The sequence below is a fragment of the Copadichromis virginalis genome, linkage group LG18 (assembly GCF_057382275.1).
Source record: "Copadichromis virginalis isolate Kocher_CV1m ecotype Utaka linkage group LG18, C_Virginalis_male_GT1.1, whole genome shotgun sequence".
NCBI lineage: Eukaryota > Metazoa > Chordata > Actinopteri > Cichliformes > Cichlidae > Copadichromis > Copadichromis virginalis.
In genome coordinates this window covers 3,734,368-3,974,828 of record NC_140635.1, presented here as the reverse complement: position 1 = coordinate 3,974,828, position 240,461 = coordinate 3,734,368, and the positions used below count along the sequence as shown (strand labels likewise).

The 240,461-nt window shown below is 42.0% G+C and overlaps 2 protein-coding genes across 3 annotated transcripts; one reads left to right on the top strand and one right to left on the bottom strand.

Moving 5' to 3' along the window:
• The first annotated feature begins 13,146 nt into the window (after nucleotides 1–13,146).
• Nucleotides 13,147–60,496, top strand: basp1 (brain abundant, membrane attached signal protein 1). The gene is made up of 2 exons (XM_085439046.1): nucleotides 13,147–13,304; nucleotides 56,319–60,496. Exon 2 carries the CDS (start codon nucleotides 56,335–56,337, stop codon nucleotides 56,980–56,982), a length of 648 nt encoding a protein of 215 aa, XP_085295172.1. The 5' UTR covers nucleotides 13,147–13,304; nucleotides 56,319–56,334; the 3' UTR covers nucleotides 56,983–60,496.
• Nucleotides 60,497–118,360: 57,864 nt separating this feature from the next.
• Nucleotides 118,361–236,304, bottom strand: adcy8 (adenylate cyclase 8 (brain)). 2 transcript variants are annotated; one of them, XM_085440391.1, is made up of 18 exons: nucleotides 234,046–236,304; nucleotides 191,620–191,769; nucleotides 183,544–183,674; nucleotides 183,236–183,347; nucleotides 181,670–181,797; nucleotides 176,854–177,012; nucleotides 175,044–175,314; nucleotides 158,061–158,258; nucleotides 154,038–154,138; nucleotides 150,734–150,935; nucleotides 149,100–149,189; nucleotides 146,437–146,609; nucleotides 142,271–142,349; nucleotides 130,159–130,317; nucleotides 122,150–122,296; nucleotides 120,493–120,585; nucleotides 119,808–119,922; nucleotides 118,361–119,098 (listed from the first exon to the last, which is right to left on the bottom strand). In XM_085440391.1, exons 1-18 carry the CDS (start codon nucleotides 234,943–234,945, stop codon nucleotides 118,599–118,601), a joined length of 3,708 nt encoding a protein of 1,235 aa, XP_085296517.1. In that variant the 5' UTR covers nucleotides 234,946–236,304; the 3' UTR covers nucleotides 118,361–118,598. The 2 variants fall into 2 exon arrangements, with proteins under 2 accessions (XP_085296517.1, XP_085296516.1); XM_085440390.1 differs by lacking the exon at nucleotides 158,061–158,258 and having other exon boundaries at nucleotides 234,046–236,303.
• Between the last annotated feature and the right edge of the window lie 4,157 nt (nucleotides 236,305–240,461).

Genomic DNA, 240,461 nt, shown 5'->3' with positions numbered 1-240,461 from the left:
ATTTAAAAAAAAAAAAAAAAAAGACAGTCGCTGCAATGAACAGGTTTCATTGGTCAGTTGATTTCACTTCAGCTCCTTGTTTTCATAACTTTGCTTTTCTCCGCGGTCGGCTGAAGAACCAAAAACAGCACAAGCAAAAGTAGCCCACAGACCAGTTGGCTGTGATAGCGCCCCCTGGTGACAGTAAACAGTTGCAGTATATAGACATCCTTAGACTCTGCGTATGACCAATCATGCTTAAGCTCTTTTGGATTCACATACGTACTCAGAAAATTAGAGTTACAGCAAGTAACAATTCTTTATCTAGCATACATTTTATGATGACTCATTTCTCTGCAGACGTCTTTCTCACACAAACTCAGTTTAATAGTGTAACCATCCATGTAATTAACTTGGGCTTTATCACCAATAAAAACAATTAAGTTGAGCATTTTTCTGATTATGGTATATCCTATGGTACATTTCTACAAAGGAGTCATAAGAAATTTGTATAAAGTCCTGTAGCAAAAACTCTCAAAGTAAGTTTTTATATAAATGTGGCCACTGTGAAAACAGCAATATTAAATATTAAACTACATCTGAGAAACAGAAACTGAATAGAGTGTAAAATAACATCAGATGATAACATAAAATATTCATTTAATACACTAGTACTCACCTGAATCAAATAATGTTTATAAAAATAAATGTAAAGTTTGTTTCTTTTAAAAAAAGTAAAACATTCATGTGCATATAAGAAATGATCTCACCTCAATATTTACTCTGTGTTCAAAATCCCCAGTATAATAATCACACCAAGCCATGAGAACCATTTGTCAGACTGCAGGTTTTGATAATATTCCAGTTTGTTAAAAAGAACCATTTGTCACTGAGCGAAATGTTTAAACATCAAAAACACATTCAAATTTCTAAATATTCAGCAGTTTCTGAAACAAGGAGTTCACTGGAAGCCCAAAAGACACAGAGAAAGGTTTTTATCAAGCAAAAACGTTTATACAGCAGCGATGACGAATACTCGACAGCAGAAAATTGTCACATTTCCAACAAACTGGTTTAGGAGCCTTTTTGTTCTTTGTATCTGTGAGCCGGTGTAGACCAAGTCTGTATAAACATGTAATGAGCTAAACGGTCAAACATTAACATTCCAGCTACAGGTTAACAACACAACCCTCACATCTGTGTCTGTGTCTGGTTTTCCCTTAACTTATAGCCACGTCAAATGACCCTTAACCCCCGCAGGTTCAGGGTCCTAAACCCCACCATTCAAAAATACGTTTGTATTTTTTTTAAATGGTGCGTCTTAAGAAAACCCAGATGTGCTTTGAGGTTTTGTGTCAATGCTACATTATCAATGCAATACACAAATTCAAATACAAAGTAATAGATGAATTTTAAATGTAGTCTATCTGTACCTGAAGACATTTACTTACTATTATAGACGTATAGGACATGGCCACAACCCTCTGATTTAGGGGCTCTGCGTTTTGAAGCGTCAACATTAGTGTTATGGCTGCTGACATTATTTTTTTGGAGGCAGAAGTGACTGTAAATGGACCAGATGTCAGGGACTTGGGTCATCAGACCCGGGGTCCACGAGCAGCTTTTGTGCTTATTTATATGTTGATGGGGCGTACCATGGTATTGTGTATATTTGCTGTATTGTGCTGTCCCTGGTTTCCCTGCTTGAGTGTGCCCTGCCAGGTGGCTGGCCACACCCAAGGATGATAACACACACCTGCAGCTGATCAGCCTCGCTGGGGGAGCTACTTTGCAGTGTGGTTGAGCTCTCTCCGACGCTGGATCGTTGCGTGAGACTTCCCGTCAGTTTCCCAGCTAGATGTCTGTTAGTGTGAGGTTGTCATAGTGTGAAGTATTAACGGCTGCCTCTGTGTTCTTCCTGCAGGAGTGTAGAGACAGGAGGGCAGTGAGCGTGGGTACTAGGAACACTAGGAAGCAGACTTTCGGAGCACAGACACTGGGAAAAGACACTGCATGGGAGTCGGGAGAGCGCACGGGGATTTATTGTGGTTTATATTTGCAACACTGTAAATAAAGACACTGCTTCATTTGAAGAGTTCTTTGTTTTGGGTCCTAGTTCCCCACATCCCCATGGTCTGCCTGCTCAAACCTTGACACCTGAGAGTTGAGCCTCTCAATGATCACCTGCTGGCTTGCTCAAGAAGCCACATTCATAAACTGTATGGGTGCACACCTGCTAATTAGGGATTAGTAACAGACTGATTAAAATACTAGAATATACTAGAAGCTGGTGCACGGACCTGTTGAATGGTCTGTACTTTACAACAAGCCATATCATTTATCAGATATTTCCCTCAAACGTACTCTAAAAGGTGCCAATAATACAGTTGATGAGGTTGAGTTCAATGAGTCAACTCAGTGGTGAGGCCTAACTGACACCCTCCTGCATGTCAGAGCACCTGTTAGTCAAAGCAGCAGTCCCTAAACTCTAAGAGTTACCAAAACTCAAAAGGAGAACATTAAAAAAAGAGACCGTTTTGCTGCTTGGCCAAAGCGAACCTGAGTCTGCTAACCCTGTGGCCTGAGAGCATCATTTCTTTGGACGAGATGACTAATTCTGACCTGGTGCAGAAGGCCACACTGAAACTAAACGTTTCCCATGAAAGCAAAAGCTTACTTCATGGTGCTGGACCTGAACCTGAGGGAGCAAAACTGTTTCCTGGATTATATAAAAGTGTTTGATCAGGAAATGTTGGTAAAGTCTATACTGCTGTAGAAGTAAAGCTAAAAAAATGCCGATGTTTCACAGTGAATAAATTTGCTTTCAAAAGTGCATTCGTCTGTTTTGGCTGCACTTTAGGCACAAAATGTTTGCAAACCACTGGTGTAGAGGTTTCTTTTTCTCAGGCTACATTAAGAGAGTTTAGCTGCTTCTCTAATCATAACCTCGTGAGATGCAGGCAACTTCTAAGGTGCTTCTGAAATGTTTTCACTGTGGACTCTTTGTATTACTGTGTGCTTGTTTTAAATTTGTGCAATACCAAAACCACAATGATGCATGTGGTGCACAATCCTGTGACTGTCAGCAGCTCACGTAGGAGTGGAAATAAAATGTGAGGCAACCACAGAAAAGAAGAAGAAATAATGCGGTTTAAAAGAAGGAGAAAATAGATTTCTGACATATCATCCTGAGAAAGTTGAATAAGGTGAAGCAGGAATGCACTAACCAGCTAATTCCACATATTCCAGCAAAAAGGCCATTAAGGTAGCCAAGTATGTTGGCAAGTCTACAGCTGAGAGTGTGTTCTTGCACCAGAAGTCATGCAAAGCTGCCGGATTTGGGAAATTTTAAGGTTTCTGACTCATACATTGATCTGGCCTGAGAGTTACTGCAGATCCAGCCAATGTAAGCTTTGGAACAAATGAAACTCTGTTTCACAAACGCCAGGCATGATGAATTTAGGCCAATGCTGGACCAAGAGCTTTTGGGTACTAGGATACAGTATTTTTAAAATTCTGGGTAGCTGAAAAGAGCAAAATGCTATTAACACGTCTGTCTGTTGTGTCAGACTCAGCTGTTGGTGGATTGATGAACAGCTGTACTGCACATAGTTCCAGAAGTTAAGGGGTTTAAAAAAGGCCTCTAAGCCAGAGCTGCTCGAACCCTCGAACGATTAACATCTCTTGCTGCTTTTCAGAGGCGTCTGGTAAAAATTTCCTCTGGGAACAAACAAGGAAATAGTGCTAATAATGTGGTTTCATCAATCAAAAAACTATTACTTTCAACTTTAACCCTCTTAATTGTCATTAGTGATGGCGAGTCCTAATTCAATGCAATGTACATCGGCTTAAATGTCTTAAAAGTTTTTACTCTCCCATTTCGTCAAATCAGTGCTTACTTAGAAATAAAACATACAAAAACTTGTTTCAGTAATTCGTGTCTGAATGAGTCCAAAGATCAGTAAATGGAAGCAGGGCAGCACTTAAAACTGCGCTGTTGCCTTCAGGTAGTTTTCTCTGTGTTAATGTAGAACAGTGATGGAGGATTTTCAAGAAATCAAATGAGACTGTGGAGCAACAAGGATTAGTTTTCCCTCTCATACCTCGAGCTCTACACTCTTCATTCACTTCCTTCTCGCTTCTATTTTTCTCAGAGACGCCGGTGCTTGTCACCTGTCTGGACTCTGTCATCTCAGCAACCCTTGACCTCTAATTTGCGGCCGTGTCAGAGGTTAAGTAACACTCGTTCCCTGTAGCGATGGTCTTTAAGCTCCTGAGGATTTCATAATCAGGGTCAAACTGGATTTAATGGGAGCACTGAGCTCAGCCCACCTCTGCAAATTCACACTAACCTGAACATCCCTCGACTTCTGGTCTTGACCCTTTGTGTCAAGAATTTGTGAGATTTGATATGTGGGCGCTGATTATGAGTGAAAGACTGATCCTTCTCTTGACTGACGTGAAGCTGCTGAAGCACTTAGCGGTGTAATCTCTGCATGTGTCAGCCCGTTCACTAATACACTCTCACACTTACCTGTTTTAGAACTTCAGGTGTAAATGTTGGACTTTCTCCGACAGCACGTGTTTATTAATTGTGTGTCGATCGTTTATGTTGTGATGCTGTCATGATGAGCTCATCCATCATTGTCAACCCAATGCTTGATGTCAGCTAAGAGTTACATATAGAGAAAATAAATAAACCATGTTAAAAATATGCATATTTCTGCTGTAAAGCTAATCATTATAACACGCCACAGAGACCGCCGAGAACCTGGATCTGCAGTTTTTGGTGTTTTTGTGTTGACTTCATTTTTCAGCCCTGCAGGTTGTTATTTTTATTTTTCTGTGATTGATTTTAAAACTCATGGGAACGAAACCTCAGTCGGACATTAGTGGAAATCAAAGGTTACGCAGCATTTAAATTAGAGATGGACCGATCCGATATCACGTATCGGTATGGGTCCGATACTGACCTAAATTACTGGATCGGATATCGGAGAAAAATAAAAAATGTAATCCGATCCATTAAATATCACGAAAGCACCTCACAAAACTTGCAACACGCCGTAACTCACCTCAGAAAGTTAGCAAGTCGGAGCAGTATGCATCACGTGATAGAGCGGCTGTGGCATGCGGGACCTGTCGGTGGTCTGGATAGCATGTGGAGCTTCGCTAGCAACCCAGCATTTCATCTCCGACAAAGTTATCCCCGAGAGAAGTAAAGCAAGTGTGTAAGTCCATCTCTGAATGTAAAGCATTCCTGCGTTAAGCTTAACAAGCGATATATGGAGCGACTGCCTCTCCTGCTGCTACTTCAATCATGAAACTGCTTAACGATCAGCTGATCGGCTTTTCTGTCGCGAGTCCGTCTCTCTAGTTTGTTTTTGGTCCACTTTGCTCCAGAAAGAGGAAACCAGCGGCTGAACAACAGCAGCAGGTTTAAGCTTGATAAGCTGTTGTTAGAATGTATTTAATATTACTTTCTACTCGAGGATCTTTTTCTACGTAGCTGACGCTGGTAACTGTGCAGGGGCGGATCTAGCAAAGTTTAGCCAGGGGGGCCGATAGGGCATGAACAGGGAAAAGGGGGCACAAAGACATACTTTTCTTTCTTATTCTCATTTAAAATGTCGAGCTTTTAATAAATAATTATCTTACACCCAAAGTTTTAATTTGATGTAAAATGAATAGAAGTCAATTACTGTATATAGTGACTATTAAGTCTAATATATATACCCTAGTAAGCTATAGCACTTTTTCCTTTGGGAAGGTACCATCTGTGCAGTCTGCAATTTTGTTGAAGAAAGATGTTGAATCTATTTAATATTTCTTGAAAAATAATTGATTTCTGTGCATTTTTTTTCACACTGCATCAAATTAAGGTTGATTACGTCGATTAAGCATCATGAGGTGGAGCGTGAGGGGTGGTTCCCTATTTTTTATTTATTTATTTTTGTTGCTGGGAGTTGGAACCCTATTAGTTAGGTTGCTCAATATTTACGCTAAGTACTCTTTAAAATACCAGAATAGGGAGGATGGTGTAGGCTTAAGTTTATTAGATTGATCAGTATTGCTGAACTATGAAACATTTTTTTTTTGCATACAGGTATAACAGAATAGCTTTAGTGTAGTTGTTGTTTTAAACTTGAGTATGAACTTATACAAAATGCAGCAAGATATTTAAAAAACAGTTTTGTTGATTAAAAAACACTATATCGGATTCATATCGGTATCGGCAGATATCCAAATTTATGATATCGGTATCGGTATCGGACATAAAAAAGTGGTATCGTGCCATCTCTAATTTAAATACCAGCTGCTGAAGAAGCCATGGGCCAGAATTTGCAGATGTTCGTGTAAAACAGAGAAGCGATTCTCTCTGTGTCCATTGTTGTAATCCTTGCATCATGTGAATGTGACCTCTGGTCACATTATGATCTGGATTTGGATTTGACAATGTAGTTTATGTGACAAGGGGACCAAATCAATAATAAATTGTATGAAAAATGTGTTTAGTGTTAGAGAATCAACTTATTAAGAGACAAATTAGAAGACAATGTTGGATGTTGACAGAGGAAATAAAGAAATGTGTCTGAAATCTGGAACTGATCATCTCTTGGTTTACCAATACTGCAGGATTATAAGAGTCATTTTTTTCTCTTGTTGTTTGATGCTTTGCCAGCATCTTAAAATTTCAAAGTGCCCAAAACAGGATGAGGAAGACAAACATTTCCTGTGACTCTTTTAGACTTGTCCTAAAGATGTAAGATAACCGGACTGGGAATTATTTTCTTCCAGGACTGTGTCAGTGGTGAAGCCAAAACAGACATCCTCCAACCGGTATCATGCTGCGAGGAAGACAGAGAGAGCAGAAGACTGACTGTGGCAAAATAAAACACTGGAAGAGACGAGGAGCAGCAAAATCAGGTAACTCCGGCCATTTGAGAAAGTCCTAAATACTGTAAATGCAAACAGTGCTCTAAATATGTGCACAGCTTTTTAACGTTACGTTTGTTTATCATTTATTTTTATATGTACGTTTACCTGCATGTTGAGATGGGTAGTTGTGCAAACTTGTTTCATTAAGTAATCTCAGATTTAAAGTAGGAAACAGTCTGCACAGTGTTTGCCTTCAAATCCATAATTTAGTAGTTTTGTGGTCATTGAGTCACTTTTGTTGATTTGCACTCTAATTCTTATCAATTTTGTGATGTGTTTTTATGTTTATGCACCCTGTTGTTGTCTGTGTAATAATAATAAAAACAGTGTTCCTATAACTGTGCACACAAATCAGGAAAACTGATTTTTTTTTCACTCAACGCATAAAAATATTGTGTGAACTGCTCTAACCAATAAAAAGCATCTAAATTTTTAATGTAAGGTTTGCTAAATTTGTCTCCGTGAATCGCTACCTTATCGTGATGGAGGGGTTTGTGTGTCCCAGGGATCCCAGGGGCTATGTTGTCTGGGGGCTTTTGCTCCCTGGTAGGGTCTCCCATGGCAAATTGGTCCTGAGTGAGGGACCAGACAAAGAGTGATTCAGAAGACCCATATGAAGAGAAGATCGAGGGAACAGTTTACCCTGCCCGGGATAGGGTTACCGGGGCCTCGCCCTGGAGCCAGGCCCGGGGAGGGTGCCCGAGGGCTAGCGTCTGGTGGCCGGGCCTTAGTCCATGGGGCCCGGCCGGGCACAGCCCAAAAAGGGGACATGGGCCCATCCTCCCGCAGGCCCACCACCCGCAGGAGGCACCATAGGGGTCAGGTGCATTGTGTGCCGGGTGGCGGCCAGGAGCGGAGGCCCTGGCGGACTGACCCCCGGCTGCCAAGACTGGCAATCGGGACATGGAATGTCACCTCTCTGGTGGGGAAGGAGCCTGAGTTAGTGCGTGAGGTTGAGAAGTACCGGCTAGATATAGTCGGGCTCACCTCTACGCATGGCTTGGGCTCTGGAACCAGTCTCCTGGAGAGGGGCTGGACTCTGTCTCAGTCTGGAGTTGCCCCTGGTGAGAGGCGGCGGGCTGGGGTGGGTATTCTAATATCCCCTCGGCTTGCTGCCGGTACGTTGGGGTTTTTCCCGGTGGATGAGAGGGTTTGTTCCCTGCGCCTTAGTGTCGGGGAACGGGTCCTGACTGTCATCTGCGCTTATCAATTCAATTCAATTTTATTTATATAGCGCCAAATCACAACAAAAGACGCCTCAAGGCGCTTATGTGCTGAGTGGCAGTTCAGAGTACCCAGCCTTCTTAGAGTCCCTGGGTGGGGTGCTGGAAGGTGCTCCACCTGGAGACTCTGTTGTCCTGCTGGGAGACTTCAATGCTCACGTGGGTAACAACAGCGAGACCTGGAAGGGCGTGATTTGGAGGATCGGCCTCCCTCATCAGAACCCGAGCGGTGTTTTGTTATTGGACTTCTGTGCAAATCACAGTTTGGCCAAAACGAACACCTTGTTCGAACATAAGAGTGTCCATAAGTGCACGTGGCATCAGGACGCTCTAGGTCCTGGTGCCACGTGCACTCGATGATCGATTTTGTAATCGTATCACCAGACCTGCGACCATATGTTCTGGACACTCGGGTAAAGAGAGGGGCTGAGCTGTCAACTGATCACCACCTGGTGGTGAGTTGGATCAGGTGGCGGGGGAGGACACTGGACAGACCTAAACACCTAAACACGTAGTGAGGGTGTGCTGGGAACGTCTAGCAGAGGCCCCAGTCCGCGAGATCTTCAACGCACACCTCCGGCAGAGCTTCAACAGCATTCCGAGGGAGACTGGAGACTTAAAATCTACAAGCCACTGCTGCACTGAGGTAACATTTTGTACGCAGGCAAAAGAAGTCCACTGTCAAACTTGAAAGTTGCGTTTTAGGGTTTATTCATCCAGTTTGGCGAGCAATAACAAGGATCCATTTTTGTTGCTTCCTGCTGTTTCTCCTGCTCTGGGGGAAAAAAAACATAGGCCCACCCCAGTGCATGCTGGTCCTATACCAGTCTCTTTATTTATAGAAAAATGGCCCTACAGTTCTTCCTGACTAACTTAACAAGATAAACAACAAAACAAAACAAAACAATGAAACAAGTATTAACCTACAAATAAAACTTGTGAATAACCCAAAAAAAGCAAAAAAGTAAACCAACAACAAACTTTAACAAATTTCAAAATAATTTAAAAAAAAAAGTTTTTAATGAAAACCAGTAAACAACCATATAATACGGTGGTGGGGAAATCAAATGCACCGAATCTTCAAAAAACGTCAGCAAATAGAAAAATGCTGCAAAAGCTCACAAAGCACAATCACAATGTTTTTCTTTCCTTGACGTTTTTCAGGGAAAAAAACACTGATGTTGTGGAGGTTTTTAAAAAAACCTCACAAAAAAGACAAATACGATGCACTTGGCGTTGCCGGGTTAACTTTTATCTGGCCTGGTACGATCACACATACGGTACAAGGTGCTTTGAGGAAATCTTTAGTAAACACAGTTTTATTTATGAAATTTTTAATCCCAACCTTCATCAATATTCTTACATTTACACACTTTAGGCCACAAAACACAAACTGCTGTATTATGTGAAGGACCACTTTGCCTTGGTTAACCAAAAAAAGGTTAGATCTTATTAAACTAGCCTCAGTGACTCCTAATCCCCCCCATTAATAACCATAAAGCCTCATCAAACAAACATGGAACCGCCTTAAGAACCACTAGTCTCCTCCAAGGATTCCTGAAACTTCTGAAGGACTTGAGAGTAAATAAGAAAGGAGAGAGGAGGAGAAAAAGAGACAGGGTTTGATAATTACTTTCAGTCAAGCTTGTCTCCACCTCCTCGTGATTATACCGAAGGCTAAATCTAATCTTAACTGCTTACCAGCAAATTATGATGCAGCAAACTCTTTCAGTCCGGGCAGGTCGTGACGAGCCTGATTATTACCATTAAGCCCTCATAAAGAGGCAGAGGTCCCGCAAACGCTTTGAAACAGTAAGAGTTCTTTGGCAGGTTTGTTTTAAAGACCGTGCCCTTTTCAAAAGCAGAGATTGCAAATTAATTTTCCCCCACTATTTTGTAACTTAAAGGTTTGCTGTAGCCATAACAGGCTGAAAATGTTTGATTTGATGGCTTTGTTTTAATCTGTTCGAACCCTAAATATGTGGACAAAACAACTATTTCAGTCTCCACATTTCAGTGTAAAACATAATCACAAATTTTCCTCTAGGTTCTCTAATGAGTCTATCTCAGAAGTTCTATGTTAGCTTCACTGAAACTGAAGAAGTGGACTCTTATAAATCACATAAAGCTCAGTGCTTGTTTGGGTGAATTTAATATTCCCCAGTTATTATTTGGGTTGAGAAAGCAAAAGGAGTTCGTGTAGCATTTTCTATCATGTTTTTAAACAACATTCAGGAAACTGTGTGCTGTATAATTAATGCTTAAATAATGCTGTTAACTGCGGTTTGACTGTCGTGACTCATCTTCACCACATCATCAAAACCAAATGCTTCAAAGCTCCTTTTGAACTCGACTCTGATGTTTGAAAGCATTTCTTCTGCTAACCTCAGGCCATATCTTTACTTCAGTTAATCTTCCAGTTCACTGTGCACCAATGAGCAGCTGCTCGGCCCCAGATGATAAGGTGTGGAAGTGCACTCAAGTGGATGATTCATCTGCAAATGAAAAAACTGGCACAGGAAGCCAAATACTGTCAAACTGCTGTTTATTGGTCCTCTCATCATCAAACGCATCGTTATGAACTGCAGGTCTGTTCTCGAGTTGTTTACATGTGCGGTAATTTTATAAGCGAGGAGATTAAAATAAAATGATGCAAATAAAGAGTTTTAACCTCCTGACATTCACCAAGTTGCCAGGAAATTGTTTAGGTGTAGGTTTAGGGCTGGGTAGGATTTTAGCCATTTGCTAAATATGCTTTATGTCATACATGAAAGGTTGCTGGTTCCTGTCAGAGACACAATTCCTACCTACCTGCTGTGGTGACCCCTTGTGGCACAGGAGCAGCAGATGGTAGCGATGTGGCATTCAAATTAAAAGTCAGGAGTGAAAAACCGTGATGCCGAGATGCAACTACCTTTACCTTTGTGGACCTGACCCTGATGAATTTGGCTTTGCTGCTGGCGATGTTTCAGTCTGGCATTCTTTGTCTTGCACTCAGTGTTGGCTGGACCCAGTTGTTTTTTAAAGGATGCTCAGAATAGATACTCTTTTATTCCTCACAAAAGACTCTGAAAGAGTTCGTACATGTACAAAAGGTGCAGGCCACCTTAAAACTGCCCTCCTGTTGGTGGTATGTGATAATGTTGGGAAAGAAAGGAAGGACTATGGGATGTGAAGGGTCACTTGTAGTTCATAGGCAGTGGGATCATCTGAGAACATGCAAGATTTATCAGCAGCTCTGTGCAGGGGTCAGGTACAGCCGGGTAAGTCGGGTCACTGCATCTCCCAGAACAAACTGACCTCTCCCTAATCCCAATACACTTCCTGCCAGAGGGAGGGGAGGGGGCTGCACTTTGTTGGTCTTCACCATGGGAATCCCTTTGGAGGAGCTGAAATGTTGATAACAAACTGCTGAGTCTCAGTGTGACATTGCAGAGGCAACAACAACACATTTAAGTTGTGGATATGAAAATGCACTTAAAGTGGACTTATTGTGGTTTTCCTTTTTCTCTGTGACATTTATACAGTTCAGTGATGGATGCTCACATTAACCATCACAACTACTTTCAAATAAAATAGGTCAGAAATAAAGTCAAGTAATCCTTGTGAGCCAAACACTCGGCATGATGCCAGTGACATGTGATCTGCTTAATATGATCTTTTCGGGCAAACAACTCTGACTCTCTGCTTATGAGAAGCAGCCAATCAGAGAAAAGTTGGCTTACAGAGAGAAGCACTAAAAGCCTGTTGGTCACAGAAGAACAATGAACTGAGGAGCTGCACCAAGGCCAATTATACGATAAATAAGAGTTTTTCTTTAATAGAAACATACTTTTAGCTGCTGCCTTACAAGTAGAGAAGCTTGCGACCACTCTTGAATCTGTGATCTTTCACAGATAAGGCGAATGTTACAACCACTAATTACTATTGTTCTTTAATTATTTTTTTTAAGAAGATTACTTTGAACAGTTCACATGAAAATCCTGAATTCAAATGATTCAAGGAATCAAAAACTAAAACTTTTCAAAGCCTTTTGTTAAAGCTCATAAGTTCACCTGCAAACACTGTGACGTGACAGCCCTGCTGTCGACACTGACAAGGATGAGATTCCCCTGTGACAGAGAGGAGAGCAAGTCTCTGAAGAGAAACTAATAGCTTTACAACATAAATGCCCCTCTCCTTTTATTTGACATGAACTAACTTTTTAGCTCTGGTTTTATGTGGAGCATCAACTCTTTGCAAACATTGCCATCTAGTGTCAAACTTTAGGTAATGCCGTGCAGAAAATATGGTTATTACACATTCACCAAACCTTTCTGCTGTACTTAAACAGATGTAAACACATACAGATAAATACAATGACTTACTATTTCTGAAGCCCTCAGAGATTAAACATTAAAACATAAACAGTGGAGCATTGAGAAGCGGGTAAACATTTTTTGGAGTCAACAGTTTTTCCTAAAATGTGAAACAAGTTGAGTTTTTTTTTTTTCATTTTTATTTTCTAAAATCTGGTCCAATAAACAGATGACAGTTTCTTCAGTCTGTGAATCAACAGGTGCGTCCCGCCTACCAACAAGTCCTCGGAAACACGTGAATAAAGTGAACAGCAGGGGGCGCTCTAAAGCAACGACTGACGAAAGACGGAGCGCAAGAATGAAGTATTGCAACTAAAAGAAGCGCAGAGAGAAATTTCCGTTCCTAACAATATCAGAGTAATTTTTTTTTTACTAAATGCATAAATAAAATAAAATGAATCATTTTGTGTGAAGGATTGAAAAAAATGAGCTTCACGTTTGGAGACACCGCTCGGTCACACATATGCAGCAGCACAGCAGTGATAAAATGATCATAAAGCAGCATTAAGTGTTTTATGATCCTAAAGAAATAAATGAAAATAAAGACGCGTGCACCACAGAGCTTTAATAAAGCGAGTCGTTAGGAACAGGTACGTTTTCTTCACGCTGCTGCTCTGAGTGCACACCGCTCGCGCGTGCACGTGCGTTCAGATGCGTGTGCGCGCAGGCGGAGGATCGCCGCGGAGCCGTACCGTGTAGCAGGCACAAGCCGCTGGGCGCGCAGGAGAAGCCGCAAAAAAATCCAGCAGCCGCTGCTTGAAGCTGCCAGGAGCGCAGAGAACGTGTCGGAACTTCAGTGCACACGGTAAGAGCTGCTCCATCGCCCCACTCTCCTCTTTTACTGCCCCACGGAGCCGCTCACATGCTCGTGGCTCTTTTATTTTCTTTATTCCTTTTGTCTTTTCCCATCTCTCCGTTTGGACAGCCGCGCGGAGCGAGTGCAGGGGATGAGACAAAGGACGTGGAGATGTCGTGAAAAAAGAAGGAAATCAAATATTTTTTAGAAAGGGAGAAATTAGGAAACTGTAAAATTCTGTTTTCTTCTGTGCTCTTTTTTTTTCTCTTTTTCTTTTCCAGGCGACAAAATGTGCACGAGTTTAAAAAGGGGTGTGTACAGTCTGGGAGAGCACGCGCTCAGACACGGTCTCGTTTTTCTCACTTTTATTGAGGGAAAAAAGCAAAAATCACCTCGACAGCGCTCAAAGTGCGATCGAGCAGCGTGCTCTTTATTATTTATTGATTGCTTTGATATCGTTTATGATTATATAATTTCCACAGACTGCTCCGCACCGCAGAGGGGAGGGGGGATTTGGGGCTCGGGGGTGGGGTGGGGGTGCCCCCCTCATAATTCGCAGCCAGTAAACAGTTGAACATCCAGAAATAAGAAGAGTGCTCTTCTGCTCGCCCCACCTCTTTGTCTTTGTGGAGGTGTGACACCGTTCTGCCTGAATGCGACACGCACGCGCGCACATGCACGCACTCAGTGACTCGTATCACATGCACTCTCTAACCACATCAGTCCGTGTCATGATTCAGATGAATTATTGATCTCATATTCTCGTTTTATTGCACTCAGAAGGAGTATGGAGGAGGGATGGGGGGTTGAGGAGCCTCTGTGGGATGATGTTGATGAGGAGGAGGAGGATGAAAAGGAGGAGGGTGGGGGTGGCTGATGGAGAATCTAAGCTGCATTCTCTCCCGCACAAACACAGAGTTCATCTTTTCACTCGTCTTCTTGTTTCTGCCGCTGCTCGAATGTATCGGTTTGCTTACGCAGCGAGTCAAACTTTATTAGCCGTACCCCGCCGGTTAATTGCCTGGTCCTTTGTTTGCCGCGGCACGCATGCGCATTAGGTGTAGGGTGTGGATGGGAGAGATGCCACCTTGCGTATCAATAGGATGGAGAGGAGGAGGGCAGTCTTTCGGGTTTTGGTTTAGTTGTTTATTTGCGTGAAAAAAAAAGACAATAAACGATTAAAATGTGACGAGGAGGGGTTGTGTGTCTGTGCGCGTGTATTTTGGGTTGTCTGCGTGTTTTTTCCCCTCCGTTTCTCGGTGATGTGACGCTGTGGATTGTGTGTGCGGATGATGGTTTGTGTGTGAATGGCGCCTCAGTTGTGGTGGTGCTGTATCGGAATTGGACTGTGCTGCAGCGATGTGCTGAAATAACTGATTAATCGGGTATTGTAATGATTAATTATGATAATTACTTCACCTGAAATCACAATGAAACCGATGCAGAAATGACAAACAGCATTATTTGCTTAAAGAAGGTTTTGTTGGACAATTTTAATGATTTTCTGGCAAACTGTCACCTGCACAGTTCATGCACTGTAGCAACAGATAGTTAGGACATTCATAGACATTCAGTCTTACAGCTCTGAGCCCACCAACAGCTGAAGTCAACATACAGGAATCTGCAGTCTGTGGGAGTTTTTTGCTTGTGTTGACTTACTGCTGAAATCAACCTTTTACCTGACACAGCAAGTAAAGGTGTGCAGCGAGGGCGCGTCACACCTATGGTTGTAAAATTAGTCCAATTCAGATTTCATTGACATTTTCCTCCTTTAACAATTATTAAAGGAAGATAATGAAGATAACGTTCGCACTGTGCTGCTCTGCGTTTCCTAACAGTGCTCTGACCCTGTTGGTGTTTACTTCATTTCTTTCTATATTTCCATTCCTATTTCAGATGAATTACAATCAAATTTCAAGGGTACGTTGCAACAGTTAAAGAGATGCGTTCAATAAACCCAGTCAGTCCACAAACAGTCCCGTTAACTGTGATCTCAGCCGTGGCCAAAATAACTGTGATTGTAATTGTTGCCGTAATCAAACAACAGTTTACTGTAGCAGCAGTTTGTAGGAAATCACTGATGAATGCAGAGACAATTTCCATTTCTAAACTGACTCACTGTCTTATCCACTCTTGCCCAGTGATGGGAAGATTTACAGTTTGATGCTTCAAAGGCGATAGCAGATAGGGAGCGAGTGTAATTGGTCTTGGTGGGTGGGCGGCTGGGGTTAATCAACAGAGTGGGTTTACGAAACTCTGCGTGAGATTAGAATTTAAGAATATGGATGAGCATGTTCACATCATATCCACTGATATTCCATAATTAACATATAGAGATTTTATAGCATTTGTTTTCATCTCGTCATTAATTATTTTTGCACGTTTGCAAACACGGCCTCAGTATGAATTCAAACAGACAATAATGACATTTGTGATGAGGGATAGATGGTTTAAAACGCCTTTTTCAAAATGAATCCCATCGATTCTGATATTATAGTCTCAGGATGGTGGGATTTATTACAGGGTGACACATTAAATGCTCTGATTGCTTTTTTGTGTGGAACACACCATGAATAGTTACCTAAGCTGACAGTTTGCTTAAAATGTCAGCAGACAAGATCTGGGAAGTGTTTGTTTTTGGCTGAGGATGTTAGCCCTCGGCCAGAGTGCTAATGTACAACGGAGGCACTTGGAAACAAATCATCACTTCCTCTACATGAAAAGAGAGCTGGACCCGCATCACCTAGGTGATGTGTTTGCTTGTGTTGTAGATGTGCTGTTAAAAGTGCCTCCATCTGACAATACAAGTAAAAGGAGACCCTGACCACGTCAGGGGATGTAGAAACTCTTAATACAGATGTGCATTTCAGCTATACAGTCCTACACAGTGACCCAGACACTGCTTTATGTTTGGTGTGATCTGTCTTCATTACACTCTCGTGTTATGTTTCTGTCTGTGACACTCAATAATGAGCTTTCATGTGCTGATGTTGCACCAGCGATGTAATAAAACAAAACATTTAAAGATATTTAAATAGGAGAATGCTATTTCTTCCTGTTAAAAGGGAGTTTTTCCTTCCCACTGTTGCCAAAGTGCTGCTCACAGGGGGTCATGTGATTGTTGGGTTTTCTCTGTATGTATCATTGTAGGGTCTACCTTACAATATAAAGCTCTTTGAGGTGATTGTTGTTGTGATTTGGTGCTCTATAAATAAAATTAAATAGAATCAAATTGAATAAAAAAAATGATACGGAGCATTTTGATTGGTTGAAATGTGACTGGGAATACTTCTTGTCCTTTGAATGACTCTTATTACAGGTGAGGGTATTTTTGAGAGAAATATTACCTTTATTAAGATTTACAATCAGATTGGATTCACAGAAAACATCTCAGACACGAGGTTGGTTTCTGTAATTTTCCCAATAATTGGTGATCGGTGCTTAAAGGACAAGTACGTAAGACTTTGTGACATCTAGCAGTGAAGTTGTAGATTGAAACTGACTGACTCCTCCTCCTTTACTTCTACCTTTCCAAGCCTGAATGAGATGTTGGTCATCAGTTTAACATAAAACAATCTAGACCTGAGGCACGTTTAATCCTGCTGTGTTTTCCATCATATTCTGGTATTCTGGACACTGCCTTGGCTCATCTGGACTCATGTGAAAACACGGCAGCCCACTACGGCAGGTTCCCTGTAAGAAGATCCCCCCCCCCTCCCTGTGAACATAAGAAAGTCCCACAGCTAATTTAAATGTAAAGATTTCCAGTCATTTGCAGTGGTAAAAAATTCTGAATACTCATAGCTTTGCACTCCTCGGTTTGTGTTTGCTACTGCAACCTCCTCATGAGTGGTGTTGCAGGATCACCATGGTAATGGGGGTCTTGTAGTAATGGTAAATGGCCTGTATTTGTATATCGCTTTACTAGTCCCTAAGGACCCCAAAGCGCTTTACACATCCACCCATCCACACACACATTCACACACTAGTGATGGCAGCTACATTGTAGCCACAGCCACCGTGGGGCGCACTGACAGAGGCGAGGCTGCCGGACGCTGGCGCCACCGGGCCCTCTGACCACCACCAGTAGGCAACGGGTGAAGTGTCTCGCCTAAGGACACAACAACCGAGACTGTCCGAGCCGGGGCTCGAACCGGCAACCTTCCGATTACAAGGCGAACTCCCAACTCTTGAGCCACGATCATGCGTGTTGCCTGTCTGGCTGTTGATTGGCTGACATAAATTCATCCCCGACTCTGTTCATTCATCTTTGCCAGATGGAGACAAACGGCAACCTGATGAGAAGTTAGGATGGTGACTCATCGGTTACCGCCGCTGTCTGCTGCTCAGTGTGTGACTGTGAATACGTTACGGAGAGGAGAGCAGACACGAAGCAATGATACCTCACCCACCCCTGTCTGTGTTACACACATCGTGTACTCATGCAAAAGTAAGCGGACGATGAGTCATAGGTGATTATCAGTGTGTGTCCACATACTTGCAGTGTACCTGACAGACTAAGGGACTGATAATGAGGGGGTGAGGGACATTTTGTCTACATGAATTTGCAGGTCTTAGAGGGTCCGTCTCTCTTTATATGATTTTTATTTATTTTTTATTTCATTGTTTGGTCATGTGATCAGCAGGATCACTTTCACACAATCCTGCATCAGTCTTAATTAAGGCATCATGCTGTGTGTAATGGAGAAACAGGCTGGTTAACTTAAGGGAGCGGAGATAAAGCAGAACAATGGGAGGCTGCAGCTGTGTAGCACATATGAACAACTGTGTGTGTGTGCGACTCAAAATAAGCTGAAATCATTTGGTTACGTGTTGCACAACACTGTATCTATCTTTGAACGCAGCTTTTTTAAGGAAGTGCAAGATGACAACTTCTTTGCAGGTTGGAAGTATGTTTTAGTTACCGTGACTACAGTGAACTGAAACCTCAAGGATATATTTAGTTGCGTGTGATATCATTTGCATTTAATTGCATTAATGTGGTGGGTTTTGTGGTTTATCCTTACAGCAGCCTGCGGACAGAAGTACCAAAAGGTGCAGTTCCACTAATGTCCACTTGAGGCTGACTCTAAAAGAAGAAAGCAAATCCCCCATAGAGTCCCATGTGATTTGAAAGCCTGTGTCAGTATTCACGCAGTTCACAAATATATTTTTTAAAAGTGATCAAGAGTTCAGGCAGTCAGCTTGAGTCAGCTGCATGTTTTTTATCTGCATCCTGTGCTGTATCCCATCCCCCTTTGATCACGGTAGTCTACCTAAAACATCAAGGTCCTGCTTTTACAGCTCACCTGAAATCTAAGCTGACACCTGCTGCATACAGTATTTTAAACATCCCCCCTAACCCATCACCCAGTTAACCATAATCACTCCCACTCGATGTTATATTGAGCGTTTCCTGTTGGGCAGTGATGAGATCTCACCCTGACTGCTACTATTTCTGCTGCTAGCCCCACCACTGCTAATCTTTAATCTTTTCCATTGGAACATTCATTTGTGGTTTCTTTCATCTGCAAGGCAACCATACAATACAGCCCAATGCCACCTATTAAAACCCCAGAAATCACCATAAAAGGAGTTTGACATTGACAAAATGTAACTGCAGTGTCACCGTGCGTATTTTAGGCCACTTGTTGAAGCGCCTCACTCCCTTTGGCCCGGCATATCCTGTCCAATTCTCTATTCAAGGCTATAAATAAATAAAAGGCAAATGGCACAGAGTTAACATTTATTACAGCACTGCTGCGGACTTCATTAGTGTGCTAGTGTTTGTGAACCCTTAGTTTAATGCCACTGTGTTATAATTACAAAAGAAATGCTAAATGCTCTGTTTTCTGTTTATAACACTAGAACAGCTGTTGCAGATGACAGCTCATAGTTTTTCTTTTGTACGAGTGCAAAACAGAGAAGTGGATTTCTTGGACAGCAGCCACCATTAACAGACAGTTTTTTATGTTGTTTGGCTGAGAGTTTGACTCCATAACGAGTCCACGAGCTGCACTGAAAGCAGGAATAGTTGCTTCCTCACAGTAGGAACTTTTGAACTTGAGGAGAATCTTCGTGTGGCCGCGCTGCCTCCGTTCGATAGGCGCTCGATGTCCATCAGTGTGGTCCTCTGGCCTGTCAGGAATGAGGAAGTCAGATGTTTCAATTTCCTGTTAAAGGAAGCATGAATGTGTATCAAATGGCTGTAAACTTGTGCTTAAAGTTTATTTTGGTGCCATTTATTTATGCTGCTGAAGTGCAGCACAGCAGTTGGACGTGGTGGTTTTGCAAAAGATGTTGTGATGAGAAGAAATGACTCGTAGCTCTGCTACGCCCCACTGCTGACACATCTGTCATGTCATCTGTGTGTTTTATCTGCTTGGTTGGGAATTAAATCATCATAATTGTAGATGAAAATTAGGTTACTTTTATGCTGATCGCTGTACTGACTTCTGGTCTATGGATAAATCTTTTCACATTTAATTTTTGTTGACATTTAACATTGCGTTATTATTTTGTAGTTGGTGCAGTTTCAGTAAAAACATCAGATAATGCTAGGGTTAGCTGCAGATAAAACCGTAAAACAGAGTAGTGTAGATGAAAAGATTAGACACAAGTCAGAAATGAAAAAGGATTCTGTGCACACTGCATTTATCAGCTCAGATGTTTTTATAGTAATATTGACTGAAATCATATGAAAGTGCTAACTTGCTAAGTGTAAATGGTGATTGGTGATTCTGACTTGGCTGTCGGTGTGAATGCTCGTCTGCCTCTCGGTGTTAGCCCAGCAGCAGATTGGCAGCCTGTCCACGGTGCACGCTGCCTCTATCACAGCTGGGATTGGCTCGAGCCCTCCCACCACCCTGACCTCACAAACCCCACAGCAAGTAACACATTATGATTGTGATTCATGCTCAGCAGTTTCCTAACTTGGTAACATTACACAGTAATTATAAGAAACTAGAGGGGAAATGCTTAAGTTGATGACCTGCTTCTCGTAGAACAGGGTTGCGCAAAAAAGGGAGTAATACACGACAAATGAAAAGCTAATAACATGTGATTAATCTGCAAACAGACAAAGAGTTGATGGTGAGTAGGTTTACCTTAATATAAAGTGCTGCCAGTTTTAAAGCACCAACAGAGAGCTGGGGATAAATCTGTGCTTTTTAGGTCTTTCTTACAAAAACTGCATGTTCCTTTAATTGATTATTAAAGAAAGCAGCAGAAACATCTGATGTGAGCTGGCAGGAGCGAGGCTCCAAAATATACATTAATGTGATTCAACAAATGCTAAACTCTTTGACCTCAGGGGTCTTCTTGTCTTGCATTCAGGGGATTTTTTGCAGCGAAAATGCAGGAAACTAGAAGTAGAAGCGACGGCCGGCCCCTCCTCGTGTCCCTGCCCGCTCTCCAGTCTCGCTGGAGGTTTGACGGCACCCCAACATGTCCTCGTCCTCGGCAGCTCTTTCACCGTGAGCGCCATCTGTCACATCGCTCCTCATCTTCCAGGAAATTACAGATCAAACCGAAAGCGACAACGTTATCTGATATGTACCCCGACGGGGCAGGAATGAACTCGGCCGTCTCGGCTCGCTCTCTGCTGAATCCCAAATCCACTCACTCACTCGGGTGTCCTTGTGGATGTAGAATCATTTGGCGAGGGCAGATAAAGGACCAGTGCGGCCATATTTCTTCCAACGACCTGTCCTCTTATCTGTAGAGCAGACCGAGTTGATTCTAAAAGTGGAGCAGACGGCGATAACATTTTCAGAGCTATGGGATTTTAATAGCCCAACAATTTCACTTTAAGCTTGGCTAGAAAAGCGGCACCTGTTATTGTTAAGTAATTGCTATGAAAGAGGGACAGTGCATTGTGAAGGTATTTCCAGCTCTATTAACACCTGTATCAGCCAAATGGGCACATTTATATAGAGATGTCGCTTTGTTATATAATAATAACTCTGCCATTGAAAGGAAGTCATTTTTTCCCTCTCTGGCTTCAGGTTTGTAAACAACAGACACAGAACAGCAAATCCCGGGGAAATCAGAAAGTGTCACATTCCTGATTTAAAGACTGTGACTGATATCAGAAGCATTTCTGATTTTCTATGCAAGAGTCAGTTATTAACTGCAGGAATTTCCAGATTCAGATATTCAGTGTGACTTACAGGCCAGTGTGAACTCGGTAATAGACGTTCACAGCTCTGTCTGCGGCAGCCATCTTGTTTTAGCCCACAAGTGCAACTGAGCACAATCTGCTGTGTAGTGTGAAAAGGTAAAAAAATAATCTGGCCTTTCATTCATGTCAGACTGTAAAAGAGAAGAGTGTGACACCAGCTCTTCACAGAGGTCCAGCTGTTTTTAAGAAACGCTGCCGCTCTGATGGCTAAAAATCTATAAGCCAGGAAAAACTTGACAACTAAAAATGGCCTAAAAGAGAACCAGCTGAAAGGTGGTTGATGTGCCCGTTAGTTTCATGTGTCCCTCACCTATAAATTGGCTTCCTGCCTCAGCACCCAGCCAGCAAAGAACCCAAAGGAGGATTCAGTGCGCTGATGTCTGGTTGCTGCACGTGCAAAGTTGTGATAATACCACAGCTGCTTCTGTGTGAGCAGAAGGCGATAAACTAAGAAAAAAAAATAAGAAAACTGTTCTACAGCCAGACGAGGACACGTCTGCCTCGTTAATTAAAAATAAACTTAAGGATTCTGATGATGTTCATTCTTCTCCTGAATGCTCATAAAGCAGCACCTTTAAGCACCAACTGTTAGCATCTCAAACTATTATCAGCCAGTAGAGATCGTTTAACTGTGAAGCATCTACAACTGGCTCAAATGTGTCTGCAGTCAGAGTTGTGTTTATCTGACGGAAAGCAGAAAATCTAAGATTGCTCACTGACCGGGCCCCAGTAGATCCTCACTGTTGATGTTTTTCGTGTGTCTTACAGTTTCTGCAGCAAAATGAAACGGATCCTTCTTCTTATCGATGATGCTGAACACAGTAAGCAGAGGCATGCTGGTGCATTTAAGGCATGTTAGCATAGTGATGTTAACATGGAGACTGTTTCAATTGAAATTTCTGTTGAAAGTAGCGTTAACGAACACTGTGATGCATTTAAATAACGGGCAGTTATTAGAGAAACAAAGGAGAATAAAGGAAGCACACAGACTGACATTCCCAGGAAACCTGAGATATAAAAGTACCAACTTTATTCAGAACTGTGGATGACGAACAGCCGTCACAGGCCGTCACAGGCCGTCAGCATTTCCTTCCTTCCTCCCCGTCGCTCTCTTTTTTCCTTTAAAACTTTAAGGCCCGCCGAGTCTTGGAAACCAAACCAAACGCCGTTCCTGGCGTGAATCTTAAACAGTCGAGGGACGGAGTCTGAAAATAATGAGATGGTACAACAGAGTGAAGACTCGGAGGTGTTCGGCCTCTTCGCGCGAGCGCCGCGGTCCCAGTTCTGTCAGCTCCCATCATCGAGAGACAAACTGATGACGAGAAGAAAATTACAAGAATATCTCTCGCCGGATTTTTTTTTTCCTGAAGTGCGAGACGTAATCAAAGGCCTGTCTGAAATCCTCAGCCATGTGTTGGATGTGTGAGACGTCGGTAAGCTGGTGGAGATGTGTGTGTTTTTAATGCATGCAAGGTGGAAGTGAAGAATTTTTACAGCACTGTACATATTTGTGGTTTGTCTCACCACATCTGAAGCTTTTAAAGCAGAAATAGTTTATTCACAATTTATTTACATTTATTAAATAATTTATTGTTTATTTCCCAACATTTTCCTGGTGTTTATTGCTCATCAACAAATAACACACTGGCTGACTTAATTTTGTTTTTATAAATATGAACGTTTATTGAATTTACTTGCATATTTTGCCATGTGTTGGATTACATGCATGTAACTATGAACTTATTTTGCAAAAAAGAATAAAATATAAAGTAATTCAGTTAAATATTAGATTAAATAAAGTATTCTGCTTTGTTTTTTTAGTGTTTTATTCAAAAATAATTAATTAATACAATGTAATGTAATCATATACTAGATGTAGCTTTAACAACAACCATCAAATAAACAGTCTGATTATAACTAATCTAATGTATTTGTAATGATGCTGCGTGATCATGTCTTTAATTCAATAATTTGGCTCTTATTCTAGAAACTTTAAGCAGACCCCATCCAGACTCTGGGTGCCCCCCCCCCCCCCACACACGCATCCTCGCTGGTGCTCTCACCCCCACCCCCCCGGCTCTTCTCGGGGTTAGCTGGAGTTGAGAGTCAACTTTGTCCTGCCTCCATGTCTAGCCTGGCACCCAGCACCACTCACTCCAGGGCTGCCCCCTCCCTCTCTCTCACTCTCGCTGTCTCACTGTTGTGGCTGAAGACAGCAAACGCCCGCCACGTCAAATTTCACTCCACTGGCGTTTGGCTGCGAGCCGCAGACACGCCGGTGACAGGGGTCACTTAGATCCAAAGCTGAGCGGGTCAGATTAGCCGAGCTGGGCAGACGGACAGACGGAGAAAAACAAGGCTGGGGTGGATGTCTGAGTCTGCAGCTCTGCTATGAGTGTTAGAAATGGATGCAGTTGTTGTTCGAGATCAGCCCGAAGCTGCTTTTACTGCTACTCAGAGAGTCCCGTTTCTGATGCCATTTTAAGGTCACAACCACAGTTTCCTTTTTTACAGTTCGAGCTCTGGTTGAAGCCAGGCAGGAGATTGTTCACCAAAGTCACATGACCCACATGTGGCGATGTGCTGTTACTTGATGCAAGTACTTCAAGTGACTTCATCTTTTGCTTGTGAACTCACTGCCTCCTTTAAACGTCTCAGCGAATCTTCCTCTCTCTTTGTGCGTCGTATTTACGGCAAGATGTTAAAGCTAATTCTGGAGAAGGTTTTATGCTTTTCCTGTGCACTCAGGCCTAGCTGGTAAAGGGGATCATAAACATCACAGAAAAGTCTCCAGAAAGCAGCGAGGAGTTATTACCCTCGATTCTGGGTGCAGAGGCAGGAGGGGTAAAGCATTGAAAGGATTTTTATATCAGACAGCTTCTGTCCTCACTCCTGATGGACTGAGCCGCCCTCTAAGTCTTGTAATATGACCGAAGAGACACAAAACTTTGACCTCCTTGCACAAAACCCCTGAAGGCGGCAATTTAAGAATCCATCAGTAAATTCTCTGTTTTGCTCTGTAAGGCTTGGCACTCGTGACTGAGGTCAGATTCAGGTCAAATATCAAAGGAATGTAAACATTTCATCATATATTTATTGAGATATCTCAGTCAGATTATCGCTTGGTGAAATCTTATTCACTGAATTAAAGCTGTCAGGTAACTTTGTAATCTTTGCAAACCAAATTTTATCCTGCTTAAATAAATGGGAAACAATTAGGGCTTAAAAGATAAGAAGCTAAAGTAAAATCTAATGATAGTCACTCATGTAAAAGAGTATGTCTCCAATTAGCAGCTAATGAGCTGAAACATGCAAAACAACTGATACTATTTTAAAAGCCATTTCCCATTAGCAGTTTTCATTCCATTCCCAGAAATTTCTCAGAAATGTCACCTGGCTCTGATCCGATGTAAAAAAAAAGAAACCCTCTGAGCTCTGCTCATCAGCACAGCCCTGCAGAAATATTGATTGATGTTGGACCATGTCTGGCTCCGTCTGGAAGCCAGGAGGGACCTCAGGGATCTGTGCAGACAGATGGAAAGGAAGATGGTGTGGGACACAGGGACAGCAGAGCTGCTAGTGGTGGGCTTAGAACTGCAGTTGTATTGATTGACACCAGAGATGGAGCTCTCTAATGCTGGGCTGAAAGCAAGACAAAGAAATCTTCTGCTACGAAACAATCCCCGGGTAGCTTTGGTAGCCAGATGGAGCCTCTGTACAGATGTGATAGGAGCAGAATGTTTGCTGTAGTCTCTCTGGAGCTGGAAGTGTCACAGGAAACAGATAAGCAGCAATTAGCCTTATCCAGCACCTCTTTACAGAATAATACTGCAATCCAGCTGTGTGTCTGAAATTCTTCATATTAAGGTTACATTACTCAGTGTTGTTCATTAAAGAGCCGGGGCACTTTTGTTATTGCTTCCTGTTTAATTCCAGTGAATTCAGTCAAGCTTTCGGTAAATAAATCTTCATCATTGCAAATGTTTGTCTCAGAGCCTTTATTGAGATCAAATAAAGCCCACCTGTGCTCTGTCATGCAAGCACACATGGGAAGTGAAGTTTATAGTTGTGTGACTTACCAATAAGGGAGAAAAGCAGTCAAGAAATCTTTCTTCAAATAAAATAAAAACATGTGGAACAAAAAATAAATAAATAAAGGAAATCTGGAAAATGTCACGTTCACTGCGAGTTGCTCAGTGTCAGCTAAACTTGATATGTGAATGTAATTACTCAATTTGGGTACTCAATCAGCACAAATCTCAAAGCAATCAAGAGCAATTGTAGCATCGGTTAACGTAACCTTTAGCTGTGCCTGCGGTGAGATGGAACTTCGGGCTTCCAGATTTCCATTCTTCCTGGTTCATCGTGTCTGTGATGTGTCTGAATCAGTGGATCCAAGCATTCCTGTTTAGTTTGGCTACATTTAAAAATAAAACAATAAGTGAAACTTGTGCCAGTGTCCACGATGTCATCTGGCCAACTGCTTCGTGAACATCAGCTGGACATAACTCAGTGACTAGTAAAGTCTTGATTACAAGAACTTTTGTGCAAAATGTTGCACTTCCTCTAACACCGACACTCTGGTGTGTCGGTCCCCAGAGATCACCAGGTTAAAATGTGCACGAGTCATGACGTCAGCTTGTTTACAGCTTTCTTTAGCTAATAATACCCGTACAGTTACTCCTTTGTAGCGCTCCTGTTCGATTTAAGTTTAAAGTTAAGGGTGTTATCACTTTGACAGGTGGACGGTGACACAGGCAGCTGTAGCTGATAGGTGACCTCTCCTCAGCTAATGCCTAAACATGACATTCGTGCCTTTCAAGCATTTTTACTTAACACTAATTAGAAGGTTTGTGTATTGTTTCCTTGCACCTCTGCAGACTATTATATGCTTTATAGATATATCGTAGCACTCCCGTCTTTTCCAAATATGGTCAGTTGTCGATCTAAAAAATACAACACGGTGTGACAGCAGGAACAGAATCAGACACAGCTATTTTGCAATGATTGATTGCAATAATATAATCAGTATTTCAACATTTTTACAGTGGAACCTCTGGCCATGTACCTTATTAGCATGAGACAATCTTTGCCAGCACTCCACTACCAGTTTTATGTGTGCTTAACAAAATAAAGAAAGGGGAAGGCATTCAAATAATCACAGAACAAAGCCGCAGTATATGAACATAAAATACAAACACAGCTGGGAACACAAAGTTTTTATTACTCGTTACGAAATATCACAAACAATGGTTATGACACGGAGTTTATGGACTTACTTGAATGAGTTTTCAATGTGAAAACTGAATATTCATGATTCCTGTTATTTGTGAAGTGTTTTCTCTGTGTAGACCTCACCACAGGTATGTCAGGCCACAGATGGGCAAGTAATCAAAGTATATGGCTGGTGCACTTTTCTTCCAGGCTTGAGTCAGGAAACGTCCCAGCCTGCCAGGCAGGCGGGCTGTCTCATTTAAATTCAGAGGCACCAGTGATGATGAAAGATGCAGAGACGAGATCACGATTCCTTTGAATATCTGCACAAACCGAGGACATTGCAGCTCTTGAAGTCTCCTTTCTAAACAGCGTGTATCTGAGGCCGGGCGGCGACGGCGGTGTGCGTTGGGAGGAAGGATTATTGGCAGGACCCTGTGATGGAGTGGAAGATAGAGCCGGCTGTCACAACAGTTTGGGAACTGTTCTTTTGAAATGACAGAGAGGACTAGCACATCCACCCTGCACCATCTCCAGCACTGCTAAGGGTTCATTTTGGTTTTGTGGTTTATGATGTGCACTTTGCAGCTTATTGAACGTGTACGACGTTCATGCCTGCTTAAAATGGCTGCCATTTGGACTGTCAGAGAGGATGGATGGCCTTCAGTGAGGGGCTCTAATGCAACAATATTCCATAGATAGAAAACAATGACCATTTGAAGTGTAGCTCATCCAGCTCAGCCAGAAATGAGAAACAAAGTTTGTATAAAACTGAACAAAGTCATTGATATTTCTGAGTCTGACTCGATAATAATTTCTGTGGGACGAGCCCAGGAGAGAACGGACTATATTTATGGAGATGAATGACTTCAGTCGTTAATATTCCTCCAACACGTTCACTCATTAATTCATATTTTCATGCCCTTGTAGCCGGTCTGTTCCACTGTGACACAAGGTCAAAGCAGTGCAGTCGATTGACTGAGTTCAATCGACCCGTCAAGCTTCCTGCCGACGTCGTTGAATCAAATGCTGTTTCAATTTGCGTCTAGACTACTAACCAGGGACCATTAGTCCATATTAAGCCAGGATAAATGAAAGCAGACTCTACTACAGTCGGTTCTTCCTGCCTTTAAGCAAACTTCCTCCTGATTGGCTGCCCCTCGTGAACAGAATATTTTAACTGCAGGTGAGGGAGCGTCTGAGCTCACTTCACCAGTTGTGTGACTGACATGACAGTGACAGGGAGCTCCCCTCTCAATTATTATACTGTACATACACATGTATATACATTTACAGCACGGCTGCCTGCCTGAGCCTGGTTCTGCTCGAGGTTTCTTCCTGTTAAAAGGGAGTTTTTCTTTCCCACTGTCACCTTTATAGAGAAACTGGTTACAAAACAACAATGTTGGGCTGTACATCTGTCATTTCTTTAAGCCCACCGTTATATAGAGCTTTTTACTACAAGCCTTAGTAGCCCAATCACACACAGATTCGTCCAAGTGCTTTTCTCTTACCTTGTCTAACATTGACACTCACACTGATGGACACGCCAGGCTTCATTATCTCGCCCAAGGACACTTTGAAAAGCAGACTTGAGGTTCTCCCAGGAAGCAAACCGCCAACTTTTCTATTGGTAGATGACACAGTCTCCCTCATGAGTCAGAGTCGCCACAAACTGGCATTGTCCAGTAAAGTAGAGCAATAATAATGCAGAATAAACACTCAGCTGTTCTTATTATGAAAGACTGAGAACATCCAATATGGCTGCCACAAGCTGCATCATGTTAGCTGAAAGCCGTCAAACATTTACATTAACAAAGACAACAGAGAACAGCTGATTCCTGACACACACACACAAATACACACACACCACGTCTCTGTAAGAGTAATACAAGACAGGTCATTGTGTTGGTGCAGACTATTTTCCATAAATCATGGAGGGAGCAGACAGCGCTCTGGTAGGAAGTGAGAACGGTTTGTACTGACCAAGACAGTCAGTCAGCCATCTTACAGACACTCAGTAGAATGTGTAGGTTTTTAACGTAGTTTGGGGGTAATTTATTAGAGGTCCCAATAGAGATGGACTTATTTAATTGTAAAGTTGGAATTCTCAAACAAACACAAATGCAGGCAGGCGGGGCGTAAAACAAGAGATTTTAATGCACTGCTTTGGTGAAGAAACCAAAGGAGGCACAGGCAGACTGCGGGATAGTCTGACAGAAGTTGATATGGAAAAGTCAAAAAGAAGGGAACGGACACCGAAGACTAGAGAAAAAAAACAGGAGGACAATCCAACAAAGACAGAGGGAAAGACAAGAACAGAAAGGAGGGAAAGGAGGGAAGCGGAACAAAGGTAGGAAGTGAAAACAGATAAACACTAACCTTCAACGTAAAGAGGGAAGTAGCTGTAAGACGAATAACACGCTGACAAACATGAAGGCGGACGTGGAATCGGAGATCTTTTAAAACTAATTTGTCTTGTTTAAACAAGCGTGTGAAAAAATGGTTACAAGTGAATGCAAGTGCTGTAAAACGTTCACACATTTCTAAATAGATCTTTGCAGAGGTGTGAGCGTTAAGAAACATGAACACGCTCAAAATAACTGCACATTTGATTCCATGTTACACCTGAAGATCCGGGACCTGATTCCATTACAGTTTAAACTCTGGATTTCTTTCTCCCATATGGAGTCCTTCACACTGCTACAAAGAACTGCTTATATGAATAGTTTATGGGAAAGGACACATAATCATTAATATTCTGCAGTTACACCAGCTGATTTGCATTCTGATGTACCAACTGCTCTTTATTATTCTGTAGCTTTTTCTACACGATGAATATCCGTTGCTGTCCAGATTCATACCAAGCAAAATAAAACGACTTTTATTTCCTCCAGACTGGAATGTTTGCAGCTCCCAGAGGCAGCACAGGCCCTGGGGATTCGCTCCTTAGCTTGCGTGGTTCTCCTTTGAAACCAAGAGACAATATTAATAAATTGGTATTATAAATAAATTGCTTTGGCAGATTCACTGGTATGAAAACACCGGGGTGTTTTGGCTACACTTTGTAGCTCTCCTAATTGAGAGGATTCAGTGCCTTTGACAGATTGAGTGGACTGCAGTGCATTGCACGATTTAGTAGATGGAGGGGCAGCATGCCAGACTGAAAACATTCAGAGAGTTGGCAGCATCTAGAGCTCCACTCAAAGGAAAAGGCAGTGGGTAGCTCAGCGCTTCAATTATCACTGTCTTCGTGCACTATGTTCACACTGATACGTTATTGAAGGGGATGCAGCTGTGGAATTTCTGATTTGTGAAGGCCATAATGGCTCATGTGGAGGAATTCTGCATTGTAAGCACGCTGGGTTTCTGCTGAATTACTGCTTTTTTTGTTTCTCTTTAAAAGGGCATTTTTTAAAAATGGTATTTAGGAGTTCTGCTGGAATTTCGCTTTTTGTAACATCAAATATTATGAGTGCAACGTTCAGTAGGCCAGTGAATGCAGCACTTTTGAGCTGCTCGCTTTGCCAAAACGCCATGTGTCTCAGAGATACACACAGCGGTACACGCTGGATGTGTGTATTTTAATATAAATAGCGTATACTTTCTGGACTTCATCAAGTGGTTTTTATGGTCCGAAGCAAAGCAGCCATTGCAGCCATGTTGAAGAGCCTTCAGGTGCATATTTGAGAGAACGTGAAAGACAAAATAAAAATATAAAGCTCCGAATCAGGACGCAAACTGGCAGTCTGCTTCATACTGTGAGTTCCTATCTCAGTGCTTTAAAGATCACGTTTACAAAATCAAAAGAGCTGAATTTAAATTCACATATCAGCTAAAAACAAACAAACATGTACACAAAGTTCTGAGGTGGCAATGAAGTGAAACCCCTAGAATATGTTTAGTTGTGGTACCATTTGTATTTAATTGCGTGAACATTTGAGGCTTTTTTCTTGCAGTAACCACCAGGGCTGAAGAAAGAAGCCAAAACAGAAGTGTCGAAAGCTGCAGTTCCTCAAACGGCCCCTTGCCTCCAAAAGTGCATCAATCCTCACAGACTCACATGCTAAAAACGCCCAACACATATTCTCTGCAGCTGTTTTCCTCCATTATGACAGCTGTACTGGTGATACATGTTTGTGTAACTTATTAAATTAAGACTTATTGTTACGCATTATTAGGGCTTTGCTGCTTTGAGCAACAAGCAGCTGTAGCTCACTACCCTTTTGGCAAGATAAGGTTTACGTGGTTACAATAAATAATGCGGCAGCAATTGACATGTTCAAATCGATGCTTCAAAGCAGACTTAAATTTAAAAAGAAAATAATTTATGATTAAAACAGAAGTCTTATAGAAAAATGTTGCTGAGCTGAAAATGTGCAATAACCTGGCCACAGATGATTGTTGTTTCTTTGTTTGCTTGTTTATCTGTTTAATTCCTCTATAAGGATATCTATCTGGCTTCCCCGTAAAGATGAGTCACGAGGCTGTATATAGGAAGTTGTTATCTGTGCACACAACCAGTTTCACTCCTTTCACTGTAATGTCAGAAAGCAGTGAAACTCAGGAACCTCATCAGACTCTTTGTCACTCTGACAGGCCGAACAACCAACCAGAACGAATGTCTTGATGTCTGTCTGTGCCCAGGCGACGGTGTCACATCTATTTGTCTGCAGTGTGTGTGTGTGTGTGTGTGTGTGTGTGTGTGTGTGTGTGTGTAAGACTCGTCGGTGTTAAACCCACAACCAACTTTATCTCCCTGTGGTCTGTGTGTTTGCTGTGTGCTCTTAGAGTGTCACCACTCTTTAAAGACACAGTGACTTGCTCTGCTCAGAAGTATTGATCAGTGTCTCACTGAAATAAAAATACATGTTTCTTACAGACTTATGTGTTTCCTTTTCAAACAAAATTAAATGTGTGGTGAATGTCTGTGCGCCCTAATTTTACCAGCTGGTGGTGCAAAGACATGCTGCAGATCTGTAACATTAGCAAATATTAGCATAGGTAAGCTAGTTAGATTTCATAGCCAGACTTAAACATGTCTACACATATTGCTAACTATATGAAATTAATATTTAGATGTAGGTATTGCCACTTAGCACTAGCTAAAAAGGTAAAGTTATTTGGGGGGGGGGGGGGTAAAAAACAATTATCTAATAATTTAAAAAGGCAAACCTAACCAAACCACCAATAATATTAATAATAACCTCGATTTATATAGCTTAGACCTTTAAAAAAAGATGTCTTGTTTAAAGTATCTCTATATTTCTCTGTCATTACTAGTTATAGTAACAGTGTGTCATCTGCATAACAGAGTGAATCAGTACTGGCTTTGTGGGGTTGTTTTTGTTTTGTTTGTGTTTTTTCAGGGGAAACATGTTTGTTTCTCTAGATTTTCCACTCCACTGTTTTCCAATACTTTCTACAATCTCCCTCCAGGAATTTTTGAGCCCTTGTATTGATTCTATAATTATTTTTGCTTATACTGAGACAATGATTGTTATTCTTTCGCTGATAAATTCAGTAAAGCATAGACAGAGCATAAGGAAGCAGCACATAATATAAAAACTATTCACATAGGACTTACTTATCACTTAGCGGTTTCCTCTGATAGAAAACCAGCATTACCCTTTTCTTTATTTTTGAAAGATGAGTTATCCTGTCTCTAGTGTGGTGATGAAATATAAGCATGAAACTAACACGTTTAAAAAAATAGCGCTGGTGTCTTCCTGTTGTATAAAATATTCCTGCTAAAAGCTTCTATAGGTGACAGTGCTACATCCCCTTGGCCTTTTGAGATAATTACTTTTAGCCATGCCATTTTCTTGTGAGACAGGAGACACCCAGGGTCCTCTCAGGTCGTGTTACTGCATCGGGGTTTAAAGAAAATGTGGTCATTACTGTCACAGTCAAACAGATTGACCCATGTGGTTTGGGCTACTTAAGGGGAATATGCACAGAAAGACTTACAGCAAAATGGCAACCATGCAGAGGTCATGAAATTTCTATGAAGTTTTAGTGGTGACAGAAAAATCATTGAAGAAGCAAAGTGACTAACCTGAACTCAGCCTTTAGCTGTTCCAGGAGAATTTGTTTGATGGGAAGGAAATACATGTTAAAGTCAGAACAGGGGGTTTCCAGTTCCTGTGGCATTTTTATTACACACATTAAGGCTTGTCATGAACAAAACGGGTCAGCTGAGCCGTTTTGATATTTGCCGTTTCATCCACCACAGTATTCTTGAGAATGAGTTCCATAAACCAATTCAGCATTTTGTTTTTCCTGATGAAAAAAATCTCACTTGAAATAATTGCAGCTAATGATAGTGTTGGCAGGAGGAAATGTTCTGTTTTGTGTGGACACGCTCCACTTTCTATTCCCAGAGACCCATGATTTCCCAGAGGATGAGAGGCCTGTGAGGACTTTGCTGCTATTTTTGGAAAAATGATTTGGGAACATCCACTTAAGTTTAATTTTCATAAAAACGCGAATAAATGCCAAATAAGTGGGTTTTTTCCCCTTTTTAGTTGCTCTTCAGCTTTAATGAGCCAGAGGACACTAATTGAAACATTTCTCTTTCTATTTTTTTGCATTAATTAAATCTAACTCCACTAAGAAGGACGTGAGATTATTTACCGCTCTCTCGCTCCAGATTCCACCAGCGCTCATTAACGTTTCAGCTTCATTTTCACAAGGATTCGATGTGAGAGTTACTAGAGTTTCTATTTCCAATGCCAACACTGACAGGTTCACAAAGTTCACAACAACATGAACAGGGAAGGAAAATAAGTGTTGTGAAAATCTGTTGGCAGGAGTCCAGGATAAAGGATGGAAATCGCTTAAACCAAACAAGGAAGCAAGAAAGCAAACTTACGAGACGGCCCAGCAGCTTCTTCTTCAAGTTTGCGTCCAGCTTCCACTTTGTATATAAAGACAAATGAAGAAGGAAGCCAACTTCCACAAACACATCACATGGTTACAGTTTATCTTCCTGATTTCCAATTCCATTTGACATTTAACACCAGCGGCCTTGACCTTTTATTCGTTATTAGGCATTGTTATTGTCACTGCGGCCATCAGTCAGACTGCAACATTTAGGACATAGGTCCGCCCTAATGTGAACACCCTGCCTGTCATCCCTTTTCCCACTAATTGGGGTCATTGGACTAATATGATACAACATGAAAATCTTTTTGGGATCAATCTTGAATCTAACTTTTTAAATATAAACTCAAATTTATCCACCGAGGTCATAAATCAAATAGGACATAGTTTTATTTTCCTATAGACTGAGTTAGTTTCAATCAGAGGTGCTGCCCCCTGCTGTACGTGAGAAAGAATACAGGCTTGAGGCACTTGTGTTCTGATTTCACATTTCACACATAGAAGCGATGTCCATCTTTGTCACGGCGGGACACACCTGTGTGTTTATGAAGTGGACCCAAGATGCAGACGCAGGAGAAAAATGAAGTATAACATAAAGCGAGCTTTTAATGCGGCTCAATATATTAAACAAGAAACGAGGGAAAAACTAAACTGAAACCTATACTGGGATAAACTAAGATTAACTAAGAGCATGCGAACCAATGACGAGAAACGTGAACATGAGTAAAACCTGACAAGACTTGACAACAGATGACCCGACAAAGAACAGAAGACAGAGGACTTAAATACACGGGAGGGTAATCGGGGAAGTAGAAACGCCTGGGGCGACACAGCTGACACAAATGAACATGACGCCACAGGGGGAAGCAAAACACAACACAATGAACATGGAAACACTTGACTCTTCAAAATAAAACAGGAAACATGGAGAGATGTAGACACGAGTTTGACAACGTGGACACAACACAGACATGAAACACAGATTGGACAGGAGACATAACACAGAAACCAAGACATGGATGAAACAAAAAGCAGAATAAACCTCAGCTAAATCCAATTATTAATTACACAAGAACTCACAATCACAAACTTAACATAAGAAACTCAAAAATACAGACTCAAAACGCTGGGTCACAAAACTTTATAATCACATAGAGGAGAAATATCAGACATTTCCCTCAGTCTGACTTTATTTTTAGCCATTTATTCTTTATTCTGTCCATTACGGCACTTCATTGAAATGATTTCGCTCTTACCTTGATCTAAAGTTTCAAGCCCAGGAGGTTTCCATCAAAACATCGTCTGTAGATTTCCCCGCAGTTCAGCGTGATGCGTCTTATCTTTGGGAAACTCCCGACAGGAATTTAAATTGAACTTCTGTCAGTTTGACTGAGATTTGGCAAGTGAATGTGTGGGAAGCAAAATCAGAAAAGAAAGAAACAACGAAATGAAAATACGAAAGGACTTTTACTTGGTGAGAAATGGAGGACTTTCTCACTTCTTTCAAGGTCTTTCATTCTTTTATAGTCACTTTACAGAGTGTTATATTGCAAAGGTGCTACCGCTCTGACCTCTAGATTCTGTAATGCTGCTCACAGACAAAACTATCCTCAGCCAGCGTCTGGATTTTGAAGGGCAGCAGTTAAAAGCCTAAATGTAGAAGGTGGTGCTGATATGATGAGGTCACAACATGACATTTACCAGGTGACATGGGGAGGACCACTTAAAACCATTTCAGAGACAAGGAGAGGACGACAAGAGCAGATAAGCAGATAAAGTGTTTTAAAAAGCTGAAAGCTGCACCAAATAATTATAACATCCAGCCGTGATTGTAGTTTTTGCTCAGGAAGAAATCAAGCTTTAGTTTTGGTCTTTTCTTTAAAAAACAGCCCCAAATCAGAACAACAGTCGCCTCAAGGAGCTTTATCTTGTAAGGCAGACCCTACAATAATAGAGAAAAAACCCAACAATCATATGACCCCCTATGAGCAAGCACTTTGGCAACAGTGGGAAGGAAAAACTCCCTTTTAACAGGAAGAAACCTCCGACAGAACCAGGCTCAGGAGGGGCGGGGCCATCTGCTGCGACTGGTTGGGGTGAGAGATGGAAGACAGGATAAAGACATGCTGTGGACGAGAGACAGAGATTAATAACAGATATGATTCAATAAGATAGGCAAACAGACTTCTCAGCATCACAGCTTGTTAAGGCAAAGGTAGAGTCAAAAATAATTATATATTTTGTTAATGTATTTTTTTCATGCAATCATGTGTGATGTAAGACAGTGTTGTATGCACACTCAGGTCCACAGGATCTTCCATGAAGGGTGATGCTGTTTTCCAGAAAATCTATTGGTCAGTAGGTGCTGGTTTTGTATATGCTCCCAGTGTGCACTGTAAGCATGTAACTGGTTAGAGGTGAACCACCATCTATTCTCACAGTACAGGCCTCCTTAGTAGGTGATAGTCACTGGTCATCCTGTATCTTAGTCCAGCCTGGTACTGTGTAGTTTCACATGTCGTTTAATGTTCATACTCAATCTGTCAATGTTACAGTTTGTTCACAATTAAAATACACCTTTATTAAAAGTATACTTTTCCTCTACTTGCGATGTCGTCATCAGTGCAGCAGTAACTTGAAAAACAACAACGATAACATCATATTTATTAACTGTATAAATATTAGCCCTGAGCATTCTTGGGCTCAAACCATCTGTGATGAACTACAGATTCTTTTAGTATCTGCAAATCCCGTAAACTGCTGAGCTTTACTGTTGACAACTCTTTCCCAGGACATTACGATCTGTTATCATCTTAGTAAGTAAATCACTCCTTTAAACCCTTCCTGAAGGAGTCTCATGAGCAGATGATTTAGCCTTTTTATGAACTTCCTGATAAATTCTGATTCATGGTTTGTGGTATCCGGCTCAGGTGGCAGTTGTGCGGTTTGCGCCATTTTAACAGTACGAGGTGGGTGACTTTGTGACCTTATTTTGCGACTGACAGCTTACTCGACACCATCTGAACCTCACCGATGCAGTAAACGCCGCCCATCTGGTACCGCTCAAAGCAAACACCAAATATGGCGTGACCCTGGGCCCGCGCTGGAGGAGAGAGAGGCGGGGAAGAGGAAAAGTAACTTCTGTTTTACACAGGAAGCGCCCTTGACTTATGGCTAGGAGCTGGATGACTTCAAATGAGGTTTCTTAAATATACAGAGCATCCTCTCTGTGAAATATTCACGGCTTTAAAACAAGGTCACCGGTGACCCAGTGCACTGCAAACAGCACAAAAAGGGAGGAATAAAACTCTTTAACTCCCACCCTCTGGTGTCTAGTTGAGCATATTCTACATCGCATGTTTTGTCATAAACAACCGATGACTCAGAGCAGCCCGAAGCTGAGAAATGTCAACAGGTTTAGCATCACAGCCTAAATTCACCCTCCTGCGTTTAAAGTCAGAACTCAGTGATTCAGATCAGGATTTATTTGGCTTGTGGTTTGTTTCTGGTGATAATTTAATTTAACGTGTAGCGAGTATGACTGTGAATAATTTATCTTTAAGGTAACACGCTGCAAGTCTTATTTTCACCCTCGTGCACGACTCTCGTTTCTTTATGATGGATGTACATTCTTTGTGATTTATTCTGTTTGAAATTTAAATTTACATATTTTATTTATCTTACTGGGTTTAATCTCCTTATCAGGTGACAGAAGTTGGGCACATTTTGAGGAAGCACCCAGTCTGTGTTTGGCCTCTATCGTCCGGGGTTTCTGTCTTTTTAAACGTCTACATTTTCCTGCCTTTATCGCTGACTTGCTGAAAAACATCCAAACTCGATGCAGAGCTATCTCTCTGAATGTGAACATACAGCTTACATTTTGTGAAGGAGGGCCCCTTCTTGTTTTCTTTATGGCAGCCTTCATGCTGACGGATGGCTGTGTGTGTGTGTGTGTGTGTGTGTGTGTGTGTGTGTTAGAAAAGCTGCGGGCTGGTCAGAAGTCACATATTTCTCAGCCATAACATCCACAAAGCTCATTAATAAACACTGAGTGTTGTTTATCTACGCACATATAAGTTGTGCTGCTACAGCGCGTGTGTGTGTCTCAGCACATGCGTCAGTGCTGTGGCCTTGTGCAGACTCACACTCTGTCACACTAATAGAGTTTCTGAATCCCTGACACTTTCCATATATTTATGTATGCAGTACTGTCACAGTCAGGTCCTGGTGAACAGTTTGGGTTCATCTCTAACAGCTGTTGTATTTTAACCCACTTGTTTCAAAGCTCCATTTTCTTGGTTTCCATGACGATGCATCCTCACTGAAGACACAACAGCACAGGGCTGCAGACACAATCCCTGCGTCCTACTGCAAAAAAGTCGTGCCGATAAAGATGCAGGACAGTTTGTGTCAGTGCACCCAAACACATAGTTGTTGTTGTTTTGCGTGTTAGAGCTGGCTGAAATATCAGTTACCACAAGTAATCACCTCAACAACTTACAGCTGCTTTAGAAAAGAGGAAGTTCTGGTTTCCCTTTTTTCACATCTTTGTATTTCTGACTCTTTTGAGCTGTTCTTATTTAATGAGATGCATTAGATGATTTAAAAACTTGTTTTTCTGTCTAAATAATATATAATAAAAAAGAAATCTCTGATGCTTAGGTTAAATGAGGGCCATCTTGGACCCAGCAGGCCTCCCAGTTTGCAGCACGCTGCTGAAATCTGGGATTTAAAATCCTTAGTCATCATGGTTGTTTTGAGATTGGTTATTAAATCACTTGTATTAGATCTCATTTTCCCATGAAAAGTCAAGCGTAATTTATTCTGTTTAACAGGGTGGGAACAAATATCCTGTGACTGAATTGTGTTGACAAGTTATAATGGCGTTTTACATTAAAATGTCATTTAAAAATACATTTAAAACAAAGCCAGTAACAGATTAGCACTACAAGAACCACACATGCCCCAAACATCAGCTGTTCGTGCACCACTGTTCTCCTTATGTGTGAACGGATTGGCATCTGATCTTAATTTCTTGGAAACCTTTCAGTTTAATTTTTCTTTGTTTGTACAGTATTTATTATGTTTATGGTTTTGGCATAAGCAGCTTTTCCATCAGGCCACCCAGGAAATGGATGCCTGCCAAACAGCAGCCCCTTATTGCCTCAAATTAAACCTGTCTGCATCGAAAAGTAAATGGTTACAATAGCCATAGCTAAACTGTGAAGTCGTATTTAAATTTTAACAGGCGTCTCGGGGATACTCTGTTTACATGCAGATGTTGTGGCTGGAGCACACCGCAATTCTGGAAAGCAATGCATTAGGCTGGCTCGGGCTCTCACTCATATTCAGTGTGTTAGCATCATTTAAATCCAGAATTGAATTCAAAATCCTGCTCCTCACATACAAGGTCTGAAATAATCAGGCCCCATCTTATCTTAATGACCTTGTAGTGCCATATCACCCTATTAGAGCACTTCGCTCTCGCTCTGCAGGCCTACTTGTTGTTCCTAGAGTATTTAAAAGTAGAATGGGAGGCAGAGCTCAGAGGAGGTTCATGAATGTGCTGAAGGAGGACAGTGTGGCAGAAAAACGTGCTAGAGTTAGGGCGATGTGGAGGCACATAACGTGCTGTGGCAATCCATATAAGAAACACCCAGAAGCGTCAACACAATAGGTGTCATTTTTCTGTATTTTTGCATACAGTCCAGAACGTGTTGTAGGGTAAATGTTGAAACTGATAGTGAAAAACTAGAAAAGGAATATAGAGCCAGTAAGTGTCATCAGTGTAGAGAGGACACGTGTGGGTGGATAACAAAAATATTCTAACAAGAATTTAAAATGTTAAAAAAAGAAGAAGGAGGCGGCTTGGCTTTGGTTTTAAAATAAAAACTTATTTTTAACTGTCGTGGTTACGTGTATTTATGATTTGACTGTTGGGAATTCCTCATGAATATCTAACGTTAATCATTTTATGCTGCAGGTTGTTGTTTTCTCTATGGCAACCTTCATGCCGACGAATGGCTCTGTGTGTGTGTGTGTGTGTGTGTGTGTGTGTGTGTGTGTGTGTGTGTGTGTGTGTGTGTTGAAATTGGATCCATTCCCTGTCGGAGGAAATACAGCAGTCTGATTTCCTGCCAATAAACTGTAGTTATGTTCTGGTTGCACTGCAGTCTTTCTATCCACATCTGCAATGAGCTGCTGGTACTGCTCATAAATATATGTAAATGCACTTGTAAACAGTACACACACATTTTTCAGCACTCTGTGTGTGTATGTGTGTGTGCAGAGTTCGACAAATCACCTGCACACGCGCAGATTTACGCACAAATATTAGAATTACACGGTGGTGAAATGAGTTTTGCCATTCAGAATAAAAAACCATGTAACACTAACATAATGAGAATGTACAAGGTCGCATTTAAAGCCCTCTGAGATGCTTGGAAACAGCCATGCATGTTAAAGAGTAAAACTTGACATGTTGTTTAATCATCTCGACAGCTGTGCTGGTTAATAAGGAGACTTTTAATGTTCATGCAGTTCAGTGAGTACAGTTCATCACAGCATATTTACAGTCAGGTTACATTTTGGCAAGTCTATGGAAATATAAGCAACAGCAGTTGATGAAGTCCTCTGAAAAACTTTTAATTCTCTATGGACCAGACATAAAACGTCTCAAGTTCTGGTAATTGCAAACGTTAAATGTTTTGATTTGAAGCTGCTATACATTCAAGTCTGGTTAGATACAGGCCCAAACACAAATGATGTCAAATTATGTCTGCATGGCCATAAGAAACCAGGTTGAAAGTTGAAATCTGTCCACTCTGACCTTCTGATTTCCCTCCCAAGCACTAAAGCTGCAATTCCTTAAGTCACTTAAGGTCTTTATCACATACACAGACACACACACACACACACACACACACACACACACACACACAAAGGTCTTTATGAATTTTGATTTCTAAATTGAAATCATCTGTATGTCTGTTAGGAGTCTGAAGGGTAGCACTGGCGCTTGCCAGTATGTTTTCTTGTTGTTAGTTTTGCTGACACTGTTGTTTTGCATGGGTGGAGACAATTTCTGTTCTATAATGGTGGTTCAGGTTTTTAAAACTTAATTCATTAATTAAAAGAATGAACTGAAACTTGGGTTGGACGTAAGATGTTATCTTGAGGTCTAGGTTTGAAAAATATGTTGTAAAAGGAACTTCTTTTATTCATTTTCTGTCACATAGATATATTGAACAGATGCCTGTAAATAATTAGTTTGTACATTTCTTTCTACATTTGGCTCTGTCACATGTCAGAGAGTCAATATCCTCAATATGGTCATCTCAGTCATACTGGTTGTGAGTACAGAACTCCACCCACCTGCTGTTTAACTGTTGTTTTTTGCAAGAGACAACCATTAGAAGAAGACTTCCTGTTAAAAGGGAGATCTTCCTCCCCACCATCAGAAACACCCTTCCTCACAGAGGGTCATCTGACCATTTAGGTTGTCTTATGTTGTAGGGTGCTTTGCTTTCAATATAAAGCATCTTCAGTGACTGTATAATTTAAAGCACTTTGAATTGAAGATAATTTAATGAATTATTCATCAAGTTTATTGGTAATAAGCATTTAACCATCAGCCACATCTATCCCAGCTCTAACTTTGGTGTTTTTTACCTGCAGTTCCTTAAACTAACGATTGCTAGGATGAGGTTTTTGTTAAACAGCAGATGTTTATGCTATGTGTTGGAATTATGGGCTTTTATTTTAATACTTCTTATTGCGCCTCCCATGAATATTGCTTATTTATTGTGGACAAAATTTCTGGCTGATGCAGAAAGAGCAAATATAAGAAAAGTAAGAGACTTTGTGATATCTGTGGAGGGAAAATACAAAGTTTCTAAAAACCTTTGTCAAATAGGTTTAATACTGAATGAGCTGCAAGAACTAAATATGGAAATTTTGGAAATGTGCCATCACTCGCCTACATATTTGTGGACGATAAAGAGGCACTTGCATTAACTCTGACGTGTTTGCCATTGAAACCAAGCCTTCAGCCTATATAGATAAGCTGCATATTTGCTTTTGAAATGCATGTTTGTCAGCTCTCCTGTGTCTTATCTTTACAATATGTTGTACTTAGCGCAGGTGAAGGTAAACAATGACAAAACCATCAAGCACAGCTCGTGTTTAAAAGTCAACACTTTTCAGCTTGTAGTGAAAAAGTTTTTTTTTTTCCTTTCTGTCCTCGGATATCTTATCATTAAAAAAGGATCTAATTTAACTGGTGCAAGTTTAAGTGGTTGCTTGTCGGTGCTAACTGAAATATTATTGTGTTTCATGGTACCACGACCATAAAAACCCGATTCAAGGATGTCTTCCTCGGACATGTCTGCCAAAAATTGTTGCAAAAGGTCTTTTCAGATGCTAAGAAAGACCAACATCTGAGAGCAGAGTCTAAAGCAAGCCCTGGATTGGGAGCTGTTTCATGCCTACTCCTGTGTTTGTAATCCCTCCCTGTACGCTCACTAGGTTTGACCTGGAGTACAGTTATCGCTTGCATTTCTGACAGCCTTGCACTGCAGTTTTATTCCCAATAAAATTCACCATTTCCCTCTGCAGCCATTTTACTCAGTTCCTGATCAGTTTTGTTCTCTTGCAACAGATTCAGAAATGTTTTGAATGATTTAAGTCTGTCGTGGTTTTATACTGTATTTCTGCCTGCTCCAATAAAGTCAGTCCACTTTGTTTCCACAGATTTAAAACTGATTTCTGCTTGTAGTGGTAGAAGGGAGATGGTAGAAGAAAGGGGGTGTAAGTGTTCACAGTTATATGACATGTCTGCCATTTCTCCTTTGCAAATATTTATTTGTGACACAAAGAGCTGCCTCTTATAAACTGGATGAACTTCGGCGCCACCATTTTAGACAGCAGCTAGGAACAGAGGAGCTTGCTGCGCTCTGCAGCCGGAGTGAACCAAGTTCTCCACCTCTGATAGCTTATTGTAGCCCTCAGGCTCACAGCTGATCTCCAGGAGAAGGACTACCCTTTCCAGCTTCAGTAAAGATAGTGGAGTTGGAGTATGCTCCACCACTGTTTGAGATATAGTAGGGGCAGTGCATTCATTAGATTCTCGTGTTGCTCGGACTATTCTGAAGCCAAAACCTACTGAGTCATTCCGAAGTGTGATGATTATTTGTTTCACTTTTGTAACTGTGAATATCTGCTATATATGACTTCTATAAATAAGCTGAAGATAAAGCTGTTCATTTTGAAACTGTCACCTGAAGGTGATTCATTATACTTATTGCTATATCCATATTTTTATTGTTGGATTCTGCTAGAGTTGTTTTGCATGACTCATATACACTTCGGTCATTTTTAATATGGGTATCAAGCATCGTAGCAGTATGTATATGACAGAGAACAAGCAAAAGCAGAACAAGTGCATTTAACCTTTTGAGAAGATCCAGACTTTGTATGAAATGACTTTGACAATTTTTATTGGAAAATCTGCAACCTTGAGTGATTTCTTTATGCTATGTTCAGGATAAACTTTCCAAAACCTCCCGTTACACATACTAACTATCTCCTACTTGCAGTCAACACTATCTGGATCAGCTGTGAGCTAATGGAGCTAAAGTCTCACATGTGAGCTCTTAACTTGGACTCAAAAGCCGGAGACCAAAGGTTGAATGTTATACATACATTTTCCAGACTGATTATGGTTCCACACAACCTTTGAAACTGCACCCTACTTGTCAGCTATCGGGATTGTGTTGAGTGCTTCAAGTTCAATAGTGGTTTGAGTGGCGGTATTCATGCAATCCACAAGGATCTCCAAAGATATTTCTACTTGCTGTGTGTGGATTTCTGAGGGTGTATTGAAGACGCCTTTGTTCCTGTAGGCCCCCATAGTTCTCCACACTGCTAAATCATTGAAGTCCCATTTAGCATGTTATGATGTTTGAACAAGGCAGGAAAGTTAAATCGATGCACATTCTGTAAAAACTCATCCCAAACATGTTTTTCTTGTGAAAGTGTCAAGACTTATATTGACACACACTGTAAGGTTCTTTATAGCAGCTGAGCTGACTGAACAGTACATACAGAGGGTCATTATAGACTTTCCTCCCACAGTGCCAGTTTGTTAAAGTAGCTGGAACCGGAAAGGTGTTCTTTGGCATTTGTGCCATTGTGTCCCTTCTAACTCCTAAAGAAACCATTGGTGTCACATTTAAACTCACTAAGTAATCCTCATTTCCTTTGGCATCCATCTATATCTTAGCCTGAAACTCTTTGTTTACACATCAAGCTTTCTTTGATCTCTAAACCTAACCAGTGACTGAAGGTGAACACCCAACAAACTCATTGATGTGGTCATAAAATGTGAAACTTCCAGACTTCAAATTAAGAGTTCTTTGGAATTAAAACGACGATTGTCATCTTTTGGCGTTTAATATCGTCCCAAAATCTTTCTGGTATGTATTTCTTCTACACCATCAACATCTGGCGCCTTGGGATGAGAACGTGTCCTCGATGTGATGCTGCGGCTACCTCACAAGAGCAATCCGGTCATTCGTTCAGGTCTTATGTACTCAACAATCATGTCTTTAGGAGCTTTGATTTGACTTTCTTACACGTCAACAGGTTTAAAATGGCCCAAGTCTTCAGCTGTAAAAGTAAGGATAAGCAACATATGAAGTTACACTCCTGAAGTTAAACATTTGATGTGGAGAAAATTAACTCCAGAAATATTTGAAATATCATTTTAAATGTTTCGGATAGATCAGATAAAAGCAAAAGGTGACCTCGTCTGACAAAACATCGGTATTTGATGTCCAGGGATGAAACTGGAGTAATGATTGGACTCATGTAAGGTTGGTCAGATGAAGGATTCTCCGTGCTTTCTCTTTATGTTAACAGTATAGCTTGTCAACAACAAGTTGTGACAGTTAGACTTAATTCATGTTGTGTCCCAGAGACCATGCGGGGGGCAGTCGGTTCATGCTTTTCACTCAGTTCCTCACCGGGCTGCAGACTGAAGCACGTCCCTGTGGACATCACAGCTCACAGGCTGATCCACCTGAGGCTCTTTAGTATTGTCAGCATTTGGTTTGAATGCCATCACATGAATGAATTTCTCCAGAATGAATTCCAAATAGGAAAGACAGTCATTTGTATTCATACAGAAATCACTGAAGTCCTGAGTGTGGCTGAGAATGACTCAGGCAGAGCTCCTCTGAGGCAGACCGGTCAGACATAACTGTCTGTGTCTGGCTGCTGAGGTGGTGGATTTGAGATCATGTAAATATCAAACACGCCTTGGGGTTCAGTGACGAGCCGCTGTCTTTCGTCCTTGGATCTCCTCAAGTCTCTTATCTGTCTGTGAAAACAGCAAGTGGCCAAGGCAGCGAAGGCGTCTGACAAATCCAATCAGTCATACTCACCGCAGGGTTGGTGGAACTGACTCTTTTTACAAGTAGCCTCAGTAACCAGGTGCAGTGCTGTGTTCATGTGCCGTTATGCACTCAATAACCTCATAACATCTTCAGACTAGAGGCTATGACAGTACATTTCTGCTTTGTCACCTTAAGTAGTTTTATCTTTCTGCACATTATAAATGGCTGCCCACTGCTTCACTGAGTGAATGGGTTAAATGCAGAGAGCAATTTCCCCACGGGGCTCAATAAAGTACAATAATAATAATAAACAAAAAAAACAGAACATTTGTTGTCATTCACACCAGTAGACTTTTGGGGCTACTGGTGTTTTTGATAGCTTGACAGATTTTTGTAAAATATTCCTGTCATACTCTTGCAGCGATATGACTTGTTTTTCTACTCTATAATCAACAGCTGTGTCTGAGTCATTTTGGCCGCCCCCTGTGGCAGTACTGCAACACAAATCATTTCTGAGAGCAGTGCGTCTGACAGAGGTGAAAAGTGTAAAAGCAACAACTTTACAAATGATCAAAGTCAGGTCAAAGCGGGTACGAAGGGAAATCAGATGATGATGAGACACAAACAACAAGCTGTGCCTCACTCACTGCTAGAAAAGATGGAGTTTCCACATTACGGGACGCACTGACATAACCTGTGCCAGTTCCAACACCGTGGCTTCAAGTATCTGCTAACAGAGAGTAACACAGTTAAATTAATTAGCTGCATTCCTCTCTTTGAGGACAAGAGTGGGAATCATTCTTTTATCTGCAACGCAGCATGATGTCTTTGTAAAGCACATCCAAGAACATAGATTTACTGAACTGGAATTTGTTAGAAAAACAATAAATGACATTTTTTTTAAGGTACTTATGTCAAGATTTCATTTGAATCAACTCTCCTGACCAGTTTGTAATTTAGCCAAAAACAAAGAAAAGCTGTGAGAATTAAAGATGTGAAATATTTAATATTGGGGGGGTCCTGATGGGAAGGGGCAGTTTGTTCTCCAGTTTAGGAGCAGTCACAGCAAAGGCCTGGTCTCCTCTGTGCTTTAATCTGGGCCTCGGGACAGCTCGGAGCATTTGATCCACAGACCTCAGTGATCTTGCAGGAGTGTACCAATTCAAAAAATCAGAAAGGTATGAGGCTAACAAAAAAATGCCAGAATTATTCATGAGCTTTTGGTTAAATGCCACTAAAGCCTTTCATTCAAACCAAACCTTTAATCAAATGGCCTACAGGTTATCAGTCAATGTACAGACAAGCGTTGGGGAAAGAGCAAAGTCCAGAAAAAGACAAAAGGTCGTTCTCAGGGAGCGTTGACTAGAAACTCATGGAAAGTAACACTTTCCAAACAGAGGGGAGAAAAGGCTGCAAACTTGGCAGTTAATTGAAAGCTTGACTCTGAGGGACACCAGACAATCTGGTAAGTGACAAGGGGAAATGGGGAGAGTATATCTGGGGGGGAGGTTGATTGGGTCACCGCTGACAGTTGGTGAATGAAATGGAACGGCAAACTTTGAAAAACAGCAGAAGAATTAAAAGGTCAAATGCAATCAAGCACTTGGGTTCCAAAATAAAACAGGAAGTGACTAAACAGAAATTGTGGTTACATCAGCTGTCTTGGTAAATGTATGTATTGCAGAGAGCTGTGGGTAATTTGCTGGAGCCGCTGAAACTTTGTGAGCACCTGTTTCATCACTTAACAGAGCCTGAGAGGCTGACCTGGATGTGTCACACAGCAGTAAAATCTTTTCAATGTTTCACAGGAGAAACAAGGCCAGGGGCTTTGCCACGTTGCACAGTAAATCAGGATGGAATGACAAAATTATTACAGGTCGGTGCATGCAGAAAGGACAAGTCTGTATTATAGTTTCTTAGAATGAAATGAGAAGAGAAATCAAAAACAGAAACAGGGAAATAATTGTGCTCATAAGACAAGCCTGCAGGCTTTATTTTATTTGCTGCTTCTGATATTTCTTTCCATCAGCAGCAAATGAAGCTGCACTTTTATCTCTCCCGGGCTCCCTTTTTATTTCTACAGAGGAGTAAATCACAAGGGAATGACCAAAAATACAGCTCGTATGGTTGATACTGTAATCGATGCACCAGTTAAGACAGGGTCACTTTTGTAAAACAAATTACAAAACAGTTAGCCGGGTTTTTTATAGGTCTGACACCCCTTCCAGCCTCTCTCCCATGGCTCTCTGAGGTTTGTTTTGCCAGAGATCTCTTCCTACTAAAAGGGAGTCTTCCTCCCCACTGCTGCTAGGTGCTTCCTCATAGGGGATTGTCGGATCATCAAGGTTCTCAAATCTTTCCAGTTCAATACAAAGATCTCTGAGACTCAGCACAGTGTTGTGAACACATTCAGTCATGCATTTTGAAAAGAATAATTTTCATTCGTAGATTCATGAAAAATAACATCTGACTGTTTCCAAGGTCATCATTCGAATCCAAATGTTTGAAATGTGCAGGAACGTGACAAGCAGAGAATTTGTGACGAGTCGCTTCCCTTCCACACAAACTTGCGCCAGCTTTTGCAGACATGGAGGTCATGTGAACATCTGAGGAGGAGAGGATTTAGCAGAGCAAAATGCCACTTAATCCACAGAGATGGACATAATCGCTTTCAGTTCTGTTTTGTTTTGTCTGCCGTTGCTTTCCTCCGCAGCCAACAAAGCGTCGGGATGGATTTTGTATTCAGTATTAAACGTCTCGGTAAGAAGCGTCTCAAAGCGTCTCGCTGGCTTTAATCTCTGCTGAGTGCGTCCTCTGACTCATAAGCAGCAGCTGAACACACAGCGGCCCTCTGTGGTCCCGCTGCACTGATCAATAACCATTTCCAGCCCAGGAGTTTTCTCAAGCTCTGTCAATTTGAGGATTGATTGTCTAAACAGGACTGAATGTGAGTGTGTGTTTATTCATGCCTGCGCATGTGTGTTTATCATTTGTTTCAATGCACATGTTTGTGTGCGTGTCTTCAGCCTGAGGCCAGAATAAGCAGTGGGCAGTTTGTGTGTACTCTGGGTAATTAAACTGCTCTCCAGAACAAAGTGACGACTTTGTTTAGATCGGATCCTGCCTCAGTTTAAAACCCAAAATGATCCACTCTCTGCTGACAAAATAAACAGTGGCTCAATTACAGAAGTTAGAATAAGCAGTAATTCCTCTTTTAGTAAACTTTAATTGGGTTTTGCAGTTATCGTTTTAATTTGGAATTATAAGTAAGTAAAAAACTTTATTTATATAGCACCTTTCAAGATAAAAATCACAAAGTGCTTCACAGAAGCTAAAACCTAAAAATAAAAATCAACTAAAAGCAAGTTTAAAAAGATGGGTTTTTAGCTGTTTTTTAAAAGCGACCACTGAGTCCACAGATCTCAGGCTCAAAGGGAGAGAGTTCCACAATCTGGGGGCCACAGTTCCAAAAGCTTTGTCGCCTTTTGTTTTCAGCCTCGTGTGCTGGACAGCAAGCAAGCCCTGGTCACATGACCTCAGGGACCTGCTGGGAATGTATGGATGCAAAAGTTCACTTATATATGTTGGTGCTTGTCCATGCAGGGCCCTGAAAGTCAAGGTCAAAACCTTAAACTGGATCCTGAATTTAACGGGGAGCCAGTGTAGCTGAATCAGCAGGGGTGTGACATGGGAAAACTTGGAGGACTTGGTCAGAAGCTTTGCAGCAGCGTTCTGAACAACTTGCAGACGCTCCAAAGAGGCTTTACATAAACAAGTAAACAAAGAATTACAATAGTCCAGACGAGATGAAACAAATGCATGAATGACAATTTCATAAGACATAAGATACATGTCTGTCTTAAATACATTTATTACAGAATAAAGACTTTCACCCAAAGTCACCTGCTACAGTGTATCTCATGTCCAAGGCATGTACGAAGTGAGCATGAGTATTAATGACAGTATCATCAGCATACAGGTGTATATATGCTTGAAAGTTCTTACACAAGTTTTTTTTAAAGAAATTAAAGCAAAATTGTTTCTATTAGTTAGTTTTATCTCAACTCTAGTTTAACTTTGACTTTCATTTAACCAAAAACTTCAGTAGACCTTGTATTACTTTAGTCTTAGTGTGCTAGGATGACCTTGGTTATGACTTGTACTTTTCTTTGACTATTTTACTGTATCTGTAGTTCTTTTCATAGATTGTTTAAACAAAGATGTCACTAATTGGTCCTAAGTTTTTCAGAGTGTGATCTAGGTGTTTGAAATCCTTAGAACTGTTTTATTGTAATACAATCAGGACTGTAGTTTACAACGTGAACTTTATGTTGGCTATATAGTACAGGTTGAGCCCATAAATCCATTAGGAAAGTATTTACTGAGGTCACAGAACAAAGGAGACTGTATAGACTTATACAACCACAAGTCGTACCCTCTGTTGGCCATTAGAAAGAATGCAGTTTTAAAATACTTGCTCATCAGACATTCAAGCACTGCTTTCCTCATAAATGAGTGTGCATGGTCACTTTTGTAAAGGACTATCAAATTGCACTTTTTACTGTCATGCACTTTACGGTGTTGTTGGAGAGTCCAACATGTACCTTGTATGAGTGCTGTTGTCCTTCTATCTGTTCTATTAAACAATTAATTGTTTAATGTCTTCATATAGAAAAATATTTCATTAAGCAGTGTACCGAAGCTAACTTGACTAGTTTCGTAGAACTTAGAATAAACACATCTTATATTTCATATATATTCTCTATATGTAGCACCTTTGAACATTATTTTTTAATTTTGCCTCAGACACATGAAAATAACCACACAGCTGGAAGCTACAGTAAAATGAAAAGTGTTTACTGTTGGACAAAAATAGCCGTAGCCGCTGGTCCTGCTGTAGCTTTGACACACGTTGTGCAAATTCAGTCCATTCAGGCTGAAATAAAAGAGCAGAGCGTGTGGTGGGAGTGAAGGGAGAACATACTTTTGCAACATCTTTAACTCGAATGTGGAAGTGCTCGTCAAGATCTGGGGTACTGAGCTTTTAAAATAGCCCAGTGCTGTGGGAAAATCGTATCGGTGCAATGTGAAAATTTTGTCTCTTAAAACCCTCGTCATGGACTCCCATCTGTCAGCCACTTGAATACCTCGACTCAGGCTCCTCTGACTGTGCACTCCCAGCATCCTCCGCTCCCTTCTCTTTCTTCCATCTCAGCGCAGAGAGCTTTTTTTTCATTTATTTGTGTCTGTGTGTGTGATTGGGCCAAATTTTCTGCTCCAGTTTTTCTGCCTGTCCGCTCAGCCTCCTGCACTCTCCTGCTGCAGATTGGTGAATCAGTCATTTTAAATCAGCAAGCTGGATGGCAGCGGGAGGCAGTGCTCAGGCCTGTGTTGTGAATTATAGTGTTACATTCGTGTAAAATTTATGGCCGATACTTCACCTAAACCACCCATTTCTCAAACTGTTGTTGGGCATTTGTTGGACCAGTGACAAATTATAGTAAAAATTACGACCCTTGACCCCCTACAGAAGGTTTCTGTCGGCACAAAAAAAGTAGCATGGGCGGGAATAAAAGTCTGACTGAACGAGCAGTAACAGAGTCTAAATCCACAGCAGTCCGGCTGAATTAGATAGCTGCAGCAGCTTGTTGCATACTCGTAGATCTGTTCAGTCTGATGGCGCAGAACTGTTTTAAAATGGAGGTCAGTGTGACATAGGACGAGAAGCTGCTGTTATTGTCCTCAGGGAGAGGATGCTATCTCTGTCAGTGTGTCCTGTGAAACCAGAACTGTGTCCTCAATGTCAGTTTCACTGGAAAAACAGCAAGTGATGCAATCACTACAATGCATTTTTCTCCTTAGAGTCAGTTTTTTTTTCCTTTTGTGTCACATACGGTATCTAATTTATAGGATTTTTTTTTTTTTGCATCATCTGATTAGCTTCAGTGTACATACAATTTAAAAGAAAACTGAATAAAATATTCTGTAGAGGGCCAGAACTACAAATAAACTGCAGAGGAGAAAAATTAAATAATAAACAAATTAATAAATAAGACATTTAATGAATCACAAAGCAAAAATTGACTAATGTAAAACAGAAATTGTCAGAATTCTTTGAACTTTTAATGAAATGTAAGGGATAAAAAATAGAAGGAATACAAGGAAACAAGTTCATAACATGAGGGGAATTAGTGGAATCTATTTAATGGGGACTACTGTACTTTTTTTGTACCTTAGCCATTTTTGTCCTTCATCCTGCACAAAAAAGTTCATTTTCTTCACTTTAATAAAGGTTAAAAACACCAAACTGCCATTAGTGCTCCTGCAGTTCTTCCTGTTTTCTGCTGTCAAGCTGATTTCCCAGCAGAGTGAGCGTCTGAGCAGGACAGGGCGTCGGACAGTGACAGCTTTAACCTTTAACGTGTCATCTTGGATGGCAGGAACGCAGAACCTGCCAGGCCGGCAGGTTCACTGCTGCTCTCAGGGCGCGGATTCACGGAGACCCTGGGACCTCCTGGAGACCGCCATCTGCTGGACCGGAGGGACAAAAGAGGGACTTCAGATATTTAGTAGAGAGGAATACAGTATCTCTTTAGAACTGCCGCATTTTATACATGTCTGATCCAGGTGGCATTATGTGGAGACTGTAGCTGAAGCATAAAGGAGCAAAGATGTGGAGAAAAGTGGAGCAGAGCTGAGCAGTGGTGTCGATGTGTGGGCGTGACAGATGACTCGCCAGAGATGGTGAGAGCTGGAGAAGCTCAGCCATCTGCTCCTTCAGGGACTTCTGCTCATCCTAAACCTCTCTGCCGCCTTTTTGACTCGCCAGACACGGACATGATCGTCACTTAATAATCTTTAAATGCTTTTTCGCCGTGCGCCGCTGCTGTAATCAATCGTGGGTATTGTTAACTCAGCAGCTCGAGAGGCTGAGGGATTGGAAAGTCTGTGGCTAAAGGAGGCAACTGCTGAACACAGTGGGGAATAGTAGAAGAAGAAACGCGCAGGTGTGTTAATCTTGGGTGTGTGCAGTCTCAGGAAGAATAAATGGACCTTAGAAAGATGCATCGACGTTTGCTGAGGTCTCTACGGGCTGCTTTTTAAACATGCTGACTGCGGGTCTTTTATGGGATTTCAATAGCGTCTTTAATTTGACTTTAGCTGAGCTTGAAAGCCTTTTTTTGCTGTTTGTCAGCATCTTCTGGAAACAAATGTACAGTGGCGAAGACTGAACAATTCCAGTAACTTAAGAGTAAAATTACACTCTTCCCTTTCCCCTCACCCAACCATCTGCGGCATATGGCCATCCCCTGCATGAGGCTTCTTCCTGTTAAAAATGAGTTTTTAACTCCCCACTCTTGGTCATGAAGGATCATCAGATTATTCAGAGTCCTGGGATGACTCCTGTTGGGCAAAGATAAAAGAATCCAATGATGGCAATTTGTTGAGCGACTGTAGGAGTCCCCAGATGTAGTGAGTACCCTTCACTTCTCTGTCGCGTTTTTAGTCTGTCGCAAAGGTTAAAGTTTCACCTATTAAACACATTTTCAGTTAAGCCAGTGAAGTCTCTCTCATCTCGAAACACAGTTATGAAATTTGGAAATGCAGATCAACCCTGGTCAGAGCACAAGAAGCGATTTCACAGTGATGAGATCAGGGATTTCCACAGTTAGAAGATTAGCTTCTTACAACCGTAACAATGAAAGTGTGTCTAAGTGGATTGAGATACTTGATTCCAAATCCTTGCAGAGTGTGAAATAAAAGGTCAAGGAATCGGCGTAAAGATGAACTGATAAAAATAACAAAGGATTCTCTTTTTATGTGTGGCTTGGAAGTTTGTCCAGTGTTTTTTGGACCTTTGCTCTCTGCCTTCTAGTTGCTCATTTTTTACTTCCATTCAAGCCACTAAGATAGAAGTGGCCACCTTTCCTAAGCACTGATGTTATTGTCCACACAAAGCCATGTTGGAAGGTCATAACGGACCATTCACACTTGCTTTTGTGCTTCTGTGACTGCAGTGTGCAGGTTAAATTAAGTCTTTTGTCAGCTGGGGGCCTTTTCTCCTGGTTGTCTCAGCCCTGCCCCAGCTCTTCAAATACTAAAACCACACGCCCAGCAGTGAGAAAGCGTGCCTTTCGTGTGAATAGCCATTGTTTGCCTGATGATCATGAGTCATTGTACTGGCAGCACAAGCCGGGAGTCAAATGATGTGATGCGGCAGAGAGACTTGCATTGTGGGTCGTATAAAGCTGCGGCAGGAACGTTGGCCCTGGCAGATGCCAACTGTTGGACGCCCGCAGGAACATTGCGTGAATAGTGGAGTAATTTAGTCAGTGGCGACAAGGCGATTAGCATTTTGAGTGGATTCACCGTCAGCTCGGCCCGTTCGCAGGGCAAATTTGTGAGTAGCCGGCAGAGTCTCTCAGTGGTCGGGTTTGTTTGGGAGGAAAAGGTCACGTCTGCGTTCAGAGCCGTTTTGACAGATTTCACACTTTTACAAGTGGCAGCACAAAGAGGACGCCTTGGCGTTAACCACATAACTGAGGAATAATAAAAAGGTCTTGTGAAGTCGGTCCGTCAACATGGCCCCATTTGAGACATTCAGTAACAGAGGGCAGTTTTTTTTATCATTTAAAAAGAAAATAATTATTTGGGGTTTTTTTTATTGCTCAGCCAATTCAAAAACATTCTGCTGGAGGTAAAACTCAAAAGGCAACGCAAACGTCTGCACACGTAACGTAACATAGCCTCTTGATTTAAGTTTCTAAGATGGTGATCTTTATCCGTTACCTTGTTGGTAAGGCAGCTGAATTGCATATTTCACATACACTGATGAATTCAAACTGCTTTAAGAAGAATAGCTTAATAAAATTACGACTTTCTTTTTCTCTATTTTAATCATCGGCGTAGAGGGATCTTATCCGACACGCTTCCATCTTTGATCCTTTGCTCCTAATAAGCTTGATTCATTGTGGCATTGAAGTCCTCTCCCCTATGAAGCAGGCAGATGGTGACACTCGTGAAAAAAATCTTCAACTGAAAGACTGAGCCAGGAATCTGCAGGTGTGTGTGTCTATTTGGGTGGGGGTGTGTACTGAGCCTGCACACACACATTTCTCTGCCTGCTTAGTGACTGGTGATTTACAGCGCTCCAAACCAGCCTTTTTTATAGATTCCCTGTGTGCTTCACATCCTGGTTGAGTATTTCAAGGAAATATTCCATCCTGATGATAGAATTTCCTGCAGTACAATTTGAGATTTTCATTTATTCATGAATAACTTGAATGTAGAAATGCTGGGTATGAAAACGTTCATCAGCCAGTTTTGTTGCCCCAAAGATTCATCTTAAAGGTGGCAGGGGGTCAGGCTTTATTAAAAAGGATTACATTGAAGTTTTGACCATGTTTTCAAATTAATCCACTGTTGGGATGAGATATATGACAGAAAATAAGGAAAGAAATTCTCTACCAGGTGCTATTTATTATTCTATTATCATTAATTTTCATGCGATACATGATCAAGGACAGATAACCAATATTGTATTCGCATTATGAATTGTTATCGGGCAAAAAAGTGCTGCACCAGTAGTTGGTGACCTTCTTTTGAGGCTGTGATCATTTGATTCATATGCAGGAGCTGTAATATGAGGCAGTGTTCACAGTTTTCTCAAGGCTCATCTGTTGGATTTAGCTTGTGTTGCATTAGGTTTGACATCCAGTATCTTGCATCGGGTTTTGGGTTGGTTGGGTTGGTTGGGTTTAAGAAAAGATGACAGCTTCTTCTCCAGGTATTGAGGATGTTTCAAAACTATTTTATCCTACAAAGAGTTAACTTTTAGCTGATCACTTATTTCCGAAGTCAGCACAGGGGACAGATTAACTTGTCTGATTTGTCACTGGCTGCCCTTCCCAACACAACCTTTCCATTACTCCGGTCTTGGGATCAGCACCAGGAGCATACTGTCTCGTGACCCCCTGAGGCTGGGTTTGTGTCTCTCCCTGGTCTTAAACCAGGGATCTGTCTGCCATGAGTAAGGTGCATGCATTAATCACTACAACATGGAGCCACTAGGATGATAACATCTTACTCAGGCGGCTAGAAGGTTGAGGAGTGTGCCTACTGGTGATATGAGGCTAATGAACTAATTGGTCATTCTAAAGACTGAAAACATTTCAGTCAGGTGGGAGACAAACTGCAGAACTTGTATGGCTAATTCGTGTTAATCAGAATTACAGAAACTCATACTTGGTATCGGTTCTCTCGCTTTATCACTACCCATAGGATACTAATCTCTGCACTGAGAAGATTTAACCCCAGAAATCTCATTCTGCACACTAAAACAGCAACTATTATTTTACCCAGTCAAACACAGATCTTTTTTATGTCTACTTCTCTGCAAAAATAGTCTTTCCCATCAACCAAGATAAGAATTTAATTAGCCATGTTCGGCAGCCATTTGAGGAACTTAAGAGACGGTTTGATTTGAGTGTTGTCTCAGTAACTTATTTGAATTTCCTCTTACTGCTGGCATCTGAGCTTTGAAAGCTCTTTTGTACACTTATAATTAGATGTTCCTGATCTGAAAGCTGAAAAACTAGATGTGCCTATTCTGTGTTGTCCAGGATGATGGAATACATGAGCGAGGTCTCTTTTTTGGACTTGTAGTTTAAAGGCTTCTGCATTTTTCTTACAGTGAACATCAATTATTCCGATGACTATTACTTCATCTAGTTTTTTCTCTGTTGTAATATGTGGAAAATGAAAATATCATGCTGTGCTTCTCTCTGGGGGGCATGTGGGTCATGCTGAAAGAATGCATTAAAAATGTAATTTGAGAGCTGGTTTTCCAGAAATGCGTGGCTTCTGCATACACATTACACGGTCCAGATTTTGCACTTTTTGTCTCAAATAAGAAGTGAAGACTGATGGTGCAACAAAACAACAACCTTTCAGTGGCCAATAGCTTATGAAGATTAGCTCATAACCTCTCAATGTCCACCCGATTCTGGCAAATCTCTTGGGACTCAGGTTAGATTGCATTTTAGCCACATGCCAAACAAATATAGTTTCAGAAAATTTAAATATTTGAAATTTCAATGCTAAAAATAAAAACTCTAATTAAAAAGTAAATGTGAATCTGATCTAACTTCCGGTCCAGCCTAGTTTTAACTTAAGGCGATATCTCTCCAACACAACACACATACGTCTCAGACAGAATGCCATAGCGGTTGTTTGACATGCTGTTAATACATTTTGCTATAGCTTTAATGCATTTTCACCTGAATGCATTCTCTGTGATATAATATCTACTTTTACTAAAAGTCTTATTTTTTCCTTCTCTTTCAGAGGCCAGTGATACAAAATGGGAGGCAAGCTCAGCAAAAAGAAGAAGGGGTACAGTGTAAACGATGACAAGGCTAAAGACAAGGATGCCAAAGCAGAGGGGGCCTCAGCAGAGGAGAGCGAAGCACCGAAAGACAACAAGGACGGGGCTCCAGCTGCCGGTGATGCTAAGGAGATAGCTAATGACACGGCAGCCAAGGAGGCGCCAGCAGCTGATGCCGCGGCACCCAAAGAGGAGGAAAAGAACGCAGCTCCTGCCGCAAAGGAGGCAGAGAAACCTGCCGCCAACGCTGAGCCCAAAACGGAGGCGCCCAAGAGCGCAGAGCCCGCCAAGGCCGAGGAGAAACCAGCCGCCCCTGCCCCGGCCAAAGAATCGGCCCCGGCCGCGAAGGAAGCCGAGGCTAAGGCCGCGGCACCCACCCCTGCAGCCGAGAGCAAAGATGAGGCCGACGCCAAAAAGACTGAGGCCCCTGCGGCACCAGCAGCCAAAGCCGAAGCGGCCCCCGCTGCCTCCCCCGACCCCAAGCCTACAGAGGCAGCGGCAGCTCCCGCCCCAGCAAAGGAGGCCACCCCTGCTCCTAGTTCAACACCAGCCGCCGAACCTCCCAAGGAGGCAAACGCCACAGAGGCACCAAGCAAGGATCAAACCGTAGCAGTTCAAGATTAATGGACAGCCACTTTTCGGAAATGAAGAAATAAATTACCTAACTCAACAACGATGAAGATTAAAAAAAGAAAGAAAGAAATTTACTAGTCCACCCATATTATGATAATAACAATAATAATAATAATTGTAATGATGAAGATTTGTTGATCGAGGAGGACTGAAGCAACCACCTGGAGAAGTTTCCCACCGCTGCAGATGATTATTGCTATTATTATTGTTATGTTTTATTCTATTTTTTTTCTGCCGTAGTATTTGAACTTTGATACGAGTGTATGTCGGCCATACGCCTCGCCATTTATCCGCCATTCCTCTCGCTCATACAGTCCCACAAAGTTTGGCCTGATTCCCACGTCAGCCCACAGAAGGCTCCTGCATTCGATCTGTGGACGTCTAAATTTTGGGGTTCTGATGGAGGGAAGGGGAGAGGTTAAGAAAACACCTTACCAGCTGGACTCAAGTCGAATCTGTCCCCTCTTCGGCTCTCCCTCTTCCTCTCATCCTCCTCGTCAGAATATTGTGATTTTGGCTCTGGCCTGGTACCTCCAGCTTTTCAGTGCTGTGGAGTCGTGGTTGTGGTCGTGCGTGATTGTGTGTGGTATTGTCGGGTTGTGTTGCTTCCTATTTTTCTCTCTAAAAAGATCCCACTTTCTTTGAAGAGCTTTTACTTGGAGATTCATTGTGAGGACTGGGAATTTTCAGGCTTTCTAAGGCATTTCGCAAGGTTGGTAAAGGTGGGCTTTGCAGAGAAAAAAACAACATTAGACATTAAACAGTTGTAGGATTTTTCAGATAAACTTCTACATTTTGTACTGAAACCCTTAGCTATATTGTTAGTAAACTAAGTGGGTTTTTTAACATTTGTATTGCTTAGATAATCTGCAAAGCCTCGCTGAAAAGATCTCTAAAATGTTCTTAGAAAGTTCAATGCAAGCCTCTCGTCCTCGAGCAAAATCTGAAGACAAATTAGAGTAAAAATTATCGTATACGTTTTTTTTGTTTGTTTGAAAAGACATATCTTTTGCTGACCTGGGTGAAGTAGACAGTACGGTCACATCTTAGAGGTTGTTTGAACTTGCTTAAAATACCAAGAAGGTGATGTTTGCTCCTTCATGGGTAGAGCTCAGTTAGTGAATGCTCAGTTGTGCCTTTGTAACCTAAATAGACAAGACTGGCACTCAAACATCCTGTGATTGTCTGGAAGACAAATCATTTCCTTAGCGAAAGTAAAAGGGTGTAAAACTGACTGCAAGACACACTTTCGATTCAAGTATTAGCAGCACAATATGTTTCTGAAAAAGTCAACAGTGGATTCTTTTACTTTGAAATAAAATTGTTACATGCTCACATACAATCTCCTGACACGGAAATTTCAACAGTTAAAAAAGACACTATCCAACTAGTAGAGCCGTTTCATATTCAAGTTTAATGGTCCTACCAGAGCAAACCTTACAGCACTAAAGCAGTCTGCCCTGTTGAGCAAACCTCACCCTTTTGGTATCAAAGCAGTGAAAAGGCCTTAAGCGAGAGCGCTCACAATGCTGTTTGACCCAGGTCTGATTTACTGGGTTTTGAATCAGTGTAGCTTTCCACCACTAACAGTCTGATACCACTGAAGAACAGGCAGGAGGCAGGATTTCAGCAAACGATCAGAGCCATCAGCAACCAATTCAGTGTAATATGGTCCATGTTTCTAAGGCTGGAAGGAAAGGCCTTGCACATGGAAGGGAGCCTCTGATTTAGTCATTATCGCCATTCGTGCATTTTCCTTTACTGTTTGGAAATATAGGTTACATGTATGTACATCTGTGCAGTGGTGGAAGGAAAAGTACTAAAGTACACCTTTGATACATTAAAAACTAGCAATATTGATAGATGTCTCCACCCAAATTTATTTTTACTGTAAACACCAAGCACACTTTTGAAAACACCCAGCTTCCACCGCTTGAGGAACTTTTTTTAAAAGCCAAAACACTTTGGTGTAAAACCGTAAACAGTGTGAGACTTTGAAAGGATCATGATATCTTTGGTCATGGCAGTGGAGTCCTGCAAACAAAAATAGCTTGGGACTAAACTTCCACAGCAAAACTTTAGGATTCCAGCAAAGGAGAGACTTAGGTTGAGTTGCGATGGACGAGGGGCGGACGATGTAGCATAGAAGAAAGTAGAAGAGACATAAATGGCACGTGATCCAGTGGGTATGCCAACAACAGTATGCATCAAATATGACGTCTTACCCAAGTGTATTAGAACCACATTGCACAGTGTGGCTCAAATTGCATGTATGGAGACCTTTAAGGGTTTTTAGTGGGAGTAATCTTGCACAGAGATGGATGCTTAGAAAGCAGCAGTTGTGGTATTGACTCCATTCTTGGTTTTTCAGTCGTGTTCATCACTTGTGCGAGTAGGACGTGGCGGTTGTTCGGCATGGTGTTAACTCCACCCATCCTCCGCTACTAATGAATTACCTGGTTAAAAAAGTTAAGGTGACATTACAGCGTTTTACAGAGCTGAGCATCCTTAAACTCTCAGCAACCAGCAAAAACCAGCCCATTCAGATTCACACATGTGCAGGTTTACGGTGATACTGAGACAGTTCTAACTTGCCACATGTGGACGTTTAAAGACCCCATAGCATCACTTTTAAATGCACTGGTTAAGTGTAACCCAAATCTCTGTCTTGTACTAAACCTGTGTGCATGTGCGTCATGCTGCTTGTGTCTTTAGCACAGTGCAGTTATGCAGCACTCTCAGTGCAAACTAGTGAAAATAGAATACACCGGCCCAGGAAAGACAAAGGAGGGATTTTTATCATTGATACTACAGTAGAAACATTTTGATGATTATCATATGAGATGAAAAAGGAAGAAATGACAGTGAAAGAAAACCAGCAGGACAGATGGAAGGAAGAACGTGAAGGACAAGAAAGCTCAGATTTTAGATTGTACTTCATGATGAACACAGTGGACGAAGTAGTACGACTTTATTGAGCTAAATGCTTTTGCACAAAACAGTCAAGTAAGGTACCAGCAACCCAAAATTGTGCTTGGCTTATTCAAACCAACATTCGTCTTTCCACCTTTGCATGTATGTAAGTATATGTATATATATATTTAGTCATCTCAGCCATCCATCTGCCACTTTTCAGTTCCATCCATGTGACGTTCAGCGTTTTCCTCCCAGCACTCGTCAAACCGTAGCAGAAACAAACACTCGAGGAGCGCCGCTTGTCACTTGGCTCAGTTTTTTCTTCCTCTCTTGACTCAGTAACTTGCATGTCCGTGGTTGGGTGAACCTGTAGTCCTGTCTTTTTGGTCAAGTGGAAAAAATAATAATTTTTCAGTCTGCATCCATGGCAACTACAGTTGATATTTTCATCCCATGTTTCATCACTGCTACTTCCACACCACACGTTCAGACAAACAAACAAAAAGATGATATGGAAATTGATGCATTCAAAATTATATGTACTTGTATAAATGGTGGAATAGTAATAAAATGTACTAAATTGACTTGAGGATTCTGTGCAATGCAATTTTTTTCAAATGCACTCCAGACACATCAGAGTCACACCTGCCAATGAGGCTGATACGTTATTGTTACATCGTAGCATTTGAACAAATAATTTAATGCAGCGTTAGGACTATTGTAGAAGAAGAAATTAAAAAGTGAAAGTACATTTGTGAATGTGATAAAAAAAAAAAAGGTCAGTTAAGCCATATTTCATTGTTCGACTGACAGAGTATCTAGTGATTCTAAACTTATCTCAAGCTATCCTCAAGCAAGCTTAGAAAGTAACACTGATTCTACGTCTTTAGGTTTCATAGGTTGGAAATTACATCAGGTATCTCTGTGATACAATCAGTTTAGTCTGAAGACTTTATATGCATCACAAACATGCGTTCACTAGAACTTCTCAAGCCTTCAAAATGATTTCAGGATTTCTACAGCGATAACATGTTGATCTTAATTGTAAACAAATCCGATCTGACTATTAGTAATGCACTATTTTAGTCTTTTTAGATTTCATATGTTTATTGAACACAACAGGAAATCACAGTCCAGAAAATATATAAATGGTGTGTGCTAAGGCAGGCAACTCATTTTACATCGTGGGCCATGTACAGCTCAGATGATTAAAGTACCATTTCTGTTTAACTACACATTTCTTTTCTGACACATGTCAGTATAAGAAAAAGAAGACTGAGTTCAACAACATGTCTATATTACAAAGAAACCCTGTTGTAGTAAAGGTAAAAGCAGTGACTCATTGGGCCTAAACTGAAAAATAAATGTGTAAAATTACAGAAAATTCTGATTGCTGATTGGCCAGACGATCCTGTAATTGGAGCATTTTTGTTAATTCACAGAAGATTTTCTATTTTTATTATTGATTTATAAAATTGATATTTCCATAGCACATAGTGAAAAAAGCAGGACCATCTCTGTCATTGAATTGTTTATTACTTTATTGTAGTATGAAAGGCCACAGGTGAGGTCTCCTCCTTCACATGTTCCAAAGCTGTCCTTTGGGCTGGATTGGAATCTTCACCTGGGCAACTGTGGTCCCTGGTCCTTATGTTTGATACCCCTGTGCTAAAATATCCACTAAAAGCTTTGTAGAGGTGTACCTGCCTATAAATAAATCCATATTAAGTCAGGTTAACGACTGCTGTCCTTAAGCCACATGTTGATCACAACAACTGTCACAGGACCTTACAGGAAGCATTAGAGGGATGCACAAAGGTAAAAAAGGCCACACATGTTTAAATACACAAATGATCCAAAGCAGCGAATAAGAATAAGAAATGGAAAAATGCAGACTGTTGCTACTCTCCATAGCAAAAAGCATCTGCAAGGGTCAGACCGAGAACTCAGCATGCAACACTGAGAAAAGCACTGGAGCAACATCTGCACAAAACACTAAAATCTGATGGTCAGTTTTTTATTTCTAGGATTATTTATATCGTTATATATAATCACTTGTGTTGGACATCAGTATCAAAAGGTTGCCAAAGAGAAACTCATGTGTTCTTCACAAGTTCTTCTGTTCGCCTCTTGCCTCTATCACCTTTTCCCATTGCAGGCAAATCTGAGCAAAGGCTCTCACTGCATGTGCAGCTTCCCAAGTGTTAGACAGTAAGACAAGAACAGAATTATTTTAAGGAAGTGTGAAATTTGGGTTTGATCAGTGATGGATGCACCATCCTCTGAAGTCTGTTATGAAACAGACTGTTTACTACAGCACAGGCAGGAAGTCAAATATAATAAAAGTCTATAAAAAGACAAAATATTACTCATGAAACGAGTTTTCATTTCAAGATGTCAGTTTAGGTGCTGAAACCCCGTTAACTGATATTTTATGACCCAACGGGTGAGTAAGAGGAAAAGAAGCTAGAGCAACGATTGCAGTGAAAGCAGCTTTTGTGGCCTGGAGGGCAAAACTGACCAGGTGAACCATGTAAGCTGTTGACTGCGTGAAACATTCTGAATGCTTTGTTTTGGCCTTTAGAAAGAAAGAATAGAAGTCAGATCTTTCATTTCACCGTTTCTCACAACGAAAGCACAACTCTGGATTTGTAAACAGAGTGAACACGCTCATCATACAAACTCTATAAAGGGTTTTATGGTCCCTTTGTTGCACCTCACAATGCGAGGCACATTCAATCTGAAAACAAGGAGCAACGTTATGGTGCGCCTTTCAGGAAATGTAAACCAGCACGGACGTGTGTTCTAAAAAGCTGCTACGGGGACGTAACAGCTGGTTTTGTTGAGGTTGAATGCAGCCCAAAGCAATTTTCAGTGTCACTAATGCAGCTTTTCTGTTTTTTTAACCTAGATCACTATGGCAACTTATGCTGAAGACGCGTGCATGTTACAGTCCAGTGCAATTCATCATTCAGTTCAGTCCTTCTAAAGCAGATCTCAGCACTCAGTAGCCTTCCTGAAACACCTGGGAGCTGTCACGTTCAGTTATTTTAGAGCATACAAATAAATGAAAGGTCAATGATTACACCTGGACATAAAAACTGTGCCTACAGACGTACAAAAAAAAAAAAAAATCCAAAGGAAAGTTTGCATAATTTGCCAAAAATAACCTTTCAAAAATCTGGCACATCGCTCTCTAACAAGAGTCCCGCTTTTTCTGTTCGTGCACACTTAACCCTAAAATCGACCTATTTCATCCAGCTCACAGGCATTTTATTGATAAATTAGTAGAGTAATCAATCAATAAAGAGAAAATTCACTGTCTAAATGATTTCACATTTAAATCATTTACACAATCTGTGATTCCAGAATCCTAAATGTTCTGATTTCTGTCTTTGTTGTAGTTTTAGATGAAATATTTTCGGAGTTTGGTCACACAAAAAAACAAGTTCAAGATTCCCTCTTTGACTCCAAATGGCAGGATTAAAAAAGGCTTTTGAATAAATAGCTACACATTTATAAAATTCTTAGCTGAGCACACAATGTGAAGCTATGTCAAGGCTCACAGCTTGAGCACGCTGTGTGTCGTTCGAGCTGACCGAGTTCATTCAGATAACACCAGGCCCACCTACATAGTGTCTGTGGGGTCACGGCACTCCCGCTAAGCAATAATTCCACCCACCTTATCACGCAGAAAAGAAAAATATTGATGAGGTACCTGAAAGAAGTATAAAGAAACCAAACCCTTGCCCACAGGTAATGATTGATGTCTTTATCTCTTCCTCCTTCAGAGGGAGCGAGGGCTGTAAATCAAAGGCTTAATATCGCTGCTGTGATTTACACCTGTTCAGATGCCATTTCTCACCTTCCGCGTGCCTTTGCTAAGGCCACAGCAAGGCTAGATAAGGTGTACAGAAATAGGAACTGCATGAGACTGGCTTCAGAATGTATAAACCTGAACCTGAAAGTTCTCTAAAAAAGGTCAAAATAAACACATTTTACATGGACGAAGTTTTGGTGATGGTGATTGTTTTGAAGGTGGAGAAGGATATTAATTTATGTACTTATATTACTAGATGATCAGATTATTTTATGCCAGGTCTGATTGGTTTGATAGCATGGCAGAAAGAGAACGTGTTCCTTTGTGATGTCAGGCCACAGCTCCAGCTGTCAGCTGTGAAGACCCCACCTGCCGTTTTGATCCCGATTGACAGCCAATCAGACGGAAGTTGGCCTATGACACAACAACAGCCTGCTCATGACCTGATATGGACTATTCAGGGTGTTGGTTCAGATCAGGAATAATGGACAGAGTACAACCCTTGAACAATGTGAGATAATGTGGGACACCTGAGATAGGACAGCTTCCAGTTTCCCAGCAGAAAGTTGTGTAAACATCACAAAGCAAATACGCAATGACTTTTTTCATGTAGGTAGGTGCAGGTTCGCATTCTTTTCCCCGGTCTTGGTAATCAGCACCGTCTTTCCTGCTGACATCATACGAGTTGTGAAATATGGCAAAAACTGATTGGAAACAAGGCGCAGTTCAAGGTTTGACTCCATACCCTCCCAGTCTGACACACACCATCACAGCAGACAGACAGGAGGAAGAGAGCAAAGACAATTTGTCTGGGGTGAATAATGATCTAAGGGTCCAGTATAAGCTAAATAAGGATTATTTTAGTCATGAAGGGTGATGAGAGCACACAGGAGACAGAGGAAGGTCACAAAGTAAACAAATGATGACAAAAACAGAAAATGGCTTAAAAACGCAGAAACCAAAAGTAAGATCTGACAAAAGGAGAAGTCGTTCAAGAAGTTTAATTAGGAAACGGGGCGTAGGTTAGGGCTAATCGCAGAATGAAGCAATTACCAGCAGGTGAAAGAAATCTGAGAGGATCACACAATCCTGAAGGAGAGAAAAAACAGACCCGGATACCAGCGTATCAGCACGGCCAAAATTTATCATGCATGCATGTGGAAGTACCCTCTCTGGATTCTACTAAAACTAAGTGCACTTCAGAGCAACTTCACATTAATTGATTCGCAACTGCCAAATTCACAAGTAATTACTGAGCTGTTTATGCATAGCATGGATGTTTTCATTCTCTGTTTGTCTGCTTTTGCTGGTGAAATGAAGGACTTTGCTGCATTAATATTCAGGGGCTTTATGCACTGAACAAAGACAGATTCCCAAACGCGACAATCTTTCTGCAGACACTGTATAAAAAGTAAGAAATTTACAAACAGGGCAGATACGGAAAGTGATGGTGGTAAGGACGGCCTGAAACAAGCAAAAGTGGTTAGAGACCATTAAGCTAAGGCTGCATGCAGAGAGCTGTACAGAGGGGAGGTAATGAAGTGGCAGCTGAGAGTCGCCAGTGCCAGAGTTATCGCAAAGTTCATGACAAGAGTTTGAGAAAGACTTAATATGCATGTTATTCTTCTGCCCCGTAGTGATTCTTATCCAGATTGTTTTGGTGTGAATATTCAGTATTAGTGGAGATACTGTGTATAACTGTCAATGTGTGCTGTGGCAGGCAGGATGCAGGACCCAACTGCAGGACTTTATTGCTGGGAAAAACTTTTTCATAAGAAATAAACCTCACAACAAACAAACCAAAACCTCAATCATGAAAACTAGAAGCTAAACTGGACACTAGAAACTACGAAACATGAGCTAAGTAAGCAAGTAACTGTGAACTAGCATTTCTGCAGGGACACAAAGGGAGAAACCACAGCAGGGGAAGGGTACGAGAGAAACACAGGACTCAAATACACAGGCAGGACAACGAGAGGATGGGGAGCAGGTGGTAACACAGCTGGGACTAATCAGACCTAATGAGACAAAGGAAGCAAAGCAGAATACACTGACAAAGGAATTAACATTGACTGTCAAAGTAAAACGGGAAGTATAACACAGAGACGCTTGACACTGAGACTGAGACACGACTGACTGGAAAGACAGAGGGAACATGGAGACACAAGTGACAAGGCGTGAGAAAGGCAAAATAACAGAAACCAAAATCTAACTAAAACTAAAAATATAACACAAGCAGAACCAAAACCCATGAATTACAATAATCAAATAATAGAAATAAAGCCCACACAAAAACACTGGGTCAAAGACACAGTACTGTGACAATAACTTGTATGTTGAGAAACACCAACTGTTCTGATGTTTGCTGATGATGCAGTGACTGTTTCATCTTTTGTAAAGATTATTCTGCACATCCTGATGAGTTTGTGTCCGTTCTCAGCCGTGTGGCAGGAATCGGACCCAAAGTGCACGACTTGGAAGACAAAGCATAAAACTCAAAACAACTTCACTGCTGAGGGCTTGCAAACATAACAACCGTAGGAGCAGCGACTCAGGGAAGGACACACACACACACACACACGGGAACAGGCAATAGCAGGAACTATGCTGAAACTAATAACAGGCTACTGAGACAGAAGCGGCAGAAGTGAACACAGTGCACACGGGATGATAGACTATCAAAGTAAAACAGGAAACGAGTAACACAGACCTGAACTAAGACATAGAAGCTTAACACAAAGACAGAAGATAAACACAAAGGCAAGACGGGGAAACAGAGAAGCACAGCAACAGAATCAGAATAACCTCATATAACACTAGAAGACTAAATAATACACAATATAGAACCAAAATACAAGATTATCCATAATACATGAAATACCAGAAAACGCCTAAACAACAGTTCAGGGGCCACGGAGGTTTCCTGGGTAGTTTCCTTCATTTAAATACCAACAAAATTTTTAAAAATCAAAGATTTCTAATTTTGGAGTGAACAGCAGGGTCATCAGAAGCTAGGCTGGGCGTTGTTGTTGACTGTAGTGAAGCTGTAAATGTGACTGTGATTAAAAACTGTCCTGGGATTGAAACACACGTGTTACTCATAGGAGAGGATTGCAGTAACTGTAGCTGTGGATCCTGTGATAGTTTGAAGTGACCTACATTTGTTCTTTATTGTTTTTGTGTGGTCACTATTTGAACTTTCAGCTTTACAGTCCGCTGTTTTTTTGCTTTCTTTAGTTAATAAGAATAAACTCAAAAGGATTTTAGACACAAACCATTACTTTATGAGTCCTGAATGGTGAGCTGAGGGCAAGTAATCCTTAGTGAGTCACCTCTTAATGATGAATATGAGCTCCACCGATAAAGACTGCTGTTTACTCATCGTAATAATGGGAGTTGCTGGTGGCGTGATCCCAGCAGTACATGGTGTCTAAATGATATCGAAATTACTTTAAAGGCCACAATATGCCACTATTTCAGAAATTATCTCAACCCTAGGACACTAAACCGCCCACACACACATTAGTTCTTTGTTCCCCTGGAATAACAGCCTCTCAACAGTCGGATGCATCCTGACATTTCTATTTCAGTTTTTATTGAAAACACTTGCAAAGCCAAGTCTGTCTCTCTGTCTGTCAGAAATATTAAAATGCTCAGAAGCAGAAGCTCTGACCTTTACTGTGTGGAGCGAACCAGAACCCCACACACACACACACACACACACACACACACACACACGCACACACACACACACACGCACACACACACACACACACACACACACACAGAGAGAGAGAGAGAGATTTCCTGTGGCACTAACCATTGGCTGCAAAGCTTCAGAGGCTGAAAACTGCATGAACAGGGAACAATGAAGAAAAAATTCAGCTTTTGTCTCTGCTGCTATTTTCTCTCAAAATCTGGTTCATCATGTCTGTCAGGGAAAAGAGTCACTCATGCAATAATTACAGAGGTAAAAGGCTGACATTCTGAGGACTTCTGTCTGCAAGTGTCGATGTGACATCGTTATGAGCTGAAAGTAGAAGGTGTGTCAGTACAATAAGAACAAATTTGAGAGGTAAAATCTGACGAAACAAGAAACATCAAAAGTTTAAAAAGCACAAAATTCATGTTATATTTCAAATATTAACTCTATCACGGTTCCTTGTGTCACTTTGTTCAGGTTTCCTACAGCTTAACTTAGATTTCAGAGTTAAGCTCATAATGCTCTAAGACTCCTGGACCAGCTAAACAATCATCAAAACTAGAGAAAACCTCACCAATGTGTTAGATTATTGCTGTCTGCTTTGTTCAAGGCTTAATTTGCACAATAATATAAAAAGTAATATAAAAAGGTGTTTGTGTAGGTTCTCAGTCACCCAGGTTATGGAGATATAAGGAGTTTAGAAACCAGCTGGACTTCTTTAAGTTTCTTGAAGAAGTTCCACCTCTCACCCAAGGAGCTCCTTCAGTTCTAAGACCAAATTGTGGAGAGTCCCAGGTTTATAAAGCCATAATGGGAGTTGTGCCTTCTTTCCAAGGATATAAGAAGGTCTTTATCAGCATTCACAACAAGCGATTCTATTGTAAGTCAGGCCGTTGTTCAAAGTCTGAAACACTCTCTGCACCACAGACTCTGTGCTTTGAAACACTTACAGTATTTGTTCAAGACCCAGTTTTATGCATTTCTCCATTTCTCTGCTATCTAGCAAGCGTTGCTTATCAGCTCTGAGCAAACTGGTCACTATAGTTACAGACTTCAAATTGCATTGTTAGAAAGGTCTTGGCATTTTTAAAACATTTGAAAGATTGATGCAAATATTAAATATTAATTAAGAATTTACTTTCGGGTTAAATCGATGCTTTCTAAAACTGCTAAAGAAACTACAGGAAGACTTATTTTAACCACTAAAAAAAAATCAAGCACCTAGCCATGCAGTCTGCCATTACAAACATTTGTGAAGGAATGAGTCACTCTAACGAGCTCGCTGAATTTGAGTGTGGTACTGTAATTGGATGACACCGCTGCAGCAAGTCAATTTGTTAAATCCCTTCCCTTTGTAGATGTCCCACAGTCAATCATGTGTAAGTGGTATCATTACGAACTGGATATGTTTATGAACCAAAACAACTCAGTCAAAGTGACAGACAACATGAAGTTAGAGACCCGGGTGCTGACTCAATAACTGCAGTGTGCTCACGGTGTGGGTCTCCATGGCAGAGCAGCTCCTGTAGCTGTGTGGTCTGTCCACACTGTGCAAGTCTCGTCACTCAGCACATGTTTTGGAAATGCCTGCAGAAAATAAACCCTTATCCAACAGGAAGAGAACCTCTACATTGATTTCAAACACCACCAGGGCATAAAAACTGCACATATGGAATCACAAGTACATTTCACAGAGTTTTGCAGTGTGTCTGCTTCATGTAAGGCTGAGTCCAGACACTGTATCTATGTATCTCTATGTATGTGGCTGCTCCCACCTTAAATATATTTCATACTAATAAAAGAAAACAGTCACTTACCTTCATCTTTACTATGATGTGACGTATGCCCACTGCCACACAGCTGGAACGCTCATTAACATCAGCTGGGGACAACAGTATACAGATGTTTTATGATCACCCTCCATGTAGTAAGTGGCGTCTTATGAGGAGGCTCGAATAAAGGTTTGTTTCAGTGGAGCTTTTAGGAGTTCTTCTGTCTGCTGGTGGCTCTGAGTGTTTCGGCTCCACGATGAGACACAAGGACAACTCAGCTGCTTCCAGATAAGGAGACAAAATAAGTCTGTGTGAGCTTAGAACATCAGAGATGTGTCCTATATAGATTTCTATCAAAGATTCTAGAGTGATATCATTTTCTTTTACAATGTTTTCTCCCCGTTTTTCTGTACAGGGTTAAAAATGTACCAAGAATCAAAAGCTTTCTTTGTTTTCCATCACCTGCACTGCTGCCTAACCACAGGTCAGAGTGTGAGGACACGCTCTCATATCAAGAAGCTGTGAGTTTGTCCCTCCCTGTCGCTCACGTGGATCCTTTTGTTTCTTTCCATCTGATGCGACTGTTCTTTGAAGCCTGTGTGGTGAACTGTGCGAGCGCTGGTTTCAAAGAGTTTGTGTCATTTAGCTCGCTGACTGTGAGAAGGTCCTTACCCAGCCTCAATCGCTCAGCGTTTCAAAGCTAGGCGTGTGGGGGAGGATCAGAGAGAGAGAGAGAGACATGGAGCTAGATGGAGGCGAAGCTTTGTGGAAGATCAGTCAGATCCTCTTGACTGGTAGATGCCCACATTCAGGGGACCTTGGGACCAAATGCACCAAATCTGCCGGCACTCGCCTCTGTGGCTGTCGGGGACAATCTGCTACGATGTTTGTCGCCACACAGTCGTGTGATGGTGATCGTGTTTTAGGCTCAGGGGGGAGAGAGCAGGATGTCATGTAATGTTTAGGAAATGACAACTTGATATATTTCACTGGTGTTGCTTTTTGGATGAATATGGAGGAGTTACATTGTGTATTATGACAAAAGCTATACTGAAATATGACAGCCAATCAGACAAACAGAATCTGGCTCACCGGGAATAGTTTACTGGACACAAAAGGTCTTTCTTAATGAAGTGGTAACTCCAAATGGCAGCAAGTACTTGTAAGATTCAATTTTCATTTAATTTAGCACGTGTGTGTGTGTGTCTGTGTCTACCATGTTTATATATCCTTGTGGGGACCAAAACTTAAATGTCACTATACTTGTGAGGACCAACAGCTCCATATGGGGACAAATTGCCCGTCCCCACAAGTTTGAAGGTATGTCTGAGACTCAAAATGTGGTTATAGTGTCAGGGTTACAATTAGATTAGGTTTAGGGCAAGGGTTAGGGTTAGGGTTAGGCTGTCATGATTTGGCTGTGTGGCAGGCAGGATTGGACCCAGACGCAGGACTCACAGACTGGAGGTTAAACTTAAAGCACAGCTTTGTTGCTGGAAAAAACTCTCCACAGAAAATAGACTTTACAAAAACAAACCAAAACCTCCAAACACAAAACTAGAAACTAAACTGGCGACAGGAAGCTAGAAACTGAGAAACTCACACTGGGAAACAAACAGAAACATCAAACACACAGCATAGTGTGGGGCTTAACTAAACAGTGGAGTAATCAGGGAATTGGAGACAGGAGGGAAACACAGCTGGGAGAAATTACACCTTAGGAGACAAGGGAAACAAAACTAGAAACACTGGCATGAGACACAGACTTTCAAAGTAAAACAGGAAGCACACAACAGGCACAAACTTGACACTGAACTAAACCTACATGAAACACAAGGGCACAAGAACAAAACCTAAGAACTAAACTCATAACTAGAATTAAACTGAAACCTAAAATAATAATAATAATAATAATAATCAAAACAGCACAACTAGACAATCAGAACATAAATCGTATCAAATAATACCAAAACACAAGAAACTGAAAATGCTGGGTCAAAATAACCCGGAACCGTGTTGATGGTTAGAGTTACAGTAAGCGGCTAGAGAAAGTATCGTGTCAATGGGAGGTCCCCGTGAGAATAGCAACACCTGACGTGTGTGTGTGTGAAAATGTGTGATTCTGTCGCGCTCACTCTCTGTTCAGCTCACAGACTGAACGTGAATGCAGGCTTTAAACGTCCCTCCACCATCACTGCTGTACTTGTGATGTAGCTGCTCTGTTGACATGCTCAGACTTGAATATGGTGCATTTACTGCACTGCATTGTTTACTTGTGGTCTTTTTCTTTTAAAATATCCATCTCTGAAAAAAAAGTTTAAATTAAGACCACTGATGTAAGGCAGAGGGTTTATAGTCATACCAGCAGCTCCCCAAGCCTTCCTGCGATTGTTGTTTATGGTACTAGAAGAAAACAAGGCTGGGAGCTCCATGATCACAGCCCTGCTCCCAAACAGAAACGACTGAGGGGGAAAAAACAAAAGTGAGCCTGAATATTTTGGGTATCTGTGATATTTACTGGATTTTTGTTTTAGTGAGACTAAACTATACATTTCAACATTATTGCTTTTAGGAATAAAATAGAAAATAAATTACACAAATTATGAAAACTATGCTGCAAACAAACATCAGCAAGCAAGATGATTGCGTTTAAAAAGGCTCTGATTTAATTACTGCAGCTTTGTGCACACACTTCTTAAAATCAGTTAATCTCTATAAATGACATGATTTACTCTGTAAAGTGCCCTTATTTTACAAGCCATAGATTAAATCCTTGGTCTGTTAAGTATTTCCCTTTATAAAGTGGCACAGCGAGCTTTTATCTTGTGCTGTCAGTCACTCTGTAATAAGTCGGTGTCACTTTCTCAGATGGCAGCAGTCTCATTCTGGACCAGCAGCTCTTCATCTCTCACATTAACACACACTTTTTCATTACAGCTAAACGGCACTTTATGAAATTAAAGCTTTCATTTCCATATACCATTTTAAGAACGACTCCTTCAGGTAATCTTTGAATCACTTTCAATATAAATGAGCCAAGCCGTCATTAACTCTTTAATACTCTATATTTCTTTATAATCCCTTTATTCTGCCTGCCAGTCACTATAACAGCGGCCAACACCTCCTCAAATGATAGCCGTCGCATTTGGGCTCTAACAATCATATGTTCAGTTTGCACTAATGCACATCGCAGTCAATCACTGGCACAGAGCTGCTCTCTATACCGAAAGTAAAGTGACGAGCATCTTAAATCATTATTCTTGCTGCAGGGACTAATTACTCATTGCACATTAACCACTGAAAGAAAAATACATGATTTTTCTTTCAGTGGTTAATGTGCAATGAGTAATTAGTCCCTATTACACATTTATCCTCTATTGTGTTGTCAGTCGTACTAAATAGATTATCATTAGTACTGCACAACAGTGCCCCTGTTTTAACGTCCATGACAGTGTGATCAAAATGTTCCAGGAGTGGCCTTTTTGGTTGGGCCTCTAAAACGCACGCTCAGTCTCTTCCTGTGTGCTTGAACTGTGATCCCGCACCTTTATTTTCACTTTCAGAAGTCCAGAAAGTGTGCGCCTCCACAGCGTCGTGGTTTACACATTTGCTTGGCAGGCTTCACTGACTCACTTCCAGCTGCAAACACAAATTCCATTTGGGGTTATGCCAGGAAGGGCATCCACTGTAAAAGTCTGCCAAATCAAACATGCTGAGCTGCCCACTGTGGTGCCTCACTGTGAAAAGGGAGCAGCTGAAAGTAGCTTCAGAAGTCAACAAAGCACGGAGCGCCATGTCACCTGCATGGGGCAGGCGGTGATGTTTTTCAGTGCCCTCTGTGGCAGCACATTTCAGGTCCTTTCTGCTAAATGTTCTCCATCAGACGATGATGGAGGGTGACAAAGTGGACGTCCATGTTACTCCCAGTCTCACTACTCACCTGACATGAAGCCTTCAGGCTTGGGAAATGTGGACTGGTCCTCTAAACCTGCTCAGTTGTATGTTGACACCCTGCTGTCATCAACAGTGGTGATGTTCAGCACAATTTTTGTGTATTTTGTTTTACTGGGTAACATTTTAACCACGTTTCACTTTTTTTACTCGTCACTTCTTTCATTAAAGTTTTGTTTTCTAATGACTTCAATATCATTTTAACCCATGCATTGACTTAAGAGCTCAGAGTGAGTCATCCAGACCAGACAGACCCCCAAGAAAACATACTCGGCAAGTTTTTTTTTATTAGAAGAATAAGTACAAGTAGTGTTGAGTAAATGTGCTTTTGCCACAATTTTTAGCCCTTTCTTGGAGCCAGCGAAGCATGAGGGCATTCTTAAAATATTCAGTGCTTCCCATGATCTCCCTCATGTTTCCCCAGTCTCCCTCGTTCTTGCGTAACCTTACATAATGTGTTAAATATTTAAAGCGAGTTTAGCTCTGGCGCTCACTTCCCGCTGAAGGAACGAGGGTGGCAGTTAGACTCACTCCAGAGAAAATGAACAGTGATGGAAAAATACAACAAGAGACGACTGCTGAAAATAATTACAGGATGTGTTCTCCTGTCTTTGAGGATGCTCACACGCCAGAACACAAATATTCATGAAACCTGCCTGCTGCTGGAGCTAATTTGAAATATTTACTCTCCCAAACTAGACTCTGTGACAGCTGTTAACACGTTTGACATGTTCACATGTTCAGATAGCTTCACATCTACACTGTTTGAAGGAGTCTTCTTATGTAGCAGCAATCTAAATATACATTTGCTGGGGCAAATATTAGTGACAGTTTACGGCTACGTCCACACGTACACGGGTATTTTTGAAAACGCAGATTTTTCTATGCGTTTGCACCTTTCGTCCACACGTAAACGGCGTTTTCGGTCACTGAAAACTGAGATTTTTAAAACGCCTGCTAGGGTGGATATTTTTGAAAACTCAGTTTTTGCGTTTACATGTGGACGAGAAAAACGGAGAAAATGCAGAAAACGCAGCGTCAAAGGTGTGCGCCACGTTATTGTTTCAGATGGCGGCGTTAACCAAGATGGCGGCGCGCACAGACGCAGCGGCCCGGAGCTCCTACACTTTTGCACTTTTGGTGGTACTGTGTATTATTTCACACAGTCTGGGGTTACTTCAATACAACAGAGATGATCTACTACAACTTTAAACACATCAGAGCTGCTTTTCCACCATCCCTGGACTCGCACCAGTTTGCATACAGGGAGAACCGGTCAACCGAGGATGCGATCGCCACAGTGCTGCACACATTACTGAAGCACTTGGAACACAGGAACACCTATGCACGGCTCCTCTTTGTAGACTACAGCTCGGCTTTTAATACCATCCGGCCATACAAACTCCGTCCCAAACTCCACCAACTGGGACTTAACTCCTCTCTGTGCAACTGGATTGTGGACTTCCTCACTAACCGTGCCCCGGTGCCCCTCAGGGGTGTGTTCTGAGCCCTCTGCTATACACTCTCTTCACCCATGACTGTATTTCCTCCTGCGCGTCCAATCTCATTGTTAAGTTTGCAGATGACACTACAGTGCTCGGACTTATATCCAACAATGATGAGACAAACTATAGGACAGAGGTGCAACAACTAGAGTCATGGTGCCACGACAATAACTTGGTCTTAAACACCAAAAAGACCAAGGAGATCATTGTAGATTTCCGGAAGAGGGGTCATAACAACCATCTGCCTCTCTTCATTGGCAGTGAGGCGGTGGAGAGGGTGAGCAGTTTTAAATTCTTGGGGGTAACTGTGACTGAGGACCTGTCCTGGGGCAACCATATCACCTCAGTTGTACGGAAGGCCCAACAGCGCCTCTACTACCTGAGGAGACTGCGGAGCGCACACATTCCCAGATCTCTGATGTTGAACTTCTACAACTGTGCCATCAGCAGCGTTCTGACGTATGGATTTCTAGTGTGGTTCCCCAGCTGCACCAAGGCCGATCAGCAAGCACTCCAGCGGGTGGTGAAAGAAGCTGGCAGAATTATTGGAACAAGTCTGCCAGAGATCAGTAATATCTTCCCCACTCGCTGTCTGAGGAGGGTGCACAGTATCCTGCGGGACCAACATCACCCTGCGCGCCACCTTTTCCATCTGCTGCCCTCAGGGAGAAGGTACAGGTCTATACAGGCCAGAACATCCAGACTGGCCAACAGCCTGTATCCACAGGCTGTGAGGCTCCTGAACTCTCTGCCCCCCTCTCACGGACAATAACCATATCCAACTTCTTAATAGCAATGAACTGGTCTGCATTGGTGCATCATATCTTTATTCTCTTCCCCCTCCTGCCCCCCCCCCCTCTTTCTTAAATAGATAACTATCATATCTGATATCATATCTCACAGTACAATAATATTGAATGGGTTGCATTGTTGTATTTTGTCATGTTTCTCAGGTCTTTGTCTGAATTTCTACGAACATTATTGCTAAGGATTGTCTTATTGCATTGGAGTCACACTGGGTTAAATATGTACACTTGGGTTTTAAGGGGTATTTATTATTTTCTTCTTTTTTTTGGGTTGTATGGAAGCCCCAAACGCAATTTCATTGTTCTTGACAATGACAATAAATAAATAAATACTAAATACTAAATACTAAATGAATTTCTACAATACTGTTACTGTTAATTGTACTCTCTGCGGTGTTTAAATGCTTACATATACACACACAGTTACTGTCCCTCCACACATACGACTCAGTTTTGCTTCTATGCCCCATCTTTGTTTACTATTTCCCACCGAGGCTTCTAGACTTCTGATTGGCCAACATTTCTGCAAGGTTAGGAATATATCGCCACCTGTTGCTTTGGCATGTTCCTAGCAGCGCTTTCCTTCATTTCTGCACTTACATGTGGACGGGATTATTTTGTAAAATGAAAACGGAAAATCCCCGTTTTCAAAAATACCCGTGTACATGTGGATGTAGCCTACGTCTAAATCAAAGCTGTTTTGTTGTGAGACGCAGTTGCCTTATAATTAAGATGCGCCAGATGTTTCTACAGCCTAAGTGGTACCGACCTTTCTGTGTTCCAAAAATCTGCCGTTAGTTTCATGCATCAGCCTAGAAGAATGTGGTCCAAATTTTAACGCCACGTCTGAGTGTTTTAACCATCAGCATCTAAGTATCACGAGAGCAGGGTGGACCTAGATGATACAAGGTGGAAATGATGGACATTGCACGCTCTTAGATACTCGATGATATGAATGATTGATTGATGATATTGTACCTCTTGACTCTAATAAAACTAACACAATGTTGCATTCAAAGAGAGATGAAACTATCAATTAAGAAAACAAACTCATCAGGAAAGTGTCAAGAGAGAACAAAGGGAGAGATTTAAGTGCTTATTAAAAGATTTTCATGATGCCTTTTTGCACATAAGTCGCCCTCTATTGGCCATTAGAAAGACTGCAGGTCTAACGTACTTCTGCACTAGAAGATACATCCATCTTTTATATACTGGCTATTCTAACTGAAGCAAGTAACTGGGTTAAGCTGATTTTTCAGTGTAGCTTTTGTTGCTGTTGTAGCTCCACAGTGTACTGGCTTTATAGGTTCACCTAACAAGCGGAAGATCCTAGTTTGATCCCCAGAGGAGACACGAGGGCCTCCAGTGCAAAAATCTATCAAATCAAAAATGTAAAGCTGCCAGTTGTGGTGACCTTCTGTGAATTAGAGAGTAGCTAAAAGTAGTGAGTCATACATAATCACAAGGTGGGTGTCAAAATACGGAGAAAAAGATTGAAATTTGCCATCTCACACCAAAACAGTCCAAATCAATAAACAGCACTAGTGTCTATGAAGGTTCTCAGCCATCCAGGTCATTGTAGTCTAAGGAGCTTGGAAAGAAAAGCGTCTGGAGTTTCCCCCCAAAGAGGGACAAAGGACCCCCTGGCCAGGTTTCACAATGAGCTCACCCGAAACCCTGGCTGATTGTGACCCACACCCGCTTTCACACCTTGGCTCAGGCGATTAGAGGATCATCAGGGGGTCTTTTGTCCCTCTGTGGGGGGGTTACTCTCACTAGGTTTATATCTGGGACTCTCCACCATTTGACCTTAGAACTGAAGAAGCTTCTCGGATGAGAGGTGAAACGTCTTCAAGCAACTTAAAGTCCAGACGCTTTTCTTTCCAAGCTCCTTAGAAAACAGCACTAGTCCAGGGAGAAATGTGTTTTTAAAAAAATTAGGAATTAGAAACTGTAATGTGCACATTTTTTTTTAACAATGCGCTGACATTTAATGTGCCGGCTCATGAACTGATGGGAAGTGACTGCAGTTTAAGACAGGACAAAAAAAGTGTATGTGTTTATAACTCATTAATATGCAGTACTGACTAACATGAAAGGTGCAGCGGATCGATACCCCCCACCCCCAATTTGACTGGTTAGTGCTTCATGTGCTCTGTCCAGCTGTAACAGTCTTTAACCGGTATTATAACAAGTACATGTCAAAACTATTATTTCTTAGTTTAGGGGTATATTAATGATGCCAAAGTGCTTGTAGCTGAACAAATCTGCACTTACTTTCTGAACATGATACCAGCAGAATACCAGACTTACAGGCATCATTTCACATTAATGATGTAAATGATGCACAAACATATTTTAAGAAATTCAGGAACTTTTAGTGTCTGCAAATTACACCATTACTGACTACCTACACCAGCTGTGTGTCACAGTACGGCTGTGTGCAGGCAAAAGTAGGACCCAAACGCAAACTCACAGAGACAAAAGGTAAACTCAAAAAACACAGCTTTATTGCTGGCGTGGAGTGGGACACGAAAAACAATACAAAATAAACTAAACTGGGAAACTAAAGCACAGGGGAGGGAAAAAAAAAAAAAAAAAAAAAAAAAATCCACACAGCTATGATGGAGACTACGACACTGACAAAGAGAAACACAGGGCTTAAATACACAGAGGGATAACGAGGGAATGAGACACAGGAGGGCACAGCTGGGAGAAATCAGGACTGGACGAGACAGACGCAAAACTAGAAACACTCACATGAGGCATGGACCTTCAAAGTAAAACAGGAAGTATCACACAGAGACGCGAACTAGACACAGTGGAGACAGCAACTAAGAAACAGAGACAAACCATAAGGCAGAGGTCTAAGAACCAAAATACACAGAGGGAAATACTCAGCTTTGAACACAAGAGACTAGACTAGAGGGAGTAACAAAAGACCAACCATGAGAACATAATGCACAATGCAGGGTGACAGAAAACAAGAAACTCAAACATGCAAAGACACACCATGAACAGAACAGAGGGGCACAGAGAGACATGAAGGGCAGGGGAGACTTAACATGGGTTGAAACACAAGGGGGAACTAATAAGCAAATCAACATAGGAGGCCTAATGAGCTAAACATACTATAAACATCAAAATTAACTAAAACTCAAAACACTGGGTCCTAAGACCCAGGATCGTGACAGAGCCCGCCCTTCAAGGGTGGATTCCAGACGCCCAAAACCAGGAAAAACAAAACAAAACCAAAAACAACCCACCCAGGGCGGGCAGCAGGGGTCCAGGACGGAGGGCCAGAAACAAAGCCACAAAAACACAATGTCCATCAAAAACACAGGAGCGCAGGGAACAGTTCACAACTCCTCAGGGGGCCGACCCGGAGGGTGACGGTCCAGAAGTCCATAGTTCATTTGATCAGGGGGCCGTCCGTGCGGACGGCAACGGCGGCGACACGGAAACGGTTCAGGGGGCCGACCTCGACGGCGGTGACGTGGAAACAGGTCAGGGGGCCGGCCGTGCGGAAGGCGACGGCGTGGAAACAGTTCAGGGGGCCGGCCGTGCGGAAGGCGACGGCGGCGACTCAGGCGATGGCGATCCGGGGGCTGGCCGCGCGGAAGGCAGCGGCGGCGCCCAAGTGTCAGGCGTACCGGCCGAGGCTTGGAGGGCACAGGACCAGGCGACGCTGAAGCAGAGGCAGGACCAGGCGACGCTGAAGCAGAGGCAGGACCAGGCGACGCTGAAGCACAGGCAGGACCAGGCGACGCTGAAGCACAGGCAGGCCCAGGCGTAGCAGAAGCACAGGCAGGCCCAGGCGTAGCAGAAGCACAGGCAGGCCCAGGCGTAGCAGAAGCACAGGCGGATGCAGCCGGACCAGGCGTAGCAGAAGCACAGGCGGATGCAGCCGGACCAGGCGTAGCAGAAGCACAGGCGGATGCAGCCGGACCAGGCGACGACGAAGACTCGGATGCAGCCGGACCAGGCGACGACGAAGACTCGGATGCAGCCGGACCAGGCGACGACGAAGACTCGGATGCAGCCGGACCAGGCGACGACGAAGACTCGGATGCAGCCGGACCAGGCGACGACGAGGCGGTCGCAGGTGGCGGCTGGACAGGCTCCTCGGGCCCTCCAGCTGACGTGGCATGAGGCCGGACGGGCTCCTCGGGCCCTCCAGCTGACGTGGCATGAGGCCGGACGGGCTCCTCGGGCCCTCCAGCTGACGTGGCATGAGGCCGGACGGGCTCCTCGGGCCCTCCAGCTGACGTGGCATGAGGCCGGACGGGCTCCTCGGGCCCTCCAGCTGACGTGGCATGAGGCCGGACGGGCTCCTCGGGCCCTCCAGCTGACGTGGCATGAGGCCGGACGGGCTCCTCGGGCCCTCCAGCTGACGTGGCATGAGGCCGGACGGGCTCCTCGGGCCCTCCAGCTGACGTGGCATGAGGCGGCGTGGGAGCCGCGGAGTGCTGAGCAGACTGTTGAGCGGTCGGTTGTTCAGATGATTGGGCCAAAGAAAGGGGTATGGGCGACAAAACTGAAGCCTGACCTGGAGACAAAACTGAAGCCTGACCTGGAGACAAAACTGAAGCCTGAACACACGACTGAGCTAACTGAGCAACAGACTGAACTATGGAAAAAATGAGAGGTTGTAGTGATTGTGGTAGTTGTTGCTGACATATCTCCGAGCCTACAGAACACAAGGACAGGGGCTGGATAGGCTCGTCTGAGACTTCAGCGGACACAGGAATGGGTGCAGGCACCCGCCGGACACGAGCCGCTCCCACCCGAGGAGTAGGTACGGGTGCGGAGGTAGGCTGTGCCCTGGCTGGCCTCACCCTGGGAGCCGGGACAGGTGGTGGAGAGCGGAGCTCAGGACCGGTCACAGGCGTAGGTAGGTTTGCAAAGGCAGTTTCTGAATAAGCTGACTGGTGAGCAGCAAAGTCCAGGGGTGAGGCCACACCCAAAACAGTCACTTGAGGTGCAGGTTGAACTTGGTCTGACTCTAAAACATGGTGAGTGTGTTTGAACATGGCTGGCTGTGGAACACAAAATTCAACTTGATTCATGAGCTCAGTGGCATCAAGTCCAAGTCTTCTAGCCAGTTTAACTATGGTGGGAGGCACTCTGTTACTGTTTACACCTCCCAGCTGAGGCACAGAAAAAATAACTGCCTGAGATACTGGAAGAGCGTCACGTAGAGTCTCAGACACAGGATTGGAATCATGAAGGTTCGGAGGAGCTGGTTGAAAAACTAAAGTGTTCATAGGAGCAGCATGACTAACAGTGGATGAAATGGCAGAAGGTTTGGAGTCAGAATGTGGCAAACAGTCACTTTTACTCACAAAAACGGTCTGCTCAGCTGCTGTGGAGTGATGGCGGCGTGAATGCCGCTTTCTCCTGGAAGAGGGAGGAGACGAGTCGGCCCGCAAATCCTCAAGCGGACTCGTCTGAAAAGCCTCCGGCTCTTCACACAGGAGTGGCTGCTCAGTGCAGACACGCACAGTAGAAACAAGGAAGTCCTGGATTAAAGGGTGGAGCATGCCAAATAACCAGGGGAGTCCAGAGATCATCCGTTGTAAGCGGAGAGCTAGTTCCTCCTGGTATTCCTTAAATGGCAGCGCAAACCACTCCTGGCAGAGAAATTCTACCGTGTAGATCATGTCCTCCTGGAGCTCAGCAGAGGGATTGTGAGCTGCTGGGTCCATTGTCTGGTCGTAGTCTTCTGTCACAGTACGGCTGTGTGCAGGCAAAAGTAGGACCCAAACGCAAACTCACAGAGACAAAAGGTAAACTCAAAAAACACAGCTTTATTGCTGGCGTGGAGTGGGACACGAAAAACAATACAAAATAAACTAAACTGGGAAACTAAAGCACAGGGAAAAATCACACAGCTATGATGGAGACTACGACACTGACAAAGAGAAACACAGGGCTTAAATACACAGAGGGATAACGAGGGAATGAGACACAGAAGGAGGGCACAGCTGGGAGAAATCAGGACTGGACGAGACAGACGCAAAACTAGAAACACTCACATGAGGCATGGACCTTCAAAGTAAAACAGGAAGTATCACACAGAGACGCGAACTAGACACAGTGGAGACAGCAACTAAGAAACAGAGACAAACCATAAGGCAGAGGTCTAAGAACCAAAATACACAGAGGGAAATACTCAGCTTTGAACACAAGAGACTAGACTAGAGGGAGTAACAAAAGACCAACCATGAGAACATAATGCACAATGCAGGGTGACAGAAAACAAGAAACTCAAACATGCAAAGACACACCATGAACAGAACAGAGGGGGCACAGAGAGACATGAAAGGCAGGGGAGACTTAACATGGGTTGAAACACAAGGGGGAACTAATAAGCAAATCAACATAGGAGGCCTAATGAGCTAAACATACTATAAACATCAAAATTAACTAAAACTCAAAACACTGGGTCCTAAGACCCAGGATCGTGACACTGTGTTTATTTATCTGATTATTTATTTTATAAATAATATACATACATTTTTTTTTATTTTAGATGATAAAATAGTTTTTATGATTTTTTTTAAAAATAAATAAAAGCGAGTATTGATGGTGAACCTTTTTGAAAAGCAGCATCAAACAGAACATATTTGGTCAGCAGGAATATGCGAGTGCGTAAGAGTAATTTACAGAATTAATAATCATTTTAAGACTCCGCAGAGCTTTCTTGTGAGGAGGCGTCGCCGTTAACGGCCCACAACCAAGAACCTGATGCCACTGCTGCTGAAAGAAAGCGCAGGGGGGCTGAAAACAACTCCAGACACTTGCTTTGATGTCCGACACGATACAACCCCATTGAGAAATCAGTGGAAAAAACTCCACGAAGAAGAACCCGAGCATCGGCCCACCACCTCGCTGAACCGCCTCATTGGTGCGGAGCTTTCTTCTATTGTCACGATTGGTTGCGGAGGCAGCCGCGGTGCCGGCTCTCGCCTAGCAACAGGCACAAGCGCATCCACTGTAGAGCACCCCCCCCCCCCCCCTCCACCCTACTCCTGCCTTCATATGGGAGAGCAGCTGATGGATGGAGCATGTGGAGACTCACTGAGAGAACGAGGCAGGGACATATGGATGTGAACGCACAAACACATAATGACAGGACTGAAGATGCATGCTATGTGAACACACAAACACACATGCAGTCTGTTCCCCATTTATTGTGGTCCAAACTGCATAATTTGAGTTTTCTGACATTTGTGGAGCTTTTTGAAATGACCTGCCAATTATAAATGTTACTTGGTTTGTGCAAAGCGATCTTCTGTAGTGGAAACTAGAGCCCTCAGCTAGATGCTGCAACAACGCCTTTATTGGCATGTTCGGTAACACATGAGAGCATTAAGTTAAAAAGTCTAAAGGAAGTGTTAAGTGTATAAGCAAGCTGTGGGGTGTCATCAGTTTCTTAGTATTGACCTACCATCATCATGCCTTCACTGGAAGCAATGCCAGGCTGTAGCACATGTAAAATTAGCTCTTTTAACTCTATTATGTGTTTATAAAAATCTTAATCATATCTGATTTCTCATTCATTGAAGGTGCAGAATGCCATTCTGGATCATCTGATGCTATTAACTGATCAAATAAAACATGGCATAATGTAAATAGCTGAATCATATTAGCTGATGAAATCATTTGAAAAATTAGCACAGACTGTAGAAAAGATGGATGCAGCCACCGTGGCGTCATCCCCTGGTCAGTGAAGCCCTGTTATGAAGTGTCCAGTCCAGTCACTACATCACCTGATGTGATGGCACTGCTATTCTTAGCTTAGAAGAGAGCTCAAGATCAGATTTGATCAAACGATTCCCCGCCGATGTTAATGTCTGCAGAAAACCTCCACAGATTAAGGTGCAGCACAGTTTCTTCATTTGTCCACGTTAGAGCGCACGTCAGTTTCTTACTTCTGTGAAGATGGAGAGAGATGAGATTTTAAATCAGCTCATCAAATGCCGATGTGCTGTGAGTATATTGCTACAGCCTCTTTCAGCTTCCTTTCTTTTCCACAGCGAATAATAAAGAATAATAATAATAAATAATAATAATAAAGAACCTGTTGTAAATATTGGCAATTTGAAATTTGAGAGGATGAGTAGATGTATGCATAAAATTGTGTGAGTTGCATTTATGTGAATGCATTGTGCGGTTGTGTGCCTGATGTGGATAAGTGAGATATTAATAAATCACAATGATGACAACAACAACAAAAACCACAATAATGATATTTATTATAATAGTAATAACAATAATAAATGGTAACAATAGCAGTAATAATAAAAAAATAATATCATTAGTAATAATAATAATAATACCACCGCTTGATAGTAATGAGCAGAGAAGGGCAGTAATGCGTTAAATATTAATGTGTTACTGTAATTGGATTACTTTTTTCAAGTAACAAGTAAAGTAAGGGATTACTGCTGCAAAAAAGTAATTCGATTACTGTTACTTTCCCGTAAGCACACTGCAGTACTGCGTTACTAAGCTGTGATTTTGTTTGTGAGAGTGTCTCATGACAATGATGTAAGCGCGTGCGACGTCTGTGGCAACAGCTGTGTGCAGATCAACAATGGATAACATGGAGTGCAGGAGAGAGTGCGACCGTGCAGCCTTTAAAGCGTGGAAGTAATCACATTACTTTGAGTTTAATTCCGTAAAAAGTGACAAAAACATTAGTATCCGCTGTTCACTGTGTGGGAAGAAAACTTCTTTCTACAGAGAAAAAATAAACTTCAAATCTTAGCAACACCGAGCACTCTGCCACGGGAATGTGACACTCACAGATCCCCCCACTGACATGACCGCTGTGGGTAAACCTCCACCAGCCCCACTCCTGCTAAACAGGTGAAAATAGATTTAAGAGCAACAGGACTCATTTAATTTATTTGTGGCTGTGTTTAACTTGCATCTATGTGGCAGAGTGTAAACCCAAAACATTATTTTATTTTATCGTATATGATGGATTATGCAGAAAATAGGTTTAAATGTTCGACAAATGTCTTCAAGTCAAAGATCTTCGCATATAATTTCATTTTTGCTTGATACAATGTGCATGAAGTTAAAAGATTAAAACTAATAAAAGAATTTTTAAAAAGAGACTTTTTCATTTGATTTAATTTAATATGATGGATTATGCAGAAAAAATAGAACTGGGCTGAAAGGTCTGTTGCTTTATTATGTATTCAGGTTGTGCATCATGTTTTCAATAACTTTTGAAAATAAGTAATCAGAAAAATAACAGGATTACTTTTTTGGAGAAGTAATCGGTAATTAGTAAGAAATTACTATTTTCAAGTAACTTGACCAACACTAGTAATGAGAATGCTGAAAAGGAGAGGGGGGAAGGATATTAATGGAAATCTGAATAGAAATAGTAGTAGGGCAGGGGTGTTAGGATGGGAACTATAAGCATTTATGATACTAGGCACTGGGGATGGTGCAAGGGGACCGGGTTTTTTGGAGGGGGTGGGGTGAAAAACGTTATGTTTGAAAGTGCAGCAGCCACATGTAAGCCTGGCAGAAATGGTCACAACAGTACTCTGCTCCATATGCAGAACGTGTCCACTGAATAATTCAAATCACTTAAGTCGGCAAGTGCAACAAATGTGCAGAAATTTGTCAGCGTCACAGACAAGTCAATAAAATAAAAAAGGCTAACACAGCACTGATACATGCAGTGCAACAGGAAGAAGGTCAGTACAGCATTTTATGCACATTTGTTCTCATGTAACGTCTCTCTGTACCTGCATACAAAATAAATATGTGCACTGCTGCTTTCCTTGGGCTCGTGGTAAATGATGGGAATAAGATTATTTCTTATGCCAGTATTGAATCTCATTTGTCAGAGCCATTTGCACTCCTCCTCAGGGAGAACTGTGGAGCTGTAAGACAGTGTTCATCTCTCTAACAGCTCATCTCTCTCCGCACTAAAAACAAGTGCTAGAAACATTTACTTCAGTGGATTCTAACACACATGAAGACAATAATAACAACATGAAGAGTAGGCTAATACATGTGTTGAGACATGAAGCGTTTGCAGACTGTTATTATGGGCTGATTTTATGGAAACGGTTTTGCTTGGTGAACTATAAAACAGTGTGTGTTCATTGCCCTGTGGAGGCCTTAGTAATTAAGAGCCATATAGGGAGGAGGTTGGGGTGGATGAACGGGTCCAAAATTTGTCTGGACTTTAGCAGAAATCAAGGCTTCAGGCTGGTGCAGTCTAACCCTAACAAACCACTATATTTCACCAAAGACAAGATAGTCGCCTTACCTAGCTAACCTTTAGCATAACATTATCAGATGATAAAGATTTAGTTATGTATGTTCTTCAGCAAAAATGTATATAACCTGCCACTGATATGTTTCAGTTCAAAATAAGGCTATTTTAGCATAACAAACTAAATGCAAAACTAAAGGTTTGTTTAAAACGCCCATAAAAACCGTGAAAGTAAGAAAAGTCCAAAAAATAAACTAACCACAAATCAGGGTAGCAGGACATACAAATGGCACGAAGACAAGAAGCACAATGATGGATTATAGGTGATGGACACAGGAGGGTAAATGACCTGACGAGAACAGAGACAAACGAGCTGAAATTATTTATACACTGAGGACTGAGCAGTAATGAAGTGCTGGAAAACAAAAAAAAAGGAATTAAATTACATGTGTCGCAGATGGACACGGGTGTGTCACTGAGACACACGAAGACAAGTAGAAAAGGTAAACACTAAGAAACACTCAGATACTTAACCAAAACACTGAGGGTCAGTTACCTTAGTGATGAGTGGAAAATTAAGTGGATGGATGGTTGTACTGAAGGAAGGAAAACACTGTGATAATCACAGCGACGCTTCTATGGGCCGAGCGTGAGTGGCTCAAAGGCTGGGAAAAACTACCATCACAGCTGTTTAGTATGGAGGTCTGTTTTAACACATTTTGGCTGAAACCTGCTCTAAAAACGTGCTTTCAACTGTCCACATGGGAACAGACCTTATCTGTGTACAGTACGAGTATAAAAGCAGAGCACTAAATGCTTTTATGTTCTCTTTAACTCAGACTGCTCCCATGTTGCTCTATATTGTTACAGATACTCGGCGCAGTGGTCAGCTATGCCTCGCACAGCTGTTTCTACATAAGTATGGAAAGAAAGACACATGTGCGCCTTTTCTATGTGTCCGAGTAACAAAAGAAATCAGATTACACTCATAGCTTTTCTGATGGATATCCGATTTAACCGAGACGAGGGAAGAGGCCACACAGGTCCCTGGACTTGGAAAGTACTTTCTTTTCTGAAAAGTCTGCTGTACCCATCTCCATGTCTATTATTGATATATAATTCACCCTCTCCCCATTGGTGTTTCTGCAGCACAGGGATGTTAGACTATTAAAATTTAAAAAATCTTGCCAGTGAGCAAAACAGTGTACTACCAGATTCTGCAGGATTTGTTATAGCAGACAAGTCTCAAATCACCAGGGAAGGTAAAAACTGCACATTTCCAGGGGCATTCAGGACCAGGACCTTCCACACCATGCATCATTATTTTAAGAGATTATCTTAAGGTCAAGACAATGTTATCTTATTAAGCACTTTTGAAGATATCATAGGGGACATTTAAAAACATCCTTGTGATCATCTCAAAGGGGTAAGAATGCAGATTGACAAACATTAATTGCTTACGTTGGGCCCAAAACTGTCACAGGCATAAATTTAATGCAGATATTTCTATAACATTTTGTAGACAATCATATCAAACCAAACCCACAGCCTCCTCAGCTTTAATAAGCATGCATTTTATTAACTTCTTGCACAAGTTCATAATAATTTTAAGCAGTAAGCAGTGTGAAAATGTCAAATGTTGCTTTTTGGGAGGAGAAAATGAGTTCAACAAGTGCTCCGGCAGCTCATATGCATTTTGTCAAACGGCAGGAGAAATTCAACACAACAGCAGGAAGGCTGTGACACGTTCACTTTGTCAGAGGCGCTTGTCAGCTGAGCCTCCTCCAGCTCCCTGTGTCTTTTTTTATCCCCCCTCTCCTTCCTGCCCAGCGGGGCGTCTGTGCATCCGTCAGGCTCTGTGTGGAAAACAGTGGGACTGGAGCTTTGTGATTGTTATAATTTTCATCTCACCCCCCACCCCACCCCTTCACGTCTCTTGTCCAAGGCCACCTGCTTTTGTTTTTGTTTTTTTCTTTGGTTCTCCCCCCCCCCCTCACAGGGAAGTCAGCGGGCTTCATTGACTGGATTGTCATGGCAACCTGATACTTGGCAATTTATTGCTCTCTAAGAAGACACAGCAGTGCCTCTGAGTCACGTTTGTTAGATATATGCATGTTTACATGGTGCATGTCGGGGTGACATCAGCGCATCGACAATCTGAAAACCAAAGTCTGCACGATCGAATATTCTGAACCATAAATGGACTGACTCCTGTGTAGAGCATTTCTGCTCTTTGTGTACTCAAAGTGCTTTGTGCAACAACCTTCATTCACCCATTCACACACACATTCATACCAGCGCTTGTGTTTTTCTCTGCTCAAGAGCTTTTAATCTAACATTCACGCACATACACACTCTGATGAATGCATCAACTTGGGGTTCAGGTTCTTGCCCAAGGATACATCGAACCAAGCTTCCAGTTCTTAGATGACCAGCTCTACCTCCTGAGCTACAGCCACTCCACTGTTTCAGTTTACAGTATCAACTGTAATTACTATGTACACCTTCTCTTCTAACAACATGGTTGATGTTCGGAGCCATTTGGGTCTGATGCCTTTTTAAAGACGTTTCAGTAGGTTACATAGCATCGATATCTGTAGGACGACAAACATGGTGTACAGAATCTGTGTCTGCCAATAATAATGTATTTTTAATGGTGAAAATGTGTTCTAGATTTTCATTCTTATAAATCTCTCATGCAGACCACAAACTCACAACACACACAAATTCTAAGTCAAAGACATGGACGTACTTTTGGTTCCTCCAGCAGAGTGGATGGATCTCCACGTTTGATTTACACTGGCTGCCCTTCTTCACGCAAGCCTCCGATTTAGAATAGTGTTAGAATATTTAAAGCCAGTTATGGCCTTTTTCTCTCTACCTCAGTAGTGTTTATAATTCACAAAATAAGATATGAAACAAAAATGTTCAGAAAAATTAAGCAATAGATGAAACTGTGCAGAAAAAGAACAGTTCTTAAAGCTTTTAGTCATACTGTAAATATGGTGCATGAAGGGAAACAGAAACAATCCATCCTCGTTTTGTGCAAATATCTTGCAGTTATTTAAAATACACTTTTACATGTGGAAAAAGGTTAAAGTCAAATCCAGCTGTTACCTAAAACTCAATTAGTAGCTTAAAAATAGCTGCATTAGGTTTACAGTCCTGTTTATGTAAGCGTGCTTACTCACATACATGGTCAGAGCTTCCAGATGAACATTTAAGAAGGCAGTTAATGCTGTTTTTCTGCTCTGGTAGCTGCAAACTCTCCCCGCTGAGGACGGCCATCGCAACATTTTTAGAACAAGCAATTCAGGGAGAGAGAGAGCTTTCATTTTTGGCTCGTTCGCCTCAACAACCTTCAATTTGTCTTCCACTTAGAGACCAATCGACTCGCTCAGCCCTTCGCCCCTGAGACCCGTGAGCAGCTTGGATTAGAAAATGGAGCTCTGCTAAACAGCCATCTGCAGTGTGTGAGGTCTTCAACTGGGTGTCCAGTACAGCAACACAACACGGGGATGTGACGTGCCAAAAAAAGGTCAAGAGTGGTTCTGAAGCCAACGTCTTCCCTCAGCATTAATGTGGTCGTGCATTTGTGGAGGTTCATCGTGGTTTGTGCCTGTTACGCACCAAGAAAATGGCAGTGAAAGAATATTTCTGACAGGCTGGGATCACTACTTGAAGAGGGAAAAGTGAAAAATCTGCTTACTTCTTTTGCTCTGAGTTCCACTTCGAAACATGAATTTGCAGAGTTGACAAAGTACAACCCATCCTGACAGTAGTGACCTTTGAAAGTAGCAGAAGTCTCCATATTAGTGCTGTACTGGCATACACTTTTCTATGAAGCGTTCTCTGCTGCAATATATCTCCTCAAAAGTGATGAGCCTTTAATGCTATAGTCACGACTCTAATTCAAGTCCAAGCACCTCTGAGTCCTTAAAACTAAGATAAAGTGGATGTCGAGTCCGATTCAAGCAAAAAAAGAAGTTAAAATAAATCTTTTTTTAAACAGCGCTCCATGGATGCATCCTGGTAAATGAAACACATGACTGCTGTTTCTTTCTTCTGAGAGAAATTTGGGGAAATCACGCAACATCCTTGTGCAAGTTGTAACACCACTAGATTCAGTCTGTTTTTTTAATCACTTAAACTAAAATGTTTGAGTAGCTTTCAGTGGACTCGTGTAGAGACAGTGCACACTCCAACAGGAGTGGCTGTAGTGCTCAGGTAGAGTAGAAAAATGCTATGTATAGGAGTCAGTCCATTTACAAGGATGTCACATATGATATATTTAACTCTAACTGGGTTTATGGTGTCAGTGTAACGTTCATATATTAAATAATAAACCCAGTTAAAATGTGAAGCAACAAATTAAACAGGAGTCAATAATTTCTGCCAGGATTCCCCCTGCTGGCCATCGTAGAAATTGCAGGCTTAAGGCATTTTGCATTTAGTGTCACGTTTTGGGGTTCAAAGTCCATCTTCTTTATAAAGTTTGGTGCTGACCTGTGACCATATAATGTGCAAACAGATTATAGAACATGCTAATATGTTAACATTAACCTCTTTATCAGGTTTTAGTCAAGTGCCAAAAACTGCAGTTCCTCTGGTGGCCACATGAGGCTTTAAAAAGCCCTCAAACCTGTGAGTGATGTTATGGTTGCTACAGCCGTCTTTTACATACAGACTCTGGTTTTAGCCTTTTACGGCGTGATTGAGACTTAAATAACAGAAACAAGCTGGAAAACAGAGTAGCGATTCGGCTATCTATTGCTATTCCTGGAGTCATGCTGCTAGCATGGCTAAAAGACAAATACTGAAAAACTCTGTTTTGTGGCAGGGACACTGTTCAGAGGCAGACCTGTCACATTCTGTTAGGTGTGTGTGAGACAGCTTGAAGCTTTGCAGCCAATGGTTAGTGCCACAGGAAATCTCTCTCTCTCTCTGTGTGTGTGTGTGTGTGTGTGTGTGTGTGTGTGTGTGTGTGTGTGTGTGTGTGTGTGTGTGTGTGGAGACTGTTCCTTGGATGTGGGTTGAGCCCTGACAAGCCAAACACCATCACTCCCCCCCCCACCTCCCCACCCCATCACCCAGAGCCAGTCTAGCAGCTTGTCCTTCCCGAGGGCCCCGTGTCTGACATGTCAATCCATGTCTGGGTCCTCGCTGGATCATAATCACACACACACACACACACACAGACTTTAAATGTCAAAAATAATCGCTATAAGAACTTAATACAGTGGCGCACTCAGAAAGCAATCTCATTCTCATCTCAAAGAGGGTGGTTAGGTCTTCATCGGCACTTCAGTGGAACGAGATGTGTCATGTAAACACTTTCTGATTACTTTCTATTTTCAGAACACACATCAACTTAAACTTGCAGATGCAATTGTGCTGCAAAGTCAGGCATCATTGCTCCTCCAGGGTTCAGGAGGAATATAAACAAATAGCACATGTCTCAGTAGATTAACAGTAAGTCTGAGGTGCTGTTTCACTGTTGGTGAATTGTTTTTTTTTCATATTTGTTTTTCATAACAGACTTGTGTCAGCATGTCAAGTATGGACGTATTGCTGAGTCAGGATGTAGTTAACATAGCTTAGCATGAAGGGAAATTAATTCATGGGCTGGATTTTTTTTCTTCTTATTAACGCAAAATATCTGTGAGGAAGGAACAGTTACAACACGTAGCCTAAAGTCACATTTTAATAATATTGTTCAAATTTTCAGAACATTTCCAAGCCCTGTTCACAACAACCAAATCTGACGCCGCTATTCAGCCCAATATTATCACAACAAGTCAATCAGAAGGCAGCAAATCTCATATTTTATTCCATAATGTCTAAAAACTGAGCATAGCAAAAGATCCGGGTCAGGGCGTTAAGTCAAGCCAAGCCACATTTCCATCTGATCTCAGATTACCCAATCAGGTTAAGGCTCAGCTGATAGCCTTCTACACATTTACACAATTAACAGATCTCATTCAGAGTGCACTTTTTAAGCTGCTTTAGCCTGCCTTCATTTATAGGATCCACTTTGAAACACAAGCAGTGCTCTGTGCTCTGCTGGGCGCTGTGGGGAGGGTCCAGATTACTGCACATTGGGAATCCATTTTTGGACTACAGTAGTCCGGACTGAACTTGTGATTAAAAAAATAAATGAATCACAATATTTTTATTGAAGTCATAGTTCGAGTGAGCAGAAGAGTCGTTTCTCATGAACTGTATAATCAGATTTTGCAGCCAAAGAAGTTACATCCTGCTGGCTGTTAGAAATAATGAAGGTTTAGTGCGCTTCCCGCTAAGACTTAATGAGAACTGTCACAGTTGCCAATGATCTCAACTCAGTCTGATGAAGACTTAAAACAATCAGCTGAGATGATAAACTTATTATCAAAATGTTTTTGTTTTCTGATGGACTTAGTCGTGAATGAAGTTTGGGTTACCAACACACACGGTCTGGTTTCTTTTTGCTACCACAGGAGTTGCCCCCTGCTGGCCATTAAACAGAATGCAGGTGTAATGTATTGACGCTTATGTGGATACAGACTAAGCAGTTGTGTTAACTGCCCGTTTGCTGATTTATTTAATTTATTTTCTGTTTTGTTTTGATAACATAACGGAAAAAAAATCCATCATCCAACCTTAAAATTGTGAAGTCTGGAGAAAACTGTGCGCAGATGATGCTTTTTCACCTTCAGACAGTTTACGCTTTGGTGACGCAAACCTGAGCAGAGACCTGCTGGAGAAGCACGTATCTGCAGTCACATATCACATCAGGGATTGGAAGTTTGCAGCATGATGAACGTGTATATTTGCTTTACTGACTGTAGACATGTGATAGTATTGATGTGTCCTGTTCAGCCTGCTGAATTTCAGAGTCGCTCAAAAAGCTCTATTTTCAGTCTGCTTCAATGCAGGAAGCACAAAGATTACAGCATCTTCTCACTTTTGTTCATTATATTTTCATGGGTGTCATGGTTGCTAAGCAACAACAGCAGTATTTCTGAGTCTGAGGAGCAGTGAGAGAAACTACACAGAGGCTGAGTGGGTTTTGATTAAAAAAGAATAAATCTTTGATCTTTTCTTGCTCGGCTTGTCGGAAACACAAGACTCTTAATGTGCATGTGAAATATTTTTATTAGGCTAGAACTTTCTGCAGCGTCGAAGCTGAACTAATAACAGAGATTGCTCGTGTCACCATGTGCTGGAAGAGTGACAGCAAACAGACCGGCTGAATCTGCTTTTTTCCTGCAGAATTAAGTTTAATTAAATTTTACTTGTTCGTGGCAAAGAAACGCCAGCGTCAGCCTGTCAGTCAGTCAGTTCAGCAATCGGCTTGGGTGGAAATGTCTCCACATTCACTTGATAAAAGACTGTGAACTTTGGTGCAGACATTCGTTGTCCTCAGAGGATAAATGCCAGCGCCTCTAGTGAGCCCCTGACTTTTAAACTTGCAGCACCAGGGTTATAATTTGCATTCGCCCATCCCTTCTGCTCATGACAGGGTAAGATTAGTTAGCAATTTCACCTGACCTTTGAGATTCTTTATCTTTACTTTGAGAGCTGAAGGTCCCAATATTCCAGTCTTGCTTTTCGTTTAAAGCTTTTATGTTTTTCTAACCTTTCCAAACTTCTCATGTTATTACTGATTAAAATAATCAGTAGAAAAGTTCCCTCCCCTAGAATAACATTTTCTAAGTATCTGGTCGTGCTAGTGCTGCTCTTTCACCACTCATCAGAGATGCTTGAACTAGGCTAGTAGCATTAGCATTAGCATCCAGGTCCTCCTCGAGGACATGAGATTGTAGTCCTGACACAGCTGCTGATGGTTTATGCTCTGCAGACCTACTAAACAAATGATTAATATTGTAAAAATGTTAAAAAGCTTTTGGACCGAGCCCCAGGATTGTTTCCTGGGCCCTGAGCCCAGTTTGTTCTTGCAGGACTTTTGCTGTGACGCTGACTTGCCTGCAAACATGAGTCAGAACTGTCCTACTGTGGGCTAATCTGGCTGGCAAGTTTGTAGTTTCAAGTTTCTTTATCAGCTAACAGTCACCATCAGATTCAGGCAGCAGAGCAAAGATGCAGCTATGTGGCTAACTTGCTTGCTTTCGCAGGTAAAATACTATCTGAGGAAAGCATAGTTAGCTAGTTTATTAAATTAATGAATTACTTATTGGTTTCTGAGGCATGCATGTTTGTCATCTTTGTTACATTTTATAAAACAAAGAGAACCATATGGTGAGAAAGAGTGGGATGGTTGTGCTAACACATTAGCTCATGAGCACATGGTTTCACAGTCTGATGAATAAGCCTCCTTTTTAAAACAGGGTATGAGCAAGATTTACAAAATAGACTCTGTTTTTTATTCAGTATGACTTCAAATGAAGGTGAGTGGTTTAAAATAAAAGTGTCAAAGCATAAAGCTCTTTTTATTGTAGTCTTTGTAGCAAAAAGCTTCATCATATTCAAGCAAACCATGTTGTTATTACGTAATTCCAATCAGGTACAGCACAGTCACATTACACATGACGTGGTCACAGCAGTGAAAAAGAAACTAAAATGCAAGCGCTTCCAAGTTCTCTATATGGTTCATCTAAATCGGGCTTTGATGTTGTAGTGTCACTACTGTAGATGCCCACCTGTCACACTGGATTCATTCTTATTTTCAGCCCTTATCTGACCCAGTTTGCCCACTGGGATCAATAAAGTTCATTTTACTGTATCTTATCTTTGATCTGAGCCAGTATCAGCTGCACTGTGATTGGCACTATGTATTTAAGATCAAATCGATGTGAGGCTAAGTGGGGTCTCATTTGTGTTGTAAAGCTGAACATATTGGGCAGATCAGACAAGAAGAATCTATACACTAAAATGCTGGACTACTGCAGAGTTTAAGGCTTCACTGGCTATCATTAAATGCAAGCTGATCTAAGGACTTTTCCCACTTTCTGTTCAGTCAGATCAGATTAAGTGGGGTCACGTATATTCCCAGAGACACAAAACCAAAAGTTACAAGAGCAACAGGAAAGGAGTGGAGACAGTGCATTCCTCTCTCTGGAAGAAACAGCAGAGAATACAACTTTATTTAGTTTCATTTATTTATTCATCAGCAGTCATAAACAATCAGTGGCAGGCAGAACAGGAAGCTCGATAAATTTATCTTTGCCTTCAGCTGCTAAATAATAAAAGTACAATTAAACAAAACAGCAAATCTCAGCATTCGACAAAATGAAATTAAGAGATTTTATGTTATTCTTGTTCAAAAAGATTAACAGTTTTTTAACAAAAATATACTAAACCTGTGTCTAGAAGCAGGTTTTTACACTAGGTAGCCATCTTGGTGATGCCTCAGGCACGCACTTGGGCAGATATCTTCAATAACTTTCATTTTAAGAAACCAGGCTTAGACAGTTCAGTCATATCAAATTTTAGACCCATCTCTAAGCTTCCCTTTCTTAGTAAGATTCTGGAAAGGATTGTTTATACTCAGTTGATGGACTACTTGAATGACTCTAAATTGTTGGAAATCTTTCAGTCCGGCTTTAAGCCATTCCACAGTACGGAGACCGCCCTCGTTAAAGTTATGAATGACATCCTGATAGCGACAGACCGTGGTAAATATGCAGTGCTGGTCTTGTTGGACATGACCGCTGCATTTGACACTGGATCACGATTTGCTGATCTCCCGCTTGCAGCACTGTGTGGGAATTTCTGGTTTAGCACTTTTGTGGTTAAAGTCCTATCTCTTAAATAGGACCTTTTGTGTTAAGTTGGGGTCGGCTTCATCCTCTGTGGCCCCTCTGCTTTGGGGTGTGCCACAGGGATCTATTCTTGGGCCGTTATTGTTTTCACTGTACCTTTTGCCTCTTGGCGCGATTTTCCGGAAACATAAAGTGCCATTCCATCTATACGCAGGTGACTGCCAGCTCTACTTACCTTTTAATCATTCTGATAGTCTCCCAACTCGACCTTTGCTTGACTACCGATGTCAAAGCATGGATGGCAAAAAACTTTTTAAATTTTAATGATCGGAAGACAGAAGCAATTTTATTTGGCCCAAATCTTTCTTCTCATACTCCGGATGTTGATCTTGCAGCTTTGACTTCCCAACTAAAGAGTTTGATCACAAATCTCGGAGTTAAAATTGATTCTGCACTTACCTTTGATGACCATGTAAACGGGGTGGTAAAATCAGCATTTTATCACCTCAGACGTTTATCAAAGGTTAAGCCCTTTCTTTCCAAGCGTGACTTGGAAAGTGTTATTCATGCCTTTATTACCTCACGTTTAGATTATTGTAATTCTCTTTTAATAGGGGTTGGGCAGGGCACTTTGTCACGCTTGCAATTAGCACGATTTTTAACTGGCAGAAGAAAATTTGATCACATCACTCCGATTTTGGCGTCTTTACACTGGCTTCCAATTGAATTCAGGATCCGTTTTAAAGTCCTTTTATTGGTTTTTAAATCTCTAAATGGTCTGGCACCTGTTTATTTGTCTGATTTGTTGAAGCCCCACGTCCCCACTCGTTCCCTTCGGTCAGCTGAGCAGTTGCTGCTTTCGGTCCCAAAGTCACGGCTGAAACTTAGAGGAGACCAAGCGTTCTCTGTTGCTGCGCAGATGCTTTGGAATAACCTTCCTCTCATACATTTAAATCAAGTGTTTGGAAAACTGTACTTCTAAAAGTACTTGCACCGTGTTCACTCAGTCATGAGCTGCTCCAACATGAATCAAATGGCTAAATTCTCCCCTCAGCATGCAGTCAAAGTCAAAAAAAGTCAAAGTCAACTTTATTTGTCGATTCTGCCACATGTACAGGACATACAGAGAATAGAAATTGCGTTACTCTCAATCCCTAGATAAATAGCAAATGAACATTTAAATATATTTAAATATAAAAGTGATTAAAAATGCAAGTAAAATAATTAAAAAGTAAAAATTTAAATAAATACAATTTTACATATAACAAGAAAGCTATACAATATACAATATAATGGGTAAGTGACATTGAGTGTAAACCAGGCAGAGTAGTGCAAATAGGCAAATAGTGCAAATGGAGATTTAGTAACGTACGGTAAGAGAAAGTGTAACAAGTTCTACAGCGTCTTGCTAATGACCAACTAATTGCATTCAGGTGTGTTGCAGCAGGGACACCAGCCCTCGAGGATTGAAGTTTGACACTCCTGGTCCAGATGAACAGAATCACCTTTTAGGGTTTCCTTACCTGGATGATTGAGCATGCATGCAGACTGTTTTATTAGAGCTTGTTTTTAACGCACTTTTGTAGACTTTATCAGGGTACTTCTGTAGTACCCTGATAAAGTCTAAGTCCATCTCAGCTGTAACAAAAACTTCCTACACTAGATTCGCTGAAGCTCTAATTTATTGTTTCTTTTCATTTCCCTCTGCTGTACATTGTTTTCAGACGCTTTCCGTCCCTACAGAGCAAGACTGAAGGTGCTGCTAAATTATTTCCTTTTTTTTGTAAAGAAAGGCAGCACGTGTCCTTTGAATCATCCGGCCCTCGCTCTCCTGAATTATAGATAGTTAAGCTCAGTGATTACAGCAGATTGCCATGCAATTGCCTGTGTCAGTCAACCGGAGCACCATCGACTGTCCTAGATTCACAAATTCTCCCTCGAGTGTCTCTCCTGGGATGCTACTCTTCCCCGACTGCTTCTGTTTAAGAGGTTTATGGGCTGAGAAGTGACAGAAATTCAAAGAGTGAAACTATTTTCAGCGCTTTTCAACTCGGCTGGTATGATGATACGCCGCGGTGGGATTGTTGTCACAAAATCTTAAGTAGAAGTTATTTTTGGTATCATATTAATAGGGTTGCTGTGTTGTTTTTGTCTGCCACAGAGAGAGAAGGAAAAGAGTAAAGTGGAGACAAAAAGTGATTTCAGGTAAACGTCTTTGAGTAAAAGTTTCTAATCTCTCTGCTCAGTAAAACGATCACCTGCAGTGTAACGAGATGATATCCAGGCATTGATGTGGAAGTAATCCACTCGTATAACCCCCGAAGAAACCCACCCAGGTGGATTTTGGATTTATATTGCTAAACTAAAATCACCATTTTTCCAGTGGGCAGAGAAAGCAATAAGCTTCAAGAGAAGCCAAACCCAGTCCTGAGCTTTGTGTTGTTTCTCTGTTGTGCATCCCTGCTCCTGATCGCGGCTCGGGACCCCGCACACTGGGGGCTGTATGCATTTCAAAGAGAGTATATCATGAGATAGAATCGCGTGTGGATGCTGAATCGTAAATTGGGAAATCAAACATTGATGAGTGAGTCATTAATAATTGAGAGAGGCAGCGTAGCGATCCGTTTGTGAGTAGGAGTTAAAAGAGTGACTAGCAGTCCAACATGAGGGTCTGCTAAGACGGGTAGAGGGTGGATGATTTCAGGCCATCCCAGATGAAAGTTGACAACATGTAGCACTTTCTCAGAGTCCTGTGTGTACTGTGGGTCATGTGTGACACACAATAATATGTGGACACAGCTGTGATTCAAGCATGCTCGCTCTCCTGTTTCACAGGTCATAAGCATCAAACGGATAAACACGGTGACATTTGTGCCGCGTTGTTTCAGGCTGTGGTTATGATGTGCAGTGTAATTACCTCAGCTACTGAAGCTCTGCCACACTAAATAAGTACACTGTAGTACATGTGTGTGTGATGAGGACACTATTGTTTTATGTATAAATAAATAAATGTAGCTATCTGCTCATATAAAAACATATAAATGTTCTTCCTTCATACTAAGATATTATTATGATAAATGGTAAATGGCCTGTATTTATATAGCGCTTTTACTAGTACCTAAGGACCCCAAAGCGCTTTACACAACCAGTCATCCACCCATTCACACACACATTCACACACTGGTGATGGCAGCTACATTGTAGCCACAGCCACCCTGGGGCGCACTGACAGAGGCGAGGCTGCCGGACACTGGCGCCACCGGGTCCTCTGACCACCACCAGTAGGCAACGGGTGGAGTGTCTCGCCCAAGACATATTTAAATTATTTTTTAAATGGAAAAATGTGTGTTTTTCATTTGTTTATTTATTTTAACTGAGCATTTCTTCTTCTCTCACCTCTTTTCACTCTCTGTGTGTTTCTACACCCCTCTGCATTAAATCATTATTATTCATCTGGGGCTGTCTTCCACATTGTGCCCTGTTCTACTCCCCTCACCCCCTGAAGTAGTTGCTGCAGATGGCTAACAATGCCAAATGTTTTCTTCCTGTTAAAAGGGATTTTTTCCTTCCCACTGTCACCAAGTGCTTGCTGATAGGGGTTTATCTGATGGTTGGGGTTTTCATTCTCTCTTACCTTACAGTATAAAGCACATTTGAAATGTATACAGTCCTGAATGCACAGGGTCCCGCTGAAGTTTACTGACAAAAGAAGCAGAGCTGTTTGTGTTTGTGTGAATAAATTCTGGCAAGACTCACCCGGGGAACAGCATTATGTTTCCTCTGCTCATTATTTCTTCTGTTTTACAGTTGTAATCCATCTTTACTCCGACTGTTACACAAACATGCAGTTAAACTTGATATTTTACTTCTGTTGTAGCTAATGTTACACTCTGGGGCTTGCAAAAAATGTGTAAGATTGCCAACTTGCAGTCTCATTTACACTAGAGTGACAATGACAAATATGGCAACTTACAGAGCACCACAAGTACTCAGAAGGTGTATTTATAATGGCACAGAGGTTCTCCTCAGGCAGGGCTCGGCAACCTGCGGCTCTTTAGTCCTTACAGTGCGGCTGCGCGTGGTTTATAAATTAGAAGTATTTAGCTGAAGTGTGTTTTATTTATGTTAGTTCTTTGTTAACTTGTAGTTCTAAATTGGAAGATTATTGTGATATTGAAATATAAAAATAAAATTATATTCTATTATTTTTTTCATCACTCAAAATAAGCGTCACACTCGCGGAAGCCGGTGTACCCGCTGAAACGCCGTGCATTTATCGAGACTTTCAACCCCAGGTAGGCCAATTATGGATCTTGGATCCACATTATGTCAGCAGCTGTTCTCCACCGTGAACTATGTTAAAAACAAACAGCGCTCACGCCTCACAGACGACAGCTTACAGTCCTGCGTAAAGATGAAAGTGACTTCGTACAGCCCCGATCTGCAGACGCTGTGCGCAGAGGTTCAGGAGCAGAAGTCCCGTTGTAAACATACCACGGCAGACCCGACGCTGCAGACCACGCCCCGCAACACACAGTAACCAGGTAAAATACATATTTAGGCAGAATTTTGCAAATATCTATTTTTCATCAGCATAGAGCTTTTTTTCCCAATTATTTTTTAAAAGTCAGATCAAGGCTCCAAAAGCCCAAAGGCGATATAAGGGTGGTGGCTCACAACAGTTTTTGTTTGCTGGATCATTTTAGTTCAGCTGGGTGTCTTTGCTTTTGTTATTTTATTTATGTAATTAACACATTTTGAGTTCAAAATGTGTTAATTACACAAATAAAATGTAATTTTCTCTGTAGCACTTCATGGGTTTCATAAGCAGCACACCTTAGTTGTTCACACAAAGCACAAAGGTAAAAAACAGTATATACAGTGTTATCTTCATTTTAGATGTCAAAAAGTATTTGCGGCTCCCAGAGTTTCCGTTTGCGTGGAAACCGGGTCCAAATGGCTCTTTGGGTGTTAAAGGTTGCTGACCCCTGTCCTCAGGGTTCACCAGCTGGAAGAAGAGGAAGGACCACCAACCGATTTCAGCAGACAGAATCTAGGCAAGCCTATTGATCCCACTATGACGAAATTGGCTTCAGTTTAGTCAAAGGCACAAGAGGAGGTGCTTAGAAGCCAGTTCTCATTTATTAGGACTGAATGGAGTTAAATGGCTGAAATAAGTGAAATAAAATGTCATTATTCTTACAGGGAAACAAGTTTTTTCCTATAAAACTGCCGATGCTTGTCGATTGGTCAGTTAAGGATTTATGACAGGATGCTCTTTGATTCCAAATGTCTGTCTTAATTCGACATTAAGAGTGTATTTAAATCCCAGCAGAAGCTTTCATGTGTGGAAGTGGTGTCATCAGGAGGCTGCTGACTGCTGCGTCATGCCTGAAATTAAAATGGCGGATGCTTCAAAGTGACGCTGTGAATACACAAATACAGAAAAGCCAGATTTCGATGCTGTAGGCTCAACAAGTTGCAAATGTTCAGAAACTTTACTTTCCAGTTTTTATTTCTGACATTTCTCCAACTTTCCATCCATCCACTCATTTTCTTAACCCCTTCAGGGTCACCAGGGTGAGAATGTGGGGGTGGGAATCTGACACTGGGGGGTGGGGCACACCCTGGACAGACAGAAAATCATTTGTGGTCACAGTCACGCCTACAAGAGATGTAGAACAATCAGGTAACCTAGCATACATGTTCTTGGAGCGTGGGGGGAAACCAGAAAATAGAAAAGTGTGTAATACACGTCCACTGTGTGTGGTGCTACGTTTGGTGTTTTAGTCAAAGGAGCTTGCAAAGAAAAGCGTCTGGACTTCTTTAAGTTACTTGAAGACGTTTCACCTCTCATCCGAGAAGCTTCTTCGGTTCTGAGGTCAAATGGTGGAGAGTCCCAGATATAAACCTAGTGGGAGTTTCCCCCCACAGAGGGACAAAAGGACCCCCTGATGATCCTCTAATCGCCTGAGCCAAGGTGTGAAACTGGGTGTGGGTCCCAATCGGCCAGAGTTTCGGGTGTGTTCATTGTGAAGCTTTGCAAGCTCCTTTGACTACGATGACCTGGATGACTGAGAACCTTCACAGACGTTTGGTGTTTTAGCTCTACCAGTAAGGATGCATTAACATTTTGGATATTCTGCATCCACGGTTGGTTCATTCTCATATTTTTGCCATTTTATTTTTAGTTCCAGTTTATTTATTTATTTTTTAAACTGCACTGACACTGAGTCCCTTAAAACTTGATCTTCACACCTCTGAGTTCTGAAGCGATCAGACAACCAGAAACAAGAAAGCTTCCAAAAATCTTTCCCCTCATCTGGGCATCTGCACCCTCACTGGTTTTCCAGCTTCTGAAGATTCAACATCTGACTACAGCTACATAATTTAAAACATTCAATATTAAAACCAGTAGTGGCATGACCTTAAAAAACCCACAATCCACAAGAGGCATTTTTATGGTGTGTGAACATTTACCCCAGAGCCACTGCTATACTGCTACATTTGCCGTCTTGATCCTTTACAGGATTTAATGCAGGATTTGCAGTTACCGCCTCCTATACAGAGAATTACTGACTTTGCCAGCTATACTGAATATTGATGTGAACTCTGGATGCCCCCAGTCTGCAAAGCAGGACAAGAACTCTGATCAAACCCCAACATTCATCATCTTCAGGAAAAAAAATACTGGATTTGTCATTTTATCAGCAAGATGTGAATCTGATGCTTAATGAAACTACACCTGCACTCTGGACAGCATGATAATGAAAAAGAGGCATTTCACAGTGAGAATGGTGACGTCTGGAAAAGACTCGAGAGAGCAAAGAGTTCAAGTTTCTGTATCTGGTTCTGTTTTGTTAAAGACTAAAAATGTTGCAGTTGCCACTCTGACAGTTTTGCCAACACAGACGGACGTCTTCACTGTGTTAGTGCAAATAACTGTATAGCTTGCCATGTGGCATAGCACCTAATTTAGTAGTATTCTATCAGTCTGTTACTAATTTGTATTTCTAGAAACATGAATGAGTGCATTTACCTCCACAGTTACCAAATCCCCAGCACAAACGAAAACCTCTGGAAGGTTTTGAAGCGATTGTGCTGTAAGTCTGTAGATTCAGACAGCTGCTGTCTCATTCTGCAGGGAAAAAAGTATTCTGACAGAAACTCCACAGATCATCTTCCTCCCTCCTTTTCCCTCACTCCGTCCTCCCAGACTCACAAACCTCATTATGCACATTATGCTGAGCGCAGATCTGCACAATCCCACAGACATGTTTAATGGGGGGGGTGTTTCCCCTTGTTTTTCTAGTTTGTCTCTTTTCTTTTGTCCTCACTGACCCATTTGAGCACTTCCAGGTACAGCCGTGGCCCAGCGAGACTCGATGATGGGGCTCGGGGGCTTGTTGCCTAGCAACAGGCAGCAAGCTGGCTTGTGTGGCAGTAGTGGCTTTATGTAACAGTGGGTTTGATGGTTGAATGTAGGGCGCTCAGTCTCCGGGGGGGAAGTGTAGGGACGTGTGTGTGTGTGTGTGTGTGTGTGTTTGGTCAGCAACCCCCCCCCCACCGCTTACATACACACCACCATTACCACCACCATGTACACACACACGGAGGGGATGGCGAGAATCCAAAAGGATACCCAGCGTGAATAAACTGACAGCCCCGCTCTCTGGATATAAATTTGATTTGATGTTGTGATGAAATGTCTGATTCTATTTTACCTTTGCAGGATGTTTATCATACATGAAGTTGTACATGTATATGTATATTACTTTACCTAAAAAGGTCACAAATTGCTGTATCCCTCAGGTGCAATACACATTAATCATCATCATCGCTGCAAATGTGCCGGTGTTAGCCAAATGCCAAATTTTTCCCACTGCTGTCCGCTGGCCAGATGTTAAAAAAACCTTTAAAAACAACGATTAGGCATACCAACATTTTGAGCAAAGGCGAAAGCAAGCAGCAGAAACAAAGGAGGAAAAGACATGAAAGGTGAAAGATAGACTATGCAAACAACTGATGAAAGACTCTGTACAACAGGCAGTTAAATCCTGTAAGACGGGGAATGATGTAAAGCCAGAGCAGACAGACACTCAGCGAGCAAGGCGGGATAAAGAAAAAACTGTATATAAAAGATGGATGTTACTGCCATAACGTCACTGCTTTCTGAAGAATCCATTCGAAGCCTCGGCATTAGCGTTTTTGGCCATGTTGCTTTTTTAGAGCTGGTGTTATCAGCTCATGCTAGCAAGGGTGGTTAGCAAGTCTCAAAAACTGTAATCTGTGCTAACATGCAAACATGCAAATTGCAAATGAAATACTAGAATTTCTCTCACCAGTACTGGTGCACCTTTTTTGATGGACTATTAGAATTCCCAGTATAGTTTTATTAGGAGAGTGATTCAAATTAGAGGAGGTAAAAAAAAAAAAGAGAAAATAGAAATGTGGTAGAGATGTGATCTTAAGGCGTGGTTATGATTAACAAAGCATATCAAGATTAAACCCACAGTAAATCCGGAGAACCCACTAAAAAGGTTGTTGCATTAGCCGAGTCTGCTGGATTCTGCTGTGGGGTACGAACAGAGAGGGCGCTGTTTGTCATGAACACAAAAACATCAAAGCTAAAAACATTTTTCATCCTACTGTGGTGTTTTTGAATGTTGGCTTTGTACGCTAGTCGTGTGTAGTTCTTGGTTTCTGTGCTCTTTAATCAGCACATTGTACATCTGTGTTGTGGGTCATTGTTTGAGTCCACACCAACATGCTTTTACACATGCCACATGTGTGTGTGTGTGTCAGCCTGTGTGTGCTCGCTCCTCTCCCTCGCCTGCTGGCCAGATGGCAGATGGCTCCTTGCGGTCAGCTGAGGAGCATCACTGGTGGCAGTTGCCATAGTGTAAGTGACGTCTGATTTATATTCAGCTAGTTTGACTTTTTTCTTAAATCACGGGGACCATCTGATGCAGAAAAGCTGAGCTGATCTAAACCGTTTCTGCATTAATGCATGTGCGTTCGCAGGGGTCTTTATTTCTGTCCTGGTTTAACAGAAAGGATGGAGCGTGTTTGGGTTCATGTGGGCTGAAAGGAGAGTTTTATTAACTGTGAATAAATGCTCGTCTCAGGACTCTGTTTCAACTTGGCTGCTTCATTTGGTGTGGACAACGGGCTCTGAGGTAATAATGTGAGCTCAGCTGCGATGCCACAGGCAGACTGTGTGTGTGTGTGTGTGTGTGTGTGTGTGTGTGTGTGTGTGTGTGTGTGTGTGTGTGTGTGTGTGTGTGTTTTACATAAAACAGTGAAAGGCCATGCCCATGACAGCCGCAGCAGCTCGTTCAGGGAGCAAAATTGAGAAAATTAAACATTTTCACTCACATTCCTGATGACCAAAGAAAAACAGGTTTGGACAGGGACATTGTATGGTAGCCAGTTTAGGCCAAACAGCAACCCTCAGGGATGAAAATAAAGCAGCCAGTGTGGAAGTGTGAAGAACTGCAGTTCCTCGAATGTCCACTTGAGGCTCGCTCCAAAAACGAGTGCCTATAGAGAAGCCTCTAACTAACTACAGAAGAAATAAACACGTTCACATAAAAAAGTTTATAGTTAATTTCCTCCTTAGTTAATTTTTTTCTTTAATAACTAATCCATTTGTTTTTTGTTAAAGAAAGATGAAAGATTGACATAACTACTGTGACATCACTTCTTGGTGACATTGTTTTCACTGTCACCATGTTGATTACGTGACTGACAAGTAATTAGCCAGTGACTAGCTACATACCACAGAAAGCCCTTTACTTAGAAATATAGTATGACTTTAAAAGTAAGAAAAGGCAAAGTGTTTACAGAGGCCAAGACAGAAAGCTAACAGCTATTGCCACCTGGTGGCTTTCAGAGAAATTGCCGGTTTAAAGCAGTGTGTCAGTGTCTTGGTTCTGGGTCATTCGACCGGGCATTTTGAGTTTGCAATGTTTTTCTGATTTCTTTGTAAAGTGTTAGTTTTGTCATTTAGTTTAGTCGTTGGTTTTCATGTAAGTTAATATTACTCCCAGCCCGTGTGTTCTCATCGCCGTGTCAGTCCCAGTTTTCTGTCCGAGTCTATCGTGTCTTCTGTGTCGCGTCGTCGTTGTGTTATGCTTTCATGTGTGCTCTCTCGTGTTCCCCCGCTCCCTCTCTTGTCTGACTTTCCTCCGGTGTCAAGCTCATGTGTTAGTCTTCGTCTCAGTGGCTCCTGTTTTATTTTGATAGTATCATGGTCCATGTTCAGTGTGTTTAGTCCCTCGTAACTCTTCTGTGTATTTAAGTCTCTGTCTTCCTTTGTTCATCGTCAGGTCGTCTGCTCGTCTCTCCGTGTTCATGGTTTGTAGGTTTTCCCGTGGTAGGTTCTTTAGATCTTTGATTAGTTTTTCCCCAGTTTAGGTTTTAGGTTAGTATACCTCTGTGTTCTTTCGCCTTCCTGCCTCAAGAAGACCCAAACGCAGACGCTCAAATAAATGCAGGGTCTGCAGCTGCAGACCCGCGACGATTAGCTTGATGACCCGGAAGCTTCATTCACATTTTTTGCGGTCTGTGGTTAAGGATTAAAGTTAAAGGTGGTGTAGCTCCATCCAGTCTAAAACGGTTATGAAGCATATTATAGAAGTATATTATTTTGTTGTTAAATGCATGTGCAGTGATGTGATATGAGAGAGAGTACATTATCAATGTTGTTATTAAGTGTATGTGTAATGGGTGTGTAGAGCTGTGTGTAGCTTTCTGACCCAGGACGCTGTAGTCTTTGTTCTTGTTAGATATCGGTTACCTGCCCAGAAATTTTGAAGACAACGATCAACATCATCATTTATTCAACAATTATGTTCATCTGATGAACAACATTGACTCTTTGAGATCTGTGTTTGGAGAGAAAAGTAAAAAAGAATTTTTACTTTTTCCGCTGCTCTCCCATCTTTCCATTAAAACAATACTTTGGGGGACCACGAGAGCTCACCTGTAGTTGTGCAGGTAACCTCTACACCAAGGCTACTGCAGGGACCTGGGTTGGAGTCCATCTCCAATTCATAAAAGATTTTAAAAAGATTTTAAAAAATTAATAACAGACCGTCAGTGCAGTCCTGATTATGGGTTATCATGTTGTGTGCTCTTTAAACACCTCGTGTACCACGTGAAGCCAAGCTGGAGTGTTTTTCCTCTGGAACAGTTTGTTCATAAAGTATCAGCTGGAATTTTAACCAGTCAGTATCGACTAAAGCCAACAGGAACGTAGATTTTAGTACCGTGGTGGTTGTGTTTGGTCGAGACCTCTGAGAGCTGAAAAGGAGGTCCACTCTTGTTTTGACCTCTGACCCCCTGAAGCTAAAGCCGCCTGGATAATGAAATCCGTTATCCATCCATTAGCCGCTGTATCGATGCGGTTTGCTCCTGGAAACCTTGTGATAGATTTTGAACCAAGAAAAAAAGTTTCCACAATGCTCTTTTTAAAAACAAATGCAAATAATGTTCAGGGCTGGTGTTACTGGTGCAGAACAATTAAAGTAAAGAAAGCTCTGTTATCAAACTGTTTGCATTAAGATGAACGCTAGAGGCAAAAGTCTGATTTTCTTGTTCTAAGCTAATTAATTTACTGTCATAACTCTGACTTTTATTTTCCTTGGAGTTTCTTTTGATGAAAGAAAATCTGCTTTTTCTGGAACATCAAACTCCTGCCTTAGGCAATCAAATTTTCCTCAAGTGTTTCTTATTTTTAATATTCAGAAACAATAACAACTCCCAACAGCAGGCAGGGAAACACCACGTGTCCGCCTGCGCGCTTACTGGTATATTTTAGCCAAAATAACAGTTATGATTTGACCAGCTGCTTCACTGAGGATCAAATTGGAAACAACCTGATGCTAAATCAGTAACAACCAATTTGTAATTGAATGCTGAGGTGTTCTGAAAATATGTAAATCCAGTTCATGACAGCAGACCTGCTTGAAGCTGTTGATTTGCTCTCACCACTTCATTTTTTAATATAAACACTGATTAATCATTAATGTTATAATTTGTGCCATACATTGGTTCAAGAAGTAATCAGGGATAGCCTCAGAGAGAAACTGGTCATTGTGCAGTTTGAGATTTATTCAATAATTATAAGGATTCAATATTGCATTCATACAATATTGATATAAAAAGTGAGTACCCACCTTTTGCTTGAGGAATTTATCAGGGGAATTTAGGAAGCAGACATATAAACACCGGACTACAACAGCAGTAATCATGCACACACTCCAGTATGGTTAAAGATCGGATACAATAACATCAACTAAGAGGCATCCAGGGAGGATCCTAGTTAGATGCCTCAACTAGCTTCCTTTGATATGGAGGAATAACAGCTCGTCTCTGCACCCGCTCCTCACTCCTCTGTAACGCTGAGCCCAGACGACCTTTAGAGGAAACACATTTCTGCTGCTTGAAACTGCAGTCTCGTTCTTTTGGCCAGAGCTGTTGACCACAGGTGAAGGAGGGAATATAAACAGACCTGAAAATCAACAGGTTTGCTTTCACACTCAGTTTCTTTTCATCATGACAGAACGGGACAGCATCTGCATCTCTGCAGAAGCAGCACCAGTCCATCTGGGAGTCGATCTCCCACTCGCTCCTTCCCTCTTTCACTCCTGAACAGAACCCGGGATACTTGAGGCAGCAGCTCATTCTTATTCCAGAGTGGACACACCACATTTTTCTGATTGGGAACCGTGGCGTCAGACTTGGTGTCAGAACTGTGCACAAGAAACCACAACTTCAAGTCAAGGACCCCTCTAATCCCAAGGCCTAAAAAATAATTTGCATTTTAAATTATTACAATTTAAGTGACTTAAGTGGATTGTAAAGACATTTTAATGCCTGTGTTAATACACTATGATACCTTTGCACAGCACTAAAAATATGAGAGATTAATAACATCACCTCATTGAGCATCAAGTGGGCCAAACTGGACCCTTTGAAGAGCTGCTTCTAGTCCCTGAACCACATCTTTGTCACCCCCATTTAGCTTGACATCCAGCTTTTGCAACAAACTTGTGTACACACACACACACACACACACACACACACACGCACACACGCACACACACACGCTTCACTGTGCCCCTGTCACCATAGCAACTCCATTCTCCACATCTCTGCTTCTCCCCTTGTTCCCTCCTCCTCCTCCTTCATGTCAAACAGAAAATCCATACGGGGGAGGGAAATGAGAGAAACAATCAATTTGTCCTGAACTCACCGCACTCGTGTTCGTCACTGTCGTGGTGACCAGATACTCCGAGTCGTTCCCGTTTGATTTAACAATCCATTCGTCGGCGATGTCTCTGTGGCAACATTCATTTGTGGCAGAAAGAGTGGGAAAGGAGATTTCATGATGCAACGATTTTTTAACATCTGAGATGATTAAAACAGTTTATTAGTTTCCGTGCTGTCGCCGTAATGAATCTGCTGATTTTCCTGAAGCAGTTTGTGGGTGAATATTACACCAAATTAAGCTGCATGGCTTCAGCTGCTATCATCACCTTTCAGTCGTGATGCTGCTGCCAGTTGGTTGTGCAAACATCTTAGCAGAGATTAAATTTACACATTTTACTGGAGGTTGCAGACTGATGAGTGCAGGGCTTCATTTATTGAAAAGATAAAAGCTTTAAGATTTTAAGCTTGCACTTCTAACCACATTATTTTTGAGCTGCCAACATGACACTTAAATCTCTGTCTTGGTGGGTCCTAGAATTTTGACACAACCAAGAAGATCCGTTTTTGGTCTCTTCCTGGCCCCTAGTGGTTAAAAATGATAAAAACAAAAATCACGTCAAAGCAAAGAAGCGTTGGAGGTATAAAAGACTCTTAAACAGACTTGGAACAGACACAGTTCCCAATCCGCACTATTGTATTGTGCCACGTTACCTTCGTGGTGCTGATAAAGCCTGGCCAAAGCACACAAATGTGTTAAAAGCAAATTAGTGTGTGGAAGCGATCACAAACATGTACCATTGGGAGAAACTTCTGCAGGAGAAACAAAGAAGCGAGGGAAAATAAAAATCACACAGACTTGTGTTTGTTTTATAAATGTGAGTAAAAACCTGGGGGAGAAGCAACCTGGCTACTGTGGTTAGCAGGGTCACCTCTCAGTGAAAAGGTCCTGGGTTTGAATCCAGCCTGGAGTCTTTTCTCTGTGCGGATTCATTCCAGCTTCCTCCCACAATCCAAAGGCATGCGTGGAGTTTGGCTAGCTGGTGATTTGAGTTGTCTGTAGGTATGAGTGTGTTGTTGTTACTGAGGACCAGAAACACGTGGGGCTCAGTAATAGCACACCTCAGTGCTCCACGCATTGAGCTGTCCTTCCATCCTGATATTCCTCTGATTGGAAAAGGAAAAGTTTCACTGCAGGGAAATCAATGAGAAAAGAAATCCACCATTCACTTAAAATACTTTCCTGATTAGTTTGTGTCTCTGTTGCTGGCTTCAGGTCTTATTGTAATAAGACAACAGGGTGATTCTTTTATAAATTGAGGTCCTCACACCTTACAGGCGATGCTTTAGAGCAGGGGCGAAGAACTCCAGGCCTCGAGGGCCGGTGTCCTGCAGGTTTTAGATCTCACCCTGGGTCTACACACCTGGATCAAATGATTAGCTCATTAGCAGGCCTCTGGAGAACTTCAAGACATGTTGAGGAGGTCATTTAGCCATTTAGATCAGCTGTGCTGGATCAAGGACACATCTAAAACCTGCAGGAGTTCTCCACCCCTGCTTTAGAGCAAGCATGTCATTTGACTGATGAGTCTCCACCCTAACACACCTTGTTCCTCTGTTCTACTCAGAAACACTAAGGCTACGTTCACACTGCATGTCGTAATACTCAATTCCAATTTTTTTGATCAAATCCGATTGTCTGGTTGTTCACACTACAAATAAAATGTGACAGCAAACGCGCTGTAGTGTGAACGGTTCACGGCCCTCGAAGCAGCCTGCATGCGCAAAAGAAGACGTCACACACAACGCGCTCTGTTTACGGAAATAAAAAATGGCGGCTACAGAGCCCAAAACGGTCAAGCTCATCATAAAACGGGCAGGTGACTCAACCACGTCCGTTTTGTTTGTTTACATCTTCAGCTTCATTAAACTTGGCTGTGTGCCCTCGTTCAACCATTTCTTTGGCAATGCACTCGAACACAGCCCGGTTACGATACGACCAATGTTCCCTCTAATTTTTCACGTGTCTGAGCGAACACACAAACTCCCTGAGCGTCCCTTGGGCCACTGTGAGCAATAGCAGACATGTGCACTGTGGTCACGCCAGCATCGAATCCATCCAAGTTACATGTTTATTAAAATAATCAAATTACAGCCTTTACATTTATGTTAGACTACTTTTAATTAGCTGCTTTAGCCCACTTACAATGAAAGTTTAAAAAAATCTTGTTCATGACCTGTGTAGTATGTTAACACTATTGGAAGTAAAAATAACTTGAACTCCAATTTGGAAAATCCAGCTTTCTTTTTTTTTCTTTTTTCTTTTTTAAATAAATCTCTGACTTGTATTATGAGTCTGAGTCTGTGGTCTGGGAGAGAGTCTGTAACTCTCCATCTGCAAAATACAGTAAATAATGACCAATGTTGGGTTATTAATTATATAGTTACTTCTTCAAAAAAGTAACTGAGTTATGCAAACAACGTTTTTTGCAGCCGTTTACCTAAAAATGCAGCAAAAGTGTTTTTTTAAATAAACATTTCAAACTATTTACAGAACAATCAGCTGTTCTGCATCAAATTTGATGCCACACAAATCATTTGTGCCACTCCAAAAAATAATTTCTGTCCACTATGAGATAAAGAACAACAGCCTGATACCTGCAGGCCTGACAACAGGAGATGTTTCACTGCTGTAACACCTGTAACATTCAGCAGTCGCCTCATTGTTCTGACACACACAACAAAATTATTGAATACACTACACACTAACTACACAAGATTTGAGCTAAACGTCGCAAATCTCTCACATCTCAAAACACCGCCACTCCTGAAACGTCCCCCTTCCTAAACAACTGAATGCCATGTTGCCATATCATTTTTTGATTGGTCGACATGGTACATTTTTCCACCAATAGGAAAGGGTGGTTGTTTTTTTTTTAATTTTATTTTGTTTTTGCTCACAGGCGGAGAGTGCTTTCCTTATAAAACGCCGTTTTTACCGTTTCTTCCAGCAGTAAATATGAACAACGATAGTATTCAAGAAGAAAACCAAACATTGTACAGGGTGGGCCATTTATATGGATACACCATAATAACATGGGAATGGTTGGTGATATTAAAGTCCTGTTTGTGGCACATTAGTATATGTGAGGGGGCAAACTCCTCAAGATGGGTGGTGACCATGGTGGCCATTTAGAAGTCGGCCATCTTGGTTACAACTTTTGTTTTTGCAATAGGAAGAGGGCCATGTGACACATCAAACTTATTGGTAATGTCACAAGAAAAACAATGGTGTGCTTGGTTTCAACGTAACTTTATTCTAGAGGGAACATTGGATACGACCCTTCAAGTTTAGCTTGAATATTTGTGCCGTTCAAACTGTTACACCATGATCGGATATGGGGCGCATAGGGTCAAAAAAGTCAGATTTGATGCAGTGTGAACGTAGCCTTAGATGATGATGTTTGAAAGCTCAGTTTTAGCCTTTGCAGTCCAACCCAATATTGGGTTGTGGAATCCTGTAGTCAAGCTAGCTATGTCTGTCTTTTATGTACAGCGTATGCTTAAAGAATGAATTTCTTTTTCAAAAGTTTAATTAGTGGTTTTAGGAAAAATATTTTTTAAATGTAGGTTTTTTTAAACTTCAGTTACAGTTACAGTTCAGTTTGTATCAGCAGGGAGGAATGAGGAAGAAAGAGATTAAATCTTTCTGCAGCCACACAATCAGCAAGTGTGTGTTTAAGGCTGAGTCAGTCTGCACGGGTGTATACCGCCATCAAGTGGATGTTCCTGCAAACTGCAGGATGCCTGTGATTTGTTCCTAAACCCATTTCCACCACTGATTTACAGGATTGTGTATGTGCACAGACAAGGACACCGTCAGAGTTTTCTTTAGTTAGCAGTCTGCTCTCTTGTCTGCTTCTTCACATTCATGTCTGATGTTAGAACTCATTTATTCACAAGAAAATCGTGTGTTACACAAATGAAGATTAACACATGGGGAATAATCTTCAGTTTCCTCAAATTACACCAAAGACGATAAATCTGATATGTCTTTGTATACCAGCTCCTTGATGGCACTCGTCTGGATTCAGGGACTAAATACAGGACTGATTGTTGCATGTGGAGGACATTTTTGGATGAAAGCAGACTACTTCTTTTTTACCCACTCATCTATTTGTTCCTTGTTACACTTGAATACAGGACATCACAAAGCCACAAACATGTGCAGGCTCAGCTCTGTCACGGTAGGAGGTGAAAGATGAGGGTGAAAGCTTGTGGAGGTAGAAGAGGGCAACACAGCGGTGGGTGGGAAAGGGCTTCTATAAATCCACAGAGATGGTTGGAAAATGAGGAACAGGTGAGTGAGTGGGTGTGGGGAGTCAGCTGAATCTTGATCAGCTAACAAGCTGTGCTAATGGGATCATTGAAAACACCTTCTTACTTATCAGTGTGCTGAGGTTTCTGTCCCAGAGCCACTTTGTCTTTAACATTTCCTACATTTTGGGGGGCATTTTGTGAGTGTGCAGGCCTTTGGACAGTGTCTTTTTGAAGACTTTCATTCTCCCCGCTACAGTAAAACATCAAAGAGCTGCTCTTACATCCTGTTGATGTTTGGTATTTGTGTTAAAACGGGAAGAGTAAAGCATCCTTCCTGTGTCTGAACAGAGCAGACGATCAGCTCTGATTCAGATCATCGACCATCAGCTGAGCTCAGCCGGGGTCCAGATGGTTTGGGGTTGTGCAGCAGTCTGGCTTCACTTCCAACTTCTTCACTTCACGCTTGTCAGATGTGAAGAGAAGGAAGAATTCATCAAAACCTTTTTAATCAAGAAGATAAAAAGATGTGGAAATGGAATCAGATACTTTTTAACCTGCCTGTTCTTCTGGAGACGCACTGAATGCCGTCTCTTTTCAATAACATCAGCATTCAAAAGATGGGACGGGTCTCATAAAGACACTTCAGGGTTAGAATAATACAGCTTACACTTTTACAAAAATAAATAGCAACTGGTTGATCTTACAGAGAATAAGACGCCTCACACTGGAACGCTGGAACTTTAAAGAAAATGGAACACGAGCCCACAAAGTAACGTGAAATGAGATTAGTTCCTATTTTCTCCTGATGGAGAGACGATCCAGTCTGACTCCTGCCTTTAAGTCGGGTTAATTAATTAGTTAATCCTAAAGGCTGGCAATAAGACGACAATCAAATCTTAAATGTATTCAGATCGTTTTAATAAAATGCATAATCTGTAATTATAGAGTGCTTTTCTAAAGCCACATTACAAAGTGCTTCACAGAAGAAAACGACCTCGTAACACACAGATGTTGTTATGAATTACGTGATGGTGTTGTGGTCTTTCCTTTCAGAAATGATGGTTTGGTGTATCCTCTGCTAAGAGGTGACACAGGAAGGACTGAAGCACTTTTCCTTTTCATTCAACCAGCTACATCATAGGAAGTTACACAGAAACCTCTGAGACATTTCCCTCAGTTAGAAATACTGAATACTAATGACTCGATGACGATCACTGACTAACCTTTGTGCTTGGCTTTGTGCAACGAATGTAGACATATGTCTGAAGTGCACTTGGTTTAACTAATCCTCAGTCAAAGCTCATCTGTGTAATAACCAAATGTTGATAAATAATCAGCACCACAAACCTTTGGATTTCGACTTTCATTTTAGGGTGTATCTAAACCTGCCTCTTATGGGAAGCCATGGAAACGGGACAAAAAGGCAACCAGACACATGGTTTGTATAAAAAATTAGACCCCTTTTTATTGTGTTCTCATATATAAAAGAAATACAAAAAAGAAACATCGACACCGGGCGAGGGTCAGAGCAGGGCGGGGTTTATAGGCAGGGATGGGTTGGGAGTCAGGTGACATGAAAAAGGGGAAATGACAGGAGGAACATCAGACAGTCCGAGGGGATCGGTCAAACGGATATCGAACGGGTGAGGGTGGATGAGTCTCCCTCCCTCCTTCCTTCCCACCTCAACCACAACCAACTCCTACTCTTCTCCTTCTCCTCCAAAGAGAACTTTCAGTTCTTCAAACATGCATCAAAAGCAGAGATGTTCAGGAGCCAGAAATGATCTCACTGGTTGAGTTAACCCAAAGTGGGAGGGGCCAGAGATTTTCTTTTTCTGAGCACATTTGGGCTACCTGGTAAACCTAGAACGATGAAAAGAAGTCACTGTGGTGAAAACATGTAAGTGACTTTCATTCATTTTTACATGACATTCATGATGTTGAAAGGTCAGCAGGCTCGTTCACCACAACAATATAATCCAGTTAGCCTCAATGCTAATGCTCAATGCTTTAGCATTGAGCAAGAGCCTCAATGCTAATTCCAATAATCACCTCAGAGATTAGCAAGTTTTTTCCACCTCTCTTTGGCTGCAGATCTGTGAACCTCTTGGTTGCGCGCCTGCTTTTCTGTGTACATTCAGTGTTTCGCACCAAAATGCGTTGAGTTTATCCTGAAGATCTGAAAAACTTTCTGAGTGCCCTTTATTCCTCTTTAAAACACTGGCAAAGTTTTAAAGCCAAGTGCATCTGAAAAATGAACCGAAGCTAATGTACCAAAAACTGCAATTCCTCCAATGACCACTCGAGGCTGTCTTCAAAGGTGAGTCAGTCTCCATACAGGAAAAATCAGCACGTTTACATGTTTACAACCTGGTTTAAAAAAAAAAGAAAAGAAGGAAAAAAGATTTAGTTTAATAATTTAGATTATTAGTATAGATTTACTTCAATGGCTGACCTAGTTTATCTGGTGACTTTTTTTTAAAGCTTTTTTTCATCCCTTCGACACCATTCTTGTTTTGAGTGGACAAACCCTTATTTTGAAAATTCAGCTGTAGCTAACCAGCTAGCAATTGGCCTGTTCACATCTCGTGTTTCCCGTGCTGGCAGACTCACTGGACAGGTTTCTGTTGAAAGAACCAGCGCTCCACTGCAGCTGGCGATGGCAGTGATGGAGTCTTTCTTGTGATCTGGAAAGCTGCTGTGAGCTACGGGGTCGCCTTTACCAGGACCTGCAGCAGAGGAACCATTCATGTACCCAATTCAGTGAAGCTGCAGAGCATAAGGACTACTGTAAAATTTAACTCATTACTAGGGGTATGACCAGACTTGTTAACAAGTCAAACTCCAGTATAGCCATTGGATGCTAACCAGGCTACAGTAGCTTCTGTTCGATTGAAACTTTCCACCCTGCATTCTTCACATCCAAACATCATCATATCTGGCTTTTAAAAAATAAAAACAGATGTTGATGGAAGCTAAACGTCAGAATTAACAAACCACTGGGTGACACTCTGGTAGCTACGCCAGTCCTCTATTTACAATCAAAGTTGGAAGCTTGCAGAGTGCACATTTGCTGCAGAGCTTATTCTTTGGGGGTCAGGGCTTTTCTTCGTGCATAACTGTCACATGTAGACCAGTATGAGAGTGTAAAGCCTGCAGCAGGTATTACATAACCTGCAAAGGTGAATTTACTAAGTAGGGGTAGGTGATATTGTTTCAAAATTCCATTGACATTTTAAGAAAAACTGCAACTTTTGATGTTATAGGGAATAAAATGCTGAATGTTGAGCGTTGAGGTGACTGTTGCTGTGATTTGGTACTATATAAATAAAATTGAACTGAATGTTGCTGCAAGCAGCAGTATTTATAGGTGTAAGTAAACAAACGAGCTGCTGTCACTGATGACTTGCTACCAGTTGCTGCTGCTAGCACAGATGCTAGCAGCGTTTTAGTGTAATAGTAGTGCCAGAATAAGTCAAACCTAAGCACAAAAGTAGTCTACGTCATGTGTTCCCTGGAAATTTTAATCCATCCATCCATCTTCTTCCGCTTATCCGGAGCTGAATCGTGGGGCAGCAGCCTTAGCAAAGAAGTCCAGACCTCCCTCTCCGCGGCCAGCTTATCCGGGGGAAACCCAAAGGCCTCCTCCCAGTGGGACATGCCCCAACCACCTCAACTGGCTCCTTTCAATGTGGAGGAGCAGCGGCTCTACTCTGATCCCCTCCCGGATGGCTGAACTTCTCACCCTTGGAAGATCCAAGGGTGACCCCCTCAGAAGTACAAGACCAAGGGAACAGTTCACCCTGCCAGAGAGAGGGTTACCGGGGCCTCTCCCTGGAGCCAGGGAGGTGTTCGAGGGCGAGCATCTGGTGGCCGGGCCTTAGTCCATGGGGCCTGGCCGGGCACAGCCCAAAAAAGGGACATGGGCCCATCCTCCTGCAGGCCCACCACCCGTAGGCACCGTAGGGGTTTAGTGCAATGTGTGCCGGGCACCGTCCAGGAGCAAAGGTCCTGGCAGACTGATTCTCGACTACCAAGACTAGCAATTGTGACATTAAAAATTTTAAATCAAAGCAAACGCTCAACACTTTAGTCAAACAACAACTAAAGTAAGTCCACCTTGTAAGTGGAGCCACACAGTATTTCCCATATAAAACTCAAACATATTTTCTACACTGGATGTTGTATTTTTAGTCAAGCTTTTAAACCAGTTCAGTAACTTCCATTTTCTCTTCCTGTCATTTAAGTGTATCTAGCAAGTGCTCCAGTGACACTCACTCACACGTCATCAGCTGCTAGCATCCTCTCCTTCATAGCCTGGTTGTGCTGGATGGTGTGACTTTGTTTGTTGTTTCCACCTTTAGCAGGAACTGGGATTTTTTGCAAATATTTTGCTGTAAAATTATTCGTACTTTGTAAAGTAACATGCTGTGTCAGTTCCCGCCCTCAGACAAACCTGGGTTTGTTTCATTACTGTACACTCTGGGTACCGTAAAAGCATGGCGTTGCTATAGCAATGATGCAGTGACATGATATTTATATATCACATGATGTGCAGTTTGCTTTGTAACCATTTCAAAGGCTTTAACCACATTTGTCAATGAACTAAGCAAGACCTCGTTCTGATTCATCTTCTTTAGGGTTTCCACCAGTGTACTCCAGGCCTTGAACTGACGCCAGTTCAGTCGTTAAGTAAGCTAATGTGTCTTACTAGTCTGCCTCTGTTTATCTTTTTCAACATCTTAACTATGACAAAGTTTAAAAGAACAGCTGCTCAGTCAATATAAGTTTGCTAATGTTCACAGCAGGTTAATTCAGTCATCGCTGTATTGGAATGAAGTCTGGATCTGGTGCTCTCCTGCGTTTACAGCTGCATTGTGTGATATAAATGTGTAGAGGGGCAAAAATCATGACATAGTGAACTCAAAGTGCTCGCAGTGACATCACTACTAAAATTCAGGCCCATCCAAACTCAGTGCAACAAATTTAACACCTTTAAAATGTGCATGAAATAATTTAACTTCTCTGAAGGATGGATGTTGGAGGAGAATATCAGTAACTTCCTGCTGTATCCTGTTGACCTGTTCTCCTTGATATTACGTGGTGTTGCATGACAAACGGAATGTATTTATATTTTATGGTATTTATTTGCATCTCCTGAAAGACTATTTCAGATTAAAATGAGGAAAAACTGCTTTCATCTCAGTTTACTTAAAACAAGCTCCTCATTGAAGTTTTCCAACCAGTAACACTAAAGATTAAACAAGTAGTAGATTTAAACTTTAACGAGCCGTGTTCAGTTTAGTTTAGCACTGAAGCCTTTCCTTCTTGTTCACTCTTGGTGCATTTTTTGATTTCTGGGAGATAAGATGACATTCCTGATTTGAATCCTGCCTATGTAGCTCTTCAGAAAACAGCCTTTATTCAGTACAACATAAACTTACAATTCAGGACCTGAAAGCAGCTTAAACTGCAACAGCTCCTCAAGGACTTTTGTTTGTTGTGTTTTTTTTGCGAACATGCTAGAAAGAAATGTTCTTTAGCTCCGCCCACTTAGGTTTAACTCAACCGCAGGCACTATTTCTGGCTGACGAGCAGCCCTGCCTCTGAGAGATCTGTGGAACTGAAACTCCAGTCTGCTCTTCAGGACAGCTCAGTTTTATCAGCTGCTTCAGCGTGATGGCCCCCTCCCACCTCGGAGCCACCGTGTGCTAACAACGTCCTCCGGTTGTAGTGGTGGTGGCCCTTCATGATGCCCGAGTTGTTGTTCTCGTTGAGGATTTGCTTTTGCTTCTGCCGGTTGAGCGACTGCACCAGGCCGAGCACCACGGCCGCCAGCGAGTACTGGCCGGTGATTTTGCGGGGCTGCAGGATGAGCGGGTTGGGCTGCACGCGGCCCAGCAAGAAGTGCGTTCGGATCTTGCCCTCCTGCTCGCTGATGCCCTTCACGTAGATCTCGCCGCGGTACTCGAACGCGAAGCCGCGCTCCTTCAGGATCAGGTAGGTCTCCTCGGGAACCTGGATCTTGCCGCTCACGCCGGTGCTGTCCATCCGGCTGGCCAGATTCACCGTCTTCCCCCAGATGTCGTACTGAGGCTTCTTGGCACCGATCACGCCTGCCACCACCGAGCCATGAGTCATACCTGCCAAAAACACACAGGACCAGCTGTTAGGGGCTGAACCATTTTTTATTAAAAACACAAAAAGGGTCTTCTTGCTTTTGTTTTCATTTTTAATGATGCAAATCTGGAGGTGCTAAAAACTGCAGTTCCTTAAAAGGCCACTTGAGACTCCAAAAGTCAGTGAATCTCCAACTAAACATCCAGCTGTGCGTTTTGTTGTTTTCTCATTTTATTTTGCACTGATTAGCATCTGACTCTTTGTGTACTTGTTGTTCTGCACTTAAGGACTGAAAGAACCCGAAGAAGTCTGCTGTCGCAATCTGCACTCCTCGATGTTGAGTTTGCCTTGAGACAGCTGATCTTTGCTTTTTATTGTCAGAAAGTATATGAAGTCCTTTGAAAAACAAGGTAAAACTAAGCACACCCTACTGCTTCTACAGGAAACAATTCAACCAGTTGCTTTTTCTCAGTTTCATGGATTTCAGGTTGATGCAGTGACACTGAGAACATTATTTCTGTGCTGCAGCCACATTAAAAGGTAAAAATGCTTTTTGTTTGCTTTTATTTCTTTCACCTGCACTGCAGAAACTACTACCCACTTGTCTTCACACAGCTTTCTGGTGTTTGTCATTGAAAATTAAAACTGAGTCCACTCCACTCTGAGTGTTTAGACTGAGATGATCTCCACAAAATGTTACCCACTTTACTCTTTCGTCATCAAAGCTCTTACCGATCCTCAGCTCAAAGTTATTGAAGGAGTGCTTGTTAATCTCTTGGATGCTCTCGTTGAGGGCGATGGCGAAGTCTGCCAACGCACACAGGTGACCCCATTTATCTTCACATTGCTGTGGGAGTGAGAGCAGAAGGGTCTGAGTCAGCTGAACATCAGGACCAGCTGCAGGGCAGGCGCATCAGAGATGAACTGTGTCAGAAAACTCTTTTCACTGCCGTGGATACTGAAGCCTTCACTCAAGGTTTTAGGCACACGATCTAATGCTTCCACTCGAACAGATGCGACGGGCTGGGATCTGTCATTATTTTTATTTATTAGTTTAATTACTTCCACACAGCCTGAAAAGTCCTCTGATATTTTCTAGTACTTCTGCCTCAAAATACCAAATTACAAGAAGCAAAATAGTTCACATGTGGTACTGACTCCAGCCATGCTGCAAAACTTTGATCAAACAACCAATTTTCAGCAAAGTTACACTTAACTAGCTAACAGATGGCGCTCTTAGTGTGAGGATCCTAACCAGCATGTTTGGAGAAATGAAACGTCAGAATGTTAGAAATCAGATTCATTAAATCTTCGTATTATTTTTAAAACCACTTAATTACCTTTAATTTTCATTTAATGTATACAAATTATTTTGTTCATGTAAAGTAAAGAAAACAGCCGGCCCCAAGGGTCTCACCTGCTTCTCAGGTGACAGACCAGAGACGGCCATGTAGGTGCTGCCAATCGTCTTGATCTTCTCGATGTCCTGAAATCGGTCTTCACCCAGCAGCTGTAAAGTCAGAGAGACACTTTGAACATTTGTGTTTGCTTTCTTGTTCTTGCAAATATTTTACTTCCGAAGCCACAACAAGTGAAGAAGCTCCAGCTCTGTTAATCCTTCCATCTGCCACCGCCTGTCATGGATAACGGAGTTTGGGCTCCGTGATGTTTTTTCTCCCAGGAACCTTTTTCGGGGACATAATCGTTCATGTTACTGGTTAAATTGAATTAAAAAACTGAACTGAACATCACTGTGTTTCTGCTTTTGCACTATGTGAAGATAAGTTGAGTAAATTACTAAGCTGATGTGGCAACAGCTATTTCCTCCTCACTCTGTCAGCCTCTGTCTTTGTCAGAGCTGCTCTTGGCTGGTAAACACACAAATCCTCAGCAGGCAGCATTTCATCAAAGTCGATACCTGTTCCAGCTTTCTCATTTTGTTTTCCATGGCTTTCCACTCTACTATCTGGCAAGTAGCAGTATTTGTTTGCATATTGCAATACTAAACAAAACCACAAATTACAACAAGATTTGAGACATGACTAAATAAAGCACAACGTGTCACCAAACATGAAATGCGGTTTTGGGGAGTAGCAGAATACATGTACCGGCATTACGTATTTAAAATACAAAATATGAGTGACTGCATTTTGTTACAGTTACTGTTTAAATAGGTGATGATTAGAATTCAGTTACTTTGTTGAAATAAATGGATTACACAGCGGTCTTCTCCTGTTAAGACTGATGAATAAATCTTACTCACTTCTTTGCTAATTGTCCCCTAAAACGAAGCCATTTATTCTGATCTTGTCATCTGCAGTGAGAGCCCCTCTGCCGTGGGCTCATACTGCAAGGTCTGTTCTTGTTTTGAGGGAAAGTGAGTGAGGATTGTGGCCCGAGGCAGCAGAGAGCGCAGCTGGTGTCTGCCTGTCTCTGCGCTTATTAGGAGACTTTGACATTTTCTGTCAGAGACTTCGGTTCAGAGGCTTGATCAGGACCACGAGTTCCTGTAGACTTCAACTCTGTCCACAGGGAACCAAAAAGCATCCTAACTCACACTGAATCTGACGCATGGAGACTTATTGAGCAGCTCTTTTATCAACTGGTTTCTTCTCATTTGAAGGTTCCTTCTTGCTGATGCAACAAGGTAACTGTTTCTACAGTTCTGCTTTGGTGGATCAGTCGCAGTAATTCTGTACTTCAGTCTGTTTTGAACTCGTGTAGAAAGTCTGGAGCAGCTGCCACGGAAGCTTAAAAATCCTCCCTGTATCATGAAAGCTAAATCAATACAGGATGAGAGCTAATATCTGGGTTCATATCAGTGGAACCCACAAGCTTTTGTGTCTGTGGTGTTTATTTCCTGTGCGGGTGCGTTTCTGTCTGAAATCAGTGCTTGTTGATAACCTGTGCACGTATGTGAGTGTGCTCGTTGTTTCTGGCTTCGGATTAACCCGCTGTGAAGTGATCTGCTTTTCATGAAAAACAGAAGATGCTGACATCAGAGACGGTCCTCTGCATGTTTAAAATGTTTGTCTGAAGCAGAAGTGGGCACACTTGAAAATCTGCAGTCTCACCTCATCAAAGTCAGCGATGATTTCATTGAGGAGCCTCAGGCACTCAACTCCTTGGTTGTTCATCTCGGTCTGGGAGTAGAAGTCAGCAAAGCCTGGGATGGAGGCAAACATCACGCCCACGGCATCGTAGGACTGCGAGTACAGCTCCTGTGGGTAAACACGTCACGAGTGAGCTCACGGTGTCACGTTTTCTTGAATCACAAACAAGATAACTTCATTCAGTCACTTGTTTTGTGTCTCTATGGATACTGCAGAACCAAGCATTGGTGAATTTGGCCACGCATTCAAACAATCGTCTGGCTGACAGATGACATTATAGCAGCAGGTCGATCATTGCTTTACTCTCCAGAGAATTGAGTGAAACTTTACACAAGACAAATGTGACACTGCCCCACTTTCATCCCCTCTGAATTTCTTCCAGTAAATGAAAACAGAAATTAAACTTTGGTGTTGGGCACTCCACTTGTAATATCTAAGGGAAGACACTAACAGAGAACTGTAATAGAACAGACTGTGCTCCAGGTTATCGTCCGCTTTTTAGCTCTCTCAAGAACACTTTAGTTAAAGTTCAAGCTGAGAGGCAAAAACATCAGGAGAGAGGGAGTCACAGAAAGGGACTGAGGGGAGGTTGGTTGCAAAGTGGCTTGCAGAGGCAAAAGCAACGTGTAGTTTAAATAGTGTGACATGTGCAATATTTGCCAATGAAGATAACGACTCATCAGCTGATTTGAACCAGCTTGATTGGTGCAGTTTGTGGAGCTGAATAATTGCAGTTAATAGTATCAGGGGCTTCTCTCACTTCATGGTGATGTGACTCACTTGACGGTAGATGGTGATGTTCTGGAGGCCTCAGTTCTTCCTGGATTGTCTTGGACCATCAAAATAAACTAAGAGGATACACGTCATATAAAACCTGTGCCGTTGTTTGAATGGATGATGTTGGATTATGACACTTTCTCAGACCTGCACTGAGCTCCTTGGATTTTTCCAATAGTCTCTGTGTTGGTGAGTGCTCTCAAATAAAGCCTTTCTATGTTTCCACAGAGCAGCTGTCAGCTGTAGTCAATCATATCCCTGACAGGAAGTTTGGAGGTAAAACACTTTTTGGAGCTTTAAAACAAAGCACCGAAAAGCCCGCACAGCAGCAATCATTACCTTACAGTTTTGTGCATTACACAGTGCTCATCACTAGGGGGCACTGTTGATACGTGACCGGGCGGGAGGCGTGCTGACATGCAGTAGCATGTCCTCACACGCAGTTGCTCTTTGTGCCATTATGGAGGCATTTTAATGATGAGCTAGAAAACATAACGTCTGTCCAGAGTTCAACATTTGGAGGTAATAATTCAGGAGAAGCTGGGTGACTCTCTCTGTCTGTTATCATTTTAATGTAATTACACACTTATAAAAATAAGCCTTTGACTTTATTGTGAAATCATACACGCTTAATGAGCTCAGTCAAATGTCAGCGCCTTCAAAGTGGAACTCAGTAAAAGTCGAACTAATTTAATTGCTCGGTTATTCCCGGTGCCTTTTCAGGGCAGCCAGAGCTCCGAGGTTTGTTTGGGCTTTACTTTTTCCTGCAAACTAAGCCTCCCTAACATACTTCAGGAGGAGTTTTCTAATACTAAATAGAAAGATGGGTGACTAAAGGCAGTAATGCTCCACCATCAACACTCCATCACCTCCAATTAAGTATTCAGCTCACTTTAGTACTTAAATTGGATCATGCATCTGTGATCTGAAGAAAAAAAAGACCTTTCTCATCCCATTGAGCAAATTTTTAATTAGATTAAATAAAGAAATAAAAATCTTGATAAGGGTTAAGAATAATAAAATGTATGAGAGCTAAACTGGAATGTAAAACACAAACACAGACTACAGGGCTACACTGCTGAGGATGATGCTTACGGGCTGTGACAGCAACTCTGACATCATATTTTATACTGTGCATCTCCGGGCGTTTACAGAGGTTTGGGTGATGCACAAACATCATAATGTTTTGGATTAGAATAACCTATATTTAGCCAAGTTATGTCAAACCCTGAAGAAATGAAATTTAATTATTTCAGCACAACATGTACATTTCAGTGGGGTGTACTGTGGAGCCAGTTCGACAGAGCCGGGCTTTCTTTAGCTTTTTTAACAATCCCTAAAACCCCAGGCGGAGATGGTGGCGATCACATAAATGGTTATCAGTGTTGTTTGTTAACCACGTTTTCTGCTTCGAGGTGTGTGGAATTTCATATAGCTGGGGGGCAATGTTTGCATCATTTCTGTCTTCGATGGAGAGCACTGCCTCAGTAAATCATTCAATCATGTAAATTTACAAGTTGATATCTTTCACTTATCCTCACTGTGCTCTCAGTGCTGTTTACCTCTAAACTTTACTTGACGTTGTAATCTCGGTGGACACTCACGTTGAGCCCAACATATTCATGTCTGGCTTTAGCGGTGACCATCAGTGTTATGCATTTTGATTTGTCCCTTTCCTGATGCTGCAGTCATCATTTACTTTGAATTGTGCTAAAAATAAAAATAATAAAATAATAACATATCAAATGACTTGCTGCTGGGTTCGTGTATGCATTTAGCATTGCACCATCACTCTCTCATACAAATATGGCGACTTATGCCTCCAAAGTACAGACAAAAACCCCCAAATAAAAATGTTAACATTGATTTAAAGCAGAGAGATGTTCCGTCTATCTACAGTTTGTTGTTTGATTATCTCATCGTGATGATCAGCTACAGCTTAGAATCATAATTCCAGGAGCCAAGTTCTGCTCGAGCTATAGATCTGATGTTGATCCGAAACTGTCTTTTATGAGTCACTGAAGTCAGATGCAGTAGTTTCTGAGATTACCTCAGAAAGGCCTCCAGGCAAAAGAATTCCAAGCACTAAGAACTCGGAGGGCAGCGCGCGGTTAGCCGCATGCTTTAGGACGAGTGCTGGCTGCCCCGGCACTGATGCAGCATGTCTGCTGCCATGATGACATTAAAACATGGGGGAGGTGTCAGGAACTTTTAGTCTAAAAACAGGGGCAAAGATGTTATTTAAGACCATCATTTTCTTCTCCTCTTTTTCCTTTGCCAAAAATATTTGGATCAACCAATCACTTAGCTTGATGCACAAGTGTCTGTAACAAACAAGTGTCGTTGAAGCAGCAAACCTTTGTTTCTACAGATATGTTTTTCTGTCTTTCCTTGAAGTCACATTTATTCATTTTTCCACTTCCACTTCCTCACTTTCCACTCCATTTTCCACTTGGGTCATTATGAAATTTGGCGTGAGTTTAATGTTCCAACGCTGACAGTTGTACTCGAAACGCCTCGAAGACGTTCAGAAACACGCCATAATTTGCATGACAGCTCTCAGTGTGTTTCCAGCCACTCTGCTTTCAAACACTTTGTTGCATTTCAATCATTCACTTCAACTTTACTTTGGGATCCTTTTTGATTCTATACGATTTTCCTCTAAATGTTTCAAAATAAAAGCTTTACTAGAAGACGAAGAAGAATTCAGAAATGATCCATGAATTGACGAGAATAAGAAACTAAAAATGTGGTGTCAAAATAAAAACTTGACTGAAGCTGTTACTGAAATTTAACAGATTAAATTCTGCTGAAGTGCCATTTAGTAAGCGACTGACACACTCAGGAATAAAACCTTCAAAAAAACGAAGCTACCTGGTGGAATAAATGATGCTGAGTTTTAATTGATTCCAAAGATCATCAAAACCTCCTCAGGGGTGTGGGAGCCTATTAATAACCCAGTGCTCTGGTATCTAAATCACAGAACAACAAACATCCTGATTAATAATGCAACAAGTGATTAGAAGTCAAACTATTCTAATGGATGCATTTTTAATCGTGTCCTTTTTAATTAGAAGCAGAATGATATCGGCTCTCCTCTCCTGACATTCATAATTCATAGGTTGCTCGACCTTTGTTTGGAAGGCAAAGGAACATTGGAGATTTGATCATCAAGGAGGCAAGAGAGGACAATACAGTAATTTGAAAGGACTAGTGATAACGGGTGTGTTTGCAGACCAGTGGCATCAGGTATTACTGAGCTGGTGAAGGAGAGCGACGAAGAATGGACGACTGGAAGAAAAACAGCATCAAGAAGCTGTTTTGTTGTCACCTCTTCCTGCACTTTAAGCAAAAACACAGATAACCTTAACGTAATAATCTCTGATCGATATATCAACACGGTGGCTTTATCACAAGGGATAGTGTTCAAGTTAAAAAGTGTCAAAGGGAAAAGGAGGGGATTGCGCTGTTTCAGCTCAAACTTTTTCAGTATCTACAAATTAGACATTTATGCGTGGGTCTATCCCCGATGTTAACGCTAAACCTAAAAATCATATTCTCTGTTATCTTTTTTGGTCAACCAACCTCTAAACCTCTGATTTCCCAGTTCGCCAAAGTTTTTGTTATTCCGGTTAATGCCAACCGTCTGAGGGAGGCCTGGGCCAACTAGACTGCACCCTAGCCACCTTTGGCTCCTCTGATAGGCCACTTCCATCTCACCAAAGGAAACACGGGGATAGGGACGATTGCTGCAAAGAGGCAAATCTTACAAGAATGGAAATCCCCATCACCTCCTTGTTCCAAAAAGATTCGTTGCTGCAAAGGGAAGTCTCTGAGCAGTTCTCAGGGCATCTGGAAACCTCTCCTGTAGGGGTGGGTTTTTATAATCGATTCATCGATTAAAATCGATTCTGGCTTGGATAACGTAAAATCGATTCATTAAAATCCTAAATCGATTTTTTAATATAAATTTATTTTGTCCGAAATGCCAGAATCTCTGGTGACATCTCACAAAATTTCAAGAACCTCCAAACAGTAAATGAGAGCAGGTACAGGGATTCTGCACATAGACTTAATCACACAGCGGATCAGAATCAGTTAGATGTCGCCTTTCTCACAGTCGGGGCTGAAAGCCGACAGCTCGCTGATCCGGGTCCGCGCTTTGTGTTCACGCCCTTTATGCGTGATTCTAAATCTGTTAGTTTGATCTCTCTCCAAACAATATTGACCGAACCAGCAGCAAAAGAAGATCCAAACGCTTCACATAAACATCGTCATGAATTCTTTTACTGTTTTGCTTCCATTGCGATGTGCAGCTCTCTCTCTCTCCCCCTCTCTCCCTCCCCCCCCTTCTCTCTCTCTCGAACAGTTTCGCTTTCTTCATTATTCGCTTGCTTGTTATGCACAAGTCTACTGTTGCTTACAGCGCTGTCGGCAGCTGTTTTTTTCCCTTTTACATTCTTCCGAAAAGAAAACCTCATTTCTGCTGTTCAATACTGAACAAATTGAAACTTTTTAAAATTATTCAAAATGCAAAATGCTTAGCCGTGTCTCTAATAAAACCGCTGTAACGTCAGAGGTAATGTTCATTAATTAATGGTTTTCTTTCGTTTTTGATGTACTGCAGAATATTTTTATAAAATCCCAGGCCAGGAAAATCTCCTTCATGTTTTTCTGTGTTTTATCTTCAGCTACTTTGACACAAAGGCATCTGCTGTGATGCTCACACCTTGGATAAAGTCTTGCGAGTGTCAGCTTCCTTTTTATAGATACAAAAATATGTAAATGTTCTGATCTGAATTATATTTCCGACTGTCAAAATTTCCCAGATTTAAATCGAATCGAATCGAATCGAATTAAATCGAATTGTGGATCGAATCGATTCGGGACCTTGTGAATCGGAATTGAATCGATTCTAGAAATCAGTGACGATACCCAGCCCTACTCTCCTGGACTTGCAAGATGGGTCATAATCTGGAGAATTTCTTCCTGCAACTGTATGCTTGATGTCTGCTTATCAAGGTGACTTTTGCTATTAATCCTTTATATAACATCTCTCCACCCATTGATTTTCTTTCATTGTGTGTATTTGATTCTTTGTATAAATATATTTTTTAAAAAGTGTCATATAATAACTGTGATGATGGTTTATTATTTATAACTCATCCAACTGGATAGTGGACTTGGGGGCAGGGCTGCTTTGACTGACAGCTGTCCAGATGTGTGCAGCTGTACCCGCTCACTGTCTTGGCCTGGCTTCACCTTGGCTCATTAAACTGGATCTCACCGCTGTGTTTGTGCTGTTGGTGCTTTTTGGAGGATTTTTCATAACTAATGTTGATTTTTTTTTGCTACAGACCATGTGGCAGGTTTGTGCTTTTGTTTCAGTGACTGAAATTCTGTTGTTTTATTAGACTGTCACTTATGTATCACTAATTTCCTAATAAATAAGTTTGTGTTTGTGCGAGAACCAATTCATGATCAAATTACAGGTTTACAGCCTCTACAGCTAAATTTCTCCTTTGTGATGATGCAGTGATCTTTAACTCACCTGTTTGGATTTTGTGAAAGTTTAAAGTAAGCAGCGTGGCCTCTTTGACAGGCATGCAGACAGCAGCTGCTGCAGCTGCCTGGAAGCTTCACCTGCACTGAAAGTCACTGAAAGCATTTTTACTGGCATTATCTTTCTAATCATACGACCTGCTGTGTGATACAAATCTTGAGTTAAATTCTATTAGTTTGTTACTAACGAGTATTTAGTGGTAAGTCTGAGTGTAAATTTGTGCTCTCGTTTTATCTCCCCTTGGGGACAATTAAAAGCACCAGAAGAAGAGCGGCAGCGATAAGGTGAACAAAAAGTGACTGTGAAAAGTTTAATTCTCTGCAGAGTTGGGGCAGCTGAGTCACCGCTGTGCCAGAGACAGAAATCAATGTGTGCTGACAGACAGACAACATGTTATTAAAATCAAATCGAATGCATGGGTTGGAAAAAAAAAAGGTCTCTAAAGATTTCTGGCTGAATGAACCGCCCCACCAATTCTCACTTTGTAAAGTCTTTGAAAAGCAATTACACTGCCTTTTCTTTTCTCTGCAGGCAGCAAGACCGAGACTCGGCGAACGAACTGTAATGAACACAGGGGACTCATTTTTCAGCAGGTCTGTGGTGAAAAAAATGAGGCGAAGCGTGCAAAGGAGACGCTGCTTTATAAAACCACTAAATATTGAGTCAGTCCAATGTTCAGATGTGACCTATCGTTTGCTGACAGGTTACTGAAAACATTAATCTTTCGAGTTGTCAGTGGCCTAAAAAACAACCTGTGTCTACTTCATCATTCCTGAAGGTAATAACAGCATGTTTGCACAGTCGGGGGGAGTACTTTTTTAGCCAGAAAAAACATTTCACTGTATGTTGTACCAGCTATAACTACATGTGACAAATAAATAAAGAATTGAATTGAATTGAATTAACAGGCTGTGATTCACAAATGCTAGCTGAGAGAACTGAGATCTGGAAATGGTACTTTACTCTGAATCAAGAGAAGAATAAAATTTGACAACAGTACAATGACCCAAAACGTCTGCTGCAAGCATCCACCCTACAATCAGATTCAGCCTTGACCCACTGCATCCTAATAACTGTAACGGTGCAGTTATATTAAGAAATTATAACTCATTTTAAGTGAGACCACTTTTAGTTTGAACCCCCCAAATATGTTGTTAATACAATACTGAGAAAGAGGAACAGGAAAAAAACATAGTGTATATAAAACACAGACGTCATGTCTGAAACCTGCATTCTGTCTCATGACCAGTATGACTGCAAAAACAAAGTGCCCGTCAAGAGCTTAGATCTGTGACCAGAGCACCCACTTACAGGAAGCCACAGTCACACAGGCCCAGAGACTGGGTGCGGATCCCTCTGGCGATTTGTTGCTAGCATATTCCCAGACACCAACCAGCTAGCCAATGAAAATTTGATTACCGTTATTTAGCAGTTGCTGATATCACAAAGGTTTTGGTTTACTGGAGGCCTCTCAATTTTTCATATTTCAATTTGATGTGTATTTGTGACGAAATGACTCAAAGAACTTTTCCCCACCTCCAGATCCAGATCGACTCAACCGCTTTTTTGCTAAAAACCAACAAAACCACTCGTATAACCACTTTTGGTGTGAGCGGGTTTTTGCACAGACCTCGTTGTCCCGGTCCTTCTCTAGGAAGTGTCGGGCCACGTGGCTGGGTAGGATGTTCCTCAGCATGTTCTCGTTGTGTTCTCGCAGCTCCTTCATCTCGTTGATCTCCTCCTTGGCCTGGACACGCCACAGGAAGTCCAGTCGTGCTGTGTACTCCAACTGAAGACAGAAAAATGAAGGCAGAGCACCTCAGATCAGTAACTGTCACAAATCAGAAACCCTAGTTCGGAGTGCCACTGTGTGCTCTAGCACCAGTGGATGCTTGCACTCGTATAATTCATTCAGGCTACTAAACAAATCATTTGGATGAGTTATTAATGTGTTTTTTAATCATTCATGCCATTGTGGCTGTTTGCAGATTAAACACTTCATCTGTTTCATGTGCAGAGAAGATCTTCTTTGGCCCGACATAATTTTACTGTACTTTGTGCATATACCAGCTCAAACATCCAGTGTATGAGATCTGATATCAGTAAACCATTTTGATGTATTTTAACCCTTTAAGACCTACCATAGAACCAAGTCCGCCAGAGCTTATATTATATTTTTACATGCTGTGGAGCCATTTTTGGGAGCATTTCAAGTTGCTATACATCAATACAACCATTACAGCCTAAATGTTAATAATATGCATGCATTAAGTGCATAGTAATTACATAAATTGCAAAAAATTGCAATAAACTACAAAAAAATTGAAAATCGTTTTTGTTTTTTAACATATATTTCTAGTTAGAGAAATTTAAGACGTTTATCCCTCAAAACTGTAAATACAAAAAAGTTGCACAAACAAGTTTCCCACCACAGGAAATTTATTTTGAGTGTCTTCATAGTTTTATTTTTGAAATACACCAATTTCTATACACTGCAGGAAAAACGAAAATAAATATTATAGTGCAAATTTGCAAAAAAAAACAGCATATGCATCAAAATAAACAATTTCCAGCAGTGCAATATGAGTCCTAAGCATCCCAGAAACGACACAGAAAGTCATAAAGTCAAACATAACTTTTAAAAACACCAGTATAGGCTCATGAGGCCTTGGTGGTAAAAAACTACATTTCCGCGACAATGACGTCACTTCCAGTTTCGGGCAGGACATAACGGACATGCGATAGTTTGTGCTGATGGACGTAGGAAGTGTTATGAACAGCTGATCGGATCGGCAAAGCCTGTTTCTGGAATATTATGGTTTTTTTTGCTGCAAGTGCTTTTTATGCAGTTTTTGCAAAGCTTTATGTGGAAGGAAACTGTGACCGAGGTCAAGCTGATGCCATAAGATGTAAGTACAACTCCTCCGGTTTCATATGCAAAAACAATTATTGCGCTAGCTCACGTGGTTGCAGTGCTGCCGGGATTTAAAAATAGTTACGCAAAACGGAGCGTGCCTGCTCTGACCGGTTTTAAAGGGTTAAAATACAGAGACTTGAACACAGCTTCACCAAACTGCATAGCCCAGTTCTCCAAATCTACACACAGGCTTATTTTTTTTAAACAAACAAGGCACTCTTCAGCAGAAAAACAGCAGCGCTGCTTCTTCACACAATTAAAACAACCTACGCTGATGTTTGCCTGACAAGTGACCCCTTACGGCCATGCCTAATTATTGCCCTCGTTCTGAAGTCAAGGCTGAAATAGCGTGATACTTTTGCATGCTGTTAAGGAGATTTGAAGCTCAGCTTCAGGGGGTTGGCTCGACATACAAATTGTCTGATTTTGACAATGAAGACCACGGGTTGAAACTCGTCTTCTTCAGTCTAACCTCAAGTTATCTAAACTTCACCGAAGGAACTAAATCGTCAAAAAGAAGTGAATGAAAATATACGTCGTCTGACACCACTGTAGGGCTGCCACGATTAGTCGACTATCAAAATCGTCGACGACTGATTTAATAGTCGACGCGTCGTTTGAAGCTTTGTAAGATCCCAAAAGACGCAGGAATAAGTAGCAGGATTTAAGAGTGTAATAACGGACTGAAACAGAAGATGGCAGCACTGCACGTACAAGGATGCCAGCTGCTGTTAAACCCCGAAGAAGAAGCAGCTTTGTCCCAGAATTCATAGCGCAGCCCAGCTCAGTTTCCAACAATGGCGGCAGCTAGTTAGTTTTAATATTACTCATTATTCTTTCTGGGTCACAAAAAAACTTTTAACATATTTTCAGGCGAGAATGTAGCTGTGTAAACCTCAAATATCTGCTCAGTTTATCAGGACACCACATATTTTCAAAAGCGCTCCGACGTTTTCGGAGACATCTGTTACCCACTAGCTCGATAGTGAGCCGGGGGCTAGGTCACTAGAGCCGTGAGAACACCGGACTCCCGGCAAATCGTTTTCAAACCCACCGCTGTCTATCGCTACTCAGGTTAAACATGACATATGAGTCACTTAGATAACTTAAAAATGTTATTGTTTGCCTTTTTTTCAGTATTTTATTTGTTCCTGAGTAAATCGGTTTGTCTGAGATTAAAGTTATAGTTTTTACACAGCGGAATAAACGTCAAGCAGACAGCTGATTATCAGAAGTGTGAGATGCTCGAGAATTTACTCCGGTGTCCTGTTATATTTTAGATAGCAAGGAGTTTATTAAACTTCACTGAAACAATCTGCAAATTTCATTAAAATTTAATAAACTATCATCTTGTCTTTATTTTTAGTTAGCACAGACCTTAAACACTTAAAGCTGTAAGGTAATGATAGTTATATAAGAGCAGATGCTGCTGGTGCAATAAGCTGTAGTTTTACGTTCAGTGGATGATGATCTGATTAGTCGACTATCAAAATAATCGTTTGTGGCAGCCCAACACCACCATCTCCTCGGTACTAAACATAGTAATATGATTGCTTTTCCCACAAAAGATTTAAACACAGACAAGCTTCAAAAAAGCACAACATCTGGCATAAATGTACATAGATATATTAACAACAAGTTATTTTAGAGGCCGTGGACAAAACAAGACATTTTGGATGTTCGATGTGGAGAGGACTGGATTAAAATGATGTTTATGCCTTCTGGCTGTTCTTCTACCAGCAAGAAAATATCAATACAATCACTAAAGTAATTGTATTGTTTTCTCCTGCTGGTAAAAGAAAAGAAAAAGTCAAAGAAAATCAGTTTTTTAAGTCATGAGTTGCAAACATTGTGAATCAAATTACAGAGTGATATACTCAGAGCGCTGGGTCTTTAGAAATCAAACCTGCAACAGAGAATAATAATAAGACCAAAGGAGAGGACCCTGAAAATCTTTTTCTTTTCTTCTACTTTTGTTAAAATTCTAAAGAGGAATGGAATAAAGACACCCCAAAACTGAAAAGTAGAGCCAACAAAATGTGAGCTTTAATAAGGAGCTGATGGAAGCTAAAGGAAAATGAAGGCATGTAGCAAAGAAGGGAAAGTGCACCATGATAATGGGGATCAGGTAGGGACAAAAAGACAGAGAGACAAACAAGGAGAATGATCTTTATAAAGCAGAACAGCAAAACCAAAGGCCTCAGGATGATGGGACCTGATGAAACCACACGTTTCTTTGCTTATTTAACATGAGATGCTTCTGTGCTTCTCTTTTGTGGTCTTATCACTTGGTTTCAGGTTGGGTCGTTTACTTACATTACCGACGGTGTCCATCATATCTGATGAAAACACCCTCGCAGCCGTGCAACGTTTTCTGAGATTTAGTCATATGTGATGGAAGTTGAGAGAGAAATGGTCCCAACCATCCTTATCCTTGTTATCTGTTATACCTAAAAATAAAAATGTATTTATTTATTCTCCACATATTCCCCAAATCTTCCCCAACCTCCAAAAAACAGGAAATCCATATCCTGTCTGTGTTCTCACCCGAGCCTAAACAGGCACTTGTTAATCACTTAACTGCTTAAACGTGCAACCAAAGTTCAGGGGAAAGTCTTTTGTTTATTTCATTTAGATGATGAAAAAGCTGAGCCGCAGTTCTGGATCAGGCGGCTAAATTAAAAAATCTGCTAAAAGCCAGATCAATTATGTAAAACATGAGGGTGCGATCAATCTGAAGCTCAGAAAAAGGATTCTAATAAGCAACACAAACCGATGTTTTGAATGCACAGTTAATACCAAGTCATTTGAATACATTAGAGACAAACAAAAGTCACCACCATTTACTTAATACTTGCAGATGAGAGGAAGAAAAAAAAACTAATTTTGAGGGCCGGCTGAAAAGCCTGCGAGGATTTAAGCGACTCTTTCCAGCGTTCAGCGGAAACCGTTTTGTGATTAATCGCGGTAACAATTAGTCACTTAATCATATGAGTGAATACAAAAACTTCAATCTCATTTTCTGTTTTTCTAATTACGAATGCAAAGCCTGACAGCCCCGTTAGTCGGTGGGATAATGAGATGGCGCCCGGTGAAAGAGCGGGTCGCTTCGCCGTTAGCCAACATGACCTCCGCTGTTCACCGATGGCTTCTGTTAACTGTACAGAAAATACCTCGCTCTCCTGTTCTAACGAACACGTTACTCAGTACAGGAGCTGCAGTCACCTCACACATTGTGGTTACTGCAGGTAATCTCCATTTATACAGTTACATACCTTAATGTGACAGCCCAACAACCCGACGAGCATTAAAATGTATGAGGATGTTAAACAAAGAAGATTTAGGCGAACAAATAAAATAAAAACAATAATCCTGTCATTTTTCTTTCAGCTAAATCTAGCTGGAGAGGGGGGACAGACATGGCTGATGGCTACTCTGGTTTAAATCATACGTGGTCCAATGACTGGCCTTCAGTGTGAGGTCAGAATAATGGCTTTTATCCTTTATGCTCCAACCACCTGGAAATCTTCACAACGCATTGTTGGAAATGACAATAAGCCCTCGATTAGTTTTTAATTTAAAAAAATGTCATTTTGTACGTGAAAGTGGTTCCATAGTGGACTGGTTTACACGTTTGCCTAACAAAGCAAGATCCCATCTGAAGACCAGGAGGAGGCACAAATCTCTCGTTGGGTTTTGTCAGGAAGCTCAAAAATCTGCCACATCAAAGCTGCTTGAATATTTGAGCTTGGGAGCATGAAAAAGTACTTACACCCTTCCTGATTTCTTAGTTTTCTGTATATTTGTCACACTTAACTGTTCCAGATCATCAGATTTTAATGTTAGACAACAATTACCTGAGTAAATACAAACTGCAGTTCTTTTTGCTTTTCATTTTTAAGGGACAACAGCTACTGAAACCTACCTGGCCCTATCTGAAAAAGTAATTGCTCTTCTTGTTAAATCATTAACAGAATTTTCACTAGCCACACCCAGGCCAGATTATTGTCTAAAACTATTTAGAAGTTATCCAATAATCAATAAACAGAGGTAGGGTAAAAGATCTCAAAACAATACATCATGCCACAATCTAAAGAAACAGCTGAGAAACAAAATCACTATCAGTCATGGAAGGGTTACAAAGCCATTTTTAAGGCTTTGTCTCTCACCGTGGTTCGCTGGAATCTCTTCGTCCACAAATGGAGAAAACCTGGAACAGTGGTGAACCCTCGCAGGAGAGGCTGGCTTACTGAAGAGCTCATCAGCGACTCATCCAGGAGGTCACAGAAGAAACCAGAACAAATTCAAAAGAACTGCAGGCCTCACTTAAGGTCAGAGTTCTTGAGATTGGGCAGAAATATCATCTGTGACAGAGTTCCAGGGAGAAAACACTGCTGACCAAAACGGAGACAAAGCCTCATATCACATTTGCCAAAAAACATCTTGATGATCCCGAAGTGTTTTGGGAATATATTCTGTAGACTGATGGAAGGAAATTGGAACTTTTTGGAAAGTTTGCATCTCGTTATATCCGATGTAAAAATAACTTGCTATAAATGATGTAACCATGAATTCTGCTCTCTACCAGAAAATCCTGAAGGAGAAAGTCCAGTCATCAGTTCTTGCCCTGAAGCTCAAGATCACTCAGGTTATGCAGGACAATAATCTGGAGTCCAGTACTCTTAATGGCTAGAAAAACAAACAGTGGCCTAGTCAAACTCCAGACTCAAATCAGATCAAGATGCTTTAGCATGATGCTCAAAAACTCCACAACGAGGCTGAATCACAACAACTCTACAAAGAAGAATCGGCCAAAATTCCTCCACGGCGAAGTGAAAGATTCATTGCCAGTTATCACAAACACTTGATGGTAGTTCTCGCTGCCAAGGGTGGCACAATCAATTTTAGGTTTTACTTTTTCACTCAGGGCCAGGTTTGGATAGTGTTTTCTCTCCTTTTTCCTCCTGATTTAAAACCTGTATTTTGTATTTACAGGGGTTATCTTTGTCTAACACTAAAATTAGTTTGATGACCTGAAACATCTTAGTGTGACAAATATGCTGAAAACTAAAAATTCAGGAAAGGGGGCAAACACTTTTTCACAGCATTTTAGATCATTAATATTGTACATCACAGAGAGGGTTTTTACCCTTGACTCTAAGACATCCCAACTCTTATGCGACTGTGACTGTTATTGGGAAAATTATTGGGACCATTTGCAATGAACTTCTGATCCTGATGACTTTGAAATGGTTGTTTTAAGACCGAGGTAGGGCTGTGCGATATGACCAAAATCTCATATCCCGATATAAGACATTTATCGTCCCGACAACGATATAAATCACAAAAATGTAGCATTTTCTGTAAATTCTGTAAATTTTGGGCAACTCGACTTGTGTGAAGTGTTTCCAGCTGGGCGTCCTGTACCTGGAGTCGAGTGTTTTGACCGATGCATGAAACTATACATTTTTAGACATAAGTTGTAACGGCCGCCATTTACTTTGTGAGTATTACACGGCGTGCTGCGGGGAAAAGCCAGTTTTAATGTTTGAGTCTAAGGTTTACTTTGAGCACCTGACGGCTCTTCTTTGCTTCTCATCCATAAACTCTTTCCATACTCTTTCACGTGATTCTTGCGTAGGTGGTAAAAGAGGTTTGCCATGTTTGAGTCTGAGGTGGGGACCGGTTTGCAGCATAATTTCCATAGTAAAGGTCCGTGTCAGACTTTTCATAACCAAACCATGTCCATGCTGCAGAGGGAGCCCCTCGTTTAGAAATAAGGTCCTCGATTTGTTTTGTTTTGGTCATTCTGTTTGTCATCATTTCAGTTTATTTTGAAAAATCTCAACAGGATCTTCAGCTTTATTGTGAAAGGCTTGGGTGGAAAATAAACAAGCGGACAGCAGAGCCACACGCTGGGTTTACCGTCGTTGTTGCTAACGACAACGCGTAAAAACAGTTGCTTATCCGTCCGTAGTGTGGTTATTTTAAATATAACAGAAAGAGAGAACTTTCTGTTATATTCACTATAGTGACCATCAAAACGATGAAAAATATTGCCGTAAACAGTTTATTTTGCGACACCATGAAACAAACGATAGCGTAAAATGAAACGATAGATTTTTTCATATCGTCATCCGATATATATCGTTATACTGAACAGCCCGAGACTGAGGCTACAACTACTTGCAGTCAGATGACGACTTCCTTGTCCTTGTCGTCCTTTTTATATCCTTGTTAGACTGAGCGATGCTTACACTGACTGAGCATAAAGACGCTTATTATTTTGGGAAAGCTTATGAAGATATTGGAGCCAGTGAAATAATGTAATGAATTGAGGTTTACACGTGAGTGCTATTATTTGATTCTTCTTGTATTTGTGTTGTATTATTGCTGCCAGCAGTGCGGCCTTGATTAATGTTCGAGTCTTAAAATTATTCAGCAGAAAACTGGAGTGTCAAAAAGAAGAATCCCTAATCCTTTCAAATTAAGAGCTTTTTCTGAATGGCTGTAACGAATTGCTTCGTGCTTGCTGTGTTTGATAATGTAATTACGGCTCTGACAGGAAGCAGCACTCATGAACAACAACCTCATCTGGCTTCAGTGTTTCCACCATTAATTTATTACGCAAAAGGCTGCTGGCTTAGTTTCCTCTGCTGATCTGTTGATGCAATAATCAACCACCTACAACAAAAAACATATTATAGTAGCCAAATTTGCTAAGTCGATGCATTAACTTGTCTTATTGTATAAATGTGCAAAAACTCTTTCTTTTTCTTAACTTTCAGCACTTTTTTCCCGGGCTCGCATAATGAGCTGTACACTTGCAGCTCCAGATACCATCAAGGGAAAAGGTGAGAAAATTTTTACAGGGAAGACATTACACACAGCAGTCAGAGATAACGAGCGCTGAATAAAACCACAACTCTCGTAATGAAAGAGGCTGTGAAGACGAATAAAAGGCTGAAATAGTTTCCTTCATCTCTCCGCTCTAATAGGGTTTTCTCCACAGCACAATAAGTGTCTTTTGTGAAAGAAGCACTAACTAATGTTTTAACACCCTCTGTGTTCATGCATTTCTTCAACAATGGACGACAGGGCTGTGGGTTTTCAGCCCTGTTCTCATTCCAGAGCTTCATTACGCCATTGTTCAGCGTAACGATTATTACCTCTGTTTTGCTTCATCACTGTGTGCCTCTGTTGCTGGAGCTCTGCTTCAAACACAAACCACGGGCCATTCTGAAAACGTGAGACTTCTGATTACTGTTGGAGTCGATTACTAGTAGGCAGAGGAGCGGATGTGAGTCAAAAGAATGTCGTGTCACTATATTTTGGTCCGTTTTAGTCAGAACTGCTCCGTGCTTCTTGATGCTGCTCTTTGGGGAAATTTCTCCAATCTCAGCCCAACCTGTGTGCAATTACTAACGCCACAGTTGTATTTTCTAGTTCCAGCGGCTGCCAAAGTAGAAATGAGATAGAAAATGGGGGCGAAAAACCTGCTGTTATGCTGGTAATGACATGTGTTTTGACAGCAGTCCAAACATATTGAAAATGTTTGCAGGTTTTTTTGAAGCATTATGTAAATTAATGTTAATGTCAGTGGTCACAGGTTCGTACAGACGGCAAACTTGATCCCAAAATAAACTGTGTTTTCTACCCCAAGTGTAAAACATGACGGAGCTTCTGCCATGGTTTCTGTGATGTCGGGGATTATTTTGTGTTCATTTTTCAGCATGGCAAATTCAATTCAATTTTATTTATACAGCGCCAAAGCACAACAGCAGTTGCCTCAAGGCGCTTTATATTGTAAGGTAGACCCTACAATAGCACATACAGAGAAAAATCCAACAATCCTATGAACCCCTATGAATAAGCACTTAGGTGACAGTGGGAAGGAAAAACTCCTTTTTAATAGGAAGAAACCTCCTACAGAACCAGGCTCAGGGAGGGGCGGGGCCAACTGCTGCAACCGATTGGGGACAGAGAAGAAAGACAGGATAAAGTCCCCAAACACTGCAGTAATCCAATCCAGTAAAATCAAAACTACCCATCATGGACTGGCCTCCCCAGACCTCAGACCTCAGCCGCATTGAATCTCAACATCCAAAGAAGAGCTTTAAATGTCCTTCAAGAAGCCTGCAGAACTATTCCTGAAGACTACTTAAAGAAAGATGCGGAAGCTGGCTCAGAGAGTTCAGACTGTGTAGAAGAATAAAGGTGGCCATAACAAATATTGACTTTTAAGCTTGTTAGAATTGCACAAACTCTGTTTTGGTTCTGGTTCTGGTGTTAACGTCATTTTAACGAGATTAACGCTGACAGCACTATTTGTTTGTATTTTGTCTTTTTAATCTGTTATATCTTGTAAAGCACTTTGTGATCTCTATCTAGAAATGTGCTATATAAATAAAATTTTACTTACTTACTTACTTACTTATTATATACCCATGCATGTTTGCATATATTCTAATAACTAGCTGCTTTGCCATGTTCCTAGTAAAATATAAAGTGACTTTTCCGCAATACTGTAGTTACCACACTGGAAAAGTACTGATTGCTTTTCCTGAATCGCCAAAGCCAGAAGTCTAGATTCCAGCTTGAGGGTTTGCAAACATCACATTGTGTATGTAAAGCTGTTATAGACAGCCTGTGTTTACTGTCAGAGAAAAGCTTCCAGGCTGGACACTAAAGGACTGAACATGTACAGGATCTAAGGATCCTTTTATGCTTAGTGGAGTTGGATCCACGTCTTGCTCGACGCTGAGACAAAATCCTGCTTTAATGTCTTTGGCTGGAACGTAACTGTAACATAAACAGACAGGAAAGCACTGAGATTGCCTTTTGAACTTAAAACTTGAAACAGTAAAATATACCACAAAAATTGTAACTTAACCCCTGCTGTGAGCTTAAGCATGAAAAATGAAAACAAAAAGTGCTCCTCTGTCAGCGATTATCCACTTTGCCCAAAGATAATTTGGAGTATTTAGCAGAAAACACGGAGCCACTTAGTTCATCAACACTGTACTAAAAAACAGCTGGATCCTGTTTTGCACGCTGGACTTTCCTGCTAAGGGTAAATAGTCTTTTTAGTGTGCTCTCTTTTCCCTTGGCCATATGCATCTGGCACAAACAGCTTTTCAGCGCTGCGAGTGTTTCATGCTGTGAGCTGTCATTGTCTCTGCTTTGCCAAACAAGTGGTTTGACCCAGAGAAAATCAATACGCCACTGCATGACTTCAAAAACAGCTGCTTTCTACTTTCATGAGGCTACAAAAGACCTTCAATTACGGCCGTCTCTGACCAATGCCGAGCTGCTAAACTACATGATCAAAGGTTGCCATAGCGAGAGCATGAAAGCGGCACAGTGGTACCGGTTTCCTTCAGGCCACTGAGTCTCACTGCATCTTTATAGAAATGGCTTGTATAATGTATCAGACGTGTAAACAAAGTGGTCTGTGCCAGTTTTGCTTTGCTGAAGAAACACTCCGGTCGCTTATTATGCAATCATAAAACCTGGCAGGACGTTTCCTGTGTTATTACAGATGCGTTTAAAGGCTCGGTTATTAAAATGTTCTCTACCCACAGCCCTGTGTCACAGCTTTTATAGGCAGCAAGAGGTTTAACCAAAGTGATTTTTCTTTCTTACACTTGGACCGCATTCAAGAAACCCAGAAGAGGTAAATACAAATTGCTTAGAACTGTCTTGCCACCACCCAGGTTCCTGTAAAGTGCAGATTCAGCCCAAACCTCATATACAGAACTGGAGGATTCAAAAGAACTCATTTCAGGCTTAAACACCCCGATCTTTCTCACCTCTTTGGGCTGAAGGTTAATTTCTCAAGCATTAAACCTGCATTGTTTTCAGTGGCCGCCAGGTGGTGATGCATACGGCTCACACAAGACTTCAGGTCCTACAGAAGACCTCCCTCCACCCTGATCTCTGTAAACACTTTACTGAGGAGTTTAAGGGCTCAGTTACGGATAAGACTCCTCATAAGCAGGATTATACAGGACGTGCTCATTGGTTATTCAGTCAGAGTGTGATTTCACAGTCAGATCCACACCTCATTGGTCTGGTTTCAAAAGCACCAAGATGGTGATGGCAAAAACGCTCAGCTCAAGGATTAACAGCAGGACTTCACAAACCTACGGCTGACATCACCATGGCTACATCCGTCTTATGTTACCCCTGCCTTCTCTGGGTCATCACGCAAAGATGTCTAATGCTTACAGCTACGGCTGTCACCTCATCTGTATGGAACCAAAGTATTTGAGATTCCACAGCATCCACAGCTGGAAGAGTGATTCACATTTTTAAAGGATGCAATGACAGTTTTTTGCTTTGAGTTTCTCAGAGGCCAGTTAAATGTGGCAGGTCGTTAACCGTTTATGTCATCATGTTTGGACACATCTGAACTCCAACTGTTTGTCATCTTCTTCTGTTATTTTTACTTCACGTTAGCTGATAACTCTAATTAGACCGTTGCATAGCAACAGGAAAGATGCTGGGTTCCTCACGCCCACTGTACTCTGGTTATTTCTGTTACTATCCTTTAAAGGAACCGTCACAGTTTTTGTTTTTATCCATGCCCTTCAGTCACCTTTAATCATACATTTTGATGCTTAGAAAAACAAGCTAATCCACCTGATAAGACACAAAAATCAGCTGCATGGGTGTAGATAATAACAATATTTAGCCAAGAAGTCCTCTAACTCAATCACCAGCCCATAACAAATCCACTCATAGGTGATGAATCAGTAATCTAAATGTGTAAATTGCCATTCCTTCACTGATTAGGACACAGTTAAAGCTGGCGTGGTCTTACCTGCTGGCCGTGGTAAAACACGGCGAGGAGGAACATGGCCATCAGGAGTAAAGACGTCTCTTTGGTTCCCAGGAAGTTTCTGTTGGAACGAGAAGAAAGAAGAGTCTGTTCAACGGGAGCCCTTGTTCGTCTGTTTGACAGGCATGTTAATGGAAAAAAACTTGGGGCATGTCATGGTCGACGTTTAACAATTAATTGTGTTAACAAATCAGTAAGTAACAAATAAAACTCCAGAATTTCAGAGAAATTCTAGAGTTTTATTTGTTACTTACTGATTTTATTTGTTACTTAGTGCCAATTAGGGAAAAGGGGAGCTTCTTCAGTACTATGGAAGTAGTTTGGCTTTGTTGTTGAGAGCATACCTCCAACTAAACATGACACTTAACCTATTTCAGCTACAGATGGAAACAATAAACTTGTTTTACCCAACGAGGCAAAAACACATCGTAAAAACAAGTACAACCAGGCTACAAAGGCATGTGATGGTGAGATATGAGTAGCTGGCGATACGAGACCAAAAGTAAAGTGACTTGAGCAAGGATTGCTGGAGCACTCGCTAGCTGTGCTCCATATGACAGGAAGAACAAATAGAGGATGGAAAGTACTCCTGCAGTTACATGGCTGAAAAGCAGAGCTTTTTTTAAAAGCTCAACCCAAGAAACAACACCTCAGGTAGAAAACATTTCAACTGCACTTTTATTATATCCTCCTGAGAACCGAGGGAAAATGTATCCCTCAGTTTAACTTTTTTTTGTAATTTCCTGCCTCGTTAGATCTAAAAAAGGCCACCCAACCAAATGAAATATTATTGAAAAGGCCAGGATGTCCTCTGTTGAGCACATCAGGACTTAGAAGGGTAGCTCAAATAACACAAAAGTTATAGACCAAAAGCAGAGGACATAAAAAGCCGTTCTCAGGAGGATATGTTAATCTTGCTCCTCTTGCCATGTCTGCATCTCATAATGTTTCCTGTTTTATTGTGAAGGGTCTGTTGTTTCCATATTCAGTGTGTTTAGTTTCACTTCTCCTGTGGCGTCATTCTGTTGATTCATATCAGCTGTTTCCCCATGTTTCCACTTTCCCCGATCACTTCCTGTGTGCATTTAGTCTGTGAGTTCTCTTCATTCCTTGTCCGATCGTCCTGCTTTCTCTGCCATGTTTCTAGGTTTTCATGTATCCATGTCTTCATGTTCACGTTAAGAGTTTTCTCACGTTTAGTTTCGCCTTTGCCTTTTTATTTTGGACTGTTTAACCAGCCTGCAACAAACGGCTCTCCCTCAGTTAAATCAAAGTTTCGTTTTGTGTGTCTGCACTTGGGTCCTCCTCACTCCACACAGTCTGCTTCCACGACTGTGACAATAACGTTACTCTAGTTATTGTTAAACTAACGTTTTAAGTAGTTATGTTAGACTTTGAGTTATGTAAAATTTCAACTGAAAACACTTATTGTACTCATGTTTGATTTATGCTGTGTCATTGCTATTGTACTATTATACTGCTGCTGGCATCAGTAACAGTAGCTCATTGGAAATGAAGAATAGAAACAGCCTTTATGTTGTTTGCAGTGATACATTTTGCTGCCTCCAAGCTGCAAACATCGATAAAATGTTGTATTTTCTGCCTATACTGTCATAAATGTCATCATTGTGAATGATAGCGTGAGATCACTTCGAGTCTATATCATCCACCCCTACTGGCTATGCACATAAATACAACCGATCCACATTAAAAGCATTGAGCCTATGTTACCCTAAAGATGCATTTGTTGGGCATTTCTGACCATTTGATAAACACAAATATAAATTATTCATGTTTCTTCTCTTCTAAAGTTTTACATTAGTGTTGATTTTTTTTTCCCAGGCAAAACCTGTCTGAGTACATTCTGTTAATGAAAGGTGGTCACATTTTCATTCAGTTTTTACTCTTCTGGTTTTCATTTTCAAGAAAACTTTTTCTTAATAACCTAAATAAACATGTAGTATGATAAACAGTGATCCACAGCATGTTCTTTTGTAATAACCTAAATATTGCTTCACAAAAACTACATTCGAAACCCAGCACCGGTGACAAACCTGCTCTCCATTAAAGTTGAGATCTAAACACAAACTGCAGCAAAATATGAAAAGACGACACTTTTTTTCTCTTAATCTCACGATTCTTTGTTTTCAGCTCAGACCGTAGAAGGATCAAATGTTCTGCGTGATCTGAGGCTGATCTGAGGCTCGCTGAGGATCAACAGCTCAGAGAGATGTGGAGACGGAGCTCCAGGCACTTTACAACGAGTTAGGAGCCAGAATCTCAAAACAAGCGAAAAATAACAGCTCGTTTGTTTTCGCTGCCGAGGATCAGCTTGTGACAGCAAAATGTAGCGTGCAGCCTTTAGTGTGCAGTGATGCCAGAGGAAAACAAATACAAAGCTTTAGATTCTCTAACACCCACAAATAAACAAACACAAGCTCACGACTCGGTGCATATTTTGGTAGAAATAATCATCATCTTTTTAAAGTTTAGAGGCACACTTACGATAGAAACAACACAAAGATTGGAAAACTTCAAGCACTTTGAAGTAAATCAACTCACGCCCACAACACACAGCCGGCATGTCACGGAGATGAAAAAGCAGGCAAGCTAAGGGAGTCGGGCCAGGATGGGATTCTGTAAATACGCAGGCTTTTTACAAGAAAGAGGCTCATTTAAACGAATTCTTTATATATGTCAAAGTGTTCGCATTTTTGATCTATTTATAAAATTAAAGACTTAAAACTGAAAATGATGATGATTAATGCAGGTATACGTTAATGTATCTCTGAGTTCATTTCATTGTCATTGAGATATGGCTGTAGAAATATTTAACTTTTACAGGCAAAATACTCAATTAATCAAATGCATTTATTTTTTGGTAAAATATGTCATTATAGACATTTGAACAATAATGTGACAAATATGTAAAAGGAAAAAAATGAACATAAAAATGCTGTTAGTAACAGATCTGTGTTTTTTGTTGTTGTTTTTTACAAAAGAAGGGATATGTGTGATTTCTACATATGGAGCAAACAATACTGGCTAAACTGGGCTTTACTTTCTTTTCCCCTGAGATTTTCTGTCATTTCCCCAAAGGACCTCAAAATCAATCTCCCAAAAGTTTGGTTTTGTTAGCTTGTTTTAGCAGGTCCTTCGTAGTATTTAGGTCACATTTCCTCACATTCGCCTGTCTTGTCTAACACATTGGAGCTTCTTGATTTGAACCTTGACACAAGCAGGCACCTCAGTGGAAGTGCCAAAAACTGCAGTTCTTCTAATGTCCACTAGAGGCTGGCTACAAACGAAGTCAATCCAGAGAGGTTCCCATATGAAACTGTCCGGCCTTACAGCAGATATAATCATGCCTACAACCAGCTACAAAAACAACAGTTTTAGCCTTGATAGTTTCAACTTAGTGATAGCAGGACTTTTTAAATCTAACCAGTAGTTGACTGCACATGGCATCAGGCACATTCTGTCGTGGTTAGGCTGTGTGGCAGGCAGGATGAGGACCCAAACGCAAGACTCAAACACAAAAAGCTAAACTCAAAGCGGCAGCTTTACTCGCTGGAAAAAAGTCTAAAACTAAATACAAGAAGCAAAACATAAAACTAGAAGCTAGAGAACTAAGACTCAGAAAACTAGGAAAATAGAAACAAAGGAACTAAGAGCTGACAGGAGGTAACAATGGAAATCAGGAGCCCAGAGACAACACACAGCATTGTGACGGTACAATGCAACAACAGACAGAGGAACAAACACGGCTTAAATACACCAGGGAGTAATGAGGGAATGGAAAACAGGAGGGAAGCACAGCTGGGGGTAATCTGACACAAGAAGACAAAGGAAGCAAAGCAGACATAGGACACAGACTTTCAAAGTAAAACAGGAAACACGCGAACACAGAGGTAAGGATGACAGAGAACATAGAGACCTGAAATGTGGGGCAGGAAGGCAGGGAAGCACATAAACAAAACCTAAACCATGAGGAAATCAAAGATTAATAATAACACAAACCCCTGGGTCACCGAGCCCGGACCGTGACACATGACTGTGACAAACTGCTCTTAGAATAAAACCTCACCTGAACAAAAAAGACAAACAGTGCATTTAATATACGAGGATGTCCTCCACTAAGCACTCACTCTGTGTTGTGGTGGACGGTGTCGTAGCGAACAAACAGCGACGTGTAGAAGGCTTCGGTCAGCAGCGAGTAGATGGCGATCATCACCAGCAGCACTGCCAGCTTCAGCACGGAGTTCAGTCGCAGGAACACCGCACACGTCACCATCGCCAGCACTCCAGTGAATACAAAATACTGTGAAAAATTAAAACGCATGGTCAACTTCATCTGAACAATAATGTATTTAAAAATGTTGGCAACTCCAATCAGCCACAGCTGCACTCAGTGTTAAATATCTGTCAACAAACACACGCTTGAAAAGTTCCACGACTCTGCAGATGAACTTGAAAAACATAACTGATTCAAATTTGATCAATATCCATTCAAAGTCATCTTCTCATGGACCGCTCTACTGCTTCCAGGGCTCCTGCTCTTTTTAAACACAGAAGTCCCATTTGGACCATTTGCAACTGGGATTTGAGACTGGAAAGCTGTTTGACCTGGTAGAAGACGTTGTGATTCGGCTGGATTTTATTTTTCACTCGATTCTTGAGGTTCTGCCAACCTCCCATAATGTTGATGGTGCAATAATTTTGTGCCAGCACAGACAGAAAAGTGAAGCGCTGCATGTGAGCAGCTCAATAGAGCAGAAGGAAAAGGAGGAAGACGAGACCATATAGATGTGTTATATGTATATAACACACCAAAGTGGACACAAGTGGATGGACATCCAGTCGTCTGAACAAACAGTATATATATATATATAAAAAAAGGTGTATAACATTTTCCTGGTTCTTCAGTTTTCTCCAAGCCGATTTTTACATGTGTGAGAATCGTCAGTAGTAGTAGAGTGGGGTAGTTTTGCAATACATTGCAGGAAACCGTGACCTAAACTTGTGCAGATATGAAGTTCTGTGTACAGCTGACTCAAGTGTCATCGCTATAATTCAAGTGAGAAGCATGATCAACACATGATGCACAATGTGGTTTCTTTTTTCATGCACCTTGAATTCATCCCTCATGGTCAGACTTTCAAAGCACAGTACTACTGTAAAGTCCTGAAGCATCAGAGGGGAAACATTAGAGGAAATGACCTCTGAATGAACTGCAGTGCAACAGCCGTAGCCCACAGTGCACTGAAAAGGTCTCCACTCAACATCTGCCCATTCAGCTGGGACAGCCTATCCCAGCTGAGCGGGCTCACAGGGCAAGTGGCAAATAATAATGATAATAATAATATTATTAATTATAATAATAAGTGACTGGTGAATCTCTGCCAGATATCCATACTGTAATATAGTGGATGTTAGCATGTGGTGCAGAGGTTGATCAGAGTGATCTTTGATAGATAACAGTTTGAAAGCTGTGATAGAGAGGAAGTCACTAAACAAAGTCTCCAGTTTGCAGCCAATCATAGAGGAAGATTTCCTAATGGTGCTCAGCAGAGTACGCTGCAGCTGCCAGAATTAAGGTATACAAAAGCACCATCACTCTGCTGCACACAGTGAACACAAGCTTCCTCCCTCGTTTTTGAACAGCCTCTGTGTTGGTCTGCCTGCTGGTGATGACAACCAGGTACTCGTAGTCCTCTACGACATTTGCATCCTGACCCAGGATACATGGGTGAGGCCTTCTTCACCTTCAGAAGCAAAGGATTTACAATGTCATCCACTATTGTGCTCTCCTCCTCGTCTAGTCTAGCTCTAGATGCTACGACTCAGTTTATTGAAAATTTGAGGCGTTTGACATGTTCAGAGATCTGACAAGAGACAAGCTTGAAGGGGACACTGGGCAAGCTGGAATTTTATGAACGGATTTTATGAATAGGGACACATTTTGTATTATCATGCAAACAAACTAAACTAAGCATACCTGTTAGCATGCCTGCATTAGCACTTAGAGTGACGTGTGTAACACTTTTACTTAATTAATAAGAGATGACTGCTGCAGCTGCAGAAATCATCCTGACTCTTCACCCCTGAAAACATTCTGTGTTTACCTTTGTCCTCACTGGTGGACTCCCTCGCCTGCTCACAAACCTCCTGCTGCCAATCTTCTGTCTCCAAACTGAAGTAACATTTACGGCATCACTATGAACTCATTAGCTCCTCCACATTAAACCTCCATTATCACAAGATGAGAATGAGTCGACTGGCCTTTATGTGTAAAGTTGGTAAAGTGCCCTTTTATAAAAATGAAATATCTGACAGCCCGCTCACTGCACCAAAAGCCTCTGACATTGGCACAGACATCAGTTTTTGTCTAATTTAATATTGGAGTGCGTTCTGGTGCGGCCTAAAACAAAGTCAATAACTCTTCTTTATGTGTGTAAAATAGGTCTTATTTGCGCGCATGAGCCTCAGGAGGAAATACGTTTATGATGTATACATGCAACAATACATGAGTCAACCCGAGCTCGGAGCTATAAAAATGTGGCTCCCTTATTGAGTTCATCAATCAGCTGCATATTATGTGAGCAAAACAACATAATGGATATTTTCTCCGTGACGTTCTGATGGCTCCATCAGTCGTAGCGTTGTCTGAGGCGAGACCTCCCTCTGGGCGCGAGCAGATGTCGAGGATGTTTAATTCATCAGTTTGCCGCTGTCACACAAGTGGGAAGAAAAAAAAAGACACAACAGATGGACCCGACTGCAAAATTCAGACACCTCATTTAGTTTGTACCTCTGGGTAGAAGCAGATGTCTGGGATGGAGGCCGATTCGTTGTACGTCTGGTTCCTGAAGGTACTGGACTTGTCGAAGTCGCACCACAGCTATGGGAGACCAACAGGGTGGATTAGTGTTGTTGTGCAGTTTTAAATGATGCAGGATCTGCATAAAAATACCCCACATTCCCTTTCAGACAAATTTCCATCACGCTTTTAATATTTCAAGATAGTTGTGTGAGAAATCGACAGCTGATTTCAACTTTCTGCAGGAAAACACCAAATTTCTCCTGCACAGAAGGAGTGATGCAGTTGACACGAATAACTGAAGAAGACCTGAAGGGTTGAATTAGCAGCAACACAGGATTCTTACAGAAGGAGGGGGGGGGATGTAGATGTGTAGGTAATTAAAATCTGACTAAATAAAGCAACTGAACAAATACTTTACAAACTAAGCAGTTGAGTGGGTTACTTCATTGCAGAATATTGTATGCTCGTTGCTTTTATCTCCAACGTACCTTAGCAGCTTCTATTTAAAAAAAAAATAAAAATATGTATTTCAAAAATTTAATTAATAAATTACAACAACAGAGTGAGAACAAGGATGTTCCTAGTTGATTAAAATAATAAGAAAATGCAATGCATGGTGTTAAACATTAATTATTTCATCCCCTACTCAATTTGTAAGTTTGCTCATTCACATAGAAACAAAGTCTTTAATTTTAATGGAGAAAGACAGAACATCAAGCAAAGGTTCAGGAAGAGCCTGTTAATGATCTGAAAGTAGTTGGGACCACAGTCACCCAGAACACCATTGATGACAGACTACGGCATAATGGATTGAAGTCTTGCAGTTCCCACAAGCCCCCTGCTGAAGAAGATACATGTAGAGGTCTGTCCCAAGTTTGGCAGTGAACATCTGAATGATTCAGAGAAGGCTTGGCAGAAAGAGCTGTGGTCAGATGGAGCCAAAGTCAACTCGACCCAACACATGCAGCCAAGCATGGGAGTGGAAACATTACACTGAGCTGTTTTTCTGCTAAGAGTACAGGATGACAATGGGCGGAGTCACGTGGCATAAAATCTTTGACAAGAAGTTTCTTGCCTCAGCCAGAACACTGAAGATGGGTCATGGATCAAAAACCCACCACCAAGATAACAAAGGAGATCCGAATGATCCAAATACTCTAGCTAGTGTCCAGACCTCAATCTTATAGAAAATATTTGGAACGGAATTCTCAACTGGCATTAAATGTCGTACCACTGTGCTTTCCAACAAGTACGAAGTCAAGTGTTGTAGTCTGTATTTACCCCACTGGATGGACTGAGGTACTGCACACCATCAAATCAGCCATGTCTAGATGCCTACATCGTATTCCTCTGTTTCATGAAGCTCCATATTTAATTAACCCATTAAAATACATTTTAGCAACCATGCTATTGAAGTAGGTGAAATGTTTCTTCATTACCACAAACACACACTTATAAAGAAAATCGCACACACACTGTCCTGTTGCCCGAAGTATGAAGAAATGCTACGGTACTAACCATGTAGCGTTCCCATATTTGATGCATTCTGACAGTTATTTTGCAGACAGACATTGACCCCATGTTTTAAATAATATATCTAAAAAAATAACTAAAGAACTCACGATATTGATCATGGCTGCCAGGAAGTTGATGAGGATCGAGACGAAAATGATGACGTTTCGTGCCGCGTAGGTTTCGTTTATCCAGCAGCAGGCTTTTCTCAGGACCAGAGGCAGACACTTGTAGTCCTCCGCTGTCGTAACTAGGACCAGGCAGGAATGGAGGATGATGAGGACCGAGAACTGGATCACCATGGTTACCATGCTGCAAAAACACAATGATAAATATGCCAGTGGGACACTGCAGCTTAGGACTTGTCTTTATTTGAACAGGTAATCAAGCTGACTTTTAAAGAATAATTTGAATATATTTAATTGTGAGCCCAGCATAGTGGTGCAGTTGCTAGCACTGTTGCTTCATAGTGAGACGGTCCCAGGTTTGACCTCACAGACTGCCCGAGAGCTCTCTGCGTGGAGTCTGCACATTCTCCCCGTGTCTGCTCTCTCTGCGTCCTCACACGGTCCAGAAACAAGCATGTTGGATGAACTGGTGACTCTAAATAAGCTTGATGTGTAACTGTGAGTCTGCAACAGACTGGTGAGCTGCCCGTGTGTACCCACCTCTCGCCATATAAGAGCTGGGACAGCAGCACTGTGACCAGGAATTGGATACATGGATGATGTTTTGTTTTTTTTATGTCACGAGCTTACTGAGCATTTCAATAAGCTTGTGAAAAATGGTAACGCATATTGGTCACTACAGTGGACAGCTATTCAAAGGCTGTTTTCTTGTATTTGTGTCAGTGTTGATGGCACACTTGCACATAAACCACATTGGACACTGATGTGTCACTCCATACCCTGCCACCCACTGGTCCTTTAATGTTACTATAGATGTGTAAAGTGTTGCATTGTAATTATTGTTATTTAAGCCCTTCATACATGAATTATGACAACTTTTTTCTTAAGTATTTGTATTCATCTTTTCACACCTAAAGATAAATAAAAACACTGAAGATTGAGATTGAATTCATGCATGAAGGGTTAAGTGAAAAATAGTCTGAAGAAACAAAAAAATATTATGTATGTCCAAAACTTCAAACGTATTGTATTACGAGATATCAACAGATGGCACAACAGGTCTGGGCTCTTCTTTTATGTAATAACAAATTTTACATCCATCCAATCGCTTCCGCTTATCCTTTTCAAGGTCGCAGGGGCCACTGGAGCCTATCCCAGCTGTGTTAGGGTGAGAGATAGGGTACACCCTGGACAGGTCTTCAGTCTGACGCAGGGCTACCACCAATATCCTAATACCAATTAGGATTGGGAAATGTGCTCTAAACTCCTAACAGCCCAATGTGGGATCACAGATGACTGATAGCGCTGCCACTTGGGCGGGATGCAGAGGAGGTTAATGTTAGTGTGCACTCAATGGCACTGTCCACCTCCACAATGTACAACGTGTGGCCTAAAAAAATCTCTCTTACACACACACACACAAACACACACACACACACACACGTCGGGTAATTATATCTTTCGGGACATCTAATTGACATAATGCTTTCCCTAGCCCCTTACCCTAACCATGAAACATGAATGCCTAACTCTTACACTAAACCTAACCATAACCAATTGTAACCCTGACACTAAAACCACATCCCCATAAGAGCTGTTGGTCCCCACAAGTACAATAAACTTCCAATTTTTGGTCCCCACAAAGATATGAATACACACACACACACACACACACACACACACACACACACACACACACACACACACACACACACACACTGGTAAAGGTTTTAAAACGTGTCACCTGCTGGAAAAGTATCTCCATCACATCAAACATCAATTTAATGACTTTTGCTTTCACTTTTCACTCTGGCTTTGGTGTATTCGGTTTTGTTTTTATCAATTATAGCTCCATATGGTCATCTACTGAACGAACATCTGAACACTGAAGGCTCGCTATTAGCACAGAGTAGGTGTAGTTTTGGAAAACAAGGCACACCACTGAACTAAAACGGGCAAATTACTGAAAACGTATGTGGTGCTCTTACAGAATAACACAACACAGGCCAACGCTAACCGAATAAAAATGGCCGCTGCTTTTTTGTCCGGTGCGACCAATTCTTTTTTAAGGTAGGTAGGTAGTTTTTATAATGCTTAAACTTACACTGAGATCTGGACACTAACCAGATATTCAGCTATGACTCTGGTTCTTTGTTTGGTTTTCATTCACGTGAGTTAATGATGATTTATATAAGGACCTGAAAGCAGCACCATTGCAGGGGAATATTTCCTGAGAGAGTCTGAGGACAACACAAACCTGCAGAATTCTTGTATTTAGTGAAGCTTGTGTGCTGTTGTTCTATAGATGCAGGCAGGTATCAAAGCGGCTTTCAGATTGTCAGTTGGCATTACCTTACTCTGTTCTCCTCGGCTGAGATTCATTAAAAGCTTGTGACTCTGCTCGAGCTGACCTGGTCACACAAGATTTCCTTCACAGTCAGAGTCACAGAGACAACACAAGGCAAGATACGCTTATAACGCAGCTGTTTCTGCCTCCTTTCTCTTCTTTCCTTCACCTAACCCACTCCCCCCCACCCTCTAAACCTCTGACATGATGAAAAAAAGAAAACCTCAACCTTTACATTTAAAATACAACCTAAATCTGTTCACTCAACCCAAGTCCTTAACCTCTCACAGATGACATGAGCATCTACAGCTGTGTGCAGCAGAGAATGCTAACCCATATACTAAGGCTACATAGGTCAGGGTTTTGTTATGTGATAGACCAGTGAGCTGTTCAGGGTGTACCCTGCCTCTCACCCTATGACCTTTAGAATAGCCTCCAGCCTCAACATGACCCATGTTTTTACACATAAACAAGCACCATGGAACATACTGGACAGCTAGCATTTCCTCTCTGATATGATTTTGGTGCGGTACAGATTAATGTCAGAATTTCCAAGTTCCCCAGGATTTCCATCTGGAACAGCCCCCCAGGTAGGACTTTTAACTCGGAAAGTCAATTCAAGATGGCGACAGTAAGCGTAAGCAGTAGTAGAACTGTAAAACCTGTAATCTCTAATCTACTGTTTTGCATTTGGGCCTCACTAAATAATCCATATGCGCCCTGTCCATGACTGTGGAACTCAGGAGCAAACATAAACAGTGTATCCATTGGATTTTGGTGCTACACCCACATAAAAATCAGTCCCCAGTGTCTTAGACGCAACCAAGAGGGTCAGGGAAGTTCCTATTTTACACTGAAGGTGCAAAAGCTGCTACACATGCAGAATTAAGAGATTGCGCATTTTGAAATGATCATTTTATTGAATATCTGCTCTCTTACCTGGCAGAGGGTAGCAGGCTTTGGATGGTTGTGATGAAGACGAGCACAATGAAGGCGCACACCAGGTTGGATTTGAAAACCTCGTCCCTCATCTGTGAATACTGCACAATGAAGAGAAGACAAAGAGAAAGAAGACGGAGGAGGAGGAGCAGGTGAGGGGAAGACGAGAAACAAGTTTTCAGACAAACAGAGAAGACATCAAAATGCAACTCAAACACGCCAGTACACTGCCACAGATGCATGCCACGGTTCAAACACAAGCGTTAGAGAGAGACAGGAGCTGGTGGGTTAGCTGTGGGGTCCTGGGGAAGGTGCGAAGCTCACAAGCACAATGCTAGCTTTTAGCAGAGTCAGAGACGAAAACGATGCACGCCGTGTCAAAATAAGCAGACTGCAAAGCTAAAACTCAGGTGGGACTTCAAATGGTTACTATATTTAGAGTAGGAATAATATCAAATTAATTAGCTTTTTCTTTCAAATGTCTTTTTAGTCCTAAAGTATCAATGCTAACAACTCAACCAAATAAAAAACTCTAATAAGGATTTCTAAAAGCCTCAACCTTTTTGACTTTCTCCTACTTTTTTCTCTGTATTTTACATATAGACCTACTTTCTAATTTTTATATTCTGAAACCTGGTATAGTTATGCTAGCAATCAATGTAAGTAATCCAGACCTGTGAGGAAACCTTCAGACTATTTGCACCTGGCCAAAGGTTCAAGAATTTTCTTAATGTTTGATAAAACGACCTGTTCTCTTAAATAAGAAGACTAGCTTGGCTGCTACACTAAAAACAGAAAGAGATACGCTAGCCTGTTTAACAAGTACACAAAGGGAGATATTAAAACACTAGTTGACTGTTTTAATCATAACCATTACTCATAACACTTGGAAGATGTTTTTGAATTTTGGAGCGCACCAAGCTAGCACTAAGCTAGCACTAGCCTAGCACCATGCTAGCGTACTCATGCTAATTAGCTTACTAAGTGCACAATCATAACAGTAGTATTCACTGTCTCATCAGATAGCTATATTTATTATTGCTTCTAAATACTTTACTGTTTCTAAATATTTAATTTAAAAATATTTAAAGTCTACACGTTAACACGTTTTAATTTTCTGATCCTGTGGCTTCTGCCGAGTTACACGAACATAACTTGACCTGAGTCACCAGTCTGACCAAACTGCCCTGAATTGTTTCACTGAAAACTTCCCACCCTGTAACCCCCGCTGCCCCGTCCTCGCTCTGTCTCTTTCTCAAAGGGTGCTGGGAAATTAGCAAGAGGATGCTTCACGTTTTGTCACAACTTTGGCAAAAAAAGATGAGGGAGGCCAACAGCAAATCACTGCACATTTACTAAAGAGGTTAAGAGGGCAACAAAATAATAATAATAATAATAATAATAATAGATTCTTGGAAAAAGTTTTTAATGTAAGATTCAAGGGGAAACACAAATGTGAAGAGGGAGAGGCAAAACGAAAGTCAACTTAAAGGTCAAAGTGAGCTCAGTAATGTAACAAAAAATAGGGTAAAAAGGGACCAAAAGCTTCAGAAGTTCACTGCATTCACTAAAGAAAAGGCGGGAAAACACAGACACACTTTCCAACTTCCATATCTCATGATAACGGCAATGAAAACTGGCAGCTGTGTTTAACCCCGTTTAGATGTTTGTATTTGAGTTTGTTTCTTTTAAAGACGAAATAAAACACAAAACCACTTTTTAAATATCTTTAAATTTGTTTTCAGATTAATAAAATCACAAACTGCTAAATAGTAAGGTATGATGCAGATTAATTCATCAAAGGTCATTTGACTATTGACACTACTGCTTATATAGAATTGTAAATAATCTTTTGTGTAGTTTCTAACACAATAACGACATTAAACGACATACCACAGATGATTAAAAAAGTAACAATAAATAAAATTTTATAATAATAAATCCTAATGTAGACACTCTAGTATTACATATAGTACATTTAACAGAAATAAATATTTCAAACATCTCATCATTATGACACGTTCAGCTGCAGTTATGGGATATGGAAGTCAGGATTTTGAGAAAAAACATATTTTTTCCTGTCATGCTGTTTTCCTTTAGTGAATGCAGTGTGCTCCTGTAAAAAAAAAAGAAAGAAAAAAAAATAGAGTTGAATATGTTGTCAACTTTTTCCACAGGACTGTAAAAGGGGTCCACGGCATGGACGTTTGGTCATGAGTAAACTGAAGGTGGAAACTGGACTCCAGGTGTTGGCAAACATCATGTTTCATCCAGCTTCGAAGCTTGGCGAAGAAAAAAAATCTCACATCCTTCATCAGATTTGAAGCACGTCAAACATGAGTCACAGTTACACGTGTTTGATGCGTGAGAATAATAGTTACATTAACTCACAGAAGATATTAATGCCATGCAGAGTTAGTCTGTAATGTTAGAGATGAAGCTGATTGTGTTGTTATTACGGAGTGTGAAGTGTGCCAACAGAATAATAATTAATTGTTGTATATTTTTAACCTGTTTTGTTTGAACATATAAACCTGAGAAGAATCCTAAAATACATTTAATTAGAAGAATTTAATTTCACTTTCTTTCATTTAAATTGCATAATGGAATTATGGATAATAATATACTAACTCAAATGTATTAATTATTGACTGATTATAAAGTCATTTACGAGCCAAACATACACTCACAGCTTTAAGCTGAAAATGTTGACATGTCACTTCTGCTGCTACCTTGCAACACGGCCTGGTGTTTGAAGCCTTCCACCATCCCAGCATATGCTCCTGCAGGATATATACTTATCAGACACCCAGCTCTATATGCAACACATTTGCTAATGCTACAGCCACACGAGGCAAAACAGTGTTTGGGGACCATGACACAATCAAAACGCCTGTGACCATGTGCAACAAACTTGCAGTGGCTGCTTTGAAGATAAAACGAGGTCTGCAACAACTTTCACTGCAATCAGTTGCTGCCTTCAAAGCAACTGCTGTTACAACCAAATTTCCCCTAGTGGGACAATTAAACGATTATTCTATTCTATTCTAACTTCAAAACTTTCAATAAACTTACAATAAGATGAAGCGAGTTCAGTTAAGTTCATAAATTCCTCCATAAATAGCAACATAGTTGCCACAGGACAGCAGTTTAACTGCAAAATGGCCCCGGGCCTCGACAACCAAGGTGTATAAGCGGAACAGTTGGCAACTAGTTAAGTTGTGTTCCCTGTTGCAAGGAGATGCAGACTTACATGTGTACATCTGTCTGCATTTATGAGTTAAAGGGTGATAATTTACAGTCAGTCTGGAGGCAGGTGAATTGTGCAATCTTACAATCAAAAGCGGTTGACTAGCTAACTAATTGCAAACAGGCAGTGGAGGAGAAAGAATCCAATGTAAGGAAGGAGGTAAGCAAGAAAGTTGCTTCTCCTACTTTTACTCTAGAGTGATGAAGCCTAAATCCCAAACACTACCTGTGTGCTACAGGAAGGAGGGTTAGATGTTGGTTAGATGTCTGATAGATATTCTGTGGCGTCAGTTTTCTTGTTTTGCTCATTGTTTTGCTTCATTTCAGAGCTTTTCAGAGAAAATCCAGGTCGACGCCAATGTCTGGCTTAACCTTCTGCATTCTACGTTCTGCTGTATTAATTATTGTGGTGGCACACTTCAGAGTCCATTTGCTACAAAGATGAGTAAGTCTTTAGCTAAAAGAAAATCCTTGACCATTAAATCTATTTTGCAGTGCATCGTATCCCCTCCCCCCAAAAAACACAACTTTTTTTGTTAAGTCATTAAAAGTTGTGGGATCTTAAATTGACTCAGATTGACAGTAAAATACAAAATGTCAGTCTTTTTGTTCCTGCAATCCCACAGTAGTACCTCATGTGCCTTTAGCTTACTCATGATGGGACAATAAAAAATTGCTGGTTATTGTTTTGCTTCTGAAAGTCGTCATTTAGGAAAAGATATGAGGAGGGAGAGAGAAAGAAAAAAACAGTTATCTGTCTAAAACCCCAGCTACCTTCTCTTCCAGGCTGGAGTCTTTAAACATCAGTGAGAAAGGCTTGATATGCTCTCTTCTCAACTTATCGCCACTCCGTAAGTCGATGGCGCTCTCTATTCGCTTGTTAATTTCCTCAGGACCAGAGTGGACATGCAAAGCTTGTGCGAGATGGTTTGGAAGCAGATTTATCGAATTTCTCGTTAGGGCAGCCAGAGTCTAGAGGGAAAGCACATGCACATAGAATGAACCTGCTTGTCCCCCTTTTGGTTTCATTCAAGTTACAAATGAAAAAGAAGAACAGACACACAGTTACATTCAGTACATACACAAAAGAAAGTTAAGGAAAAGGAAGAAAAGGGAAGACCAAAATGCAACATCGGCTATCAGACCGACACTTCAGAGCAAGTCATGCATCTTCCATTCACCCCTGCAGCAGGTTCACTTTGCACTCGGGTTAGTGGTGACAAAGCTCTTAAAACAAGCACGCATTATAACAAAGCTGTAACTCATGTGCGGGACGTGAAAACAGAATCAAAATGGCAAATCGTGAAATGAAGGACAGAAAACAAAGGTTTGGATACAAGCGGAGCAAATGCGCAACCATTTATTTCCACCTGTTATTATTATAACCTTCAAAACTTTCCAGAAACAAAGTTAAACTCCATTAAACCCTCACCCCAGACAACCCTGCAAGACATTAATATGCACTATTATAAAAGGTAATTGAACAGCGCAAGGCTCTTTCTTTACAAGGGTCTCCTCGGGTTTTAATTTACCACTTCATCGCTTCCCGTCTCACTCGGCCTTCCTTTAACTAAAATATATCCAAGGTCAAAAGCTGCCATAACTCTCTTTTTAAAGCAACCCTTTTCATCCTCTGCAAATCAAGTCTACTAGAATCATTACAGGCTTTCCCCCCCAAAGGTTTTCGGGTGAGATCATTTCTGCTTACAGACGTTTCAGTCTGACTGTGAAAACGGCCAAATCTACAAATGTAGAAACACCGAGGTCAGTACATCCGGATTTACTCTGCAGTTATTTTGATTATACTTTCATGAGGTCACCAGCATGCAGATCCAAAAAGATACAACTGATGAATCATTTACTTATTCATTTAAAGGCTATTAGCCCATACCAGAGCTGACACTGGAGTAAAACACAGAGTTTCACACAGGCTGTGTAAATGCACAAACATGAAAAACAAACTATAAAGGACTAAATGTCCGACCTCAAAGGTCCAGAAAAGGTTTCACATATGTACCAAAGGTGTTAAAATACTTGTCGGCACAGTTTTGTCTAAATTTTAAATGTCTCTAAAATTTTAGGTAAAATATAAATTTGACTCTTAGATGTTCAGGTTTTACCGTGTAAGCCCCAAACTTTTTTGCACCACGGAGCAGTTTATGTCCAACAATATTTTCACGGACCGGCCTTTAAGGTGTCGTGGATAAATACAACAAAATAAAATCAGTACCAAAAATCAAAATCAGTATCGGTGCCAAAAAAAGAAGATTTATTCACAACACACGGGAAAGACCCAGGGAAACGGAGTTAATGATAAAAATGATAAAAACCCTGAAAACCATAAATTTCACACCCGAGCCTCAACTCTCGCGGCCCGGTGCCAAACGACTCATGGTCTGTGGCCCGAGGGGTGGGGACCGCTGGTTTAAGTTATGTGGGACACATTTATTACAATCTGACATACACTCTGTATCACTGGCAGAACATCACTTCACAGCAAGTTAGTTCTGGGTTTCAGTTCAAACACATTAGTTTTAGGATCCACTGTTTAGATATGAGACACATAAAGCTTCAGTGAGGCTAGAAAAGTGTTTTAAAGACACACTTTCAGTGTCTGTGTGAATAACAATAACACTGCTCTGCAGACTGTGCACCTTTTTTTTTATAAGAGGGCCATTTTTGTATAGTTACGACCCCCTCTGCATTGGGGGCTCGTCCATCCTTTTTTTTTCCGTCGGGTTGACTCGTTCTTTGTTCTTTGTTCGTTGCCGTTGTCGCAGGTGGGTTACCTGTGTTCTTGGTTAGCTCTACTTTTCTGGTTGGCAGTTTTTTCTTGTGTGGGAGGGTGTGTGTTAGTATGGAATTTAAATTGGAGGATTTCGCTTTAGGCCCAACTGAAGAAAAGCTGGACAGATGTAAAAAGGATGACCTCATTCTTATTGCCAATTTCTTTGATGTGACTGTGCCATTGAATGCAAAGAAAAAGGAGCTTAAAGAACTCCTGTGTATTAAACTGCATGAAAGGGGGTTGTTTGGTGAGCCAGGTCCTGCAGAGGGAGTTGAGCTGGGAGCTGTTGCTGGTATTCCTGCCCCACTGAAAAATCTCCCTTCTCAAACTGGCCCTTCTGCGGAAGAGCTGCAGTTAACACTGCGCATAAAGGAGGTGGAGTTAAAAAAGCAGCAGTTGGAGGTGGATGCCATGCACTTAAAGGTTAGGGCTCTGGAGATAGAGAGGGGAGCCGCTGTATCTGCCAGTCCTCCTACACCTCGGTCAGCCCCGCAGTTACCATCCCAGAAGAAGCCAGAAGACAGCTTTGATGTAAGTAGGCACATCACATTAGTCCCAGCATTTAGAGAAACTGAGGTAGACTCTTATTTCACAGTGTTTGAGCGCATTGCAGGTGGACTACACTGGCCAAAGAATGTATGGTCTCTTTTACTTCAGTGCAAATTGGTGGGCAACTGCTGCGCTGACGTGAACATGCTGTGTCCTCCTCGTCTGCCTAATATTTGAACTCTGTTTGTAAACTCTGATATACAGCTGACCTTAGTTTTATTACAGTCTTGTGTCTGCTGGCCCACTTTAGTTAACCCTTAGCTTTTACTCTTGCCTGTTCTTTTCTTTGTGTATTAATTGTTTTCCCGGTGGTCTGTTGAACAGCCCTGTCGGTTTTCAGTTCAATGTTCGTAATAAAACCCCTTATTTACTCTGATTTCATGAGAGGGCTTGTGTATGTTTCTCCCCTCCTATCGCCTAGCAGAGGGGGTCGTAACAGTATCCTTGCATCAAGGTACAAATTAAATTGTCCCCAGAGGTTTAAAAATTGTTACAAACTCAAGGCTACAGTTAAGTTCCCTCCTTCAAGGGTAAAACTGCAGCAGCTTACAGTGACAAGCTGTTGAGTGTCATTGTAACAAGGATCAAGGATCGCTCGTAGGAAAAAGGAAATTAACCTCTTCCTCACATGTCCTCCTTTGGTGTTTTTTCTCTATCGATGACCTCAGCCTCCACTTTGACTCTTTCTCAGCTGTACAGCCCATCCTGACGTAGACGACATGTTGGCTCCAAAGGTAAAAGCGATGAAGGTCACACATGAGGATCAGAGTCATTTTCTCAGGCCCATTGACATTAGCTACCCATCATTATTAAGTAGCCACATATTACAAATTACCCTTTGAAGTGTTTGAAACCTGTGGAGCTGGCAGCCATTAATGATGATGGAGACGTAGTCAAATTCAACATTTCTCACCAATTCTGACCGATCCAACGTCTCACCTCATCTCGCTTCATTCAACACATTAACGTGCGACATCCATCGTGCTCAGAGAGATCATTAAACGTTCGTTTTCAGTCTCTAAATGAAGGTTCTCAAACAAACACCTTCATTAGCGGATGCCTCTTCTTCTGTGTTTCATATCAGGGCTCCTCTGACCGTCATTACATGCAAATGTGAGTCCAATCAGAGCTACCTGGAGCTTATAAATGACAGCAATTTAGAGGTCTATCAGACAGTGCCTCATGATTCACGAGAAGCAAGATCACTTTTTACTGTCAGATGAAAGATTCTCACGTCTCACAACCACAGAGTGAACGTTTTATTAATTATTCATTATAATTAATAATAAATAAAACGTAATTATATTTTAAAGTTTGAGGTTCTTGCTGGAAATGCCTTTATTGGTGAAATGCCTGTATTGAGGTAAACCTCAGATTACAGTGACGACAATCCTTCTTATTTGTGTTTTCCTGGATTCAGCCGAGAGTGTAGCTGAACTATCGACCGTGTCTGACTGCGTCGGGCTTCAGAAGAAGTCCTCTGTTTAATGACGAATGTGCTTTGAGGCCGACTAAAATCTTGACTCTCGTGCACCTCTGGAGTATCTTGTGTTCTGCTGCTATTTTTAGCTCCCTCTGTGACCTGTTCCCTCGCCTTCTACTTGTGCCTCTGCACAGCACACCGGATCTCCTTCAGATTTTTGTTGTGGGCAGCTAGGCAAAAGCCAAGATTGTGTTTTCAGTGGGCTCTGATCCACCACACAGCTCAGATTGTTTCCTTTGATTTATCTCACGCGCACACTTTGGGCTGTTATCGTCGAGCGCAGGGCTGCTCGATTATGGCAAAAATGATAATCACGATTATTTTCACTGAAATTGAGATCTCGATTATTTGACGATATTTATTTAACCCTTTAAGACCTACCATAGAATCAAGTCCGCCAGAGCTTATGTTTTTTTTTTTTTTTTACATGCTGTAGTGCCATTTGTGGGAGCATTTCAAGTTGCTATACAACTGTTATAGCCCATATTTTAATAATATGTATGCATTAAGTCCATAGTAACTACATTAATTGCAAAAAAGTGCAATAAACTACAAAAAAATTGAAAATCGTTTTTGGTTTTTTTTACATATATTTCTACTTGGAGAAATTTAAGAGGTTTATCCCTCAAAACTTTAAATACAAAAAAGTTTCAAAAAATAGTTTCCCACCACAGGAAATTTATCTTGAGTGTCTTCATAGTTTTATTTTGGAGATACAGCTATTTTTATATACTGCAGGAAAAAAAAATCCTATGATGCAAATTTGCAAAGGAAACAGCAGGTGCATCAAAATAAACTATTTCCAGCAGTGCAATTCGAGTTCTAAGCATCCCAGCAACTATTCAGAAAAGTCAAACATGACTTATAAAAACACCAGTATAGGCTTTTAAGGCCTACAAGTAAAAAACTACATTTTCCGCGAAAATGACGTCACTTCTGGTTTCGGACAGGAAATGGCGGACATGCGATAGTTCACGTTGACGTCTTTTTCAATGTGGGAAGTGTTACGAACAGCTGATCGGATCGGCAAAGCGTGTTTCTGGAATATTATGTTTTTGTTCCTGCAAGCGCTTTTTATGCAATTTTTACAAAGCTATATGTGGAAGGAAACCGTGACCGAGGACAAGCTGATGGCATCAGATGTAAGTACAACTCCTCCGGTTTCATATGCAAAACAAATTATTGCGCTAGCTTACGCGGTTCAGGTTCTACAGGGAATTAAAGGGTTAACAATAACAATGTATTGAATAATGACTTTAAAAAATAATATAAAATAGTGTGCAAATACTGATAACAGTGCAAATGTTTGCAATATAAAAAATAAATTAACTTCTGCTTAGCTTTCCGAGCTTCCCTTGGGTCCTCTTAATTGTTGTGATGCGTGTTCGAAATGCAGAGAGGTGCGCTCGATTTGCCACACGAGAGTAAAGCACGAGGGAGGGGCTAATAATCGGCTCAGTCATTTTTAATGATCATTGAAAGCCCAGATCGTAATCGTGATTAAAATTCGATTAATTGAGCAGCCCTAGTCGAGCGGCACATCGAGAGTTTCACCAGAGGATAGGCCCCATTCCTGCCTTTGAGCTTGAAAACTGTGGACTTGTTGACAGTCTATTTACTTATCTGCAAACTGAACTGTTTTTCTAGTTGTCACTTGAAATGTCATTTGTTTTTTCAGAAATAAAAGAGCTTGCACTTAAACCTAGCAGGTAGGAGGAAATGAGGTGCAAACTAAAAGCATCAGGAAAAGTTCTGTCTGCATAATAAAAACCACAACGGAAAACAGTGACTGTGAGCTCAGCCCTGTTTGCTCTCAGCACACAGCGAAGAGATCGGAGCTGAAACTGAACTTGAGCTCAACAATTCATCTTTTGCATATGAATGAAAACGCATGGCCTTTGTGTCAAATCATTAACATATTTGGAGCGGTTTCATTATAATGAGGAAACTGGCTGATGAGCATCAGCTACGCACTCCAGGCCCAAGACAGGTGAGGTGACGGTATGCAGACTTTATTATCAGCTAATTTCAGACTAATCTCAGCTCATTTATGTGGGAAAAATATACAGACGATATGTCTGAATGCGACATGCTCCATGCGTCTGTTAAATAGAGACAGAGTCAGCTGTGATGCTTTACAGCACAAACTCAGATCGGGTTTGGGAGTGTTTTATGTCCACACTGTGATTTTGGTGTAAATGCCATAAAATGCATAAACAAGGCAGCACAGAAGTAATAAAAAGGCTTATTGACCCATAAACATAAATCTTTACAGGAAGAGACTAGAGCGTGGTTTCTGTTCTGAGCTGCACGAATCCACATCTGATTAAATCGGTGCTTTTTCAAACTAAAATGACCCTGGATGATGGATGACCACGCAGCAAGTACCAGGGGGCTGAAAAATAGATCAAACTTTACTTCAGAAATAAATTTTGTTTACAGCGTGACACAGAATTGCTTTGGGTTTACTTCCCCCTTCATAACAGCTGCCCAGGGATGACTTTTTAAACATGATTATCTCGTGCTGTTTTAATTTGAAAATCCTTTCTCAGGTGATCATGTTTAAAAGAGAAAACTTGACCTTTAACCTTGACAATGAGGTCACCTGAAAATACTATAGTCCTGTGTATGCAAAGTTGAATGCCCCGCCCACCAACCCACTTGCTGTCCGTCAGCCTTTTAAAGCCGAGGTGGGGGTATATTTCTCAGTAGCAAAGATTGTAAAACATCTGAAAATACCAGTGAAAGTCCAAAGTTTAAAATTTTCCAATGGCACCCCAGTGGGCCAGACTGGAGTCTTTGCCGGGCTGATTCTGACCCCCGGGCCTTTTGTTTGACACCTCTGCTAACTAAAACATCAAGCCGTCACTTGGCAAACCTGTTCATCACTTAACCTTCAAACATCTGAGCCGGAAAGAAATGAAACAGAGATGAGCTCCAATGATAATAATGCAAGATTGCTGAAAACCTGCAGCACTGATAATGTAACTGTGTGTTTTATTTTGAAAGGTAAGGTTCTCTTGATTCACTCTTTTCATCCTGTTCACAAGCATAAAAGACACTTTACTACTCCACTCTTTATCTTTGCACATGCAGCCCAGAGAGACGCAAATGTCAGCTTCATCAGAATACATGAAAAAAACACACTAGGTAGAAACTCAGACTTTATGCAGAAAAAATGAATACAAGCTGAAATTCATCATCGCACAGTTAATTTATCATCAGCATCTGGAGCTGGATGTTTTCTTTAGGTTTCCTCTCTTTAGAGGAGAATCTGGTTTCAAACATGAATCCCTGTGAAGTTTAAAGGAAAGCTGTGAACATTTTAAATATTTAAAACAAGGATTTCCACCATCAAGAGATCAAAGCCACAAAAGAATTTCCTTCTCTTGTTACCTGTTTCCAGAAATTGGATGAAGCTACATAATATTTTATATAAAAATCTGTGATGTAGACTTGCTGTGTACTGCCAAGTTTTCCTTGTATGTCAGTCCCCTCTCTGACCCTCTGCTACCTGTGAAAACTCCATTCAAAACACAAAACACTCTTCTGTAAAAAACAAGTATCGCAGAAAAAATCCACATCAGAAATCTCTGCACTGAATCATACTTGTTATTAATCTCTTCCACAGCCAGTCTCTTTGCCTGTCTTCCTTCTCTCACCCCAACCGGTCGCAGCAGATGGCCCCGCCCCTCCCTGAGCCTGGTTCTGCCGGACGTTTCTTCCTGTTAAAAGGGAGTTTTTCCTTCTCACTGTCGCCAAAGCGCTTGCTCATAGTGTTTTTCTCTGTATGTATTATTGTAGGGTTTTCCTTACAATATAAAGCATCTTTGGGTGACTGTTGTTGTGATTTGGTGCTGTATAAATACAAATGAATTGAATTAAATTGAAATCTGAATCTATTACTTCATATTCCACAATACAGATAGCGAGCCTTAGTCTTCAGCTAATGAGAGAAGAACTCGGAGGGGGCAGGGCTATGAGCCGTGCTGCTGTGATTTTTCCTGGCATGCACATCCCTCAGGAAGTCTACAGCCTAAAGGGCAACCGCTTCTGAATCTGGCATTTCCCGTCTTTGGACTGGCTACAGTGATTAGTCGTCGAGCAGTGTTTGGCTGCATCGAGCCAGCGGGGGTTACATGTATGTATACACATTAATAACAGAACACACTGCTGCAAAGACCAACATATGACAACAGAACAGGGACCTTTGTACTTATTCAAACTTCCTTTTACACCATTGTTTTGTGGCACTGATGTGACGGTGTGCCCTTTCTCACAAAGCATTATATAATTTGAAACATAAAAGTGGCAGACATAAATCAGCAGAGGATTTTCCCACAAAAGTGCCCTAGTCAAATATCGTTTATACATGAAAGATGGATGTCGCCATTGTTGCATCACCAGCTGATTATTGAAGTCTGGGTTTTCACGCCTGGAGCTGAGCATCAAAACACGACCTGGGTGCTTTCGTGACACCAGCTTAGTGGTTTTGAAACTAAAGAAAACAAACCTGAGCATTTAGAGCAGCACGATGACACTTTTGCTCATATGGAGTTTTTGTCCATGTTTATTAATGAGCATTTACCGCTACTGCAGTGTATACATGACTTAACGTAAGGAGAAGCTGAATATGTCGTCTTCAGACTTTTGATTGCACACTGCTTTGTAGTTGAACTGGCATGACTTAAGTCACTACAGCAGCACTGAGCACAAACTCAGACTGCTTCTAGCCTTCGGCGAGCCTTGAAAGTGAACATGCAAACAAGGTAGCGAGAATTAGGTCAAGGGAGGAGCGTCTAGAAAGAGATCAAGCTGCCGCGCGTCCCTGTCGGCTGAGCCACCTTTCATTTCAAATGCAGACGTGAGACTTGAGCAGAGCTGAAATGAAACATGAAACTGAACCCATTTCTTTCTGGCCTGGATTTCACAGAGCGGGGACTCGGAGTAACCGGGTCTTCTAAGGAAACGCAGAAGCTCCTTCGAGGCGAAAGCACTGCGACTGTGCTGTGCATCACGGGCGCCGGCAGGTACACAGTGAAGCATGAAAGAGGTAGAGACAGAGCCACTGAGTCGGCGCAGAGCCCACACGGAGCTCCGAGTACGATTTCAGGGCACGCGACGAATCTTCTGAGTTTCATGATAGCAATCAGTCCCGGATGGACGATAGCTCCCGTAATCACAGTGACACACAGGATATGATGTCATTTCTTCAGTGGCTATCTGTGTCTTACGCAATAAAACACAGGATAATTGGAAGATAATGGTTGGCCGCAGATACTAAATCCTGTTTTTATAACAGTTATCAGCACAGAGCTGTTGCCTGCTGCTTCAGTCAGCTGCCTGTGAAATCGGTGAATCATCTGCTATTATGTGTTATTGCATGTCTTCAACCAGCTGTGTACAGTTAATGGAAGCTCCTAGTGCCCATGTCAGTGTGAAAGCTGCTGTCAGCGTCCTGGCTGAAGAAAAGGAGCATAAAGTCAGATTACTGCAGGTGAGAGAAGTCAGTCATTCAATCTTAGCATAAGAGTCAAACATAGGCTGAGTATTTCTAGTGTTTTTGTTTAAATATCGGCTACTAAAGCAAGAAAAACGAGCTTCTAAGCTAACGGGACAGTTAGATTTTAGTATACTTTAGTTGCCTTATTGACTTATTTAAAGTTTATGATGAGAACACAGAAGAAATGCAGCAGCTGCAGTTGTCAAACTTCCTGGACTTACAGATCTCCTAGTGTGAGTACACTTAACAAGGTGTCGGGGCTTCATGTGGATTCTCTGAATTACTGCTAGAGGGATGGACACCATTGGTCCAAAATTATCCCCATATCCTGTGTTTTGATGGTGGTGGTTGGTCCAAAGTCTTCTATAGATGTTCAGCTGGGTTGTTAAAGCCACAGCATACGATTCACATCACATCTGATTCACTGACCGTGTGATCCCTGGTGCTATATTCCTCCTGGGAAAAATGCATTCCTACTTCTCTGCCTTATTAATTGTTGAGGAAAGGACTAACCCTCACTCACCCATGAAACAGCTTATAAATTCATTATATTTGATCTCTAATCTAATCCAGTAGTTTTACTCTCATTTCAGTAAGAACACATTTTAAAAATATAGAACTTGTGTGGGACTTGAATCATGGCTTCTCGCGTGAGCAGCAAAATGACGTTTTCACCTTTCAAAAGTGGAAAATGTTAACTTCATGCACATGGACACAAATGAATTGATGCTAGACTGGTCTGATACAGAATAATGTTCAAGTAAATGAAGACAAGTGTCCATAAACACTAATTAATTGATTTAATTTCACGACTACGTCAACCACTGCCATCCGACTGTGTCGGCTCATTTCTACAGTACTTATTTCCCTGCAGCAGAGAAGCAGCGGCCACTTAACAAGACGGTGATTAATTTCCAGAAATGCTGACCATGCGGTGGCGAGTCACGTTTACACCGATTATCGGCCTTCAAATATTCATGTCATAACAATGGACGCAGCCAAGACATAACTGAACTCTTCTTGTTGTACTGCAGTCCCTTTATTTCCTGTCTGACTGACACAGGCGTGCACCAGTATCGTGCCAGCCAAATCAGACCAATAGGAGTGAAGGACGGGGGTCACAGAAAACCAGCAGTGAGAACTCGAGCTCCAAGGAAAGCAACGCAACAGAAAATAAAAGTGTTTTTTTTTTAAAGAGATGCTTTGAAACTCCTCCGAGGAGCCTTTGATATGCAAAGAGCCACTGTTTGAATTGACTTCTCTAACAGGCTTTCATTGTGCCAGAAGAAAAAAAAAAAACCAAGTGGCACTTTTCAGAAAAACCATTCCTCTGCATCCAAACACACGCTTACATCAGACGCTGTAAACTCCTGCTGCATTCAGCCTCGTATACACAGGAGGCGAGTTTGCAGAGTTTGCTGTCAGCTCGGAGCTGCAGGAGATGAAACAATCAAACTGCAGCTCTGCACATTTGGCACACGCTGAGAGCGGAGACACATTTCACTGTTCACATAAGGAGCGAAAATATGGCATTACCATCGCATGTTGTAACAGCGCTGTATTCATAAAAACGTGTAGAATATACAGTGTTAGACTGCAATCTGTTGTGACTGGACTTTTAAATACATATTATGATTTATAATAGTATGTATTATAATAATTGTAATGTATAATTTATGACCTGAATGTCCATGAAATCAAAAGGAAATTGTCAAGTTTGTGTTTAACGTTCTTGAGTGCACTCAATCACAGCCAGCCAGACAAGCACACGGGAACTTTAATCAGTCTATTCAACTCAATTTAATTTTATTTATACAGCCCCAAATCACAACAACAGTCGCCTCAAGATGCTTTAGATTGTAAGCTAGACCCAACAATCATATGATGAGCAAGCACTTTGGCGACAGTGGGAAGGAAAAACTCCCTTTTAGCAGGAAGAAACCTCAGTCAGAACCAGGCTCTGGGAGGGGCGGGGCCATCTGCTGCAACCATTTGGGAAGAGAGAAGGAGGACAGGAAAAGAAGTCTATTTTCTATCCAACAAGGAAAACGATGACAGAGCAAAACCACGTTTGGAGTACACAGCACAGAGAAAATCAGACAAATAACAAAGGAGGGAAGAGAACAATTGCAGTAAATAAAAACAAAGGAAGCCAAACAGGAAGAAACTAAAAGAGACGAAGGAGAAAACACAGACACTGATGCATCACACGCGGTCGACAGCCTACTTCTATAAATGTCTTTTAAACGTTTCAAGTTTGATGCTAAATTAAGTCTTCATTATCTCTATTATCTCTGCAGGGTTTTGAAATGGCTTGGTGATGTGTTTAACATGAAATCTTAAGCTAACCGTTTGGCTAACTGTTCGCCTTCTCCAGTTATCCTGATGAAACGTGAAGCTCGACGGCCTGGAGCAGAAGCTGTAGGAAGGCGCCATTCACTTTGTGATGGAGGAACAACGAGTCCTCGCCAAGCGGCATGTTTGTGGTGCTGGGTGTCGGCCAGCAGCGCTGGACACAAAAAGCTCGTCCGATCAAAGCAATCTGGGAATGCTAATGTGGCCTGAGAATGCACTCTTAATCCCCCTCCCATCATCATGCACGATGACATGTCTTTGTTTGTGGGAGGACAGCAGATACGTCCAAGTATGCGTAAGACAACGGTCAGAGTTTAATCTGCTGCAGAGACCGAGCACCCTCATCTACATTAACACTAACACACTGTCAGGTGTAATACAGCAAAACAAGCTCACATTCATTTACTGTGATACATCAGACACCTGGAAGTAACTAAATAAAATGTGTTTACAAGGAAACTCTGCAGAACCTTTCCAATTACAAGAACAAAGAAAAAGATAAAACACAGACGAGGAACGATCTAGAAAGAGTGGTCCATGCTTTTATTACTTCACGGCTGGACTACTGTAATTCCCTCTATGCTGGCCTAGATCGTTCCTGTCTACATCGCCTTCAACTGGTGCAGAACGCTGCCGCTCGCCTGTTGACCGGTTCAAAAAAAAGAGACCACATCACTCCGGTTCTCTGCTCTCTCCACTGGCTCCCAGTTGCTTTTAGGATTGATTTTAAAATCTTACTGCTGGCTTTTAAGGTTTTAAATGGCACTGCACCTTCTTACCTGTCAGAACTCCTTAGTACTTATCGCCCCAGGAGATCTTTGAGGTCAGCCGATTTGATGCTTTTAGATGTTCCCAGGTATAAATTAAAGACAAAGGGAGAGAGGGCGTTTGCTGTGGCTGCACCCAGACTGTGGAACAGTTTACCTCCTCACGTCAGATTCTCCAAAAGCCTAGAAACTTTTAAAACTGCTCTTAAAACTCACCTCTTTTCATTGGCTTTTAGAAAGGTTTAATTTATTTGTTTATTTATTTTTTATTTGATCAGCGAGGTGTTTTACGAAATTGTGTTCTATTGTATTTTTATCTGTATTTACTGTACAGCACTTTGGTCAGCCTTGGTTGTTTTTAAATGTGCTCTATAAATAAACTTGACTTGACTTGACTTGACTTGACATAAAATGAACTGAATGAAGTTTAAATATTTCAGCCTTCAAAGATGGGCAGCAGCTCAGTCAGCAGTGGTTACACAAACTGATACACAGAAAAATACATACGAAATGTGAAGAAAATGTAAACTTCAAAGCTAAGGAGACATCAGAATAACTGCACCTCCTCCTCCAAGATGAAGGCCAGAACGAAATCCAACAGCTCAAGTTTCACAACGCTGAAATGCTCATGCTCAATAATCACCGCTTTTACTTTACCTTTCACGTGAAGCTCAAATGCAACACAGAAGAGCTCTGAATTTTTCATTTCTCCATCACGTCATATACAAAAATCTGAAATCTCCACTTTAAGGCAGATTGTCCTGCTTATGATCCTTTCAGACAACATAGGCCATGGATCAGGACTGAGAATAAAAAAAGAGTCATGCATGAGCAGAAGACGCCACTGTTTAGAGTTGCCTCCCCCCTCCCAATATTACTCCAGTGTGCAGAACTGTAAAGAGGACAAAACAAAGGATGCTGCTGGTGTAGGTGAGGCTGTGAAATGGACACACACTGCTTCAGCTGCAAATATCTTTTTTACCGTCTTTTCCCAGAAATTGAAACCTCCCCCCTAATAACATCATGCACATCATGAAAGACTCCAAGCATGGTCCCCAGTGTTACCCATCAGCCTCCCAGTAGATGCACCTATGATAACACTTCCTTCAGGAGTATCACATTCACAAGAGTTTTGGAAAACTGACCTTGACCCTGAGGTCGAGGTGACAGAGATTCTAACTCATCTGAGATTTTTAGTAGCTGCACCTGTGGTGTAATTTCAAAATCCTACGTTGGCTCGTTCTCAAGTAACCACAAACCGGGGTGTCCACACCACCCACCCAGCAGGGTGACAACAACACCTCTTTAGTCGTTTACAGCTGAGCGCTGTTGTGTCTGTCAGTCATTAAAAGACGAGACTTTATGACCCTGTCGTCGAAGCATTCCAGGTTTACTTTTCAAAGACATCTCTGCTCTCAGGTATCAGTACTATTGGATATAGACAGCACATGCATTCAGCATAAAATATCTGGGGTGTTTTTAAAACCTCATTTAGGAAAGAACTCAGTTAAGCTGATGGTTAATTAGGCCTGATTCAAATCACTGCAGAGCACAAAACACCGAGAGAAAGAGAAAAGCAGCCCAATGATGTCGCAACAATTAAAGCAGCACAAGAGCAGAGTCGTCTCGGTTTCAGTGCAGGTCACGCTGGTACTTAATTCATCAAAAAGGTATCACACCATTTTCATATGCAACGTAGTCCATGTAAGGGCAGGGATAGCTCAGTAGGTAGAGTGGTGGCCCCATGATCGGAAGGTCGGGGGTTCGACTCCACTGAACGGCTACCCTGAGGTACCCCTGAGCAAGGTACCGTCCCTACACACTGCTCCCCGGGCGCTGCACTGGTGGCTGCCCACTGCTTCACTGGGTGAATGGGTTAAATGCAGAGGAACTATTTCCCTATGGGGACTAACACGCACACTTAAAATGTAATGCCCTCAACATTTGGTAGCCTTACTCAGGCATACTAATGCAACACAATGCAACATAGCTCAAACAGCACAATCTTCTAAAAGAAAAGATAAGTAACAAATCTTTCATTTTTTTCTTGCATAAACGTCTTTCAAAGACCTGAAGATGGCAACTCAAGAGCAGATTAAGAAGTTTCCTTTAAAAAGATCTTCACAATTTACCCGAACCACACAGCCTCGCCTTCGCCCATGAACCTGGCAGCACACAACACGTAATCCTGCCTTTAATTCAGTTCAAGCTCATTAATGCAGCACAAATCACAACAACAGTCACCTCAAGGTGGCTTTATACTGCAAGGTAAATGCCCAACAGTGTTCACAAGACACAGCAATCAGACTTTACAGCGCCATCATGTTGTTTCATTGCAGTTGCACGCCTCTCTTCCTCAGTCTATGACTATATATCTAACCGGTGTGTTAGCTCCTTATAGAGGCAAAAGGATCTGTGAACGGTGCAAACAGAGAAAACTGCATTAAATGATACTGTAAAAAAAAAAAAACAATGATGCATTCATCAGCCTGTGTCTGATGTTTTAAGGACATTTTTCTAACATATTTTCAGATATTTCCTGACAGGAAACTCTCTGAACACCATTTGAAACTGTCACAAACATCCATCAGCTGTTAGTTTTTCTCCCTCTCCCTTCCACATTGTTCAACAAAAAAAAGAAAGAAAATGTGAAACAAGCTCAACCTTCAATCACTCTCTCCAAATTCAACCGTCTTAGACAAAACACAAAACCCCTCCGGGGGCTGGTTTGTTGTCACAGGCAGGCAAATGAAGAAGAAATGAGGAGGATGTTTAAAATGGGCCACACAATCACAAGCTCGTCATCCGAAAATAAAAAATAAAAAGAAGGCTGGCGCGCAGTGATGCGTTACCACAGTAACACATTTTCTCTGCAGAAAGCTGTCCACTCGCTCCCAGGAAAACAAAACCCCCCAAAAAGGACAAAGCAACCAACAAACAGGCGAAACAACTGCGAAGATCCCATGCACTGTAAACAAAAAACAAATAAATAAATTAAAAAACGCCCGCCGTGACAAAAAACTTCATCCTGCAGTGAAACTCAGTTAAAGCAAACAAGCTGGCCAAGAGTATTCTAGTCGTCCAAATATCATCAGGAAAAATGAAACAGAAGTTTATTTCCTCCCATCTACTTGCTTCGTCTGGCATCTTCACTCATTTCTGGGTCCAAATGCTTCAGTTCCAAAACGAAAACAAGCACAGACAATTGAAAACAGTCCAAATTTGTTTAGCTCCAATAAAAAGATGCGTGTGGTTGTTCTAACAGGTGTTACAGTAAAGTTTAGCATTCAGGCGTCGATGAAACGAGGATTTACAAAGTCGCTGCTCTAACGTTGAATCTAACATCGCTGGAAAACTTGTCAAGGATTAGCTTATGTACAGTTTTGATATGACGTGGAGTCCTGCGAAAAACTAGGCACGCCATATGATTAAATAGCTTAATCAACAACCTTTATTGATAATAACTTGATCAAATGATCAGTTTCTGTGGATAAAATCTGTCCCACTCTTCTTTGCAGCATCACTTCATTTTTGCACAGCTCTCTTGAGGTCCGGACTTTGGCTGGACCTTCGCAACATTTTCTTTTTCAGCCATTGCTGCTGTGCTCGGGATCATTGTCCTGTTGCATGACTCAGTTTGGGCCAAGCCCAAATCAATACCCCTGCAGCGCCGCGCTGACCGTCTGTGCTGTATGAAGTGCTATGGCCAAACGTCTCCACTTCCAAACAAACCATATTTGTTCAATCTTTTCTAATTGTACTGTCATGAATGTAATATTGTATGACAGGAAAAGAAAGAAAAAACTCAGGTTTGTGCATGTCTCTGAGCATTGCATGATCTGACTATGGGATGAATTTGCGAGGATTTTCACTCGTGCTGTAATGTTTGCACGTGCCTGAATGCTCCAGACCAACAAACTGCTTTTATAGAGGTGCTTACACTTGCTGATGATCAATTAATTAAGGGCATTTAATTAGCAGCACCTGGGTCCTACCAGGCTGAGAAGAAACCAGGCTGAGAATGGCAATTAAATAGGTCTGGTGGGCTTGTGCCAGTTTAAAAAAAAAAAAACGGAGCACTGGAGAATATTAAAGAGACGAGACTCCCATTCATCATTTGAACCCAGAAATGGGGTCATTATGTCATTAGCTAACGAGCAGATAAAATTCATTCCCCTCCCCCGAACGTAGAATTAAAGATAACAGTTTAATCATCACTGCAGAAGAAGTTTGCTGCAAAGACAGACATTCTCTGGCAGGGTGATAAAGTGCATACATCATGACCTGAATTACAAGCAGTGGCGGGACTTACGTTCTCCTTCCCCACGATGTTGTCAAAGGGGAGCTCGGGGCTCCACGAGGCCTCGTTAAAGGTAGCGCTGCTGGCTCGACGGTCGGCCGAGCTGGCCGCCTCCTTCATGATGTCCTCCGGCAGGGAGAGCAGACTCTCCTCGGGCTGCTTTATCAGGTACGTCTCGATGTTGTGGCGGCGAAGGAAGTCGTTGCGGTCCTTCCCGTGGCCTTCCTCCACCTCGTAGTCACCGTTTAAACAATCCAGAGCTGCCTTAGAGATGTGGATCCTCCTGAAATGGAGAAAAAACATACATATTTAAAACATCTTTTGCCACTTTAGCTCAGTGGGTGAGAAGGTAACCACAGGCCACAGTGGTCTGGGTTCAAGTCTGACCCACAGTCCTTTGCTTCGTGCTTGCTCTCTCCCCACTTAATGCCTGCACTTACTATCCAGTAAAGATAAAAAATGGCAATATATATATATATATATATATATATATATATATATATATATATATATATAAACATCATGCCCAAAGGGAAAGAAGTATCCCTAGATACAATGTAATCATGTCGCTGATTAGATGTAAATCCATAATTCAGTTCTGGCTTTGTCTTGCTTTTGTCTTCTGTTTCCTGTACTTTGTGTTTTATTGTGTGTGTTATTTGTGGTCTCTCTATTCATTTTCTCTTTCCCTTCACCCACCCAGCCAATCGAAGCTGCCCCTCCCTGAGCCTCATCCTATTAGAAATCTTCTTTCCCACCATCACATCAAGAGCAGCTCATTGGAGTTCTCTTGCTAAAATTGCAGGATCTTCCCTTACATGTACTCTGAGATGACCGCTTTGACTAGAATTCATTTGAACTGAAGTGAATCCATGACATAAATAATTCCTGTGAAAAACATTTGCTGTTCAATGTTTCACTTTCTTCACCAGGTACTGATTTTTTCTTGAGGATCTTTTTTATATTGTGAGGTCAACACCTACAGTAACACAGAGAAAATCCCAATGATCAGATCACACCTGTGAGCAAGCACTTGCCTACAGGGGGAAAAACTCCCTTTCAACAGGAAGAAACCTCTGGCAGAACCAGGCTCAGCAACCAGTGGAGATGCATTTAGTGATGACTGGAACAAAATTCCACCTCAGATACACATTTGATGAACATTACGTAACATATGGGCGACAAACATGAACGTGACATGAAACAAACACTAATGTAGAATGTAACATCACATTCACAGGAGGGTGATGAATGTGAAAAATCAAAAGAACTGGGATTTATAATAAATGCTTTTTTAATACATATAGATGTTAATAATCACTATATACATGATGATGCTCGAGCTCGTTTGGCCCACCTGTTAAGGAGAAGATACATACAGACATGTATACATACAGACATAGACATACAAATTTGCTTCCGTTCTAATTTGCAGCGCGAGGTGACGGGTGAAAAAACGAGTCAGATTATATAGAAGTTTATGGGAAAAGATGCTTGCAGGAAATGTTAAATCAGTACTTAGAGAAATAATCTGCCTTTTAAGGTCAAACAGGAACAACAGGAACGTGAAGATTAAAAAATTCCCATATTATGCCACTAAACTATCCTTTTAAAAACTATATGAGGGTGGATAAAAATAAATGACCGAGGGACTCAGCATAATCGCATCTCCTGCTCGGCTCTGGCCATGACATATCTTTACCAAACATCCGTTTGCTTTCTCTGGAGCCATGTTTTATGTGAGTGAATTTTCCGTCTGTCCACTGCCAATAATCCAACTGGAGATAAAAACAGCCACAGAAAATTCCTTCCGTTTCCTCACCCTGGGATGCCTCCAGACTCCAGCTTGTTGGCGATGTCCACATCCCAGGACCAGACATCGAACTGCCACTTCCTGAGTCCCAGCACGCCGCACAGTACCGAGCCGGAGTGGATCCCAATACGCATGTCGATGTCGTGTTTCGTCCGTGATCTCACGTATCTGGAAGAAAGCGGGAAAAAAGCGGTTAATTTTTGGCATAGTACTCTTATATAAATCAGGACTACGGCGCTAAACTAATGTACTGAGAAGAAACGGAGAAAACTAGCCGATTTTTGGCAAGAAGAACGAACAAACAACAGACAGAGGTTGCAACTGACTGGCTAGCCGCTCCATGTTTGTTAATACAGTGGAAAGAGAAGATTAGCTGTACAGCTTTGCTTTGTGCCAGTACAGGGTTTACTGACGGCTGCAATAAATCCCAAAGAACGGGAAAAAAGAACATGGAAGTCTTAGGTTTGTAAAGGTTTGTGCTCTGGAAGAACAAGACCAAAATGGAGAAGTTTATCCATAATGTAAAGCACAACATTTAAAACTAACCAAACACCCCAAACCAACGGTCAGCACGGTGGTGGAGGGCTGACGTTTAGGACTTGTTTTGCAACAACAGGACCTTGGCACGCCACAGCCCCTAGAGTTAAATGCCATCGGTCTCAAACTGCAAAGATCACAAGAAAAGCAGCACATCTACAAATCTACAGCAGAGTGGCTGAAAAAGAAACGAACCAAGGTTTTGCAATGCTCCACTCAAAGACCTCAATCTGACTGAAATGCTGTGACACGCTGTTGAGAGAGTTTAACTAAACTCAATGAAAGGAAGTTACGTCAAAAAATCCTCCACACCGATGTGAGAGACTGATACAGTCATACAGCTATTAACGCTAAAAATGCTTCTAGAACAGGGGTGGGCAACTCCAGGCCTCGAGGGCCGGTGTCCCTGCAGGTTTTAGATGTGTCCTTGAACCAACACAGCTGATTTAAATGGCTAAATTAGCTCCTCAACATGTCCTGAAGTTCTCCAGAGGCCTGGTAATGAACTAATCATGTGATTCAGGTGTGTTGACCCAAGGTGAGATCTAAAACCTGCAGGACACCGGCCCTCGGGGCCTGGAATTGCCCACCCCTGTTCTAGAAGATGCTGAATCATGCTGTGAGCTCATGCACTGTTTCTGCATTCTGGCTTATATGAATAATTAGATGGTGAAATCTGTCGTGTGTTACTGTTCATCCAGGTGATATTATCAGACCTGGTGAGGACCAGATTATTTTTATTGTGTTATTATATGTAAAACCATGACAGATGATGCCAGCGTGTGATTTAGCTTTGTTGACGTAGCTGATGTACCGTACTGTACGTACCTTGAATTTTTAAAAAAATCACAAAATTAAAAGATTTGCTCTGTGAATTTAGATGAACCAACAAATCTTATTCCAGAATTTTTCCCCCATGTAAAAAATGTTGACACCCCTCAACAATGTTTTGGGCTTCCCCTGACTGCACACCAGGCATGTAGTCACTCCCAGATCCATTTACAATCACAGTCCATTCAAATACTCCCAGAAATACGTTTCAAAAGTTACCTGAAACATGTTTAACTGTTTCAGAATACAAAATAATATATAATGTGGTGTGTAAGTGGACTGGACCACTTACATGAGCATGAAAATACAATGAAAATAAAGCGTTGTGAGGCTGTGAATAAACTGAATTAAGGTTATGAAGGTAACAATGGATGATTTTGAAAAAAGTGTAAAATTACACGCAGGTATGTATATTTGAGTTTAAAAAAGCTGATCTAATTGACTTCAGGGGCACACGTCTGGCATTAATTTAAAAATATTTCAGGGGTCACTTTGGGTCGTACTGTGAAAAACACTGACGGCATTAATTCAGCAGATTAATATACATGAAACTGACCTTTGGTGAAACTAAAGAAACACAGAACACGGAGACAGATAATGCTGCCAGGCAAACACCGTTCAAGTCCACCAAGAAACGAACACAAAATAGTTCAGGCATATCTGTGGCACTTCAACAAAAGAGGTAAAACTGTTTCTGTAGACTCGTCGCACCTGTTAATAAATTACTTTCTCATTTCGTACTTTATTTTTCCCTGAAACACAATAAAAGCAGGACAGAGTGCAGCTGATAACAGCCTCCGAGGAGCAGACAGGCCTGTCACGCCTCTTCCTCCCTCCTGGCGTTATTTCATGCTTCATAAGAGCCGCAATGAATGTGAGGTGAAAGGCATCCTGGGTGTTTGTGACAGGTGGTTAAAGTCAGTCAGCTGCTAGACGACACCTGGAGTAGAAATTAACAAACAACCTGCAGCTAACGACGAAGAGGAGGAGGAGAATGAAGATGCTGTGATACTGTGTTGACTCTGCCAGGAAGTTCTTTCCATATATATATATATATATATACACGTCACCTACAAATCAAAAGGTTGGTAGTTCATTCCCTGGCTGCTCTAGTTCAAAGTATCCTCAGGCAACATAGCGAACCCCCGAGATGCTGCCGTCTAAGAGAGCACGTAGAGCACAGGTGTCGAACTCCAGGCCTCGAGGGCCGGTGTCCTGCAGGTTTTGGATGTGTCCTTGATCCAACGCAGCTGATTTAAATGGCTAAAATACCTCCTCAACATGTCTCAAAGTTCTCCAGAGGCCTGATAATGAACTAATCATTTGATTCAGGTGTGTTGACCCAGGGTGAGATCTAAAACCTGCAGGACACTGGCCCTCGGGGCCTGGAGTTCAACACCTCTGACGTAGAGGCAGAAAATAAATGCTTGTGTAAATGTGTGAATGAGATGCGTTGTATAAAGCGCTGTGAGTGCTGACGTAGAGTAAATAATAATTAAGACAACAGATTTTAATGGAAATCTGTGGGTGGCATCTGGAAGTAGCAGGGCTTCTTCCCAGACTTTTGTCCTGATCATCCCCAATCTGTAAGTTTTCCGCACACACCACATTCGACCTCGTGTCTGCAGCAGTAAGGGGGTCTCCTGTTCTTTAATCAGTTAAAGGGTTTTTGTAAATATCACAGATTTTAAATGGAAAAAAATGTATGTAGCCTCTGTGACACCATCCTTTGTTTCTGGACACCACAGTTTGATTGGTGATTTATTTCAAACATGTAAACAATATACAGGTACATTTAGAAAAGAAAATAAGAGAGAGAAAAAAATACTATACCAAAAAAATCAATACATTTCAATATAGCTCCCGTTCTGATTAATTTACATGTTGAAAGGGGTTTAAAACTGTGTTTGTGGTTCGGCTCCATCATGTTAATTTTTTTATTAGAAATATGTTTGGACATGAGGCTGTCGGCTAATAGCAAGCTGTATCTATAAGATGTACAGGCGACATGCACAGATGTGCTACTTAGTGCTACGTCAGAGACGAGTAACACACGAGGATTTCACTCGCTAAAACTGGAGCACAGACTTCTTAAACAGGCCGTATCACACAGGCAGGCATAAACCTTATTATATGGTAAATGGTAAATGGCCTGTATTTATATAGCGCTTTACTAGTCCCTAAGGACCCCAAAGCGCTTTACATATCCAGTCATCCACCCATTCACACACACATTCACACACTGGTGATGGCAGCTACATTGTAGCCACAGCCACCCTGGGGCGCACTGACAGAGGCGAGGCTGCCGGACACTGGCGCCACCGGGCCCTCTGACCACCACCAGTAGGCAACGGGTGAAGTGTCTTACCCAAGGACACAACGACCGAGACTGTGAGAGACTCAGGTAATTCTGTGAACACGTCCTGCTGAGGTTTCAAATCAGCCCTAACAGCTGATTAGTGCTAACAGGAGCAGGTCAGAGGAGATATACTCGCTTGTGTGTTTTTGTGCCTAACAAACAGTGCAGTCTGTCTCCACTTCTGTCCCTGCATTCAGCTGTAAACACCTTCATTTGAAAATCCCATCTTCTCGTCTATAGCAGTGTTTAGAGGTAAACACACCTACTATACATTGTTAATGACTGAGTAATGTGAGGGTGACAATATGTCGAATTCTAAATATTAATTTGTAAGTAATGAAATTTGAAATTAGGGGGTAGGAACAGGAAAAGTGTAAACTTCATCCTACTCCTTTTTGAGCATAGACATTGTGTAGACAGAGATATTCATGAAAACGTGTTTTTAAGTTTTTTTCTTATTTTTTTCTTGTTATTTCAGTTATATTTGCATGTTCGAAATAAAATCTAACCGTCTAGGTAACAGAAAAACTGTTAGCCATGGATGGATAGAACAAACTATCCATCTAAGAAGACGTTGGCAGTGTTTGGTGAACCAGACAAACTTTTAGTTTTAGATTTGTGTTGAGTCTTGACCTCAACAAAAGACATGAGGAAGACATATATTTATCCAAGCCTGCCATCCAAGAAAGACTTTACAGTACAGGGAACAATCTGATATCCAACATATTAGTGCATAATCTGCAAACCAGTGATCACTCTCGAAATTAGAAACCAGAATGAATTTAAAAAAAATAAATTAAAAAGCTCTGGCACTGTTACTTAGAGAAATCAAAGTAAGACAGGAAGATCAATCTATTGCATGGACATGCATGGCTTCCAGCTTCCAGTGAGTCAGTGGACTGACCAAAAACATACTGTAAAAGCAACACAGGAGTCTTTGATGGAAAACAAGTGGTCTGATCTGAAATCAACTGAACTACTGTTCACCTATTTAAGGTAAAACTAAAGGCATAAACAACTGATGACAGCTGCAGTAAAAGCCTTTCCCTACAACAAGGAGCTTTGTTAAAAAGAAAGGACAGTAGAAGAAGACAGCACCTGATGGTTTTGATCATGCTGAGGCCCATTTCCACGCAGCAGTGGGCGTGGTCCGGCCTAGGCTCCGGCAGACCAGACACACAGTAGTAACAGTCTCCAAGGATCTTTATTCGTAGACAGTGATGCTCCTGAAACAGACAAACACCATAACCATAAAGGCAGAAAACCTAAGCAATGACTATACCTGAAATAAGAATTAAAGATCAGTAGAAATTAGAAAAAAAAGGAAAACACAGAAAACATATCAGGTTATCTCTGAATTCCTTCTCTGACTGTGAAATTGCGACCGCCCAAGCGTGACAGTCTGAAATGTTCTGCAATCTAATATCAGCTGAGTCGTACACAGTGGATGTTGAATCAGATATTCACTGTGTTGTTTTGAATAAATATTTGTTCTACTGGAGCGTCTTTATTCAGTTTTCATGAGTCCCGACAGCCATGAGAGGCTGTCGCAGAAGAGATGAGCTCTGGGCTCCAAAATCATACACGCACAATCAAACAATGTGGAAAAAGAAGAGCTGCAAAGTCTATTCTTATGCTTCATTTTCAGTAATTATTTTTATACAACTGGGAAAATAGTTTTTAGTGATAGCCTGCCACACAGAAGCAAAAATTAAAGAGTTTATGTTACCATTTATGGTGTATGTGCATGTATTTTTAACCAGCATCTTGAATGGTACACTCTATTGCCAGAAGGTGGCAGTAAAGGAGCTGAGAAGCTATCCTTGCAATTCCTTACCAGCTAGCTAGCAAGATGCAAGTCTGCCACAACAATGCAGCTTATTGCAGCTGCATTTATAGAACTCTTTAGCATTTAGCAAGGTTAATATACTACAATAACAAAGAGAGAACCCCAACGATCACATGATCCCCACGAGCGACACCTGGCGACGCTGTGGAAAAACACCTTCCTCATCCACAGTGACATCCTCAGAGTTTGCTTTCACTTAACCATAAAGCAAGTGTTCACAAACTATATATTGGGAAAAGTGTTTCAATCTAAATATTGATTGAACATTATAGGATCTATGAGATTATCAGTTTAAACTGGTCGCCTTTAAAGCTGACTTTCACTAAACAGTTCTATCTAACACAGTTTACCAAATATTTGAACAAAATTTGAGTCCCATCGTACAAAAAGTCTCCACATAATCAGCCATAAGTCATAAGATCAGGTGATGTAGTGTTTGACAGATGTGGCCCGTGGCTGAGGTGAGGCATCCAGACTCACCCTGAGTCAACGCTATGAGTCAACACACAACATTACAAATGTTGGCCAAGCTGGCGTTGCTGTTTGGGCCATTTTCAGAGGAGGTTCATAAGATAAGTGAAAGTAAATCAAAAGTTAACCACAGACAGGTAATCAGCTGTTAGGTAAAGGTTATTAACCTGATCCAGAACACACTGTTCCTGGATCTGCTAAGAGGTATCTCTAAAGAAATGTGATTTATTAATCCTTTAATGCACAGATGAGCGAATATTTTTAATGGGAAAATAAATTGATTCAAATCTCAAGACTAAAATCAGATTATATGCACATATGCATTTGGGATGAGAAGCTCTTACATGTGCGAGGCGGTCGAAGCGTGCAAAGAGTTCATTCAACATTCGCACCAGCTCCTGCGCTGACAGCGTCGTGGAGAGGTTTGTGAAGCCTTTAACATCTGCGAAAAGAATGCTGAATAAAATACGGAAATGTCACTTTAATATCCAGCTCACTTCTTAAAAGTTATGATACTTAATGAGGATGACATTTTCTGTGATGTCAGATTTTGCACATTTTACGTAAATGTCACAGTTTTGTTCTTAAGAGCAAAAACTCTCAAATGTCTTTAATCGGGGCACACACAGGTGTTTTGCTGTTGGACCCTCACCTGACATTCTCGTAGCGGTGGATGTAGATTCTGTGAAACTGATGCTGGAGGTGTTCGTCCTCTACATTTGTCATGTCGTTGATCATTTCCAAAACTACAAAACGAGGCAGGACTGATAACACCAGTCGTTCCTGTTGGGGAGAAAAATGAATCATCTCATCGCTTTGAAATGACAAAAAGACACAATACAGAACAATAACATAACATCTGCATATACCGACAAATCACAATGTGTTTAAAAACATTGACTATTGAACCATTTTTGTGATTGGCACTTCCATCCGTTAATTTGTCCACAGGGAGCAGACTAAGCAGAGGTGTTCAGATCTTCCTCTCCCCTGATGCCTCCCCCAGGTCTTTCAGGAGGACTCTGATGCTTTCCTAAGACAGACGAGACACTTCATCTGTCAGCTGTCATGCCTCGGGTCTGCCTGGGGTCTCCTCCCAGTAGGAGCTACTCAGAGCCTCCTGAATGATCAAGCTCCTCACCCTGTGTCTACGGCTGACCCCAGTCACCTCTCAGGAGAAGCTCACCAACACTGCTATCTGCGCTCCTATTTCTTCTGTCACCACCCACAGCTCGTGACCAAAGGTGAGGCCAGCATTGTTCACAGGCCGGTACATCAACAGCTTCAGCTTCACAGTCAGCTGCTTGAATAACAACAAATATCTGAATTCTACTTGAAGCCTTCAAATCCAGAGTGGACGGTCTTTTCTGAGCGAACCGGGTCCTCGGATTTAAAGGCGCTAATTCTCATTCCAGCCACTTCACACTCTGCTGTAAACAACCCTCGTAAAAGCACGAGGCCATCACCCCATGAACCACAACTTTGAGTTTTATTAGCTCAAACCTAACAGTCCAACACACTCCTGCAGCAGTTTATAGGCAAAGGTTTGTCCTGGGATCTCCCCAACCTTACACGGCAACATATGGAAAACAGGAAGTGCTGAGCCATCAGCTGATGTCAGCTTGCACTGAGATGAACGCTGATCAGTGTGAGTTCTTCTAGTACAGCAGCATCTACGTCCAGAAACACAGGAAGGAAGGTAAACTCTTCACATCATTACTTTAGATTGTTTCACTTTTAAACTAAATGCTTTGAACTACAGCTAAAAAGTGGAAACAGCCTTTTTTATGGATAAATTCAAAAACTATGTTTGATGTATGTAAATGTTTCAATAATAAACGAGAGAACATCAACAGTAAATTATCGAAGGAACAGAAATAAAGCCTTTAAAAAGAAATTACACGAGGGGCTGTGTGTGTGAGAAATGAATTAAAAAAGATGGCTTGAGCTCTGCCAGCCTAAGCTCCTCGAGCAGGATCCTCCAAAGCCTCCGCGCTCGCAGGAACATCACAATTAAAAGAGTTTGTGTTGTGATTTTTGTACTGACACGGTGCCACTTGGCTAAAGCAGAAACAGATTTGGAGTGGGAGCGATGCAGCATCCCTCAGGATTCTTTTGGCCTCGGGGAGCCGCACCAGAGCCAAGCAACTGCTTCTTTCAGATACTGAATACATTAGAACCAACCAGAACGTCACGTACAGTGACATCAGTACATGGCACGCACATGCTCAAAAGCCCTGCAGGTTTTTTGGAATATTTTACGCCAAAGGGATGACAGAGGGACAAGTCTAATAGCTGGAAAGGCTCCGAACGAACCAGCTGGCCCTGTTCTACATCTTAAAGACTCACTGTTTAAAAACACGAGAGGAAATCTGCACGAGGCGGGAGATTAGTTTTGCTCCCAATCTGATAAACAAGTTGAAAGAAATTTTGCACAGAATTTTGACATTAGAGCGGCGATCTGCCTTTTATTCTCTCTGGTGTGTCTTCTGGTGAGATTTTCACTGGAATGAATTTGTGATAGAGACTAAAGTGATATTCCATTTGAAGAGCTGTAAATCTTGAAGACAACATGATGGTTGCACGTGGGCACATCATGTTCTTTCATTACCATGAATGCACACCGCGCTTCACTATGACTCAGCCCCACATACAGCACTCTGCTGTTGGAATTACTCACCAAAGAGCTCCAAATATGGATTAATCCGCAACTGCAAACAGTTCCCAAAAACTCTACGACTTGAAACACGGGCTGAGGGAAAATATATTTATATTTGATTAGATACATTCAAATACGCCAGGATACTACGAATAACGGGGCTGCAAGGTCGCATGATAGGAGGCGACCTTTCTCTAAGTGGCTGCAGTCACGCTTGGAAAGATTGTAAAAGGTTTGCAAATAATTGGTGTTTAATTTATAAATGAGCACAAATGTTTCCATCAGTCTGAATGATTCAGTCTATGAGCTCAACACGAGGGGACTCAACTGGCTGCCAGCTGGTTGTATTCTGGTTTATATTCCTATAGAACAGGAAGGCTGTGAAGTGCAAATGTAATAGTTAAATGTCAATTTCTGTTAAATTTCAATTTCTGTCTATTTAGACGGAAGCAGATATGTGATTTTCAATGATTTATCACTGTATTTGCTGTATTATCAGAAACAGATTGCGTATAATTGCTGGCTTGACCACATTCAATCACAGACTGATAACAGACCGACTCCGTTTTATGGCAACATTTGTTGGTTTTAGTGACAATGTTGCCATTCTTGATAATCTCATTTGGCACCAAAAAGAAAACACTGAAGTGAGGTAACTTTATCTTATTGGATAAAACAGGTTTTGATACATTTTAACTTTGAGGATGTAATTTGCAGTAAAAAAAAAAAAAAGGTGATAAATTGCAATATATTTTAGTCCAAATACTCAGCATATTGCAAAATGTAACAAATCACACTAATATTGACAGAGTCAAGTATTGTTTTAATATTGTATCGTGAGGTGTCTGGTGATTCCCACCTCGACGTTACACTAGATCATCTATAATTCTCTGAGAACATTTGCTGTCATCAGCTTGCACGGTTCCTCTGCAGTCACAACTGTAAGACAGCACACTTGTTTTTCTTCCCTGCTTGGCTCACAGATGAGTTTTCCAGTAAGAAATAAAAATGCAACCTCATGTGCACTCAGTGAAGCTGCATGATGCTGTCTGAGAGCCCTGGAGAGCCTCTTCAGACCCCGAGCACAAGTGCAAAGAGAGGCTGGCTGAGGCTGGATAATAGCAATGACAACAGTTCCATCGTTGCTGTAGAAAGAGATGTAAATAATGAAGCAGCGGTTATACAAAGATTGTCATCTAATACGTAAAAACAAGCATCGGAGCAAATTCTAACATAAAAATCACCACAATCAGAATAAAGAAAACCATCAAAATATCATGAACTCTAATCATTTTGAACCTTAACATACGATAAAAAAAGTTGGTCCAGAGGAGGGAAAATGCCAGTCCACATCAGCTGTTAGCTTAGCTGATACACATCCAAACGGTACATCTCTATGGAAAATAATGTACATGTTATCCTAGCAGTCCCCACGTTTGTGCATCTGCAAGCCACTTTGAAACCCACATCCATCCAAGCTCCCAGCTAATCACTGTTTCATCTGTTGTCATGGAAACCTGTTCACATCTAATCAGGTGGTCTTCCTGTTGCATTGATTTAATACCTTAATCAAAAAATTACTCTTCAACAATTCTTTATTTCTTTTCATCTTTTTTATGACACTTTACAACTGTCGTCTTCATGATAACAAACTTTTAAAACTGGGGTATCGTACTCGTCTTAGCTCATAAGTGGGCTGGACCAGTGAAACCAGTGCATAACGGTGCACAGAACACACCTCATACTTTACATTGTAGCCTCCCAGCATACAGTGAGCTGTACCAGCACCCCGAACAATACTTTTTATTTACATAACTAATCACCCTGACACAGTTCAGAGGGGAAAGTCCTGAGTGGACCCAACAGCAAAGCACTGACAGTTGTTAATGTTATGTAGTATTTTTTGCAAGCTTATGGCTGCAGTGGCAGAAAAAAACAAGCTAACTAAACCAAACCTGAAGAGCAGCTGAAGTATCCAGAGGTAAACACTCACACATGACAGGAAGAGATACGATGCAAAAATAAAAAGGGATCATAACAAAAACAGAACCCCTTATCTTTAGCAAAGAATAATAACATATTGATAATTCATGCATCCAGCTACATGATCACTCAAAATCTCAGCTATATTGTTGTTTATGTTTCAGTCACTGGGATCCTGCAGCTTGTGATGGAGAGCAGAAGCTGATTGGACAGCTCATCTCTCTGACACACCACTGTGGACGTGACCATCAGCTGAGTGTGAAATGTGTAAGAGGAGAGCAGGTGCTTGTGTTGTTGAGCACGCACCGCCCCCTGCTCTCGGCACGCCTCTGTTGTGCTGTTGTTTTTGTTGTGTTGGTGTCTGTGCTGGAAAGCAGAGCAGTGCATCCACAAATTGAGGTCTAGACAGACAAACATTTCAGTGAAGCGTTGCTAATTCTTCGGCTGCTGCGTCGCAACCAAACGCCCCGGGCTTTGGTGGTGGAGTCTCACTGCAAGAAATGTGGATTTTACAGAGTCGTCCTGAATTCAGACTGAACCTTTGAACCCTGCAATGTGTCTGTGCTGCTCAATCACACGTCAGCCAAACTCCTGCTGCAATCACACAAGGAGCTCCATTTGAGCAAATAGTACCGCTTCCTGTCGCAGTACTCTGGGATAAAATATTACAATATAAATTCTATTAACTACATTATGTTTTGGAAACTCTATCAGCAGCTCTTCTCCCTCTCTTAACTCCTTTTGCCATCAAGACAGTAATCTTAGTTCCCATGTTAAACATAAACAAAAGAAATCTGCTGAAATTTTCAACTTAAGTGGAATTTCCAAAGACAGCATACGTATGCTGAATTTAGGTATTTTAGCATCACTAATTAACCTAACCTTGGACTGTGGGAGGAGGCGGGAGGTACCTGGGGAGACCCACACAGGCACAGTGACAACATGCAAACTCCACAAAGGCCGCTCATTTACAGTATTTGTACCCGGTTAATAAAGGTAAAGTAAATTTACAGGAGACAGACTTTGACATATATTCATCAAAGTACTCTGTGGCAAATAACTGAGCAATATAATCAGCCACCTCTCCGGTTAATCCTTATCCTGCAGATAATCTTGCAGCTGGTGTGAGATTATCTGGAGGATAAGTAGGAAAAAAATAAGGAAGGCTATCTGATTAGCAGTGACTGATCTTTCCAAATAAGAGCAAGGGGGTTTTGAAATAGTAAATGAATTGAGAATGCCGCAGTCATCTCAGACACATAACAAAATGTTAGAAATGCTAAAATCTTGTGTGTGGACAGGGGGCTGCAGAGTGTTTGCTCCACTGGACAGGGACCCTGGTTTGGACAGCTGAGAGCCAGCGGACTCAATGTCAGATCAGCTTTGAAAGTCATTAGTGAAGCTTGATTTTAGCTGAAAGCTGAAGCCCTCCAGCAGCTCACTGACAACGTCTGTCTTCATTCAGACTGTACCAAAGATCCACATGGACCTTGTGGTGGATTTTCAATGTAAAGGCTAATTTATAGGGCAGCACGGTGGCACGGTGGTTAGCACTGTTGCCGCACAGCAAGAAGGTCCTGAGTTCAATTCCACCATCAGGCCGGGGTCTTTCTGTGTGGAGTTTGCATGTTCTCCCCGTGTTTGCGTGGGTTCTCTCCGGGTACTCCGGCTTCCTCCCACCATCCAAAGACATGCAACTTGTGGGGATAGGTTAATTGGATAATCCAAATTGCCACTAGGTGTGAATGTGAGTGTGAATGGTTGTCTGTCCCTGTGTGTTAGCCCTGCGACAGACTGGCGACCTGTCCAGGGTGTACCCTGCCTCTCGCCCTATGACAGCTGGGATAGGCTCCAGCGCCCCCGCGACCCTGAAAAGGATAAGCGGAAGCGAATGGATGGATGGATGGATGGAGGCTAATTTTGAGTTCATCTGTATTATAACCTGCTTATTACTGCTTCATTAATACTGTTTTTCTTTAGAGTTATTACACTGCAGCTGTCAGGGAAACATCCTTTCATTACTCTTGTCAGGAACAGAAAAATATTTTTTAGACAGCCAAATGTTAAGCTTTCATTTTTGAGGATCTGATGTTGTCCAATGTTTGCTAAACTAAAACTCTAGCAGTGCACCAGTCAGCAAACACCATCTGCGTGTCTTAAACATTTGTGAACCCTAATGCAAGACTCAGGAAACAAGAATGAACATTAAGCATTCTCAATGCTTAAAGAATAATGATTCTTTAAGTCCAGAAAATCACAAAGTCCAGAAAGTGTTTACAAAGCGCTAAGGCACAGACGCTACAACGCTGACGTAACAAATGACAAGGGAAGCGACAGGAAACAATAACAGAACCCTAATCCAAAGGTAACCTAAAATTCAAAACGAATCCTTCTAAACTCAAAACCTTATGCGGTGTTCACTGTTTACTGATCAACAACAGGAAGTTTGTGAGTTATCTAAAAATATAGATATTGGTTTTCTGCTTGCAGCAGTATGATCCAATCTTCAGTTCAGTTCGATTCAGGTTTATTTATATAGCACCAAATCACAACAGCAGTCGCCTCAAAGAGCGCTATAATGAAGACCCTACAGTATTCTGGAGAGATGCTGTAACCAGAAATGTGCCACTATGTTCCTGGAACACATTAACAGAAATAACAGAGCCTGATTGGATGTCATTACACTGTTCTTTTCAGGGGCGGGGCCCTGCTTACTCTATTACAGCCAGCCCAGAGCCTTCCAGGAAACATGACCACTGTAAAAGCTTTCTGTGGCTTCTCAGAGCTTCACTGTCCACTCCAGCGCATACACAACACTATCTGCCACTGTGTGTGTGTGTGTGTGTGTGTTTGCTTATGTGTGCGTGCCTTCTGTTTGTCTGACTCACAGCGCGTGTGTTGTCTTATTAGATTGCGTGTTAAGTGTGTGTGGAGCAGGGGCTGCATGCACAGAGACACAGTATGTGTGACAGCATTGAATCAATGCAGCGTCCATGTTTTTCTGCTCTCAGAGGACTCGTTAGCGGTGCTGCTAACACTCGGCCCTGTTAGCTAAAATCCATAATTTGTTTTGATTCTTTTTTTAAAGTCGCCTCACGCTGAGCTTCAGCATCAAGCAGCAGAGGGTGAAAATGTGCACTTCACACATCATTCTGCTGTAAATTAGAGGATTTCGTTGCTGCTGTGGTGCACCAGTGGTTTGTGAAGGTCATTTAGAGGTCACTGCCCAATATCTCTCACTGGAGTTCAAACAGGGGTCAACCTGAAATAGTTTCAGCAGCGGCGTATGAACTCTCACTGAGCAAACAGCACTTAAACAAGTCTACAAGGAGCATTTAGCATGCTAGCCATGCACACAATAGCAAGTGCTAGCATGTTGACGGTATTGAGGTACGATTTGCTCACATTTAGAATGCATATAAACCACCATGATGGATTCTCAACACTTCCAATACTTCAACCACAGATTCAGAATTTGTCTGATGTGGTGATGGTGTGCATCAGCTCGAGCACAGGCCGGAGACGTGGGATTAGAAATGAGTACAGCAGAGGGACAGTTTGAGCAGTTTGGAAATGAAGTCAGAGAGCCGAGACTGAGATGGTTTGGACATGTGCAGATGAGGGATAGTGGATATGTTGGGCAAAGCATACTGCTCGACAATGGAGCTGCAGGGCAGGACAGAAAGAGGAAGACATCAGAGACGATTCAGGAGGACATGCAGGAGTTCAGAGGTCGTTAAACTGAGCAAACAGCCTGAGTTTAATCCTGGGTGTCCTGAATATCTGAGCCAAACTGTGTTCCAGTCCATCCAGATTGTAAAGCAAGCATTTTGACCTGGTGGTGATACTAAAGGAGTGCAAACAGCTGTCCCTACAGCCCTGCTGCTAGCACTCACACAAATCTTCAAACCTGGCTCTGAACACGCATCCTAAACTTGCTTTCATTCTTTAAGTGTCTTGTGAAAACACACAGAAAAATTTAACTGCTGCAAATGTATTAAACAGAACACAGCACAGACAGTGACTAACAAATCATCCGAAGCTTGAAAAGTTGCAGGAGGCAAAAAAAACTTGTCTGCGGCTCACCTGTCTCTGGTTCTCTGTCTCGAGTCGCAGCCGAGCTTCGATGCAGCGCCGCGTCTCGAGGAAGGCCTGACGCTGAGCACGGTCAGACAGGTAACTGATGAATATCCCAGCAGTGTTCATGCACATGAACAACACAGCCTGAGCTGCTATCTAGAACACACAAAAAGAGAGGATTAGGAGATTTGCTTGTTGACACATTTTGGAGTGCAAGAACCAACATTCAAAGCTTCTTTGTTTATATTTACAAATATTCTGAGGCAATTTTATGTCTTTATTAATTAGGCTGAAAAGGGGGAAACATCTGCACAATATTTTTCTCCAACTAAATATTTAATTCTAAAAATATTTAAGATCTTCATCAAGCATTTATCAAAGAGAAAAAAAGAGCATCTTTTCAAATCAGTGCAAAACAAATATCAGGCAAAAATCACAACAGACTTTAAAGCAGTTTGTAACACAAAATACAAACTATCATCTTATATCGATTATCTTTGTATTCAACACAACAACATTGAGGAAAATCTTCAGCTTTTTGCCCTATTCATCTAAAAAATAAGAGGCTCAAAAGCAAATTTAAAAAGATTGCAACGAGAAAATCTAATCCTTAATAACAACTAGAAGAACTTTATCATTAAAAGTTTTTCCTGGAGAAACTTCAATCCCAATATTAGTGAGGACGTTTCATAAACGAGACCTGTCGGCTGCCAAGTATAAATAAAGTGTATGACTGTAGAAATAAGTGACGTCATCACTGATGCGTCTCACAGTAGATCGGTTACATTTAGCAATGCAAGTTTTCAACCATCTCTGAGTTTTTCCAACATAGGAAAAACCACGTGGGACTTTTAATTACTGTGACTAAAGAAATCACTGAAAGGAAGTTGTGCACATTGGTATCTGCCATTTAATTTTTTTAATTGTAACAATAACTAGAAATATATAGACGAGAGAGAGAGAGAGAGAGAGAGAGGGGGGTGGAGGCCGACATTCAACAGAGGAACCCTGCTGATCTCCAGCTGTGCGATCGGGGAGGGGGTCCTACCGGCATCACACTGGAAGTCACATGAGATTATTTTCACACAGAACAAAATGGTCCTTTACAAATGTGCCACCGTAGCCTGACGAGTCCACAGGTACTGAAGGCTAACATGTGGAACTGCGTGGAAACTGACAAACTCAATGAAATGAATTCAGATCAAAGCTTTAAGTAAATCAGTAACACTGTGACGTCCCTGTCGCATCGAGTTGGTTTTCTATGGTTTTTCTGTTCCGTCTCTTTTTCTCCACTTGGTTATCTTGTGCTCACTTCCCTTTTTTTGCACCTTATTTGATTTTTTTTCTTGCCAACTTTTTGCAGCAGGTCCATATTTTTCTTTTTGAGACGCATTTTACAGCTTTATCTGAAATGCATTTTTTAAAATAAATCACTTTAGCAAAAAGTTATATGAAGAGCTGTACAGAGGACGCCATGACCTCAGAGTACTTTAAGATGCATACATAGTACTCAATAAAATATGATGGCCCGAGGTGATGTGACACGATGAAAGGATTGTTTGCTCGCTGCAGTCCCCGTGGTGTAATCTGAAGAGTTGTGACGGTGCTGCAAACTGTCACAATCTCCCTTTATGTTTGTGGTGATATGTTACACAGTCTGTCACTTATTTTTACCATTAGAGCTGGATGTGACCCAGGAGCAGCATCGAGACTTCATGCAGTTATAAACTGAGAGAGGCACATACAGTGAGATGGTTTAAAGGCCTTGTAGGCTGGAGAGTTTGAAGGGATTTGACGTCACACTGACGTCTGTCATGGGCAAGAAATCAAATCAGTGAGGGGAAGTCCAGAAAAACTGCAGGAGCGCTGTCAGGTTTAGTTTTCAGTCACAATAACTCGTCTGTCAGAGATCCCTCATTCAAACAACTTTTATCTCACAGTGTACAAATGATTTCTGTTTACAGGGAGCAGAAGCAAAAATAGAGCCACTACTGTAAAAGTTGGTGACAGCCACAGTGATGTCAGCCATTAAGAGCTGAGCACTTTCACTGGCCTCATCTTTAGTGTTTTAAACCATATGTCACTTGTCAGGTGAGCCCAGACAGGTACTGATCATCTGTTACACCAATGAGCTTTCAACCACCAGTACAAGTCAATGATCTATGACATCTATTTAACAGCAATCAGACCGTCTGGTACTTGAGCAGGTAAGAAAGGTGCTAAAACATTAATTCTGGAATGAGTGAACATTCAAACTCCTGCTTCACATGTACCGATGTCTATTCACCGTCTATGAAGACCTTCTAAGGACTGATAGTTCCATTAGAATAAACTCAAACATGTAATATGTATCAGTAAATTAGGTTTTCGCAGAGACGTTTGTATTCTTTCAAACACTTTAAATACTCTGAGCTCTGAACTGTAAGAGCTTTAGGTTAAGTGCAGGTTAAACCAATGAAGCCAGTCTGACATGTACATTAATTACATCATGACTATGTTTGGATAAAATATGTTTAAGATATAAATACATATTCAAATGAAAGATTTGTAAAATATTATGTTATGTCTATGTTTTATTAGGGCTACATAACAAGATAAGCCAGTATCTTGATTTGGCTATGAAGGAATCCTCGCCTACGTTAGCTTAAAGCACTAATTATTCATTTTTGGCCACTTGGGGGCAGCAGAGAGAACTGATTTGGACTGGCAGGAGATGCATTAATAATAATCATTTGAAATTGTGTTAATCTTCTCTCAATGGGAAAGGTTAACGAGTTCTGCAGAACTGATCGTGCTTCTCTAACTGAACTCTCATCCATTACATAAAGTCTTTGATCCATCCTGATACAAAAATATTGATTCATGCAAACTTTAAAGCACTCTGCTCTGACACCCAACAGCAATCCAGAAATTCAGAACACTGTAAGTCTTTATATGAAAAGCAACTCTGAGTACAGAAATGTGATGATCTGTAACTGGAAAGGGAGCCAAAACTGTACATTTTCATGTTTCATATTATGCGTGACTGTAATTTAGATTTATGAAGTAATTTCATTGTAAAAACGTATTTAACTATGGAAACAAAAAGCGTACTCGCTGAACAAATGAATCTACCGTTAAGGCAGACTTGAATATAGTCTAAATTTAAAAAAGGAATCCAGAGAGCAGCTGTGTAACATTTAAACTAAACTCAAGCGTCTTCTTTGAAATTTCTGTGAAAGATGACAGTATAAACACTGAAAGCTTTCATCAGCTGTGAGCACATAAAGTGATGTAGGGCTCGGCCCGTTAAAAGCATTGGACGTCGGGCTGATGTAACAGTAAGCAACACGAGCGTGTTCCTGAGCAGCACGAGGGATTTCACCGCCGCCTGACCAGCTTCCTCCTACCTGCTGGAGCTTCACATGATGCAAGCGTTAAAAACACTCACAGAGGAAAACCCTTCACAGCTTTCACCCGACTTCCACAAACAGCTCTTCAAACAGGACAAGGATTTCTACCTGAACTGTTTTGTTTTTTTTATCATACTTCAGTTGGATGACACAGTGTTTATTTGTTGTACTCTCAGAGGGTTTGTGTACATGGGGAGTAATTATAGTCACGGGCAAGTCTGGACAGGACTCGAGCATCTGCTACCCTCTACAGCAGGGCTGCCCAATCCCAGTCCTCGAGAGCTACTATCCTGCAGCTTTTAGATGCATCCCTACTCCAACACAGCTGAATCAAATGAATGGCTTGTTATCAGGCCTTTGCCAAACACGATGGCATGCTGAAGAGGTAATCAAACCATTTGATTCAGCTGTGTTGGAGTAGGGATGCATCTAAAAGCTGCAGGACGGTAGCTCTCGAGGACCGGGATTGGGCACCCCTGCTCTACAGTATCTCTATAAAGGTCACACAGGACGGCTTCTATTTCCTCACACAAAGATTACCATGTAGAATACCTGCAGGATACTGATAACACTGCTGATCCATAAATCAATATTATTAGCCAGGTTGATGAGATTTGTGCCTTTTAACATCTTCAGACAAATTACCAACTGGAAAAAGTGGTACATCTCCAAGGCCCAGAACTCCAGGATAACGTAATAATGGACTGTATGTAGAAAATGACATTATGTTTCGAGGCCTGTTGCCATTTAGTTTTTGGGTTTTTTTGTTTTTTGATGTTTTAAATCAGGGCTGGATGGGACTGAGAGGCTGGCAGACATCCACCATAAGGCCTTAGCCTGGTTTATGATCTGCTTTAACATGATTTAGACTATGGAAACATGCTGTACATGTAAATCATCAGGAACGTGTTTACTGAGGTCATCATCATGCAGGCACATTTTTCTCTATATAGTCTACGGTCTATACAGGTTTTAGCCCTCTGAGCTCATCATCGGGATGACCCCGACATTAAAAGATTCTTTGTTGTGTGTCACTGTGATTATTGTTTTTGTCACCTGACTGGAAAGACTCTTCAAAAATAATCAAAATGACGTATTCCAATAACATCAGCGATGAGTTCGACCTTTCAGGGTTAGCATGGTTCCAGCTTCTTGTGCAATCTCGAGGTCGTCTAAGGTTTGTGTTTATGTGATGTATAGTGTGTGTAGTCCACCAACACAGATGCCTTTACTTCTTTAATTTATTAACAGATCTTCTTCTTCTTTTGGCAGCTCCCTTTAGGACCACAGCGGACCATCTGCATCACGTTCACCCTTCCTCCAGTATGCTCGTCTGTCACTCCAACCCTCAGTGTCCTCCTTCACTACATCCACGAACCTCCTCTGAGGTCTTTCTCTCTTCCTCCTGCCTGGCTGCTCCATCCTCCACGTCCTTTGTCCAACATAACCACCGTCCCTCCTCTGCAATTGTCCAAACCATCTCAGGCTCTCTGACTTTAACTCCAAATCATTTAACCTGAGCTGTCCCTCACATACCAGATACATTGCAGAAAAATAAACACACTTCAAAAAAGTACAGAATGAATTTTAAGAACATTTATTGTGCAAAACTTTTTTTTAAATAAATGTTACTTTGGGTGTTTCAGTTCAGCTAAAATGTTCGCAGCCAGGTACCTCGCAACATGGATCGAGTGTCTTAATCATATCGTTAAAGCCGCTTTTCTCCACTCTAAGAAACGGCACCACAACTACACGGTAATGGCATTTGTGATATCCACCGCTGATTTGTTTTCTCAGTGCCTTTGGAAAAGGCTTGGAAAATATCAGTCTGCTGGTGTGCAGGGCCACTTTTTTCTTTCCATTTAACTGAACAGGTGTTTGTGGAAAGCGCAGTTTTTGGCTTTCCTCATGTTCCAAAAAGGTGCTCCGTTTAAAGGTGATAAAACAAATTACTTGTATATCCTCTCTTCACTATTACTGTCTGAGAAACCGTCCAACTTCGGCAAATCGTCCTACCCGTATTATAATTTGACGGCGACTTGTGACTAATACAAACCCTAACATAACCATAAGAAATATTCACAATGGGTTAAAAAAATGATTTAAATTTGGGGATTTTGTTACCTACGGAGCCCCGCAAGGGACATGGGAGAAAAAAACAATTAAGATGGACTTTTGCGAGATCTTGCAAAACAAACTCGGGATCTCGCAAAACTTTTAGCTGCATTCTTCGGAGGCCGCGCCAAGGCACGATGTGCCGGGAGAGCGATGTTCCTCCCGGCTGTAGTAGGTCTCGACCTCCCGTTAGCTTCGACATGGTGGGTGTCAGATCTCCGGAAACGTCGCAGCACTTTTGCAAATATGTGATGTCTTGTAAACCGAGCAGATATTTGACGTTTATACAACTACATTCACGCCTCAAAATATCTTAAAAGTTTATTTTGTGACCCAGAAAGAGTAATATTACAACTAAGTAGCTGCCACCATAGTTGGAATTCAACTTTTGTGAATTCCGAGTTTCTTTTGCGAGATCTCGCAAAAGTTCATCGTAATTTTTTTCTCCCATGTCCCTTGCGGGGCTCTGTAGTTACCCGCATGCGCAGCATACGTGCATAAACAAGGGGTAGGATGGTTTGTGAGGTAGGATAGATTCCCAGAACACCGGCATAATATGCAGATGATATTTTTCTGCTCAACATCCGACTGCTTAAACCCAAACCAGGTCCATGTGACCGACGTCGCACCGGTCTTCTTTATGAGCACCTCCTCCTCCCTCCCACCTGTAAGCTCCATGCTTGCAGCCGCTGCCATGCTTTCGACCAAAACAGGCGCAGTTTGATGACACCATCAACATGCGCTATCGCGGTAGGACGGTATAGTCAAAATCTCTAGCGTTGGCCAAATTGATATCATTTCTACCGTATACCGTTTATCCCACCGGCCCACCCCTACCTCTGATGTACTCATGTCTAATCTCGTCCATTCTGGTTACTCTCAATGAAAATCATGACATCTGCAGCTCAGCCTCTTGTCCTTTTATCAGTGCCATCATCTCTAAACCATACATCAGAGCACGTCTCACTACCACCCTTTAAGCCTTTCCCTTTCCCTCCTGTTGATATCTTTCTGCCACAGATCACCCCACACTTGGCTCCTCCCACTGCACCCCACCTGATAGTGGATATATTAGACACAGGGTGCTGAATGTGGAGCTGCAGATACATGCACATAGTGAAGAAGCGTTGCAGTGACAGAAGAGGAAGATGAAGAAGAAGGTCAACGAGAAAGGAATCTGAACAACACCACATTTAAATGTTTCTTTCCAGCTTAGATGAGTCTCATTGACACAAAGCACGCTGTAAATCAAAGTGATCAAAAAGCTTTAAAACCGTTTCATTGCTCCCCGCCTGTCTGTCTTTTTCAAAAATAAAAGACTGAGAGCTTTTGCTCCCACACTTGAGGCAGAATTGTGTCACAGATGATAAAAACCTCAAAAAGACAGTTCGGTGTCCTCTGTCGCTGAGAGAAGTGCTCTGCCGCTGTTTTCCTCTGCAGTGAAATTGCTGCAGTGAGAGCACATTTCAAGAGGAAAAAATGGAGCATGAAGAGGGGATTTTCTGATTTCTGGTGCTTTTCACAGCAGGGTTGCTTTGCAGAGAGCAAGTTGACATTTCATAAGGGTGCTTTTCCCAACTGCCCGAAATCCTCTCCATCCGTCTGGATTGATCTGGATGGATTGGTGTTAACAGAGACGAGAGCCTGGCAGAAGGAGGAGGTGGTGCAGAATACTGTAAATTCCCAAATAAATAATGTCTGGCATCCATTTAACCTCCTTGGATAATATATACAATGAATAATTACTGTCATTTAGTTAACTGAGGCTGATGTGGTTTTCACATTAGCACTACAGCCCTGAACCTTTCTAGACCAAACAAATGTGTGAATGTAAATATCCAAGTCGGTCATTACCCTGCCAACCCCGCCAATGTCAAATTTAAATCCAACAAAGCAAAGGATCTGATCTGAATCTGATCTTGAACAAAAATAGAGGAAAACCGGCTCAGAAAAGACCCGAAGGACAGTCAGAAGTACGTTTCACCTAAAACAAGGATCTGTTTAAAACGTAAGAGACGCGGTGGTCAAACAGAGCAACACGTGTCACTATCTGGGACCACATCCTCAGTTACGATGAGCAATGAAGGATGAAGGTGTACTAATGAGGGGCATGAAAATGAGAACAGCAGGTATTGGTGAAGAGGGCATATATAGCCTGAGGCTGGAAGGGGCGTGAATGAGGTGTGGTCCCGCTCCTGAAATTCAGATAATATCTCCATTTAAAAGAATAATGGTAAATTCCCAGAAAATACATTTCAAATATACCGGTGACTGCCACTGGTACCCCCTCAGCCTCCTAAACTCCTACATCATCTCATTCCAGAGTTAAGACATTCACAAGATTATCAGAAATCTTGACCTTTGACCTTAATGTCAAAGTAACTGCGATTTGAAACCATTCTTGAGTTAGTGCATTCATAAACTTGGGTCTCCATGCCAACTAGCCACTCACCCGCCCGGCCAAGCCCAGCAGGCGATGACAACTTCGCATCAGCCTTTTAGGATTAAGGGGTAAAAACATAAACATTGTACTGTACTCTTAACTAGCTGCCTCGAGCTTTGTAAGCAAGTAAGTAAGAGTCTGAGTGTGCTGGACGAGCTTCAAAGTTTAGTGTCAAACTCTGAAGCTTCAGGGTTTAAACCAGTAAAGACTTCAGGACTGGTTGCTGTGATGGGAGGAGGCGCTAATGTAGCACCGCACTGTGTCACACAAAAGGAGCACACGTGCAGCTCCACCACCATGACGGAGAGCTGTTGTTCTCGTTCACTTCCAGCACAAAGAACAAGTTAAAGAAAACGCACTAAAAGAAACGAGTGAAATATATTCCCCTGGTTCTATTCTGACTTTTTTACCATTTTGAAGGCTTCTTTACAGATTTAGTAACTTGTTTTATATGTAAAAACTGATGTTAACAGTAGCCTAACTTAGACTCCTTAAAAGTCCTTAAAATACCTTAATATCACTATTAAAAATCTACGCTCAGTATCAGGGAACATGTATATACTGCCCCGTAATAACAGGTTCATTTATGATTTACCTTGTTAATATTCTTTAAATGACACTCTGAGTCTATCATTAAAACAATACAGAACACAGGATGCGAAGCTGTCTCTGGCTTCAATTCAGATCCACCTCGGTGCTTTCTGACTTCAGGTCTCCAAATCTCTGCTTATATAAGTTGACCAGCGCTGACTTCCCACCTGATCATCATCACAAACCGCCTTAAATTTCTAGAATCTTTCCATCTTCAGCAGCTTTAACATGCTGCACACCATTCTGCACAACGAAGCTCAAGCATCCAAGAAAACCAACGCTCCCACATTTAAGGAAAAAGGAGCCTTTAAGCTTGCATTCGCTAAAGCTTGTATAAATTTCTCGTCATTAATTCAGTTGATTCGACCCGCCTCCGCTTCAAATACTGCAGCAGGAAACCCTGTGTGGAAAAAACCTCCTGTAGGCACTTTCACATTAAAAACTGAAAACATGTAGGAGTATCAAAGGCTTTTTTCCTTTAAGCGACACACACACACATGCAGCGCCATCCTTCTGCCAGTCTTCTCCCCCGAGGCTTATCACTGTATCTCACAGAGCATTACGGTGTGTTACTGTGCGTTATTGTGAATCTCTCCCAGGACGCTCTCAGCATTGATTCAATTTCTTGCTCGGCCCCCCCCCCCCCGAAGGCCTCTGCTCCTCCCACGGAGACAAAAATTAAAACCCCCGTAAGCTGCGGCAGCTGTGGCGGCATCCATGTTGTTTTGGAAAAGAGCAGCGCCGGTTTGCCATAAAGGGCATCAGCATGGAAACCGCCGGTGCACTCATTAAAGGGAAATGCCAGTGATGTGGATGTTTTTAACAAGACCTCATTAGGAGCGCTGGGCCGGGAAGAGGCGCTGCTTATAAACAGCTACATGGAAAATAATCAGGCAGGGTTAATATTAGTAATAATTAACATAATGTCTTCAATTTGATTTAACCGTGAGAAGGGCCGTGCACCGTGACAAATAAACACACATATCTGTGTCTTTGACCGGCCCGCTCATGTCTGTGACAGGCGTCCAATCTGGGAGCTCGCCTTTCAGTTCAGTTCATGTGGTTTTATTTGTGATCTTTTATTTACTGGCAAATAAATAACCGAGCAATTTAAATCAGCTGTTTCTCCGCCAATGGTCTTAAACTCTACCTTCATGGACCGCAGCTGGCAACGACAGTCCTCGTTCTCCTCTGCACCCGTTGTGGTGCACGGGAATCAGCTTTGGTTAAAGTGAGTCCATCCAGCTTTGGGACAAGAGACTCCCTGGAGGGCCAGCTGAGAGACACTGAGGAACACTGTGACAGCGACCTGGTCAGCCTTTAGGGCAGAGGTGAACTCCAGGCCTCAAGGGCCGGTGTCCTGCAGGCTTTAGATAGCACCCTGGGTCAACACACCTGAATTCAATCCAATTGTTTTTTATACAGCACCAAACATCACAACAACAGTCTCCTCAAGGTGCTTTATATTGTAAGGTAGACTCTACAATAATACATACAGAGAAAAACCCAACAATCATATGACCTTCTATAAACACTCCCTTTTAACAGGAAGAAACCTTTGGCAAAACCTCTGGAGAACTTCAAGAGATGTTGAGGAGGTAATTTAGCCATTTAAATCAATGCTGGATCAAGAACACATCTAAGACCTGCAGGACACCGGCGCTTGAGGCCTGGAGTTCCCCACCCCTGCTTTAGGGAAATGGAAAACCGTAAGGAATGGGGGCAGCTGGATAAAAGTGATGGAACTTCCAAAATAAGAGGATTGTCTACAAGTAAATCTGCCTGTTTTCACATCTATGTGTGTATAAAACCAGCACCCGGAATATGGATGTGCAAGGCTACGTGCATGTGTGCACACAACACGAGTTCAGGAAATAAATATGCATGTGTTGTTCAGCTTCACTAATCTTCAAGTCATCAAAAGAGAGAAAACAGACGGAGTGCATTTCAGTCTGTTGCTGTGACTTTAAACGAGAGCTTAATGAAACTGTACATTTGCTCTAGTTGATCTCCTCTCCTTCACTTTCCCCCTGGCTGTGTGTTTGTGACTGAAAAGCAGTGAGTAATTTTACAAATATAAAAACAGATGGACAATTTCGTAGTCTTATAGGCCTCAAGAAAAACTGTGAAAAAGAACGAGGAAAATATTATGATCCAATACGCCTCTGTTCACCTCTTACAGCAGGCTGCAGCGTTCATGGCAGGTGAGGCTGTCCTGCTGCTCTCCTATACTTCCATGCTGCTATGCTTGTGGGGACCAACACTCACTTTTGGGGACAAAATGCCAAAACAAATACTATGTGTGAGAAACTGTGCCTACTGTGCATTAGCAGCAGTGCTCCAAGGAGAAGTGTGGAGGTGTCACATGGTCACCATGTGAAGCAGTTTTCATCTGTTTGTGTTCAAGAGCGCTGACAGTGATGGAAATGTGGATGCTGTGTTTCCTGTCAGTTTTCCTTCTTAGTATCACTGTGTTGTGTTTGCACAACAAAAGCTATATAAGTGTCGACTTGTCTTGTCCTTTTTCGGTTTTACCTGCCCTGTGTGAAACGTAGTTACTTTTCCTTTTATTTATTTCTAATGCCATTTTTTTTTATATTTTAGGATGAAGTGAGGATGTGTAGCAAAGCTACAGCTATAGTAAAGGATCAGCAGTTTGAAGCCATTTCACTCCGTAGACACCAACAGCTTCTCTTTGGTGATGTGAGTGATGATGATGCCATCCCTGTCGGCTTCTCTCGCACCCTCGCTCAGTTTGGTTTAACACTTGTTGATAAGACTTTAATGAACAGTTACTGTAAACGAGCTGTTTTCTCTTGGCAGAAGGCCGCCCCTCCCTGAGCCTGGTCCTGGTTTTTCCTTCCCACTGTCGCCAAGCGCTCGCTTAAAAGGGTCGTCAGATTGTTACAATGTTCTTTATCCTACAAAACAAAGCGCCTTGAGGCAGCAGGCGTTATGTAATGAAAGTGAACTGAATTGTGCTGTTGTCTTTTTACTAAGCTTCTTGGCATACGACACAAATATAACACAGCAACACTACAAGAAGCAGACAAGAAGATAAAGGCTAATGCTAAAAAACTGTGTCTTAACTGTTAAGATGCCGTTCCTTCTTTCTACAGTGGAGTCAGGCATTATTGCAATCCATGGATGACTCTGCAGAGACAGTTTATAATGACCCAAGATCAAAAAACAGACCAAACAAAGACACGCACGCTGCCGAGAACGAGACAAAAATGTACATCTGTGACGTGCTGAGGGAAGAAGTGAGGTGAGGATGAGCGTGGGAACGTGTGAGCTTGTCACATCAGCAGGATAATCAGTAAGCGCTGATGTTTAACCCAACGAGACGAGGGAGCGGGCAGACTGCCAGATCTGCCACAAGGCGAAACACAAACACCCACCCCGTATCAATATTTCAGAGCTATCAATTACATTCCTGCTCAGCAGCTGGCCTTCTCATTTTACATTCACGGTGGAGACTTACGGATACCAGAGGAAGACGTCACGACAGCATAGGCAGATTTACAAGGTGTGGAGGCCTCGGTTTAACCTGCTTTTAGTATCCGATGACAGCTGTATGAAAACATGCGAGAGGAGCAGGCGGCTGAGAGCGGCCGAGCTAAACCCCCTGCAGCCGGCGGCGGTCTGTGCAGAGAGCACCCCTCAGCCAAATGAAGGGATTTATTCTGCAGCTCAGACGTGTGGAAGAGGACAGCGAACGATTAACTCAGATCCGCAGATCTCTGCAGACATGATGAACATACTCCAGTCAACACAGGCCTGTCAAAAGATATTACATCTGAAATATGACGTGTTTAGGTCGGCCTCAGTTCATCGGCATCTGATGTTTGCACAGAAATTTGCAGAAAAACAAAACTACAGCTTTGTGTATTTGTTCAGTGGACAAACATTCAGCATCTATTCCAGCGATACAAATATGTCTGGGCATGGCGGCTTTAGTTTAATTAAACCTCTGCTCACTCGAAGAACCTGATTTCAACATCATTGAAGAGATGAAGGGTGCTGTTGCAAGCTTTGCACAGCACGAGATTCAGTAATTAGCAGAATCAAACAAGGAGATTTCCAGCCAATCTACGAAAAAGCTCCCAGAGCAATCGTTTTATGATCATCGGTGTTGGCTTATTAAAAATTTCATCTGTTTCCAAAACTTTGCTTATTTTAACTTCTACCTTTGTCTAAAATAGACACAGATTCAAAAGATCATCAACAGAAATTTTGCAAGAGAATTACAAAGTCTGAGTTTGTCGTGCCCCCAAAGTACCAGTCAGGAGAAAAATGAGCCAGAACAGCAGGAGCGTTTCCAGGATTTTGTAAATGGAGCAGCACAGGAGGACCGACAAGCAGTCTCCTGCAGACCTCCATAAACATTGTTATAGCCCCATAACACCACGATCGTATCACTGAAGCACAAGATTCAGATCATTTTACTCTATCGTTTGTTTCGTGCTGTCGCAAAATAAACTGCTTTCGGCAATATTTTTTCATCGTTTTGATGGTCACTGTAGTGGCTATATTAATTTCTTAAAGTTCTCTCTTATATTCAATACAACCACACTACGGACGGACAAGCGCCTGTTTTTATGCGCTGCCGTTAGCAACAACAACGGTAAAACCATCGCGTGTCCGCTTGTTTATTTTCCACATAAACCTTTCAGAATAAAGCTCAAGATCCTGTTGAGACCTTTCAAATTAAACTGAATCACGTGAAAGATGCAGAGTGTTTACGGGTGAGGAGCAAAAAAGAGCCGTCAGGTGCAAAAAAGTAAACCTTAGACTCAAACGTTAGAACAGGCTTCTCCCCGCAGCACGCCGTGTAATAAATACTCACAAAGAAAACGGCGGCCGTTACAACTTATGTCTAAAAATGTATAGCTTCATGCATCTGTTAAAACACTCGACTCCAGCTACATGACGCCCAGCTGGAAACACTTCACGCAAGTCGAGCTGCCCGAGATTCACAGAATTTACAGAAAATGTAAAATTTTTGTGATTTATATCGTTATCATACGATAGATGTCTTATATCGGGATATGAGATTTTGGTCATAAACAGCCCTAATCACAGGTGATTAACGATGGCGGCGCCTTGTTTTTCATTGTCTGGTCAAGAACAGGTGTGTTCAAACATCAAAGCAGATGTAATAAATTAAGGAAATTGGAAAATAAGGGCAGAAATGAGCTGGGGATGAAGCGGATGAAGATGGATGGATGGAAAATAAGGGAATCGTTGTTCTTTTGGGGTTTTTGATGGGGTTTTTTTTTGGGGGGGGGGGGGCTGCATCTCCCACACATAGTGGTGAGGATGTGTAGCAAAGACTAACATGGGTTTAGTGTGAGAGCCACCACTGAAATTAAAGTTAACAGTTGCTCCCCATTCATTTAATAACATGACTGCCAGACACGCTGCTCAAAGGGCCTGTTTGACATAAGTGAATATTGGGCCCTGCACAGATCACAAGTGGTGCCAGCATCATGTTTCACAAATTAGAAAATGATCGTGAGATGATTCAGTCAGAGAGTGTGAGGGTTTTTATTCTAGCAGAGTTCTCGTATTGACTCTGCTGCCAAGTGGGAAACCTCACCGAAGTATCTGCTGCTACAGCCCGAGCAGCAGGTTCTGAAAAACAGATTTTTGTGACTAAATCATACATATTTTGTTTATTAGCAGCAATTATCAAAACATCTATATCTCACATTTCTATTATACAGTCTTATTTTGCATAGCAGGGCTGGGATCTTGAACTTTAATGGTCAGGACTGATTATTATGACAGATCCCGGGTCAGTTTTGTTAGAAGCTGGTGATTTAGAGGGAGAGAAAATGACTCTATCATATACACATTGTTCTAATGGTGGATTCATATTAGACATTATTTGTATTAAACGGTTTCAAATAATGAGGTCAGTGCGTGTGGACGCGCCTGACGAGTCACTGCCTATCGTGGTGGATAGGTCCCTGGCATCCTTGGAGCGGGATTGTGGCCAATAGCCCCTGGCAGAATCTCTCAGGGCAAAATGTTCTCAAGGGAGGGAACAGAGAGAGAGTATTTCAAGAAACTCCAATGATCTGTAACACCCAGCACTGCATATCCTCGCCTGGAAGCAGAAAACCGGGGCCTCCTCCTGCAGCCAGAACCACTAGGGGAACTTGCAGGCAAGTGTCTGGTGCCCATCCCTGGATTCAGGAGGCTCGGCCGGGCACAGCCTGAACAAAAAACATGCATCTGCTTCCCCGCGGACCCAACACCATGACGAGGACAGCCACTGGGGTTGGATATAAGGCGGGGGAGTCTGTGCATTTGGATTATCCACTTTGGCCTACAACTACTGCACTAAGTGTAAGATAACGAATGCATGAATGTATAAGTAATGCTGTGAGCAAAGACCAGAGATTTCAAACTGCTCTAAACACTTTTTTTTCTTCCGAATTTAAGAAAAGGCTCTGTATGATGTCATGAACCCAAACAGCCTGCTGAACAGAACAAGATCACTTGATCATATTCTGCTGCAGACACGGACACAGGCAGCCATGGGTGGGTCACATTCCTGTTGTATTTCCTTTGAAGTCTGCTTGAAGTGTAATGAAAATGTAAATTTCCTGCAGACGAGTCTGCGCAGTCACAAAAATTAAGTAGGCGGACGTCCCCTTTGTGTAACACGGCGTGATAGAGCCGCGTGCTCATTTTCACTGCTGTTCAAGCTGAGCCACACATGGGCTGATTAAATTCAAGCAGAACAAAATATATATGAAACCACGAGGTAACGTTAACTCCTGGGAAAGACAATAAAGGCTGTCAGCCTTCATGCTGTCCTCAGACTCGCTCACTGACATGAAAGAGCAGCTCAGACCGTCCCGACGCAGGAAGGCATCGTGAAACGGGCGCAACGTTTCCGTTCGTCAAAACGCCGCTCTCAGCCACTTTTAGTCCACTCCATCCTAAACCACACGGGCCTGCGCTCCAAATACGAGTCCCGTGACCTACATCTGACTCATTACCATGGCAATATGTGGTGTCACTGAGCAGAGACAACTGTCTCACTTCTTGGGAGCTGTGACAATCCGAGTGAAAACGGGAAGGAAGCACGTGCGAGAGGTCGGCTGGTTTGCGCACGAATGTGGTTACAAAAAAAAAAAAACAAATAAACATCAATCTTAGACATCAATTAGATATTTTCTATATTATTCAAAAAATGATGTTGTATTTAAATAGAGACCCAAATCATAATAAGATATTTTCCCCTCTCAAAGATCCCTCTTTCCCTCTGTCCTCTTTCCTGTTAAAGGGGAGTTTTTCCTCCCCAGTGTCACCAAGTGTTTGTTCATAGGGAACGTCTGGATCCCTCGGGGTGTAACTGCAGACGCACAACTGAAATACCAGTTTGGTAGTTTCATCACATCAATCACACACGCAGGGTTAACTCATTTCCTCATAAGGACGACACCTGATGAAAAAGGGGGAAATCTTAAGAACTTGTTGAGTGGAATTTAGTCTGGTTGACCTCTTTTTTTAGACCCACTTATTTCTTAAACTAGCTTATTTTTATTTCTGTGTATTTTGGATATCTGAGGTGAAATAAAAGCCTCTTTTAAACAGTATGCCTGTGTGTATTGAGAGGGGGGGGGGGGGGGGTTCTCTCTAATCCAATATTGTGATGGCCCCTCCCACTCTGTTTGGTCCTCATGTGTATGTTTTCTTCAGCTCACTTCACTCATTACTACATCTGAGGGCCGGGTGTGCTCGCTCTCTCCTCGCTCCATCTGGCAGGAGTTTTGTTTGACCTTTATTTCTTGCAGACGTTTCCTCCTACCAGCATCCACACACACACACACACACACACACACACACTACACTGCCGATGAGAAATTTCTCCTCTGCAGGGTTAAGTAAATAAATTTAGGTTATTTCAGTTTGCAGCTCTTTTTACTGACTTTCTGTAGATTATGAGACAATATTTAAAAAAAGAACTGTTGTTTCGATCACACAATGCGCATTTGGATTTACTCATCACATGATTTACTCACATTACATGACAGACCCATCTCAACTTCCAAACTAATATGTTATATATACATCCCACAGGAGGATGGTGAGGTGAGTGAGGGCACTGATATCTCAGAGGGAGAGGCAGGAAGCTCTGCCTAACTAACAAACTGAATGTCTGCTTGGCGTGTGATACGAGGAGTGAGGCAAGAATATGAATGGAGCTTCTGCTGACCTATCCCACTGTGTATCAGACAGCTGTGTTTACTCCTGCAAATATTCTACAATAATCATTATTTATCATCTATACAAGGAGCTGCATGTGACAAGATTTACCTAAACCTGGGATAACTCTCATTTCTACTCACAGTCTGCTGGTGTGACTATAACTTATTCACACAGATATTGGTCTTCAGTTCAATTCACCTAATCAGTCATCTCAAGCACCTTGATATTGTAAGAAACGCCCAACAACCAAGCACTTGGTGACAGTGAGAAAGAAAAGCTCCCTTTTAACAGGAAGAAACCCCAGACTGAGGGAGGAGCAGCGATCTGCTGAACCCGTTTTGGGGTGAGGATGACAGGATAAAAGGCACGCTGTGGAAGAGAGCGAGCCTTAAATGCAAATCCAAAACCAACATCACTTTTAACCCTTTCACCCATAGTGGCGCGATGTCAGTGTTGATGGTATACTTGCACACTGATGTGTCACTCCATACCCTGCCACAAAGGTGATGTTGTCCACCTAAGTGGAAATGTAAAAGACTCTTTGAAAAGTACATGTTTAAAAAAATGAAGTTCAAAAATCTTTTTTTCATGCCTACAGATGAATAAAAATACTTACGAAAAAAATCCAGACTGAGGTTGTCATAATTCATGCATGAAAAGGTTAACCAGTAAAACCATAAACAATGACAAAAGCTGGGAGAGCCTTTACTGGACTGTTTAATGTTGGAGATATGATCTCTCATCTCTGACACCTCTTCTTCACCTGTGATCACCTGAAACGTCTCTCTGCTTCGTGCCGTAATGTGAATCTAATCACACAACAAATGACAAAACGTTAGCCCTGTTTCCTGTATTTGATCTCTGTATTTAAAGTATATTCAGCATACATGACGGATTATGTATGCAGAGATACTGAGCTGGTTTGGCAGACACGTTTCCACGTCAGTCTCACTGCAGCTCTTCTTGGCTCTGCTGGTATCACAGCCTGTCTGTTGCTGCATGTGTAAATTGGACTTATGACTAAGGTGACAAAGAACGTGTGTGTGTTAGACCAGCCAACAATAAAAGCTGTGATATTCACCAATATGTTCTGAACGTGTTATCAGAAACGACCCCGATGACGAAGCGCAGGATTAAGTTTGCATATTTTAATCAGAGAGGAGGCTGCAGAGGCAGGAAGGAGCAGCTCCTGCAGCTTCTACGCGCTACGAAGGGAATGCGTCATTTTAAAATCCAGCTGTGCCAAAACACTGGCGTCTACAGCTCTGAACATTTCCTCTGACAGGATTATATTACTGATACTGTTTGCATGACACTACATCTATCTGAAGCCTTTAGTTGTTAGTCTACTCTCAGGATTAATGCAAAAAACCTTAATGAGCCGAAGCACTCTCACAGCAGTTCTTCAGATAACGGCCTCTGAATTACTGATTCGTGTTTTGGAAATTAGACTGTTTTATTTTAATTTATCATAAGTATTTCACATTTTCAGCGGTCGGCACATTCTCATTGTATGGATGAGCAGATCAATATCAGCGAAAAAATCCACTTTGGTTCATTTCACTTACAGATTTGTTTGTTTTCATTTCCTCCCTGAGCCTGGTTCTGCCAGAGGTTTCTTCCTGTCAAAAGGGAGTTTTTTCTTTCCACTGTCGCCAAAGGTCTTGCTCATAGGGGGTCATATGATTGTTGGGTTTTTCTCTGTATGTATTATTGTAGGCTCTAGCTTACAATATAAAGCGCCTTGAGGCGACTGTTGTTGTGATTTGGGCTGTATAAATAAAACTGAATTGAACTGAATACTCAGTCAGGGTTAGGAAAGATCGTTTTCCAGGTTAAAGCCCGCCTCTCCAGTTACTCTGCATGTTGGTGAAGTTTGAGCTGGGAGTGACAGACCCATCTCAACTTCTTCGACCTGCATCAGGCTTCTCTTTCTCCGCCCTTCACACGAGTTCACCAACGTAAACAAAGGTCAGTTTAACCTCTTTCAAAAATCAAGTTATTTCTTCCTCGTGGGAAGAAATTAACTAAACGAAAGGAACTACCTCACCCAATGCAGAGTTATTATAGTCATTATGTGACCACAGCAACCTCTGACCTCTAGGGCCTCAGAGAAACCAATGCTCGTGTACTTACTCATGCTGTGTCCTTTGGCAAAGCTTTCCTGAGCATGTGATCCTGACATTTCCCTACAGCTCAGCCTGCAGCACAGCAGCGTCTCTTTAATGTCACTTCATGGCTGTAACATCTTTCTCCCCTCAGAGAGAGAAGCAGGAGGAAAAGCAGAAAGCAGCCATTATGGCAGCAAACACGTCTGAGGGACTGAAGCCTGAATACAGCGAGAGCTGGTGTGTATATGTCGGACTGACAGGCCACAGTTATTCCTCTGTTGCCCTCCGTCTTCCGGCGCCCCCCGTGTGCGGCAGCCTGTTACAGCAGCTCTGCTCATTCTGAGTTTCTTTCTTTCTTATCTTTTCTTCTCGTAATTTTTTATAACTAACGTATCAGTAATTAGACTCTGCAACCATGTTCTACCGTTTTGTGCTAGTTCTGGTCGTTTTTCTTAGTTTATTTCTACTTTTTTCACGCGTGTCTGGGGACCCAGAGCAGGGATCCTTTGTTTACAGTAAGGATCAGCTGTTAGCGCTGCGTCCCGCAGCGGTACTGCCGGCGGACAGACCCGACATTCCCAGCGAGCTGAGGAGGAAAAGACGGGGGTGTCGTGCTGGGAAGGAGCGCCGTCGCCCGAGAAGGAGACGTTATCGACCATCTCTTCCTTCTGTAATCATTGGAAACGTAAGATCTTTGCCCAATAAGATGGATGAGCTCACGTCGCTAACCTGGTCACAGAGGGAGTACCGGTGTTGTGCCAAAAAGTGATTGTCTGCCAAAAACTGATTTCCAGTGTTTCTGTGTATTTTTTATGTGTAATATCTTTACGTATGTTCGTAAATAGACTTCGGTGAACAGGGGATACAAAGGGGTTACATAAAGAATTAAAAAATTATCTGTTTTTTAAGTATCTTTACAACTTGTACTTACATTATAACCAATCCGGTCCTTTATCCCCACTTAAAATATTTTTACAGAACTATTGTAATATTTGCTGACATTTCTGCTGTCCTGTTGGGCAACTTACTCTTACAAAATACATTTTTAATGTTAATGAGATTTTTTTTACTGCATAAATAAAGGTTATATAAAAGTCGCTGCCAAAAACTGATTGCGGCTTGTATCTTGCTACACGAATGTTGTTTGTGGCTCAAGATGACTTTATGTCATCCATAAGGGATGCATTTGACATATGTTTAACATATTATAGCCCAACAAGTTACTTATAGCACTTTAAATATGAGCAATCGCTTTTTGGCAAATACCGGAAATCAGTTTTTGGCAGACAATCACTTTTTGACACAACACCGGCAATGTAGCATCATGATGCTAACGGAGTCGTGGCTAACACCGCTAACTCCGGACACAAGCGTGACACTACCGGGATTTCAGATGCTGCGAGCGGACAGGACGAGAGAGAGCGGTAAGAGGAAAGGAGGGGGACTGGCAGTTTTTGTGAACGACAGATGGTGTAACCCTGGGCAAATCACTGTAAAAGAACAACTCTGCAGCAGAGACATTGAGCTGTTAGCCGTTAGCATGCGTCCGTACTATCTGCCCCGGGAATTCTCGCATGTTATCGCAATAACAGCGTATGCCCCCCCCTCGGCCAACGCGGATGCAGCCTGTGACTCTCTCCACTCAGTGGTCAGCAGACTGCAAACACAATCTCCGAGAGCCCTTCTCATAATATCAGGGGACTTCAATCATGCCTCACTGGACTCCACACTGCCCACCTTCACCCAGTATGTGACCTGCTCAACCAGAGACAATAAAACACTGGACTTACTGTATGCCAATGCTGAAGAGGCATACAGTTCATCACCTCTCCCTCCACTGGGCAAATCTGACCACAACCTGGTGCACCTTGTCCCTGTGTATGAGCCCTTAGTGTGCAGGGTGCCACCAGCCACCCGCACAGTGCAGAGATGGTCAGAGGAGAGCGAGGAGGCTCTTAAGGACTGTTTTGAGTCGACTGTGTGGGAGGTGATCTGTGACGACCATGGAGAGGACATCGACAGCCTTACTACATGCATTACTGACTATATTAATTTCTGTGTGGATAACACCGTACCTACCAGGACTGTACGGTGTTTCTCCAACAACAAACCTTGGATTACCCCAGAAATTAAAGCTGTCCTCAAGCAGAAGAGGAGGGCCTTCAAATCCAAAGACAAAGAGGAGTTGAAAAGGGTGCAGAGAGAGTTGAGGGGACTGATAAGGAATGGGAAGGACAGCTACAGGCAGAAGATGGAGAACCAGCTTCAGCAAAACAACGTTGGTGAAGTCTGGAGAGGCCTCAGAACCATCTCGGGCCACAAACAGCAGAACTCTCTGCCTGGGAGGGATGTGAGATGGGCAAATGAACTGAATCATTTCTTCAACAGATTTGATTCAGCCATGAGACAGTCTACAACATCGGCTGCAGACTCACCCACCCCCACTGCTGCTGTTCCACCTCAGACACTTCACACCTCCTCTACTCACCCTGCTCACTCCCCCCCACCCCCAACAACAGCATCCAATACACACTCAACACAAGGCTCCAGCCTGTCTCTCTCAACCACCCAGGTTAGGAGGGAACTGAGGAGGATTAATGGCAAGAAGGCAGCGGGCCCAGATGGCATCAGCTCGAGGGTCGTCAGGTCCTGCGCGGACCAACTGTGTGGGGTGATGGAGCACCTCTTCAACCTGAGCCTGAGGTTGGGAAGAGTCCCACAGCTCTGGAAAACCTCCTGTGTTGTACCAGTGCCAAAGACTTCACGCCCCAAGGACCTCAACAGCTACAGGCCGGTGGCTCTGACATCCCACCTGATGATGACCCTGGAGCGGTTGGTCCTGGCTCAGCTTCGGCGCCTAATAAGCTCATCACTGGACCCACTTCAGTTTGCCTACCAGCCTGGCATTGGAGCGGATGATGCCGTCATTCACCTCCTACATCGTTCCCTCGCTCACCTGGAGACCGCTGGAAGCACTGTGAGAATCATGTTCTTTGATTTCTCCAGTGCCTTCAACACCATTCTTCCCTCGGTTCTGAAGGACAAGCTGGAGAACTCTGGAGTGGACCATCACCTCACTACCTGGATTTTGGACTACCTCACCGACCGACCACAGTATGTGAGGACTCAGGGCTGTGTGTCGGACAGGGTCGTCTGCAGTACGGGGGCCCCACAGGGAACGGTTCTGGCTCCGTTCCTCTTCACCATCTACACTGCAGACTTCTCCCACAATTCCACCCAGTGCTTCCTGCAGAAGTTCTCTGATGACTCTGCAATAGTCGGCCTCATCACTGATGGGGACGACAAGGAGTACAGAGGTCTGACCCAAGACTTTGTGGACTGGTGCCAGCTGAACTACCTCCAGATCAACGCCAGTAAAACCAAGGAGCTGGTGGTAGACTTCCGCAGGCACAAGCATTCTCCACTGCAACCACTGAACATCCAGGGTATGGACATTGAGGCTGTGGACAGCTACAGGTACCTTGGTGTTCATCTGAACAATAGACTGGACTGGACTCATAACTCAGACGCCCTCTACAGGAAAGGGCAGAGCAGGCTGTACCTGCTGCGGAGACTCAGGTCGTTTGGAGTGGAGGGCCCACTCCTGAAGACCTTCTATGACTCTGTTGTGGCTTCTGCTATCTTTTATGGTGTGGTCTGCTGGGGCGGCAGCATCTCTGCTGGGGACAGGAAGAGACTGAACAGGGTGATCCGAAGGACCAGCTCTGTTCTAGGATGCCCTCTGGACCCAGTGGAGGTGGTGAGTGACAGGAGAACGGTGGCTAAGCTGTCATCCCTGTTGGACAACGTCTCCCACCCCATGCAGCAGACTGTGACAGCACTGAGCAGCTCCTTCAGTGGGAGACTGCGGCACCCACGGTGTGGGACGGAGAGATTTCGCAGGTCTTTCCTCCCCACTGCTGTCAGACTCCACAACAAAGACTTTAACTGAACAAACACACACATCCACACATGTGCAATAATACTAAGTGCAATAATCTTTTCTGGCATCGTTGTATTTTTACTCAGTTGTATATAGCATTCGTATTCTATTTTTATCTTATTGTATATTTTTATTCTATTTTATTCTACTGTATATAGTATATTATTTTATTCTATTCTGTACAGCTGTGTACTGTATTTATTCTTATTGTATTCTAATTTTTGCCTCATAACTTTTGCACTGTCCACTTCCTGCTGTGACAAAACAAATTTCCCACGTGTGGGACTAATAAAGGTTATCTTATCTTATCTTAAATCAGGAGTCATCAATACTTTTCTGTAGCCGATGCACAGGTCTTCCAAGAATCTTCCCGTTAACCTTTACAGGAAATGCATCCATTGAAAAAACATGAAAAAACGCTGATTTGATCAGCTACACAGAGAGCCAAACACCCCGTGATGTAAGACATATTTTTAGCAGAGTGGGCAGCTATGTTTGCTCCTATAAGCCAAGCCGAGGTTTATTCCCTGAACTGTCAGGGCAGCAGATCCCTGAGGGCAGCTCGCCAGCCTGAGCACAACAGCCTGAGGGAGAGGAGGAATAGTCTGTGATACTGTAGCTGCTAAAGACCAGTCCTCCCAGGAGATACCGAGCACACACACCAGACAATAACAAACACGTGCTGTGTGCCGCTGCTCCTTCTGACTGGAATAAAACATATCTAAAGGATGTGCACACTGAAACACACAGTAACTTTGCGAAACACAAAGCTAGACACTGCTGGTGAGTGGAGATTAGCAGTTAGCGAAACACAATTCCCACATTTTCTTTTCCTCTTATGAAACGTTTGATTGTGACGCTCTTTCTATTCACTGAAACACTGACGGTTTGTCCTGTCTGATCAGACGTGACATGCAGTCATTGTTGTGCAATACCACGTTAACCTGCACACTGCCCAGAGGCGAACTCACTTCACAGTGAGCTTTGCAACGTCACTGCAAATGTTGACTGCTCTGCTTGGATTCACTCTGACTTCCCTGCTTTCACAGTCATGACAAGCTCGGGTTTTAATTGTGAAGCTAAGAGGAGACTAACTGGGAAAGGCACAATCAGTAATTATGAGACTTATATTCTGAACTCGTCACTGCTCATCTTCATGACAGTCACTGCAAAGCCCACGATAAAAAAACCCCACAGATGTAACTTGATTTTGTGAGCTTTAAACTCAGTTTGCAGTCTGAAGCTCTTAAACTGCCTGTGCTGTAGAATGTGTACGAGTATTAACAGCAGTATAGCTCACACAGACGTGTTTTTGCCTGTTACTCACTGCTTATACTGCAGCTACCAGAGATTCACTGGAACTGGCTGTTCTCAGCCCTGACTACTGCCTGGATGGTAAGCCTACATGTCCGACCACAAGCGCGTGAGTTTCATGCATGTTCTACACACGCACAGTGATGCAAGCAAATACTGACGTGCACGCTCGCAGGAACATGCTGTTAGTGTGGAAGCTTTTTACCACGAGTGAAGAAAGTTTGCCAAAGTAAAGCATCGGGGGAACACTTAAAAAACCCTCACACAGCACAACATGGGATTTTTAAAGAAGCTACCGTGGGCAATGTTGCTAAGGCATTGGTGTGTGTTACGTCAGAATAAAAAGTAAAATTACTGCACTGAAAGTCAGCCTCCAACGATCAGGTTAAACTTAAATGCACCAGGATCGGTTTCCATTTTTTCCTGGAGGGCAGCTGATGCTAAGATAATGCCAGAAGAGCTTTTTAAAAGAGCTGACTTTAACATTTTGTCAGTCAGAGCTGCTGGAAGAGGTGGAGGCAGAGATTGAGGGTCAGGCTAAAGGCCAAATGCTGGGAAAAAAACATCTTTGACAGATGAATCAATACAAGATGCAGCCACACCGGCAACAAGCTTTTTCCAGAAACATTTAAAAGCTGCTTGTTCTGCAAAGTTTGTCCCTGGTGGCCACCGTACAACTAAGAACCAATTAAAGGAAAGCAAACATCTCACAGTCTCACTGTGATGTTTCCCTTCTACGGTTTTCGGGCATCACATCAGTTTCGATGTATCCTGTTATCATCACATTTCTTTCTCCTTTCTTCTTCTCTCATTTTGGACACGTCTGTCGTTTAGAGTCACCTTTCTGAACACCTTCCGTTTTCACATTTCAAACAGATAACAGTAATCCAACATTAATCTCGTTAAACGCTGACCCCAGAGGAGAGCGGCGAGAGATGCTGGCTGCCACTCCGGTGCTATGAATAGATTACCGCTGGGAGGTAATCCTGGCTGAAATCATCCTCGATGTGAAGAATAAGCTGTAAATCGCCCTCGCTCTGAGCTTAAAACCTCACTCAATATGCTCTCAGACTCAAACAGGGCAAATGTTGATGCATATCACACCAGCTTTGGAACAGCAGGAGAAATAAATACAGCCAGCTGAGGATGATGCCTTCAAGGGGAGAAAGATATGCTTTTTGGAGAACTAATGGGCACGACGAGCAGGGATCTGGCTTTTATCTGCAGAATTTTAAAAACACATTTATGATTGAGAAAACTTTTAATAGCATTTAGATCCAACAAATATCCATTTTGGAGCCACGAAGTGCAGCCAGCGTGTGTTTGCTGCCTGACAAATTGTACAAGAATAAAGTTTGACAATTATAATTTAAAATAAAATAGGATAGAAAAAAGCAGAATAGCCACTTTATTGTGATTTGGGACATACACCAGCACATCAGAACGAAATATCGGTGCATTCAGCCTGATGTTGAAATAGAAATACATCTCAGAATATAAATCAACATAACTGAGGTGAGTAGCTGTCTGCAGCTCCTCACACACACAGAGAGGAGCTGACGAGCAGATGAACAGCTTCTGTTTGTGTCAGTGCCACAAAATATAAAACAGTGAGAAGCTGACAGCAACATCCCCTCGCATGACCGCAGTTTGCAGGTAAGCGGTGAACTGCTGCTATCATGTAAAGAAAAGCTGCTGACTCTATGCTATTAGCTTCCTCCGTGCTACGTTAGCTCGCTCGCTAGGAACCAGGAAAGAAACAAAGAAGAAAACAGAAGCGGACTGAGCAGACATAAATCACCGACGCCCAGTGGAGCTGTCCGAGTCAGCGTCACAGCGACAGCAAACCCAACTCCGATCGTTGCATGCAGAGCAAACTGCCTTTTTAACAATCGTGGCCCATCCCATGTTGAGAGAACAAGTGCTGCTGTTAATGCTTCAGCCTGTAGCTTTTATCGGGCTTGTTGTAGTTAACAGGACGAGTCAGCGATAGGTGCCACCTCCAAATGCAGTCTGGCATCCCACTTCCACTCATTTGCCAAAGATTCACACACATTATCCAGTTAAGTTAGCTAAATACAGATGGCATGTAAATAAAACGTTAACCATAATATTGCTCTTTCTTGTTGTTTCAGGTCACTCCTCCAGAGAGACGAACTGCTCCAAGAGAAAAGGTGTGTTTGTTACATAAACCTGAATGTAGGTGTGGGAGGATCTCCTGATTCGATGAGGATGGATGGGTCTCTGCGCTGAGACCCGGCAGTGATCATCCCTACAATGTGTCATCCTTAACCTCCAGCAACAGCACAGGAGAGGTTTCAGGGTCAGACTGCCCACCACGGCGTCCATCAAATTCATCAGCTGGTGTCTTTGTGAGAGATAATCGATACGCCTCGTCTTTTAACCTCCTGACCCAGCCCCGAGACACAGCTACGCTTAATTAATACGTCCACGCACAGAGTGGGAGGGACACTGGGAAAAACAACACAGACAGTAGCACCAGTGTTACCTGTTTATTACGAGGATCAAACATCCTGAACCCTGCTCTGACTACTAGCGATTTCGCGTTTTCTTTCGTGAGTAAATGGATTCACCAAGAGTTTCAGAGAAGTTGACCTCTCACTTGGATTCTGAGGTCGACGTCACCGGGATTTAAAGCTATCCGAGATGTTTAGTAGTTACACCCAGGCCTATAAATTGTGCACTATCTATAAAAATGACTGTAAGTCTTAAACAGTCAGCGCCATATTTTTATGTAAAATCAAATGTGAGGTGCCAGTTTGGTCTGACCTGCAGCCCTCTGCTGCATGTCTTCCCCTGCTTTCCGGGGGGGGGGGGTGTACAGAGGCAAGATTGCAAAGGTTGAATCATATTTTGTATCCATGTCCTCCTGCTTACCTGCCACAGGGGCAGCTTGCTTCCTTCGGCTCCTCCTGGAGAGACACCGAGGCTTTCCAGACCTAGTTGGAGAGACTTCATCTCTGCAGCATGACCTGGTCCACTCTGGGGTCTCCTCCAGGTTGGTTGTGACCAAAACAAAGCTGCCTCCTTTCAGTGTGGAGGAGCAGCAGGTCTACTCTGAGCCCCTCACAAACAAACAGCCTCCTCTTTCCTTTTTTTGCATGAAGCAATAAAATGACTAATTGTTCCACCCATGTCTATAAACTGGAAGCTGTAAAGCACTGCATGCATCAAACTGGGGCTTTTAGTTTTCTGTATCTTTCTGCAAGCTGCAGGTGAACTGCCTTCTGTTGACTTTGAAACTACTGGTTTGGGGTCAGAAAAACTCTTTGATCAGAACCAGAAAAGCATCATGGACACACTGACAAAAGCACATTCTGCTCACACTCTGCAACTAGTGTCCAAAACCCTTTTTGAGTTTAAAATTAATTAAAATTAATGTTTTAGAATTGCTGCCTTACATTTACCAGCCAAGATATAATAACCAGTAATTAGGTTCAGTCAGCAGTTCAGACGCAGGAACACAAAGAGAAGCCTTCATTGAGATGAATGCCTGGCTGATAATGGAGGCAGGAATAGGGTGAGTGCTGACTCAGCGTTTGGCAAGAAATTAGAAATGACTCGCAGGTAACTCTGAAGGTCGGTGTGCAACACTCTGGAGCAAAACTGGCACGTTTCAGTTTAGATTTCAGTGAAAGTTTAGAAAAAGAACAAACTTCAGTGAAATGGAGTAAAAATGAAAACCTCCCATGTTCCCTGGCGGCACTTTCAGAACTGGCTGTGCTGCTAGTGTGATTTATCAGGTCAGGACACTCTTCTGGCACTTAAAGTTCACAAAAAAAGGTTTAAGAGCCCGGAGCAGAAAGCAGAGAAAGGAGGAAATGAGTCGCTACGAGGTGTCTTTTTTTTTTATCGCTTCGTATCGAGCCAAGACTCAGGGGCAGTAATTCTTCCAGACAAACTATTTCATTTGGTCTTACTGAGGACGAGACCGGAGGAGTCAACAAGGTGACAAACGGTGGCCGAGGCCAAAACTGCCCCCAGTGAAGTTTGTTATAGGAAATGAGCCAGAGCAAACATAAAGGTCTTCATTTTTTCCTGTCTTTAAACAAACCTGAGCAAAGACAAAGCAATGTGTTATAGCTCGTATTAGTCTGCTGCCTTGAACCTCTTAGAAAGTCTCTCAACTACAAGGCTGTGCTGCTCTCTGTATAAACCGGTTCTTGTGATGCAAATTTCCAAAACTATGTTCACACATTGCTGTCAAATAAAGAGGTACGGGTTACCCCAGAAACTCTGACCTTTACTGGTCCAACTCTGGGTGTTTACAGAAGCTTTGCTGACACATACTTGAAGCAGCTTCTTGACGGTTGCAATGCAATCGCATGGCAGGATGCTGTAAACGGATCAAACTTCAGTCAGGAGAACAACTGAGATGATCCATCCACAAAGAGGTTAGTCATTAATATACTGCTGCGTGGGCTGGGCTGTAGTTACATCGTAAGGTTTTAAACTGAGCTTTAAAATGATAAAAACCGAGAGAGACAGCGATCACTGACTGTATTTAGAGGCTTGTTCTGATTAAACAGAACAAAGATACAAAACATTAAAACATGTTAAAACCTCGACAGCCTTAATAAACACAGAGTAGTTTGGACCCTGCAGCAGGGTTCATCACGTCATCACTTATTTGGTTATTACCGTTCTGACATAAACGGTAGTAACCAGACCGAAAAGCAGCGCACATTTCGGTGCTTTATTTCGGTGCTTTTTTTTCCTGAGCTGTGGTACACTTTAGATTCTAGCCAATCATTTTACGTTTCCGAGGATAGTAGGCGGGGCCAGGTACGTACGTTCTGTTAGAGCAGAGCTACAGATTAAGTGCTTTAAGCTGATACTGTGATACTGTCAAAGGAGGTAACACCTCAAATCCGATGAAACACCTGGCGACGCATAGCGTTTTTTTTAAAAGCCGAGAAATGCGCCGTATTTGATAGCTTGCTGCGAGACCTCATACCGAGCACATCTACTGCGGGTGTGGTGCCTGTTATCGGACCCGGAGTTAGCAACATCCCCCAAAAACCCGAAGAGGAGAGTCCTGGCCCCTAGCCCTGCCAGTGTAGCAGAAATGATGAGGATGATGATGCAGCAGCAGCCGTTCTTCTCTGCGTGAGTAGCTTAATGTTGTTCGTGTGTAATTTACGTTGAGTAGGCTAACCACGTTATTACATTAATGCATGTAAGGTGAACTAGCAAACATCATCATAGCTACATGCGGCTGTCTTCTTGTTTGATGGCAGATACTCCCTTCACCCTGGACAAAAAGGCTAAAATGACCAAAGAAAAAGTGGAAAACAGTTAAACATGAGAGGTTTAGGACAAAGTTTGTGTTTTTTCCATTGTTTAAGCACTGCTTCCAGCCAAGAGTGATACCATATATGCCCCATAGCTGCAGAAAAGGCTAACATTGTTATCTTTTTACAAAAAAAACAGCTGAACATGAGGTCTTTGGACCAATTTTGTGTTCTCCATTCTTTAAGCACCGGTTTGAGCACCGTTTAAGCACCGGCACCATTTCAAAAGTACCGGTTTGGCACCGGTATCGGATAAAACCTAAACGATACCCATCCCTACACTTGACCCACATGCAAAAAATGCAAATTAAGGACGTCTTAAATTATTTTACAAGAATTACACTCTTCCCTACTTTAAATAGTCCCCTCATCTTGTTTGAACAGTACATGTGTAATTACTTTTGCTGCTTTCTAAGTTGATGGAAACCCTTGAGTTCAGCGAGCATTGCAGACAGAGCAATGAGACAGAAAGACTGTAAAAGCTTTTGCTTCTCAAGTCATTTTTAAGCAACGCCTGGAAGGTCACTGCACAAGAATGCCACTGGAAAACTGTGCCATTAAAAGCTCAAAAAGCTGCAACTGATGGCCCTGATCCTTCATCAAATATTAAGAGAGGCTGAGTGCAGTGTCTGGTAACAACAAGACTGTCTGAGATCAACCGCATGAAACCACCGAGGAGGGTGAAAGGGAGGCGAGGGGTGGCTGGGGGAAGGCTGGAGTCAGTGATTCGTCCCTCTGTGCCCGCCTGCCCCACACCCCTCCTCCCTCCAAAATATTTTTCAGCGAGCTGAGTCAGTCTGAAGACGCCTGACTGCACACGGAGGAAATGTCTGCAAAAGCAAAAGAAAGAGGAAAGCTACAGATGACAGCAACACTTATGAGGTCACTATGACTCCACATAGCAGAAATTGTGTCTGGATCAACATGGCTGCCCATCACTGTCAATCTCTTCGGGGGTTCGGAGAAGCAAAGGTTCTGCCCAGAAGTTCAGCCTGTGGGAATCTACTGTATTAAAAGCTACGAGGGTAAAGGGCCTCTGCATAACATCACTGTTATTAATGACACGAGGCCCTGAACCGCAGCGTTGCTGGCATACAGTGCAAGCTACCGTCAGTCGAAACAGTGATGAGACTCTCCTGTACTGTTATCCTGCAAGATTATACTGTATGTACTATACTGTGAGCCACGTATCTTGTACTGCAGCTGGGAAAACGGTGTGTATACTGGATAGTCTGTGTCAGGGAGCAAGTCATTTGTTGATGTTCATCATTAATGAGCTCAGATCCTCAGATAACATTATCGGGTGTTTCTAAATGTTAAAACTGGGAGCAGCGATGTGTTGAGGCATCTGGGGGCTCGCAGAAGTCTCACATACTCAAATATTTCATCAAGATCCATAAAAAAGAAGTCATCTTAAAGCAGTGGTTCCCAAACTTTTTTTGCTAGGCCCCCCTATGTTTTACAAGATTTTTTCTGTGTAATAATATTCAACATTGCTATTAATACATTTTTCAAAAAATCCCTCTGCAAAATGGGTTCAAAAACATAAACAACTGTTGGATACTGTTTGTCCGTGATTTGAACAAATCGTGGCAGGATCAGCCTGATGTTATTGGTATCCCACTGTAACTTTACTGTATAAAGAGCTCACATCTCCAAAATGTCAGGAGTAGTTAGTCATTACAACAAGTGTTTGTGAACTACAAATCAAGAATGTGGGATCCTGTTTGTCCGTGATTTAAACAGCCCAGCGCTGCTCCCGACGAAGGGAAAACCAATTCTGCAGGGAGACCTACCTCAGCACTTGTGCAGGTGAAGCCAAAGGGAAGATTTGCTTCACCATATTTTCTAGTCTTTGGCTTAGAATGAAGAAGGTTTGGAAACATATTCAGCGATGCTTCATCTCCTGCTTTGCGTTTGTGTGAGCGCCCGTGCTAGCAGTGTCCAAGCCTTGTTTTTTTGTTTTTTTTTTTCCCTTTTCATGCCGCGCCCCCCCTGCAATGGCTCTGCGCCCCCCCTAGGGGGCGGGCCCCACACTTTGGGAAGGTCTGTCTTAAAGTATATTAACAACAAGTTGGGGATGGGCTAATTTTTTAAGGCACAATAGAATTCAGACAGCATTTAAAATGTGAAAAAACTTGTCACATAATACACATTTAAATATGTATTAAATGAGTTCACACATCTGCATTAACATATCCATCACCTTCCTGAAACTTGCCAGGGGGCATTCCTGGCTGTTTTTGGGAAAACAAAGATGGAGGTAACGGATGAAAAGACTCCACAGAATATCTTCCATGTTTTCCAAGTGGAAGAATAACTTTTTATAAACATCTTTTCAAAGGAGCTTTGAAGTAGGGCTGGGTCTCGTCACGGATTTCTATAATTGATTTGATTCGATTTCAGTATCAGTACATATCTATATTTTTATCATGGTAGAAGCAAAACAGCCGAAGTAAGAGGGAATTTATGATGATGTTTATCAAATGTGAAGCGTAGTTTCGATCGTCTTTTGCTGCTGGTTCAGTGAATTTTGGTCAGAGAGTGACGAAACCTGCAGCAACAGAATCTGTGAGCTGTCGGCGTGTCTGTGCACGTGCCGTCGGGTGAACGATCCACGCTTTGTGTTTACATCTTTGTGAGGATCCGTTTACCTGCTCTTTAATCGTTTGCTTTTTTAGCTGTTTGGTGGTTGTTGAAATACTTCTGTCAGCTTTTACCTGAGATTGTGGCATTTCTGGAAAAATACATTTATATTTAAAAATTCAGGATTTAATGATTTGATATCACTTTATTCAAGCTAAAATCGATTTGAATCAGCGAAATCTATATTTTAAACCCACCCCGATTTTTAAGGCAATCCATATTGCTCATTTTGGTAACTTTTTAATATATGAACATTATATATCTTGATATAAATATGTATTGATATATATAATCTGGTCTTCTGTAATGGAAATACAAAGATTTACATTTTTGTTTAAGGACATTTGAGGATGACTTCGCTTGTTATTCATACACCACTTCATGACTTCAGGCTGGACACAGACGGCAGAGCCGATCCTGCTTCTGCTGTCAAAACCTTCCAACGAGCCACCGCTGGCACCAGATGAATAACCACCTCAATCAAGCGCACACAGTAATATACAAAATGACTGCGTGGGGGTAAAACCTGTGATTTATTTCCACGTGCAGACGCAGCTGTGAGAAATTACACTTTTTCCCAAACAGCTTTTATTTGGCGCTTTGTTTTTATGTTGTAGAAAATGGGTTGGCTCAAATCGGCGGATGAGGTCGTGATCAGCCAGTGGCACCGAGATGCAGTCACAGAAAACCTGATCAGCGCTTTCTTACGTAACGCCCAAAATCAAAAATGTAAATGAAAGCAGAGAGAGATGAAGCCAATGTCTTTGAAAAGGGTTGTTAACATTCAAAGCCTTTTAAGTGTTCAAACAGACAAAAAATTCTCCTCTCAGGGATAGAAAATGCATGCACGTTGTCTCGGTATGAAATCCAAACTTCTCTATCTCCTCCGTGCAGCCGGCGCTCTAGGTAAGCTGACTTTGACCTTGAAAGAGGAAGCTGCAGCGAGCGGGAGAACAGCTAATCGGCGGGTACGAAGCTCTCGCTGTGTGTGTGTGAACAGAGAAAATAAGACACAGTGCTATTGACAGTTTTATAACACTCTTAGCTCCATGCAAACTCTTCCCTGACACCCAAACACACACATTATCATTCACATGCATGCTCCTTCACTGGCCAGAACAGGCTAATCTGTTATTTACTGATGCCCCTGTTCATTTAACAGCAAGAAAGAAGACTAAATGACCTCTGCACAAAGGCAGCTGTCAATACAGCCATGATTGGAAAGCCAGAATTGGGTCTGCTTGGAGTCTTTTCAGCGGGGGGGAAAAAAAGCCACGAGTCGATATGAGTATATTGTTTAGACAGTGAGAAGATGGGGCATGACGGTGTGAAGGTTTTAAGGGAAAGGCAGCAGTCAATACCACAGCCTTCGACAGGAGGGACACAAAGGATGTGGGGCCAACAGGGGCCCAACGAGACTCTAAAGAGACCGAGGTGGATCGATGGAAGTTGTTTTGAGTCTGACAGAAAGATTCAGTGGTGAATAGTGACAAAGAGACTTTTGGAGACTTTTAAATCCCTCGGTAGCCCCACCCTAAAGACTAGTAATAAATAACTAGTAAAATCATTTGAAAAATTAGCATCATGTTCTATTCACAAGGACTTGAAACTAGCGACTGAAACCATAAACATGTCAGGAAAGTGTTTACTCGAGTCAGAGATCAAGTTACAGGTGGGGTCATAGATTTCTATACATTATGATTTTTTGCAGGATTTGCCCCCTACTGGTCATTAAAAGAATTCAGTTTATTATATGCAAAGTTTTGTGTCCTCATTTGTCTTTAACATAAATCAGCACGTATCATAAATCCATCCACCAGACTACTTCCTACAGTAAGGATGAGATGCTCTCATAACCACAAGCCACCTCACAAAATGTCCTCAAAAGCCACTGAAATGTTTTTGTACCTATTTAACTTTGTGCTTCTGGCAAGTGTGATAAATCCTCAGCTTCCTTCATCCAATCTCATTCCCTTATTGTCTCTTCTCTCTGTATAATTGTTGATCTGGATTTTATATTCTGTTCACAACATCCTCGCGCAAACATAATTAATAAGAGCAGATTAGCACCACTTGAGTTCAGGATGTTAAATTTCACAGCGTGTCGAGTCTTCCTAACCCCAGGAGTTCAGTATGAGCCGTCCTAATCCTCCCTCTGCTGCTGCGTCCATCCAGCTGCACCGCCACCACGTCACTGCAGCCGAGTTAAGACGAAACATGTTAGGCGCCGATCTCAGAGGTCAACTAATACAAACTCGCCACGCTAAACTAATCCATCCGGCCCGCTGACTTTCCAGCGAGATAACACTTATAATAATGACACAAGCTAAGACTTATAACAGCATGAGTGGAAGCTAATTAATAAAGTCATTATTGAACTTCAAAAACACTCCTGCATGTCAGTAACTCAGACTTTCATTACACTGAGGCAGAAATCTGAGGGTTGAACAATTTAAAGTCCTGTAAAGAAAACGATTAATTTGTCTTTTGGCGAGATAATATGTGATAAAAACAACGCCTGTTAGCCACAGGTTTGATCACTGAGACACTTAATGAGGCAGTAAAATAAAACCAAAAATAAGTTTGATCCAGATTACCATCATTTTGTAGCTTGCAACTTTACGCAAAAATTATTTTATAGAGCTACAAAATAACTTCTTGATTATTTTCTTGAGTATTGAGGAGTTTTGGTTTGGTTTATTAAAACCTCTTCATCACCATGTTTTTGCAGTCTTCATGATGTGTGCTGCAGGTCTTTTTGATGTTCTTCAGTTTGTTGTGTTTGTTAGTTTGCTTTGTGCTTGTCTTTCAGTTTCTGTTACAATGTTCCTTTCCTGTCTCCTCTCTGTTCCCTGTGTGTAGTTACGTTTCTGTCAGTGATGTTCCCTTCCTGAGTTCTTCCTATTTTATTTTGGTAGTCTTCTGTCTCGTGGACATGGTATTTACTTTCTCCCGTCTCCTTTCCCTGATTGGTCCCAGCTGTGTTCCCTGGTGTTTTTACCTCCCTAATCACCTTGTGTGTCTTGATAATGCTTGTTTCCCATAGTTCCTGTTTCCTGTGCGCACCGCTCCCAGCATCTCTCTATGATGTTTATTCCTGGACTTTGTTTTTGCTACTTAGTGAAGGTGAAGTAACCATGGTAACTTCGCCTTCAATAAAAAGGTTGTTTTTAGTTGATACCATCTTGCCCGTGAGTCTGCATTTTGAATGATCTCCTGATTCACTAATCTGACAACATGTCTTCAAATATTGTGAAACCCAAACAAATTTAGCTTAATGATAAAAGAAACGTAAAAAAGTATCAAACATTTGACTCTCATTATAAATTGTGGCAAAACAATTGCTACATTATCTTTTATTAACTTTTGACTAAATAACTGATTGACAGTCACTGTCGCTCTGTTTTGTGTTTCGGTGGTTAGGGAGTGAAAGCTGGAGCGATGTGTTTGCATATATATACAAAAAGATCCTATAAAATCATTTAAATGATAAGTTCAGTGACTCGATGATGGCAGCTGAATGATGAGGACATGCACCGCTGCACCCACCCAGTCTTCTAACAGGGAAATGAAAGACTAAACTTTCAAAATAAGAGCACAGGGACTATTCACTTGTAATTTACTGGCCTTAGTGTAACACTCAGCTGAATCTAAAATAAAGCTAGTGCTAAATCTGTGCAGTTTTTTCTTACTACCGCTCAGTATGTCTGATATACCTCTAACTCATGGTTTCTTAGAAATCCCAAGAAGCTTGTTAATCAAAGAAATGTTTTTCTTATAAGCAGTGGATCAAGCTAAAAACATAATGTGATAAACATGTTATAGTATTGCTCCAGAGTTACTGAAGGGGGATAAGTGATTAGTGCAACCATGACCTATTGACAGAAGTGAATGGAAAAGCTTTCATGGCCTGCTGAGTCTATGAAATATCAGAGGTTTTATTGAAAAGTCATTAAACTGTAATCAATTACTGCAAAGCATAGCATCAGCCTCTGAATCCAGCTTACAGCAGCCTCTTTAAAACTATCGACCTCCGACACAGAAAAAGCTCGCTGGTTCGGTGGCAGCGAGCAGAGCGACAGCTGAACCCCGCCGGGTGGGGGAGCTGGGAAATGCACCCTGAGCTACACAACAACAGCCAGTCAGTGCAGCCTACAGCCAGCTGCACAGCTTTAGTCAGCTACACAGCCACACAGAGGCACGAGCATTCAGCAGCTCACGAGGTCGAGCCTGTGACGGCTGGTGGTTCAATCCCTGGCAATAAGTACCAGGCCATTTACACCAGTGGGAAGATAAGGCCTCACACGAGATCACATGAATCTCACTGAGCATGCTCAGAGAGCTTTAATGCTGCAGCACTTAGAATTCCCAAAAAGTCTGTGAGCTACTATAAGTGACAAATTTAAGAAAACGAAATCTTTGACCCTTCAGTGAGGCTCTGTTACGCTGTGGGTTGGGTCCACTACGGTCACTGCAACATCAGTACAGTCATGTTCTGAGTGCCAGCCTGTATCCTAACACCTTCTTTAGGGGACTGTGGACCCATGCAAAGCTGGACGGTGAAACCTTCAACAGTGATAAAAAACATGATCAACATAAAGTCAATGGAGCTCATTTCATCCACGTTTTGACAGACAACACAAAAGGCCAATGATAATGAGAACAGCGCCGTGCTGAACCAATCGTGTGGTTGGAATAAAATCTCAGGAGTAAAAGAAAAAAACCTTATGCCTGAAAAAAAATTGTGATTTTATTTATACGGTTATATTTATCGATATCGACTGATACTAAAAACATTATTGCAATAAGAGTTTTTTCCCTATCGACCAGCCGTAGGTTCATCCCTCCAGTAGAATTCCAGAGACGCATGCAGACCATACGCTGCATCCAGCGACTGGACTTTTTAAACATCTGGCTGTTATTCTCCTACTGTTGCCTTTGAACAAACCAAATAAAGATGACCTTGTTTTATTTCAGTGTCTCTAATGCATTTGCAGTCATTTATGACTACATTTATACTACATTTGTTTTTAAAACCATTTTCACACATGCACCCAAAATCTGCCAAACATTACCGAAAGGGGTGGATGTCTGGCTAGTCTTTAACCCGCCAGCTCTATAGCACAAAGCCTGTGAGATACTAGATTGCACCAGTATGGGAATGGTAAAGCTAATATTCCAGTGCATCAGAGCATTTGCTGCTATCGAGTGGGTGACATGTAAGCAGGTAGCTCCCTCACCTAAACCAGTATTTCCAGTAATTCCTGGGGTAATGTCACTCTTTCCAGGATGCATATCTATGTCAAATCCGAACAATAATCCCTTCTAAGTTGGGCAAAGCCTCACCTATGATCAAATATACATGCAAGTCTCTGTTTATAATTTAGATGTATTCTGCTAACAAACGGTCAAAGAAGCTCACCGAAGAATTACCCGAGAAAGATAATTCAACGAGCTCTAAAGCATTCAAACACTGAATGGTATCATCACCATAAAATGCCAAAGATTCAAAGCATTTAAGTTAAAGTCAAATCTAAAACTGTGAAAATTACACACATATATATATATACCTGTCCAAGCTAAGGAGTCCAAACCACACATACACAGTTAGTGAATTCATAATGATGGACAAAAGCAGGTCCGCACCATCGGCAACAAAAAGCCAATTTAATGATCGACTAACTGTTTAGCTCAGTTTTTATTATACAAGAGAACAAAATGTGAAATTAAAAAGAGCTCAAGCAACAACAAAAATACGTAATGATGCTTATAAAGCCTGAAATACCCGAATCTGACAAAGAAGATAAAAAACAGTTTAACATTAATCCTCTTTCCAATACTGAGAACTGCTGAGCTGAGAGCTAACAAACTGTGCCACATTGTACTTTAAAGTGCAAATCATCACCTTATTTCAAATATAGTGGTTTCCCTTCGACTGCTGAACACAGAAAAACTTTAAGAAGCTGCAGAGTTTGTGTACGATACGTCCTTGACAGCTGAATGTGCCTAACAGCACGATAGTCATCGATAGTAACGAATCCAGCTGCAGTCAGTGAAGCAGCACTTCTGCTGATTGCTGATGTTCTGACCTGAGTTTTTACTCTTTTCTGTGGTAGCTTTGAGTTATAGCAGAAAACTTGACCTCTGACCTTGAGGTTGAGGTCACTTAGTTTCAAACTTGTCTGAGATGTTTAGTAGTTGAACCTGGGATATCAATTTGAAGCTCCTATGTCGCCTCATTCTCGAGTTATCTCATTGACAAACTTGGCTTTCCACGCCACCCGCTCATCAGCTCACCAGCAGAGTAACAACAATACCCCAGCAGCCTTTTTCAGCCGATGGGTAACAAATATGACTCCTCAGCCGAAGTCATAAAAGGTAACAATAAGCCTACAGGCTACAGATTTGATGACTTTCTTTCCAGCATCACAGCTCAAGCTGAAATAAACTGTGAGTGAAGCTTTCAGAGCCCCCTCCCCCCGCGGCTTATAACAAGACAATATTGTGATTTTTAGCAAAAAATTACTGGAAAAACTGTTTTATCCTAATCATCTTGTTTTCATTATCGGAAGCCAAAATCTTAATTAAAATTAAAATCCAATTAATCTCCCTGCCCTACTGCAGGGGGTATGTTCAGTTTTCATCTCTGAGTCAGACTCCATAAACTGTCTAAGCAAGTTTTACTGGGAGCTGCAGGGAGTCCCATGTTTCCCCAAATCTTTCCAACAGAGGTGAAGACAGAAAAGTGAGCACAGAGCCACAGTGGACACATTATAAATTAACCTGAATTATCCTTCCAGACCAGAGACACGCTGTGTGTATGCGCTTTGATCTGTAGCTTTGGGCTTCATGTTGTGTGTTTGTTTCTGCATAACCCTAAAATAATGCATTTCAAGTATAAGAGCTCTTCATCGAGTTGCCCGTCACATGTTCGTCTACGCTCCTTTCAAGTATTACAAGTCACTCTGGGAAATCTGCCAGACATGAAAGAGCTGACGGCTGATTTATAAAATATATTTCGTAGCTAATTGCTGATGTGAGGAGCTAATTCTGAAATGAGATGTGCACAGCACTCGAGAGCATTTCACACTCATCTTAAAATAAATACGTCAAGTCAAAAGAAAACACATCTGAGAGGCTGTGTGACGTTTTCATCAGACCGAAGACTCATAATCACAGGCAGTTAAACTCACTGAATAATCCACCTCAGGTGAGAGCGTCTACCAGCGCACACACAACCATCTGCAGCATCTCTGTTTTTGCTTCTTTGATGTTTGTTGTTGCTCCTCACTACACACTTCGAGAAAACACACATTTTTTTTTACAAAGGAACCTATTGTGATAACAATATAACACATTGATAACACATTGCATGAAATTTCCAAAAGCTATGCATCTTTCAGACTTTTAAACAGCTGATTCCTAAAATAAAGCATTATTATGATGGCCAGATTAGTCAAACCAATGCTATAAAAACAAAAATCATATTATTTGCAGTATAGCAACATGACTCCTGGACTGACACAAAGGTTTCTAAGAACAACAAGTATGTAAATTATGCCGTTCTTACTTTATGACAGTTCTCCATAAAAATGATTCCCATTTACAAATCCAAAGCGAGAGACTTTAAGCTCTGCGTTCTGCTTTTCCTGGTTTTCTGTCATATATAAACTGTTCCAATGATGGATATTAAACCAAGTTTCAAATAACAAGGAAACTGAATCAAAGTGAGCAAAAAAGCAGCTCAGGATTCAGACTTTTTTTTTACTCTTGCCTCGGTATGATGTCATACTGAATGGATGTCCCTAATATGATGGGAGCCAATCAGAAATGTTGATCTAGCGGGAGGGTGACGTCCACGAATGGACAAAATGGGCCTAGAAACGAGCAGAGCAGGTCGTCTGTAAACCGAAACCAACAGTTCAGGGACGTCTGCAGGATGTGGAAGAAAACCTCTGACCAACCCAACAATTTATCTCAGCGCTCACACGACAATCCTCAGACTCTGTTAGCACCAAACAAACCACGTTGTCAGAATTCAACTGATGAATAACAACGCTGACTTGAACTTTCACTCGTGACAGCAAACAGGAAGAAAACAAAGCACAAATGGACTGCATTTAAAAGCTTTTTTTTACTGAACACACAAAGTGCTGCAATACAAACCACATTCACTTCTTCACACTGCATTTATTATAGTAGAAATACACCACATTATCGTAGAGAGGCACCAGTGATGTTAGGGCCAGTTTCTGAATGAAATCATTGGCTTTCTGATTAATGGAAAACACTCTCGATACCTCCTGAGCTTTTCAACAAGATAAAAGAAAAAAGGGGGTCAAATATTTTAGTGTGCAAACCATGCAGTGAAAGGTTTAACTTGCAATTATATCATTTCAGCACATTACTGTGGATTACTGCAGGGTTAGCACTTGGTCGCCAGTACCAGGACACACTCACTGACTGCTTTGCATCAATTCATAAAATCCCTAAACTTAAAAAAGAAAGTTATCCCTTTGCCTGCATAAATCTCAAAATAACAATTTAATCCTGCCAAAGAGGTTCAAGAAGCTTCAGTGGTTCAGATTATCTGTCTGACTGTTTGTTAGCAGGATTACCAAACGTTATGGGCAGATTTCTGTACATTTTTCACCAAAATTATGATTGATTTCATTTGGGAGTCAAACTGGATGTGGAGCCTGGACATTTTGGAACGATTCTTTACTGCAGCAACATGGACCCAGCTTTGAGATTTGAAGGTTTTTGACTGTATAGGTCACAACAAACAAATAAGCAACTGATTTGAAATTTCCAAAAGCAGAACAGGAGGCAGGCTCCGCTCCTGCGGAAGCAGCTTCCTGTTTGGGTTCAGAAGACACCCTGTCTACTTTTAAGATCCAAACTTTTAATTAAATTCAATTAAATTGGTTCAACTTTACATACATATTTTCAACAACATTCGCCTCAAGATACTTTATATTGTAAGATAAAGACCCTGCAAAGTTAGAAAGAAACAATCAGTCAGCCCCCTATGAGCAAGCAGTTGGGAAAAAGTGGGAAAAAATAATTCCCTTTTAAGAGGAAGGAACCTCCGACAGAACAGAGGCACCTATTTTTACCTGCCTATGATTAATAGTTCTGTTTATTGTTTGTCGTTTCTTCATCAACCCCCTACATGTAACAGCAAATAGCTAAAACAGAGTTCTTCCTCCCCAGTGTCGATGCTCATATTGTTAGTGTTGTCTGTCTTAGATTGTAGAGTCTTTACCTTATAAACACAAACACAAACTGAACTGAAATAGAATTTAAGTTTCAGTCTGTAAACCGAGAGCCGTGTAAAGCAAAGATTCCACAAAACGAGCTGAGAAATCAAATAGTTGAGCTGTAACATCTCCCTCCTCGAGGGAAAGTTCAACGACAGGCCACTAATGGATTACAGCAACATGCCGCTCACTCTCTCGCCATCAATCAGATACTAAGTAGCAACAAAACTGCTCAGAATCGTGTTCTGCTTCATTAGCTTGCGTTGTTTACTTCCACATCTGATGATCAGCTCTTCAGTCGATGTTGACAGACTGCTGCGGTTATTTGAAGCTTTCTGAGAGCTCTGTGTTCATTTCTTGGTGCTTTCAGGGACTCAGACATATATGATGATGGTGCCATAAGACAGTCTGACAATCAAAGGCAAGCACATTTAGAAATATCACCCTCTCGGCTGTTCACCTGCACACTTCCATATGAAGCATCTGACTCTAAAAGACCTCCTGGAATTTGATGCATTTTTACCAAAAAAGATTAAAGTTATTGTTTTCACCCGCAGGGGGCGCTAAACCTATGTGGAGCTCAGCTGCATTTCAGGCCCTCCTTTGTGTGTGTGTGTGTGTGTGTCTGTGTGTGTGTCTGTATGTGTTGGACAGCTCCTGGTGCTGAAACCTGCAGCACTCTGAGGCAGTCACACCAGGCTGCTGTCACAAACTGACGCATTTCATTATTAAAACACGAAAAAATCAAACCACCTGAGCCAGAGTCGGGGAAGCACAGGCGACACAAAACATCTCAGGTAAATTCACACCTGGTCGTGGAGTCTACGACTGTAATTGTGCGCTCTAAAAGACGGGAAAACACACGTGCCAGCTGCACATAAACTGACTGTAGGTTTGGAAAGTGAAACATCATCACACAGCTGAGAGTTCCGGTAAATATCAGCGCTCCGTAAAAAGATAAAGTTTCAGGGAGGAGAAAGAGGAAGATAAAGCAGCTGCTTCGGGCAAACGAAAGAAGACAGAGCAGAGGAATGGAGGAGACGTGAAAGCAGGGTATGTCGAAGGCTCACCTGGTTGCTGGAGAGCTGCACATTCTTGGAGATGAGCAGCTGGACCAGGATGTGAAGCCCCGAAGTGAACAGGCCGGCCAGGATGGCCCAGGTGAGCGGCAGCGGCAGCATGCTGTAGGTGGCGAACAGAGTGAAGAGAACGTACCCCACCCCGTCGCCCAGCAGCCCGTAGCCCAGCCCTGCCGCCAGGATCTGCGTGGCCATTGCCACCCAGGTGACCACGCCGCTGTACTGCAGGTAGCTGTGCGACGTGGTGTCCTTTCGCACCACCACTAAGGCACAAATAACAACTTCGATGCCCGTGAAGAAGCCCAGGAGCGTCCCCTTGATGGGGTCCATGGGGATGGAGGCCAGGGTGAGGTGCAGCACCAGCAGGGTGAGCTTGGTCACCACGTCCAGGATGTTCATCACCACCACCGACTTGCGCCTTTGGCCCAGGAAGTAGCGCTGGTACAGCCGCTCCAGGTCGCGGGACTTGAAGGAGTTGCGCAGCGTGGGGAAGATCACGCCCCGATACGTGTAGCCCCAGTTCAGGAAGAAGTCTGAGTTGCTCGGCGCGCAGTCGATCTGCAGGAAGCCCAGGTCGCTGCTGGCGCGCTCCGGGAACACTTTGGTCCCGCCGTTGTTGTGCCGGTCTCCCACCGACGTCCGCCCTGCCGACTGCTTCCGCGCCCCTTGGCTCGGGTCGTAGGGCTCGTCCGGCCCGATGCCCTTCACCCCTCCCCCGCCCTGCTCGTGGATGAAGCGCTGCTCGGTGATGTGCCGCACCGCGTTCTGCCACAGCAGCCGTTTGGGTCGCGCGCTGCCGCTGCTGTTGCTGTTGTTGCTGCTGCTCGGGGTCTTGTTGATGGTGTACAGCTCCTCGCTCGCGCTGGAGCATCGGACCTCTGACAGCTCCATGGCAGCTGCCACCGCGCGCGCTGGTCCCGTTTGTCTGTGTGTGTCTTCGCCGCACTGATTACAGGCTCGTAACCCACCCTTCCCGCGCGTTAAGGAGCTCGGCGATTTTGGGGGAGACAACGTCCTCTCGTGCGCACTGAACTGGGGGCGCGTGCTTCTCTCTTGGGTTGGAGGTCATTGTCGCGCGAACGATTCCAAAAACGAAAAAAACCCGCACAGAAATCCTACTGGAAAGGAAAAACATCTCCAAGATGAACCGCGCGCATCGTCAGAAGCGTCTCAAAACAACAATAACAACAACAATCACCGGGTGGCGTGTCCAAGCTCGAGCCACCAACCGTCCGCACCATCGGGGTGCCGCGGCAATCCAGGAGCGGGAAAAACGAGGCGGGGATACGAGGAGTGCACGCGGCACAGAGACCAGATTTCCAAATGGCTCGTGCGTCGTTGGCACAGCTCGGTCCGCTTTACCGTGCCATGGCTGTCCTATCTGCGCCTGCAGCACGAATATTCACATTAATTCCAGTCTTCTGTCTTCTACACATGCACACACACACGCGAGTACACAGATCCAGACAGCGGTGAGGTCAGCAACTCAGAGAGGAGCAAAAAAACACGAAAAAACATCCAAAAATCTTGTTCTCTTAGAAACTCGGCGACGACTCAGAAATATCAACTTGTTGTTGCGCGCGAGACTCCAGATTAAAGTCGAGAGCGCGAGCCACTCAACCCTCCTCAGGCCTCCCCATCGAAACGGGGGGGGGGGATGCAACACCTGGCTGTGAGATCTGAGAGAGCCGCCCTCGGTCACAATCCTACCCGCTTCTTTCTGAGAGGACGGCGCGCGAGACGGAGAGCGTCTCCATGGGAAGCGTCCAGTAAATAATGCCTTCTGCCTCCGCGTGCTGTGCGCGCGAGGCTGACAGAGAGCGAAGCCTCCTTCCTCCTCCTCCTCCAGTTCCTCGTCCTCCCGCGAGCCGTCTCTCTCCGCGTGAGACCTCCCGGGTTTGGCTCTTTCTCCTTCTCCTCCTCTTACTCCTCCTACGGTGTTTTTTTTTTTTTTTTTTTTTTAAAGGGCGTGCAGTAGCACCCGCGTGGAGTTGATTTGCAGAGAGCGGGAGACTGGTCAGCGAGTTGCACAGGGGGGCGAGCGTGTCAGCTACGCTCCAGTTTGACGTCACACCTCCGCGCGCGCGTGTGTGTGCGCTCCCCTCGTCTTAACCGTCCCTATCATCCCACGCTCTTCTCCTCCTTTGTCTTTTTTCCTTTCTCTCCCCTCCATTGTCTGCCCCCCTCCTTTTACTCTCTCTCTTCTCAGCTGCCCAAATTTGGGATTAAACGGTGTCGCTTAAGCATAGCCTACACACTGTTTATGATTTCCCTGGGCTGCTCTGTAGCTTCCTATTATCCTCTGTCATATTTACATACTGCTGCAGTGGAGGAGGCTCGTTTTAGTCCAAGCCTCAACCTCCAGGGCTGTAAAACGAAGCCAGTGCAGAAGTGGACTGCAGTTCCTCTTACGGCCACATGAGGCTGGATCCCAAAGTGAGTCGATCCCCACTGACTCCCATGTTAAAATACCCATTGTTACAGCTAAAGTAACCATATTTACAGCAGGCTACAAAATACACTGTAGCACGTGTAACTAAGTTCACCCTATATAACAACCAAACGGGGCTAGAATCTGTTTAAAACTCACTCATTTGGATTCAGGAGTTAGGAGTATCTTTCATCACCTCCACTAACTGAAGCCACTGACTGTAGTTTCTTGGGCATTTTTAGTGCAGCTATCTGTCAAATATTACAGCGTGCTGTCTTGATCCATGCTCAATCATCCAGGTAAGGAAATCCCAAAAACATGATTGTTTTCATCTGGCTCAGGAGGTAGAGCAGGTCATCTACTGATCGGAAGGTTGGTGGTTTGATGCCTGGCTCCCCCAGTCTGGATAATAATAATAATAATAATAATACATTTTATTTAAATAGCGCCTTTCAAAGCACCCAAGGACACTGTACAACAGATAAAAACTGGAAATATACACAATGATAAAAATAGAAGATAAAAGTTAAAAACATACAGAAATTTAAGAATAGGCAATTTTAAACAGATGAGTTTTGAGGGTGGACTTAAAAAGAGAGAATGAACTAATATTTCTGAGGTCCGGGGGTAGGGAATTCCAAAGTCGAGGGGCAGAGCAGCTAAAGGCCCTCCCTCCCATTGTGATCAGACGAGCAGAGGGAACAGAGAGAGAAAGAGAAGATGAAGATCTGAGGCAGCGGGATGGGAGCTTCATCTGTAATAAGTCAGAGAGGTACGGTGGAGAGAGAGAGTGAATAGCCTTGAATGTATACAGAATTATTTTAAAATGGATGCGAAATTTGACCGGGAGCCAGTGAAGTTGCTTCAGGATTGGGGAGATGTGGTGGGTAGAAGAAGTCCTAGTAATAATACGGGCAGCAGAGTTCTGGACACGTTGGAGCTTGTTGATAGATTTTTGTGTAAGGCCAAATAATAATGAGTTGCAGTAGTCAATTCTAGAGATAACAAGATTATGGATGAGAATGGCAGTGGCGTGAGGTGTGAGGAAGGGGCGGAGGCGATTAATGTTACGGAGTTGGAAATATGCTGCACGTGTAATATTATTGATATGTGAGTTAAAGGATAATGTGCTATCGAGAATGACACCCAAGCTTTTCACAGAGGGAGAGATAGGGACCAGCGAGTTATTGATGGTGAGAGAGAAATTGTTAATTCTGGATAGCAGTCGTTTAGTGCCAACCAGAAGAAGTTCCGATTTATTGCTGTTGAGTTTAAGAAAGTTGGAGGAGAACCAAGAATTAAGTTCAGCTAGACAGAGGATGAGGGAGGGTGGAGGAAGAGTAGAGTCAGGTTTGGTAGAGAGATAGAGCTGGGTGTCATCGGCGTAGCAGTGGAACTGAATATTATATGGATGACAAATATCCTTGGGCAAGATACCTGCCCGAACATAAGACAAGGAAAATGGTGGTGCAGAGGCAAGTGATGTTTTAACTGCCATAAATGTCAATATTCTTAATTTATTGTGTTTATGTATTTTATTTATTTCCTTTATTTATTGTTGTTCCTTTTGGGGTAGGAACTAAGTTACATTCTGTGTTGTGCACAGGCCCCTTAAAGTGATGCAAAGGGCAGTCAAGAAAGCATGTGCAAAGAAGCTAAGTCACAAATCCATCTTTGAATGAATAATAATAATAATAATAATAATGGATAGGATTTATATAGCGCTTTTCTAGGCACCCAAAGCGCTTTACAATACCACTATTCATTCACTCTCACATTCACACACTGGTGGAGGCAGCTACAGTTGTAGCCACAGCTGCCCTGGGGCAGACTGACAGAAGCCAGGCTGCCATATCGCGCCATCGGCCCCTCTGGCCAACACCAGTAGGCAAGTAGGGTAAAGTGTCTTGCCCAAGGACACAATGACCAGGACAGAGAGCCGAGGGATCGAACCAGCGACCTTCCGGTTACAGATGCGATTCCCAACCCCCTGAGCCACGGTCGCCCTGCCGTGGCCCCTGAAGAACCGTGGTGTTGTGTATTACCTGGAGGGAATGACAGGCGTAAATAAAAAAATGAATCTTCAGTGCCCGTTTGCAAACACCAGGATACACAAAGTCCAAGGAACTTCACAGGATGAAACAAACTTGAGTACAAGAAACTTAAGGAAGCCTAAACAGGGAACTCGACAAAGGGAAAGACAAAATAAACTACGTAGCAGGGAGTGATTACACAGTTACACACTGGTGTGAACCAGGCACTGACAAAAGAGCAAGGACACACACAGGAAGTAAAGACAAACAAGGAAAGCAGCCACAAAAATACGCTAGAACCAAATAAGAACCTGGAGCCATGACAAACATGGGCTCTTCTAATCTGGTAATTTACCTCTCCTGCGCTCTGCCTCAGGTCCATAACTCGTCCCATGTTACCTGGCAGACTCACCTGGCCTCCAGCCTCTGCTGAAACCAGACTCCAGTCTGCAATGATCAAACTCCTGTCTGTGCATCATAATAAACCTTTTTAACTAAGTTCCTATCACTGCCACTTGCAGACCTCTCCGTCATACCACATGACCTTCATCAGCAGAGTCTGCATGAGTGAAACTGACAAAGCTTATGAAATAACACAACGAGCCCTAAAATCCCATTAAACTCACCATTCAGCTGTGACTCCTCATCGCTTTCTGATCACTAAAGTACTTTTGATCTTGATGGTGTCTCCTGAACTATGGTCAGAGTTCCTTCAGCTCTACTGAACCTGGCTTCATTTATGAAGCTTGAAATGTTCTTTGAGGATTTACAGTACAATTATCTGACAAATACATGGCTTGCTTGTGTGGTTAATATACCACAACCCTGTGGAAGAAGTCTGTGGATCAGTTTTAGTGAGTGAAATTCCCGCATGTTGTTATTCTGTCACTTACCTGTCACTTGGCAGGTATTTGCAGGTGTTTGTACCTCTACAGTTTGCTAACCAAGCTAGCTATCTTTAGCTAACTACAAATTGGTATCATCAAGGCAAGTTTATTTATATAGCACAATTCAACAGCAAGGTGATTCAAAGTGCTTTACAGAGACATTAAAAACAAAAACAAATAAAAAGCATGATTTAAAATGGAAAAAAAAGAAAGGAACAGTAGATAAAATCAGTAGTTAAAATGTAATAATCTCTGACAAAATAATAAAATGCATGAAAAGAAACAGATGGTTGTGGATCTTGTAGGCTTTAAAACGAGGAGCTCAGACACCAGTAGATGATATTGTGGTGGCTGCGTCCATCTTTTATTTACAGTCAACACTGTATATGCAAATGTGCACATAATATGACAGCGAAAAGGTTATACTGTAACCTGTAGAGGTGCAGGTCTGTCATTGTGTGGTGATGTGGCTTAGTTTTAGCTTAAATGAAATCTCCGTCATATTTTGACACTGCTTATTATTCAGTGATTCATTTTCCTTGTAGTTATTAAGTAAACAGAATTTACTCGCTCAGATTGTGAACGAGCAGAGACGCAGTATTTAGTGTTTCCTCTGATGTTCGGCTTCATTTATATGCTGCAGCTCGTCTTCGTGAAGACGTGGGAACTGCAGATTTACATTATTAGTCTTGTTTTAATCCCTATCAGTTCTGACGCCTACTTCTGAGGACAAATAAAGGACACGTTGAACAGTGGCCGGCTCTCACTGGCACTCGATATCATTTGGTGAGATTCTGTTTGAGGAAGGATTTCAGTAATTCTCCTTTCCTGGGAAAAAAGAAGCCAGTGTAGAGACAAGGCGGGCGAGGGGAGGGTAAAAATAGACTGAATAGCAATGAGGCAACTTTTCTCCTGCCCTGAGCCATGTGTGAGTCAAAGTAGGGTTTGCTTCTCCTCATAAGGACCCCATGCAGCTCCTGGAGGTTTAGCGGGGAGTAATTTCACCCAATCTAATCGCGGTGCGGCGAGCTCCGGCGAGCCTGCTTCTCTCGGATA

Bases quoted from the DNA above. Each gene is read 5' to 3' on its own strand.
- basp1 (XM_085439046.1), top strand. From the start codon at position 56,335: ATGGGAGGCAAGCTCAGCAAAAAGAAGAAGGGGTACAGTGTAAACGAT.
- adcy8 (XM_085440391.1), bottom strand. From the start codon at position 234,945: ATGGAGCTGTCAGAGGTCCGATGCTCCAGCGCGAGCGAGGAGCTGTAC. The intron at 191,770-234,045 runs GTGAGCCTTCGA...TGTGTGTTCTAG, and splicing joins TGCAGCTCTCCAGCAACCAG to ATAGCAGCTCAGGCTGTGTT. The intron at 158,259-175,043 runs GTAAGTCCCGCC...CTTTCCCTCTAG, and splicing joins ACATCGTGGGGAAGGAGAAC to ACTCTGGCTGCCCTAACGAG.